Source organism: Heptranchias perlo, chromosome 36, assembly GCF_035084215.1.
Source record: "Heptranchias perlo isolate sHepPer1 chromosome 36, sHepPer1.hap1, whole genome shotgun sequence".
NCBI classification, from domain to species: Eukaryota; Metazoa; Chordata; class Chondrichthyes; order Hexanchiformes; family Hexanchidae; genus Heptranchias; species Heptranchias perlo.
The window spans coordinates 9,635,054-9,848,966 of record NC_090360.1 but is presented as its reverse complement, the minus strand read 5'-3'; the positions used below and the strand labels follow the sequence as shown (position 1 = coordinate 9,848,966).

General features: G+C 42.4%; 1 protein-coding gene and 1 long non-coding RNA gene across 7 annotated transcripts; one reads left to right on the top strand and one right to left on the bottom strand.

Annotated features, from left to right (window-relative positions):
- Positions 1-2,745: 2,745 nt before the first annotated feature.
- On the top strand, positions 2,746-205,534 carry rps24 (ribosomal protein S24). 6 transcript variants are annotated; one of them, XM_067972523.1, is made up of 7 exons: positions 2,746-2,853; positions 4,869-4,934; positions 6,519-6,728; positions 6,809-6,919; positions 7,971-7,990; positions 11,356-11,389; positions 11,658-11,725. In XM_067972523.1, the coding sequence occupies exons 1-5, from the start codon at positions 2,851-2,853 to the stop codon at positions 7,974-7,976; spliced, it is 396 nt and encodes a 131-aa protein (XP_067828624.1). In that variant the 5' UTR covers positions 2,746-2,850; the 3' UTR covers positions 7,977-7,990; positions 11,356-11,389; positions 11,658-11,725. The 6 variants fall into 6 exon arrangements, with proteins under 6 accessions (XP_067828624.1, XP_067828619.1, XP_067828620.1 ...); XM_067972518.1 differs by lacking the exon at positions 2,746-2,853 and adding an exon at positions 2,903-2,972; XM_067972519.1 differs by lacking the exons at positions 2,746-2,853; positions 11,356-11,389; positions 11,658-11,725 and adding exons at positions 2,903-2,972; positions 55,619-55,630.
- LOC137303953 (uncharacterized) lies at positions 173,620-198,345 on the bottom strand. The gene is made up of 3 exons (XR_010958492.1): positions 197,732-198,345; positions 196,301-196,477; positions 173,620-174,345 (listed from the first exon to the last, which is right to left on the bottom strand). It is a non-coding gene; the product is annotated as an uncharacterized lncRNA (long non-coding RNA).
- Positions 205,535-213,913: the final 8,379 nt, after the last annotated feature.

Genomic DNA, 213,913 nt, shown 5'->3' with positions numbered 1-213,913 from the left:
TAAATAACCAACTGTTTACATTCAGCATCAGTCTTTGTCGTAATTAATTTCACTCCTGTCACTTCCTGGTTGTTTGACATCCTTATTTATTGATTTATCACATGATTTGTGGAGTTGTCTCTTTTCGGTATTTGGAAAAAGAGCAATGAAGACTATCTGCACATAACATAATATATTTTCTTTATTTGCTCCCAAAGTATTACAATGGTATCTGTCAAGTAATAGGGTGGGTGAACAAATAGTAGTCCTGTTTCCAAATCTGGATATTTAGAAACCTTTGCCAAGTCAAATTACATACGTGTTCTTTATGCAGCTGTAACCACTCGGAAATGGCAGGAGTGTTTACCTAAAATGTATTTCCATCGCTAGACTAAGAGTTGCATCATGTTCAAAGAGTTTGTTACTGGATGCTGGTGTGATGATGTGACTGATGGTTGCAGCTCTAACAGACCCTCCAAATTTGTAATGCAGCTCTTACAGTGTAAAGTATTACCTTTATTAAAAAATATATTTTTCTTGTTAATTGAAATTACAACTTTTCTCAGACTTGACAACCAACTGGAGAGCCACTTTGTTCGGTTTCCCAGCTAGAAGAGAACTGCTATTCTGAAGTTTGTGGCTGTTTAATGTTAGGAGAGACTGAGTGGCAGATTGTGTTTTTTCATAGTATTGAGTCTTCTAAGAGATCCAGTAGTCTGCCTAAGCAATTTTTGAACCAGAGTTCACGCTGAACTGTAGTTATTTTTCATCCATTGCAAAGCCCATGCACCATGTGAAACAGCCTTCTGAAGGGACCTGACTCCTGAGTTAAAGAAAGAAAGACTTACATTTATATAGCGATTTTTATAACCTTAGGATGTCCCAAAGTGCAAAGCAATCAGTAAAGTACTTTTTGAAGTGTAGTCACAGTTGTGATGTAGAAAACATAGCAGCTAATTTTCATATAGCAAGGTCCCACAAACAGCAATGTGATAATGACCAGATAATCTGTTTTTTACGGTGTTGATTGGGGGATAAATATTGGCCAAGCTACTGGGGAGAACTCCCTGCTCTTCTTTGAAATAGTGCCATGGGATCTTTTACATCCACCTGAGAGGGCAGACAGGGCCTCGGTTTAACATCGCATCTGAAAGATGGCACCTCTGGCACTGCAGCACTCCCTCAGAACTGCGTTGGAGTGTCAGCTTACATTTTGTATTCAAGTCCCTGGAGTAGGACTTGAATCCACAACCTCCTGACTCAGAGGTGAGAGTGCTACCACACTCTCAGCACTGTTCAAAGGTGAGCAGGGGAGTTCTCCCCAGTGTCCTGGGCAATATTTATCCCTCAGCCAACATCACTAAAACAGATCACCTAGTCATCACATTGCTGTTTGTAGGACCTTGCTGTGCGCAAATAGGCTGCTGTGTTTCCCTCATTACAACAGTGACTAGACTTCAAAATCACTTCATTGGCCGCAAAGGGCTTTGGGACGTCCTGAGGTTGTGATAGGCGCAATATAAATGGAAGTCTTTCTTTAAATACGCAACTTAGCAAAAAAAGAGTTCGTGAGAGTATTATTCTATATGTGATCCTCATTTCTGAAAATGTAGGAGGTACCGTAAAGAACTAAATCCAAACACAGTTGTTCTACAACATTCTGTTGCCACCAGAAATTCGTTGCAGAATGCACTAGCACCGGTGGAAGAGCAGATGACACTGACAAATGATAAATTAATTAATGTTATTCCCCAACAGTGCCTCTAGGAATGTATGTGACTAGGTAGTTTTCATGTGCCACCATCAATCTTGTAAGACGTGTCAAAACCACCACATTCTATGCTGGTAAATCTATCTAGTTTGTCCAAAAAACTGCAACTGAAACTGAAAGTCTGGACAAATGAGTGTCCCTATAACGTTCAATCAGGACATGGGACTCAAGGCCCAAACAGATGAAATCAGGACGAGTGGCAACCCTACCTCATAGAAATAGGGGGGAGGAAGAAATCACAAACCAAATGTCCCATTTGTCCATAGCACAGCACATTAGTGTTCCGATATGCTGCACAACTCAGATTTTTTTTTTACGCACTAGGATCCAGTCATCGAGGGATCGCAGAGAGGAGGTGAGGAGAATTATTGTTATGATATGGAAATGCACAGCCTGAAAGGGTGGTGGAAACAGATTCAGTCGTAACTTTCAAAAGGGGATTGGGTATATAGTTGAAAAGGAATAATTTGCAGGGCTATGAGGAAAGAGCAAGGGTGTGGGACTAATTGGATAGTTCTTTTAAAGAACTGGCATAGACATGATGGGCTGAATGGCCTCCTTCTGTGCTGTATGATTCTATGATCCTAAAATGGGGAAAACACACAGTCAGCATCCTAAGAAAAAAAAATGGACGTACTTAGGAACATAGGAACAGGAGTAGGCCATTCAGCCCCTCATGCCTGCTCCGCCATTTGATAAGATCATGGCTGATCTGTGATCTCGCTCCATATACCTGCCTTTGGCCCATATCCCTTAATACCTTTGGTTGCCAAAAAGCTATCTATCTCAGAATTAAATTTAGCAATTGAGCTAGTATCAATTGCCGTTTGCGGAAGAGAGTTCCAAACTTCTACCACCCTTTGTGTGTAGAAATGTTTTCTAATCTCGCTCCTGAAAGGTCTGGCTCTAATTTTTAGACTGTGCCCCCTGCAATATACTTCCTGCAAATATCTTTTATTTTAAATTAGTGTTAAAAGTGTGTGAGGCAAGTAAAGGTTTCCAATCAGGCAGCTGCGTGGCCCTCCCCGCGGAGCGCATATGATTGGCAGGCGTGGGGTCCTTTTTCCTTTTCCGAGCCCAGGACCGAGGCGGCAGCAAAGATGGTGAGAAACGGCTCGGTGAATCCGATCAAAATCACCGCCATCCGCGGCCATCCGCCCTCGGGCCGGGGGTTGATGGGTGGCCGAGTGCGGGCTGAGTGCGTTGGCCGATGTATTTTTTGGTACCGTGTCTTATTTATTCACCGAATATGATAAAAAGTCGCGAGCGGAGGCTTTCGCGCTCGGCCGCGGGCCTGTTCGCTCTTCAGGCCGCCGAGTGGCCGGCGTTCTCCTTGAACAAATGCACTCTTTGAACTTGTAGTTGCCCGATTCAACGGTTCGGTTTAGATATTTTTAAGTGACTTTTTTTTCTGTGTGAAGACCGGGTCCTGGTGCAGGTGTGTGGCTCGGTCTCTCTGGCCCCTCGGTGGGGGTGGGGGGGTTGGTCTGTGTTCCTGAGACTGAGGATGTCAGCAATGAAAATGTGAAGTCGGTCTGAATTTGTTGTGCAGTGTGTGACTTCAAGTCGCTATTTGAAGGTGGAGCTGTTACTATGTGAGCTAATGAACTTACACTCCCTCATTTGGAGTGAGATGCAATTATATTAGGAGTGCAGTCATACTGCCACTTTCATGTTAAAATGATTTGGGGAGGTAAAACGGGAGTGTAACTCCAGAGGCTGTCGACCACAATAAAGCTGAGAGTCCAAGTGGAGTGTAACTCAAATCTAGATGTAGTACTTATTTTAACTTGTTTCCCAATAGAAAAATACTGCCTTTACAGATGTTTTTGGCTATCTCCTCCTTTAACAACAATGCCAACTTGCATTTTTATAACATCTTTAATGCATGGATGCTGAGCAGTAGTATTAAGAGTTGAGAGACAGTCTGGTTGCAATATGCTTTGAAGAGACTCTTAAATGGGAGAGAAATATCAGGTGAAGAGATTAAGGCCAAAGTGGCTGAAGGCTCCATGTCATGGTTTCAGACTGCCACATGGGCCAGAGGAGGTAGCAGAAGTAGAGCAGGGGGCAGGTTGTAGATGCTGGAATTTTGGATGAGCTGGGAGTCTAGGTTGGAGCTTAGGAGGGGAATGTCGAAGAAATCGAGCCTTGAGGTGACACAAGCATGAAAAGGGTTTTATCAGTGGGAGTGAGGTAGAGATGGAGGTGGACAATATTGCAGAGGTGGTCTTTGTGATGGTTAGGATATGGGGTTTGACCCTAAGCTAAGCATCAAACAGGGCACAGTAATTATGCAGTCAGGTTCAGACTGAGCAAGCATCCTAGAAGAGGCATGAAGTTGGGGGAAAGGGTACGCAGTTCAAGACAGGAGTTGAAAAGGATGGGTATGTGTCTGTTCAGTTGGGAAAAGCTCTAACTCTTTGACTTGATGTCCAATAGTCAGTGTAACTGTCAGAACAGTGTTAGTGATAGAGGTTCGTGGTCGAAGCATATCTCCAGTGTTGCAGACAGATGAAAGTTGACTAGCCTTTGTTGCCCCAGTATTTGTCTTGAATAGTCCCTAAGTAAAATAAAAACTTGCATTTAGATAGCGCCTTTCATGACCTCAGGGCGTCACAATGCTTTCCAGGCAATTGACTACTTTTTGAAGTGTCGTAGCTGTTGTAATGTAGGAAATGTGGCAGCCAATTTGTGCACAGTAAGATCCCACAAACAGCAACGTGATAATGACCAGATAATCTTGGGTGTTGGTTGCGGGATAAATATTGGTCCAGGCACCGGGGAGAACTCCTCCTTCAAAATAGTGCCATGGGATCTTTTATGCCCACCTGAGGGGGCAGACGGGGCCTCTGCTTAACGTTGCATCCAAAAGACGGCACCTCCAACAGTGCAGTTATTCTTCAGTACTGTACTGGAGTATCAGCCTAGATCGTGTGCTCAAGTTTTTGGAGTGGGACTTGAACCCACATCCTTCTGACTAAGGTCAGAGTACTACTGCTGAGCCAAGGCTGACACGTAACCTTGCTGCTAGCAGAGAATCATACTCCAGTTTATTGTTCAGAAGTAACTCGTGTGCTCAACATGTCCTAAAATGTTTGCTGTTTCTAAATTGTAGAACGACACCGTGACTGTCAGAACCAGAAAGTTTATGACAAACCGCTTGCTCCAACGCAAGCAAATGGTGAGTAGAAATATCTTACTTTCCCTTTGTCAGTTATGTTGTATTTCCATAAGGACACAAAGAAACGCTCACCTGAGAAGTGATCAATTTTCTTTCTCCCTCTCGCACACTACTTGCATCAATACCACTGTTGTCGGTGTTTGTCTTAACTTCCTTGTCTTGTTTCTCCAAAACTGCAAGCTTATGGCCCGACACATTCTTCTGCTTTCCTGTGAACTAATTGAAATTGAGACTCATCATACTGTCCCTACTTTCACATTCTTTTCCAAGGCCTAGTGGAACTCCTTCCATTCCTTACTCTTCCCTTTTTCCTACAATCTTCAGTATTTGAAGAACCAAGATTTAGTGTTACCTCATCAATACTTCCTGCTTTACCATGTTTCCTATTCTTGTCAAACATGGTGGTGCACTTTCACTTGAGTTTCTCCATTGGGAAAAAAAAATGACTGCTAAGTTTGCAAATGAAAAGGAAAATTGTACCTGTGCAAGCCTGAGGATCATTCTAATCCTTCATTAGCTTTGCTATTCTGCATTGGGTCTTCAGAGTTCTTCCCTCCAGAAATAATTGGTAACTAGCTTGTAAATTCCTTAAATAGTGTATCTGTTTACAGATTTGCATCAGTGTTGTGGAACTAATATAGGTTAGCTGCTGAAATTGATGTGATGGAACAATTTGAAATTTTGAAGCCAGTCCCATGTGATTGCTACTAAGACTTGTGTTGAAGTGTCCATCACTGATTGACTGCGATGGTCAGACCTGTTTGTGCAGCTTTAACGTTGATGCGTTTTTTTTTTACTCATTCCACTTCTCAAAGTTGATATATTCTGAGCTTTTACGCTTTAAAGGTGAAACAACTGCTTGCTCACTCTGGATCGTCATTGATTGTGATTTGAAATTTCGGTTGGCAAGAGAAAAAGGTTGCACTGAATTTTGTGGTAGAAAAACAATAATGTTGAATTGTGGTCCTTTTGCTGTTTTGTTTCAATAAAAAGTCATTCTCCATAGTATAAAGGAGAGGATGTAATGCATTGGGATGGAACAGTCCATTCACATCAGTGTTTGAATTCAGCCAGGACTCCTGAAATTCATGATACCCTTTTGTGCAAGGCAACGGTGAGAAAACGGTCATTTAAGTAGCAAGTCTCACTCGGTCACAATGTTACCTGATTCACATAGGTGGTGCTTTTCTACCTTCTTCAAACAGAGTAGTGGAAACGTGAAACAAATCACTGACTTATATCTACATGTGTGTGATCTTTATGGTGTTTCACTTGATTTTTGCCGTCTCCCCCCGAAGCCTGCAAAACAATGCCACCAACCATGTGCCAGGTTGGTAAGATGTGCCAGAGCATTCTGGGTTGCTATTGCCTTAATATCTTTTCCTCTTGTTGAGTTCATTCCCTAATGCATCTTCTAATATTGGTAGCTCACTGGGGATTGAGATGTGTGCTTCCTGACATTGGCAATGCCTCTTGGTACACCATCAGGTGCCTCTTGGTCATTGTAAGAATTTGATTATATTGAAATTTATATGAATGAATTTCAATATTGTACTCACTCAAAAAAATTCTATTTTAATATAGGTTGTCGATGTCCTCCACCCTGGCAAAGCCACAGTCCCCAAAACAGAAATTAGGGAAAAGTTGGCAAAAATGTACAAAACAACGCCTGATGTCGTGTTCGTTTTTGGCTTCAGGACGCAGTTTGGTGGTGGCAAAACAACAGGATTTGCCATGGTCTATGATTCCTTGGATTACGCTAAGAAGAATGAACCTAAACACAGGCTGGCGAGGGTGAGAATGCAGATTCCCATCTGAGTTTTACAGGTATTTGCCTTCGTATACTTTACTGATCTGTGCCCATTGTGTTTTAGCACGGTCTGTTGGAGAGGAAGAAGGTATCCAGGAAACAGCGAAAGGAACGCAAGAACAGAATGAAGAAAGTTCGGGGTACAGCTAAAGCTAACGTTGGTGCTGGCAAGAAGGTATGAAAGCAGTCTTCAGCAAAGAAAATAGAATCGTGCTTTGAATTTTGTTCCATAAATTCCGTTTTTGTTTTAACTATTTCCATTTGAGAGCTTCGCTTTTCAGTTTTGTTTTTTCTTTGTTCTCAATGTTTGCTATCTTTTCTCTTCTGGACCACAGAAGGTAATTAATCATTTTGTGTGTCGGTGCTTTCATGTTGAGTTTACTAATAAGTTTGGCTTTTCTGGCAGCTACATAGAATCACAAATATAAATATGCACATTTATAGTTGATTGATCTGGCGTGGCATTTGATGTAAGTGCCATTTGTCCCACTGACTCACATTCCCAAAGTGGCTTGTTTGAAAATAATGAGCTTCTCAATACCTATCAAAGTAGTCTTTTCACACTGCAGGTGCTTACTAATGCAGCTTAGCACAGGGGTGTCTAAACGTGTCCCGCAAGCCTCTTTGATCCAGCCTGCAAAGCTCCTGGTGGTGCCATGCGCCAACGCAACTTCAGCTTTGAATTTCTGGAAAAGGCTGCTCACGGTTAATTTTTGACCAAATTGAGGGCAGGCTTTACCAGTCTTTAGAGTCCATGAATTTTGAAGAGCTGAAGCTTCCAGGTTTTTAGGCTTTGTGGGTGGTGGGGGGAGCTCATTCTTGTGTGCATGGAGGGCTCGTCCTTTTTTATTCCCTCACATCCCACCCCACTCCCACGGTATTGTTTTTCTACATGGGGCTCACATTACTGTTACATGCTATCCATTGGCTGGTTTTGATGCCTGTACCTGGCACCAGCTCCAAAAGATTGGACACCCCTGGTTTAGAGTATGTAAGTCTAGTTTTTTTTTCAGCGAAACTAGAATTTAGCAGTAAACTGTTGTGACTTTGTGCGATAAAATGGTTAAAAGGTCATTCTTTCCCTTCGTTTGATATATAATCTTCCAGTGTTCTTTGCTGGTTACCAATAGCTAAGTTTTCAGAGTTGCTTGTCTCATTTGTTCTTTTATCTCAGTCAATAACATTGTTTTGCCTTTCTTGTTGCTCTTGTGGAATATGTCCATCAGAAATGAAGCATCAGTGGCAGGTATTGGAGTCTAAGCATGAGTGTGGTGATACAAACTGCACGTCACTTAGATTTGCCCTGTATATTTAGATGTGTTGCTTAATATTGCCCTGCTTAGTGCTTTGCATGATGGCTGTGTTTCACATAGATTTGGTGCAGCTTTGTGATCGAGTCACAGTATGCCAAGTTGAAATTTCTGTGCAGTAGTTGCATCATTTTTATCGTGCCTGTGGACAAGACACTAAATATAATTGTCATTTTGTGAGGGAAAATTACTGATTGACAGCTGTTAATAATGTCTAAAAGAACCTGCGCTTTGGTTTAATAACAAGTGTGATGTCAGAAGAAACAGCGATGGGTACCTTGTTTGGAATATTGAAAATGAATCTGCACACAGGTGTCCTTATTGTCCAAAAACATCTCCTTTGACTGAATTTCATGCGAGTGTCGTACTGGTTTTAAGGTGATGCAACCATTCTTAGAAGTGCTGCAACCTGTCTTAGATCTACAAGTCCAGCTGGTGCAGTCTTGTACCTTTTTAGGTGTTAAAAGTATAAATGTAATGGACCTCACGGCTGTTTGTTCCAGTGTAACTTGTATGCTGTGTAAATACAGCTTTAAAGTAGTGCTTATGAGTTTGAAGCAAATATATTTTAAATTAAGTAAGTTCACATTTCATCGATTTGAATCCTTCACTTGGAACTGCAAAGTCATGTTGCTTTCTGGATTATATCAGATAAAGCAAACTTTTATATGATGTATGTATCTGGAAAATTTTTAAAAAACAACTATTGACCTGTTTATTGTCCTCACACTGCTGGGAGAAATTACTGGTGCAGCTCCTTTGCAGTCTTCTAGTTGAAGGTGGATATAAAATTGCTTATTTAAAAATGTTCAAATGTCCAGTTGGAATGACATGCTATTAGGGCATTGTTAAGGTTATTACAGTGGAGAATACATTGATAGCTAATCTATAGAAAGATTAAAAAGGGACATTGATAGATTTGATTGAGTGGGCAAAACTATAGAAGATTGAGTTGCATGTGGAAAAGTGTGAGGTCATCCACTTTGTACCTTAGATCAGAGTATTTTCTAAATGGCTAGAAGCTAGGAACTGTGGATGAGCAGAGATTTAGGGGTCCCAGTACAGAAATCGCTAAAAGCTAGTGGACAGGTACAAAAAATAATTTAAAAGGCTAATGAAATGTTGACCTTTATCTCAAGAGGGGTGGAAATTATGTTACAGCTGTACAGAGCTCTGGTTCGACTCCATCTGGAGTAGTGCCGTCAGTTCTGGGCACCGCACCTCAGGAAGTATATGTTGGCTTTGGAGGGGGTGCAGTGCAGATTCACCAGAATGATATTGGGGCTAAAATGGTTAAGTTATGAGGACATGTTGCATAAACTAGGCTTGTATTCCCTTGAGTATAGAAGCTTAAGGGGTGATCTAATTGAGGTGTTTAAGATGATTAAAGGATTTGATAGGGCAGATAGAGAGAAACTATTTCGTCTGGTGGGAGTCCAGCCAAGGGGGCAGAACCTGAAAATTCGAACTAGGCTGTTCAGGGGTGATGTCAGAAAGCACTTCTTCATGAAGAGGGTAGCGGAAATCTGGAAAACCCTTTTCCCCCATAAAGCTGTTAAGGTTAGGGGTCAATTGAAAATTTCAAAACTGAGATAGATAAGATTTTTGTTAAGGCAAGGGTATTAAGGGTTCCAGAATCATGGAGGGTGGATGCAGTTAAGATACAGATCAGCTATGATCTAATTGAATGGTGGAACAGGCTTGAGGGAATAAATGGCTATTTCTGCTCATATAGCAAATAGAATGCAAGAGGCATGTGGTTATGCATAGTATACGGTATGTTGCCACCTAGTTTTAAGTACTGTAGACTTTTTCATTATTGGTAAAAATGAACACAGGCTCCATCTGCTGGTCATTGTGAAGTGGTTCTCTCAAACTTGGCAACTTTAAATGGTTGAAGCTCACCTTTTGAGCTGTTTACTGAAGCTTAATTTGAGCTTCAATTGAGCATAAAGTACACAAAATACCTGCAGTTTTGTAGTGAGGTATACATAACTGTTGCTTTCAGTAAAAGTGTATTTCACTAGAAAAAACATGAACTCTTATAATGCAATATAGGATAGGGGGAAAATGAGCAGGAAAAGAGGCTTAGTATTTATGTAACAGGTTAGCAGAGATTAGATTATCAGTCACCTCAACATTCATATTAGGCATCCAAAAGGAAGGGGCCTGTCCTCAATTATGATTAAATGTTGGACCCTGTGGTAAAATTGAGCTTGACATTTGACTTCAGTTCATTGTAAAACACAGTGTAATTTGTACAAGTTTAGGTACAGCATTTGAGATTTATTAAAAGTGCATGGTTTATATGCAGTGCATGTTGAATTATGCTTGGTATGAAATCACATTCAAGGCTTTAAATCCTTACCTTTCTTGTATACATATATAGCCATTATGGTGTTCTTTAGATGCCAACAATAATTCAGTTATATTTCTAAACTTGGTGTTCATTTAAATTAAGTATGGAGAATCTCCTGCAGAGTGCAACAGGTTTTATTTCTCTCTTGAAATGTATCATCGTCTTGATCATTGAGGATGCCTTATCTGTCACTGTTGCTTTTTCTCTCACAAAGCTCATGCCTACACTGTTAAGTTAACTGCAAAATTTTCAAATCCAGAATTCGTCAAGCACATGATTTTAAACGTAATTGTTTCACATTTTTGTTATGTGGCATAATACATTGGAGCTCCCTGTTATGGTTGTAATTTAGATTGATGCCTGTCACTCTTCCATTTTCATTCCTCTCCTTCGAGTTAATTTCTTTTGTGCGGAGGGGTGCGGAAGTAATTGACTAGGTACTCCCTGGCTCCTGCCCATCCTGTTCTGGAGAGAGTCACATCTTGAGATTTTTGTAGTGCCTGGTACCCAACACGAGTACGAAATGAAAACTGTTATGTGCAACTCGGATATTGTGCATAAAATGGGGGGGAGGGGGAGGGAATAGTACATTACTCAATCGTTGAGGATATTTTAAGTTCTTAAAAAAAGATTCTCCTAGATTCTTGAACCCAAGAGTGAGCAGGTACTCCGTGGCCCCTCAGCGTTGTTTTAATCAGTAGCTCAGAGGTATACAAAGCTTTCTGGGCACTGTATCTCCTCTGACTTCCTCTCCTCCTCAACCCCTAAATAGGGCAGTATTTAGCCTGTCACATCACCTCCCTGCAGCAATTTGAGAAAACTCTTGGTTTGTGGATAGATGCTGTAATGCTTTGACACCATGCTATAAAAGATCTTGAAATATTATTGCTCTTGTAAATGGCCTTGACTAATTTTTTTTTAACTTTATTTTGTTTGCCACAGTAACATGGGGAAAGACGTGACGATTCCTTGAAATGTGAGTTTTTAAGAATGAACTTATTGATCCTTGATTGCATTTTAGGTGGAATGACACTGATTTGTAAGAAAAATTATTACTCTGTAATGGAAGTGTAGCTGCCTGTTAACCTTGTAATTATTTAGCTATATTTCTTTAAATTGCGTAATAATTTGAAGTTTTGAAAATGGTGCAGATGGTTTGTAAACATGTAGCCCTTAACAGCAATGCCAGATGGATGATGTAAAGGTGCAGACTTTAACAATTTGTCCTTTCTTTTTGCTAACAGGCGAACAACAAAAGATCACCACCTAATTATTTGTCTACGTTCTCAAATAAATTCTATAAAAAATGAAATGTTGTTATCTTTTGGTTATATGGTGCAGATTCTCCATGCTTGGATTCGAGCTGTTAATGTACAGAAAGCAAGCTGACTCAAGATCTTACAAAACAAATCTTTGACTTGACATTACTTCAGAGAATGCAAATCGGCTGTGTTGTGCATTCTAACAAATGGCAACACACTTGGGGGAGGGGTCAAATTCATTATAAAGTGGTATTAATAATGGGGAAAAATTAAACTACCAGCATAGATTAAATTTTTCCATAGGGCCTTTGCAGCCAATGGACGAGGCCCTTTCATCCCATCAGTCTGGGCTGAGTTTTAACCGAAGTCCAAGAGTTGAGTGCACAATCTAATGTACCAAAAATGTTTTGCTAATTTGTGAACTACATTAGTAGTTGGAAAAGGGCAGCCAGTTGGAGCCTCTCAGCTGATCATCTCCACGTCCCTATTTCAAACCGGCTCATGTATCGCCCAACGGCTGATATTTCATCCTATGCTTAATCCCATGATTCGCAATCAACTTTTTTTCTCCACTGACTGACCAAAAGCAGATGGTAGATTTCTTTTTTAAAAGTTGCGATAAATTATATGCAACTTCCATGGAGTACTTGCCTATCCAGTCGTAGCCAGTTAATCTCCTGCAATGGCTTCTCTTCCCGACCAGGTTACCTCTAGAGTCCCTGAGGATCTATCCTTGGCCCACTCCTATTTCTCATCTACATGCTGCCCCTCAGCGACATCATTTGAAAGCATGTCCGGTTCCACATCTATGCTGATGACACCCAACTGTACCTCACCTCTACTGTCTCTGTTATCAGATTGCTTATCCTACATTCAGTTGCGGATGAGCTGAAATTTCCTACAATTAAACATTGCAAAGACTTAAGCTGTTGTCTTCAGTCCCTGCCACAAACTCTTCCCTAGCCACCGATTCCATCCCCTTCCCTGACCACTGTCTCAGGCTGAACCAGACTAGTTTGCAATCTTGGCGTCCTGTTTGACCCAGAGCTGAGCTTATGACCCTCATCACACAGACCGCTTATTTCCACCTCTGTAATATCATCCATCTCTGCCCCTGCCTCAGCCCATCTGCTGCTGTAACCCTCATGCATACTTTTGTTACCTACAGACTCAATTATTCCAGACCTCCAATCTACCGTGCTTCATAAGCTTAAGTGCATCCAAAACTGCAGCCTGTATCCTATCTCGCCCCAAGTCCCATCTGCCCATCACCCCTGTGCTCGCTGACCTACGTTGGCTCCCAGTCGAGTCGAGCCAAGCCTCGATTTCAGAAGTCTCCTTGTGTTCAAATTCCTCCATGGCCTTGCTCCATCCTTTATCTGTAACCTCCTCCAAGGATTGCGTACCTCCAACTCTGGCCTCTTGTGCATCTCATCACTTCCTTCGCCTCGTGATTAGCGTCCATGCCTTCAGCCATTTAGGCCTTAAGCTCTGGAACTTCCTAAACCTCCAATTCTCCTCCTTTAAGACGCGCCTTAAAACCTACCCCTTTGACCAAGCTTTTGGTTGCCTGTCTCAGTTCTTAATTGATACTATCGGCACGGATACGATGGGCTGAATGGCTTTCTTCTGTGCCGTAACTTTCTATGATTTCTATACTAAATTAGCTGCTTTAGTTGAGAGTCTATTTCACACACCCGCTGCTTTTGTGTGGGGGGAGGGAGAACCCTTTCAAATCTTGTTAACGTTTGTTAATTTTATATTTGTGTACTCTAGCCCTCCACTTAGAGTTAAATAACTTGCTTGAAGCGACATTGCCAATTTTTTCAGCATTTTAAAAAAACCTGAGGAATGATTCAAAAGCAAAATACTGTGGATGCTAGAAAGCTGAAATAAAAACAGAAAATGCTGGAGAAAACAGCAGGTCGGGCGGCATCTGTGGAGAGAGAAACTGAGTTAATGTTTTGGGTTGATGACCTGTATAATATTTCCTCTACCTTTTCAGCAGTTAAAAGAAGTTGAGTTTCGAAAGTCTCCTTTCTTAAGTGTAAAATTCTTCAGCCTCTGTCATTCTTCTGTTCAATGAAGTGTCTGAATTGTGCCTATGCAACTCATTTTTGAATCCTCTGTTAGCTTTCGTTCACTTTAAATAACAATTACTATCACCAGGGTTGCTGGAAATCTGGGGGAGGAATAACTCATTAGCTGTATGGTTTCCTTTGAATGGTACTGCCTGCTGAGCAGTCTGGGGTTTGGATCGTTCACTTATACATCTGGAGGATACACATAGATGAGTGGGCTATAAAGACAATGATGGGGAGAAAAAACCTTGCAGTGGTTAGGTCCTGCATCGGTTAAGATGATGCTTTTGCAATTGTGTAGTTACAGAACCTGTTAGATGAGGATGGTATTTTAGGTAATTAAATAAGTGCTCTCTGTTTTCATTGTAGAGTCTTCGAACACATAAATCGGGTATAGCCCATCTTTCAATGCACAAGAGCCACATGTTTAAAGTATGGTAGCAATATGCTGTGTGGTGACAGGATATCCTCATAATACAACTTGTACCATATTCTTTCCCTACGTAGAGTCTAAATATCTTAATTCTATTTACATGGGTAAGATGGGTATGGAGGGATATGGGCCAAGTTCAGGCAATTGGGACTAGCTTAGTGGTATAAACTGGGTGACATGGACATGTTGGGCCGAAGGGCCTGTTTCCGTGTTGTAAACTTCTATGATTCTAATTATTTTTACCACTAAACTCTCACTTTGAATTAAGCAAAGTAAATAACATACCAATTTTTAATTATTAGTAGCAGTCTGTATACTTACATTCACTCGACAGAATAGACATCCAGGACAAAGCAGCCTGCTTCCTTGGCACCCGATCCACCACCTTAAACATTCGCTTCCTCCACCACCGGCACACCATGGCTGCAGTGTGTACCATGTACATGATTCACTGCAGCAACTTGCCAAGGCTTCTTTGACAGCACTTCCCAAACAAGTGACCTCTACCATGTAGAATAAAAAGGGTAGCAGGTGCATGGGAACACCACCACCTGCATATTCCCCTCCAAGTCTCTCACGAGCACGACTTGGAAATATGTTGCTGTTCCTTCATTGTTGTTAAGTCAAAATCCTAGAACTCCCTACCGAATAGCACTGGGAGAACCTTCACCACGGACTGCAGCAGTTTTTTTTTATTTGTTCACGGGATGTGGGCATCGCTGGCGAGGCCAGCATTTATTGCCCTCGAGAAGGTGGTGGTGAGCCGCTGCCTTGAACCGCTGCAGTCCGTGTGGTGACTGTTCTCCCACAGTGCTGTTAGGAAGGGAGTTCCAGGATTTTGACCCAGCAACAATGAAGGAACGGCGATATATTTCCAAGTCGGGATGGTGTGTGACTTGGAGGGGAACGTGCAGGTGGTGTTCCCATGTGCCTGCTGCTCTTGTCCTTCTAGGTGGTAGAGGTCGCGGGTTTGGGAGGTGCTGTCGAAGAAGCCTTGGCAAGTTGCTGCAGTGCATCCTGTGGATGGTACACACTGCAGCTGCAGTGCGCCGGTGGTGAAGGGAGTGAATGTTCAGGGAGGTGGATGGGGTGCCAATCAAGCGGGCTGCTTTATCTTGGATGGTGTCGAGCTTCTTGAGTGTTGGAGCTGCACTCATCCAAGCAAGTGGAGAGTATTCCATCACACTCCTGAGTTGTGCCTTGTAGATGGTGGAAAGGCTTTGTGGAGTCAGGAGGTGAGTCACTCGCCGCAGAATACCCAGCCTCTGACCTGCTCTTGTAGCCACAGTGTTTATATGGCTGGTCCAGTTAAGTTTCTGGTCAATGGTGACCCCCAGGATGTTGATGGTGGGGGATTCGGCGATGGTAATGCCGTTGAATGTCAGGGGGAGCTGGTTAGACTCTCTTGTTGGAGATGGTCATTGCCTGGCACTTATCTGGCACGAATGTTACTTGCCACTTATGAGCCCAAGCCTGGATGTTGTCCAGGTCTTGCTGCATGCGGGCTCAGACTGCTTCATTGTTTGAGGGGTTGCGAATGGAACTGAACGCTGCAGTCATCAGCGAACATCCTCATTTCTGACCTTATGATGGAGGGAAGGTCATTGATGAAGCAGCTGAAGATGGTTGGGCCTAGGACACTGCCCTGAGGAACTCCTGCAGCAATGTCCTGGGGCTGAGAGAATTGGCCTCCAAAAACCACTACCATCTTCCTTTGTGCTGGGTATGACTCCAGCCACTGGAGAGTTTTCCCCCTGATTCCCATTGACTTCAATTTTACTAGGGCTCCTTGGTGCCACACTCGGTCAAATGCTGCCTTGATGTCAAGGGCAGTCACTCTCACCTCACCTCTGGAATTCAGCTCTTTTGTCCATGTTTGGACCAAGGCTGTAATGAGGTCTGGAGCCGAGTGGTCCTGGCAGAACCCAAACTGAGCATCGGTGAGCAGGTTATTGGTGAGTAAGTGCCGCTTGATAGCACTGTCGATGACACCTTCCATCACTTTGCTGATGATTGAGAGTAGACTGATGGGGCGGTAATTGGCCGGATTGGATTTGTCCTTTTTGTGGACAGGACATACCTGGGCAATTTTCCACATTGTCGGGTAGATGCCAGTGTTGTAGCTGCACTGGAACAGCTTGGCTAGAGGCGCAGCTAGTTCTGGAGCACAAGTCTTCAGCACTAAAGCCGGGATGTTGTCGGGGCACATAGCCTTTGCTGTATCCAGTGCACTCAGCCGTTGATATCACGTGGAGTGAATCGAGATTGGCTGAAGACTGGCTTCCGTGATGGTGGGGATATCGGGAGGAGGCCGAGATGGATCATCCACTCGACACTTCTGGCTGAAGATGGTTGCAAACGCTTCAGCCTTGTCTTTTGCACTCACGTGCTGGACTCTGCCATCATTGAGGATGGGGATGTTTGCAGAGCCTCCTCCTCCCGTTAGTTGTTTAATTGTCCACCACCATTCACGACTGGATGTGGTCGGACTGCAGAGCTTTGATCTGATCCGTTGGTTGTGGAATCGCTTAGCTCTGTCTATAGCTTGTTCCTTCCGCTGTTTAGCATGCATGTAGTCCTGAGTTGCAGCTTCACCAGGTTGGCACCTCATTTTTAGGTACGCCTGGTGCTGCTCTTGGCATGCTCTTCTACACTACTCATTGAGCCAGGGTTGATCCCCTGGCTTGTTGGTAATGGTCGAGTGAGGAATATGCTAGGCCATGAGGTTACAGATTGTGCTGGAATACAATTCTGCTGCTGATGGCCCACAGATGCCCAGTTTTGAGCTGCTAGATCTGTTCTCAATCTATCCCATTTAGCACGGTGGTAGTGCCACACAACACGTTGGATGGTGTCCTCAGTGCGAAGACGGGACTTCATCTCCACGAGGTCTGTGCGGTGGTCACTCCTACCACTACTGTCATGGACAGATGCATTTTCGACAGGTAGATTGGTGAGGACAAGGTCAAGTAAGCTTTTCCCTCGTGTTGGTTCGCTCACCACCTGACACAGGTCCAGTCTGGCAGCTATGCCATTCAGGACTCGGCCAGCTCAGTCAGTCGTGGTGCTACCGAGCCACTCTTGGTGATGGACATTGAAGTCCCCCACCCAGAGTACATTTTGTGCCCTCGCTACCCTCAGTGCTTCCTCCAAGTGGTGCTCAACATGGAGGAGGACTGATTTATCAGCTGAGGGAGGACGGTAGGTGGTAATCAGCGGGAGGTTTCCTTGCCCATGTTTGACCTGGTGCCATGAGATTTCATGGGGTCCAGAGTCAGTGTTGAGGACTCCCAGGGCCACTCCCTCCTGATTGTATATTACTGTACCGCCACCTCTGGTGGGTCTGTCCTGCCTGTGGGACAGGACATACCCAGGGATGGTGATGGAAGAGTCTGGGACGTTAGCTGAAAGGTATGATTCTGAGTATGGCTATGTCAGGCTGTTGCTTGACTGGTCTGTGGGACAGCTCTCGCAAGTCCCCAGATGTTAGTGAGGAGGACCTTGCAGGGTCGACTGGGCTTGGTTTGCCGTTGTCATGTCCGGTGCCTAGTGGTCCGTCCGGTTTTATTCTTATTATGACTTTTTGTAGTGAGATTTTATAACTGAGTGGCTTGCTGGGCCATTTCAGAGGGCAATTAAGAATCAACCACATTGCTGTGGGTCTGGAGTCACATTTCGGCCAGACCGGGTAAGGACAGCAGGTTTCCTTCTCTAAAGGACATTAGTGAACCAGATGGGTTTTTACGACAATCCGGTAGTTTCATGGCCATCATTACTGATACTAGTATTTTAATTCCAGATTTTTTAAAATTTAATTAATCAAATTTTTAATTAATTGAATTTAAATTCGCCAGCTGCTGTGGCGGGATTTGAACGCGTGACTCTGGATTTTAGTCCAGGCCTCTGGATTACTCGTCCAGTAACATAACCACTATGGCAGCTCGCCACCACCTTCTCGAAGGCAATTAGGGATGGGCAATAAATGCTGGCCTTGCCAGTGATGCCCACATCCCATAAATGAGTTTTTTAAAAAGTGTCCTTCATTGTCCAATTCCCAAACAAGTTTTATTTGCAACATTTTTTATATCATAGAATCATACAGTATACAAGGAGGCCATTTGGCCCATTGTGCCTGTACAGTCTCTTTGAAAGAGCTGTCCAATTAGTCCCACCTCCCTGCTCTTTTCCCCCATAGCTCTGCAAATTATTCCTTTTCAAGTATGTAATTGCTTTTTGAAAGTTACTATTGAATCTGCTTCCACCACCCTTTCAGGCAGTGCATTCCAGATCATAACAATTTGCTGTGTTTTAAAAAAAAAAAAATTCTTATCTCCCCTCTGGTTCTTTTGCTTATTATCTTAAATCTGTGTCCTACGAACATACGAGAAGACAAGCTGGTCCATCAAGCCTGCACCACACCATGATAACTCAACACTTCTGACCTCCCTGCCCGCCTCCCAGCCTCATACCCTCGCCCGCAGCCATGTAATCTGGAAGAGGCAAAAAAAAGAAAAAACCCAGTGCCAATGAGAGGAAAAAGTACTCTTTAAATCTCCTGTTCAACCCCCTAATGTGATCAATTCAGTTCCTCTGGTTACTGACCCTCCTGCCATTAGAAACAATTTTTCCTTACTAGCTCCGAACAAAACCCTTCATAATTTTGAACACCTCTATTAAATCTCCCCCAACCTTGACCCCCAAGGAGAACTACCCCAACTTCTCTAGTGTCTCCACGTAACTGAAGTGTCTCATCCCTGGTATCATTCTAGTAAATCAGGTATGGCTGTGTATACCCGACCAGGAGTGCTTGATGCTGACACCAAGTGCCTCAAAAGGAAAATACCCATTCCCCAACACTGATATCCCTTACCTAGATGAGTGTAAAAAAATGAACAGTAAAGCCTCACTTCAGCACTTTTAAAAAGACTGCCTGTGGCTCCTATTGCCAATTCCTTGACATAAGTGAAGGCTGAGGTTAAATTCCTTATGGTCAAGGCCACTGACTAGTTTTCACAGAAAGATGGACAGAACTGCAGAATATTACAATCAAAGCATAGTAAAAATCCTGGAACTCTGTCATAAGAACAGAATTTGACTGTCACTATAAAACAGCCATCCTCAAGAATTGGTGCATTACATCAACTGCAGCTTTTTCCTATTAAAATATACAAGGCTATATTTTCACAAGATAAATGTTATATCTTAAGTGTTCAAATGTTGTTTGTATAGCAAATGTATTCTGAGCATTTTATTTATCAAACACCAACTGCATATTAACTGCTCTGTTATGGTAGGGGGTGCTATAGGCTCACTTTCAATACTGCTCACAAGTGTAGTTTGGCCAAACAGAAATAAATCTTTCGTACAAGCTGTTCCTTTCCATGTCCTTTTCCTTTCCCAGTGTTCGACGTTTGCTTGACAACCTCAAGAAATTATTTCACTTGGAAATTATAATCTATTTATTTTCATCCTGGTTCTTTAAAGACTCATACTTCAAATCTGACCCGGTGACAATCCATTTAATGTGCACTTCACAGGCAAATCTCATTCATATTGGTTCAGCGCTTCCAAATATTGCAAATAAATACATGTATAAAATAAAATAATTCAACATGATTTGTCCAAGATCATTTAATAATATCTGCATAGGCTTCTAATTGGTACGAGCATCATTTCTGTTTGCACATAAATTATTTGCAGGCTTGCTCATGCTATGACAACATATTCACTCGTAAGTAGATACACAGGAGGGTTATAATGGTCAGAGAGTCACTACAAGCCATGGATTAATGTAGCCAAGAAATATCTGTTCTGCGCAAGAGCACTTGTGAATGTGTGAATTGCATACAGTAATGGAAAATGCAATTTAAAAAAAAACTAAATGGCAAATCAATAACTCAAAGCAATTCATTTATCCAAGTTTTAGTGCAAGAGTCAGCTAATATTTGATTTTGTTAAACCTTTACTGTTGTGCTAAAATCCATAACTATATTTTCCTTTCAGTCTCCCATCTAGTGTTCAATCAGAGGACTGACAAACGTTTCTAATTAGAGAGGACAACTTTGAAAGTTAATTGCAACTCTGATTCAAACAAGCTTGGGATTGCAATTTAACTGTTCACTATTAGCTCTAATCTGGTGGCTAGAAGCTTTCCTCACTAAAGATCCCGTATTTTAATCATAGATTATGATTCACAACAGACACACATTCCTTGCATGGGTAGAGTTAAAATAAAAAACAATCCTTGCGGTGGGTGTATTGCAAGAAGGAAGACACTTCACACTGATGCAGAGCAAGGAGAAGAAAACAGAATTGCCATTCTCCATCTTGCTCTATTTGAATTTTTCTGCAGCTGGAAAGTCATGGGGAGAAGACTCTTGCTCAGTTGGACACTTTGTTTTTCTGATCGGAAGAGAGTGTAGTAAGCATTCTCTGCAGAGAAAAATTCAATGAATTAGTAAACTAATTTTAAAAAATGCATTGGAAGCGGAAAAGGGTCTCGAAATTGACCAACAGTTGGGTACAACACTTTTTTTAGTCTAAGAATGGGATTGCAGTATGGCTTCTACTGAAGAGATTGAAAGTCTCCATGAAGGCAATAAGACCTTTTTGACCTTTTTTTGTAGGCCAAGCGCACACTTACATTGACATGAATTGTGTCAAATGCATCATTGGTTTGGAAAATGCCACTGTAATACTTGTGTATGACTTCATGAAAAATGATGTGGAGCTCTCCTGTCTCTTCTCCTAACTACTGGTCAGTCTCCTTTTAAAACTGTCCCTGGTCGGCAATCTTCCATAGCACAAATTGGTTATAATTTGTTTCCAATGACTCACGTATTCCATTGGTTGGTGTATGAAATTGAAAGTTGTGTAGTAAGTGGTGGTCTTTTCAAGAGGGTTCAAACACAGCATTCAGGCAGTCTAAAGGGAGTAAGTGTCTGCAACCCATATTCCTAAATTGGGAGTGCTTAGCGCTGACACTGGGTGAAGTAATGGAAAAGTGTTCCATCTCCAGCACTCACTGGTGAATGCAAAAATCTCTTTCTTTAAAGGAAACAAAGTAAATATTAAAAAGGAAGGCACCATACTGATTTTGGTCCATAAGAGCATCCTAATTTGACATTGAAACCCCATTTATGAATGTGACTTTTCAATTATAATCTTGTTGAGTTAATTTCAAATTGGCTTCAGCCATACGATCGATTATACACAGTCTAATGTAGAAATAGATAACTAATATTTAAAGAAAGACTTATATTTATATAGCGCCTTTCACGACCTCAGGACATCCCCAAGCACTTTACAATTAATGAAGTACTTTTGAAGTGTCATTGTTGTAATGTAGGTAACCCGGCTGCCAATTTGCACACAGCAAGATCCCACAAACAGTGATGTGATAATGACCAGATGATCTAATTTTAGTGATGTTGGTTGAGGAATAAATATTGACCAAGACACCGGGGATAACTCCCCAGCCCTTCTTCGAATATTGCCATGGGATCTTTTAGGTCCTCCTGAGAGGGCAGACGAGGCCTCAGTTTAACGTCTCATCTGAAGGAGTTTAACCAATTAAAATGGTCTAAGAGGCAAGTCATCTGTGTTGAATAAACAGAACCATGGTTGGAATCAACAACTTACCAGTGTTGGCTGCTAAATGAACTATGCAGCCACTTTGCAGGCCATTACATTTTTCTTTTGGTTTCAAAGTATTTTCCTAAAAAAAAATGTCCATCTTTTCAAAGGAATGACCGGAGGATAGTATTTAGTCACAATGCTTCTATTGCTACCCGTTGGACAAGTAGGAAAGGGAGAGGAATTAAAGTCATGAACAGAAACCTGCTGAGTTGCTTTGACTTTCAATCGAGGAGTGGCAATAGTGCTCTTAGTTGGGAGGTGGGTATTTGCGTCCCACCGCCCCTTCACCTAAGAAAGAAAGCCTTGCATTTATATAGTGCCTTTCACGACATCCCAAAGCCCTTTACGGCCAATGAAGTACTTTTGAAGTGTCACTGGTGTAATGTGGGAAACGTGGCAGACAATTTGCACACAGCGAGGTCCCATAAACAGCAGTGTGATAATGACCAGATAATTTTTTTAGTGATGTTGATTGAAGTCACCGGGGAGAACTCCCCTGCTCTTCTTCGAAATAGTGTCATGGGATCTTTTATGTCCACCTGAGAGGGCAGACCTCGGTTTAACATCTCATCCGAAAGACGGCATTTCCGACAGTGCAGCATTCCCTCAGTACTTCACTAAAGTGTCAGTCTAGATTATGTGCACCTATGGCCCTTAGCAGAGCTGTTGGACTTGTGTCTCTGAACCCCATTTCGCAGCCCACTGCTCTGGGCTGCTATTGGATACTGGATTTTGGAGAAAGAGAGAAACTTTTTTAAAAAATGTACATTTTTTAATAAAGCAAATGGAGTTTCTTTATTGTAGGTCTGGGAAGTCAATGCTTAAACTGTGGCACTCAACGAAAAAATTAATGAGTAACCTTTCAACAGAAGAACCCACCTTCTGGGACTAATTGGGTCAATTCAGCAATATTCTACTTTTGGAAAATTTCACTGAGCATAAACTGGCTTTAGCTTATGGCTCCAATTTATCCAGTTCAGTGCAATCTTTTACAGCCCTTTCATATCAGGAAAAGAGATTTTTTTAAAAAAACTGGGAGTGTTGTGATCTTACAAGATGAGAAAAACAATTCATGAGGCATTAGTAATAAAAATTTGTGTTGAAATTGTATAATGATAAAGGAAAAATACTTATGAATCCATCTATAGTGCCCGAATATGCACTAAATAAATAATTGATGCTGCTGAACAGTATTTGCACAACCCAGGTCCCTTAGATTGTCTCGTACCTTTGTTGATCAGCTATGGAGCTTACCATGTGAAGGGTAAATTAAATTATGAGTAAGTGTATTTAAAAAGAATGGAGAAAAACAAACTGAAATGCTGGAAATGCACCATAAGTAAGTCACCATTTGAAAAACATATGTTAATGTTTCGGGTGGTGACCCTTCTGTTATGTTTTTTGGTTTTTACACTTGATGTTCTCCTTGAGTTCAGCGGCACCAGCCACTCATAAATGAACTCCATGTTCCTCATGAACCAGAATGCACCTTAACTGCCAAATATCTAGGTAAATGGAGGGGAATCCAAAACTCGATAGAGAATCCTTGCCACTGTCCTTGCTGGCCTGTGTCACATGCCCCATAAGAATACATGATGCCATCAGGCTGCCACTTTTGCATGCCTTTAGCGGGAGCCTCGTCGAGGGCCTGATTTGCCGCCGTTAATATTACGGCGGCTGGAAACGTGGAGGATTGGAGGCGGGATCGCGATTTTAAAGATTTTAACCTGACCCTTTCCTGCCCGTCGAGGTGGGGCGGGCGGGGTTTTAAAATTGAGGCCATAGAGTTTTACAGCACAAGGAGGCCGTTAGGCCCATCATGCCTGTGCTGGCTCTTTGAAAGGAGCCATCCAATTAGTCACACTCCCCTCCTGTTTCTCCAAAGCCCTGTAAACTTTTCCTTTTCAAGCATTTAACCAATTCCCCTTTGAAAGTTACTATTGAATCTGCTTTGACCACCCTTTCAGGCAGTGCATTCCAGATCATAACAACTTGCTGTGTTAAAAAAAAAAAATTCTCCTCATCTCCCCTCTGGTAGTTTTGCCAATTATTTGTCTGGACATTCACACACACTGCAAGGATACTTGTATAGAAGCACAAAACAAAATTGTGGTAATGGAGATTTTCTACAATGTGGCAGCAGTTCTACTTCAGGTTTTCCCCTCACGACTTTCAAGTGTTACACACCAGTGGTAAGTAGTGCTAAAATTGCTATCCAACTGGTACAGAGATTATTGGGAAGGGCTGAGAAATAGGACAATCAACTTAGGATGAAGGATCTCTGCCCAAAATGTCATCTCTTTTCCATTCTATCAAAAGGAAAAACTTGCAGGGCTGTGGGGAAAGAGCAGGGGAGCCGGCACGGGCACGACAGGCTGAATGGCCTACTTGTGTGCTGTAAGATTCTGTTTTCAACTGCTGGCAAACCTGTTGCGTGTTTCCAGCATTCTCTGCTTTGTGCCAAGTTTCCAGCTGTGTTAGTGGTGGCCGTATTTTTTGGGTGTCTTTAATTTTGTTTTTGCCATCAACCTGACTTAATGACGGTGGGAAATAGAAACTCAGAAGCTACCTATGGCATCTCCAACATTTGAATCCCACCTCCAACGTGAGTTTCTTTTAAGCCGGCTTTTTTGATTTGTGGCATGTATAATGACAACCAAGTCCCAATTGAATGCTACTGTTTGCCACTGTCTATGGGGTAATAGTATAAACAGGCTTTAGTTCTGTAATAGACTTCAGAGTGCTTGATACTGTCAGTTCATATCTATTGATTAGAACTGAATTTGATCTTCCTCAGTATTTACAGGACATCTTCTCCCTGAAGCAATACATGCATCAGGCAGTACAGAATACATCAATTGCATGAAGCATTTTTGCACAATGGAGCAGAAAACCAGAGGGGATTTGCAAACTGTTTACACCATACTGATTTGCTTCACAGCTGAGTTAAAACCAGCATTATAAGGTAGGCATTCAGTGACAGCGGAACAAACACATTTGCATCATTCACACGGTGGATTTTATTTCAAAATAGCTCAACATTGGTGCAAAACTGAATTAGTGGCTGCCACATAAACAGGACATTAAGAGATCATCATTCCTGCTGTGCTGAACAGTGAATCATGGGATGTGTGATGTCTGTGGACAAAATCAATTCTATGTTAAGTTAATAATGAAGTGAGGGAATGTGTTAACTTAAATTCGTTGTGTAACAGGGGAATTTGTCCTACTTTAATAGCTAAGGTTGCAATTCTCACGGATTTTTTTTTTATTCGTCTCATATTAAGAACAAGATAAAAAGGGATGTTTACGAGTACCCTTGTACAGTGAAGGCTTAGGGTATTGTTTCAAATTCCAGCTGATCCAACCTGATAAATGCATCAAGAAACAATCTACTCAGGTCAAGGCCTCCCTGTACATGGATGACGTCGCCGTCTTTTGCTCGGATCAGCTCTCGGTCCGCAGATTGATGAGCATCTGTGACCAGTTCGAACTGGCCTCAGGGGCCAGGGTAAATCGTAGCAAGAGCGAGGCCATGTTCTTTGGGAACTGGACCGACCGATCCATTGTCCCCTTCACTGTCAGGTCGGATTACCTGAAGGTGCTGGGGATCTGGTTCAGGGGGGCCGGGGCGTGCACCAAAAACTGGGAGGAGCGTATTTCCAAGGTTAAGCAGAAACTGGGACTGTGGGATCGACGATCCCTCTCGATCGTGGGCAAGAGCCTGGTCATCAGGTGCGAGGTGCTCTCGGTGTTGCTGTACGTGGCGCAGGTCTGGCCCATACCTCGCTCCTGCGCCGCGACAGTCACCCGAGCCATCTTCCGCTTTGTCTGGAGATCAAAAATGGACCGTGTCCGCAGGGTCACGATGTACAAATCTCCAGAGAAAGGGGGGAAAGGCGTGCCCAACGTGGCCCTCATCCTGATGGCCACCTATGTGTGCGGCTGCATCAAGCTGTGCATAGACCCTTGGTACGCAAACACAAAGTGTCACTACGTGCTGAGGTTCTACCTGTCCCCGGTGTTGAGAAGGATGGGCCTGGCCACACTGCCACGGAACGCTCCGTCCAGTTGGACCATTCCGCCCCACCTGTCCTTCGTGGAAAAGTTTGTGCAGAAAAACACCTTTGACCACAAGGCGATCAGCAAGTGGTCCGCATGTAACGTCCTCGAGACCCTGCGGGAAAAGGAGATGGTGGATCCTGTCGGTTGTCAATGTCATTTGGTAGAACACCGCATCGCCAGAGCTTTCAAACAAGCACCAAGACCTAGCTTGGCTGGTGGTGAGAAGGGCCCTTCCCATCAGATCCTTCATGTACTCCCGGACTCTCAGCGCCACCGCGCGCTGTCCCAGAGGAGGCTGCGGTGGAGACGAGACCGTCACCCATCTCCTTCTGGAATGTGCCTTTGCAAAGAAGGTCTGGAGAGAGATGCAATGGTATCTGTCCAGGTTCGTCCCGAGCAGTTCCGTAACACAGGATTCTGTGCTCTACGGGCTGTTCCCGGGGACGCACACTGAGACGGACATCAGCTGCTGCTGGAAGACCATCAACTCGGTGAAAGACGCCCTTTGGTCTGCCCGAAACTTGCTGGTCTTCCAGTACAAGGAGCTGTCCTCGATCGAGTGTTGCAGACTGGCACATTCCAAGGTCCAGGACTACGTGCTGAGGGACGCACTGAGGATGGGTGCGGCCGCTGCAAAGGCTCTGTGGGGAAAGGCAACCGTTTAGAGCCTTCCCGCCATTGTATACTGAGGGGCTGCAATCAGGGAAAAACCCCCTCGGGCAGAATGTAAAATTCTAACTGATGTAATGTAACTGTAATGAATCTGTAATGAACCTGGAAAGAATCTGTAATGTACCTGTTATCAAAAATGTGTATTGAGTGTATTGCAATGAGGCACCCTAGAGTGTCATGAACTGTAATTATGTCCAATGTGTTCATTGAACTGTACTTGATGTAACCTGCAAATTGTAAAATCTGTATTGTGTACGTTTGGAATGTGATATGACAACTGTATTGTATGTATTGCTGCAAATTTTATGAATAAAGTATATTTTTTGAGAAAAAAAATCAAGAAACAATCCTACTAATTGTATTTTTAAAAGGCAGTTTTTAAAGAGAAAATTGTTGGTGACCTTTACTTTAAGGACCATGAATTGTCACAGCAGCAAACTTTAGCACACTACCAGGCATAAAATGGTATGTGGATAGCGCATGAAAGAAATGACAATCTCACTTTTTTAGTGAGTTTAAAATAATTAAACCATACGCACCCCAGTATATATAATATATATACCAAATGTATATACACACACATTGGTGTGAAGTTCAGTTTTGCTACATGCTAAAACCTTGTTTGTACTGGGACCAGGGGCTGTTAGGATTTTAACCACTTTATATATTGCAGAAATAAATGGCCCAATGTTCAAGGTACTAAACCATGGGGAGCCATTCCCCTGTGTTCACACTGAATATAGCAATCAGGTATATAGCACTACACATCAAAGCCCAGACACCAGCATCAGTCAGAGGAAGAATGCCATATACTTTCCTTAGACAGAGACAGTTTTACAGATAAGTGCAAAAGGACCTGTAGTTTCCTCCAGGTACCAGTCAGAATAAATGACCCCTCTCCCAATTTCATTCCTTTCTCCACTTGCCTAGGGTTAGATGAAGAGGGGTGGGAGGAGGCTCGTGTGGAACATAAACGCCGGCAATAGACCAGTTGGGCCGAATGGCCTGTTTCTCTGCAGTAGACTATGTAATTCTATGTAAAAAAGGTGCTGACTTGTGTTGAGTGTGAGGAGTTCTCCAGCACCTCAGGCAATTGGCCTTCTTCGTGTGTGGCTTTGACATTGTGTGTTGGTATAATATTTGATTGTATGGGACATCGCAGTCAAGCCCAATCCTCCCCTCACCCAACAACTCCCCCACCCCCCCACATGCACACACTTTCTAACACAGGTCACTGAACAGCAATCATGTACAGAAATGTAGCTGATATTTCTTCCCTCAACCAAGAATGCTGAAGCCAATTGTAGGGCCTTACCCACCATATTGCCTTCTTGCTCCAAATGGTTTAGTAATGATTCACGCAATCCATTCACCCACTGGGCCACCGAAAGAACCAGCCAGAATAACTTTACTGCAGCTCATTTACATTGCTGTACACAGTGGGGTGGGTTGCAAAGTATACCCCAACACCTTTGCATGTGCAAAGGCACTAGGAAATGTTTGCTGTACATAGTAGTGTTTTAAATGGGGAAGAGGTCTTGAGTTCAAATCCCAGCTGGCAAATTGTGGAATTCAATTCAATAAATGTGTTGGCTGGCACCAAAAAAACAATGACCAATGAAAGTTGTTGGATTGTTATGAAAACCTAACTGGTTCACTAATATCCTTCAGGGAAGAGAACTTGCCACCCTTACCTGCTTTGGCCCACAGGTGACTCTTAATGCCCTCTAAAGTGGCCTAATAAGTCACTCAGTTCAGGGTAACTAGATTTTGAGCAATAAATTAACTCCGGGTTTAGCCTGCGAGTCTGTGCTTTTCCGGGCTCGGCCTTTGGACTAGGTATGACAGCAATCTGCGGTTCCCAGCTCAGTCTCCTTCCTGCCAAGTCGGCCAAATCTGGAGTTTGACCTACCCAGAAAGCCAAACCCAGCTCTGCCACTGTTCGCTAATACAAATGTAATGGTTATTCCAATCCTCAGAGTAAAATCTCCCACCATTGGATGCACAGCTGTGAATTAGGAAATTTGCATCAGATTGCTGTGAATGTAATTTAAAAAAAGATCGTCATTAATTTTCTAAAGAAAGAAAAATTGTATCTGTGTCAGATTGATAACAATACCAATTGACACACATAATTGATTTGGGAGGTGAGTTTAAGTGCTACCCTGATTATTTTGCTCCAAACTGAATGGAGTATCAATGTAAGGAATCTGACAACAGCAGGTTATAGTCCAACAGTTTTATTTGAAAATCACAAGCTTTCGGAGATTATCTCCTTCGTCAGGTGAGTGAGTGAATGAGAGGTTCTCAAATCGCATATCTTATATTAGGCTGGGACACCATCACACCAATCAAAGGTGTCGTTGGTGTTCAGACAGGTTCGCCACGGAAAACAGTAGGTCCCAGTATACTGAATACACAATGGGTCAAATTACACAGACAAAGAGAGAAAGAGACCCGAAAGGCAGAGAGAGAGAGAGAGAGAGAATGTCCCGTTGTATTAAAAACAGATAACTTTTTTTTCCTGCTGGTGGGGTTACGTGTAGCGTGACATGAACCCAAGATGCCGGTTGAGGCCGTCCTCATGGATGCGGAACTTGGCTATCAATTTCTGCTCGACGATTTTGCATTGTCGTGTGTCTCGAAGGCCGCCTTGGAGAACGTTTACCCGAAGATCGGTGGCTGAATGTCCTTGACTGCGAAAGTGTTCCCCGACTGGGAGGGAACCCTCCTGTCTGGCGATTATTGCGCGGTGTCCGTTCATCCGTTGTCGCAGTGTCTGCATGGTCTCGCCAATGTACCATGCTCCGGGGCATCCTTTCCTGCAACGTATGAGGTAGACAACGTTGGCCGAGTCACAGGAGTATGAACCACGTACCTGGTGGGTGGTGTCCTCTCGTGTGATGGTGGTATCTGTGTCGATGATCTGGCATGTCTTGCAGAGGTTGCCGTGTCAGGGTTGTGTGGTGTCGTGGACGCTGTTCTTCTGAAAGCTAGGTAATTTGCTGCGAACGATGGTCTGTTTGAGGTTGGGTGGCTGTTTGAAGGCGAATAGTGGAGGCATGGGGATGGCCTTAGCGAGGTGTTTGTCATCATCGATGACATGTTGAAGGCTGCGGAGAACATGGCGTAGTTTCTCCGCTCCGGGGAAGTACTGGACGAAGAAGGGTACTCTGTTGGTTGCGTCCTGTGTTTGTCTTCTGAGGAGGTCTGTGCGATTCTTCGCTGTGGCCTGTCGGAACTGCCGATCGACAAGTCGAGCGTCATATCCCGTTCTTACGAGGGCGTCTTTCAGCGTCTGTAGGTGTCCATCGCGTTCCTCCTCGTCTGAGCAGATCCTGTGTATTTGCAGGGCCTGTCCATAGGGGATGGCCTCTTTGACATGGTTAGGGTGGAAGCTGGAAAAGTGGAGCATCGTGAGGTTGTCCGTGGGCTTGCGGTAGAGTGAGGTGCTGAGGTGCCCGTCTTTGATGGAGATTTGTGTGTCCAAGAAAGAAACCGATTCTGAGGAGTAGTCCATGATGAGTTTGATGGTGGGATGGAACTTGTTGATGTTATTGTGTAGTCTCGTCAGTGATTCTTCGCCGTGGGTCCATAGGAAGAAAATGTCGTCGATGTATCTGGTGTATAGCGTTGGTTGGAGGTCCTGTGCAATGAATGTGGCACAAGTAAATGAAGTGGAGTCTATTGTGATCTTCGAGTTCTCTTTTATATATGCATAACTTTCAGATTTGTATTAACTTACCCTTTAAGGTTACAGCTGTACAGTAAGACTGCATAAAATGTTTTTGTGATAATGACAATTATCGTATTAAGAAAGTAACGGTACTACTTGTATATTTTTTGCACTTTGCAACTAATTTTTTAATACTCGTTATAAACCTTTAGATTTTTAATTTGGAGGACAGGAATTCACTCTGAATTAAAAGGCGTATGCAAGTATGGAGAAGAGTGTGTTCCATATTTCAAAACCGAATTGAACAACTTAAAAAATTTAGATGATCACAGTCAATTTGTCGGTTAACCTTTCTCATTCTTCAATCGAGTGGGTGTCATAAATTTAGCTGAGAGGGATTAGAGTAAATGAAAACAAATATAGTAGTTGCTAATGCAGTGTTTCAATTTTGAATTTGTCCCTGAATGCAAAGCCTGAATTTTCACTACTTGTCTTTAATTACTCCACTTCAAGGTGTCAGCCTTGGCTCAGTAGTAGCACTCTTGCATCTGAGTCAGAAGGTTGTGAGTTCAAGTTCCACTCCAGTGACTTGAGCACTTAATCTAGGCTGACACTTCAATGAAATACTGAGGGAATGTTGAACTATCTGAAGTGCTGTCTTTCAGATGAGATGTTAAACCATGTCTGGATGTCTGCCCTCTCAGATGAATATAAAAGATCCCATGGCACTATTTGATGATGAGCAAGGGAGTTATCCCTGGTATCCTGGCCAATATTTATCCCTTAATTAACATCACTGAAAAAAACAGATTATCTGATTGCTGTTAGTGGGACCTTGCTGTGCACAAATTGGCTGCTGCATTTCCTACATTACAATAGTAACTACACTTCAAAGGTACTTCATTGGTTGTACGACATATAAATGCGTCATTCTTTCCTTTGCCATTTATTTTTCCTTTTCCCTCTGTTATTTGGTATTTTGCGTTGGTGACAAAGGACAGGGAGGCACTCTTCCAATACTGTTGTTCAAGTGGCTACTGGGAAGTGTTTGGTTTGTGAAAATAAAGTGTTATGTGAAATATGTGTAACAAAATTATAGTGAACCATATGATTAGTTTATTTATTTTATCTTTTGGATAACCTTCAGCGATGATCTAAGGTATCCGTGTAATTGTCTTTTGAGACAACTAGGTGCCTGGAAAATATTTCCTACTGCTTATGGAAGATGTGCGAGAGATCAAGCTAGCTGCATATTTCACAATCAGGTTAGACCACTTGAGCCTTTTTGTTATAGCTGAAGGGATTGGATTGGATTTGATTTGATGTTAAGAAGGTTTAGGCATTCCTAAATCAGTTGCAGAAAGGAGGAGTTTCCTTAGACTTTTATTTTTATTGATTTTTTTGTATCCTTTACTCCAAGTTCAGAACCTTTTATATCTTCCAGTTGACCAGGGAACAGAGTTTGAAAGGATTGATTTATGCCAGGAAGTATTTAATGAACTCAAATTACTTCTCACAATTAAGCATGAAAAATGTTTATTTTGGACACAGATTCTAGCAAGACAGGGTTAAGAATTTCTGCCTTTGTGATGTTAAAGGGACAGTGATGCCGTATATCAGTAAGTTACTTGAAAACAGTAACAAAAATGTACAATGCCAGAGAAGGATCTGTTGACTCCTGCCACCTAAATCAAACATTTCTGCTGGAAATTTAAGATTATTTTCATGAACCCAAATGCCACTTGTTTGTTTTTTTTAAATTCGTTCATGGGACGTGGGCATCGCTGACAAGGCCAGCATTTATTGCCCATCCTTAATTGCCCTTGAGAAGGTGGTGGTGAGCCGCCTTCTTGAACCGCTGCAGTCCGTGTGGTGAAGGTTCTCCCACAGTGCTGTTAGGAAGGGAGTTCCAGGATTTTGACCCAGCGACGATGAAGGAACGACGATATATTTCCAAGTCGGGATGGTGTGTGACTTGGAGGGGAACATGCAGGAGGTGTTGTTCCCATGTGCCTGCTGCCCTTGTCCTTCTAGGTGGTAGAGATCACGGGTTTGGGAGGTGCTGTCGAAGAACCCTTGGCGTGTTGCTGCAGTGCATCCTGTAGATGGTACACACTGCAGCCACAGTGCCCCGGTGGTGAAGGGAGTGAATGTTTAGGGTGGTGGATGGGGTGCCAATCAAGCAGGCTGCTTTGTCCTGGATGGTGTCGAGCTTCTAGAGTGTTGTCGGAGCTGTACTCATCCAGGCAAGTGGGGAGTATATCCATCACACTCCTGACTTGTGCCTGGTGGAAAGGCTTTGGGGAGTCACTTGCCGCAGAATACCCAGCCTCTGACCTGCTCTTGTAGGCACAGTATTTATATGGCTGGTCCAGTTAAGTTTCTAGTCAATGGTGACCCCCAGGATGTTGATGGTGGGGGGAATTCGACAATGGTAATGCCAAGAGGAGGTGTCCTTTGGAAAAGCAGCTAAAGGCAATACAGCCTAAAGAGAAGCTGATGGGATTGAGCATGACTATTCTCCAGCAGGTAACCTGTAATGTTGTATAGCAGGACTGAGGTGTGAAAGGAGAAAAACCTGCAATCATATATTTAATTATCCTCCAGGTGCTTCACATAAAATTAATTCCTTTGAAGTGCAATGACTGATCCCCAAAACAGCAATCAGATGACTAACCAGCTTGGTGGTGTTGGTTGAAGAAGAAACATTTGCCAAGACATTAGGAACACAGCCTACTTTTCTTCAAATAGTGCTATGAATCTTTAACATCCAATAGAACATGACCTCTGTTTAACATCTCATCCGAAGGACAGCACCTCCAACAATGCCTAGAGTATACTCCCTGGAGTGGAGTTTAAACAGAACATTCTGCTCAAAGGGGGCTATCAATTGAGCCAAATTGACTGTGATGATATTGAGACAATTAATGAGAGAGTATGACCATCTCAAACTTTAAAAAAGAATGCTGGTTTGCATCTGAAAATGCTGTGCAGAAATGCCAATGCTGTCAGCATTCTACAGTTGTGCCAAGGCAATTGGAAGATGAGTTAGAAAAGATATGTAAGTAAGTTACAGCAGTTTTTAACTGTGAGCCATAGAGGACAATTGGTCCAGGAGGCAGTCCAAGAATCTGGATAACTGTTACTGAATCCCACAAGTGTACCATTCATTTGGGCAATAGTGGCCTGGTGGGTGATGTTCAGGTTGGAGATAATGAGCAGTGGATAAAGACTAGACAATATTTATGATCGATCTTCTGGATAAAGGTATTCATTCCGTAAGCTGTAATGCAGCTCAAATTATTGTAAACTGTTCCTTTGCTGGTTATTACAAATATAACTTTCATTATAAGTTAATAAGCCTTTGCAATGAATATGTTGTGACCCTGTTAACCAGTGCTTGTAACTGGAGGTAAGTACAGGTTACGATACTAACCAGACAAGGGTTTGTGCCAAAAAGAATGTAGAGTTGATGAGGCCCTAGGGTCAGAAACAAAGTTTTGCAGGTTCCTGAAACTCTGACCATTATGACCTTGATTTACCTTCTCTGCAAATGTCCTTGTCTTGGTCAGACAGTGGTTCTGCAGTTCTTCCTTCCCATAAATAAAAGTGATAACATGTGGATATGCTGATGCTTGAATTGTAAATACTTTTGTCAACACCAGCTTCTAACATGAAGCAATGGGGCCTTGCTTACAGTTAAGCAGATAAAGCCTTTAGCAAAGTAGTTGTTTCACTGGAACATACTGCAGCAAGCATGACATAGCTTAGCATAGGTGAAAACACGTAGCATCGGAATTGGGTGCTGTTTGTGCAAGAAGTAGCTATTTGAGACTAAGTAAAGGCTGCTGTGGAGTTGAGCAGAATGGTTTGGTCACCATCAAGCTTGTGAAGGCCAGGAAGAATGTCAATAAGACTACAATATCAGCTGCCAGGCAGAATGAGTGGATATTACAAACTATCGAGGACTGGAAATTTTTGAACAGCATTGACAAGAAGTCCAGAATGTCAGAATGTACAATAAAGCCCTATTTGTGGCTGGATATTGATCTCTGATCAGGAACGGAAAACAGTAGGTGGAGCTGATGGTGTCCTCGTAGTCTCGTATCTGAAAGGAAGCTTCTCCGGTATACAGGTGTGAATACTGGGTACCAGGAGGAACGAAAGAAAGAATACACATTTATGTAGCACCTTCCCATGTCTCGGAATTGTCCTAAGAAACTTTGCAGGGTACAGAAGAGATTTACTAGAATGGTGCCTGTGATGAGGGACTTCAGTTAAATGGAGAGACTGGAGAAGCTGGGGTTGTTCTCCTTAGAACAGAGAAGGTTAAGGGGAGATTTGATAGTGTTCAAAATCATGAACGGTTTTGACCGTATATAAGGAGAAATTGTTTCCAGTGGCAGAAGGGTCGGTAACCAGAGGACACAGATTTAAGATGATCGGCAAAAGAGCCAGAGGCAACATGAGGAAACATTTTTTTTAACGCACCGAGTTGTAATGATCTGGAATGCACTGCCTGAAAGGGAGGTGGAAACGGATTCAATAGTAACTTTCAAAAGGGAAATGGATAAATACTTGAAGGGGAAAATAATTGCAGGGCTATGGGGAAAGAGCAGGGGAATGGGACTAATTGGATTTCTCTTTAAAAGAGCCGGCACATGCATGATGGGTCAAATGGCCTCCTCCTGTGCTGTACCTACTATGATACATACAGTGAATTACACTGAATTGTGTGACTGCTATGTAGGCAATTGTAGCTGCCATTTTGCACACAGCAAAATCCCATAAATAGAGATGAGATGAAAGATCAGTGAATCTATTTTTGATGGTGTTGGTTGAGGGGAAAAATCTTGACCGTGGCACAGGGAGAACTTCCTGCTCTTTCAATAGTGCCATGAGATCTTTATTGTCCACCTGAACAGGTAGACGGGGGCCTTGATTTAACACCTCATCCAAAGGACAGCACCTTTGATTTCCTTAGTGCTGCACTGAACTGTCAGCTTTGGTTTTGTGCTCAACTCCTGGAGTGGAACTTGAATTCATAATGAGAGTGCTACTCACTGATTCAAATTGATACTTGTCAGCTCAGCTGTGCACAGTTGGAGACGCAAGATGCTTACAATTAAGGTCAGTTGCAGATATTTCATGCAAATTCAATATGGCATTTACACAGAGCGCTTTGAATAGCAGGTGATATTCAAGAGCTTGGAAGAGGTGATAGGGACAACATCAATATCCAATAGCTAGCAAAGCCATAGTGTGTTGTGGTGAATTGGTGGAGGGATAGAAAGGAATTGCTAACCAGAATTATGTTCTATTGGGCATTACAAGCAGTGATGTGTTGATCAGACCCCAAGACAAAAACGCTTGGTTTCAAAACAGCATCAACTTGGCTCGATGGTAGAACTCTTGCTTCTGAGTCAAGATCATGGGCATAGAAACTAGAAACATGGACCTGAGCATAGAAACTAGGCTTACACTTCAAAGCAGTATTGATGGAGTACTACATTGTCAGAAGTGCAGTCTTTTGGATGTGACATTAAACTGAGACCCCATCTGATCAGGGGAGTTTTTGCAATAACATTTATCCCACAAGCAACAGCACCAACCATTCATCTCATTGCCGTTCGTGGGGCCTTGCTGTGCACAAATTGCTACTGCATTTGCCTCCATAACAATAGTGACTACACATCAAAATTTATCGTCTGTGAGGCATTTTGGGACATTCTGAGGATGTGAAAGGTGCTATATAAATGCAAGTTTTTTTAAAAAGCTTTTCTGCTAAAAGAGTGCTACAGCAGAGCAGCAGCCTTTGTTATTAGTTTTTCTGTGTGAATGTAGACTGCATTTATTGTTCCAATTAAAATGCGCCCAGGTTACATTTATTTAAAGCTCTTCCCATCATCCTTTCACTTTTAAAAAAAAAAATCCAAAAACCATGTATACGACCATGTGGCTATCAAACTATCATAGCTGGCAAGTTTCCGAGCCAGAGACACTTCCTGCACGCTCCTGAATGACAAGGCCACAAGCTAAGTTGTTTCTGCAATGTGCAGGAGCCACTTATTGCCTCATTAACTTGGCAGTTCCAATGTATATTACTTCATTCATCATTAAGCGTTATATCAGTTGTGTAAATATACAGATTATTCCAGAGCAGTGCAGGATAAGCAACGCATAACAACCAACCTGTTCACAGCATGAAAAATGTCAGTTCCTATCCTGCAGAGGTTAGCAGTCAAGCAGCATGGTCAATTTGCTGCCCAGAGGATTGACCATTGCATAACATTGTTTTGAACATCTATTTTCCTAGTCAACATGCAAATAATAAATGGTTTTCTATTGAATAGAATGGGTAATTCATCATTCGTGCCACTAAGCAACCATGGATTAATATGTGGTACTGTTGTCTAGTCCCTAATACTTGGTAACATTGCAGTGAAAAAAGAATCTATTGCATTGCTTTGAAAGATCTAAGCATTAGGCATAAAATAAACTTTTTATTTAATTATTTGTATTCTCAGTAAGAGTTGATGTTCAAGGACTACATTGCACGCAAAAGTGTCCGTTTCTTCCTGGAAGCAAAAGCAAAATACTGCGGATGCTGGAAATCTGAAATAAAAACAGAAGATGCTGAAAAACACTCAGCAGGTCAGGCAGCATCTGTGGAGAGAGAAACAGAGTTAATGTTTCAGGTTGATGACTTTTCATCTTTCTCCACAGCTGCCGCTTGTCCTGCTGAGTGCTTTCCAGCATTTACTGTTTTCGTTCTACATGAAAGTATTTTTTAAAACATTTTTTGCAGTACAGATGATTTTATCGTCGTTGCAGTATGACTGTGAAGCTGCAATCTACTGTTAGATTTTTAGTTGCACTGTCCACATTTTCTGTGTCTGATATTTTAGATTTAATTGCGACTTAGTTGTACGAAATGGACTGGTTGCTCCAATTTTACACCATTTCTGACAGTGCCTGTTTCACTTTTTAAAATTCATTCTGGGGATATGGGCGTTGCTAGCAAGGCCAGCATTTATTGCCCATCCCTAGTTGCCCTTGAGAAGGTGGTGGTGAGCTGCTGCCTTGAACTTCTGCAGTTCATCAGGAAAGCCAGCTTTAAAAATTGTATTGACTTTTTTTTAATCTCCACGGAAAGTTGTGTTTCCAATTTTATTTTGGTGTAGACACTGCTTTAATGAAAACAATACACTGCTGAACATAGTCTGAGTATTAATACTGAAATATATCGCACATTTTTACAGACATATTTGGAAATGTTAGTTCCCATGTTCAGGATTATAGGTGAACAGTTGCCAAACTCACCACTCCACGTAGGAAAATTCAACACCGGCAACGATCAGCTTTGCCCGTCGTACTAAACAATTTCAATATACGGTTTGATAAAATTTCTGATACTAATCATCAATAAATCCAATAAGGAATTGAGAGAGTGGTTAGAATGTGGAACTCGCTACCACAAGGAGTAATTGAGGCGAATAGCATAGATGCGTTTAACAGAAAGGTAGATAAGTACATGTGAGAGAAAGGAATAGAAGGTTATACTGATGGCGTTAGATGAAGAAAGGTGGGAGGAGGCTTGTGTGGAGCATAAATGTTGGCATAGACCAGTTGGACCGAATGGCCTGTTTCTGTGCTGTCCATTCTATGTAATAGATTTGATAAATGAAGAAGGATATAACCTTAAGATATCAAACCGTATTGTACAAATCTTATCAGGTTCAATAGCATGAGTCACTCCAGTAATCAGATCCCATGTTCCTGATGTAGTTTACCAGGTAAACACATCATATAGTTTTGTTTCTTTTGTGTACGCTTGACTGACTGACTTCTTCTTTTATAAAAGGAAAAGTCAATGACTGTACAGTCTCTTTCCCATACCATGTCATGTAAGTTTTACACATAATAACATTTATAGAGCACCATTTATGGAACAAAATGCTCCAAGGCACCTTGCAGGGGATGTGATGATGCTGAGCAGCAAGGGGAGATGAGGGTAGGTGACCAAAAAGTAAGTACTGGAGGTTTCTGATGGTGGAGAGTAAGGTAATAAGGGTGAAGTGGCTTAGGAAGAGAAATACAGGAATGTGATAACTAAAGGCTATGCCACTGATGGAGATGCACAGGGGGTTGGGGCATGGGAAGAAGAACCACCTTTTAGGCCTCATGTCGACCTGGTTTTCCTGTGCGCAGTTGGCGCTGGCTGCCTCAGCAAACCAATCTTGCAATGGCATTGGGCCTCTTATTTCCTAATGCCTGCCGATTTCTTTTTTTTTGTTAAATTTTAAAATTTTAGATTTTTTTTGGCCTCATCAATATAGCGGGCGGTGCACTTCTGGCTTGTAATGAGCATGCACTTCCTACCCATCATATTGGAGGCTTAGGCCATTTAGCACCCAAAAAACGGCTGCTGAGTGGCTAAACTTCTAGGCCATAGTCTGTTGAAGACAAAGGATTACAATTGAGCTGCTGAGTGCAGAAAGCAATCCAGTGAGTGTCCTGACGAGGTAAGATCTAGGTCACCTAGTTGAATATTCTCTTGTCCCATGAATTAGATATACTTGCTCTCGATTTGTTACAAAGGGATTTAATGAATTCTGTGTGAGCTCGGTTCCATAGAGGCTAGGAAACACCTGAGCATGTTGGGTGGTGCAGTCATAGTTGGGATGAAGACATGGCACATTGCCCAGCTTTATGTAGATCGTTCATGAGCACAGATGTAATCCTGTGATTGATTCTCCAGGTGGAGGCAGACAGCTGTTTATCTCCTTGGTAAATTTGCCCAGCATCAATATATTTTCCGTGTGCTTTACCAGGATCAAGCATAAGATCAGTTACCACAACGATTGGGGTGTGTGTGTGTGTGTGTGTGTGTGTGTGTGTCTGAACCTGGCCCAATGCCAGTATCAAACATTCCTTTCTCCGGTCTAATACAGGTTAGATGCACACTGGACTTCTCTCTACATTGATTCTGAAATGAGATTCAACTCCTATCTCTGAACTATTCTCGTGCTGGACATATCCATTTCTCACTTGAGTGACCTTAGCAACAAATTGTGGGCAATTTCCTGTTGTCTACCCATGCACAAAGGGAACGGGATTGGAGTTACAGCTGGTTTGTAACTTCAACAATCACCTGTGGGGATTTTCATGCTGCTTTCTGTGGGTTGGATTTGAACCCAAATTCTAAGTGAAACATCACCTACATACGAATTAAGAGCAGGAGTAGGCCATTCGGCCCCTCAAGCTTGCTCTGCCATTTGCTAAGATCATGGCTGATCTGATTGCAACCTCAACCCTACTTTCCCATCTACCTACTATAACCTTTGACTCCCTTGTTAATCAGGAATCTATCTAACTCGGCCTTCAAAATATTCAATGACCCTGCCTCCACTGCTCTCTGGGGAAGGGAGTTCCACAGAATCATGACCCTCAGAGAAAAAATTTCTCCTCATCTCCGTCTTAAATGGGAGGCCCCCTTATTTTTAAACTGTGGCCCCTAATTCTAGTCTCTCCCACAAGGGGAAACATCCTCTCAGCATCTACCCCTTCTAGTCCCCTCAGGATCTTGTATGTTTCAATAAGATCACCTCTCATTCTTCTAAATTCTAGTGTATACAGGCCCAACTTGTCCAACCTTTCCTCAGAAGATAACCCCTTCATCCCAGGAATCAGTTGAGTGAACCTTCTCTGACTCTGTGAGTGAACCACCTCCAAAGCAATTATGTCATTTTCTTAAATAAGGATACCAAAACTGCACACAGTATTCTAGATGTGGTCTCACCAATGCCCTGTACAACTGTAGCAAAACATCTCTACTTTTATATTCCATCCCTCTTGCAATAAATGACAACATTCTATTTGCCTTCCTAATTACTTGCTGTACCTGCATACTAACTTTTTGTGATTCATGTACGAGGACACCCAGATCCCTCTGCACCTGAGAGTTCTGCAATCTCTCTCCATTTAAATAATATACTGCTTTTCTATTCCTCCTGCCAAAGTGGATAAGTTCACATTTTCCCACATTTTACTCCATCTGCCAAATTTTTGCCCACTCACTTAACCTATCCATATCCCTTTGCAGACTTCTTATGTCCTCTTCACAACTTACTTTCCTACCTACCTTCGTGTCATCAGCAAATTTAGCAACCATACATTCGGTTCCCTCATCCAAGTCATTGATACAGATTGTAAATAGTTGAGGCCCAAGCACTGATCCCTGTGGCACTCCACTCGTTACATCTTGCTAACCTGAAAATGACCCATTTATGCCTACTCTCTGTTTTCTGTTAGCTAACCAATCCCTTATCCATGCTAATATGTTACCTCCTACACCATGAGCTCTTATTTTATGTATAGCCTTTGATGTGGCACCTTGTCAAAAGCCTTCTGGAAATCCAAGTACACCACATCCACAGGATCCCCTTTATCCACGTTGCTTGTTACTTCCTCAAAGAACTCTCATAAATTAGTCAAACACGATTTCTCTTTCACAAAGCTGTGTTGACTCTGCCTGATTGCATTGATGCATTTTGGATTCCATTTTCAAGCCCTCAGACTTTTTTGTAGGGCTGCTTCGGTTGCTTTGAGCCACTGTGAGGAACTTACCCTAACTGTTATTCATTATGTCGATCAGCAGTGATGAATGTGAAACCCTATTCTAATTTCCATTTTAAACAATCCCTCTTCACAAACCTGAACCTGATACTCCAAACCAATAAGGAAATTGGTTACTCAAACTAGATTGGTCAGAAAGATGATAATAGGAGTAGGCCATTCAGCCCCTCGAGCCTGTTCTGCCATTCAATTAGATCATGGCTGATCTATATTTTAACTCCATTTTACTCGCCTTGGTTCCATATCCCTCAATACCCTTACCTAACAACAAAAATCTATCTCAGTTTTGAAATTTTCAATTGACCCCCAGCCTCAACAGCTTTTTGAGGGAGAGAGTTCCAGATTTCCACTCCCCTTATGTGAAGAAGTGCTTCCTGACATCACCCCTGAATGGCCTAGCTCTAATTTTAAGGTTATGTCTCCTTTTTCTGGACTTCCCCACTCTACCTACCCTATCAAATTCTTTAATCATCTTAAACATCTCACAGTTGCCTGGTACAGTTGCTCATAACAATGCCTGGCTTGATAGTCAGTCAGGACAATTGAACATTGACCAAGACACAGTCTGAGATCACATGTTGACTTGCAGATTCCACTCCCCCAACTAGGCTATCAAATTGGGAAAAAAATACAATGTAGACATTAACATTTTTGAAACATTTAAGTCTACTGCTCGGCTGTCATGCTGAGCTAAATCCAATGGGATGGACGAGGCTTCTGCTCATCGCAAGGATATGCCCCTGGCCCTAGCTGAGTTTCTGGGGTTGGGGGTCATTTGAAATAATTGTGGTTGGCACTTTGGCCTCTGTCTGGGAGCTGATGGAGAAATCATGCCACAGATCTTGGAGATCTGCAACAGGGTGGAGTGGCCAGCAGCCAAACAGGAGCAGAACTGTTTTTATATTTAAAAAAATTGCGAATCATAGGGCTGGGGAGTTAAACCGATTGCCCTGTGGATTATTCAGCTTCCACCAGAGGATTTAACATTTAAATCCCCCTTTTCCATTGCCTGTCATAACGTTGGACACAGGGCTGTGGAGGAATCTCTTGTGCTGGGCATTGCTGAAGTACAAATTAGGTAGAATTTACAGCACAGAAACGGGCCATTCGGCTCAACTGGTCTATGCCAGTGTTTATGCTCCACACGAGCCTCCTCCCACTCTACTTCATCTCACCCAATCAATCAGCAAATCCTTCTTTTCCTTTCTCCTTCATGTACTTACCTAGCTTCCCATTAAATGCATCTATGCTATTCGCCTCAACTACTTGTGGTAGCAAGTTCCACATTCTACATTCTAACCACTCTCCGGGTAAAGAAGTTTCTCCTGTAGCTTCGAAATTTCGTATGACATTTACCCACAATCATAATACATCTACCTATATTTGACACTGCTGAGGGCAGAGCATCTCCCAAAGAATTTCCTGGCTCACCTTGTGTGAGTTACGACCAGGAGCCCTCGGGGCTTGAACTGGGAAACCTAAGTGACCTGTGGTGCTTTGATTCCAACCACATGTTGCCTTGATGATACTCTGTCTAACTGTAGCTGGTGTGAAATCGAAACGGTGAGACTGCCTCCTCAAGGTGGTATCACACTATCAGCCGAAATTCATTTTGGGTGATTTCGGACTTGAAAGACAGTGTATCGTTCACAGTCAAACCCACTTTTCATCACCACACGTCTTCCCTCCCATAGACCGTGCTCATAAGAAACGTAAGAAATCGGAGCAGGAGTAGGCCATACGGCCCCTCGAACCTACTCCGCCATTCAATAAGATCACGGCTGATATTTGACCTCAACTCCACTTTCCCGCTTGATCCCCATATCCATTGAGTCCAAAAATCTATCGATCTTAGCCTTGAATATACTCAACAACTGAGCATCAACAGCCCTCTGAGGTCGAAAATTCCAAAGATTCACAACCCTCTGAGTGAAGAAATTCCTCCTCATCTCAGTCCTAAATTGCCAATCCCTTATCTTGAGACTGTGTCCCCTAGTTCTAGACTCTGCAGCCAGGGGAAAAAGCCTCTCAGCTTCTACCCTGTTGAGCCCTTTCAGAATCTTACACGTTTCAATAAGATCACCTCTCATTCTTCTAAATTCCAGACATAATAGGCCCATTCTACTCAATCTCTCTTTTTAGGACAACCCTCCCCTCCCAGGAATCAATCTAGTGAACCTTTGTTGCACTGCCTCTAAGGCAAGTATATCTTTCCTTAGATAAGGAGACCAAAACTGTACACAGTACTCCAGGTGTGGTCTCACCAAAGCCCTATATAATTGCAGCAAAACTTCCTTACTCTTGTACTCCAACCCCTTGCAATAAAGGCCAACATACCATTTACCTTCCTAATTACTTGCTGTACCTGCATGTTAACTTTCTATGTTTAGTGTACAAGAACACCCAAATCCCTCTGAACACCAACATTTAATAGTTTCTCGCTATTTAAAAAAATATTCCTTCCAAAGTGAATAACCTCATATTTCCCCAGATTATACTCCATCTGCCACCTTCTTGCCCACTCATTTAACCTGTCTATATACTTCGCAGACAATTTGTATCCTCCTCACAGCTTACTTTCCCACTTAGCTTTGTATCGTCAGCAAACTTGGATACGTTGCACTCGGCCCCTTCATCTAAATCATTAATATAGATTGTAAATAGCTGAGGCCCCAGCACCGATCCTTCTGGCAGCCCACTAGTAACAGCCTGCCAACCTGAAAATGATCTGTTCATCACTACTCTCTGTTTTCTGTCTGCTAACTAATCCTCTATCCATGCTAATATATTACCCCCAACCCCATGAGCCCTTATTTTGTGTAACAACCTTTCATGTGGTACCTTATCGAATGTCTTTTGAAAATCCAAATATACTATTTCCACTGGTAGTTCGCTCAGTTAACATTGATGGAATGCACAGTTGAAAATGTTTAGGTTTTTGCAGATCTAATCCCGGAGAGTACGAGGGGTCTCAAATCAGATCGGGCTGCTGGCCTAGACGGCGTTTACCCGAGGTTGCTCAAAGAAATGGGAGCGTTGCTAAGTGAGCGCCTTGCTCGTGTATTTAGTAGCTTGCTGGAGTGTGGGATCATTCCTACTGATTGGAGGGAGGTTCATGTTGTACTGATGTTCAAAAAGGGCAACAGGTCAGAACCAGGAAATTATTGGCTCATTAGCTTGATATCAATTATAGGAAAGTTGCTAGAATGAATCCTTAGGGATACTTTGTATGATACCTAGACAGAGAAGGGTTTATTAGGGACTTGCTTATGAAAAAGAACGTTTTACCAACCTGGTTGAACTCTTCGAGGAGATTATTAGGTTGTTGGATGAAGGTAGCCCTGTAGACATTGTATATTTGGACTTTCAAAAAGCTTTTGGCAAGGTGCCACTCAATGGGTTACTGTATAAAATGGGATTAGCGGGTGGAAGCTGGGTCAGATAGGGGATTGGTTCTGTTCTCATAGACAGAGGCTTGTCATTAATGATAACTGGTCTCCATGCAGAGCTGCTATTAGTGGAGTCCCACAGTGACTGGTGTTAGGACTGTTACTCTTCACAATCTATACCAATGATCTGGATAAAGGTGTTGGGGGCACTGTACGCAAGTTCAAGGATGACACAAAAATCTGTACTGGTGTCAGAACTCGTGGAGAAAAAAAGACTGCAATCAGATCTAGATGTGATGTGGGAATGGGCTCGCATCCAGCAGATGACATTTAATGTAGATAAATGTGGTGTTGTGCATGTGGGTAGGGCTAATGCCTGTTTCTTCCATGCTGGGTTCTGAATTGAAGTCTGATGAGAGGGAAGGACTGTCTAAAAGTCCATGACCAATCCATGAGAGACTAAAGTGAAAGTGAATAGAGTATCAGATGTATAGCTCCGACAAACCAATATAAAACAAAAAGCACCATTTGTGTCCTTGTACACGACCTTGCGTAGGCCTCCTATAGGATACTCTGCCCAGTTGTGGTCCCCTCGCATGGCGGGAGACATATCGGCCCTGGAAAAGATTCGGAAGAGGCCATTAGATTAACACCTAGTTGAAAAAGCCCTTAGTTACAATGATAGGTTCAGGGTGCTGGGTCTTTTTCCTACATTACAACAGTGACTGTAAAGTGCTTTGGGATGTCCTGAGGTTGGGAAAGGCACCATATAAATGCAAGTTTTTGTTGTTATAAACTGGTCTATGGTCTAAATATGAGTCACCTTTGGGAGTTGGTGAATAAATCCAACTAGGCAGTAAAAAAAACACTGAATCATCAGGAAAAAGTTAGAATAGTAAAGTTTTAAAACAAAAATCAATAAAAGTGTTGAGTAAGACTTGTGTTTTTTTGGGTAATTTCAAAATGCTGCCCATGTCAACTGGATCGTGGAAGAGCGATCGTGCTCTGGCTCCCTGTGTTTCTCATGGTAAAATCAGCTCCTTATCTGCACGTAAAAACTCAACACCGTAAGAGCATCTTATCTGTAGTGAAATTGTAAACACATTTTGGATGCATTTATGATGCTGCTGTAACAACATGAACAATTATTCCTCCTGAGATGTTATTGTTCATCTTTTTAAAAACAAAACAAGCTGGGATTTCTTTTTACTGATTTCCCATTGTACAAGGAGGGAAAGGCTTAACCACAGCAATAAAACAGTGTGGATCAGCAGCAAGATAGATCTATACAGCTAAATCTATAAAGTTATAAAAAGAATTGAGATACCAAGTGTCATTACTTTCAGCCTAAATCGGAACTGTTTTAATGAGGCACACAGCCTGTCTCTCACAGCTAGTCTTTAATTTTTATTCCTCGCACCAATAAACATAAGATGTCAGCTTTTCAAAAGATCTTTAATCGATATCTAGCCACTGCACCATATAAAGAAAGCTGACTGTACAAAATTCCATTCACCCTTCAACCAAACCAGGCACTCATACCCAGTCTCTGGAACATTCCCTGCGTGTCTCCCTGTGGAGGTTGTGTGTGTGATAACCATATTAAGTTCTGCAATTGGGTTATTAATTATGTAGACCCATCATACAAGAGACACTAGAAAAGGTTGCAGCAAAATATGTAAAATATACATAAAACTATGGGTTATTTATTTTTGCACTGTATTTATGTGAAAGGTGGTGATTTTTAAAAAATATATATATCTATTGTAGTGAAATCAGTTCTCATGAGCTGCAATGTAAAATGGCTTATTCAGTGTCCCCCAATGTGGAACAATAGACATCCTTAACTCGAGGGCAATATTTTAAAATAACATCTATTAGAATAACACTATAAATCTAAATTGCTGATAGCACAGTATTCCATCACTCTGATTTCAGTAATTACTTACTTTTATCTTTGTACTAATTAGGAAATATAATAGAAGTCTTGGAAGTTTGTAATGACACTGTTGTCTCTTATGGGTGTGCTGGACATAATACAAGGAGGGGACAAGGCTGAGAGAAACAGGATTAAATAATGACCTCTGTTGTTAGCTTGCTTGACAACAGATACTCGTAAAATATATCCGATTCTAATCTGTGAAGAAATTGATGATCATGCCCAGTAATTTCCTTGCATAGGCAGCGGGGCTAATTTGATGATTGTTCTGCTTTGGCACATGAGATTTAGTAAAACACTGTTTAAGAAATTAGAACTGTTTTCTGTGCCGAGCCTGTCTATGTGTTTTTGTTCCCAGAACACGTGCAATGGAGCACTTCAGCCACCAGTGGGCTGTAGGGCTCCACTATACCTATTGGGCAGGAAAGGAAAATTCCACTCGTACTTTCCAATGCAATTGTGAACATATGCTGAGTTTCCTAATTGAAGGATGATATACTGTCAAAAAATAAAATACAATTGTGTCTTCAAGTCCTGTTGAACAGTGACTTGAAATGTGTGTTCTAGAACAAGAGCTTCTTCACGTAAATGTGAGTGATTTCTGTGCAAACAAATGGCAACAACTGTATTCAATTTATGTTAAGTAAAACATGCCATATGCTGCTTTTTGCAGACTTTGACATGTAAGTAAAAATTGATTTCTGTTTAATGAATAATGCAAGCACATTTTCTCTTCAATGCATAATGTGCCTGTGGTCTGTGTGTGTGCATGTGTGGATGTGTGTATATAGATGTATGTGTGTGTGTATATATATATATATATATATATATATATATAATAGAAATCCTGACTAAGTACAAAAATATTGTGCTCCTTCCTACGTAGCTGCTTCCAAATAGATCTTAAATAAGCTCCTGAAAATATCTCTGATTTAAAATTAAGTTCACAGCACAATTTGCCATCTGAGTTGATTTGGTGCCAAGAATTTGTACAGTACAGGGATTATACACTGCTTAAAAAATGGAAAATAGTTTCTAATCTGATTTTCACCACTGAGAATTAAAGAAAACTGAGACCCGAGCAAAACAGAACCGACCAGATGTCCTGCTAATACAGTATCTGAGGTGACCTGCCCTTATTAACTTTCTGACGGCCCCATTTAAATCTGTCTACAAACATTGAAAAACGCAGTGCTGTTTTGTGTTGCTGGTATTTACATACATGGTATCTGGACACACAAACTTACTAATTGCAGTGCACGTAATATTTCTGACTTCATAATACCAATTTGATCATCATAAAACCAGCCAAATATGAAGTAAAAACTGACACTTTCCTCTTCGCTTAAGAAAACATTGTGCTACATGGAAACGAAAGAACACCTGAAGTAATGTGTATAAGCCTAGACAGGTAGGCCTGAATTTTCAGCTTTGGCAGAATCCTGTTGCATTATGGTCGAGGCAGAAGTTCCACCTGACCCAATGGCCTGGACCTGACTCTCCTGATTTTCCAGGTTTAGGCTATCTTGTATTTCAAGGGCACAAACGATGGAAATTCATATTGTACGATCCGTAGGAAATCCCAGAAGTAATGGAGGACAGAAAGATAAAAGAAAGACTTGCATTCATATAGCATCTTTCACAACCTCAGGACATCCCAAAGCACTTCACAACCAATGAAGTACTTTTGAAGCGTATTCACTATTGTAATGTAGGAAACTCGGCGGCCCATTTGTGCACAGTAAGGTCCCACAAACTGCAATGAAATAAATGACCAGATAATCTGTTTTTTCAGTGATGTTGGTTGAAGCATAAATATTAGCCAAGTCACTGGGGGGATCTCCCCTGTTCTTCTTCAAAATAGTGCCATGGGATCTTTTATGTCCACCTGAGAGAGTAGACGGGGCCTTGGTTCAATGTCTCATCTGAAAGGCGGCACCTCCAACAGTGCAGCTCTCCCTCAGTACTGCACTGGAGTGTCAGCCTAGATTATGTGTTCAAGTCCCTGGAGTGGGACTTGAACATATGACCTTTTGACTCAGAGGCAAGAGTGCTAACCACTGAGCCACAGCTGACAGCACAGAGCTGGTGAAGCAGCTCCCAAAGAATTTCCCGCCACACTCTGCCAGAGGTACACCAGGGAGCTGACGTGACTCCAGTAGAAAATCCTGCCCATTGTATAAACAGGCGATTCTACCATCAGGGGCATCATCATCAAACCTGATACTGTCCTCACCTGAAATCCACAGCCAATATCCATACATCTCTTCCAGCATTGATTAGGGTCAAATTATGGTTCCTTCGTGCTCTGTATGGCTTATCTGGCTATCTATGGTGATCCATGTGCCCACTGAATTTTTGCAAGGTTGAGTTTTTATTTTGTAAGATGGACTGTACATGAAATATTCTCCAATCAGCTAGAAATTACTTCTCCCTAAAACTGCAGTAATAATGTCACAAGTCAACGTGACATCCTTCTGTCAACATCACACTGCACAACTCTTGAGTTATCAACTCACCTCACAGACCTGGAACAAGCTACAAAGCATTACCTGAGCCTAAAATGGTAAGAATCACAAACCCAATTACACTAAAGTATTATGGAGTGAATATTGACACCACTGTGTTAGCCAATAAGTTGGAGGCAGGGGTGGGACTTGAGTGCCTCTGAACTCATGATCGAAACTACAGCAAACGGAGTCTCCTGAGTACAGCAGCATTATTTAGTGGAGGATAGTTACATCATACAAATTGATTATTTCTCCAGCAAAATGCAGTGAGTGGAGGATAGTTACATAATAAAAATTATGTGCGTAAAATCAATCCCAGTCATTTACAGCGGTGTGGGCTCCAGGCATGATTGACGGGGGAATTACCCAATCATCTCCATTCTGGCCAGGACTTGTGGTGACACTACATGCACCCAAAATATTATTCAGCAGAGAGTGGAGGAAAAACACAAATAGGGAATTATCTGAAGTTTGTAATCCAGTCTTTATCGGATGATAAAATAACATTCACAGACCTCTCATACTCCACTCTTATAGTTTATAATGCCATCTGAACTCCTGGATTAGATCACAGGCCTGTCATTCACTCCTGCATTACACTGCATTGATTTTTACAGATGAAATATCAATCCTGTAAGTAGTCAGGTTGTTGGTCACACCCACATAATAAACAGGTACGTCTGTTATAAAGAGGACTTTTTTGAAAAAAATCCTTCCCTTTTGCATGATCCACTGACAGAATATTTTTGACTCCATGGCCCGTGTCCATTCTCCTTTTATTCTGTTTCTTTCTACAGTTTGCCATCAATTTGATATGATATGACGACGGCCATTTTTAAAGCTAGGAATTGTGCAACAGCTGTCCAGTATTGTATGCTGGTGTTTTGGAATGTGGGTTTGTGCCTGCAGATTTCCACCTGGAGGGGTGATGTCCCAGCCAGGCTGCATTGGGGAGGGGAGGTACTTCCACTGAGGATCGGCTGGGGTGAGGGGTGGTGGTGGTGGGCAGCGGCAAGTAAACCAAATGATTCTCAATGGACAGTTCCAAAGTGGTATTGGCAAAAGCCTTGGTGCAGTTGTCTGATCATTCTCCAGGCCACTCTCCAAGGGTTTAGAAAATAGCTAAACAGGATCTAAAAGAGAAAAGAAAGGGAGAAAATAAAGAGGCATAAAAAAAGATTTATTTGTTTTCCATTAAATCTATTGGCTGATGAAGATGTGTGAGAAGTTTTGGTGTTTTGTTTCCTCTCCAATTTTTTTCTCCCATCTCCTTATTTCCTCAAGGTGTTGACTCCTTCCTGGGTTATTCTTTGGAATTCTCTACCCCAGAGGACTGTGGATGCTGAATCATTGAATATATTCCAGGCTGAGATGGATAGATTTTTGGACTCTGGGGGAATCAAGGGACATGGGGATCGGGCGGGAAAGTGGAGTTGAGGTCGAAGATCAGGCATGACCTGATTGAATGGTGGAGCAGGCTCCAATGGGCCTACTCCTGCTCCTATTTCTTATGTTCTTATTATTCCATGGGTATCCTTTCTTTTTTTGCCCAAGTGGCCACTATTCATGTGCGAACTTTGACCATAAATGTTGGTAGGTTATTTGATTGTGGAGGCATTGCTATCGAGCTTGATCCTGTCCTCACTTGACAACCCCACACACTGACCCCTGCCTCAAAGTGCGTGAATCAGGAATGGGAACAGTGGCTGATTTTCCCCTCCCTAACCCAGTGTTGCTGAGGTTGGTTGTTGTATTTTTAATGCCACCCTAGCTGAGACTAGCTAATTTGGCTTAGACCACGGATCCAATTTTCCAACTTCCTGGTCCATTTGGTTCAGCAAATGGGGAAACTTGGAGCCATCGGGGGAAGTCAGCCTTGGTGCACCAGAGTCACGAATGCAGACAACGGCCAGCGAACCATTCCGATTCATGTCTATCTTTGTAATTCATACTTGACTCTGTATTCTTTTCTATATGAAGGAGAAATAATACATTGCATGTCAGTTTAATTTCTCTTTCATTAAGACTCATGATAAAGATTTGGACGGCTCATTCACACCAGCAGTTCTTGCCAATCATCTTTCTTTGGTCACTCGTGAAACAAAAAGGATTGCAGACTGTGTATTATGTTCAGAGATGAGCCTTTGTTAGTGGTTTTCAAACTCTGTGTGGAGAAACCCCTACAAACCTAGACATACTCCCAGGAATCCCTGAAGACATTGACATACTCCCATAGACACCTGAAGACACTGACACACTCCCAGGAATCCCTAAGGTTATTGACACACTTCTAGGGACTCCCTGCTGACACTAACACACTCTGAGATTCCTTTCCTGACTTCCCAAAGGAAATAGTGCTATCGTTGAAGGTTACACCCATCAGTACGCAGCAACCAACATTACATCCTATTAAATCAACAAATAAAGAAAGTTGAAGACCAACAGGGAAAAATCTGATCTTACAGGCCAACTAGGATCCAAGGGATTCCAGTTTGATTCTGTGTAGGCCACGGTTTTCAATCAGAACATCCCTGCATGAGACTTTAGAAAGATGATTCAAACATAGACCCTCGACCCTGCTTCGCTATTCAATTTGATCGTGACTGATTTGTACCTCAACCCGACACACCCACCTTTCCTCCATTTCCCTTGACACCCTTACCGAACAAAAATCTATCGATCTCAGTCTTGACAGTTTTAATTGACCCACAACCTTTTGGGGGAAGAGAGTTCCAGATTTCCACTACCCTTTGTGTGAATAAGTACTTCCTGATTTCACTCCTGAATGGCCTAGCTCTAATTTTAAAATCATGCCCTCTTGTTCTGGATTCCCCCCACCAGAGGAAATAGTTTTTCTGAACCTACCCAATCGAATCCCTTTATCATTTTAAAGAGCTCTTAGATCATCCCTCAACCTTCTAAACTCAAGGAGAAACAAACCAAGTTTATGCAACCTGTCTTCATAATTTAAGTCTTAAGCCCTTGTATCATTCTGGTGAATCTGCACTGTACCCCCTCCAAGGCCAATATATCCTTCCTGAGGTTCAGTGCCCAAAACTGAATGCAGTGCTCCAGATGGGGGGTCTGACCAACTCTCTGTAGAACTGAAGCATCACTTCCTCACCCTTGTATTCAAAACCCCTTGAGATAAAGGCCAACATTCCAGTAACCTTTTTGGACCTGTGCATTAGCTTTTCGTGATTTGTGTACCTGGACACCCAAATCTCTTTGCTCCTCCGCCACTCCTTGTCTCTCACCATTTAAGAAAATATTTCAATTTGTCTTTCTAGGACCCAAAGCGGATGACCTCACACTTCCTCACATTGAACTCAATCTGCTATTGTTTCGCCCACTCACTTCGACTGTCTATGTTCCTTTGTAACTTCCTGCTGTTCCTTTTTAGTTTAAAGGTTGCTGGAATGCTCCCAGGCAGCTATGTCGGAGCAGCTTAGGCTATTCTAAAGCTGTTTCCATAATCTCACCTTTTTACACTCCCCAGTGGGATCTCAGTGGCCATTTAAATGATGAAGGAACTCATAGCCTCTGGGGCACTATCAAAAATAATTATCTTGCAATTTGCAGCTTAATAATTCTTTATTTAGATACAGTTTCTTTATACATGTAGGCTTTCTGTAAAATGATAACTATCTGCTATGCTCATTATTTTATACACATATGCTTGTTATCTGTAGGACAAAGTAGGAAAATAAATGTTAAAATTGAAACATTAATCATTAGCAGCCCTTTACTCTTTGATAGCAGCTCTGGACCTATACATTCCTTCAACATTTTATTCCTGTTTGATCACAAAACCAAATATATAACATATATATGTTTCTAAATATTATTTATTGGAAAAGGGTATCAGCTTCGGCTCAGCGGTAGCACTCTCACCTGAGCACCTTGGGATGTTTTACTGTGTTAAAGGAGCTATATAAATGCAAGTTGTTGTGGTTGAGTCAGAAGGTTGTGGGTTCAGGTCGCACTCCAGAGACTTGTGCACATAGTCTAGTCTGACATTTTCATTGCTATACTGAGGGTACAATGCACTGTCGGAGGTGCTCTCTTTTGGATGAGACGTTAAACCGGGGCCCTGTCTGACCTCTCGGGTGGACTTAAGAGATCCCATGGCACTATTTAAAGAAGAGCAGGGGAGTTTTGCCAGGTGTATTGGCCAATATTATCCCTCAACCAACATCACTATAACAGATTATGTGTTCGTTACCTCATTGCTGTTTGTGGGACCTTGCTGTACGCAAATTGGCTGCTGCACTTTCTAGATTACAACAGTGACCAGATTTCAAAAAGAACTTAATTGGCTATAAAGCGCTTTGGGACGTCCTGAGGTCCTGAAAGGTGCTATGCAAATGCAAGTTCTTTCTTTAAAATATAATATCAGTAGACAGCATCTATGTTTCTGCTATTTCAACAGATATTTCTAGCTAATGTTGAACATAATTGGCTGACTACCTCTTGAAAATACAAAATATAAATAAGCATTCAGACTGTATCCTAAACGTAAAGCAGATACAATTTTACCATTAGTAATTTGTTTCTGAACCAGAAATCTATAATTCAAAGCTTTTAAAGCTTCTGGCAGTGCTGAGAAAGTGATAAATGGATTTCATGGGCATTTAGATTATACTGTGGCATTCCTGAGGCTACAGGCCTTTTGAACATTTTTCCTGTATTTTCGAGTTATATTGTGTAACCTGTGCCCTTCTATCACTCCCTTCTATCACTGCACTGTCACAATTCTGATAAACATTTTTAATCAACCACCCAGCTTGATATTTTCCAGGAAGAAGAGACATTTGAGATAAAATTCGTGCTGTTCAATATTAGTGACAAACTCTTTTAATGCATTTGTATGAAATTCCTGTGTCTGCTAATTTAATGAGGGTATTCATTCTTTTATTTTAAAGACATCGGGGATCATTTTTCAACTTCACTGCCTGGGTGGTAACCTGGCGGAGCAAGTCGTCTTGTCCGTCATAGAACCCCTCGAATTTTCATTCCATTGAAACGAATGAGTTGCACATTGGGCAAGTTCTACAATGGCGGGGAGGGGCCGATCTGACCCTCGAGGTTACCATTCAGTCAGCGCAGTGGAAACGACCCTCACTGTTATAATATACACAGCACGATTTCAGCCTTATTGTCTGTGGCAGGAGCTTCTCCTGTTATCTAGAAAGGTTTAAAAAAGCTGCAAATGGTGCAAAAGGAGTTCTCCTCAGAGGGGTGCAGTGCTACAGTTTGATTGGAGAAGTTTCATGGGCGAATGGTTAAAGGCATTGGGCTAGTTTTGGACATAAAGCGGAGACGAACATTGGGCAGAGAGGACCGTACACCTGTGACAGAGTCTGTCCAATTTTCCTTCCATTTAAATTATGAAAGGAAGATTGGGTGGGCTCCAATACTAGTGTTCCTCCCCCACCTGATTTTCCTCTCCGTCCTCTGCCTAGGTGATGCTTCATGGTCCAGGCAGCAAAGATAAAACTCCACCCTATTGCGTCTGACTTTTAATAGAACTGAGAGATTTTTTTATATTTCAAAATATACTTTATTTCATAACATTTAAAGATACCATAAATCCAAGGCGATACGAAACAACATGGATTGTACACAATACGATTCCAATATTACAATTTAAAACACAGTACATACCTTATAATACATGCTGTATACAATACAAGGCGGGATGGCAGCGGTCCTCAGGTAGGTTCTGGGAGAGGGGGATTGGAGCGGGCTACGGGGAGATGATCACGACTCCTGTGGAGTTGGAGAAGCAATCCTGCTCCTCCTGGCTCCACAAGAAGGGTTTTTAAGAGAACCATTTTTTATCACCTATCTTTTGATGGGAGCTGCTGAAAAATCCTGAGCGGGGCAGGTGTCCAGGGGTCCTTTAACAGGCCCCCTGGACACCTAGGAAAAGGCCACTATGAAGTTAGCAGTGCGACCCATGCCTGTGCAGGCCGTCGCACCGCTAAGTATGCTTTGCGCCCATTTTACGTCCAGAAAACAGGTGCAACATACACCAATTTCTACCCCGAGAGGTTTAACTGAAGCCCTGTCTATCGGTTCCATTGGATGTTCAAGGTCAAGTGGATTTATTTGACAGAATGTTGGGGGTTCTCTCAGAATCCTGTCCAACATTGCTCCCTCAACCAGAAATGTATTAACAGGTTATCTCATTTTGATGTGTGCAACTGCCTGCTGCATTTGCAGACATAACAATGGCTGCAGTTCCAAAGTAATTATTTGGTTGTGCTGAGGATGTGATTAAGAGCTATATAAATGCATGGTCTATTTTTCTTTCTTTTGTTCTTCAGGCAGCTTTATTGCTAGTTTTCTCTTGGCAGCCCATTTTACATCTCGCCCGTTGACTTCAGTGGAAATGAAAAATGGGGAGAGATGTAAAACGGGCTGCCGATTCGCTGTCACTTGTTTTACACTATCGCGCAAAGTCAAAATTACCCCCAGAGATACCAGATCCATGCTTATTGAGGTATGAGTCAGTGGGTGCCAGTTAATCACCAATATCTCACCCACATGGCCATTTTTCATGCACAAGACTCAACTGTGTTTACTGGCAGACTCTTCTACCATGGGGTCATCCCAGTCAAATTCAATCCTGCTCTCATTCAACTTCCATGCAAATGTACTTTCCGACAGGGTTTATTGGATAGCAATTAGAAGTGTGGACCTTGACTACTTTCTCCCTCCCTGGCTCAGGGATGCTGGGGTCAGTTAGTGCCTCAGCTGAGATTAGCTAAACTCCCAGTCATCATCACTGGAACCTTCTGGTCTGTGTGGCTGAGATACATACTTCCTTTAGCAATTCAGCAGCGAAGCTTCTCCCGGCAGTGTTGTTGGGCTAATTGGCCTGAAGGTGTAGCTGTTAACATGGGTCTGTTATCTCTAGTAATATCGTAAAGGAATGTCTGCGTTCCTTTGTGCCCCATGCACCGACTGAGGGCTCATGAACAAGTCTTTGAACTACGCTGTCCACATGATGGCGCATTTTGCGGCTGGATTTCCCTCTGCTGGAGGAGGGTCTACTCAACAGGTGGACTTCCCCAGACCCATACTCTTGGTTTGGGGCTCATTACTCATGCAGGATAGACTTCCAGCCAGGATCTCCCCTACTGGTGGGGAGGAGAATGTGGATGGTGCTGCTGTGGGACCACACCAGCAGCACCAGGAGAGAGGCCACTTGAAGGCGGTAGACTCTGGAAGGAACGAGGAATTAAAACATTTTGTTTTAGGCCATTGTCTGAGCCAAAGCCCCAAAAGGTACAATTTTGGAGCTGGAGGACAGGGAGAGGCGCTCGATACTGGGTCTTCTCCCTCCAAAAGGAGCAGCCGTGAGCCTTCTGCCTCTGCCCCAGGGGCTGCTGCTACCCCAAACTCCTGGCAGTCGCAGGGATCGGCCATGCCAGCGGTGGAAGACAGCGAAAGGGGTCAGCTGGTTGAGCCTCACCTCCCTATCCACATTTATACATGGTGGGGCAGCATTCCTTGCTGGGGGGGAGGGGGGGATGGAAAGGAAATCTAGGTTGGGGTGGCGAATTAGTGGTAGGCCCCCACTCAGGATTTGCTTTTCTTTGCCTGATTTTAGTTGGGAAAACAGAAGAAATCCAGACCTTGGACTCTGAGCCCAATGCTATAGAAGATATTCCATGAGTTGGTATTAATGGCGTCTTAAAGGCTCTCATTTTGAATCAGGTTCTCCATTGCCCACGATACTGCCAATGCTGAAACTTTGCTTTGCTACTGTTGACACAATTATCAGATAGGCTTACGTATCACTTATCCATGTTGATGAGATGCTGGCTTTGCCAGCAGCCTCAGTACAGGCATAATAAACAAGGCTCATTGTCATAATCCACCCTCGCCCACCTGTTTTATATTAATGTCCTCTCTTTCCAGTGACATTAATTACTGCCATGGAGGATATTTTTTGTTTGTGGCTTAGCATGATCTGGTAACTGGAATGAAACAACTTCCTTCCTCCTTTCCCCACCCTCCCCACTGTTTCACGGTGCATTGGTCTGAACACTCTTCACCAAAAATTACATTGTGGGAGATTTATAGAAAGCATTGACCTGGATTCCTGGCTGGGAGTAGAAGTTGAAGGATTTCCTTTCAGTCAGCATATGTCCATTCCCTTGTTTAGTTAATCTGTGTACATCAGGACCTATAAAAGAGCACTCGTTTTAAATGCAAATCTTACAGGGGAAGAAGCCCCATTTGTAAACACGGGAATACACAAGTATATTGTTGAGATGCCAAGACGTCGTTGTGACACGTCTCAAATCTGCTGCAATGAACTGCCAGAGAAATATTAAAAATGAAGAAATGTCCAACCTATCATAAACATTCCCTAAGTGACCAGTGGAATTTCAATAGAGACCAAGCCTACCTTAAACTCTCCAAGATATTGACACATCCTTTTAAACAGTCGTAAGTTAACAGGCAGTGGGCTCACTTGTTTAGACTGAATTATGGCCTAAGTCCGAGAGGTGAAAGCATCTGCTTCAATACATTGCACAGTGCAATTCCTTTCGCCAGTAGCATATTGACATTGTAGCAGTTGAGTGTTTTGTGGAGGTTGTAACATTGCTTAGGATGCAGTAGCTTTTATATTTTTTGTGTGAAAGAACAAACCAAGCACATGAATAAACAGGTCCCAATTATTCAAAATCAGTCATTAATTTACTCAATGAAGTATTAACCTGTGCTATATCTTGGGTGAGCTCTTAGTAAACTTGGCACTGAAAAGGTAGTGGGAAACATTTCCTTGCTTGTTTTTAGTGTAAATGCAGTAATTAGTCCCTCTGGGCAGGAACAGTTGCAGGAGAATTATTGCCAGCATTTGTACTCCGTAAATAATGAAATCAGCAAATTACCTCCACTCCTGGTTCACTAGCAGAATGCACCTTAATTCCTGTTCTTGAGCAGCCCAGGGCTGCAGCCAGAAACACGAGTAAACCCTTTTGATTATGAAAATAAGATTTAAAAAAAATAAAAATTAAATGAGGGCATTGTACCATTGCTCGATCTGCAAGAGCAGGCATCGCTGTGCGTTATGTGTTAGGAGATACCTAAAACAAATTCTACGATTGTGTTAACAAACATCTAAGGATTGTTTAAAGCCCACGGTTCATATTCGATTTCAGAATCCTTATTTGCTCTGGCCTCAGTGAATGCTACGATTGTTATTTTGACAGTCAGCCGTGGCTACGCTGGTTTGTTGCTGCACAGATTGGGAATTAATGAGTGTTGCAGTACACAAGCGTATTGTGCTGATAGTGGTTTGCAGGAAACGGGGGCGGGCGGGGGGGAAGGAAGAAGAGAGAAAAAAAGCCCTGCAGTGGACACAAAGCAGCAACTCTGCCAGTTGATTTGAAGCCACGCTTTATTAAGCTGCTGGCATCATCTAGACTGTTGTTTGATACAGATGAAATGGCTGCAGAAAGCAGACTTAAACTCTGCATTGTACGCAAGGATCCATTTGAATGTTAAACTCGTCTGAAAAAGCAGATCAGTTTGAAAAATAAAGAAACATTTATATCGACAATACGCACAAAGCCCTATTATTTCGCATTTTAGTCAGTGGGATGAGTTCCATAGGACACTGATTAAATATTCTGAATTGTAATTTATACAACAAAAAAAATCCCAACAGGCATCAACGACTCTGCAAAATCTGCCATGAAATAATTATCCTCCTTGTCATTATAACACCAGCCTGTGAGGTGTCTGTCAATAAAATATTGGACAACAGAATCATGTTCAATTATACCTTTCGAGATAATGTGGTATGTTAGCTGCAAGTATAGGAAGAAAGAGATTCAGACATTCTACGTGCAGTGCTTACTGACTGGCAGCATAATGTAACCTGCAGTCATTTAGCCTTTCACAACAGTGAAGCAGCTTGTCTTTCTGCATTAGGATTTAGTGTATTTTATTACTTGAAGTGAGTCAGAAGGGAAGCAAGGGAGAATATAATGAGGAAGCCTTTCATTGTAAACTGCATTTGATTATTGATTATAGGCCTGATACCAACGTTTGCTGTAATGAGACCTCTGTACATGCTCCCTAATATTCGTGTAAGCATTATCTTGCTGTTTCAAAAGGTGACCAGGGTTGTTTTACAAGCACAATCCTTGTATAATGTGTTCTAGTGGTACATAATTACTCCATAAACCACTGTTAACTAAATAATGAGCTGGGCTTTTTTTTCTTAACAGCAGTTAACCTTATTATAACCACCTATAAATGATTGTGAGATTGTTGTTTATTCTGTGTCATGGATGGAGTTGAGTTACAGATCAGCCATGATGTAATGGAATATGCTCGAGAGGATGAATAGCCTTCTCCCGTTCTTGTGTTCCTGTCTCATTCCCTTTTAAGGAATGTCATTGCACCATCCCTTGCAATTGATATTATTCGTCTCCGTGCAACTTTCCATCTCAGATCGGCACAATTGTAATGATGCATGTTACTGATTTACTTTTAACCTCAAAAATATGGGGAGGCGATTAATTCTCTGCGCTTTTTGCTAATTTGCTCGCAGGCTGGCCTCATTTTCCTGTTTGCATTCAACCATCACTCAGGTCTCGCTTCCTGTGCACATTTTCTATGCACAGGGGATTTATTCAAATGAAGGGAAGGAGCCTAAATCAGACAATCTGGCCATGGCCATTTTGTTCATACCAGATACCATCATGTCCAGGGCATACGCAGCCCTGATTTGTGTTGACTTGGAAAATAGGGCCTTATCAGTAAAATGGTTTTCGCACTTTATTTTTGCATTTGCTAAAACACGGTCGATGAAAAACAGCAACCAATCAAATTGATGGAAAAAGAATCCGCTCCTTGGAGTGGGCAAATTGGGTCCACCCTCAAATTACTAAACTCCTAAAATTTCAAATGTTTGTAATATTTATGACATAACAATTAAACCAGAATGATACCAGAGCAAAAAGGGTTCAGTAATGAGGTCAGGTTGCACAGACTAAGCTTGTATTCCCTTGAAAATAGAAGATTAAGGAGTGATCTAATTGCGGCGTTTACGATGATTAAAGGATTTGATGGGGTAGATAGAGAGAAACTATTTCCTCTGGTGGGAGTCCAGAACAAGGGGGCAGAACCTGAAAATTGGAGCTAGATCGTTCAGGGGTGATGTCAGGAAGCACTTCTTCACACAAAGGGCAGTGGAAATCTGGAACTCTCTTCCCCCAAAAAGCTGTTGAGGCTGGGGGTCAATTGAAAATTTCAAAACTGAGATTGATAGATTTTTGTTAGGTAAGGGTGTTAAAGATTACGGAACCAAGTCGGATAGACGGAGTTAAGTAACAGATCAGCCATGATCTAATTGAATGGTGGAACATGCTTGAGGGGCTGAATGGCCTACTCCTGTTCCTATATAAATAATTCTGGGGAAAAAAATCACAAAGCTTTCCCATAAGCCTACACAGTTCAAGTTAACAGTGCATACAGCAGCTTTCCCTCACACAAGCTTGCCCCTCTCTCTGACATCTCAGGCAGATGTAAAAGCTCCCAGGGCACCCATTTGAAGAAGAGCAAGGGAGTTTGCCTGGTGTCCAGACCATGCATATTTACTCTAGCCTCTCCTGATAATACTTCACAGGCCTCTGTATTGGTATTAAAATGACTCAGCCATTGTGTGAGGTCTGAGATGGGCATCGGATGCTACAAGGCCAGCTCACACATTTATACCAGGGTTAGTCTACAGAACAGCGGTGACTATACTTGAAAAGTCACTGAAACTATGAGGCAATCATCTGTACTGTAAAAATGTTTTTGAATAAAAACAGAAAATGCTGGAAAACACTCAACAGGTCAGGCAGCATCCGTGGAGAGAGAAGCAGAGTTAACGTTTCAGGCCGATGACTTTTCATCCACTTCTGACGGGTGCTGAGTGTTTTCCTGCATTTTCAGTTTTTATTTCTTGAAAAGTAATTAAGTTCTCTGGTAGGTCCTAAGAATGTGAAAAGTTCTAAATAAATGCGAGTTTTTGTTCTTACTATCTTCCATGTAATTTTCCATCATTTTGTCCAGTGTCGTGGCCTAAACGACCCTTCTTGCCAAACTGTTTAGCTGTTGACAACCCTCTGTGCAAAGAAATACTTGGATACGCCTGTCCTGAATTAACCTTTCACATACCAGAACCTGTGCCCTCTTGGCCTGCTGCCTTGGTGCATCTGTAAGTATTGTTTACGTTTACTTTCTTTATTCCATTAAGTATCTGAAATACCTCGAAGACCCCCACTCTGAAACGTCTCTTTTTGAGGGTGAATATGCTAATTTGCCAATCCGGAGCCTCTCCCATCGTTCATTCACTCCCTCAAAATGACAAATCTTTTGTGTGATCTCTCCAAGAAGTCTCGCCCATCATCTCTCCCATCATCTCCAAGAAGTGTGGGATTACTTTATCATTCCAAGGGGATTTGTTGCATTTCAGTCTATCTAGAACCTTCTGACCACTAAAGCCAAAGTTCTAGGGCTCGCATAAAAGTGTGTTTGATGTGGGTTTGTATATTATTCATGTTCTTCTTGGTAAAAAAAAAATCTCCTAGAAATGGTCATTTGAAAGCAGGATGTAAAAACTTGCTTGGGATTGCACCTTTCAAAACCTCAGGATGTCCCAAAGCACTTCACAGCCAACGAAATACTTTGAAGTGTAGTCATTGTTGTCAAGGAGGGAAACGTGCGAGTCAATTTGCACACAGCAAGGTCCCATTAATAGCAATGATACAGGGTTTAAATGATGTTGATTGAGGGATAAATATTGGTCTGGACACCAGGCGAACTCCCCTGCCCTTCTTCAAATGGGTGCCCTGGGAGCTTTTACGTCTGCCTGAGAGGGCAGATGAGGCCTCGGTTTAACGTCTCATCTCACTTCCAACACTCTCTCAGCCGAGGTGATGTGCTCGAGTCTCTGGAGTGGGGCTTGAGCCCATGACCATCTGACTCAGAGGCAAGAATGCTCCCACTGAGCCAAGCGAACATCTATAGCACATTAACTGACTCCTGAATCTCCTATTCAACACCATAAGGGTCCCTTGCAGTTTTAATTTCATCCTTGACTACTTTCTTGCTGTTATATTAGCTGACTATCTTGGTGATATGTTTTGAATTTTTTTTGATGAGCTAGGGGTCTGAGATGTACGAAAATCCATCAAGCTACTGCGAAATCCTCACAGATTTTGTTTGTCAGATCTATACATTTCTGATTTGACTATTATTAATATTCTTATGAACCTGATTGCAGCATTTAGAATCATAGAAAGGTTACAGCATGGAAGGAGGCCATTCGGCCCATCGAGTCCGTGCCAGCTCTACGCAAGAGCAATCCAGCTAATCCCACTCCCCTGCCTTATCCCCGTCTCCCTGCAAGTTTTTTCCTTTCAAGTACTTATCCAGTTTATCGGCAAAATAATTTCCAATTTAAGATCCCTTGGCCTAGAAACTGGGCCTAATTGCGATCGTATTCCAAGCAGAAAACGGGTGCAAAAAGGGCCAATTCCAATTTCACGGGGTTATGTCCTATTCCCCAAAGGTGCCTGAAATATGTCTGACCCCATATTGGGTCAGGTGACTTTTCAGGTGTCTCTGGCAGCCACCTAAAACAGGTGTTAGGCCTCCTTCCTGAAACTGGGCTGCCCTGAACGGCTCCAGGCCTACTGCATTCAGGATAACCAGGCCTATGTGCGGCCTAACCATTGGTCCTTAAAGGGACTGCTGGAGGTTGCTACCAAAAAGATAAGTTTCTTAAAAAAAAATTCTTAACTGAAGCATGAGTGCTCCTCCCAGCTCCATGGCAGTTCCGAAGACTGCTGCCAGCCCTCACTCTGCTCCCTCCTGATCGCAACCCCACCCTCCTCCCCCTCCCAGGACCTACCTGAGGGCCACTGCCAGCATTGCAGCAAGCCTGCTTCGCCAGAGAGCTGCATGGAGATGTGCAGCAGATGCCCGCAGCTCGCCTGGCTAATTTAAATGAGACCTCAGAGCCTCGGGCCTACCTGTTATGGCACAGGGATCGTTTCCTTCACCCAATTCGCGCCACAATGTTTGAAAATTATAGTTTGCAGGTCACTAGAAAACAGCCGTTCTGAAATAATACTCAAAGTTACACTGGATAGCCCATCGTCACAGCAACCTAACCTGTGTGTACAAAAATCTGATTGGATAGAATAAATTAAATTATCTAATGGGGCTGGCACCAAACATTGAATTGCCAGATATCGCAATCTGAACGTAAAAGGGTTTGCACTGCCCTATTTAGTGGTTACAGACTTAGAGATCATTTTTGTAACACAAGGCAGCAATTTAGCATTATTACCAGAAAATGATCGTCATTATTTGTTTTATTATACCTTCTGGCAATTGTAGCACAGTAAGCACTCAAGGACACCAGTGATAGATTGCTGACTGCTTGACATTACAGGACTAAAGGGACACTAAAGCCATAATTCTCAGCACAACTGTACAAGTCAATAAATTACTTTAGCACACTCTGTCTTCATTTTAACACCGCTGAAGTTGGTAATCCAAAAAATGAAATAAAGACTATTGCAATTAAAGCATTGTTATTATATTACTCGCAGATAAGAAAAGTTTTATCATCAGACAACAACAACTGCATTTTATATGTGGCGCCTTTAACGTAAGTAAAAAGTCCTCAGGGTAATCAGGCAAGCTTTGAAGCGAAGTAATTTTTTCTTTTTAAAATCAAGTTGTTATGCTCAGCACACAGAGGTGGTCTTCCCCCATATCTTTTATAGCTAGTTTAGCTTTGTAGAATTATTTGTAGATTTTCCTCTTACAATGAATGGACACATGAAATGGACAAGTTTTCTAGCGTGTATTGCGCCTAAATTCTTTGGGGTCTATTTACCTGCCTTTGCTTTTAACTTTGGTAAGATAGTGTGGAGAAAAACAGGGGTGCTATGTTGTTACAAAGAGTGAGTGGATTATCTGCCTATCTTTAGCACTAATCTGAGGATTTCTGCAGCAGTGAAAGAAGTGAGTAGCACACCCAGCCTACATCACCACTTCTGTCAAACGTCCTGAGAGACATCAAATCATGGATAAGTCAAAACCTCCTCTAATAGAACTTTAGGAAGACTGAAGCCATAATTTTCAACCTCCAGATAAACTCCGCTCCCTGTCATAGACTCTATCCCCTCCTCGCCCACGTGCTCGGGCTGAATCAGGCCATGCAAAACCTTGACCACCACATCAGAGCTGAGTTTCAAACGTCTTGTCCATCACCAAGGCTGCTAACTTCCGCCTGCACAACATTACCTGCCACTGCACCTACCTCACCCCAATTGCCCATCAAAACCCTTATCCAAGCTATCATCATCTACAGACTCCTTGCAAGCCTCCCACCCTCCACCCTTCAACCCCCCTACACTTCAACTCGACCAGCCACATCTGTCCCACTCACCCATCACCGTGCTTTCTCCTGCTACTCTGGCTTCCTGTTTCCCAGCACATTGAATTTAAAATCTTTTTCTTCATCTTCAAATCCCTTCATAGTCTCAGCTCCCTCTACCTCTGCAATCTCCTCCAGCCTCACGTCCCAACCCGCACCCATCGGCCCTCCGACTCCAGCCTTTTGTGGAATCCCCCTCCCATCCTAGCTGCACTATTGGTGGCAAAACCTTCAGTGGCCTTGACCCTACTGTCTGGAACTTCGTTCCTAAGCCCCTCTACTTCTCTCTCACACCTGTCTTTCAGATGAGACGTTAAACCAAGGCTCCGTCAGCCCTGTCAGGTGGACGTAAAAGATCCCACGGCACTATTTGGAAGAAGAGCAGGGGAGTTCTCCCCAGTGTCCTGGCCAATATTTATCCTTCAACCAACATCACTAAAAAATAGATTATCTGGTCATTATTTTATTGCTTTTTGTGGGACCTTGCTGTGTGCAATATGTCTGCCACGTTTCCTACATTACAACAGTGACTACACTTAAAAAAAAAAGTACTTCATTGGCTGTAAAGCGCTCAGGACATCCTGAGGTCGTGAATGTCGCTATATAAATGCAAGTCTTTTTTTCTTCTTTCTAACTTCTCTTTCCACTTTAAAAGCATTCTTAAATCACCTTTTTTTGATCAAACTTTTGGTCATAATTCCTAACTCTGCACCATTGCTTGGTGTCTGTTTCTTTCTTTCTTTTTTTCTTCCTCTGTAAAGTGCATTTGGATTGGTTTTATATGTTGAAGGCATTCTATAAATGTGTAAATGCCAGTTGTTATTGAGGAGCTTTCTTGAAGTACACACCTGTGAGATCTATGGCAGCTAACTATTCCCTGGACACACTGGGGCCAAATTTCCTATCTTCTGTAATGGTGGCAGATCTTTAGCAGGCTGCCCCAACACTTGTAGACAATGTATAAAGTTGCCAGAGTTGAAGTATGGCGATTTCCCGAGTGTGATCGACGACTCTTCCAGGTTCCGAGAGCATCTCGATGAATGGGACCAACTCGGCATCAAATTCCCCGGCCCGCCCACTTGGTGTAATTGCATCATGGCACACCTTCGCATCATGTCCCGGTGTTCCCAAACCTTCCCTCTCCCTGAACAGGTCTTTGACAGGTCTATACAAAGTCTGGGACAAGGCAGCAATATCTAAACAACAATATGCATTTATATAGCGCCTTTTAATATAGCAAAACGTCCCAAGGTGCTTCACAGGAACGTAATTGGACAAAATTTGACACCAGCCACATAAGGAGATATTAGGACAGGTCAAAGAGGTAGGTTTTAAGGAGAGTATTAAAGGAGGAGATAAAGGTAGAGAGCCAAAGAGGTTTAGGGAGGGAATTCCAGAGCACGGAAGCCAATGGAGGGGTGAAGAAAATTGGGGATGCAAAAGAGGCCAGAATTGGAGTGTTCTCGGAGGGCTGAAGGAGATTACAGAAATAGGGAGGGGTGAGGCCATGGAGGAATTTGAACACCAGGATGAGAATTTTAAAATTGAGGCATTGCTAGACCTGGAGCCAATGTAGGTTAGCGAGCACAGGGGTGATGGGTGAACGGGACTTGGTGTTAATCACAATATGGGCAGCAGTGTTTTGGATGAGCCCAAGTTTATGGAGGGTAGAAGATGGGAAGCCATCCAGGAGAGTATTGGAATAGTCGAATGTGGTGGTAACAGAGGCATGGATGAAGGTTTCAGCAGCAGATAGGCTGAGGCAGGGGCAGAGATGGACGATATTGCAGAGGTGGAAATAAGCGGTCTTGGTGATGGAGAGAATATGGGGTCGGAAGCTCAGCTCTGGGTCAAATAGGATGCTGAGGGACACCAATGCATGCAGATGGCGGTCCCCAGTCCAGAACAAGAAAAGGTAAATGTAAACACATCTACTAATACAATAGGAAAGGTGGAGGAGTTATGGAGCATTTTTTGTACCAACAAGAAGTTGGTTGGCAGCCAAGCCCATTGCTGATGGCTCAGTTGGCAAGTTTGCCACCTATTGTGAATTGAGCCAAACAGACCAGAAAGGTCCCACGTTTCATCATCATTCTGCGCTGAGGTAGCCGATCTCAAGTGGTTGTCGGGTCAGTTAGTCTCAGTGTCCCTGAGCTAGAGAAGAGAAAAGTCAGGTGGTTGTTTGTCCTCCTGATCACTATCCAGTGACTTCTGATGGAAAGTGCACATGTGCCAAGCTCAGACTCAATGCCTTCCACAGTCAAATAGCCTGCCAACACTTAAGGACTAATAATGCACCCTGAATGCTGTGCCACTTGCACCAGCACTCTGTAGGCACTACATGCATCTGTGCACAAACTGGCTGATTAGATCCAATAATGAAAGGTCAGCATAATTAACTCACCACCCACCAGGAGCACTAGAGCCTCATTATTGTATGTCAGCAGCCAGAATTGTTCACCAGGCACTTTTTTGGCATGGGGACGATGAGCAAGGGACGTGAGGCACTGGTGCCAGGGGAAGCGAAGGGCTGAGGTCCCCAAATTGGCAGAGATTTGTTAACCAGTGTGTCAGACCATGTAGCTCAGGCTAAAAACTATTAGAGAGTTTATTGTAAGAAGTAACATTGTACAGAAGCAAAATTATCAATCAGCAGAATAAAAATAACACACCCTTAATTCTCAACAGTACTTTCAAAATGTTTTCTGATATCAACTTCATAATGGCCCTTTAATGATTTCATGTGGATTAGACTGCACATAGTACCATCTTTCTGCAAAAACTTGATTGTACGGCTCAGCCTAGAGAACTCAGTGAATGAAAGCAACAGTGAAAGCTTGTCATATTTATTCACAGCCTGAGCTACATCTGGATACAGAACTGTCAATTAAGTCGGATCTCAAAAACCTCAAGGGTTGCCTCTCATAACTGAGTTTAGTATTTCTCACACCTTCAGGACAAGGCAAAACTACCACAGTAGGCACAAGTCTTTCAAACATAGCAAACCAGCCCCTTATCCGATTGATTAATTATTAGATTAAACAATCTGGTCTGCTTGCTGGTGCTCAAACCCACATGCAAGGTCATCGACCTGAAAGGTGAACTCTGCTTCTCGGGCGGTTTCTATAATGGGCAGCCAAACCATAACTCCAGTTTTATTCCCGAACGGCAATTTGGAAATCTACCCCTTATATGGCAGTTGTGTGAGTGCTGTGTGCTGTTTATGGATTCTATTCTGGAAGGATATAAAAGCAAAGGAAAATGTATCACATCGATTGAGTAGGATGAAGGGTTACAGTTGTCAAGAGAGACTTGAAAAGTTAGGAGTTTTAGCTGGAGCTGAGAAAGTTAAGGGGTGACTTGAGATTCAGGGCTTTAAGATTCTGAAGGGTTGTGATTGTTCCACTAGTTGGGTAGAGAGCACAAGTTTAAGAAAATCATAGAAAGGATTGAAGGGCAAGTTAGAAAAAAGTGCTTTGCACAGATGGTGGTTAGAATGTGGAATTCTCTGCCACAACTGTTGCTAAAGCAAAGTCCATAAATACTTTTAAAGGAAAATTAGTTGCTTGAAAAAGAGGAATATTAAAGGGTGCAGACAACAAGCAATAGAGTGGGATTAGACCAGGCAGCTCACATGGAGAAAGGCACTGGCACAGAGTGTTGGACTGAATTTCGTGTTTCTGTGCTATGACGTGGGGAAATTTTAACTCCCAGTCGAACGGCTCTGTTTGCTACTCCAACTGGTTTAACTCAGCTGTTTTTGCCAGCGTATTGAGTGAGGTGCCCGCTGTGGGCACCCCGTTCAGTAACACCTGTTGGGAGGCCCTAAATGGTAAGCTTTAAACTTATCTTTGTGGGGCCAGGAGGGGTAGGAGTGCTCCTCTGGGCCCCATAAGGAAAGTCTGGGCCTCTGCTGCCCCAGGCTCTCGGGGTGTCATCCTCCCCACCCCCATACCACCTGCGAGGCGCTGCCGAACCCCTCCCCGTTGTGACTTACCTGAGCAGCCAGCCAAAGAAATAGAGAGGTTTAGGGAAGGAATTCCAGAACAAAGGGCCTAGGCAGCTGAAGGCACGGCCGCCAATGGTGGAGCGATAAAAATCGGGAATGCACAAGAGGCCAGAATTGGAGGAGCGCAGAGATCTCTGAGGGATCCAATCTATACAAATAGAGGCAGGGCATCCTTCTTAAATATCAACTCCAAGTGGTTCACATCGTGCCCCTTATACACATTTAAAGTCATCAAGGAGACACCATATAATCCAGAAACCTCCTGTGAACAGGTGTAGTGCAATATCCCAAAATTCTGAAACAGGGTAGATCCTAGCTCTTTCACATCTTATAATAAGAATCATTTTTATTTAAGTACATGGTTTTACAGCCTGTACACACAATTTACATTTAAGTAGTAGATTAACGGCTGCATTCATTGCTTTGTAAATGCTAATCTAGTAAATGTAAATCTAATTTAGTCAGTTTAACATCTCATTATTTAGAATCGATCGGACTAGGCATTACGAATATCTTCAAGCAGCCTTAAATTGTCCTATTTGTTATATTAAAACCCAAATAAGTATACTGTGAAATTACTACTTGTGCTTGAGACTACCTTATATGGACTGTTCTTAAATTATACCCTGGAGAAGTTTGTGAAATGTGGGAAAGTATTGCCCTGTAGAAATTCCAAACAATAACCCATTTAACAGTTGTGGCAGTCAAGTGAGTTAGAGGTGAATTTTCAATGTAAACCTAGGTGGCTTAATCTCCTTCCTAACATAGCTATCCGGGTCATTTTTAAAGACTGTATAGATGTTAAATTAAAATTTTGTGGCAATAGTGAAGCATAGGAAGTTCCCTGCTGATCTGGAGCTTATTTTGTATGATTGACAGCCGGAACATAGAATCAAGATGGCTGCACAGTAAAGATCGTGGGGGTAATTTTAACCTAAACCTGTCAGGCGGGAAACAGGTGGGATTGGGTCGGCCCTGCCCGATTTTAATCTCTATTGACTTCGATGGGGAGTAAAATAAGTGGCTTACTCAAACCCACCTTTGGAATGGGTTAAAATTGCACCCCCGCCCCAACCATATTTATTTATCCCCAGATACGTAAGGAAATGGAATTGAAAATCGAGGATCTTTATAACTGGCAGCCAATCCACAACGTCAAGTTTACACCAGGTAACAAATTGAAAATCGACCCCATTGTCATTTATTGCCGAATGGCAGATATTAATAAATGGTACATTCACTTTTATTTTCTATATTCAGATAGCATTATAAATGTAATGTTTTTTTTAAATTACATTTTTGGATGAACTTCTGTCCACATTGAGGTGAAGGAGTGGATGCCAGTGCAGGGAAGTGGAACACCTATTCAATTTTTGCTCCCAATGTCAGCGGCAAACACCCCCAGATCACCAGTGTGATTTTCACCATGACTGTTCCATTGGTGATCTTACACCTGTTACACGCCCCCCCCTGCTTTTGAACACCTAAATGATGACAGGGTAAAAATGCTGTTTCTGTGCCCCAGGTGCATGCTGGGAGTACATGTTGTAAAACTGCGCTCCCCCAGCCTGTTCAAATCAATGGACGGAAAATCACAGGCCGAAAATACACAGTTTTGTGATTTATGCTTTCCCGGTGTGTACCGGAGCACACAAGCAGAATTTTTATCCTTTCATCATTTTGGACAACTCCATACTCCTTGGTAGAGTCTGACACCATGCAGTTCTAAACCAGTTCCTATCATATAATCTTCCATCATAACTATGTTCATGGCTGTCTAGTTTCCGCTCAGATCTTTTCATCTGTGGTGGTTGTTGATAACTTATTCTTTGAATCATTTTCCCTCCTATTTTGACCCCTTTTCTTAACCCCTCCCAAAGGCGTTGGCTCCCGCTGAATATGATTTACTGGATACCGGGGGCCTGCTAGCACCTTGTTAAGTGGCCATTCTTCATGAGTGAGCAAAGAAGGTGAACATTTTGAGGCTGTTCCACTATATGAGGGTGCCATAGCCAAACCCAATCCTGTCCTCACTAAATATCTGCACACGTAAGCACGTTCCAGTAGGGGTCATTGGACAGCAATCAGGATCAGAAACTGTGACATATTTGCTGTGTCCTAACTTCTGGACATTGAGGCCAATTGTAACATTGTTCCTGCCACCCTGGCTGACTCAGACCAAAAACATTCGACCCTCTGGTCTTCATGGTTCAGTTTTAAGTTGCCTTTACCTGCTCAGTGTGCATTTTTTTTCTTCTCTGCACTATAAATTATTCTGAGATTTTTTTGATGTGAGGAATGTGATTTATGAAAAAGAAGAGGACAAAAGAACATAAGAAATAGGAGCAGGCGTAGGCCATACGGCCCCTCGAGCCTGTTCCGTCATTCAATAAAATCATGGCTGATCTTTGAACTCAACTCCACTTTCCCACCCAATCCCCATGTCCCTTGATTCCCCTAGAGACCATATATCAATCTATCTCCGCCTTCAATATACTCAACGACTGAGAATCCACAGCCCTCTGGGGTAGCGAATTCCAAAGATTCACTAACCTCTGAATGAAGAAATTCCTCCTTATTTCAGTCTTAAATGGCTGACCCCTTATCCTGAGACTATGCCCCCTTGTTCTAGACTCTCCAGCCAGAAAGAACTTGCATTTATATAGCACCTATCATGACCTCAAGATGTCCAAAAGTGCTTTACAGCCAATGAACTACTCTCAAAATGTGTAGTCACTGTTGACGTGTAGGGAAACGTAGTGGCTAATTTACTCGCACCAAGGTCACACGAACAAGAATGAGGTAAATGACCAGGCCAACTGCCCAAAGACAACCAAATTGTAGTGCTCACATTTGTATTGAGTTAAGCTGGGACATGATTTTTGAGTGCAGTTGGTTTTTAACTTCTTATGTACCATGATTGAATTAAACAAGTCAATGTCAAGCTAAAAATTGGGCAAGATACTTCAAGAATTTATAGTACTTTCAACCAATTTTAGATAGCTATGCCATAGAATGACCTTTGGAACACTAAGGGCACTATTGTCCTTATTATAAAACTAGAATCTCATCATGGTTTTATACAGTGGTACTTTGATAGAGAACAAACTTAAGTCTTTCTTTTAAAAGGTCAATCTGTGTCCTTCAGGGTACACAGTAGTCGCTGATAGATCAGGATACTAAAGAATAAAAGTGTCTATAAAAAGATAGCTCCACTATTCTACAAGGTTTTGGCTTCTAACTTGTTCAAGTTGTAAGTTGGAAAAAAAAAGTTAATGATTCTCTGCAACCGCTGTTCATAGCTAAGAAATTTATAAGAGGCACTGTGTTAAGTCAGGTCTGATGTATTACTGATAGGACCTGTATCCAACATCCACCTGTGTCCCACATGCCCTGTAACCCTGGCAACAATGAAATGCGAGACAGAAACCATTAAAAGAAATGTAGAGAATTCTGATCCTTGTTGGAAAGAAGCATTCAATACTCAAGAAATGAACTGAGTTAATGATTTGATTGCAGCATGAGACTAGCTGAGCACTGTAATCCACTCTTAACCCAATTCACAGGATCAGAACTGAATGGTTCTTGACTAATGGGCAAGTGGAGTTGGGGGAGCAGCATTCTATATCTCTCCAACTTTGATTCGTTTGTGGAGAGTTGGGTCAGACTGTGCTTTACTGCCAACATTTCTGATGCTGGTGGGGCTTCTCGCTTCTAATTAAATGCATTTGTTTTAATTTATATTCGGCTAATTACTTGGAATGAAATCTCTCTTAAAAATCAAACTGATACAACAATGTCCAGTAAAAAGAGAAGCATCAAATAGTGTTTTGGAGAAATACAGGACCACGGGAAGGAAAGGCTGCAGTACTGAGAATATCTGTCAAGGATAGATAAATTCTTGATTACTCTTTTCGATGGCTTTACATTATAAAATGAACAACTGGGAGAGTTAAAGATGCTTTTAATGAAATGGGTACACTTAGATTCCATTGTATATAATATTGTCTTTGACAGATGTTTTGAATTAATTATGCAGTTCTGCATTGTTTAGATATGGCTTGCAATGGTACAGGGAAGTCAGCTCCATTGTCTCTTTTCAAGCATTGGGCATGTACAAGAAGAAAGTCCGGCACACTAAGAAGGCTTACAGTGTTTTAATGAAGTACATGCCGGACATAGAGAGTCACTGCACATGCATTGCATTCGGTTTACATTGTGGGACGAAGACGTGAGACTCTTCACACTCTGCAATGCCGCAAAGTTACAGAAGGGCTGAAATGTCCCAGGTGGATCAATAAGAGACTGTTTTGTCCTGAAAATTGTATTCTTTCCCAATGCTTATACAAGCCCCTCATTGGATTTATTTAATTGTTTCAGTGCAGTTGGAATGTTAGGTACGAAATGGTAAATTACTCTGTTTCAACAATGATCGAAAATCACCTTGGCCCAAATGGTTCTGAATCAGAATGATTCCAAAGAATACAGGACAAGATTTTCTCTTCATACACCACCGTTGAAACTCATCCTCCTTGATACTCAAAGATTTAGGAACATGGACCATTAGGAACAGGAGTAGGTCATTCAGCCCCTCGAGCCTGCTCTGCCATTCAACTAGATCACAGCTAATCTGCACCCCAACTCCATTTTCCCACAGTTGTTCCATATCTCTTCATAACCTTTCCTAACAAAAATCTATCAACCTCAGTCTTGAAAGCTCCATTTGTACTAGCATCCAAACTTGTGCTCCGTACCCTATGGGTTATTTTAAATTGGATAATTTCAGTACGTGCTTCATTAGCATCTCATTGTGCTGTCCTCCAGATCCATTGGCACTGGTTAAGAGGTTGGTCCAATCCAAATTTTTGATCAATGTTGGTGTTCAGCCAATAAGTAGTCCAGGTTGTGGTCAGTAAAATACAAATGAGGCACAGGACTTTTTTTTTCCCCCAGGAGTAACTCTTGTCAGAATATGAGCCCTGAGGCAAAGCAATGAACACATCCCTGGTCTGCAAGTATTTAAAACAGAATCGCTTAGGGAAAAATTATATTCTTTAAGTGCCTTTACAACCATACTTTAAAACCATTACAATGAAATAAATTTTTGATAAAGGAAATGCTATAGGTATCCCAATCTTTAAAATGTATTATCTTTGTGTTATTTTAATGGTGGGATTAAACTATATGGAAGCCCTGGAGGGAATACACAAATTGTCCTTAGTACTTTTCCAATGCTGTGCAAAGTATACCAGTCAGTGAGTGTTACTGGGAGCTCTTTAAGTGTATCTGGTAAGAGCATTAGGCAAGAAACTGGCAGCTCCTTGTTCTATCTTGCAGTATTGGTCTTACAAACACGAAATTGATGGACAGGAACAGATCAGCTGGTCCACCAAGCCTGTCCCACACCAGGATGGCCGGACCATTATGGCTAACACTTCTTCCCTTGCCTCCCTCACACCCACACCTGCAGCCATGTAATCTCCTGCGAAAGGCAAAAAAACCCCAAGGCCAATAAGGGAAAAAAACATTCTGTAAAATTCCTCTCCGACCCCCTCAGGCGATCGAAACCAGTTCAGGAGATCACACGGACCAAGTGTTATCTCGAAAGGCACTTACCTTCTATATGATGCGATCTCTGCCCCAGTCAGCAACCGGTCCAGCTCCCTCTTGAAGGCAGAGAGTCAGCACCCACCGCACCAGCCAGCAATACATTCCAGAGGCTCACAGTTCTCTGGAAAACAAAGAACCGCGTAACATCCAATCTATTCCTACTCTTCCATAGTTTAAACTCAAGTTCCCTGCTCCTCTCCAATTTGTTAAACCGGAATAATCGATCAGTAGGGATTTAGTGAAATATTTTGCTTTGTGTGTAAATTATTAATCCAGTAGAAAAAAATTACTGCCTGGTCTTCAGTGAGATGTATTGTTACATGAAGAAAACTCTTATGTGAGGAAACCTTATACTATTAGTGTAATAGTATCAAACAATAGTGCTCCCACCAGCTGTATCAAACAATTAACCGATGCCTTCCTGCCCCGATCTGGCTGACTGCAATTTTAAATTGCAGTCGCCCACCCAAAGCCGGCAGGGGCTTTCTTTAAATATGCAGATCAGGCTCCAATGATGTCACCGGGGCCCGACTGCAATATTAGCCTGAGGCCTGAGTGGGGGGAGCAATGGTGGCTTCCACGCCAGGCTATAGACGTCGCGTAGTGGACCCAGGGCCTGAAGCAGCTCAGGAAGATGAGCTTGATGGTCCTCCGCACCCTGCTGCATCTGGCAACTGGAAGATTCTGCCCCGTAACTCTCCAATCCTCCTCTGCTACGTGGCAGCCTAGATCTCATTCCAAGGCCCCCTGTTGTATTTGATCTGGAGGTGAACATGGTAAAAGGGGAGGAGAAGGGGTGCAGTGTTGTATTGAGGTATTTCTCGACAACTCTCAACCTTTTTGCGTTTTACTACCCAGTCATAGCCCCTCAGATTGAAAAATCTTCATCCCATTTTCTGGGAAACTCCAGGTATTCGAGGTGCGTTGGGATTTCTTTCCTATTTGGAAATGCATCTTTTGAGGCCTTGGAATTGCCAGGCTGGGAAATTTTTAAGAAATAATTCCCGGGGTATGGGTGTCACTGGTCAGGCCAGCATTTATTGTGCACCCCTAGTTGCAATCCCTTGAGAAGGTGGTGGTGGGTTGCCTTCTTGAACTGCTGCAGTCCATGTGGTGAAGGAACTCCCACAGGACTATTAGATAGGCAGTTCAAGAATTTTGACCCAGCGACGATGAAGGAACAGGGATATATGTCCAAGACGGGATAGTGTGTGACTTGGAGGGGTACTTGGAAGTGATGTTGTTCCCATGTACCTGCTGCCCTTGTCCTTCTAGGTGGTGGAGGTTGCGAGTTTGGGAGATGCTGTCAAAAGAGCTTTGCAATAGTACTATCCTGTAGATAGTACACACTGCAGCCAGAGTGCGCGGTGATGGAAGGAGTGGATGTCGAAGCTGGTGGATGGGTTTCCGATCAAGGGGATTGCTTTGTCCTGAATGCTATTCCGGTCTTGCTACATGCGGGCATGTAGCATCCACAACTGAATGTGCTGTAGAGTGCATTCATTTTGATTTAGTTTGCCCTCGTTGAGAGATATATGGGCAGATTGTTCCATCTGTTCAGCAGATTGCTGGAGAGTGAAAGTTACTCACACAGGTTAAAACATGTGGGTTAACACCTCTGTTGAAATAGCAGACAGAGGAATGTCCAAAGAATTAAGCATTCATACTAATATCAAACAGCAGTTTCTATTGTCAGTATTGTTTTTAAATTTAGCATAAAATTAGGACCGAACAATTCTATTTTGACATGAAACAGACTTTACCACTGAGTCCTGAAAAAAGGGGTCAGCTTGCATGTACCAAAAAAAACACAGTGCAGGTGGGAGTTTGAAGAAGTAGTTCGAAACCACAAATGACTATTTCTGCTACAGAAAATCCAACAGCTTGGTTTACCACAGCCCTTCTCAAGACTACAGGATCTGAAAAGGGAAAATTAACCCCTTCAAGGCGGTTATTCCATGGGGTGCTGTGGGATATCGTATCTGCAGTTATTGCTTTAATCTGATACCCCACTGTTGTGCGGCTAAACAAATATTGCTGTGATTTTATCCTGTGCACTTTTGGACTTGTAATTGGTATTTCTGCTATTCACAGAAATTGGAGATGTAAGGACATGTTCATGTAAAGTTGAGTACACAAGAGCAAGTAAGGGTGGGGTGGGGGGGTTGTGGGCAGTAGGATAAGGTCTGCTCATGAGAGTGGTGTACCCCTGTTGAAAGAGAAAATGGTACTTTTAAAGGCCGGAATTGTAGCAGTTTTGCTGAAAGTATCTGAGGGGGTGGTGGAAGAGGGGCTTCCCCCAACTGGAGATGGGGAAAGCCCCTTTACGTTGCTGCTTGAATCTCCTTGACTATAATTGGGGATAAATTGGCTGTGCTCCCTCCTGGGAAAGATGGGTAAGGGAAAGGCTGGAAGATAATGGGATGTTTCCTGCAGGGTAGACCAGGGGTATGTGAGGTGTATAGTGAGATTTTGAAGTCCGAAAACTCCTTATTGATCTCCGTGAGGTCAGAGATCAAGTTGCCCTCTACTTTCCTGATTGACGTGACAGTTCTGTCCTGCACTTGTTACTGAGTTTATGATGGAACCACTTTTATCCTGATACTCTTCTTGGGAGTCATGTGTATATATTGTGGTTTATATGGTTTCTCTGTTAATAAAGAAGCCAATGGGGCTCAGTTGGTAAATATACTGCCCAGTAAATAGTTATGCCATATCGAGCATAGGGGTCCCTGATTACATCTCAGTCTTACTGAGTTTGCTAATCTCCAAGGAGGGCAGCGGTAGTTTTATTACAACTGGCCGCAGAGCCCTGAGTTAGGGAGAGAGTGAGCAGCAATGCACTCCCCCTATGATCAAATAGCCAGGGCCCAAAAATAAAAACTATTCATTTGGGCTGGACACCAGAGTTTGGCAGGTACATGTGGATTCCCAGCTGAGCCATTGGGGGTAATTTTAACCTAACTCGCCAGCAGGAAGCCCACGGGATCGAGTGGAACACTGGTTTTACACCCCGCCCAATATTAAAATGGGGCATGGTGTAAAAGCAGCTTTGCACCCAATCTCACCAGTTTCCTGACTGGCGGGTTAGGTTAAAATTGCCCCCAATGTCTTCAGGCGAGAAAATAGTGGAAAAGAAAGCTGGAAGGGGGCAGAACCAAAAATAATGAGCTGTGTATGTTAATAGGGTGCTGCAGTGAGAGATGAAGAGTGATCGCTTTCCAATTGGAGTGGGAAGGCAGTGCCGCACCAAGATAGACGTGTCGGGCAACCAATGGCGGGACCGTGGGGACAGGGAGGTTGGAGATGAGAGGTCATGTGATGAAACCTCTAGGAATACGTCCACCAGAGTTGGCAACCCTAATGCTGTGGGGGAGGCCCATTGCTTGCTTCAAAATTACTGGAGGAGAATACATAGAAGCAACAGCTCCTGAGTGGGAAAAGTGAGACAGTCACAAAGGACAGCAGAAAATTAGCGTGCGTGTGGAAATTAAATGAAGATATCGTCTGATTTATCAGCAGTTGAGAACAGCTTCAACATGTTCGAGCTCTGCATGTCCAGACGCATATTGTGTAGGTTGCCTTATTGTAAGCTTTTTAATTAAGCAGCATGTCATAAAGGCAACCTCATGTGACCTTCACAGTGCTCTTTACAACAGAACAACAGCTCAGTATTGTTGGCCTCTCTCCTGGAATGGAATCTGAAGAAGATATGACTGCTGACACCAAACTGTGTGATCTTAATACTTGAAGGAAAGACTTTGCACCACATTTAACGGCTACAAGATAGAAATTACGGTCAGCTTTGAATGAGCTTTGTTAACAGAAGTATGAACCACTTTAAGATTAACAGCTCTGTTAAAATAGCAGCGAGTACGAGTGCATTAAACACTCAATCAGTATCATCGCTGACAGTAATTATGACCTTTATATATTCAAATATTAGAAGGTGAATTTTTATACGTGTAAATACACAGCAATGATGCATTTTCCAGTCTTTGCTCCCCGTGTCTGCATCAGGCACTCAAGGGTCAGGTACAGGGCAAGTGCAATGAATCATAAGCCTCGCTGCAAATTATCTCAATGTGCCTTAACCCAAGCCTCAGAAGGCAACCCCAGTGTGACATTTCTTGTTTCCTACACTATCCATACTTATGGCCTCTCTCAGCGAGACTGCCCAATTAGTGCTAATTAGAGCCGGTATCGGGCATTTTTGTGCTGCTGGCTTGGGTTCTCCGAGTACTGGGTTATGACTGCATTTGTACGTTTTATTTCAAACCCTGAGCAGCTAGCAGAGAGGAGATTCTCTCTCCATCGGTTTGGGTTATAAGTGTCTGCTGTGAAAGGACAGTCTTCAAAGTTACTGCATCATCCAAACTCCCAGTGCCTACATACTTTGATTTATTTAATTTGCTTTTCTGTCTCTCGAGGCTCTGACACACCCTGGGGTAAAGTAACAAAGTTGCCCTCCAGTACCTTTCTTGTGGCCATTCTTCATGTGCGAGACTAGACGCAGTGTTGACAGTGCCTGTCACCTGACGTTCCCATATATGCACTTCAATGGAAATGAAAAATGGACGACTGATTCACTATCACTCATTTAACGATATTGTGAAAAGTCTAAATACCCCCAAGGAGAGAAAATTGGGTGGAAAAAAATTAGTCTGTAAATTCGACCTTGAGCATATATTATTATTTTACGCTCACTTCAAAAATGGACATTTTACCAGAGTTTGCTGCCTTCCCCTGTGACTTTACAGATGAATGGGAGCTGAATCATTTTGTTGAGCTGTGGATTTGAACATTTCTGCCACTCCAACCATGACAGCCAAAAATAAATATAGCTGCCTCTGCTGGCAAGTGTTTATTGAGTACAAGGGTCCACCGCACATGCTCTTGGAGCATATATCGTAAAGATTGTGCATTCCCATCCCACAGAAAATGCTAGAAACACTCAACAGATGAGAGTGAATGCCCTTGACACCAAGGCAGCATTTGACCGAGTGGCATCAAGGAGCCCTAGTAAAATTGAAGTCAATGGGAATCAGGGGGAAAACTCTCCATTGGCTGGAGGCATACCTAGCACAAAGGAAGATGGTAATGGTTGTTGGAGACCAATCATCTCAGCCCCAGGACATTGCTGCAGGAGTTCCTTAGGGCAGTGTCCTAGGCCCAACCATCTTCAGCTGCTTCATCAATGACCGTGACCCATAAGGTCAGAAATGGGGATGTTCACTGATGAATGCACAGTGTTCAGTTCCATTCACAAACTCTCAGATAATGAAGCAGTCCGTGCTCACATGCAACAAGACCTGGACAACATCCAGGCTTGGGCTGATAAGTGGCAAGTAACATTTGCGCCAGACAAGTGCCAGGCAATGACCATCTCCAACTAGAGAGAATCTAACCGCCTCTCCTTGACATTCAACGGTGTTACCATCGCTGAATCCCCCACCGTCAACATCCTGGGGGTCACCATTGACCAGAAACTTAACTGGACCAACCACATAAATACTGTGGCTACAAGAGCAGGTCAGAGGCTGGGTATTCTGTGACGAGTGACTCACCTCCTGACTCAGGAGTGTGATGGAATACTCTCCACTTGCCTGGATGAGTGCAGTTCCAACAACACTCAAGAAGCTCGACACCATCCAGGAAAAAGCAGCCTGCTTGATTGGCACCCTATCCACCACCCTAAACATTCACTCTCTTCACCACCGGCGCACTGTGGCTGCAGTGTGTACCATCCACAGGATGCACTGCAGCAACTCGCCAAGGCTTCTTCGACAGCAGCTCCCAAACCCGCGACCTCTACCACCTAGAAGGACAAGGGCAGTAGGCACATGGGAACAACACCACCTGCACGTCCCCCTCCAAGTCACACACCATCCCGACTTGGAAATATATCGCCGTTCCTTCATCGTCTCTGAGTCAAAATCCTGGAACTTCCTACCAAACAGCACTGTGGGAGAACCTTCACCACACGGACTGCAGCGGTTCAAAAAGGTGGCTCACCACCACCTTCTCAAGGGCAATTAGGGATGGGCAATAAATGCCGGCCTCGCCAGCGACGCCCACATCCCATGAACGAATTTTTAAAAAGTCAGTTAACTTGTCTGTTCTCCCCACAGATGCTAACGTTTCAGGTATAACTCTTCATCAGGACACGTTGATCACACTGAGTGATTGTGTGTGGATCCGAAAGAGTAAAAGTGACATTTGAGCCAGAACCCATGTGGAATGAGTCAGAGTGGGAGACACACATTGAGAAAAGAGATATGACTGTAAAAAGCCAATACATGATTCAAAACAAGAAGGGAAAGGGATAGCAATGAAGGTGAGCAGGGTAAAAGAGACAGATGGAAATTGTGCTGAAGAGGAACAGAATTTCTTCAAAGCATGCATTCCTGGAAGAAAGATGACAGTGAATCAAACATTATTAATAAGAAGCAAAAAACTGCAGAAGCTGGAAATCAACATCAGAAATGGCTGAGAACACTCAGCAGGTCAGTCAGCATTGGTGGAGAGAAGACAAGTTAACTTTTCAGCTTTAATCCTTCACAAGAACATTTGGAGACAGTCCCAGGTGTTTGGCCTCTCTAAACATCTGCAGCAGGGTGACGACAGGTCAATTCACTTTCTGAAACAGCACAGATTTGACTCCTCTGAAATGAATTCATGGAAAATTGGATGGGCTCTGGTATGATCATGTGATCGTCTCTGCCTGATTTCCTCTGCATGTTCCACTTAGGCAGTTATTTATGCCCAAGCGTGAAAGAGGAGAATCTGTCCCCTGATATCTGGCAGCACAGAGGTGGTCATGATTATTTTTTTTTAGAATAACTGGCTTTGACTTCAATAATGAATCAAATGCCTTTGGGATGCTTTCCAGTATTTGATTAGCCATTTAAATGTGAGATTCATAGTAACTGGATGCTTTCAGTGAATAAACAACAATCATATCAAAACTCTTTCCATTTCTCACCTTTGCTAACGTGTTGGTAATTTTAACTTTTGAAGTCGACAGAAAAGAAAATCTGGAAAGTTGTAAAACGGGCTGTCGATTCTTTATCACCTGTTTTTTGGCCAATGGTAAAATTTAAAATTACTCCCAATATTGTGTACATTTCATGTTTTTTGTTTGTAATTTGTTGTGCATCTATCTATTTTAAAGCAAAAAAAAACTGCTTTTCCTTAACCCAGATACTAATAATTGGTCAAAATTCCTTCCAAATGTAACTTCTCGTCAGGCCACATACAGCTTGGTGTCGTCAGAAAATCTTATTAAATTGCTGTTTGCGCCCTCCTCTACACTGTGTGTGAATAGAATGAACAACTGGATATCCAGATCAGACTTGTGTAGTACTTCACCAGCTATAAGACTTTCTGTCATATCTTATTTTTCATAACTTTAGGCCTGATTTTTCTATCTTTGCTCGGGAAGAGGTAGATGTGAGCAAATGTGTTGTGATATCAGCAGACAGCGTGAGCAGACCATTCATCAGTGTCCAAGCCTGCTCTGAGGATTCCTACCCTTCCTAAAATGGATGAACAAATACTGGCAAAAAATTAGGATAAAAATGATCTGTGGCTCGTTAAGGTCACAAGATCGCAAGCTAAATAGGGATGAGTAAGGCCATTTGACCCCCTCTTAGATCATCATCTGGATAAACTTACGTTCTCCCCATCATAGCATCCAACTGACTCCAAAATGACTCTGAGATTTTGCCTCCATTATTCCACTTGGAGATCTGTTCCAAGTGCTGATCACTTTTTGCATGAAGGCTCCCTCCACTGTTTCTGATTTGTTACACCTCTTGTCCAATGATCAAAAGTTTCCTCCAACCAAGTATTGGGAAGACCGAAGCCATTGTCTTCGGTCCCCGCCACAAACTCCATTCCTTAGCCACCGACTCCATCCCTCTCCCTGGCCACTGTCTGAGGCTGAACTTGACCATTCGCAATCTTGGTGACCTATTTGACTAGGAGATAAGCTTCCAACCACACATCTGTTCCATCATCAAGACCGCCTGCTTCCACCTCCGTAACATCGCCCATCTATGCCCCTGCCTCAGCTCATCTGCTGCTGAAACCCTCATCTATGCCTTTGTGATCTCTAGACTTGACTATTCCAATGCTCTCCTTATCTTCCACCCTCCATAAACTTGAGCTTATTCAAAACTTTGCTGCCCGTATCCTAACTCGCACCAAGTCTGTTCTCCCATCACCCCTGTGCTCGCTGACCTACATTGACTCCTGGTCCAGGAACACCTCGATTTTAAAATTCTCATTTTTTTTTCAAATCCCTCCATGGCCTCGCCTTTCTTAATACCTACCTCTTTGACCTACCTTTCTATCCTAATATCACCACATGTGGCTTGGTGTCAAATTTTGTTTGAGGATCACTTCTGTGAGTTGCCTTGTCACGTTTTACTACTTTAAAGGTGCGATATAAATGCAAGTTGTTGTTGAAGTAGAAATTCTAATATCAGTCCTAAATTTGACTTTCGCTGGTTTGTACCTTTGTCCCCTTGTCCTAGTGTCACTGCTACTTTACTTCACAGCGATGCTCCTTATACTCTTTATACCATTTGTTATCAATAAGGTTCTTTCATAATTACCTCCTTTCAAGGAATCCAGGTTTCTCTCATAACTCAATTCTCCAGCCTTCTCTCAGCTGTCTGTAGACCTTGTGTATCAGTGACCAAAACTAGACACAATACTCAAGGTATGGTCTAACCATAGCGCTGTGCATTTTCAATAATTACATCCTCAAACATTATACTCTACTGAGTCACCAATGAATTTCAGCAAACTATTTGCTATGTAACTTGCTGCTCCATGGTGACTGGGCATATGAAGTGCTGAGTGTAATATCACTACTAGACCTCCTCCAGCTTCACCCCCAGCTATTTCAACACCATTTATATTTTATCTATATGTTGCCATTTTTTTCTTCCAGTCTTCAGTACATTACACTTATTGGTATTGAATTTTGCCACTAATTCACCCACTTACAAATTTTATCTACCTCATTTTATTAGTCCTTGGCTGCCTAGTTAGATTTGAAATGCTCTCCCTCTTTCCGTCAACAGTTCAGTACTCTGTTTCTCAATTCAAGTTGTTGATGTAAATAGGAAACAGAAGGGACCCCAGCACTATCCCTGGAGTACTCCACTCAGTATCTGCTCCCCTTTTCCACCACCATACCAATATTACTCCCCTAATAAGCACAGGCTACTTCCTGCCTTTCATCCAATTCCTTATCCACTTCCACGTTTTACCTTGAATTCTTAATGTTTTAAGCTTATTTAAAAGCCTCTTATGCGGAACTTTGTCACAAGGTTTCTGGAAGTTTAGGTACACCACATCCTAAAGCTTTCTCCTGGGATATTATTTCATCAAAACACTAGGCATTAATGAAGAATCTGTGCTGCTTTTCCTCATTTTTGGAGTCCAGTCAAAAAGTGAGTTGTACTCCAGGTCAAACTGGAGGTATTGAGCTTAATGAATGGGAAGTTTTACTAAAGCAGTGATAGAAATGAATAGTACGAGCCTGTGTTCCATTGAGGGTAAGCTACAAAACCCTACAATGACGACTTTACTGCTTGCTATATTATTGCTAAATTCACATTATGAATCAATTCAACTTTGTAAAATGCATCCTTGCATGGAACAAGACTCCAATTAATAATAAATCCACACCTTACAATTCAAAATCAGTTGTGAAATTGGGACTTTATAAAGGATGCATACAGGATTCATGAGCACATTAGTTTGTGATTGTAATCTTTGATTTACTGCATCTGCATGATGTGTGGTCAAAATCAAACTCAGGAATTTTGGCATCACTCTGTATTTCACAATGGAAGCAGTTTGCAAGTGAAATCTACATTCTTGCATTCTGCATTATCACATATCATTTGAACGTGGAAATTTAGCACTAAATCTACGATACAAATTGTCTTTCTTTTATAATTTTCCCTGGATTATAGTTTTCTGAGCCTCAGTTACAGAAGTATATTGAGATGCAATAATGATCTACCTAAAACATTAAATCAAGGCCCCATCTGCCCTCTCAGGTGGATGCAAAAGATCCCATGGTGCTATTTTGAAGAAGAGCAGGGAGTTCTCCCCAGTGCCCTGGCCAACATTTATCCCTCAATCAACCTTATTGTAAAAAAAAACAGATTATCTGGTCATTATCACATTACTGTTTTTGGGATCTTGCTGTGCGCAAATTGGCTGCCGTATTTTCTACATTACAACAGTGACACACTTCAAAAGTGCTTCATTAGTTGTAAAACGCTTTGGGATGACCAGAGGTTGTGAAAGGCGTTATATTACAACAAGTCTTTCTTTTCATCAATATATTTCATAAAATTTTATTTTAAGCAATCAAATCATGAACTCGTATGTTTTGATCACATCAATTCGAATTTCCACCTCATTTCCCAGTGTTTTTTACTGGGAGGTGTGACCTCATGAGTCTCCACTGCAGTCCATGTTAATCGGAATGATATTCAATACGATTGTGGTGCTGCCTCGATGCCAATCAACTGAGATAGTCCATCTTCCTGTTTTCCCTGTGGAATAAAGTGCATTGTGAACCTAATGGAGGTACACATTATGGATGGGGTGATCTTAAGGACAGTGTAGCACAGTACATCTTGGTACTGAGTTGAGCATCCTGAATAATGTGGAAATGATTATGTAAGAGGGGTCGATTAATGCAGTTTCTCTGGGAATTGTCTTTTGTTGATGGAGCTGCAATCCACTGAATAGTGGAATCGGGAATCCAAAATCTCCCAGCTTTCCGAATAATACAATCTGCTGACTGCGTTGACATCTGATTTTCCCTTTGATGGGATTCCTTCCGGCACACGCTGCATACAAACTAGCAAATTCTAGACAAAATCCTGTGCACCTTCAAAGCCAAAGATACACAAGCTTTGTAATGATATATCAATCTGAGTATGAGGAATTATAGATGCTCTCAACGCTAGTAAGTACTGTATCAACATTGCAATTAAGCATCTGGTTAGACCCAGACTGCATAATTCAATTAGTTTGCAAAATAGCGTTTGTAAGCAGGCACTGAGCTACTGAGCGTGATGCTGTTTAAAACCATAATAAATCTAATTGTTCTTTTATCATTCAATACTGGATTATTAGGAACCCTAACGGCAATATAACATAGCAACACAAGTCTGACTTGGTGTGGTGATTCAGGCTTTATGGGGAGTGGTGAACTTTAAGGGAAGCGATGAACTATATGGCAAAATGGATTATGAATTCCCCTTGACAAAACCATATGGGTCTAAGCACATGGAGGCTCTTAATGGTAAATTAGAGTTTTCTTAATCGGTACTGAACCATTTTTCATAAAAATTGTGCCTTCCACAGTTGGATCAAATTATTTTCCAGTATTTATACTGGTTCATTAAAAAGTGAGCAACCATAATCCATATGGGCTCCGCTGTATAATAAGGGAGCCACACTTCATGTTGGGCATTTGCCCTGAGATCCAATTAAAAGCTTCAAAGAGAAAGTAAATAGAGGAAACAGGAGGAACGATTGCAGGTTATCACCAACCCCATGAGGGGACGGCAGGACAAGGAACTGTTCTCTGGAGTCCTGATGCTCCTCTTTCTGATTGGTGCTCGGTGAGGTGTCTACAGCATAAGACATTCTGCAACTCACCATGAACAGATCTCCGGGAAAAGACAATGTCTTTGGAGAAATTTAGCCTGACTTAATTGGAGAGTATTCAGAATTCTCTTGGGTTTCTTGTTTCAAGGGTTTGCAAAGTATTGTACTGCAGTTCCTTTCTCTTATTAAGACAGCTATTGCACTGTGTGGATTGGTAGATTGAGGGGTCATAAATAAAAGACAGTCACTAATAAATCCAGCAGGAATTCAAGAAAAACTTCTTTGTTCAGAGTAGTGAGAATGTGGAACTTGCTACCACATGGAGTAGTTGAGGCGAATAGCTGAGATGCATTTTTTTTTATTCGTTCATGGGATGTGGGCGTCGCTGGCAAGGCCAGCATTTATTGCCCATCCCTAATTGCCCTCGAGAAGGTGGTGGTGAGCCACCTTCTTGAACTGCTGCAATCGGTGTGGTGAAGGTTCTCCCACAGTGCTGTTAGGAAGAGAGTTCCAGGATTTTGACCCAGCGACAACGAAAGAACGGCGATATATTTCCAAGTCGGGGTGGTGTGTGACTTGGAGGGGAACGTGCAGGTGGTGTTGTTCCCATGCGCCTGCTGCTCTTGTCCTTCCAGGTGGTAGAGGTCGCGGGTTTGGGAGGTGCTGTCAAGGGCAGTCACTCTCACCTCACCTCTGGAATTCAGCTCTTTTGTCCATGTTTGGACCAAGGCTGTAATGAGGTCTGGAGCCGAGTGGTCCTGGCGGAACCCAAACTGAGCATCGGTGAGCAGGTTATTGGTGAGTAAGTGCCGCTTGATAGCACTGTCGACGACACCTTCCATCACTTTGCTGATGATTGAGAGTAGACTGATGGGGTGGTAATTGGCTGGATTGGATTTGTCCTGCTTTTTGTGGACAGGACATACCTGGGCAATTTTCCACATTGTCGGGTGGATGCCAGTGTTGTAGCTGTACTGGAACAGCTTGGCGAGAGGCGCAGCGAGTTCTGGAGCACAAGTCTTCAGCACTACAGCTGGGATGTTGTCGGGGCCCATAGCCTTTGCTGTATCCAGTGCACTCAGCCGTTTCTTGATATCACGTGGAGTGAATCGAATTGGCCGAAGACGGGCTTCCTTGATGGTGGGGATATCGGGAGGAGGCTGAGATGGATCATCCACTCGGCACTTCTGGCTGAAGATGGTTGCAAACGCTTCAGCCTTGTCTTTTGCACTCACGTGCTGGACTCCGCCATCATTGAGAATGGGGATGTTTGCAGAGCCTCCTCCTCCCGTTAGTTGTTTAATTGTCCACCACCATTCACGACTGGATGTGGCAGGACTGCAGAGCTTTGATCTGATCCGTTGGTTGTGGAATCGCTTAGCTCTGTCTATAGCATGTTGCTTCCACTGTTTAGCATGCATGTAGTCCTGAGTTGTAGCTTCACCAGGTTGGCACCTCGTTTTTAGGTACGCCTGGTGCTGCTCCTGGCATGCTCTTCTACACTCCTCATTGAACCAGGGTTGATCCCCTGGCTTGTTGGTAATGGTAGAGTGAGGAATATGCCGGGCCATGAGGTTACAGATTGTGCTGGAATACAATTCTGCTGCTACTGATGGCCCACAGCGCCTCATGGATGCCCAGTTTTGAGCTGCTAGATCTGTCCTGAATCTATCCCATTTAGCACGGTGGTAGTGTCACACAACACGTTGGATGGTGTCCTCAGTGCGAAGACGGGACTTCATCTCCACGAGGACTGTGCGGTGGTCACTCCTACCAATACTGTCATGGACAGATGCATTTGCGACAGGTAGATTGGTGAGGACGAGGTCAAGTAAGTTTTTCCCACGTGTTGGTTCACTCACCACCTGCCGCAGGCCCAGTCTAGCAGCTATGTCCTTCAGGACTCGGCCAGCTCGGTCAGTAGTGGTGCTACCGAGCCACTCTTGGTGATGGACATTGAAGTCCCCCACCCAGAGTACATTTTGTGCCCTTGCTACCCTCAGTGCTTCCTCCAAGTGGTGTTCAACATGGAGGAGGACTGATTCATCAGCTGAGGGAGGACGGTAGGTGGTAATCAGCAGGAGGTTTCCTTGCCCATGTTTGACCTGATGCCATGAGATTTCATGGGGTCCAGAGTCAATGTTGAGGACTCCCAGGGGCACTCCCACCTTCTTGAACTGCTGCAATCCGTGTGGTGAAGGTTCTCCCACAGTGCTGTTAGGAAGAGAGTTCCAGCATTTTGACCCAGCGACGATGAAGGAACGGCGATATATTTCCAAGTCGGGATGGTGCGTGACTTGGAGGGGAACGTGCAGGAGGTGTTGTTCCCATGTGCCTGCTGCTCTTGTCCTTCTAGGTGGTAGAGGTCGCAGGTTTGGGAGGTGCTGTCGAAAAAGCCTTGGCGAGTTGCTGCAGTGCATCCTGTGGATGGTACACACTGCAGCCACTGTGCGCTGGTAGTGGAGGGAGTGAATATTTAGGGTGGTGGATGGGGTGCCAATCAAGCAGACTGCTTTGTCCTGGGTGGTGTCGAACTTCTTGAGTGTTGTTGGAGCTGCACTCATCCAGGCAAGTGGAGAGTATTCCATCACACTCCTGACTTGTGCCTTGTAGATGGTGGAAAGGCTTTGGGGAGTCAGGAGATGAGTCACTCGCCGCAGAATACCCAGCCTCTGACCTGCTCTTGCAGCTACAGTATTTATATGGCTGGTCCAGTTAAGTTTCTGGTCAATGGTGATCCCCAGGATGTTGATGGTGGGGGATTCGGCGATGGTAATGCCGTTGAATGTCAAGGGGAGGTGGTCATTGCCTGGCACTTGTCTGGCGTGAATGTTACTTGCCACTTATCATCCCAAGCCTGGATGTTGTCCAGGTCTTGTTGCATGCGGGCACGGACTGCTTCATTATCTGAGGATTTGCGAATTGAACTAAACACTGTGCAATCATCAGTGAACATCCCCATTTCTGACCTTATGATGGAGGGAAGGTCATTGATGAAGCAGCTGAAGATGGTTGGGCCTAGGACACTGCCCTGAGGAACTCTTGCAGCAATGTCCTGGGGCTGAAATGATTGGCCTCCAACAACCACTACCATCTTCCTTTGTGCTAGGTATGACTCCAGCCACTGGAGAGTTTTCCCCCTGATTCCCATTGACTTCAATTTTACTAGGGCTCCTTGGTGCCACACTTGGTCAAATGCTGCCTTGATATCAAAGGCAGTCACTTTCACCTCACATCTGGAATTCAGCTCTTTTGTCCATGTTTGGACCAAGGCTGTAATGAGGTCTGGAGCCGAGTGGTTCTGGCGGAACCCAAACTGAGAATCAGTGAGCAGGTTATTGGTGAGTAAGTGCCGCTTGATAGCACTGTCGATGACACCTTCCATCACTTTGCTGATGATTGAGAGTAGACTGATGGGGCGGTAATTGGCCGGATTGGATTTGTCCTGCTTTTTGTGGACAGGACATACCTGGGCAATTTTCCACATTGTCGGGCAGATGCCAGTGTTGTAGTCGTACTGGAACAGCTTGGCTAGAGGTGCAGCTAGTTCTGGAGCACAAGTCTTCAGCACTACAGCTGGGATGTTGTCGGGGCCCATAGCCTTTGCTGTATCCAGTGCACTCAGCATTTAAGGGGAAGGTAGATAAGTACATGAGGGAGAAAGGAATATAAGGTTATGCTGATAGGGTTAGGTGAAGTTGGGTGGGAGAAGGCTCATGTGGAGCATAAACACCAGCACAGACCAGTTGTGCTGTACATACTGTGTAATTGAGAAGAATAAGGAGGAAGGGGAAAGAGGAAAGATAATGGCGTGCTTTGGAGTAAAACAATAAAGAAACAACATCAGTTCCCAAAATTTTCAATTCTGAGTAAAGAGCAATGGCTTTTTGTAAGTGAATTTGCTGGCTAGAAAACGTACAGAAGACCAGCCTTTGAACCTCCTGTGTCGTCTTTCTCTGCGCAGTGTAATCCATACGTGCTGCATGGCAAAATGCAAGCCTCATATATGACAATGCTCCGAATTTGGCGCCACCTCCCAGCCAGGAGCAGCTCAACAATCCACCTGGTTTGCTGCAGTCAGACTTTGGCCAGGTTTGGAAAAGTGAGAGAAGGAAAAGAGAACTTTACCTGTCTTATCTCGCTTGAAGTCCAATGACAGAAGTGCATTGATTGTTGGTTATGGAAAAAACGCTGCCCCTCACTTAACTGGAAGAAGTTGTGTGACAGTGAGAGGAAGCAGAAAAGCAGTGACAAATAAAAATAGGAAACACTTCTTGACGAGAAAACCCGTCTTGACTGCCACTGTGACATTGTTTCTTCTGCTTCAGCCACCTTCTCATGTGCTGGGAAAACCTCACAGATTTCAGCATCTTGTGTAACTACTATTTAAAAAAAGTGTGGAGCTAAACGCATTACTGTTATATTCCCCATGTTTTATTTATGACCACTGTAATAGATTCATGACTCCATCTTCATTCGCATCAAAGCTGTTATTCCTTTTTTAAATCTGAGGACTTGTACAATAAGTATAGCAAGAAGATACTCAGCATTTGACATGTTGTACCAGATAAGGTTTTTCTCATCAATGAAGCATTTCTTTAAGAAACAACAGGGTTTTAAATTGTCGAGTTTCAGCATTCCTTCACACTTTGAGATTTTTGACCAGTATTATTTCACTGTGAAGTGTACCGGTTGATAACTGTGGTTAAAATGTACTTGTCAGAAAAACCGACAGGATTACAAATCGAGTACTTTCATCTGATTCATGTGCCGGCCATCGTTTAGTGGATCCATTTTAACCCACGATATCCAGTTTAAGATGATCTGACATGACAGATATGGAGTCTGAAGTCTCTTCATTTACTGACAGATTTGTAGCCGTACAGCTGATAAAATTTCGAAGGCGCTGCCTTGCATAGTATACAGCAGGCAGCTGTCCTGGCTACTAGGCCTGCTTCAGATGAAGTGGTCCTGTATTGCATAGTTACCGAGGTGAGACCGTTGCCAACAGCGAGGTTTTATGAAGGAAAACAGTGGGAGGGATTGCAAACCCATTGAAACAAATGGGGCTGTGTTTGTGCAGGGAGAGCAACAGAAGAGGGGAATGTTCTTTTCTCACCAATTTTCTCTCCTCCCTTGAAACTGCTGACTCTTTGCTCAGTTACAGTTCCAAAGGTATTGCTCGCCCTCGATACCTCATCCAAGGTGAGCCATGACGGGGCTATCTGACACCAGGAGCATCACCACTGAACTTGATTCAGTCCATGTATTGTAATCAGAAGTTGGAACCTTGGCCGATTTCTTTCTTTTCCCCCCCTTCCTAACCCAGTGGTGCCGAGGAGATTGTGACGGCCTCCCTGCCACACCCATTGAGATCAGCTATCTCCACACCAACTGAGGAGCAAAGGTTGGACCTGTCTGGTTTGTGTGATACTCACTGGATAAACTCAGTTAGCCATCAGGGCAGGCTGAAGGGAATTTCTAAAAAATAGAATCAGGGAGTCTCATTAAAAATGTTGGACCACGTGTCTGAGACAATGCAACTTTATCAACTGTTTTTTGCAGATTACAATCGGTAGACAAAATTAGAGAAAGCTGTTTCCTATGAATTAAAGAAATTGCCTGTGTGACGTGCAGCTATCTAAAAATGAAAGTGATCAAACGTTATTTAATAATCTGAGCTGCGAGAAAGCTACATTCACATGACACACTCGCTGGGAACTTTCTTGGGGTCTCTCCTGATAAGCCGCCATAACTTTGATGGAAGATTGGCGAAAACCTTGGATAAACCATGTAAACGTAGTTACAGTGGCTGATTGAGAGAGCTCCAATGAAAATTCCCGACGATTGTTTGCTGGTATTGGCTTCAAATGGGGATTGTTTCTAATTCTCAGTTAAATTATCCTTCTGGTAATATGTTAAGGCGAGATCCCATCTGCCTGTTCTGGTGATTCAGGAAGGTGCTAGAATCCCATGGCACTATTGAAAGCAAAGCAGGGAGTTATCCCTGTGTCTTGGCCAACATTCTTCCCTCAGAACACCACCAGCAATTATTTGACTGGTCATTTATCTCGTTGCTGTTTGTAGAATTTTACCTTGTACAAAATGGATGCTGCATTTGCCTACATAACAACAGTCACTGCACTTCAAAATGATTCATTGTATGAGAAGTGCTTTGAGATATTTCTGAAAGGAGTGTTAAGATGCCATATAAATGCAAGTTTTTCTTTCTTGCCTTATAGGGAAAACATCAGATGGTGGCATTTGTTTTCTTCTGGCAATGGATTATAATGCTGTCATTTCCCCCATGTAACCTGTGGAGTAGATAAAGGATAAGATTTAAGACTCTCTGTGGGGTTAGGTATATAATACACATCGGAGTAGCTGCCCTTGACATCAAGGCAGCAAGATTAATTACCCGTTCTGGAGCTGCTGAGAGCTGACCATTCTCGATGTTAACGTGCTCTAACATAAGGAACATAAGAAATAGGAGCAGGAGGAGGCCATATGGCCCCTTGAGCCTGACTGCCATTTAATAAGATCATGGCTGATCTGCGATGTCAACTCCACTTTCCTGTCCGATCCCCATTTCCCTTGATTCCCCTAGAGTCCCTCTCAGCCTTGAATATAATCTACGACTCAGCCTCCACAGCCCTCTGAAGTAGAGAATTACAAAGATTTACAACCCTCGGAGTGAAGAAATTCCTCCTCATCTCAGTCTTAAATGCCCAACCACTTATCCTGCGACTATGCCCCCTAGTTCTACACTCTCCAGCCAGGGGAAACAACCTCTCAGTATCTACCCTGTCAAGCCCCCTCAGAATCTTATATGTTTCAATGAAATCACCTCTCATTCTTCTAAACCCCAGAGATCATGGGCCCATTCTACTCAATTTCTCCTCAGAGGACAACCCTCTCATCCCAGGAATCAATCTAGTGAACCTCTGTTGCACCGCCTCTAAGGCAAGTATATCCTTCTTTAGATAAGGAGACCAAAACTGTACACAATATTGTTGAGTAGGTGGTAAGGACACCTGCCCAAAGCTGGCAGGGCCCTTTTTCTTTTACATAAGCTTGTCAGGTCCTGAAGTCATCATCAGGATGCGACTGCAATTTTAACTCGACAGCCTGAGCAGGATATCGCCGTGGCGTTCCTACCGGGTGAAGACAGCGGGGAAGAGGATTGGGGCTAGAAGAGGCCCAAACATGTAATTTTTTTCCTTTTCTTGTGGGGCCTGGGAGAGTAGGAAAATTTAGGCCTCCCCCACACTGGACTTGTCCTCCCTTCCCAACCGTACAGCCCCAGCAACCAATCCCAGCACTACCTGATATCGACTGGCCTTCTCTGGGCCACACGGTTTTTCTGCCTCCCGAAACAGGCGGGAAGTCGCTCGGTGGAATTTAAACGAGGCTCGGGAGTTAAAATAACCCCAGCCTCATTTCTGAAGCAGTGGGTGAGTTTTTAATTCACACTGCCGCTACCCGCCTGCTCAAAACCCGCCAGGAGTTAAAATTTGGCATCCACGAGTCAGTTCCTGGTGTTTACACTTCCAATTCGTGCTCCCTTATCCCAGTGGCAGAATTGTGAATCATGTTTTTTTTTTGATTCAATGAATCTGCTGCCAGGATAAAAGAACCAAATTTTGTAGAGTAAATGCCCTGACATCAATCTCTCAGAATCCAAACTAATACAGCACTGGTAGAAAATCAGCTTAAATAATTGTCAATGTAGAGGGATTCATGCTGAGGGTTGTGATAATTGAGCTATTTTCATGAAAGCACTTGAAGGGATTTAGCTTCTCATCAAGAGTACCTTCAAGAGACTTGAGCAAAGGTTCTCTCAATACAGAGGTAAATGCCTCAGAATGTCATTATGAACTTTTTGATGAATTGGCTCAGAGAACATTAGGAGGAGGTGCAGTGGGAGTGAAATGCTCTCTGGTTAAGTACATTCTGATTACCTGTCTTCTCACTGAAGGTTGATTGTGAGCTTGGTCAGGATGATGTGACAATTTATATTTCCAGCGATTTAATAATTTTTTGGGTGTTATCTTAGTCTGAAAACTCTTCTTTAACCTCTCACTATAAATATGAGAGTTCTTTCTCTTGTAGTTAGATGGTCTGCTAATTGGTGGCCACATTAAGATCAGACTTAAGTAGGTGAAAATACTGTGAAACAGTGATCTTAAAAGACCTCATTGCTACAAATTACACACTATAACAAAGAATTACTTTCCGGTCCCATTGTAAGGTCCAGTATAGTCAGCGGAGGAGGTCAGACCCTACTACAGAAGTACTCTGATGAGAATAAAGAAAATGTATGGAAAACTCAGTAGGATCATATCACAGGAATAAGATTAAATTGTGATTTAAAAAAAAATTCATTCATGGGATGTGGGCGTCACTGACAAGGCCAGCATTTATTGCCCGTCCCTAATTGCCCTTGAGAAGGTGGTGGTGAGCCACCTTCTTGAACCGCTGCAGTCCATGTGGTGAAGGTTCTCCCACAGTGTTGTTAGGTAGAGAGTTCCAGGATTTTGACACAGCGACGATGAAGGAACGGCCATATATTTCCAAGTCAGAATCTTGTGTGAGACTTGGAGGGGAACGTGCAGGTGGTGGTGTTCTCATGTGCCTGCTGAGCTTGTCCTTCTAGTTGGTAGAGGTCACGGGTTTGGGCGGTGCTGTTGAAGAAGCCTTGGCGAGTTGCTGCAATGCATCTTGTAGATGGTACACACTGCAGCCACGGTGCACCGGTGGAGGAGGGACTGAATGTTTAAGGTGGTGGATGGGGTGCCCAATCAAGCGGGCTGCTTTGGCCTGGATGGTGTCGAGCTTCTTGAGTGTTGTTGGAGTTGCACTCATCCAGGCAAGTGGAGAGTATTCCATCACACTCCTGACTTGTGCCCTGTAGATGGTGGAAAGGCTTTGGGGAGTCAGGAGGTGAGTCACTCGCCGCAGAATACCCAGCCTCTGATCTGCTCTTTAGCCACAGTATTTATATGGCTGGTCCAGTTAAGTTTCTGGTCAATGGTGACCCCCAGGATGTTGATGGTGGGGGATTCGGCGATGATAATGCAGTTGAATGTCAAGGGGAGGTGGTTAGACTCTCTCTTGTTGGAGATGGTCATTGCCTGGCACTTGTCTGGCGCGAATGTTACTTGCCACTTATCAGCCCAAGCCTGGATGTTGTCCAGTTCTTGCTGCATGCGGGCTCGGACTGCCTCATTATTTGAGGGGTTGCGAATGGAACTGAACACTGTGCAATCATCAGCGAATATCCCCATTTCTGACCTTATGATGGAGGGAAGGTCATTAATGAAGCAGCTGAAGATGGTTGGGCCTAGGACACTGCCCTGAGGAACTCCTGCGGCAATGTCCTGGGGCTGAGATGATATTAGCCTTGGAGGGGCTGCAGCGCAGATTCACCAGAATGATAAGGGGGCTTAGAGGGCTAAATTATGAGGACAGATTGCATAAACTTGGCTTGTATTCCCTTCAGCACCTTGGGACGTTTTTCTATGTTAAAGCCATTATGCAAATGCAAGTTGTTGTTGAGTACAGAAGATTGAGGGGTAATCTGATCGAGGTGTTTATAATGTTAAAAGGATTCGGGTAGATACAGAGAAACTATTTCCTCTTGTGGGGGAATCAAGAACAAGGGGACATAATAAATTAGAACCAGGCCGTTTAGGAGGCAAATCAGGAAGCACTTTTTCACACAAAGGGTTGTAGAAATCTGGAATTTCCCCCAACCCAAAAAAAAAGCTGTGGATGCTGGGTCAATTGGAGCTTTCAAGACTGATGGATAGGTTTTAGTTCGGCAAGAATATCAAGGGATATGGAGTTGAGGCACAGATCAGCCATGATCTAATTAAATGTCGGAATGGGCTCGAGGAGCTAAATGGCCCACTCCTGTTCCCATGTTTTCCCTGCTCCCTAACCCTGGGGCTAACCGCAGGCCAGGAATCGAATTTGTCGGGTCTGGCCTACATACCGCAGGCCAGGAATCGAATTTGTCGGGTCTGGCCTACATATGACTCCAGTCCCACATTTACGTGGTTGACTCCTAATGGCCTCAGGAACTAGGGATGGGCAATAAATGCTGCCTTCTGGTGTCCTCCACAAGAACAAAAGAAATATTAGGAATTCTGGTGAACCGCACAGGGTTTTCTGACCGGGGGTCAAGTAGGGAAACTGCCCCTTAACTTCTGCCATGGGGATTGATCCGACAACCTCCTGACTCAGATGAGAGTGATACTTGCATTATAAGAATACAGGGCAAGAAATTGGTTGGGCCTCGCCTACCATAAAATCAACAAGCTGCGGGTACCATTCGGCCATCCTGATGTAGCTTGCCAGTCGGGGCTTAGAAAATTCGGACAGTTCCGTCCCAGATCTGGCCTACAGGTAAGTCCTGGGGAGAGGTGAACAGGAGGAGTGGGGGTGGGTGGGTGGGGAAATGGGGGTGGACGATGGTGGGTGTGTGAGCCCAGGCTGGCCTTGGCTACCATTTACAATGTATTTACTGCAGAAAAAAACGAAATCTCTTAACACTGGTGTTTTAGTTAAATTTAGTGACCTATGTCCTTGTGTTGAATGACACAATTGTGATCTTGCTCAACAGCTTGAGGATAACCTGTTCATTCGACACTGATTACTGAATTTCTTCCCGAAACTTTTCCAACAAAAATTGATGCATTATCTGTAATAGAAAATAACAGATGCAATGGGTGAGTTTCCAAGGTACTTACATAAATCGTGAGGTTGACATGCAGTAAACCATTTCAGTTATGCTTTTATGATTTACAAGGTTATCTAAACCTCTTGATCTGTATAACTGCATTTCACTCTTGACCTTCTGTTGTTATATATCCATTGCAGTTTATAGAATTTCATCGGACTGTGGTAAAGTTGATGAAAAAGCACAGTATTCTGTGCTTTATTTTTGTGTGATGTGGAGATGCCGGTGATGGACTGGGGTTGACAATTGTAAACAATTTTACAACACCAAGTTATAGTCCAGCAATTTTATTTTAAATTCACAAGCTTTCGGAGATTTTCTCCTTCCTCAGGTAAATGTTTCATTTACCTGAGGAAGGAGAAAATCTCCGAAAGCTTGTGAATTTAAAATAAAATTGCTGGACTATAACTTGGTGTTGTAAAATTGTTTACAATTATTTTTGTGTGTGCGCCATCAGTGTCTCTGCAAGTATCATTGATACTTAAAGTGGATTTCATTATTTTTTTTGCCAGGTGCCTGAAGCTGTGACTCAGGAATGTGAGGAGGAGTTGTCGTCTTCAGTCACTCTGCAGGAAAGTTCCAAATTAGCGAAGATGCTGTTATCTGTGGTGCTCAGCAGATTTGTCAGGTCTTGCTACTTACCAACCGAATCCTGAGCAGGCTTTGAGAAGAAAATGTTCCTGTTTAGAATCCAATTGAAGAGGAGCCATTTTGCAGCGTGCATTTGGCATGAGTTGCTGGGACACTGAGGGAAAGTGGAAGGCACTTTCAGATCAAGTAAGGATTTTAATAAATCCCCTTCTAAATATGAATGTTCTTCAAGTGGCATTCTTTCAATTGCTGAAGGGATACTGCCAATAGGACAAGTTTTTGGCAATCATTTTTCGGTGTGCTGGGTGGGTGGAGACAGAAGAGCTGCATGAACAAGTGGTACAACAGATACTTTTTGATGTGACTCGCACCAATATTATGTGACACATTGAAAGGGCTTGCAACTAGCATGAATGTGACACTTCAGATGTCACACTATTAAGTGCCAAAAGGATAACATAAAGAGAGAGAGAGAGATAAAGACTGTCATTTCATGCTGGTGACTCCTGCCTTGGAGCTGGGCATTTACAATCACCTGGATATCTGCAAATTTCCCCCATCAACAGTAATTAACTTCTAATTGATTTCCGCAGTGAGACTCTGTGGCCCGTAAGTGTCAGATCAACTGAAATACTTCTTTGCAGCAGAACATGGAATGATTCATTACTACTACTACTACTACTACTACAACTACAACAACAACTCGCATTTATATAGCACCTTTAACATAGTAAAACGTCACAAGGCGCGATTATCAAATAAAATTTGACAACGAGCCACATAACAAGACATTAGGACAGGTAACCAAAAGCTTGGTCATAGATGTAGATTTTAAGGATCGTCTTAAAGGAGGGTAGGGAGGGGGAGAGGTTTAGGGATGGAATACCAGAGCTTAGGGCCTAGGCAGCTGAAGGCACGGCCGCCACTGGTGGATCGATGAAAACCGGGGATGCACAAGAGGCCAGAATTTGGAGGAGCGCAGAGATCTCGGAGGGTTGTAGGGCTGGAGGAGGTTACAGAGATAGGGATTTGAAAATAAGGATGAGAATTTTAAAATCAAGGCATTGCCGGACCAGGAGCTAATTATATAATGCTCCTATCCTTATAAAAGGGTACCTCATCCAATTTACTATGGGCATTGCCACAGATCTGCCGGTGAGTAGAAAAACGGTTTGCTGAACATTTATCCAAAAGACAGGGGCCCTTTAAATTGTAAACAAAGTGAATGGGATGATGGCGCTGATCTGTTTGGGCACGACAGTTGGTGCAGGCCAATTTATCAGTTCTGGAACGATGGTGCCTTTATTTAAGCCTGACTTTGAGCCTGGGCAGCAGTCAATTCCAACAGTTGTTCTTAATTCTGCAAGTGATGCACTGATGTGCTAATCATTTTTGGTGCATGTTTGGGGAATGGCACGTCACAAAGACAAGAAAACTGCTTCCAATGAGATGTTGGAGGGAGGGTTTCCTCGGTGCAATCAATGGAGCAAAATTGTGAATTCATACTTTGTTATCATGTTTATAATCTCACTGTATCTCGTACACAGGGCAAATCTACCTCGGCCCCCCTAAAAAATAAAATTTGTAGCATCACAGGCTCCATCCATCAACTCTGTTCAGTTGATCTGTGCAAGCTGTCAACTAAAGATCCCATGGCACTATTTCCAAGAAGATTAGGGAAGTTCTCTCCGGTGCCTTGGCCAATATTTATCCCTCAACCAACATCACAAAATCAGATTATCTGGTCATTATCACATTGTTCTTTGTGGGACCTTGCTGTGTGCAAATTGGCTGCCGTGTTTCCTATGTTAATTGTATCTTAAGAAATTACATCAATTGATGAATTGGTGCATGAGCAATTGGGAATTGTCTGTCTCCCATATATAAGGGAGTAGGCTTGGGCAGAGGTTGTGGGTTTTGGTGTGAGGGATGCATTGGGGGTGTAATGTGAATCTGAGCAAATAAAGTTTATTAAGCAACTAAACGTATTTAGTTCTTTACTGTCTGGCTGTCCATTTGTAACACCCTACATTCCAACTGTAACTTCACTTCAAAAGTACTTCATTGGCTGTAAATCGCTTTGTGATGTCCTGAGGTCGGGGAAGGCGCTATATAAATGCAAGTTCTTTCTTTCCCTATGTGTATCCAGTAGAAAACAGCGCTGGTATTAAAATTGGACAATGGCAAAAACTAAGTGACGGTGGCCTGTTAGTGGGAGTTAGCTTTAAAACAACATTGAGGTGATAAAAAAATAATGTGACCATTTATTAATTGCTGCAGTGTAACATTCTCTCTTGCAAAGTCATCCCTAGGCCAATTTCAGGAACTTCCTCGAGTCTGGTTATCAGCAGAGGTTTGGCCGTGTGTTGCCTCATCCTCTCCCAACTCCCACCCCTGTCTATCTGTGATGTATGACGTAGGAGAAAAATAGAGGGATTGCTACATCAAATTAAATTATGTGCACATAATTAGGTTAATGGATAAAGCCTCTATCATGTTCAACACGTGCTGAGTTTCTGATCCTATATTCTCTCCATCACAAAGGCTGCCTACTTCCATCTTTGTAACATCACCCGCCTCTGATTGTACTTCAATCCATCTGCTGCTGAAACCCTCATCCATGCCTTTGTCTCCCCCCACCCACTGGCTTCAGGAGGGTGCCTTGGCCGCCTGCTCAGAAGAGCAGGTTAAAATGGAATGTGGCGGGATCCAGGCGGGTCATCGGCGGCAAAGTCACCTGATCGATTTTGACTGCCTTCATGTTCGCTTCCTGCTGGGCGTGTAGGGTTAAAATCGCCCCTTAAGAGTCAACCACGTAGTATGGGAATGGAGTTGCCTGTAGGCCAACCGAGGTATGGTATGGTAAAGTAGCATCACATAATGTCACATATTATGTAATTGTGTGGAAAGTGTCAGTAGATAGGTTTGGAATCACCCTGGGCATTTTGGAAATGTATGAGTCGTATTAAACGTGCCAGCATCAATTTTTTTTTGATCTCATTGAAATGTGAGGTCAATAGAATCAAATCAACCTCTTGCCCGAAGGGCATTATTGAACGCGTTGGCTTCTCATGACCATCCAACAGCTTTCATGGTCATTTTTTTGGGTGCTGGCCCACAAATGATATGGATTTTCTTACACCTTGTACAGTGAGGAAATCTACCCTCATTATGTCTCTCTATGCATGACGTTAAGTGTGTGCCACGGAAGTCCTGTGGTGTATTCCCCATATTCTTGGAAGAATGCTATAGATAGAATGGGATCTACAGCCTTTGCTGTTTCGGAGCCTAGCCTGTTAGAGTCCATTGACAGAGCTTCCGAGGGAATCCATTATCAAACACCTTGATAACATGACCAAAGCATCGGCAGTGATGGCTGCATTCTTTCCCTCATAACTTCATTCACTATTAGTCATCACGGGTGAACTCACAATGAGGCGGTTTTGCTGAAGCTGGGTGAATAAGTGCTTCCCATCTTCTGTTGAGATCAAACATGTGATCAAATATTTGATCTGTGAAAACTTCAACCTTGAAAGTGCTGCACTGGCAGCAAAAGTAGCATCACATAATGTCACACGTTATGTAATTGTGTGGAAAGTGTCAGTAGATAAGCTTGGAGTCACCCTGGGCATTTTGGAAATGCATGAGTCGTATTAAACGTGCCAGCATCAATTTTTTTTGATCTCATTGAAATGTAAGGTCAACAGAATCAAATCAAAATCTTCTCAATGTATGACGTTAAAGGAGAATCCACAGCCTGTCTTTTTTTTTACAGAAAAGGCACATTTTGACAGCTGAGCTGCAGACTCAGTTGTTCCAAACCATATGGTGTGTTGTGGAGGAATGCTGCTTGTACCTGCCCCTTCCCCCCACCCCCAACAGGATTCCACTACTACAGATTTTTTCATTTTGCTCCAATCTCCTGACTACTCCGACTCCCTGCTGTGCAACATTATTACGGTAAAGAAACTTGTTACTCACCTGAATGAGTGCAGCCAGGACAAGACTCAAAAAGCTTAACGCCATCCAAGAAAGAACAGTCTACTTGGATTGGTGACTCTGCCATCGTCTCAATATTGAACCCCTCCCCAACGGGCAGACTGAGGCTGCTGTATGTACAATTTACAGGATGCACTGCAGTAACTCACCAAGGTTACTTTGACAGCACCTCCCAGCACCGTTCCATCTCCCACCAAGAAGGACAAGAGCAACCATGTCTTGGGAGTACTATCACCTCCAAGTTCCTCTCCATGTCACACACCAACATGAGCTGGGCATATATCGCCGTCATTTCATCATCGCTGGACTAGAACCCTGGAATTCCCTGCCTAACACAATCTTGGGAGCATCATTGCCACAAGGACGACAGCAATTCAAGAAGAAGGCTGACCACCACCTTGCCAGTGCCAGTCACATCCTCAAAAGAAATGTAGAAACCAGTGGACAGGGAAGTACACTTCTAGGTACAGCACTGTCTCTGCTCCTGGGTGGTGGCATAGGAACAAATTGCATTTTGTTCCTTTACAGTTTTCCAAATTTACTTTTTAAAAGTTGTTTTCTTAAACAAATTGTTGGTGGTGTAACTGCTACATTGGCAATTATGCTGCTAACAATTCAGAGTTGGCAAGCAGTCTTGATCTGTACCATTTAAGTAAAGTGTGAGGTTGTAGTTTGTAATGCAGTAACATCCTTTGGGATAGATGACCTTTATTGGGTGTAGAATTACTTACTCATACAATTTGTAGAAAGAGCTGGGACCAAGCTTTACTTTTTTTTTTACTGATCAGCAAAACGCTCAGATCATTAAAAGAACCAGTGATTTAATTACATTTTTGCTGCAAGGCCTTTTTCAACCACAACTTGAACCGTTGTAAGCTTTTGTTTCCTTGTATGTCATTATGGATCGTATAATCTAGGCGTCCTGTGGTATTGTGGCAGGCAAAAACTGTACACGGCCTTTATCCCTACAATTGTACCATCACCCATGAACAACTTTACTGTATTGTTAGAAGGAGTCTAAAGCTTACACAGGCAACTGAGGCTCAGACTGGAATTCATCAATAGGACCAGTATAAATCATGACAATTATGGGCCACCCACAACTGTAGAACAGAAGAGTCTGTGGAGTATTTTCAAAACATGAGTTTCATCTTGGATGCCAGGAGATGTGACACATTCACTGTAACTGTGTGTTGTTCTGCTCTGAAAATCAAACTCAGATTAACAATGCAGCAAAACAAGTACAAAACGGTGCCTGTTCTTTTGTTTTTTTGGCTTCTGCCTGATCTGACCCCCCAAGTGGGGCCAATGTTGGGGTAAAACCTAACTAAAGCTGTTTTTAAAGAGCAAGCTATTTACTGTATAGATTACAGTGTCGCTAACATTCATGGTTTTGTTAATGATGTATTGATTTTGCACTATTGTTTTAATACGTGCAATTTATAGTGACATAAGGGGAATTATCTTTCTTTCTCTCTCATTTCCCAGTGAATCGCGCACATAAGAATAATATTGCAAAATCAATAAATTGCTAACAAAACCATGAGTGCTGGCAACGCTGAACTCAGAATGTATTCCCTATTCCTCATTGTGATTACAGGGTGCTTGACATGCTGCAAGTAAAAGTGATCGAGTCAGAATTATTTGAAATTTGAAAATGTGCAATTTAGCAATTTGCGTTCATCCAGCTCATTCAAGAACATTCAGAGATCAGAGCAATAAAAGCTGAACTGGAATCTGCAAAGTCGGGTCATTTAGAGCAGGTAAACAGTGCTTTGACTTATAAAGGAACAATGCTACAACATTGCAATTTAAAAATAATCATGCCTTTAACATAAACATATAGGTTATCATTGTGACATCTCTGATGTGTCCTGAACCCACTTTGTAAGCTCCAGGTATCGCCTGGATGTCACTGGCAGTGATGCCATGGCGTCACACACAGTGAATGAGTTCAACATTATTCACTCTCTTAAACGTTTTCCCTCAATGCTTTCCCCTGGTGTGATTTTATGTCCTCTCTGGAACATTCGACTGAATTGCCAGCCGAGTGCAGATAAACAGTACAGATGCTGATTTTCAATGCATGTCAGGTTTTTATGTGTTCATGCTTGGAGAATTTCAGTTGAACACTGTTTCATAATAATGTTCAGCGTATGAATGAAATGCATATGTATAATATGATATTTAAATACTTGAACTTCCTTTAAACAAAAATAATTACTGACCATATATGCCCAATTAATGGTTTAAGTATTAATATCCATTATTATTGTTTTATTGGCAAACATTCAGTTTTCACTGAAGCTTTTCCAATTCATCAACTCTTGAGTGAATATGGCAAACTGGGTTTACATTACATAGATGATTCACCTTTCTTGTTCGTCTTGTAAAGATGAATTAATTATGTGGGGAGAGAAACGGCTTTGCTCATGGTTCTTTTGGCTGAACATCCTTTAAGTCCTTAACACAAGAGGTGGGTGCTTGTAGTTATGCTTTTGGGAGGTTGTGTTTGTCTTGGAAATGGCACTGAGCAGATAGCGAATATGTGGCAGCCCATCCATGTTTGACCTGCAAATTGTTTTTATGCTCATTCTCTTTATTGCAGCTTGCTTTTCCAAAATATTTCTAGGGAGACCGTAACGCTTTTGCTCTGAACTAGACGTCTTTATTTTAAAAAAAATGGTAAAAGCAGAATCTTCTTCTACCTTTAATGTGCCCTGTAATTTTTGTCGCTGTGGCTCTTCACTTTAATGTAACTATTTATAGGATCCCGCAGCTTTAAAACTTCATGTCGCAAGAGTTCAGTGTTTCAAACTGTGAATGTCCCACAGAATCTAGAAGTGCTATGTGAGGGATAGCGTTACAAAAGAAGCAGGGGGAGAAAATAATGTGTTAAAGACACATTAGGCCAGATTTTGCTGAAAAGATAACGGCCTCTGAACGACGCTTGGCCATTATTAATGCACAAATCGGCCAGCAACTTGTAGCGAGGAAGAGATACCCCGTGAATAGCGAATCGACACAAGTTGCTGGCCGATTTGCATCACTCCACCATTAGCTTCACAAAAATGGCGCTTAACTTCCCTGTGATTTTCATGAAATTGTTGCATTTGCATATTAATTGCCCATTAAACGCACCACAGAAAGCTAAGTCTAGTAATCAACAGTGTAAGGACCCCTTTAACGATGTGATAATTGTTAATGACTGCCAGTCAACATCTTTTGCTTAGAAAGTGAACAATTAAAAGTGTGAAGTCTCATTCCATCAGGTTGTGAATTGTTGTTGAAGATTTTAAAAATGTTAAATTTTAGCAATTTTTTTCTTTCTTTTCCTTTCTGTCTCTTTCTCCAATCTTTCTTTCCCTCTCTTTGTTTCTGTACCAGGTTTGACATTGAATTTACCCACTCTAATTCACCCTCCTTCAAAGTCCTTTTTTTATTTCTTAATCCTTAAATCTCATTAGTTAAAGAGATACACTGTTTGACCCTTTGTTCCCCAAGGTCCCCGATGCCCTGTTTGCCTCTCTGCACCATTATCAGCTCGCACTTCCAGTAACTTTGTGGGCAAAAAAATTTAAAACTTAAAGGTGCTTGAAGAAGTCTATCTGACAGGGCACGCTGTCCCGGTCCAGCAAAATATGGCCCAATAAGGAACAGTTCTTCAGTTAGGCACAGAAACAACCTGTTTCCATTCATGGGAAAGAAAGATACAAAGTCCTTGGGGTGAACAGAGAGCTCACAACTTGTCCTGATTCAAAGGTGTCTTTGGTCTAACTAGCTATCATTTTGTCAACACAGAATTCATTTAAATGCTGGAATATGCATGATACCTTGTTTTATTCCAAACCCTCTATTCTCTAACCCTCTACTAGAATCCTAAGCTCTGGTATCTAAAATTACATTTACATTTGGTGGTGTTGTTTTCATTATCACTCCAGTCTGCCTGAGAGATCTCCGAACTGGTACATTACTTAATTACTGGGGACTTTGAGACCAAAAGTGTACTTCTATTGGTAGGATTTGCTAAGTATGATGAGAGAATTAGTATTGGGTGCCACGGAAATTTCCTTCCCATGGGAAAACTGTACAGATAAACGCATGGGGCTCGATATTAGGAGGGAGGCGGGTTGGCAGCGGGGGGTCGACTGGGCGCGTGGGTAACGCGCCCAATGAATTCGGGGTGCTCCGCACACGATCGCAGCCTAATTGAAGGCACTTACCTTGGCTTCCGGGTTTCCCGTTCCAGACCTGGGCAGCGGGAGCACTGCGCACCCGCATCACAGGCTGTCAGCAGGAGGAGCCCTATTTAAAGGGGCAGTCCTCCAATGCTCCTCCTGCAGCAAAGAACCAATTTAGGATCACGGACCAGGCCAGAGGCAAGGCTGCTCCAAGGTTCTCTGACTCCTCACTCCAGGTGCTGCTCGATGGGGTGAGGAGGAGGAGGGAAATTTTTTTCCCATCGGTTGGGAGGAAATGTCCTCCCTCCACCACCAAGAAGGCGTGGCTGGAGATGGCTGAGGAGGTCACCAGCAGTGGCAATGTGTCTAGAACCTGGGTGCAGTGCAGGAAGAGATTTAATGACCTAACCAGGTCAGCCAAAGTGAGTATACTTACTCATTCTCGCACACTCCGTCTTCCACATCACCTCCACCACCACACAACTCCTTCTGCACTGCCACCACAACGCTCTCGCATCACTCCTCACATCCACTCAACCATCATCCTCACCTTGCCTGCACTTACTCACCTCCCCAGTTCCCATTCGAACACTACCACGCAACCCAATCCTCATACAATCTCATGTCTATATCTCACACGCACCCTCCCATGCATCTCCCTCACGCTCACCCCCACCCACACCAATACATGCAGCGGGTCACCATGCAACCATCGCTCAATCACGCCTCTTGTGTTTCGCCTTGATATGAGAAGAGATGCCAGAATGCCCGGGAGAGGGCAAGGACCGGAGGGGGCCCGCCACACCAGGTGGCCTTAACAGATGCGGAGCAGCAGGCACTCAAAATAAGCCGGACGCTGGAGTGCCTGTCCGTGGTGGACACCGAGACTGGGAGCGCACGAGCGGCTGGTGACAGAAATCTAACACTCAGCACTCATGATAGCGAATGATCTTAGCATCACTTGGCATCTGCAGCACCTCAATATCTGTCCACATACTTAATATTGCTTTCTGTTCTCTTGCAGGGCCATCTGCGAGCGCTGTGACCGTGGAGGGCGATTCCTCAGAGACCTGCCGGCCTCTGAGGGTGCATCGTCACATCTGAGCCAGCCATCCACCAGCGCAGATACACACACCTCGGTGGGTCCCCGTCCTCACTTAGTTGGGCTTGCACATGGTGAGTCACCACGCACATGTGAGCACGAACAGACCCTGGTGGCGGGGGCAGCCGTGGAGAGTCTGCGTCGGTGGGAGCACTCTTCTCCAGGCTTTGCTCAGCTGGACCCAGATGCTGAACCCTGGGGGCCAGCCGTGAAAAGGAGAGTCATCGAGGGCCAGCAGCACATCGCTGAGGTACTGGAACAGTTGCCAAGTGCACTCTCCACAATCGGGCAGAGGATGGAGGAGTCCAACTCCTGCATGAGTGGAATACTGTCACAGGGACATGAAGGCATCCCTGAGATAGTGTCGTGGGTAGGTGTGGGAATGTCTGCGATGGAGGAAAGGCTAGCCTCCATCGAGCGTCAAGTATGGATCAACAATGAGTCCTTTCAGGCCCTGACAACGGCCGTTTGGATTCAGGGTGAGCAACATCCTGCCGCCTTAAACAGGCTGACAGATACCTTACAACTGGCTTTCCAAGGCTTCGCACAAGTCCTCCAGACTGTTGTCTAGCAGGGTGGAAGGAGTGATGTGGGCCTGGGCCAGGAGAGGGATGATGGTGAAAGGGGACATGGAAGTGGGGATGCCACTCAAAGCGCTCCCACGTCTCACCCGTTGCCCCCCTCTCAACCAGTATCCACAATGCTGCCCCCTCTCCAGGTGGCCAAATCTGCCCCTGCACAGGTGCAGGTGGAGCAGTCTTTGGAGGGGCCCTCACGGGCACCGAAACCCAGAGGGCATCCGCGCAAAGCATCTCATCGGTCAGGGCATGGACAAGAGCAATCTGCCACTACCTCTGCTGAAGCCACAGGGGTAGCACCACGTAGGGGTTCCTGTAAACGTAAGGCACAAAGGGGATGCACAAGGGTCTAAGACGAAATGTCATGTTTTTGATTTATTTTCCTTTGTTTGGAAAAAAATCATTAAAAATTGTTATCACCACTACTGCCACATCTTTGAAAATCTTGTCTGGTTTGTGCAATAATGCCCTTTCCTGAGGATCGCCATGAAGACCCACACCTGATGCCACCCATTGTGTCACTGCAGAGTGGGTGTAGGTGTATTTGCAGGGCTCTTTTGTGCAGACGACTGAGAGACATCGGCGATGTCCCCAGTGGCACCCTGAAAGGATGATGCGGAGGAGAAGTTGTTGAAGGCAGTGGTGACTTTGACAGCGACAGGTAAGAAGATGGTGCTCGGGCTAGTCGGGAGCAGCTCGGCATGAAGGAGGCTGCAGATGTCTACGACTACATGTCGAGTGACCCTGAGCCTCCGTGTGCACTGCTGCTCAGAGAGGTCCAGGAAGCTGAGCCTCGGTCTGTAGACCCTGTGGCGAGGGTAGTGCCCTCTGCGACGCATCTCTCTCTGTGGTTGCCCTCCCTCCCGCTGTGCAGGTGGATGTGACGCAGCACTGTGTTGAGAGATGGACGGCGTGGCCAGCGAGGCTGGTGATGCTGTTCTCCGAGGAGGTCATGACTGCAGCTATGGTGGCCCACATCCGGAAGATGTACATTTGAGGGGGTCTGCAAGGTAGGTAAATGTGTCTGCACACTGGGGTAAGTGTGCAAGTTTGTGAATTTTATTGTTAGGAGGGTGGTGGAGGCCAAACTTTGTCCAAAGTGACAGAGTGGCCTCCTGCAATGAGTGAGAGTCTGTCAAATGGACCTTTGCAGCTGCCACAGGCTGCTGGCTGCAACACGTCCATTTCAACTGGGAGTGTTTCCCCCAGTACGGGATACCCTCTCAGTTTAGTTGAAAATTCCACCCCTCCAAAAATATCCTACAAATCAGGTCTGCTAATGACCTGAACTATCACATTAATTGGTTTAAGTGGCATTCCACCAGCTTTAATTACCGGCGGGAGTCCCACATGCGGGGGCTGCGCGCGCATCTAAGCGCGTCACTGGGGAACCCGGAAGTGGGCGGGTTGGAGCCGGGCTCCGGACCCGCCCCGGGAATCCCCGATTTTTGGAGCCCCCCCCCACCACAAACCCACCAGCTCAGAAGTCCAAAAATCGAGCCCATGATGTCAGTATCAATGGTTGGAATCTTGGTTACTAATCTATTATATTTCAAAAACATTGTGCTCAAAGAGTTTAATTTCTTATTTTCAAGCAGCACAAATCCAAAATAATCTCAGGGAATGTTTCCAATAATCTGCATCTCTTTTTATTCACACTTTATTTCACCAGCCTGATGTGAACCTGCAGGAATATTCAGTAGAACCTCAAGTTGTCCAGTTATGTTGGAATGTTCCTTTTTTATGTGAAAATAGGGAATCATTTGATAAATTGAACTGCCTTTATTTTTGTGCACAAGTCATTACAGAATGTTACGCAGGTGTGAAATGCTACTGATTGGTCTAAAAATGATAGTGGTGTAAGTGAAACCCAGACTATTGCCCTCTATTATTGAGCTCATCTAAAACTCTGCTGCCTGCATCCTAACTCGCACCAAGTCCTGTTCACACATCACCCCTTTGCTCCCTGACCTACATTGGCTCCTGGTCCGGCAATGCCTCGATTTTAAAATTCTCATCCTTGTTTCCAAATCCATGGCCTCGCCCGTCCCTATCTCTGTAACCTCCTCCACCTCTACAACCCTCCGAGATCTCTGCACTCCTCCAATTCTTGCCTCTTGCGCATTCCCGATTTTCATTGCTCCACCATTGGCGGCCATGCCTTCAGCTGCCTCGGCCCTAAGCTCTGGAATTCCCTCCCTAAACCTCTGTGCCTCTTCACCTCTCTCCTCCTTTTAAGAAGCTCCTTAAAACTTACCTTTTTGACCAAGCTTTTGGTCACCTGTCCTAATATGTCCTTATGTGGCTTGGTGTCAAATTTTGTTTGATGATCGCTCCTGTGAAGCGGCTTGGCACAATACAAATGCAAGTTGTAGTTGTTCTTGTAGTAAAGACATTCTTTACGGAAAGGCCCCATAAATGCCGTATCTTTTCATTACTTTACTAAAACGCAACCTTTTAAATAAAAAATGATTGCCTTATTTTTCTCCTAAATATATGATTTGAAAAACCTTATCATCTGTTGCTGTCCTACCAATCAGAGCTGCCATTTTTGGTAACCCGGGTTTTAACTCTGGAGTGAGGGAGGTGGGATGAGCGTCAAGCTCGCCTGGTCATGCGGGAGTGAGGCCCAACCCATTTTAACTCCCGGGGCCTTCCTTCACTCACCCGGGTGAGTTTCCTGCTGGATGTTGGCAACTGTGCCAGGGACCGGCGGGAACCGTCCCCGGCAGTCATGTAAGTGCCCAGGGTGGGGGTCCGGAGTGGCCTTATTAGGTACAGTGACTGATAATGGTGGCGCTTTACACTTTGAAGAAAAGGAGAAAAATCTGATATGACTTACATTCTGCTCCCAACAGCAAGCACATATCGTGTTGTCTAATGGTGACGTGTTCGGTGGCATTTAGATGTCGTCGACCCAGGTGCAGTCTCCATTTTCCTTGATTTGGGATATAATGTAATGCTTATCACACAGGATCTCCACACATCAATTGAATTGCAAAGGAGATTTTCTGATTCAGAAAACATACTGCCTTGCGAGATCAGTTACTCACAAACACCGGATATAGTTGCGTTGAATTAGCTGCAAAGTGTTCTACGTGTACCTGTCTTTTCATCTCTGATTTCCTGCAAAAGAACTACGTGTGTATTGATGTTGGCAGTGGAATGTTTCACATCTGGAACCAAACTACTGCTTTCACGTTGAAGGGCCATTCAGCCCCTGCCTGCAGTGAAACTATGTGATCCTATCATAGCCCTGCTGTGCTGAACTTCAATTCTATCTTGTGTTAAGTACTGGAAAAACTGTCACTATTTTCTTTTTTTTTCACCTCAAAACTCATGCTGGGCTCTGGTTCGGCAAGTGTTGGCGACTCTCCAGAACCTCACCCAAGAGGGTGTTCTCTGTGGAGAGAGAAACAAAGCTAATGTTTCAGGTCGATGAACTTTCACCGAAATGGGAAGACGTTCGAGATTAACAGTTTGTGAGCCAAATACACAGTCAGAGAAAAGGGGAGGGGGCAGGAAAGAACAAAGAGGGAGGTCTGTAATAGGGTGGAGGGCAGGGGTGATTAAATGGCAACAGTGATGATGGTGCAAGCCAAAGGATGGTGGTAATGGGAGTTGTAAAGAAACAAAAGATGGTTCCAGAGGAGGTGTAAATGGACACAGCTGAAAAGTAGAGGGGGAGGGAGACATGGAGAATGTGGCAAGGAGGAGAAGGCTCCCGTGGCCCAGGAATGTGGTGGAGGCAGTCAGGGAGACCCCAGGGGTGTGAACCACCCCACCAGCCATGTATCGATAGGAGATCCCCACCCCAAGCACCAGCCCACGCCTCCTCCACGTCCAGTGGCTCTGGTGCAGCCATCCTCCAATACTAGCACTTGTTGTCCAAGAAAATGGGAGTGGTGGTTAAGACCTGAAGTTGTTAAACTGAAGTTGCGATGCAGCCTGAACCTGCTGAGTGTTTTCCAGCATTTTCTGTTTTTATTTCAGATTTCCAGCATCTGCGGTATTTTGCTTTTGTGTTGGGGCTTTCTTGAAGGTGAGCGAAGCAGGGTATTTGGAAATGGATTCTGATTCAGTTCCCAGCCGAGATCTACGTATGCACTTTCCATCAGGAATCAGTAGATAGCAATCAGAAGCATGGACAGTGGCTATCTCCCACTCCCCACCACCCCATCCCCAGTCCAAATCTAATTCTACTGCTCCTACATTACAACAGTGACTATATTCCAAAGTACTTCATTGGCTGTAAAGCGCTTTGGCATGGCCTGAGGTCGTGAAAGGCACTATATAAATGCAAGTTCTTTCTTTTCTTTCTCCTAATGCCACCTCGCTGAGATTCAACAACTCAGCACAGACCAGGGATCAAATTTCGGATCTTCCTGGACTATATGGCCATTGGAGAAGTTAATCATTTCTTTGTTTGAATCTTGGAACTAAATGTCCCAGGGGTCTAGACTCATGCATGAGTCTACCATTTTATTAGATCAGAGTTATGAATTGGTGTAGGACAGTACATCTTACTACCAGAAGAAATTGGTCCTACCCCCTCACTGCTATCTGTTGATGTACTGTTATCTTCTCCAATGGGCAGCAGGAGACTTGTGGAAATATTTACATTTCTTGGCGTTTGTTCTTTTTTCCTATATTGAAATGAAGAATGCCACTGGTGGGCAGGGGATAAAGAGAGACTTGGCTCATGAGTTAAATATGGCCCAATAAACTGCTCCTTGATTGTTGTGAATTCATATAACTGGAGCTTGAAGCGCTTAAGGCTGCAACTTCAGTTAGTTACATAGAATTACATAGAATGTACAACACAGAATCAGGCCATTCGGCACAACAGGTCCATGCTGGTGTTTATACTCCAAACGAGCCTCCTCCAACCCTTCTTCATCTAACCCCATCAGCATATCCTTCTATTCCTTTCTTCCTCGTGTGTTTATCTAGCTTCCCCTTAAATGCATCTACGCTATTCGCCTCAACTACTCCTTGTGGGAAAGAGTTCCACATTCAAACCACTCCGTGGGTAAAGAAGTTTCAAGAGGACCAACTTAAAAAGAGAAAGAATGCACTTGCATTTATATAGCGCCTTTCATGACCTCAGGACATCCAAAGACACGTTACAGCCAATGAAGTACTTTTGAAGTGTAGTCACTGTTGTAATGTAGGAAACACAGCAGCCAATTTGCAAACAGCAAGCCTTTCACAAACAGCAATGTGATAGTGACCACATAATCTGTTTCAGTGATGTTGGTTGAGGGATAAATAATGGCCAGGACACCGGGGAAAACTCCCCTGCTCTTCTTCGAAATAGTGCTGTCCACTTGAGGGCAGAGGGGCCTCGGTTTAACGTGTCAGCTTAGATTTTGTGCTCAAGTCTCTGGAGCGGGACTTGATCTCGTGACCTCAGAGGCGAGAGTATTCTCCATTGCTTTATCGTTGAGCAACCTAAATTTTCAAGTTATACTACAGCAGAAGATTCAGTTTCAAAGACTGCTGATTCAATCCAAGGTTGCAGATCAAGAAAAAGAATTAAGAATCTTGGCTCCTTATTAAATTATGTCGCTTACAGGATCCGATTCCCTGTGTTCTTTTTGGTTGTTTCTGTCTTTTCAGCACAATGGACCTGACTGGTGATTATTGGCAGGGCTATTTGGAAGTGAAGTTGAGTGTTGTAGAGAAATTGCTTTCACCACCAGATGAGAGTTTTATTATTCTGGTGCATTGGCTAAGGGATCTGCAACCTTCCAGTGCTTAATGGAATTGGTTCTAAAGTGCCTTTGTTGGTCACCAGTCCTAGGTGACTTTCGATGATATCATCCTGAACATTTAAAAAACTCGGAGGATGTGTTAAGTAGCTTTTGGTGAGCCAAAATGCAGCTAAAAACATTGATGTGTTACTATGCAGAGAACAAGGTCTGCTTTACAGAATATATTGTCCCACAGGGTGGGGGGTGAGACCAAAGCCAGAGAATACTCATAATGGCCTGTTCCAACAACTGAGAGTAAAACCTGTGCCCTTCTTGATCTTTGTTCATGCTTTGAAACATATTTAAAGTTTGCACATTGTGCTTATTAATGTGATTGATTTACAAGGCCATCCCTGTGAAAAGATGGTCCTTTTGATTTGCATGACAAATCTGAGTCACCAACTATTGCATTTCCACATATTAGCCAATTGTTCTTTCTGTGTACCATTGCTTCACACTATAGAGAGTTTCATCCCATTTTCAATCATGAAGTCTAGATATTTTTAATTTCTATTTAAGAGGGGCTGGTCATTTAAGTTTATCTCGGAGCGACTGCTTGTCTGGCTGAATAAACAAAATCAGCAGGAAACTTAAAAACTGGCTGTGATGAGATAGAATGCTTTATATGTTGATATACTAATTGCAGACTTGTTTACTTATTTGCTTCTGTGAATGGTCAATTGAATAAGAAGGAATCCAGATGGCCTTAATAAGTTACCTTCTGCTTAGCTGTCAGTATATGGATACGTGCTTTAGGAAACCTTTCTTTCTGGAAAACTGTGTTCAGAGATGTAAGACAGTTATCTGTCCATCATGTTCTAGCCTTCTGGAAACAAAAAAAGGGGAGCAGGCAGAATTATAGTCCCAAAGGGAATCCCTGCTCACCATTTCTACTTGTATCATGGCCCCGTGGGGCCATGATACAAGTAGAAATGGTGAGCAGGGATTCCCTTTGGAATTATGGACCAGCTCTGATGAAACGTTAACTTGTCTGTAGTCTCTACAGATTATCGCTGACCTGCTGAGTGTTTCCAGCATTTTCTGCTTTTGCTTCTGGACTTGTGGAGCTCTGTGGGCCATTAGGAATAGCCACACCAATGAGTTGCTGTGTGGAGGCTAGTCCAGGTTTACTGAGTTAGTGAAGTGTCATTTTTTTTGTTGTTATTTTTGTACTTTGAGAAGGGACGTGAGTTAAAAGTTCTGTAAAAAAAGAAGTAGTGCAAGCTGTTGCATTGTCTCTCACTACTGCTTACTGCTTATCTGTTACTTTTAATAAATATAAATCACAGTATAATTCGGTGTTTATTCTGCTATCCAAATTCAAGGAGGGGGCTTGTGCCAATTCAATGAGCAAGTGTTTCTGTTCAGTTTCTAAGCCAGATATTTGCACTTTAAGTTACACTTTGATTCATGGGGAGCCAGGGCTTGCTCACAGGGGTGAACTTTGGTGCAGGGTACAAAATAATACCCTCAGATCACAGGTATTTGGTCATGTAAATCGGCCATGTGCAGTTGCCTGGGCAAACAAGAGAAGTGATGGCCAACTTGTGACTGAACACTGCACGAAGTTGCCACCTTGCTCAGTAACTTTTAGCGTTGTCTCCACGGCCAATCTTTTCTGATAGTTGCTGATCATAACTGTTTGAGAAGCTTTGGAAAAAAATATTAGTCTGTGGACCTTCATCAATAGAAGTGGTAAATTCAGCAGGGTATAAATATGAATAAACTTTTAACCAAGCAATGTTCAGCTGCAGTCTAAGAAAATACATCTGTTTCTGGTTTCCTCATTCAACCTTTGCTTCCAGTCATACTGAATTGTTAAACTAGCAGCAATTCAGTACCTGCTGTCAAATCTCAGAGTTCCTTTTTTGACCTTGCATTGCATACTTTTGAAGCAAAGGATAATCTACCAACATCAGCAAGTTCATGTTGTAAAAAGAAAACACCTCTTTATATGGAAGCTCAAACACCACCCTTTAAATTCACACAATTATAGCAAGGATCCCATCATTACCACATCAGTGACAACCTTATGTGGTGCACAACATTTCTTCCATCATCCGCAATGTGTAATTTCCAAAGACTTGCTCAATGAACTAATCCAACTAAAGTGTCCGTCTGTCTTGCCATTTCTTGTAGTATAACAACATAATTATTTCTCTCAGTTGCTATTTCCAGGCAACTGTGTACATAAACTCTTTAGTTAATTCACATTAATCTTTAATGCTTGCCTTTGTATCCCTCTTATAGGACATCATCACAGAAAAACATGTGAACTACTGTCATAGTACAGAGTTGCCATTGAAACATATATAGCCTAGAAAGTCTGTGCTGTTTTCACTTCAGAATGAATATAATGTGGGATAGAAGGGATTTCTTTCCACCAGGTTTCTATCCCTTTCGGGCCTGATTCAAAAATTTCGAGTGGGGGATGGGGAGGTGGGGTAATTGAGTGCTCCTTCTGCCTGCTGCCCGTCATCGTGAAATCTCACCTGGAGGCGGTATTGGTGGGTTACGGGGCATCTCCACCCATCATACTGCCAACAAGGGCTGCAAGTGAATTCTACAATGCTGTATCCAAATGACAATTGATCTAAGAGATATCGATTACTGTTTGGAGAGCACCAGATCCGTGAGGGAGCAGGCACAAACGGAAAATGGAACGTTTCAAGGCTTAGCTCAGACTGGCCTACACCTCTCCGAGAATGAGTGGCAATGCAGAAGTCTGAAATCCTGCAACGTGGGTGCCCTGTACTGCTCTCATTTTCCTGGGTGCCCAATCTGTTATTTTAACGACCCCAGGATTTGGGCTGCGAGCACAGTGGGGCTTCATTCTTCTAGTGCTAATGCTAGTTATTCCCTTCCCCCGCGATACTGATTTAACAACCAACAGAAACAACCTTTCACTCTTTGCCCTGTCAAATGCTTTTCATAATTTTGCAAACTTCTATCAGATTTCTCTTTAACCTTCTCTGCTCCAGTGATAGAAGGCCAATTTGTCAAGCTTTTCTTCATAACTGTAACCTTTTTGCTTTACCTTGGCTCTAATATCCTTCCTACAATGGGGTACCCATTCCATGCAATACTCCAACTGTGACCTAACCAATATCTTATACAAGCTCTTGCTTTTCTATTAAATGCTCTTATTTACAATCCCAGAATCGCATTTATCTTTTTTATTGCCTTTTCTACTGGTACTCTTGCCTTTTAAAGATCTATGTATCTGCACCCACTGGATCTATCTGTTCCTCCACTCTGTTAATCTTACCATTTAGGACATACGTTCTTTCACTGTTTTTATTCCTCAATATGTACTACTCCACTTTTCTCCGCATTGAACTGTATCTGCTACCTCATTACTCTTTCCGCTAACCTCTTTATATCCTCCTGCAACCTTCCTCACAGTTTACCACAGTTGCCCCCAAATTTGATATTATCAGTAAAGTTCAATATAATTTCTTTTGTGCTGATTTCCAAATCATTTATATAAAATGGAAAATGTAAGAAATTCTAGCACAGGTCTTTGGGGTACACCACCACCCAAATCCCGCCAATCTGAAAAACACCCATTTACTCCGACTCTTTGCTTTCTGTCCCATAGCCATCTTTCTATTCATGCACTAAACTCTCTATTACCTTATCTTAATTTTTATAGTAAGTCTGTTATGTGGCACCTTATTATACACCCTCTATAACATCCGCCACACTCTCTTTATCGATACACTTTGTGATTTCCTCAACAAATGCTATCAAATTGGTTAAGCACAGTCTACCCATTACAAATCCATACTGACCATCCTTGATTACCATGCCTCGCTAAGTGTTAACTAGTTTCATCCTTTGTTATTGACTCTGGAGTTTCCGCCTTGGGAGCAATTGGAAAATTGTGCCCAAAATGCACTTGAAATTGCACTGGTTAGGTTCGGCTTCAAGTTTCCGCTAAAATTCATTTGCATAATCACAAACTTAAAATCTTTCATGAACCAGCCCAATCGGCCGGCGAAATAGAACGTAATCTTTTCTTTTTTTTTCTTTCCATTATAAAGTATTTAAGAATGGTATCCTGGTGCTGTTTTATTAATACAACTGAAAATGGGTTTATCAGCAAAAATAAGCATTTTTAATAAGGGCGTCCAGTCCTCCATCTGTGAGTAACCTGATGTAAAATCACTGATAATGACTTAAAAATACTATATTGAAACATTTAATAGTTTTGTTGGTGTACACTAGTCAGGTTCTTAGTAATTTTTTTTATATATGAAAAAACATATAAAACGTGTCTACCAGTGCCTGTGCGCCTAAGAAAATGAGCCCAATTTAAAAAGCCTTCCCGAATCAGTGCAATGGGTGGAATCACGCAATTTCAAAATGGGTGCGTGGTCTGTTTTGTGGGCGGGGCCCGATTTGGGCGAATTGAATCTTGAACCAGCATAAAAGATTGTGGAAAACACGAGTGTAAGTGGTTTTGGGCGTAACTCACTTGTGTTTAAAATTCCCTGATCTTTTGTGCTGGTTCGGCCAATTTCGCCCGGATTCTGCTGATATAACTAACGGAAACAAACGGAAACATGACCCCTAGATATTTACCAACAAACAAAGTAAGACTAAAGTACCAAAAATTTGGGGGAACCTTAATCCTTTGTACTGATATCTCTTACACTTTCCCATGGCGACCTGCCATTTTGGGTTTCCCCTTGCACTTGAGAGCTCTGTTGGTTACAGGTTTGGGAACAGCTCCAGAAGGAAACCCAGAAATCGACATTTGAATGGACTGAATGCTGTTCCTGATGCATCCAAGTTGGAAAAGGTCAATATCCCCCTCCAACTAAGGAGATTATTGAACAAAAATTAAAAACACTCAACCAGTACCCAGATTTTCACTAATCTTTGCCCTGACTGGGCAATGAAGTTGTACTAATTGCAATAAAATGTATTTCTATCTTTGGCCTTCGAGCTGGAATTTAAGATGGAGGCCACTCCTTCATTAAAATGGATGGTTATTTGTGTGAATCAGGCAAGTTTGTTGATCATTAAATTCATTAAAGTAAAGGCTGGTTAATCTAAATTTGAATTAAATTTTCTACTCAGATGCTTGAAACCCAGATAATGTGTGTTTAAATCCTCATTAGCATTTCATGGGATCATCTTCGTGCCATTGTGTCTTTGGTCACAATTGATGAGAGCACCGGCTTCAAGGGATTAAACTGCGTCAGACTGGGGAATATTTCAATTGTCTTTAGTTCTGGTAAAGACATCAAAGGGGTTAAAATTCAACTTCAGCGAAACTCCGCCCAATTTTCCTTTTTATTGTAGTTGATAGTCTGCTTATGTCTTTTTTGGTTCTAGGAATAATTTTACTTGGTGACAAATATGGGACAGTGGTTTAGCTCCTGTCGAAAGAGGTCTAGCAGTTTGATATTTTTCACTATCTCAGGTGACGAGAGCCACGTGGGCATCCTACACATTGTCTGGTAAGCAGTTTATCATGATTGGGATTAGTTGTTAGACCCTGGACCACACTAACCCAAACAATATAACAACAACATGAATATATAGTGCCTTTACTGTTAGAAATGTCCCAAGGTGCTTAACAATGGAGATGGCTAGAGGAATGGATTGTTAGCCATGGAGAGAGAGATGTGTCTGAAAGCTTGCTTGAAAAGATAGATTTTGAGTTGGGTTTTAAAGGTGGAGGATAAGCGGAGGGGTTTAGAGTGGAAATCCAGAGAGTGGGGCTGAGGCACCTGAAGACTCTGCTACAATGAATGGGGAAAAGAATAAAAATGCAGGTTTCAGTTCAGAGAAGATGCTCATCAATTCATTTACACGGGTAAAAGCCCAAACTATAACAGCGTCCAGATCTGGTTGTGTAGGCAGATGTTTAATTCTGGATAGCAGAATTCTTCTTACTTGTTGTGGCCTTTCACCTTCAGTGACTGGGCAGTAATCTGGTGGGGCGGATTGTCATTGAAATCAGTGGGATGAAAATTGGGCGGGTTCTATATTGGGTGGGTGATCCGCTCTACCAGATTACTGCCCGGGAGGTGAAGGTGAAAATGACCCCAGAGTCTGATGTAGTAACACTTCTACGAGTGGCCGTGCACATTGACTGATTTGTTATTATTGAGCGTACGCAGGTCGGCTCATTGTGCAGACTCTCTTTTCAAACGGCCCAATCTAGAGCAGGATTTTACTTGTTTCCTTTGTATTTATGACTTGCCAATATGGATTATTTTCCTGTACGCCTTGTTAATCAACTTGTTTGACTGACAGCATTGACTGACCTCCACATTCATAATTCTTACAGTGGAGAATTGTTCCAATTATTCACCTTCCTGAGTATCCACCACAGTTTCTTCAGTACAAAGAATTGCACAAGAATTCACCTCATTGTGCAGTCCACAAACACAAACTTCTGTCAGATATAAATCTACCTTGCAGATTCACACAAAAATGCAATTCAGTTTGTTTTTTGTATTGTGCTTGTCTCCATTCTCATGCCTCGGACAGCCGAATTTGGGGACTGTCCATCATCGTTTATCTGCCAAGGGGGGATGTCCCCTTCATTATGCCAGATAATGGAGGTTCTACTGTATATTGACAGTGGCCGCCTTGGTTGTTGACTCCAGCTTTTGGCTGTTTCATGTTTATGTTTCCAATAGAACGTAACAGATTTAAAGTCAGCAAAATTAGAACTTTTTGTTTTGAAAAATAAATGTATACACTGATGTACGTTTGTGCTTTTTGGAAGGGGGAGAGGACTTGTAGTGTTCAGAAACCTAAATTTAAAGATAAATTTGGGGGAAGGATTAACATTTCACTTGTATTCACCAGGCTGCTTCTGTGAATTTTGCTCCTTCGCTTCACCTTCTTCTGTTTGTGACCAGACATTGTGACCAGTCCTACAAATCACAAGAAAATGTACTCCATTTTGAAAAAAAATGGCTAAATGTGTAACTGTAAATAGCACCATAAGTATTTATCAGGACCCTGGATAAAAGATCAAGAATATTGGGGCATTTCCAGGCAAATCAAGACAGCTTCGCTGTATAATGCAATCAATAATTAGAAAACTTCCAAGACTGTTACTTCAACCAAACTGTTACTGTTCAGTAATACTTTGTCAACACATTCCCTAGCTTCCTTGCAATACTACATTCCTAGCACAATTACATCCTAGTAGTTTGGCAAGAAAAAAATGATTTAGCATACAAATGACATTCTGGCCAATGATGGATTAAATAATGTCAGTATTTAAATTTCTAACATACATATGTGCAAGGCTGATAACTGATATCAAACTGAGCTGAAACCTCTGACTGGCTAATGATTCAAATAGATTATACAGTAGTGACTTTAATCAGATCAGGAGAGCAAATCCCCAAGAGTTGGAAAAGCTTGAGGACAGCAATATTAACATCCAGGTACAATTTGTAGTTTGCCCAACAGTTTGAGCAGATTAAACAGTTTAATGTTATTTAAGCAGCGTGAATTAGGAACGCTATTTCGATTTTTGTATATCAGTTTTGCACAGCAGATTAACACTTTTATCATCCGTTATATTCAAACAAAACATCAAAAGTTGCAAAAAGAAAAGTTTGGCGATGGAACGAGAGAGAATACTTGAGCAATAACTTTCAGCAGAAAAGGCAATAAACCTCTCGTGTGCTAATGAAGTCATTGACTGAGACATTTAATCAAAGCATTGGGGCTGTTTGTTGTCAAGGATGCTATGGAAGCCAACACTGTTCTACTGCTGCAAATTTTACAAATGAAAAATATAATTTATTCTGTGGAAGGTTGAGTGTAAAGTAAAATATGTACGCTGCTCCCCCTGCTGTCAGTTGATCGTTTCACTGATGATGACATGTACTGAATCTCAGCCATGCTCCTCCTAATATATTACTGTTTAATGCATGGCATTATTTAGTGGGAAAGTTCATTGGAAAACAGTAAAAGCATTGTAATTAGCTAATGAAATTAAAGGTGTAAATGCAGGCTTTTGTGTTCATCAAGGTGGGAGAAGTCTGTACTGAGGAATGAAGATGTGCCTTGAGGCTATGTTAAAGGCACTATATAAATGCAAGTTGTTGTTGGAATAATTTCCACGTTCGCACCTGGTGTACAGCTGCACCTTGGATAGAGAGCCTCAGCTTTATTTATTTTTTTTTATTCGTTCACGGGATGTGGGCGTCGCTGGCAAGGCCAGCATTTATTGCCCATCCCTAATTGCCCTCGAGAAGGTGATGGTGAGCCGCCTTCATGAACCGCTGCAGTCCGTGTGGTGACGGTTCTCCCACAGTGCTGTTAGGAAGGGAGTTCCAGGATTTTGACCCAGCGACAATGAAGGAACGGCGATATATTTCCAAGTCGGGATGGTGTGTGACTTGGAGGGGAACATGCAGGTGGTGTTGTTCCCATGTGCCTGCTGCTCTTGTCCTTCTAGGTGGTAGAGGTCGCGGGTTTGGGAGGTGCTGTCGAAGAAGCCTTGGCGAGTTGCTGCAGTGCATCCTGTGGATGGTACACACTGCAGCCACAGTGCGCCGGTGGTGAAGGGAGTGAATGTTTAGGGTGGTGGATGGGGTGCCAATCAAGCAGGCTGCTTTGTCCTGGATGGTGTCGAACTTCTTGAGTGTTGTTGGAGCTGCACTCATCCAGGCAAGTGGAGAGTATTCCATCACACTCCTGACTTGTGCCTTGTAGATGTTGGAGAGGCGTTGGGGAGTCAGGAGATGAGTCACTTGCCGCAGAATACCCAGCCTCTGACCTGCTCTTGTAACCACAGTATTTATATGGCTGGTCCAGTTAAGTTTCTGGTCAATGGTGACCCCCAGGATGTTGATGGTGGGGGACTCGGCGATGGTAATGCCGTTGAATGTCAGGGGGAGGTGGTTAGACTCTCTCTTGTTGGAGATGGTCATTGCCTGGCACTTATCTGGCGCAAATGCTACTTGCCACTTATGAGCCCAAGCCTAGATGTTGTCCAGGTCTTGCTGCATGCGGGCTCGGACTGCTTCATTATTTGAGGGGTTGCGAATGGAACTGAACACTGTGCAGTCATCAGTGAACATCCCCACTTCTGACCTTATGATGGAGGGAAGGTCATTGATGAAGCAGCTGAAGATGGTTGGGCCTAGGACACTGCCCTGAGGAACTCCTGCAGCAATGTCCTGGGGCTGAGATGATTGGCCTCCAACAACCACTACCATCTTCCTTTGTGCTAGGTATGACTCCAGCCACTGGAGAGTTTTCCCCCTGATTCCCATTGACTTCAATTTTACTAGGGCTCCTTGGTGCCACACTTGGTCAAATGCTGCCTTGATGTCAAGGGCAGTCATTCTCACCTCACCTCTGGAATTCATCTCTTTTGTCCATGTTTGGACCAAGGCTGTAATGAGGTCTGGAGCCGAGTGGTCCTGGCGGAACCCAAACTGAGCATCGGTGAGCAGGTTATTGGTGAGTAAGTGTCGCTTGATAGCACTGTCGATGACACCTTCCATCACTTTGCTGATGATTGAGAGTAGACTGATGGGGCGGTAATTGGCCGGATTGGATTTGTCCTTTTTGTGGACAGGACATACCTGGGCAATTTTCCACATTGTCGGGTAGATGCCAGTGTTGTAGCTGCACTGGAACAGCTTGGCTAGAGGCGCAGCTAGTTCTGGAGCACAAGTCTTCAGCACTACAGCTGGGATGTTGTCGGGGCCCATAGCCTTTGCTGTATCCAGTGCACTCAGCCGTTTCTTGATATCATGTGGAGCGAATCGAATTGGCCGAAGACTGGCTTCCTTGATGGTGGGGATATCGGGAGGAGGCCGAGATGGATCATCCACTCGGCACTTCTGGCTTTATGCCAATGTAATCCCTTAATCTCCTGCTCTGAAGCCACCAGTGTGACATTCTCATTTCCCGCAATGCCCATCCTCTGAATGAGGACTCAGTTATGTGGCAAATTATGATTAAATCTGGCTAGTTTTAGTTGTTAATCCCTACCCTCTGCCGAAACTCATTTTACAATAGACCCCTTACATCTCCAGAGAGAGGAGACTTCAATAATGTCATTCCAATGTGGATTGAAACCTATGATTGAAAGGATTGAAGGATTTTTCTGGTGCCCTTTATGAATATTCTCGCCCAAGTATTGATCCTACTGTTCTTACAAACTGGAGTTGGCTATTCGGCCCATTTAGCTGTTACGCCATTTTATGAGCCATAGCAGCTCTTTCCCTTTAATTCCAATTCAAAGCGCTTTCTCTATGTCCCTTATTAATCTTCCTTCCCAACTACATACCTACTTCCCTTTTAAACACATCAATTGATTTTGCATCTATGGCTTTCTGGGGTAATACATTTCAAATTCCCACAATCCTTTGTGTGATTTTTTTTCTCTCTGGAATTGCTTTTAACTGGCTTACTTTGAATTCTAAGACTCTGTCCCTTTGTTCTATGGTCCCCACCGGAGAGAAGAGTTATTCCTTATCTACCCTGTCAATTCCCTTCATTATTTTAAACACCTCAATCATTATCACACATTAATCTCCTCGCTTCCAGGGAATATAATTTAAATTTACCCAGTCTTTTATCACTAAATCCCTTCACCACAGGAATGATCCTAGTGAATTGTCTCTAGATCTTTTTTGTAATTTTAGTATTTCCCTCATAAAGTGGAGCGACCAAAGCTGAACACAATGCTCTGCTAAACCAGTATTTGCTCCTTGCTTTTATCTGACCTCTCCCCTGTACATCCTCCGTTTGGGCTGATTTCCCATCTGCAGTTCTTGCATCCAAAATGTACCATCTCACACTTTGCTACGTCAAACTGTCATCGTTCTGCCCACTCACTTTATCTATTTATGGCCATTTGCAGTTTTCTGTTCTTTTCTTCACAATTCACTATGCCGCCTAGCTTAATATCATCTGCAAATCTGGATATATCCCTTTCGATCCCAAATACATGTCATTTACATATAGAGTGAAAAGCTAGGGTCCCACCACCGATCCCTGGGGGACACCACTTGCCATTGCCCATCAAACTGAGGAAGCCCCTTGTATCCAAACTCTCTGCCTCCTACCTCCCAATCAATGTTGTATCCACTCCACAAAGTCCTCCCAATTCCAGCTAGCTTGTATGTGATATCGACTGATGCTTCTCTATCCACTGCCTCAGTAGCTCTGCCAAAGAATTCCATTTGGTTAGTTAGATCTACCTTTCAACAAACTGTGCAGACATTCTCTAAACAGCTTATGCTATCAAAATGCCCCTAATAATTCTATTCTAGCTATTTTTCCACTACTGATGTTAAACTCACTGGTCTGTAGTTGGTTTGTTGCTTCCTATTATTAGCTTTCATAATATTTAATGATAACTGGACAGCAAACACATTGATCCCCATAAATTACCTAGGTAACTAAAGTGTTTTTTCAAAGCATTGATACAGCTCAATTTATAATACAAAGCTATCAGCACAATGCTTTATGCAAAAACACCATTTAATTGATGATGTTTACTATCTCAACAATATCAATTATCTCAAAACTCATACATAAAGGAGAAGTAATGCATAATATATTCCAGAAGATCACAAGTATGGTGCACATTCAAGTCAAGTTCTTTTAATGAGACTAATTGATCCCTATTGTGGATGATACCCTAAATATCATTGTGTCATATCATCATGTGACACAGTTATTATGATCGCATAGAAGTTCATCTGGCATCAATCTAATTTGGCATTACTCACATAATCCTACGACTGCACTGAAATGATCTAATTATCAGTGAAACCTGTCCATAATGATCACTGTTGCAATTAAATGGTCTTTGTAGATTGATGATCGTCCCCAAATACAGTTTATGGAAAATGCACAGAAACTTGGAATTGGAGCCATTGTATGTGGAGGACGCTTCATTCCTCCGTGATTGCACTCCCTTGTGTAAAGAGACAGATAAGTTGGAACCTGAAATGTACCCTTGATTCATGAACTAATGTGAAATTGTTCAGTTTAAGCAAGGCAGGGTCCAATCCCTTCTCATATTCTACATAGCATGCCACGTGACTAACGATTACCCCTTAACTGCAATTTATTACACCAGCCGTCACTCAGTTCTCCTAGTTATTCTAAAAAGTGGCACATACCATAGCACCACGCCAATAGTTTCAGATTAAAAATACCAGTGAAGTTTATTTACATATAAGATTATACATAGATGCAGAAAAACATTGCAATAAACTATTGGTACAATACTCTACTTACAGTTTACATCAATCATTTCAAAAAGAAAAGAGGTCATCTGAAAAGCTGTAATTCTTTTCAGTAGTTTTCACTGACTGTTTGATGGATATTACCTAGGAGATGAGTTGCATAGAGCCCCTCTAATCCAACTCAAGGAGTAACCGCAGTTTGAAACAAGGAACTGAGAACCATAAGATGAACGATAAATTATATTAGGCCACATCTTGTCCAGTTCTCGCATACCTGTCAAAGCTTTAAAATAATGTACAACCTGAACTCCTCGGTGTAGATTTTCAATTTGCCTGCCAAAATGAATATTAGGTGGTTTCTATAATGGGCAGCTGATCTGCAATGCCAGTTTCATGCTCGGGCAGCAAGATAAAAATCTATTCAGTCCAGTCGCTCTTTTGAAGTTTCATCAAACAAAAAGTCAGATTAAATCTTAACTTTTTGCATGACATAAAATACAGATATTTTTGTACTCCATTTGACACAAGTCAAAAATTGCAATGAAACTCCAGCTACTTTTTCCCCCCCTTTCCCCCTTCCCCTTTTTTGGAATGGGGTAGGGGGTGGGTGGAGATGTATCTCTGACAGTATTGTGGCTACTTTAAATTAGCTGCTGCTTGCTGGGAGCAGCCTGTTTAGATGGAATTACATATTATATGGACCAGCACTCTAGAGTCCATGGCACATAGACAGATGTGAGATATGTAGATTTTTGGACTCTAGGGGAATCAAGGGATATGAGGATCGGGCGGGAAAGTGGAGTTGAGATCGAAGATCAGCCGTGATCTTATTGAATGGTGGAGCAGGCTCAGGGGGCTCTATGGCCTGCTCCTGCTCCTATTTCTTATGTTCTTACATAGCAATTTATTTAATGAGACTTTGGGTTCTCTTTCTTCTCCCATGTCTCTTTCTTCTCCAAATCATGTGGGATAGTTGTGGATAAGTGGGGAATCAGGTAGTGAGGTCTACCTCTGCCTCACTGCCTGGACCTCAACTTCCCTCCCTGCCCATTGCATGCAAATGCCATTGGGCATGGGGATGGCACAGGTCCTTGGTGGATTTTCCTGGCATCCACTTGTGTTGCCAATCTGGTTAGACCCCATCTGGAGTACTGTGTCCAGATCTGGGCACCACACTTTAGGATGCTAGATTTCCCATCGACGAAGGTCGCGAGGTCCAAATACAAATATTACACATGCCAATAGCTCAGTTCCTAAATGTTAATGAGGTGGGGCATGGAATCTCATTGTGAACAACCTCCAAACAAATTCTAGGCATGAGGTTTGCAGCTCTGCTTTTCATCCAGTCCACATGCAGACCAGATACTCTGACCTTGTAAATCAAGTTTGCTGATTTATTTATTCTTTCTTCTGTTTGATCTTGCTTCTTGATAAATCCACTTCTTAGATTTAGCCTGAGGTATATGGCTTGTTAGAATGTTAGCTGTCTATCAGTTAAAGAGATTCAGAGGGTATGGAAATGTTCTATACTTTTTTCAGTGCACAAATCAACGGATTCATTGTCCACCCAGGGCATGATATCTCCCAGGTTACTTTTATTTTGGTTCATAGCGGGTGTGGGCTTGTCTGGTGAAATGGACTTTTGTGCTAGGCAGGAGAAAAAATTATCTGCAGGGCACCCAAATCCTAAGAGTATCATCAATCCTTCCCCTTGCTAACTGTCTTGGCAGTAGTGCCCGATTGGTGTTGCTCAGAGTTATGAGAAAACACAATAATTCAGGAAGTTTGACTTGATACCTGAAAATGAAATGGTAAGGTCAAAGAGCATACTGACGCCATCAATGAGAGGAAAATCACCCTCCTTGGTGTCATGTTACCTGGTTCAGTCTGAAGGATGAGATAATTTGGGTTGTGTACTTCTTTATAGCCACTGTACTTTCAGTTCTGCGATTTGGCCTTGGTACCCAATGAGTTTGTTATGAACCCCACTCCTTCCCTCAATCTGTGGAAACTTGTTTGGGACTGCATCAATAAGAGTCAATTTTCATAAAGAATGAAGCATGTGGGAATCAGTGTGGCCAACAGATCTATCCCACGGAACACTGCCCCCACCTCATTATGTGCTCAGTTGAAATACATGCATCTCTTCTGTGGATGAACGCTTCAACTAAGTGTTTCAAAGGGCTTGTCTTAAAGTAAATATGTGGACTGCACCATGTAAATGCTTTGTATAAACCTTTTCCTTTAAAGAAAGCACCGTGACTGAGACTATAAACACTTCCTTGGGCTTTGAGCACAGTTTTTAGTCAATCAATAGAACCTTTATAAATACAAACCATTTAATATCACTCAGCACTAAATTCATTCATTTATTTGATTCCTGAAATGCAGGAAATACCAATTGTTTTCTTCTTGGGCCTGTTTCCTTTGCAGTTTAATATGCACCAGTGACCTCACAAAGTTCATACATATCCATGAAATTTGTACGGTATGAGATTTTCAGATTTCTCGGCATGTGACTCTTATGCAAGTTAATCCATCTCGTCACACCGGGGTTTCTTAGGTATTGGAGAAAGCTGTCTTTGTGATCGATTAGCGGAGAATAGATCAGTTTTTCACACAGCTGCAAGTAGTTGCCTGTGTGGGATTGACTATCTTTGTACAGCTCCAGTCTCCCTTGTATTGAAAGAATGTGTCTTCCAGCCTTAGTCCTTCACAAAATACATTTCATTACAGTCAAGCTCTCAATAACAGACAGTATGGCTTTTCATTGCTCTGCTTGCTGTGTGAATTACATTAACAGGTAAAGAATACACAACAGAAAATAATGGGACTGTTTTTATACTATTAGTGTCCAGGCTAGGCATGAATTTTCTGCTAGTTGCTGGTGTGAAAGATGGTTCACTCCTACTGGTGCTAAAATGAAGTAAAATTATGGATATTTAAACACTGGAAATGGGTGGTGTGATGCATGGTGTGTCAGCCTTGAAGAGTTATCTTATATTTTATCAAGCCAGTGTGTAAGAGTGTCTCTTATTTACAATGATATATTAAATCCTAGTTTTTGATAATGTACAGGAGGTGTATTTAAAAAAGGCAACCGTGAATTCGCCAATCTAGCAAGTAAACAGATGAGGAGTTTTCTTATCTATTGAAGGATTTTTGGTGTAAAAAATGGACTTAAAGCAAACACAAATTCTAGGTTTCTATTTACTTGAGCTGGGAATAAGATGGTAATACATCAAATTTAGTGGAAAATGATTTCTGATGATCTCTTTAAAGTGGTAGTTAGCAACACAATCCAAAGTGGGTGCAACAAGATAACGTCCTGCCTCTGTTAGGTTAACCATGTCCCATAACCATAAGTAGAGATTGGTCGGTTTACTGCATTTTAAGAATTAACAAGTTATTTTAAGCATAAAAGATTTATTTTTGTGGCATCCTACTTGTTGTTCCTATTCATGGGGCAATATGCGATTTGCAAAGATAGTTGGTGATCCAAAAACACCCTTTCCATGCACCATGGGCCTTGGCTGCTGTTGCTGATTCCACTAGATAACTGGAAACCATGAAAGGATGCAGGTTAAAATGTGTTTCCATTGTGTGACTGGGTTGATAATGAACTGGTGCTCAGAAGGAGGAGCATCAAACATAAACTATTTGGAATCTCGAGTTTTCCTGTAAAACACATTAAATTGGGACTATGTTGTGTACTTATTTAAACCTATTTCACCCCTTCTTTCAGCCAAGTCATGTCTTGGACTGACTGCCAGTGTTAAGATCTGAGATTGTCTTTGGAATTGTGGTAAAACACTGGCAGAGTATTAAATTATCAAGACTGACTTATCGGACACCTTACTGGCTACAATATATTAAAAATGTTGTGTACTATACTCATTTCCTGTGAGTGTCATGCTTATTTCCTGTAACACTTTCCTTGTCACACTTTATTGATAACCCCCTCCCCCATTGTTATCAAACAGAGTATCCTTCAACTCATGTGAGCAATTTCATGGGTGATCTGCTGCCCGTATCCTAACTCGCACCAAGTCCCATTCAACCATCACCCCTGTGTTTGCTGACCTACATTGTCTCCTGGTCTAGCAACACCACGATTTTAAAAATTCTCGTCCTTGTTTTCAAATCCTTCCATGACCACACTCCCTCCCCCCAACTCTATAACCTGCTCCAGCCCTACAACCCTCCAACGTCTCTGTGCTCCTCCAATTCCGGCCACTTCTGCATCCCCAATTTTCATCGCTTCAAGTTGGCGGCCGTGCCTTCAGCTGCCTAGGCCCTAAGCTCTGCGATTCCCTCCCTAATCCTCTCTGTCTCTCCTTTAAGACGCTCCTTAAACCTACCTGTCACCTGTCCTAATATCTCCTTATGCGGCTCGGTGTCAAATTTTGTTTGAAAGCGCTCCTGTGAAGCACCTTGGGAAGTTTTATTACGTTAAAGGAGCTATATAAATGCAAGTTGTCGCTGTTGTAAAAAAAAAATTAAAATCAATAGCTACAACGTGTGGAGTCCGTAAAAACACAGATTCCTTAAATTCCATCTTATCTGAATGGAGCTCTGTTGAGCCAACCCAATTTAGGTTACCTTAGAAGTGTGAGCCAGAATTCCCCAGTTCCATTTTTGGTCCTTCCTTCTCTCCTGCCACCACACTTCTGGATCCTGACTGTCCCCTTCAGGCAGTGGAGGGAGGCACTGTGGCCTGTAATATTCCACAACCCAGCAGTGTTGCTCCTCTAAATTAGTGGAGTAGTGGGTAAAGATCCAGGAAGCAAGCTACTCAGCTCAGGACTTGTTTGAATGCCCAAGAGCCCAGCATTGTCCAGCAGTAGAGCCGCTGCGCTCTCTCGCCTCACAAACCGATACGTTTCTGAACGCATTTACGAAGAAAACCAATAATGAAACTTTTTAACAAGCAATATTAAAGAGAAATGAAATCTCCAGGGGAGTCAGCCCTGAAGGACTTCACACAGCCAAATAACATTTTATTGTCGCTCTCTTTAAAAAAAAATCAAATTAACCTTCACTTATTTTATGATATGCAAAATTGCTGCTGCGATTGCCAAAAGGCTTTGAATGCTGTGAGAACCCAAGTATATTCATTCATATCTAAGATTAATTAGTTTTTTGTTTTCATTAAAAGCAAAACTATCGCACAAATTTACTTATATTTAATTAAGTGCTCAGTTGCCACTGCTTTAAGAACTGTAAAATTAGGATCTATATGTTACAATAAACATAATCAGCTGCTGTATCCGATGATATATTAGATATTAAGAACAGTGGGACTTCTGTGATTAATAGTTGGTAAATAACTATTTGGAGCAGATTAAATTTTGCATTAAATCTTCAGGTTTTCTTTCTGTGCCATTTCTAAGCCAGGTGAGGGTTGACAAAACAACTTCAAATGAAGGTTTGCTTGACAGATGGCGCAGGAAAATAAGTATTTCTGCAGCACTGTGAAAATTCTCCCCGAGGAGACTATCTGACACTTTCTTTCATTTACTATAATTTCATGAAAAGCTTATTGGACTGTAATATGTTAAGCACTGCTACTGAGTTCTTAGCAGCCCGTTTATTATGCAGAGGGTGGGATGGGAAGCATTGATAGGGGCTGGCTGCCAGTTTGTACTGCAGCAGCTGCCATCACCTGGGCAATATCAGTGATTCAGCAGTGGGAAGCCACTATTTTCTGAAGAAAGTAACAGATGGGCGGTTCATGTTTGTCATACTCCAGGGCTTTGCAGCAGCAAGCATGCTCCTTCAGGATTTTAATGATGGTTGCTACATTTCTGGAATCTTCTAAATTGTAACCGGTGGGGTGGTGGAGGATAAGAAAAATGATTCCTATAATCCTGCGAACATTTGCCTATTTGTCTGTAATAAGATTTCTACTGGATTATTTAAGTCTATTTGCTCTGCAGTTTGGCATCTTTCTGAAGTGGAATCTTGCCACTGGAGTGACTGCAGAGTGATTTGATTTCATGTTTATGTAAACAAGTGAACTCCCTCTGGAATGTTATCCCGCACAACAGACTGTTTTCCTGCTTCAGATGAAAATGTAGTTAAGACGTAAAGCAATAGATGCCGTTGTTTAATTGGAACTGACACCATTTTGAGGCAGATGAATGAAAAGTACAGACTGACAAAAGAAGCTCGCTCCCTGACTTTCTGTTTCTTTGTGGGGAAGCATTTGGTGTAAACAATTCTGAGCATTTAATATGCCATTGAACTACTGCTGTGTAGTAAAGCAGCATTAACCGTTTCATTATATGAGGTGAGGTTTAATTTGAGGCATCTGTTCACTTAGAAACAAACACAATGGCCATTTTTTCATGACTGAGTCATACCTCTGTGAAATGCTTTTGTCCTGGTTCAGACAGAACGCTGGGTTTCGACAGTCAGTGGAGGATACCATCACAAGCCAAGTGGCATCAGCTAATCCATCCTTGGGGACTTCAACCTCCCAGAGCTGAGTGCGTCTACTCTGGAAACCCAGCAGTAAGACGGAGATTGGATATTTGAAACAAATTAAATAGAGCACAGGAAATTGTTTTCAGGAAGACTTAAAAACATGGAACAATTTAGAGTGATTTACTTTGTGGTTGAGGCCTTCATTGAACTGTTTTACTGTTGTTTTCTTGATACATTATAATGTGTGTGCATGAATTGTAATGACTGAACCCAACAAGACCACCTCATGCCAACGTCATGAGAGCACTGCTATCCTGGGGCCATTTTCCCTGGGATCTCAGATTTATCTCTGATGACTAATATGAAATTTTACCAGTCCACAGTTTGATGTTTGACACTCCCTGATTTGTCCTACTGTCGAAGCTATGGTAATAACAGCTTTCTGCATCCAATCCCTGGTACCTAATTATATCTAATAGGGTCAAGAATACTAAAACAGACCCACACGAAGACTGAATTCAATTAAATATGAATCACGTCAGGGGATGTATTTATGTTTCATCTTTTGGATGAGGTTCTTTTGTATTGAAAACAGGAAGTGTTACAGTTCTTGAAGTCGAAACATTTCAGGAGAAGGATTTAAAAATAAATGATTCTTTAAGGTGATCTTTAAAAATTGTTTCCGTTAATCAGCTTTTTGTTTCATGCTCGCAGGCCCAAAAATCTCTCGCAACTACACTGTGAGCCCGTGTATGCTGCTGTTATCGTGTCTGTAAATGGGATGGAGACCAGCTGTAATATCTTATCTGTCATGAATGAAATGTGACAGATTGATAGATGAACAGAAATGGGGCAGGAATTCTGTCATAGTGCTGACTTTAATAGCAAGCCAGGATATCATCACACTCCCGAGCAGAAAGTCTATTTTGTTTGGTGACATAATGTGAAATTATGCATTGCCAGATGCATATGCCAATCTGGAACAATTTAGATCGGATGTTAGTGCTGAAGTTGTAGGAAATATAATATTTGAGAATATTCAAGTGGGAATGGTGTTCAAAATAACCCTTACCCTGCCAGTGACAGTTTCTTGCTGTGTTTTCTGAGGTTGAGGAGCTTTTGGATGGTCACAGGTTAAAAAACTCTGGGGAAAACTAGAGTTATTCCAACTTCAGGCTAGCATTCGATTGACATTATGTACAGTGCAAGAAATGATTGGCCTCAAGACACTGTCCCTTTGTCTTTCAACCAGGCTTCTTCTATTGTGGCAGGGGAATCCCCAGTTCCAATTGAACCTAATTGGTTTAACTTCTGTACCCATTGTGATGGACTTTGAAAACCAGCAACAGGGGAAGGGGACCTCAATGGAAAGGGTATTTTGGTAAAGTTTGATTGGCAGACAGAAAAGAGCCTTCTATTTCCATTGGAACACTTTCTGGAAGAAACCAAAATTCTGAACTTTGTAAATATGCCCCCTCTACCCAAGTCCAGGTCATTAATATATATCAAAAAAAGCAGTGGTCCTAATACCAACCCCTGGGGAACACCACTGTAACTTCCATCCCGTCTGAAAAACAACCGTTCACCACTACTCTCTGCTTTCTGTCTCTTCGCCAATTTTGATTCCAGCCTTCCACTCCCATATCTAAGGAGGATTGGAAGATTGTGGCCAGAGCCTCCGCTATTCCCACTATTACTTCCCTCAGCAACCTAGGATGCATCCCTACTGGACCAGGTGACTGTCCTACTTTGAGTGCTACCAACCTTTTAAGTAACTCCACTAACTATTTTATCCTATCCAATTACTCTACCCCCTCCTCCTTTACTGTGACATTGGCAGCATCCTCTACTTTTGTGAGAAAAGATGCAAAGTACTCCTTTAATACCTCAGCCACACCCTCTGTCTCCACAAGAAGATTTCCTTTTTAGTTCGTAGTGACCCCACCCTTCCTTTGCTTATATATTTATAAAAGACTTTAGTGTTCCTTTTTCAGTTTTCAATTCTCCTCTGCACTTTCTGTATTCTGCTTGATTCTTTACTGTGAACCTAACATTTATCATAAGCCTCCTTTTTCTGATTCATTTTAATCCAATTCAATTTCTTTAGTCATCCGAGGAGCTCTATCTTCGTATGCCCTTCCTTTCCTCCTCATTGATTAGAATTAGAAACAAGAATCTTTCCATTTCTGTGAGACGCAGTGTATGATCTGATGGTGTAATGGCTGCTGTCTCTAAGCCAATGTCTCTGTGCTCTTATGAGAGGCACAGGGGCTCAGGCCCAAGCAACAGCAGAAAAAAAATCCTTCGGCAGTACTTAATGAGGCACATCCATATGGATTTTACCTGCTCCAGTCTCCTCCCTAGAGGAGCAGTGCTAAAATTCTGCTCTACTGTTAATAGGGATGGATAGAATTTGTTTTTTATGTCACTGCTAAAGAGTGTTAGTATCACTCATCACACAATGTGATTTAGCAACAATGCAAATTGACTGGAATTCTAAATCCATAAATACTTAAATTAGAATTTCATAGATTTCTGACTTTGGGAATAGTGCAACACCCGGAGCAAAGCGTAGAAGGAGCCTTTGTACCATTAACTTGCCAACGAGGAATGACATATTGTGATATCAGCTCACCATTTGACTTGTGTTTTAAGAAGGAGAAGATTGGTGCTGTAGTGATACAGTCTCCTTTCACTTCTGGGACATGGATTCAGTCTCATCCAGATTGACTGGATTAAAGTCTCTTGTACAGGTCATAAAGGTCCTATGTATGTGAAATAATTCTGGACATTCTCAATCCATTTCTGAGTGGACAAAGGCCCACAGCACAAAACTGTGCATAACTCCGCAAAAATGACCAAGTTCACCGAGACTATAAAGTAACTGGTAACAATGACACAAGTTCAGTGTTTGTTTATGGCTGTTCCTAATTTTAATTCCTCACAAACAGTCCTCTTTATCCTTATTACATTATCTGTTTCTGTTCCTTTAGAATTGCCTGGGGGCAATTTTAACCTAACCCGTCCGTTGGGAAACTAAGGAGATCGGGTGCAATTCTGGTTTCACACCCCGCCCAATTTTGCTCTCCATTGAAGTCAACGGAGATTAACATTGGGCGAGGCGTAAAACTGGCGTCCCACCCAATCCCATGGGTTTCCCGTTGGCAAGTTAGGTTAAAATTGCCCCCATTGTCTCTATTCTCTTATTTTTCATCCTTGTTCAGTCTCTGTTCCTTCCTGACCACTGGAATCTTTTCTTTATATATAAAAAAAACTTGCCTCGGACAAACTTCTACCATCAGCACAACCTCATACGTATCTGAAAGAATCTGTGGTACTGTTTTATATGCGGTCGATCATGAGGGATGACATGACCCATAGCACTGACTTCAAAAGGGCGTCAAGGCTGATTAATCACGGTGTCCAGAATAAGGGGTCCTTATCCAGCAGAGTGGAATGACCTTGATACCAAGGACAATAAAGATTCTTCAGTAAAAGGGACATTCTGGATGAAGGATTGGGAGGATGAAGCAGTGGGCTTTGAACAGCCTAAGCTATTGGCGATGGCAGTGGAAGTAGCCAACGTGCCAATAATCTACACACCTGTCACAATCAGTTCTACAGTACATTGAAGAGTTTACAATGGAAATATAGAGCCAGTTGAACTCTGAAAAAATGGAACTGTTAAAAATATCACAGTGGATTTACAGCCGGTTGTCCTTGTAGATACTGCAGGACAGGCAGTTTGTTTACATCAAGAATGGCTGGCAAGCCAGAAATGGCTGACGGCAATGCCACTTTAAATCAGAACAATGTACAGTCGCTTAATAATAATGAAGTTAAAGTCACTAAAGCCTAACGCTCCCAGGGACTGCATAGCTGCCCTAGTGAGCTGGCACTTTATGCCTTCTGGCTTTCACTGCATATCGGTTTCAATTTGTGAACATTTGCCTGAAAGATTTTAGCTGTAATCTTTTTTTAAAAAATGAATCATGATTTCTTGCATAAAATCACTGACTGCTGCTGTTACCACAGTGGAAGCAATAAATTTCCATTGAATGGTGCGTTTTATAAATCGGTAGTAAAAATGTGTGCTCAGTTAGGTCGGTATTGTTGCTGCAGCATTAATGTTCTGGCTGCAGTCTGTGAGTTGGCACGCTCAATCTGAGTAATGCATGGGGATTCTGAGACTGACACCTAGGGGAATTTCGGTCCACAGACTTTAATTAGATATATTTTCTGTGTATAATCACTTTGCAGTAAAAAGAAGAAAAAAACACAGAGCAAGTGTTGCTGCAGTACCAAATTAGAGGCTACTGAGAAATCAGAAAATGGCTGAAAGTGAAATGTGCCATTTTTAATGTTCATTTCTGCTTCATTATAGTGAAGCCTGACACTGCCTTCTGTTTGTTAAATGAAGTATTTTTGTAGTTCAGTTGCTAGGTTGGAAATCCAGCTCCTATCAATCTGGCTGTCAGATGGTTCTGCCAATTGAACGTGTGGAAAATAGTCAATAAATAGCACAAATAAAATACAGAGGCAGAGGACCTATCACTCCGCAGCTTCCATCTACTCACCTGGGGTTCTTTGATACACAAATTATTTAATCAATACACAGTTGCTGGAATCTGGGCTCAACAGTGACAAGCAAACAAAAGGGAGGCGAGGCAGGCCATGTATGAGATGGATGGACTATATGTGGTCTGACTTGGCTGCAGCTGCTTTAAATCCCTTGCGAGGCCAAAGACTGTGACTGCGTGATGGCCAGAGGGGGCCATAGCCAGTTGCAGACTCGTGCAGTAGGGATGCTGCAAGGCGATAAGCTAACGAGCACAAATCATCATGTTTCTCCTAAATATAATACAGAGAGCAGAAGATAAAACCTTGCATTAGGCTCAATTTATACATACACACTAAATGCTTTTGACATGTCTGAGCCTTAAGATAAGATTAGATCTAACCAACCTAAGTGTAGCATCTTTCTAATATATATTTTAGTTTATATGGTTTTAAATTTGATCTGATGTATTTCTTGTCATAGTGTTTGAAACTTAGAGTTCCTTTAATTTCTTAATTTCACTCTTCCTTTAGCATCCTGTTTTTTTTATTTGGTTGGAAACAGCAAACTATAGTCAGTAATGTTACAAACAAGGGAAACAGACCTATGATTAACAACAACAAGCTGCCCTCCATATAATTAGGTTAAATGACTCACTGAACAAATATAAAGGTTTAACAGTTACATTTAGGAATAGCAGAATACTATAATTTGAGAGTATATCCACACCCACGTAACCTGCCCTTGCACCATTGATGGCAGAGCCTTCAGCTGCCTCTGTCCTCCTCTTTAAAACTCCCTCCCTCAACCTCTCTGCCACTGCACATTATTTCCCAACAAGAACAACAACTTGCATTTATGTAGTGCCTTTATCGTAGAAAAACATCTCAGGGTGCTTCACCGAGGTGTAATCGGACAAAAATGGACGGCGAGCCAAAGAAGGAGAATTTAGGAGGGATGAGCTTGGTCAAAGAAGTGGGTTTTAAGGAAGGCCTTAAAGGCACAGAGGGAGGTGGAGGGGCGGAAGGTTATAGGGAGGGAATTCCAGAGCATGGGGCCGAGAAGGCTAAAGGCATGGCTGCTAATAGCGGGGCGAAGGGAGGGGAGGATGCACATGAGGTCAGTCAGAGGAACGGAGAGTTTGAAGAGCTGGAGCAGGTCAGAGAAATGATGAGGGGTAAGGCGATAAAGGAATTTAAACACGAGGATGAGAATTTTAAATTGGAGGTGTTGGGGGACCCAGAGTCAACGTAGGTCAGCGACCTCTGGTTGCCCCAAAGTGCTTTACAGCCAATTAAGTACTTTTTGAAGTGTAGTCACTTGTAATGTAGGGAAACTTGGCAGCCAATTTGTGCACAGAAAGGTCCCACAAACAGCGATGTGATAATGACCAGATAGTGATTTTGGCTGAGGGATAAATATTGGCCAGGAAACCAGTAGAACTCCCATTTCTTCTTTGAATAGTGCCATGGGATTCTTTTACGGCCATCTGAAAGGGCAGAAGGAGCCTCGGCTTAATGTCTTTCTAATAGATAATATGACGTAACTTCCATCATACATGGCTTAGTATTGCTCGATGCAAGGAATGTCTGTGTGGATCTTGCATAAAAAGTTGCTATGGGGGAGCGGAGAAAGAATTTAAAGGGCCTAAAATCCTGTGCAATCGATTGCAGGGCGAACGATTGCATAAGCCAAGGTGCATTTTTTAAAAGATCTGAAAAGAAAATCAGTAGTACCCAGCCCTGGAGGCGGCCAGCCTCAGAGACCTTCTGCTGCCAACCTCCACATCCAATCCAGGTTCAATCCCCAGCCGAGGCCAGGGAGTCTTCCAAGAATATAGACCGGGATCAGGGGCACATTGTAATGCTGGGCAGAACTGCTGCTCTGCTGCACTTCTTCCGGCTTATCGACTGATTGGAAAATCTAGGCCCTGCATCCTGTACTTCACGTAGAGATGGAGCTTGCAATATTATGGGCAACCTTTGTGAAAGATGTTGGCTTAGAAATTGTTTTGTGTCGGCATGGGATCAAATCTACAAGACGCAGTCAAGGCTGGTTTCAACTCATTTGGAGAACAGTTACAGACAACCGATGAGAGGAATTCTGAAACCTCATAGATGACTGATTGATTTATCCTCACACAGATCAGTAGGTATTGTGAGGAGGTGTCCTCAATCAGAGACATGCATGGAGTAACAGAGGTGCAGCCAGTTGGCACTTGTCATTAGTGCTTCTCTGCTGTTCCATAGCCCTACACGGGTGGCAGTAGGCATCACTGCTGAAAGTATCGATCATGCAGGGATGATCAGTTGAAGCAGGTCCACCATGGATAATTGCAGATCCAGTTGTTAGCACTTCTGATTCACCTGCAGCTCCATGCAACTATCTACTACGCTGCTCTTTCAATCTGAGGAGCATTCAATAGTAGTGTACATCCATAATCAGCATGGAGAAATGTATGACACATAAGGGGCAAATGTAGCAGCAACACACATCGAATGTGTGTGGAGGTACAGATCAGCCATGATCTAATCGAATGGTGGAACAGGCTCGAGGGACTCAATGGTCTTCAAGTCCTACACCAGCTAACAGAATGAGTTCATTTTCATTTTTACTTTATCCAGCGGTTTGTCAGTCTTTGCGCAGGAAATGAAGTGTTAGTTTTGCAAAAGCTAACAAACAAGGCATATGCAATTCATGGCAAAAATCTAAACCGGATGGTAATTAGAAGTAATTAGTGGTTCAGTGTTGAGAATATGTCCAAAACTGGTGACTGATGGCAGAACTCACTGGAAGAAACGGGCCATGAGACTCTCGTGGCCCTGTCACCCTGCCTTCTGTGGGTTCCTGGTGAGATCTACATAGTAGAGTGATAGCATGAAGATATAGGGTTTACAGTTACCTACCGGAAAAGATAGTGACCTAGATTTTCCTCTTTGGCACTAGGCCATAAGATTTTGGCGGGGCAGACGCACTTATTGCAAAACCTGGTACAAGCTTCTCCTGATTTTCCACCTATTCGTTTTAAGGGTCTGTAGAATTGTGAGCAGCTTGTTCACGATTTTGCAATAAGGGCTTCTGACACGCCAAGCTCATGCCCCGATGCTGAAGAGGGAGATATGCCCTTCTGACTCGAGAGATATCTCATGGGACCTGGAAGGTCTCTGTGGCATAAAAGTTCAGAGCAGTGGGGACCTTCGCTGTTACTGGTAACAAAGTGGGATAATTGGTTGACTTTGCAATTTTCCATGGACCACCTGACAAACCTTGCTCACCCCTTCACAGTGAGCCTTAGTCTCCCAGTCACTGTCCTTTATGCCCAGGTAGTCAATTCTACTGCTATCTGGGCTAGTACCTGCTCTGACTTGTGAGCTTCTGATGACTACTATGTTCTTGGGCTTCTCTTTTTCACCATGTTCTGCTTGCCATTGGCTCCTTCAGCCATGCTCTCAGTCAAAAAACTCCTGGGGGTATTCACTGGTCTCAGTGCTGACTTGCTACTCATAACTCTGTCTTGGTTATCTTCACTGACAGCAGATCTGACTGAGTTAGCAACTCACCGTTGGATGTGTTGCCTCAGTTGTGGAATGATGCATTACTTCCTTATTGTTAACCTTTTTGCTAAGGTTCACAAACTGACTAATATCAGCCTCTGTATCTCTGATGATCTGGCCTGTGATTTGGCAGCTCTGGTCCAAAGACCATTGATCCTGGACGTGAAGACTCTATGGGGTAGATCTTGACTTTGTGCAATAGTTTAAAACAGATAATAGCGAGTCGGCAGCCCATTTTACACCCCTCCCCATTTTATTTCCATTGATTTCAATCGGGAGAGAAGTAAAACAGGCTGCCGACTTGCCATCACCCGTTTTACATTATCGCACAAAGTCAACATCTACCCCTATTATGTTACATTGTATGGCCTGTAAAGGATAAAATACATTTTTTGATTGTGCCAAACATAGCTGTGGTAATACAAAAGGAGGCAATCAAAATGTACACATTGGTTATGCATGAAATGATGTTTTGTAGAAATCTTCAGAAAACATTTCTGGAAAGATTCCATTTAGAGACAGACGGAATATGCTCACAAGGGAAATGTAAATCCAAGGGGATCACTTGAAGAAATTCATCTCCTCAACAGAAATGTTTGATTTAATGAATTCACATCAGCAGAAACACTCACTTGAAGGATAATTAAACCTTTATTAATAAAATCAATTTAGACTGTTATCTGAGGGCCTAAAGGCCCAAACTGGAAATGACCTCATATAGAATACACTGTAAGAGTGGTGGAGTCCAATCATATAGAGCCTTATTGAAATTAAAACTAGGCTCTGTGAGGACTGTGTGACCAGAATGCAATACGCTTAGTTGTACCTTAAGCCAGAGGAAATTGGATTATTCTAATTGATAAAGTAAAGCGGATTAAAGCATAGTTCGGCAGCTACCTATGAAGAAACCAAATAAATTGAGAACCCAGGATAATCAGAGAAGGTGTCCAATAACTAGAGACTGCTGGGGGGCATTTGAAGACTTCATTCCACAATCCTAAAATAAATTTCTTCTAATTTCCATGGGGTAAAGCTACCTCTGGAGACCCAGGTCAGGAAGGTACTGCTATAATTACCGTGAATGTACCAGGCCACTTGTCGAAAGCATCAAAGCAGCTGAATAAATGTTGAACTGATAATGCCTATATAAGCAAAACAAGTCCTGTTATTTGATGGAATATGTTTAGCCTCCTTTGATATGCAGATATCTAGGTAACTTATAATCCGGTAGCAGATGTTTTATTTATGTATTTAAAAGAGGAGGATAATGTGGAGGAAAATTATGTTGGTACAAAGTGCAGTACTTCTTCCCTGTGTTTCTGTATAACGAGCTTCAAACAAAGAAATAAAATCTTTGAGTTTACATAGAGATACATAGAGTCTACAGCACTGAAACAGGCCATTCGGCCCAACTTGTCTATGCTGGTGTTTATGCTCCACAAGAGCCTCCTCCCACCCCTCTTCATCTAACCCTATCAGCATATCCTTCGATTCCTTTTTCCCTCATGGGTTTATCTAACTTCCCCTTAAATGCATCCATGCTATTTGCTTCAATTACTCCTTGTGGTAGCAAGTTCCACATTCTAACCACTCTTTGAGTAAAGAAGTTTCTCCTGCATTCTCCATTGGATTTATTAGTGACTATCTTATATTTATGAACTCTAGTTTTGGACACCCCCACAATTGGAAACATCTTCTCTGTGTCTACCCTATCAAACCCTTTCATTGCCATAAAGACTTCCATCAGGTCACCCCCTCAGCCTTCTCTTTTCTAGAGAAAAGAGCCCCAGCCTGTTCAGCTTTTCCTGATGAGTATATCCTCTCAGTTCTGGTAGTATCCTTGTGAATCTTTTTTGGACCGACTCCACTGCCTCTATATCCTGTGGAATTCTCTACCACAGAAGGTATTGGAGGCCAAGTCATTAGATGTATTCAAGAAGGAGATAGATATATTTCTTAATGCTAAAGGGATCAAGGGATATGGGGAAAAAGCGGGAACAGGGTACTGAGTTAGACGATCAGCCATGATCATTTTGAATGGCGGAGCAGGCTCAAAGGGCCGAATGGCCTACTCTTGCTCCTATTTTCTATGTTTCTATAATAGGGAAACCAGAACTGTGCACAGTACTCCAAGTGTGGTCGAACCAAGGTTGTATACAAGTTTAACATAAGTTCTCTGGTTTTCAATTCTATCCCTCTAGGAATGAACCCGGGTACTTATTTGTCTTTTTTATGACCTTATTAACCTGCGTTGTTACTTTTAGTGATTTGTGCATCTGTACCCCTAGATCCCTTTGCTCCTCTACCCCATTTAGACTCTTATTATCCAAGCAGTATGTGGCCTCCTTATTCTTCCTACCTAAATGCACCACCTCACACTCACCTATATTGAAATTCATTTGCCAATTACACGCCCATTCTGCAAGTTTATTTCTGTCTTCCTCTATTTTGTCGCGTTCTTCCTTTGTATTAACTACACCTCCCAATTTGGTGTCCTCTGCAAATTTTGAAATTGTACTTCCGATTTCCGAGTCCAAATCATGAATGTAAATTGTGAACAACGGTTTGTCCCAGCACTGATCCCTGTAGAACATCACTTCCCACCTTTTGCCAGTCTGAGTGGCGACCCTTAATCCCTACTCTCTGATTTCTGTTTTGTAGCCAGCTTGCTATCCATTCTGCTACCTGTCCCCTGACTCCATATGACCTGAACCATGAGTCTACTATGTGGTATCTTATTGGTGGCCTTTTGAAAATCCAAATATATTACATACATATTACATATACTGCATTACCCTTGTCTACTCTTTCTGTTACTTCTTCAAAGGATTAAATAAGGTTGGTCAAGCATGACCTTCCCTTTTAAAATCTGTGCTGACTATTCTTTATTATATTTTTGGTTTCTAGATGTTTTTCTATTACATCTTTGAGTAAAGATTCCATTATCTTTCCTACCCACCAACGTTAAGCTAACCGATCTATAGTTCCCTGGACTTGTTCTATCTCCCTTTTTAAATACAGGAATAACATTAGCTGTCCACTAGTCCTCTGCCACTATTCCCTTAGTTCTGTAGGAGAATGTCAACATTTTTAATATTGAATGTTTATCACTTGAAGCCCCAACATTTTGAATCTCCTCTTGCACCAGGGAACAACTCCGATAGTTAATGTACTGGCACATCCAAGAGTGGCTCAACTGAATAACCAGGAAACTGACACTGGAGACTTGTCTGACAGCTAATATATGGATTACTATTTCTGGACTCATGGATACCCCAGTAATTTATGTTATGGTTTTTAATCTACCTTGTAGGAAGAGTAGTTGAGGCTAGGACATGAGACTTATTTAAGAAACAGCTAGATCCTGTAAGAGGAAAATAGGATTAGTAGTCTAGAAGAATGAAATCAAATATAGGGCCTTCTTTATCCATCCCTATATTGTGATCTCGTGTAGTGTGAGAGAAGATCTAGAATAGTGGGTCTCTACATAAGTGGAAAACTCAATAATGAAAAGAATGATATCTGCTAGAAGTTGAGAAATTATATAGATGAAGGGGGAACAATATTTTCTTAAAAGTATTCCTCCCACCCCATGCTACCACATAAGAACATAGGAACATGAAAAATAAGAGCAGGAGTAGGCCATACGGCCCCTCGAGCCTGCTCCGTCATTCAATAAGGTCATGGTTGATCTTCTACCTCAACTCCACTTTCCCGCCCTATCCCCATATCCCTTGATTCATTTAGTGTCCAAATATCCATCTATCCATCGATCTCAGTCTTGAATATACTCAATGACTGAGCATCCACAGCCCTCTGGAATAGACCCTTATCTTGAGACTTTGACCCCTAGTTCTAGACTCTTCAGCCAGGGGAAAAAGCCTCTCAGCATCTACCCTGCCCAACCCTCGAAGAATTTTATATATTTCAATGAGATCACCTCTCATTCTTCTACTCTCCTTCTTTATGGAAAAGTTATGCATTGTAGTTGAGTCTAGCCATAGAAGTCGTTGTTAATTCTCAAATTAAGCATCACCTTGAAAGTTCTGGCCTTACTGGTGACAACTAGTGTGGTTTCCAGCATGGTTGTTCCACTAGTGATCTTGTTGCCTTAGTTATGCAACTCTGGAACTTTGCTCTTGTTACACTTCTTGGTGAATTATCTGTTCTTGCGTTAAACTTCTTCAAAGCCTGTCACTGTACATTTCAAACAAATTAACATCAAAATGGCGCCCCACCAAAGCTATTTTCATAGCTAATCAATTTTCCCCGAAATAGTTCTAGCTGTGGTGTAAAGGATGTCTCTCCTCTGACACTTTTTCATTAACTCAGGGGTTTCCCAGGACTCTGTCCTCTCTCCTATAATACCTTCTTTATATCAATTAGCTCCATCAATCATCATCCAACCCTATCCTGTCTTTAGGTGATGACTTCACTCTACATTCATCAACTTCCTTCAGCTCTCTCACTCTGTGGATACAGCCTCCAGTCCTCTTGCAGTGCAATGATTGATTCCCTGCATCTTGATCTCCTCCATGCTCTTTCAATTCTCTAAAGACACAATTTCTTCATGTCTCTCATAAGTACAAATAATAGCTACCACCTCTCGCATTTTGATGGCTCTGCCTTAGAGCTTCTTCATCTGTGAACATCCTTGGCCTTATTATCACCTCAGGCCTCAGTTGGAACTCCCACATATAGTCTATTGAGGAAGTTGCCTCCAAGAAGCTCTATTTCCTCTCAACAAATCTCAACACAGTGCACATCTATCCAAGACTTAAATGCTGCTTCCATATCTAGGGGGAGCTATTCTAACATTTTTTCCTCAGCCCTGGAGGGGATACAAGCTAGTTGTCTAATACATGGTCCCTCTCTCAACCTATGGCTTCCAACCTCTTTCTACATCAAAACTTTTCTTGTCCGTATATTTTATCAATACTACTGTTTTCAGTGCCTCACTGAATTTTCCTTTCTTGTTTCCTCTAAGTTCCCAAATAGATGTATTCTTCCTGTTTCCTTACTGTTTTGAAATCAAGACTGATCAAATTGTCTCTTGAAAACGTGGAACTCTTCACCTTTGTCATCCTTTCCTTTTGACTACAAACTTAAAGCTTTTAAAACCCCAATTTGGGGTTTGCTCCTTCCTCATTTATCTTCTCTCTTACTCTTTTCAACCTGTACTACGTGCCTTGGCCTTCATCTCGATTTCTCTTGTTTTTTTTTAAAAAAAGATATTCAACTATACTGTGATTCAATTATATTCCATATTGAAATCAGAATGGGATTAGTTACACTGATTGCAATCATTACTTGAATAAAATCATATCCATTTCTATATTAAACAGGTTGTCATGTTTGCTAATTAATAAAGTAGAGACACAGGTTGCAGTCATAATGGTGGGCAACAGTGATTGAACTGTAGTAATAGATTTTGTGCGTACTGTCTATCTTGCCAAACTGGGGATAGGTTAGAAGATTGACGCACTCAATCTTTGCTCTCGTCCTTCAGTCATCCAACCATCTGACAAGGGAATAACACTTCCATCCTTTGTTGCAGCAATCAAAACTTTTGAACGAAGGAAACTGGTATTTCAGTGCAGAAATCAGTCAGTTGTCAGCTCTTATGATTTGTGAATGTACCTGGAGAATGCACAGACCCCAAGATTCGAGCAAAAGAGAAGCTGATGCTTTAAACATGAACCAAACTGGAACAGCTTCAAACAGTGGAATAGTGGTCTGTACAGTTCTGGAGAATTGGGGATAGGTTCCTTGATTAATGGACAAGGCCACAGGCTTAACAACACATGAGATACATTTGAAATGAATGATGGAGGGAAATGGAATGGATTAAATGAGCCTCATATTCAGGTGGACTTGGTTGCACCATTTCATTTTGTTCTGACCTATCCTGATCCAGCAATCGATAACAGTCAATGTGTGCAAGTTTTGTCCAGCGAAGAAATCGGAAATAGTGCAAATTCAGCAGCATAACTGAGTATCTTTTCTCGAGTAGAAGATATTTTGTGCAGTGTTTTTATTGAAAGCACATCCTGCTGAAGTATTATTCGTTAACTCGAGTATTCAAACATCTTTGCGGGCTTTTAAAGTACCTGAGTTTTTTGTTGTGCAAGAAGTTGTAATGGCATAACAATAAGTTGGATATTGCACTTAAAATAATAGGAACATTATACCATGCAAAGCGCAATGTATTATTCTGCTGCTAAGGTGGTTATGTTTACATTAGCCTTTCCTTTTAAGGCCACACATTCTAATTGCTGTGAATAAGGAGGAGCCTGAGGCCATTTAAAGTTTAATTGCTTTGACAAGGGAAATTTGCAGATTACCAGGTGCTTGTAAATTTCTGGCTCCGGGTGAACCTGCAAAACATCAAATTACCTCGAGTTGACTTCAGATGAAATGACCTCCTTTCTTTTTCATTTCTTTTAATACTTTTGACGCCTGGAAGTGTGATGGGATGTTCTCAAAACTTTTATAATGTAAATACTTTAGCTAGAAATTTGCAAGTGCCTTGAAATCTGCAAATTTCCTTCCCCATAAGCAATTAAACCCGACTTGACTTCAAGCTTCTGCTCCTTTACTGCAAGCAGGCTTTGTGGCCTTGAGGGGAAAGACTAACTTTAACGTCTATAAAAATAATCTGCACATGTTGAATGTGAATATTAATGTTGAATATTGTAAAGTTAAAGAAATTCACAAAACTGTATAGAAAGTCTACATTCCTTACATTTTTGGATAAATTCCCTCTCCTCAGAGTCTTTTCCAAGCAGAGGTGTGCTCTACAATTATTCACATCCTCTACTGTCTGGATCTCCAGGGAGGAAAAAAACTTGGCATACAGAATACTAGAATAAAATAGGTTATGAAATATCTCGGGGATCTTGGTTTTATGAAGTGCCTAGGGTCATAATTCCTGACTGATTGCAGAACATCCTTTTTTCTTATAAAGGATTCTGCAATTTTTATCTTATTTAATGCTGAGCGTATTATTTTAAGAGAACAAAACTTAGAAAACCTGCTCAGGGCCTTGACTTTTTTTACAAAAAAAAACCTCATTCACTGGCCACCGTCATTGCTTGCTGCAGCATTTATCCACTCTGCACAGATTTAATAATGATGCCACATGGGACTGCATCAGGAATAACACCTAGCTGCATCCCTAGTCATGAATATATTATGGCCACTAAAAGTGTGAAGACCTCCCACCACCCCGGAGCCCTATGCTATCATTAATAAGAATAAAAGTTTGTTTCATTTGGTGTTAGCTCAATGGGAAACTCATGGGCCCCGATTTTAACCAACACCTTCCCCCACCCCCCCATCCCCCAGCCCAGCGGGAATGGTGTGTGGAAGGGGTTAAAATTAAAAAATTCTACCTCCTGGCTCCAACCCGCCACCTTCTTGGCCGTTTAAATTTTTACTGCCCTAAATTAGGTCATCGAGGTTGCAGCAAAAAGCAGGGCGGGGGCCTAGTTAAAGTTCAAAAGCAGCGGCCCGATGACATAAATCGGTGCCACGATGTAGCATTAACTGAGCTTCAGAGTGGGGGGAAGACCTGTGCTGACGGCTGCCCGGCAACAGCTCCAAGGCGGGAGGCATCAACCGGCCAAGGTCCATATTAAAGATCTGTTCCTTTTAGAACTCCTTGTGGGCCTGGAGGAGCAGCAGTGCTCCCCCACTGCCAGGCCCCTCAAGGAGTCCTTGGGCCTCCCCAGGACCCCTCCCGATCTCGCTGGAACCCCTGATCCCCGATGTCCTGCAAAGCCCTCCTTCCACTGACTGTCGGGGGCTGTCCCCATGGGCCCCCGACAGCGGCCTCCTGCTGCTAAATTCCAACTCCTGTCCCACCAGCCAGGCAGTCAATCTGGCCGGGTGTTGGGTGGGAGTCAGTGAAGAGTTTTTTTAAATGAGGCCTTGCCATTAAAATCGGGCTCACTTGCACATTTCCCGCCCTCGCATTAATATTGAGACCATAAAATGTGTTTATACAGTGGAACTCACCTGTATTGAATTCAGATGTGCTTAAACACTACATATAAAACCACTGTTCCATTTTGTGATTAAATAACACTCCTGTGATAATGAAATTGCTGCTCACTTCCAATGAATATCTGATTGTTCATCTTCCACTGGTTATGCTGTAAGAAAAAATAAAGGAACATTCTCCTCAGATCAATGGAAGCTGATGCTTTCAGACAAACATGGAATCTGCAACTGTGCACTGATTCTTTTAATTGCACTTAAAAAAAAATGTTTGTTCTTGCATTAGCTGAACGAAAAAACTCCAATCTCTCCAATCGGTTCTCAGTTTTAATAAAAAATGTAGTCTCTTGAACTCAAACACCAAGTACAGCGTGTTCCTTTCATGAGTCTTTGAATCAGGGTTAAGAATGCCGCAATTTGGGTTCAGCTGACTGCTCGCTGTAATTAACTGCTTTCTCCATTTCGTCAACCTGTCAGTCAGCCAGCTGCGGATAAAGTGGTATTCCCAGTACGGTGAAATTTTGCCATGGCAAATGAGGCTATGTTAACTTACAGAGTCAAACCATTCGAGAACACATGGACTTAGGAAGCAATGGGTTCTATGTTAAAAAGCTGAGCCCAAGAAGGCTCCTTTGTGTTACTCATAGTTCTGTCCACCATAGTCTCTGAAAAATGTTTGCTTCTTGAAGTTGTTTTACTTCCATATATCATTTTGATTTTTGTGTTCATTGAAAAATGGCAGAAGAAATAGTTGTTACAGAGAAAGGAATATAAAGAAACAACAACTTGCATTTATATAATGCCTTTAAAGTAGTAAAACGTCCCAAGGTGCTTCACAGGAGCATTATCAAACAAAGTTAGACACCGAGCCAAAGCTTGATCAAAGAGGTAGGTTTTAAGGAGCGTCCTAAAGGAGGAGGAGAAAGGAAGACAGGTTTAAGGAGGGAATTCCAAAGCTTAGGACCTAGGCAGCTGAAGGTACGGTTGCCAATGGTGGAGCGATGAAAATCGGGGATGTGCAAGAGGCCAGAATTGGAGGGTTGTAGGGCTGGAGGAGGTTACAGAGATAGAAAGGGGTAAAGCCATGGAGGGATTTGAAAACAAGGATAAGAATTTTAAAATTGAAGCATTGCCGGACCGGGAGCCAATGTAGGTCAAAGAGCACAGGGGTGATGGGTGCTTCTTGTATATTGTACTGAATGACATGGGTGGAACAGGATCAGCCAATTATCTGTAACCGATACAAGCCATACAAACACAAGTAGATGCTGTCAGAAACTCACAGCAATAGTAAACAAATTGACCTTGTCCATAAGAAAAATGGCTGCAGTGAGGCTCTGGGAGCAGATTGGAGCTACAGCCAAGACAATCAGTGAGAAGATCAGCAGGATCAGTGATTTCCTGGCTAGGTCTCTTGTGGAAGCAAATCAATTGCTGCATCAAGAGTTCATTGACTTGCTGCCCTATGGGAATAAATAGTGTACAGATTTGTGTATAGTCCATAACCTATTTTGGCCTGGTAACTTAAACAGATGAAATGCCTCTCAGTCACTACTGCACTAAAATTATGGTTGCAACTCAGCAACCTGACCCCGCCTATCATTTTGGCAGCTTGTTGCATTCCAAGTAGCACTCAACCATTGCAGAGCAACATTCCCTGATACAGTGTTTGCTCTCCAATGGAGCAGCAGACAGTCAAACTGTGCTGCTTGATTGGAGGACAGGGAGAATGAGGGAACGTCTCTGGTCACACTCCACTTAAAAACAAATCACAGTGAGTTCAATATGGGCTATTGGATATGTGACTGCGACAGGTTGGGTGATGGTGGTGGTGCATATCCGGGGAAAGAATAACTACAAAATAACTACAAAATAGGAGATCATCAAGAAGCACCAACACCTTCTCCCCTCCTCCCAGGACAGTATTTTCAGCCTGTAGGTAATTCTCCAGGATTAGGTGGCCCATCTGTCATCAGGAAGTCTTTCTGTCGGTAAAGAAATCAAATGATAAATGGCAACATAGGATAGGCCATTCAGCCTTCGAGCCTGTTTCGCCATTCAGTGAGATCGTGGCTGATCATTATCCTAACTCCATTTACCCGCCTTGGCTCCATATCCCTTAATACCCTTGGCTAGCAAAAATCTATCCATCTCAGCTTCAAAATTATTAATTGAACCAACATCTGGTATTTTTTGTGAGAGAGAGCTCCACACTTCTACCACTCTTTGCATGAAGAAGTGCTTCCTAACTTCTCTCCTGAATGGCCTGGCTCTGAATTTAAGATTATGTCCCCTTGTCCTAGGCTCCCCCACCAGCGGAAAAGGTTTCTCTCTATCTACCCTATCAATTCCTTTCAAAATCCTAAAAACTTCAATCAAATCCCCCCTTAACCTCCTATATTCCAGGGAATACAAGCCTAGTTTATGTAACCTCTCCTCATAATCTAACCCTTGGAGCCCTGGTAACATTTTGGTGAATCTGCGCTGCACTCCTTCCAAGGCCAAAATATCCTTTCTAAGGTTCGGTGCCTAGAACTGTACACAGTACTCCAGATGTGGTCCAACCGGGCTTTGTATAACTGTAACAAAACTTCCTCCTCTTTATATTTTAGCACTTTAGTTATAAAGGCTAACATTCCTTTAGCCTTTTTGATTATTTTTTGTACCTGACCACTACATTTTAATGATCTGTGTACATGGATCCCTAAATTTCTTTGGACCTCCACTGTTCCTAGCTTTTCACCATTTAAAAAATACTTGGATCTATCCTTTTTTGGTCCAAAATGGATGACCTCACACTTACCTGCATTGAAATCCATCTGCCACAGTTTTGCCCACTCGCTTAATCTATCAATGTCTCTTTGTAATTTTATGCTCCCGTCTATACTACTTACTATGCCACCAATCTTTGTGTCATCAGCAAACTTGGATATATGGCTCTCTATTGTGTTAAATAAGTTATTAATAAATATAGTGAATAGTTGGGGCCCAGCACAGATCCTTGTGCGACACCACTAGTCACTTCCTTCCAATCCGAGTACATACCCATTATCCCTACTCTCTGTCTTCTACCACCTAACCAATCTCATAACCGAGTCAATAATTTGCCTTCAATTCCATGAGCTTTAATTTTTGCAGACAGTCTCTTATGTGGAACCTTATCAAATGTCTTTTGGAAGTCCATATAAACTACATCCATAGACATTCCCCTGTCTACTACTTTAATTACCTCCTCAAAAAATTCAATTAGGTTTGTTAGACATGACCTACCCTTTACAAATCCATTTTGGCTCTCTCTAATCAGCTCAAATTTCTCTAAGTGCTCAGTCACACTGTCCTTAAAGCGTCCCATAAGCTTTACAGCAAACATGATCGGAAACCAATGCAGTAATCAAATCGCCGAGTTCAGTTGACAGTTATAAGCCATTGAGCTTTGCCCCTGTGGTTTGTGGTGGTATTTGAACCCCTCGATCAGATTACTGTCTCCCAATCACTGCCAAGCAGCCATTATTATTTATGTGAAAGCTCCGTTTTTGAATTTGCTACTGCTGTTCAATCTGTGTTGCACAAGGTGGGAGACCAATGTAAGTAAGTTATAGAAATATTACATTTGTTACTTTGATTATTCCCAATGTTGATTTTAACAGATTGCATGATTCTAACCATGATATTGAAAAGGTTTTAGTGTTCTCTAATATTAAGGGAAAGAAGCAGCTTTTCAAGAAATTTATACCAGTTTTTCTTTTGACTTTTTGCTGCCTTCCCCTGATTCTTACTTTTAAAATGGTGGCAGTGGCAACTAAAATAAGGGAGCTAGAGGATGGAGGCGATCTTTATCATGGATTAAACTGAGAGGCCTTCACCACATTGGAAGTATCAGAAATCCAACCAAGTTTTTTTTTAAAAAACAATTTGCTCTGATATTGTGACTTATGAAACCACAGAATTGCTCACTGGACCATGAGATCTTTTTATTGTTACTGTTGCTAAGGGTGGGATTCAAAGACGAGGACTTAAACACTCACAGAAGTGTCTGAGTTTGTTGAACTGAACCTTGCAAGGAAAAAATTAGATCTACCACTTGTCAGCCCCCATGGCAATCGAGTTAGTGATTTGGTCTTGGCCCCTGTTCTGAGGGTTATCCCAGCTAGTATTGGTCCAGTGAGTTGTTCGAAAGTAACAGAAATACCAATCACACTCTCCACCCATGCTGTACGTAACTATATAGTCAAATGAGGTTTAGGATCAACATTAAGAGATGATTGTGCTTGTTTCAGAATGTTTTTAATGGAAGAACTATTTCCTTTGCTGAAAGCATTCCATTAAATCGTCTTATGGGTTTTACCCTAAAAATACATTTTATGCCTTTTTAGATTTAGTTAGACTGTTATCCAGACAGCTTACTGCAGATCATGGGAGCATCGGTTAGCACAGAACTGGACAAGACCATTACCGGGGATGAGGGGGTGGACATATGAGGAGAGGTTGAGTAGATTGGGACTCTACTCATTGGAGTTCAGAAGAATGAGAGGCGATCTTATTGAAACATATAAGATTGTGAAGGGGCTTGATCGGGTGGATGCGGTAAGGATGTTCCCAAGGATGGGTGAAACTAGAACTAGGGGGCATAATCTTAGAATAAGGGGCTGCTCTTTGAAAACTGAGATGAGGAGAAACTTCTTCACTCAGAGGGTAGTAGGTCTGTGGAATTTGCTGCCCCAGGAAGCTGTGCTACATCATTAAATAAATTTAAAACAGAAATAGACAGTTTCCTAGAAGTAAAGGGAATTAGGGGTTACGGGGAGCAGGCAGGAAATTGGACATGAATTTAGATTTGAAGTTAGGATCAGATCAGCCATGATCTTATTGAATGGCGGAGCAGGCTCGAGGGGCCGATTGGCCTACTCCTGCTCCTATTTCTTATGTTCTTATGTTCTTATTACAGTCCATCTGGCCAGTTACAGGTCTGAAGATATCATAACCCATGACACCTGTCATACCCTACAATTAAATTTTTCTCCAGTTACTTATAACAATAACTACACTTCAAAAGTACTCCATTGGTTGTGAAGTGCTTTGGGACGTTGTGACATCATGAAAGCTGCTATATAAATGCAAATTCTTTCTTTCAATTCGCTTGAACATGCTGTTAAAATCAGCTCTATTTCCTCCCTGGATGTAGTTAAATCTAAACTGTCTTCAAACCCTCCCCAACCTCATACCTATGTCCCCTTGTTCTAGATTCCTCAATCACTGGAAGCAGTCTGTTTCCATCTATTCTGTGCCATCCTTTCATAATTTTAAACATCTTTATTAAATCACCACTTAATCGCCTCTGTTCTAATGAAAACAGCCCTGATTGCTTTAGCATTTCTTCATCCTTGTATTTCCTTATACCAGGCAGCAACCTGCTTGTGTCCTCCCTATTGTCCCAACATCCTTCCTATAGTGTGTAGTCCAAAACTTCACACAGTACTCCAACTGTGGTCTTACTAAAGTTTTGTATAAATTCACTATTATATATACTTTTATTTTCTGTACCTCTTACTATAAAACCCAATATTCCATTCGCTTCTTTATGGTCTTATTGAGATTCTGCTTTAATGCCTTGTCAACCCAAACCCCCAAATCCTTCAGATTCCCCCCATTCAATTATAACTATTACTTTATATTTTTTAATTAAATGTACCAGCTCACATTCAGCGACACTGAATTCCATCTGCCACTTTTTTGCCCATGCCACCATCTTATCAATATCCTCTTGCAGCTCCCTTTGGTCCTCAGAATTATTTACCATCCCTCCTATTTTAGTATTGTCTGCAAATTGTCTACACCTCTCCCTCTTATGCTGCATCCAAATCATTGATGTACACACTGAACAGAAGTGATGCCAGAACAAATCTCTGTGCGACATTACTACCACTTCCAACCATTCTGAGAAACGACCCTTAACTTTGTTTCCTCCCTTCTACTCAGTTTTTAGTCCAATTTGCTACCTTCCCCAATTTGCTTTCTTCTCCCAGTAACCACTAGGGTCACATTTGTGAGACATTTGACCCTGTGACTGTACACAACGTGACACACACAGATAAATTAGGTAACAATGCTTTGTAGCTAATCAACAACTCTTTTTCTGCAGTAAAAGTTAGATCAATGAGCAGGACAGTAAAATGGGATATTTTTTGGGGGAATTAGAATTTTAAACAAGAAGGAGGCCATTTGGCCCATCATGTCTCTGCCACTTCTTTCCTAGACTAATCCAAAACCAATTCCAGCAACCTGTTCTCCCCCCTTAGCCCTGTATCTTCAAATATTTATCCACTTTTCCCTTAAAAGTGATTCAGTTATAAGTTTAAAAAACACTTACTCTATTAACTATAGCTGTTGGGTAAGTGTTGCCCAATGTAGCACTAAATCAGACACACCAGAAAGTCCCAGATTTGTTTCTGGTCTGTGCTGAGTGAGTTGGTCTCAGCGAGGGTAATAGATAGGCTAACACAATGGCGTTTGTGCCCGTGGGTCAGGGATTCCACTCCTGATTGCTGTTCAGTGTCACTCAGTGGAAGAAGAGCAAATGTGTGGATATTGAATGAGAACAGGATTGAGCTCAGCTGTAACACCTCTCTGGTCAAATGGCCTACCATCACCCAACTATCTAGGTTCATACATGGACACCTAAGGAGGACAGGGAAAGAAATGCTTATACACAATTACATGATCAGATCTTGAACATGCAAAGATCAACCCAAGCAAGGGTCAATGATTCCTCCCTCCAATATATGTACCGTAAATGCTAAATGTCATTGACACCATCAAATGCCGATTAAAACACTGCATAGCGTTATTAACATGAAAAAACCTTTAAAATGGAAATATGTAATTCTGAATAATGGAAAAAATAACATTTTATTAATTGTTCCCTTCTATATGATTGCGTGAAGTGTAATACATTGGATTACTGGCGTCTTTGAATGCCCCTACATTTCTTCATTAGCTCTGGGTCTCTGAGATTCCTAAAATACATGCAACAAAATGTTTTTATTGTACACTTAACCTTGTATTTTTAGTAAGGTCCATGGGAGTACAAGACATGCCAGTTAATAGAGTTAAAGCATCATCTTGAAGGGTATTTCAGCATTTATTAGGCATAAAGTCATGATTTAATACTAGGGCGTTAATGAGTTTTTGGCATCTACTTCCATAACTTAATGCGTGACATTGATGGAGAAAAGAAATTGACGTGGATTATGACACAGATTAATAAATACTCCTCTATCCTCTGCAGATTTCAAGCAGGAACTGGAAGACTAGGTGCTCAATACAGAATTAATTATGTGCTAGCCTTCTAAGCTGAGATGAACAGCCACTGACAGGACATTATAAAATACTAAAATTATGCTTTAGATCCACGTTCTTAATTTCCATCCAGTGTTGAGAATACTGAAGACTTCCTACGTTTGTATAGAATTCATCTGCTGCCTAGAAAGCCATTTTATGATCCTATGCTCTGAACCATATGCTAGTCTTTGTGTTTGTGTGAAACGCTTTTGTGTGGAATATCAACATAGTTACAAGTTGGAAACGCACAGCAGGTCAGCCAAAATCTGAAAGAGAAAGACAGGTTTACGTTTCACTGTCGTTCTTCGTCAGAATTGGCACAGCAGGAAAGAAGGTCCTTTCCAAGTTAAGGATAGGTTGAATATAATACTTGCTTTTATATAGTCCTTATCAGTTCAATTCGCTTCACACAATGCATTATATTTGAATTACACCAACTCTTGTAATGAGGTAAATGCGATAGCCATTCTGCACTGGCAACATCCCATAAAGTGCAGTGAGATGAATAACCAGTTCATCCATGTTTTGATGACATGGTTGTGGGAGGAACGTAGGCCAGGACACCAGGAGAACTCTTTGATCATCTTCATAAAGTGTAATGGGATCTTCAACATCCACCTGAACAGGTAGACGGGGCCTCATTTGAGTACCTCATCCAAAGGACAGTACCCCTGACAAAGCAGCAGTCCCTCAGTACTGTATTAATGTGTCAAATCCACGCTGGCGTGGGGCTTCAACTGACACCCTTCCGACCCAGGGGAAAGAGTTTGACCAACTGAGTCAGCCTGACACATTGCATGAATGATGGTTACCCTTTGATTCCATCCTCAATCTGGCACAATACAGGCGCACAGACCTTCACAATTCAGTCATATTTTATTTGGAACACACTAAAAACTGACTGGTTGGAAGGCATTCTCAGTTCAGGTTAGTTCCTCTGTGGAAGCTGTCAGCGAGGGAAGTCAGTATAGAAGGAACCTGAGGCAGGAAGCTCTCAACTGGAGAGTTGTGAGTGCTGGGCTTGTTAGATTAAAAGGAAAACTGCAGGCTGCAATACAGAATGCATTTTAATGTACACAGTCACTAAAATCTCCATATGAATGGGGATCTCTCTTTATAAATCTCCATGAGGCTGATCAGGGACAGGTTTTTTGGATTTCTTTTTTCATGACAACAAAGAGGAAAAATCAGCGTTGATTGTTCTTTACAGTACTGGTAAGTGTAGCTTGCCATTTTGTTCACTGGATGCACTGAATTGATCCCTTGGAAGAAGAGCAGGAACATCTGCTCCATCTCTCTTGCCTGAAATGGACTTTTGCAAAGCTCCATGGTAGGACCTCATAAAGAAAGATTTTTTTTAAAGGAAAGTAAAACTGGAAAGAAGCCAGGGAGAAATATTATAGATAAATGATAGTGCCTTTCCACAGAATGACTTCCCCTTTAATGTTTGACATACAGAAAACTCTCTTTCTGTTGAATTACTAGCTCAGATCTATTTGATTAAATCTAATATAAATGGCCCTCCTGTGTTGACATTTCCCACTTTCCTCTTCTCTGACGTGCCTTCAAAGTAGAATGCTGAAATAAAAATACACCTAATTTTTTGAAGTCATTTTAAAGGGGGACTTTATCGTTGATAGTTTGATGATGAAGTGATTCCACCTTGTTCATGTTAATAATGTTTTATATGGTGGTGAGAAGCCACAGTTTTAATTTGATCCACTTTATTGACTAGTTGCTCAATATTTTGGATATTTTCCAATAACAACTCCATTCATTCTTTCACACGGTACAAAAAACCTTTCATGGCCTGAGAATGCTAATGCTATTTTATTGCTTAGGAGACAGGGGCCTAGAAATGGGTTTAGGCCAATTTTTAGGTGCCAATTGGAAACGATCCCTGCGCCTGAAGACAGAGGCCTGAGGATCGTGAGAAATTGGTCCTTGGACCTCATCTAATTAATCGCGATGAGCTACTGGTGCCTGTCTCACCTCCACAGGCAGCTTGCCTGATGGAAGAAGTGAATTTCAGGCCACTTGCCTTGCCAGCAGCAGCCCTTAGAGGGGGAAGGACAATGGGAGGGGGGCCAATTATGGCCGGCAGGTGTGGGGTATTGCTGGTAGGAGCACTCCTGCTCCTCATCAATTTTTTAAAATAAGTAAACTTAGCTTTTCAGTGGCGCCCAGTGGCTAGGCCGCATCCACGCCTAGAAAATCTGAGCGGAGCAGGCCTGATGCCTGCTGCACTCAGGGCAGTCCAAATTCCCTGAATAACCTGACTTGATCTTCTCAGTACTGAAAATAAGTCCAGTGTCTTATTCTGTCCCTATTACTGTAATGTTTTTTTTATTCGGTCATGGGATGTGGGCGTCACTGGCAAGACCAGCATTTATTGCCCATCCCTAACTGCCCTTGAGAAGATGGTGGTGAGCTGCCTTCTTGAACTGCTGCAGTCCGTGTAGTGAAGGTTCTCCCACAGTGCTGTTAGGTAGGGAGTTCCAGGATTTTGACCCAGCGACGATGAAGGAACGGCGATATATTTCCAAGTCGGGAGTGTGACTTGGAGGGGAACGTGCAGGTAGTGTTGTTCCCATGTGCCAGCTGCCCTTGTCCTTCTAGGTGGTAGAGGTCGTGGGTTTGGGAGGTGCTGTCAAAGAAGCCTTGGCGAGTTGCTGCAGTGCATCCTGTGGATGGTACACACTGCAGCTACTGTGCGCTGGTGGTGGAGGGAGTGAACGTTTAGGGTGGTGGATGGGGTGCCAATCAAGCGGGCTGCTTTGTCCTGGATGGTGTCGAGCTTCTTGAGTGTTGTTGGAGCTGCACTCATCCAGGCAAGTGGAGAGTATTCCATCACACTCCTGACTTGTGCCTTGTAGATGGTGGAAAGGCTTTGGGGAGTCAGGAGGTGAGTCACTCGCCGCAGGATACCTAGCCTCTGACCTGCTCTTGTAGCCACAGTATTTATGTGGCTGGTCTAGTTAAGTTTCTGGTCAATGGTGACCCCCTGGATGTTGATAGTGGAGGATTCGGCGATGGTAATGTCGTTGAATGTCAAGGGGAGGTGGTTAGATTTAGTAATTGCATGTCTTTTAGATGTGGACTACACCACTCTATGAAGCAAAGAGAACATCACTGCCTTCGATAATCTTCACTACGTCAATGATGAAGATGAGTTGGGTTTACGATGTCATCAGAACCACTTGATTGAAATAGTATCCCTTTGGTTGATACCGCAGCCTGTTGCCCTATCTGCATTAGTGTTTCACTATTGTAAATACTGAAACAGAATAGATATGTTGGTGAATTATACTCGTGTTAATGCTTTAATTTTTGAAAAAGAACTTTCCCAAATATATGTCAAAATTTTTCTTTCCTATTAATAGAAAAAGAAACAATTTAAGGCAATGACAGGGGCCTTGGGTAGAAATGCTCATGGTTGATAAAGCTGTGCTTATTGCAGTGAAAGACTAAAAGACATCAATAAAGTGGTCATTATCCTCTATACACCACAAAAATATGATTCATTGCTGTTCACCATCTTTTCAAAGGACATGACACATCTCATCACTGTTTTTCAGCTAGTCATTTTTCCTCATACACCTTTGAAAAGAATCAAATTGATTAACAGATTGATTTATATGGTTGGATTACCTCCCAATTTTCAGTTCAGAAATGTTCTTGCTGTTTACTTTTACTAGTTTTAGAATCAAGTCTTATGGAGACTCAGGGTGCATGTTGGGCTGTGATTCCAGATTCAGTCTTGCACTTATACTATTACTGCAGAATTGGTGCTAATCAAAGCAATTTTGCACTGATGCAATGGTTGTAGTGTAAATGCACCCTTAGCTAACCTGTCACAAGTCAATATGTGCACAGTTTTGTGTTTATCACTATTTTTAAAGGCAGATTATTTTCTAACCTTATTGTAAATATATGTGCATAGTCCGGGTTATACACCACAGTGCTGAGGGTCTGGAATATTTCTTCTTTGTACTGTGCGACCCTTTGAGGATGACACATGATGTGTATTAGATACAATGTAGGACTTTATCAACAATCTATCTCAACCGTAATGATCGCAGTTGAGTTCAGCACTCCTACTGGCCTAATGTGATGTATGCACATTGTACTCTGGGATCTTTGTCGCCTTTTGGAGTGAGATTGTTGAGTTAATGCCACTTAAGGCCTTCTTCACAGCAGTTTTGTACCCAGAACTAGTACTAATCTGGTGTAAACTGGATTAAGCACTGACAAGATTCTATTTGTGAACTTGAACAAATTGGCTAAAGCTCACTTGCTGTACCAGAATAACGAGGTCAGAATTTTCTTGAGCAAATTATGGACATTCGAATAACTACATCATCACTGCAACAGAATGGAAGCCATCACTTTGCTCATCATCTCTCTTGTGAGAAGTTGAGAATCATTTTGTAATACAGTGATGGTAAAAGGCATTGGATAAAGTGTCTTCTTGATTCTGAAGGTTGGGGCTGTAATCCCGTATGGCAATGTAGATTGGCAAAAAGGTTTGCCACATCCATGCTTTCATCTTTGAAAAAGACCAACAGGTAAAGGCACAAGAAGGACTGAAGGACATTTGTAAGATGTAGGTAAATATATTCAGCTCAACAGAAGTCCTCAGTGGGAGCTAGCACCAGCATAGGCATGGTGACTTGAAGGGCCTCTTTTTGTACTGAAACCTCTCGAAAAATTTTAATCCAGCTTGAAATGGTCAAATAACTATGTATTTGAAAGTGAAATTTTCCAGGTGATCTTTTTATCGCAATGCAGCAGGAGATTGTGGAGATATCAACTATCTCCTGCTGCACTCTAGTCTTATCTGGTCCAGCCCAATTTTTTACATTGGTTTAGTGCTTCTATCGCTGAACTAGAAGAATTTTGGAACTCTTCTGGGCCATAATGATTCTCAGTCCCATTTTTAATGACAAATGCTCCCCTATACATGAATAATTGAGGAAGTAGAAGATGGAACGCCAGAAAGTTGCTGATTAATGATCAAAAAGGGCTGTTCTTATCTAATGCCTGGAATCCCCCAAATTGAGAAATAATCTGAGTTGATTACAATAGGGCTAATTGATGCTCTGGGGCCTGATTATTGGACTAAAGAATCCCCAATTATCCAAATATCCTCTCTAATCCAAGAAAACAATGTTAAACTAAAAGATTACTCTGATACGCAAAGAAATTAGAGAGAAAAATCCTGTGACAGATCCTTATAAGGAGACACCAGATACCCAAATGTAAATACTCAGGCAAGAGATGAACACTTTTCCATATCTTGAAACCAGCTAAATGATACTTGGAATGAATCTGTCTCAATGAATTTGTATATTTGTGATCCATTACCTGTCCCATTATCAATTAGTTTTCCTTGTAAGTAAAAGTTAGGCACTTCCTATTGTGATGCTGTGTGGAATCAGACCAAATGTGCAGATCATTGAAACTTGAAAACCTTACAGTACTACCAATATGGCAGTGACAGGAATTTTTTTTAGATTATGCCAGGCAACATAAGGACATTCTTGAGCAGTGTACTAATCTGGGCAACCATATGAAGTAGAGGCAGCAACATGGCTGGTCAACCTGTCTTCAAAAGGATATGGATGGTTTGGATGAAGTTCAAAGAAAAGCAACAAGGATGATTCCAGGACTTTTGAGTTACAAGTTGTAAAGGTAGACTCTCAGAGCTAAAATTATTTTTGTTGGGAGAAAAGAATGTTGAGAAAGGACATAGTTCATTTCTTAAAAATAAAAAGAATCATGGATAAAATACATTATGATTGCAGACCACAAAGGTGATGACCTTCAAATGAGACAGGAGATCAGAAATAATACTCCCCATTCAATGGTGGATGTGTAGAATAGGCATGGAACAAAAGCAGTTAATCCTATATTGATCAGTTTTTTAAAATGAGCTTGTTTAAAAACAGTATTGAAGGTTATAGGGAGAGACAAAGATGGTCATGTACTATATGACAATTTATAGTCTGTGTTGCTAAAACTATCTGTGGGATGCAATTGGTCAGAGTTGAGCAATATGGGTTGTAACCTTGGATGAATATTCAGGAGTTTTACTTGGTTGCTTTTGAGATTGGAGACAAATTTCAGAGTTTCACCTGTGGTTGGTCCTCTCCCTCAGGAGAACAAATGGCATGGGTAGAGTCCATAGCGCTACCATGGTCTTTGATAGGATCGAACACGATGGGCTGATTGGCCTTTTCAAGTTCCTTGTTTTCTTGTTCTAACAAGACACCAAACAAAACTTTGTTTCCTCAAACTAAATCCAGCTGTTTAAAGGCTGATTACCTCTGTAATTTCCCTCGTCCCATTTAGCGATCTCCCAATGCCAGGCTCAGTCTAAGCCGAGATCTTGCGTGGCTAATTAGCACTCAGCTTAGGAAATCAAGCAAGATTAGCCCAGTGCAATGTCAGCAAGTGCTAAACTCACTTCACTAGGAAAGTCTATCTAACTTTTCCTACATGTTCCAATTAAGAGAAAACTCTTGTTCCCTTTAAGAGCGCCTTTCCAAATATAGCTTACCTTTGACAATCGTTGTGAATGGACAGAATTAATGAAGAGTGGGACTTCTCCCCAAAAAATGGAAAAACCATACATTTACCTAAAGGCCCTTATTTACATGCCAGATGTGTTCCTAATGAAGTCACACGCAATCTGTGTGAGAGAATTATATTTGCCAAGTTTAAGAACATCTGTAAATTTACAAGAAAGCAGTTTCCGAGTCAGGGCTGGGTGAGGTGGTGGAATTTCCCTGTCCTCACATGCCTAGATTTTGTCTGGAGAAACATTCCCACCAGTGAAAAGTTTTAGCTAATTGTCCCTAATTTTGTTCTCTTCCCCTCTTTTGTTCGGCAGAGGTATAGACCCAGCCACCAAACCTCTGCATTGATACCATCAAAAGCACAGATCTTAATTGGCATGCCAAGTGGTATAGGGAGGGATTACAGGATACTCCATGTTGTGAATGCCATGCAGTATAGAGTCATAGAAAGTTACGGCACAGAAGGAGGCCAATCGGCCCATCATATATCAGTCAATGAATTCTGAAATCAGATTGCTGCTGCTGTTGCGTTATCTCAGACATTATGATATTTTCGTCCTGTGAGCAGTAAAATTATAATTGAAATAATTTTATAGTGAATTACATAACAGATCATAATTTGGGGATTAATGAAAAGTTGCGCAGGACCTTAAAACTGACCCAGGTTTGAATCCAGCCCAGACTTTGGGATGAATGTTTTCTCTCTCTGATGGCTTTGTGACTCTTAAGTGAAATTAATTTAGGTAGTTTCAATCTAAATACTAGTGGGGGCAAGTCCACAGCACAAAACTGCTCATATATTGGACTAATTGGGTAATTGCATTCAGATAGGACATAAGGGACATTGTCGAGGGAGCTTACTCTCTACCTAACCCATGGTACCAGGTCTCGGACTGCTTAATGCTGACATTGATTCCAGAACAGGAGTGGGAAAATGGTCCACTTCTAACATTTGATAGTCAGTCTAACGTTCACCAAGATCAAAATAAATCATGTGCTTAAGTGAAAACGAAAATTTAAATTCAACATTGGTAAATTGCCTGCGACGGTACCCATGATTGGTTATTGATATAGATTTTTCTATGTACAGGATGGTGACAGAGTTGGGAAAAGGATTTCAGAAAAAAATCACTCGGCAGAGCCTAGCGGACAGAATCTGCAACTACATTGTGGCAGCTCAGATAGCAAAATTGAATGGGACATATTGATATCGCAATTTACAATGATTCTACAATGATCAATGTAGACATTGAGATGTAACTAAAAATTGTGACAAGAAGTAAGGTTTGTGGACAGGAAGTGCGTGCCCTATGTAGGATTTTTAATAATAAATGAATATAACATAATAAAGTGGAATTAAGAAAGTAGTAACAGAATGTCACCTAATTTATTTGCATTATCTGCACTCCAGCATTTTCACTGTTAATGCTCTTTTGACATTTTTAGAAGGCATAATTTTACGTTTGTGCAAATTATAAACCCTCAATAATTCAGAATTTGCTCAGATCTTTGCAATTTACAATTGTAACACAAACAAAGGCATGATATCAATCACGTGACAGGCACAATATATTCCAAGGCTATTTCATTAATTTGTTACACTGGATTATTATCTTCCTCTTACAATGCCATAATTAATTCATCACTGATATATAAAACATCATTTATTTTGCTATTAACTAAATTTTGCAAACCAGGATATTCAAACTGTTCAAGGTACAAAAATCACTTCCTATATCACTTCCTATTTACACTGGCACCATCAATCACACAGTCATAAATCCCTGACATTGTTCTATGATTCCCAGCATGGGTTTCAGTGTTTTCTTAGCTTAAGTGAAATCCACACATAATTTTCAGCCAGTGAGATCTACAAAACCCCCCTTTTTTGTTGTTGTTTAAAACGAGTTGTTCCATATACAGTGATGCTAGTCTAATTGTTCCAGTGAACAAAACACACTGGAGTTTAATTTAGGTACAGGTGAGAGTGATTTGAACAGCATGTGAACGAACGTGCAAAGTATTAATAACACACTCGACTTAAATGTCGAAGTAACCCCAACTGCCGACTGAATTCTGACAGTCTTGCAGTAATGATGCCACGATCATTAATCCTGTGTGAATGTCACCACGCATCAAGGACATGGAACGTAGTGACAGTTGGCATTCGCACTTTACTGCCACAGCTGGCACAATGTGACCAAAAAAAAACAGAATATGAATCTTACATCAGATTGAAGCAAATATGTTATTGTATTAAAAAAAGGCATCAGAGAATATTTTGAGGGCTGCAATGTAATCTCAGGGTTGAGATGACAGTTATAAATTGCTTAATCTTCACTTTCATGGTGTGCGACATTACCTGAGCTCCTCGATTAGATTACTGTCCTGTGATCAGCCTCAGGTATGCATTGTGCTGTATCTTCTGCATGAACCTAAACTGATGGCAATTGTGATTTAAGTTTCTACGTGCAGCAGGCTTAGCTTATCAAATGGTTCAAATTAATGCTGAGGTGCTTGTCCTTAACTCGGAGTTACATATTTATATGTTCTTGCAGTGCTGTGTTACGACCTTTGACTCCTGCCAATGCTTTCTCATTTTGTTCCTGTTTTCTCATTTGACCTCCTGAAGGCCGTGACTCTGACCCTGGGTCCATGGGCATCAGTAGCCCTCTGCTACCGAACTCAAAGGCCATTTCTTCATGTGTGAGCTGAGCTGGTACATGTGAGTAACAATCAGAAACATGTTCCCCCTCACATAGACACGGAGACTATCCCTGATATTTTTCTCTCTCTTAGTTTTAATGAATTCATAAATGTCTGTAAACACATATACAAATCTGTTACAATTAACATGCAGAGGAAAATAATAGGGTATGAAGCAAAAGTGTGTATGCAATTTGAAAAGAGGGCTAAATATGTAATCTAGTTAAAAGAAAACAAAGTATTGCATTAATAGGAATTCACAGCCTGTAAGCATTCAATTCATAGGAATGACTATAGTGAATGCAGATAGAAATGGTTTTAATTTTTCAGTTTCTATTATTTTGAGCAACAGTGATACTCAATTAACAGGCACAGACTGAAGAAAAGCAAATAGATCAATCAGAGAAGGAAACCACTTCATTGATGCATATAAGAACTGTTCGCGGTGGTCAACTGACAATAAAAGAAATAGGTGGTTAAGAATTATGTTTAATCAGTAGACCAAGGGTAATGAGCTCATCAAATGGAAGTGCTGCCTATGTGCTGACAACTGGCTGTTTATAACGTCCAGGACTACATTATGCATCTACTGCAGTTATCAAATGAACCCTGCCGGCTGACAATGACAGACAGCTGATGAATACGTGCAAAATATACAATATGGGCAAGAAGATTCAAGCTCAGAAATGGCATCTGTATCAGACGACTAGATCATGGTTTCGCTCTCGCTCTTGTGTCCTTGTTATTTGCTTGAAAGCACAAGCATGATTCAGCTCACTGCGGCAGTGGAGCGGTGGATGTGACTTGCATGTTAGTTAGTATCTGATTGCAGTCGCCACGGATGGGGAGAGGGATGTGACTGGCAAAGCACAGCATCAGCCTGGATGTGAACGTAATCTTTAATGAGGTGCAGGTTGACTGTTTCTCCGAGTGAGAAGTTGGGTGTTCTTTGAGGACACCATCTGCGATCTAGCCTGGGAACATCAGTTTCCCTGTGTAGCATTAAAAGACTCTTTCTGGCTAGATGCGTTTTTTTTTGACAGTTGATTCATCCATCTAACTAATGGTTTGACAAACCCTGCAGGGTTACAGATCTGTGCACGGGAAGAAAAAAGAATCGCAGCTTAAAAAAAGAGAATAATTTTAACTAGTAAAACAACTGATCCTGATACAAATGGACTTGTTTCCATTTCAGCCATGTTTCTCTGTCGCCCTCTTTAAGACTGCTGCTGGCACTTTCTCTGAGGCTGCCTCTAAATCTTCTCAAAGGCAACCGACATACCCTCCAAATGGTTCCTTTGCTCCACCCAATGTCACAATTGCTTTTCTTGCTGCTCCAGCTGCTGCTATCTCTTTTTGAGATCATGATTGCGGTTTCATACAAATGCAGTTGATGCAAATAAAGCCTGAAAAATCTGCACCGACTCTGTTAGAGATGTCTACATAATCCTCAATAATGTGGAAGAAAAGCTCAGCATGGATGAATCGCCCATAGGTGAACATAAGAGATAGGAGCAGGAGTAGGCCATATGGCCCCCCGAGCCTGCTCTGCCATTCAATTAGATCATGGCTGATCTTCTATCTCAACTCCACTTTCCCACCCTGTTCCCATATCTCTCGATTCCCTTAGTGTCCAAAAATCTATTGATCTCAGTCTTGAATATATTCAACGACTGAGCATCCACAACTCTCTGGGGTAGAGAAGGGGAAGAACATTCGATGAAAGTGTCAAATTGCTTGTTCCTTTGCTGCAATGGCAATGTTAGTTCCTCACACTGTCATTTATACTAGAGGGGAAAGAATGAGAAAAAAATGGTAAGATTTAAATAGAGTAGAGGACCTTAGCGAGACATAGATAAGGTCAATAGTCAAAATCTTTTCCCAAAGGTAGGGGAGTCTATAACGAGGGGGCATAGATTTAAGGTGAGAGGGGAGAGATACAAAAGGGTCCAGAGGGGCAATTTTTTCACTCAAAGGGTGGTGAGTGTCTGGAATGAGCTGCCAGAGGCAGTAGTAGAGGCGGGTACAATTTTGTCTTTTAAAAAGCATTTGGACAGTTACATGGGTAAGATGGGTATAGAGGGATATGGGCCAAGTGCAGGCAATTGGGACGAGCTTAGTGGTATAAACTGGGCGACATGGACATGTTGGGCCAAAGGGCCTGTTTCCATGTTGTAACTTCTATGATTCTATGAGACCTTGGCGTATAGACACACAGGTCATTAAAGGCAATAGATAAGGCCATAAAAATATAAATTAGATCCTTGGTTTTGTATCTGGAGGCATAGAATACAAAAGAATGAGGTAATGTTGAACTTGTACAAGACTTTAGTTGGGGAGCAAGTGGAGTATTGTATGCAATTTTCAGCAATCCATTTTGGAAAGACATAAAAGCAATGGACAAAGTGCAGCAGAGATTCACCAGGATGTTCCCAGCGATGAGAAGTTACTGTTATGAAGAACCACTTAAGGTGTCAGCTGTGGCTCAGTGGTAACACTCTCACCTCTGAGTCAAAAGGTTGTGGGTTCAAGTCCCACTCCAGAGAATTGACCATACAATCCAGGCCGACACTCGAGTGCTGTATTGAGGGAGTGCTGCGTTGTTGGAGATGCCGTCTTTCGGATGAGACTTTAAACTGTAGCTCCATCTGCCCCCTCAGATGAACGTGAAGGATCCCATGGCACTATTTCTCTCCAGTGTCCTGGCCAATATTTATCCCTCAACCAACATCACTGAAAACAAATGATCTGGACATTATCGCATTGCTGTGTGCAAATTAGTTGCTGTGTTTCCCACAATACAACATTTCAAAAATACTTCATTCGCTGTAAAGTGATTTGGAATGTCTTGAGGAGGTAAAAGGCACTATATAAATGCAAGTCTTTTTTTAAGAAGTTTGTTTTTTAAAAAAATAGAACTGAGAGGGTTAAGAAATGACTTCTCCGAGGTCCTGAATATTATGTAGAGAGAGGATGAGGTAAGTAGGATGAGGTACAGAGTGACAGATTGTTTTCAGTGGTCAGTAACATAGTCAGGTGAGGGCACAAATTTACAATAATCACAAAAAGAATTGATGGGGAGGTGAGAAAAAGATACTTTACACAGAGGATGTTTAGAATGTGGAATTCTCCCCCACAAAATGTTGTTGAAGTTGACTCCGTTGAATTCTTTTAAAAAGGAATCAGATAGTTGGTTGACAAAAAGCAAGAGTAAAGGGAAGTGAGAAGAAGAGTGGATTAAACTAGGTAGCTTATGCGGAGAAAAACACCAACGCAGATTGCTTGAGCCAAAACGCTTGTTTCTGAGCTGTTATCATTCTGTGAAATAACTAGAAAATTGGGATGGCCCCAAATTGACCTCTGTGCCCAATTGTCCGATTGCTCTCCCGTCGAGCATTAACTTGCAAAATTTACCACACAGTGATTTGGCTTATGGAAACTCTTTCATACAGTAAATTATTTTTCCCATCATGCTGTGTATAATGTAACCTTTTAAGTCCTGCAGCAACATTTGGGCCTCCTGCCAGATTCTCGAAGTATTTGACCCAGTGTTAGCTCTTTCTGTGGCAAATTATTGTGCTGGTTGCCTCCTTTGCATATTTACCTCACCAAAAATCTACTTGAGGTCTTCCATTACATTGGTTACCAATGAGTCACCACTAATGAAATCATCATTTTCTAGAGTCATAAGTTTCAAAGCCACCCAGTTGTTAGTCAGTTGTAATTTTTTTTTATTCGTTCATGGAATGTGGGCGTCACTAGCAAGGCCAGCATTTATTGCCCATCCCTATTTGCCCTTGAGAAGGTGGTGGTGAGCCGCCTTCTTGAACCGCTGCAGTCCCTGTGGTGAAGGTTCTCCCACAGTGCTGTTAGGTAGGGAGTTCCAGGATTCTGACCCAGAGACGATGAAGGAACGGCCATATATTTCCGAGTCGGGATGTTATGTGACTTGGAGGGGAATGTGCAGGTGGTGTTGTTCCGATTTGCCTGCTGCCCTTGTCCTTCTAGGCGGTAGAGGTCGTGGGTTTGGGAGGTGCTATTGGAGAAGCCTTGGCGAGTTGCTGCAGTGCATTCTGTGGATGGTACACACTGCAGCCACGGTGCGCTGGTGGTGGAGGGAGTGAATGTTTAGGGTGGTGGATGGGATACCAATCAAGTGGGCTGCTTTGTCCTGGATGGTGTCGAGCTTCTTGAGTGTTGTTGGAGCTGCACTCATCCAGGCAAGTGGAGAGTATTTAACCACACTCCTGACTTGTGCCTTGTAGATGGTGGAAAGGCTTTGGGGAGTCAGGAGGTGAGTCATTCGCTGCAGAATACCCAGCCTCTGACTTGCTCTTGTAGCCACAGTATTCATATGGCTGGTCCAGTTAAGTTTCTGGTCAATGGTGATCCCCAGGATGTTGACGATGGGGGATTCGGCGATGGTAATGCCGTTGAATGTCATGGGGAGGTGGTTAGACTCTCTCTTGTTGGAGGTGGTCATTGCCTGGCACTTGTCTGGCACAAATGTTACTTGCCACTTATCAGCCCAAGCCTGGATGTTGTCCAGATCTTGCTGTATCAGGGCACAGACTGCTTCATTATCTGAGGATTTGTGAATGGAACTGAACACTGTGCAATCATCAGCGAACATTCCCATTTCTGACCTTATGATGGAGGGAAGGTCATTGATGAAGCAGCTGAAGATGGTTGGGCCTAGGACACTGCCCTGAGGAACTCCTGCAGCAATGCCCTGGGGCTGAGATGATTGGCCTCCAACAACCACTACCATCTTCCTTTGTGCTAGGTATGACTGCAGCCACTGGAGAGTTTTCCCCCTGATTCCCATTGACTTCAATTTTACTAGGGCTCCTTGGTGCCACATTCGGTCAAGTGCTGCCTGATGTCAAGGGCAGTCACTCTCACCTCATGAAGAATATAACCATTTGTTATTATGGAAAAAATAAGCAATTGTCCCTTTGGAAAATTCAGTCTAAAGTGTAGCTCATGATTTCTTGGGGTGTTTCTATTGAAAAATATGATAAATGTTAAGGGATGAACTTTCATCCTTTGGAGGTGTTCTAGGCTTTGCTTAGTGAGCATTCTCTTTCAAAATTATAAAATAGTTGCTGAGAGATGTGTTTGCCTTTTAGTAACTAAAAAGTTGCTTCAGTCTTCACAGGTTCAGAGAGCCTGCCTGCATTAAAAATGCACAAAAACTTAATAAACACTCCACAATATCCAATGGATCCGGTTCCCTGAAGGACTGTAAATGAAGATCTGCATTTGCCTGATCTACATTCTGTTTAAAAAATATTTAGTGTTGTTTGATGCAAATCTGCAAATAATTCTTAACTGCTCATTCTGCAGACCCTGTCGTACCTCAGTTCAGACTGGACGTGGCTCGATGGCTAATTGGTAATCTTTGGGGAGTATTGTGTGACCGGGGAGCTAGGTGCGAGGATACCCTGCTACCCTCACCAGCCACTGTGCTCAATGTTGCAGAGGTTGAGGAGCTCCAGGGGTTTTGCTTCCAAGTGTGTCAGCTGTGACTCAGTGGGCAGCTCCCTTGCCTCTGAGTCAGAAGGTTGTGGATTCAAGTCCCACTCCAGAGACTTGAGCATATCATCTAGGATGACACTTTAGTGCAATATTGAGGGAGTATTGCACTGTCAGGGGTGCCATCTTTTGGATGAGATGTTAAACTGAGGGCCCCTCTATCCTCTCAGGCGAATGTAAAAGATCCCATGGCACTATTTCGAAGAAAAGCAGGTGACTTCTCCCCAGTGCCCTGGCCAATATTTATCCATCAACCAACATCACTAAAAACAGATTATCTGGTCATTATCACATTGCTGTTTGTGGGAGCTTGCTGTGTGCAAAATTGGCTGCCGCATCTCCTACGTTACAACAGTGACTACACTTCAAAAGTACTTCATTAGCTGTAAAGCACTTTGGGATATCCTGAGGTCGTGAAAGGCACGATATAAATGCAAGTTCTTTCTTTGTTTATTTTCTTGTAGCTGTTGCTGTCTCACTTGTACTTGAGATACGCTGCCAGATCAGGCTACTTTATACCCGCGTTTACTTTTTCCACAACAAATGGTGAATAGAGGAAAATATGCCCCTATAATAGCAATTTTGGCAGCTGAGAGACTATTAATTATTCTTTTAATTAAATAGCTTGGTTCCAAAATATTGTACTTCCTTATCAGATAGTCAGTTAACTGGAACTTACTTTGGAATAATAATTTTGTTTTCCTACTCTCGTCAGCAAGATACTTTGCAAATTATTAAAATATGCAGAGAAATGTTAATATTACAGCAATGATATTCGGTGTTAATTGATGTGAAACATCTTTGTATGTTACGATGTGATCCATGAAGTTAAATTGGAACCTTGATTATCCTCTATAGTGGTGGAAGCCCAGCGTGGCAGATAATGGAAATTGGCAGGTAATCGAGAGGGCCCAAATCACTGTACTTTATTCATTGCTTTAGCCTCTCCCAAGCTGTCTACCTCTGGTACAGCAACAGCTAATCAATCAGCTGATCTGCTGGCCCACAGCTTGCCAATGCATCTGCTTGAGATTCCAGCCACTGAACCCAATGTCAACATGGACACCCCCCTTGCACTGCATGGGTGAGCACCAAAGGTAGTGATCCCAGCACTGGTCTGCACAGCAGTGCTGTCAATGGAACTGCCGACTTTAAAACCAATACGAAGCCTTACTGTTTGGGAAGGCTTTTAAACAGGCAGCTCCACTGCGATCATCACTGGAGTGATTGCAGAAGGGATCTCTGGAGGTGAGCTCACACTGCCTTTAGCACTCGCCTCTGTAGCTGGTCGGTGCCAGAAGAGCATTTTTGCAGATATAGCTTAACTTTGTCAGCAGACGGACTGTTCGGAAATAATTAAATAATGCTGCTCATTCCAAGGCCAGCTGGTATCCAATTATCCATGAAAGTTCTTACGGTTAATGGCGATTTCACTGCACTTAAATATCTAGATCATCTTTTTCTCGATCAATCTATACATTTATGTGTAGTGGATAGGGCTGATTTTGCAAATTTGCTTTCCTGTATTGAAGCCTCACCCACTGGAAGCGCATATTGGGAAATCGCGAGAAGCTCTCGGCCTTCTCTGCTCCAGTTCTCGGCCAGGAATTTCCTCAGAGCTGCTCCCACTCAGCTGCCGGAAGTTCGGAGGAATCCCCGTTTGCGTGCGTGGAAAGGAGTTTCCGCCGCACTTCCCGTTAAGTAAGGCAGCGGAGCGGGAGCAGCTCCAAGGAAATTCTCGGCACCAGTATCTCGCATTTTTCCTCACAACTATAGATTCTTATCCCTGGCATCATCTTGGTGAATCTATGCTGTCCTTTCTATAATAAGGTACTCAAATCTGCATACAATATTCTAACTGTTTTTAAGCATTGTTTTGTACAAATATATCATTTCTTCTTTACTGTTGTACCCTATGCCCTATTTGAAAAATCTGAAAAGCTGTTGGCCGTTTTTATGGCTTTTTCCATCAGCACTCATATTTTCAGGGCATTCTGTATTTGAACTCCAAGGCCTTGCTATTCATCCATGCCCTTCAGCATCTTTCCATTGAGTGTACACTCCCATTCCTTGTTTGCGGAACAATCTCTGTGAAGTAGAGTGTCTCTCACTTTAAGTGAGTAGTTGTTTAAAGTTCGAAAGGTGGTTCATTGTCTGAAACTTTCAAATATCAGGAGGCTTCTGATGATGACTTTTATTTGGATCAATGGTCTTGATTAAGATGAGCCTTCACCCCACCCCAGCATTCAAAGACGGAGACCCGTCATAACCAGTTCCACATTAAAACTGGTGGTAAATATACAAGTGACATAAATGACCTGTTCAAAGTTTCTACATTGCAGTAGTCTCCAAAATCATTGCTTATGATTATTTGATAAAGACCTATTTGAGATCAAAACTAATAGAAGGAAGGGTAGAGGGGAAAGACTTGCAAGCAATTTTCAATTAACAAATCCAGTGCTAAGTAATGTCAATTTGTAGATCACGTTCAAACTGGCCCGAATGACTATAGACCATTATAAAAGTGTTCACAGGAATACACCCTCAACTCTATTTGCACAAATGGCTCTGTTAACAGCATTGTTGTGTCAGTAACAAGAGAAGGCTTGCAGAATGGGGCTGTATTCTTCCAACTGAATCTACTGGTCAAGGTTAACTTAGCTTGATCGTACTAAAAGGCAGCTCCTGCAGATATTTCAGCTTAGTCGGCAAGTTTAAGCTGATCGCTGAGAGGAATTGTTGAGTGCATTACAATCTCATTGTTGTTTCTGTGCTTTACCAGTAGCTGTGAAGGTGACCCCCAACCATGAACTTCTGTGTTGCTGACTCGTTCCAGGTACTAATGAGGATTGTAGAATCATAGAAATTTTAGCACAGAGGGTGGTCATTTGGCTCACTGTGCCTGTGCAGGTGCTAACTCCACATCGAAGCTATCTTCTGTAATCCCATCTCCCTGCTCGTCCTCCGTGCCCTTCAATATTATCCTCTTCGAATGTTTACCTCATTCAGTCTTAAAAGTAGTGATTGATGTCGCCTCAAAAGTCTCTTGTGGTAATCTTTCCATATCCTAATAATCTAATAAGGAGATTAATCAGTCAGCCATGTCAAAGTGTATATTTCAGGCCACAGCTGCCTTGCTCGAGAGGGCACATCAATCCAAGCAGTTCGCCCAGAAACCAGCACCAGCTGCAGATTTAGTAATAGTTTTAGTTTATTCATGGGATTGTAAGGTATCCTGCAATTAGTCAACTGCATGCACGTAAGGGTATTCCTTTAGGATCAGATGAAGATGAGTGGGAGGAGGCTTGTGAGGAGCATAAACGCCGGCATAGACCAGTTGGGCCGAATGGCCTGTTTCTGTACTGTAGATTCTATGCAATGTTGAGAAATGTGTGCCATTCCACAACAACACTGTATACTTGAATAGGAAGGGATTCATTGAGTGAGTGTTACATATATGACTGCAAGTTACCATGTGGCCACATGTGACTTGTTTCTTCGGTCTAACTTCACATTGTACTGAAAGACTACAGAAATAGCTTGTGAGCAGTGGATTGATCATGGTCCACTTAATCCTGGCAATTGTTCCAAGCTCCTATATGACCAAGTACATAGATCTACTCTTTGCTATGAAACCTACCTTTCAAATGCTGAGTTTGTGTTTCTGATATCTTAACAGGTCAGCCAGTACCCTTCAGAATGCCCTTAAGACTGCCAGATGTCTGTCCCAAGGTACTGCCATTTAACATGGTATCATGTATATCGGACTGTGTGATTTGACCAATGAATGCCAATGAGCTATGACTGTTTAATGAAGGAGACCTGTGGTGAGCAGTGACCAGGGTGGTGAGATACTGTTTAATTCTGCCATAATTCTTCAGTTTAAAACAAAAAGGTGCAGAAAATGTTTCCAGGTGCCTATGTCCTATTTTTGTTCCAAGTTAAGTGCTGATGTGATGGACACTAACAATGCACAGGGATGACTGCAACTCAAATAAGAACTCCCCAACTATTGTGAAAATTATACATCACCTGAACCAGGCTTCTCAACTGAGGTCCAAAGCACAGAGGAAGATACAGCTGAGCCATTGGGCTGTCCTTTCTTTTTGCTTAAGTTTTAATTTTTTTAGGTTATTCTCTGTGCATCGCCCTTATGCAGAATGATAAGAGCTGTGCGAAGCTAAGGCTTACTTACACATGTCACTTGCCCATGGCTGACGGGAGAATATTTAATATGGGGGATTTGACAAATGTGGTCAATCCCAATTGGGCAAGCTGGAAATATCATCATATGGGCCAAAACACAATGATAAAAATTCAGAATAAAAACAGAAAATGCTGGAAATGCATGGCAGATCCATCAGCATCTGGGGGATAAAAAAGTGAGGGCTCATAAGTTCATAATTTGAGTACAGTCACTTTGCTGGAATGGCAGAAGTGACTCCTGACCATCCTGTGTGAGGATGAACCTGAGCTATTGCTTCGGAGGGATGGACTCAGTGATGTTGTAACTCTGTGACTTATTGGCTTGCACAATATCATTGGACCCTGGCTCTGCCTCCTGTGGCGCCCTGGGAGTAAGAGATGATGAACGTGGGTTGCATTGCTGCCCTATTGAGAAACCTACAGCAGAATGAGGCACAAGGTATTGTGTTTCAGTGTATGCTTTGATGCCAATTAGTGATTGAGTGAAGTAGGGTGAGAAGAAAGCTGGTACTAACCTTGGGCAGGCAGTAGGCCTCCAACTTCCCCTTTAATTCAATAGTTGGATAAGTATTTGGAGAAAAATTTCATAGAGAGTATGACCGGTATTGTGGAAGTTAATGTTTCCTAGACACTGGGACCGGTCAGTTGGACCACGATGTCTTTTCCCGTCTTATATATTTGTATGTTCCATCCTCTGCTCCCTCAGCGGTCCATTGCCTTAATACCTTGGGGATTGCCTCCTCAAGCAGGGTAATAGTGCATTGGTTGGGGTGCTGTCCTGGAGTGTGGCTTTGTTTTCTCCTGTTATGCGCAGTCTGTTCCTGCAAACAGAGTAGACAAGGTGACAAGTTCAAATTGTCAGAGACGTGCAGAGATACCCATGCATCACCATGCAGCCTGTAGTGGGTGCGATTACATGAAATCATAGAATCTTACAGCACAGAAGGAGGCCATTCAGCCCATCGTACCTGTGCCATCTCTTTGAAAGAGTTATCCAATTAGTCTCACTCCCCTGTTCTTTTCCCAAAGTCCTGAAATTTTTCCTTTTCAAGTATATATCCAATTCCCTTTTGAAAGTTACTCTTCAATCTGCTTCCACTGCCCTTTCAGGCAGTGCATTCCAGATCATAACTCATAACCCAGACCATAAAAAAATTCTCCTCATCTCCCCTCTGGTTCTTTTGCCAATTGCCTTAAATTGGTGGCCTCTGGTTACCGACCAACCCACCAGTGGAAACTGTTCCTCCCTTCTTTACACTATCAAAACCCCTCATAATTTTGAACATCTCTATTGAATCTCCCTGTAACCTTCTCTGCTCTAAGGAGAACAGTCCCAGCTTCTTTAGTCTCTCCACAGAACTGAAGTATATGTACACACATCATACATCTGCATTGGGTGTTTAGGGTGCATGCATTTTAGGATGTGACTGAAGGAACACTTCTAGGTGTAAGTGCTGCTGTAAGGTTTACCATGCTGTACAATGGGCAATCATGATAAACATTTGAAGTGCTGTAAGATGGTATGAGACTCCATGCATCTTTTGGGTACTGACTTAGTGTAAGGTAATTCTGCCTCATCTAACCTGGTGAGGTCATTAAAGATCATTGCAAGGTTTGTTCAATGGTTCATTAACCCTCTCGTCCCATGTACCCTGCATAATTCACCTACCGATTCAATGCCCTTTAGTCCCAAAGAGGGCCCCACTCCACTGATGAAGCTGCTCCAATAAAGTTTCTCTCAGCTACATTGGTGAAGCGGGGTGTTCTGATTCCTGTGCAACTACTGTTCCAGAAACCCTCAATTAAATTTCGGCAGCAGAAAATAGTCCTCCCTTTAAGCTGCTGCAGGTCTTTACATCCTGCAGCAGCACCAGATTTTCTGCCCATCAGTCAGCAAGCTCCCAATGGCAAGTGTTACTCATGCTAGGAGCTTGCTGACAGTATTAAGACTAGGCTGACACCAGAAGTCTCAGCACACCTGTCTTCTGGTGAAAGCTACGAGCGCTCCTCCCAACTCGCAACCGGTCTGTTCCAGACAGAAAAATCTAGGCCACCGAGCCTGTCGTACAAAAAACACCTTAAAAACAAAGAGCCATTTCCTCTTCATGCTTGTAATGGTACAAAGAGCGATATTGTGGATACAGACACTGAATGGGTACATGTCTACCTTTAATAATCACTGCAGTCCTCACCTGCAATTTCCTTTTGTTGTAACTGACAACATGATTGGAAATTCTGTGTGATATTGCAATGATTTGAGTGGATTTTATTAATTGCTATATTTTTCATCACGTTTCCATTTTAGAATAAGATTGAATTTTCCAGCTGTGGTTAGTCAACCTTCAGTTCCCGGATCTGTTATCATTAATCAGTTGTCATGGGACACCATGAAGTGGTGGCTTGAAAGCACTGTTTGTTTTTTGAAGCCTGCACAATCCAGTGAAAGTATAGTATTTTGTTATGAGTGGTTTAATGTGCCTGGCTTTGTAGCAATTTGTGAGCTAAAATAAATATAAATCCCCACCGATATTCATAAATCTTCATTTAAGTATGACCACACAATTCTCTCTCTATTAAAACAGTGTCCCAGAGGTCCACAATTGCCATGCTGTGCTGTCTTCCTGCTGCTTGCTTTGCTAGAAGCAGCTTTCGTGGGAGATAAATCACATTGAAGCCTTTTTGTTTGATAAGGTTTTTGCTATGAATTAGCAAATCATCGTGCTGTTTTCGCAGATTAATGCAGTCCTAACAATCTGCTCTGCCCCTTTTGGCTCAAGCCCTTAAGACTGTCGAATCAAAGAAAATTAAAGGAGAGAATATTCATTCATTATCCCACTGCACAGCACACTGCACAATTCATTTCAGAATGTTACCTTTATGCTTTAGGGCCTTTAGAAAATGCCTAAACTGCACAATCCATTCATGTGGTGAAACTTTATTGCATCGTGGCGTTATTTGCAGAATCTTCTGACTGTAAATTTTATGCAAATTTATTTTAAAAGATGAACACAAACCTAATTAGCATTACAGTTGAGTTGAATTGCCAGAATTCCAACAAGAAGCTTGGCCCAAGTAGGGGGTACACTGGATTAAAGAGAAGATTGGCCTTTAACCTCTGAAGCCTGGATGCACATAGGTTGGAGATCTTTTCTTCCTTTCCCTCTAATGACTTGTAAGGCTTTCTGTAGCTAGGTTTATGCTGAGATCCCCTGTTATAATACAGGTTTGCAATCATATCCACTGAGGCAGGTTGAGTGGAACTGCCCTGTCTGTATTGTTCCAGTGGTGGTGGTTTTTGTATAGTAATGTACACACATGTTGCTTCACAATCCAGGTCTAAATGGATGCTATTTAAAAAAAAATAGGCCCAGAATTTGCTGTAATGGCGGCAAATGCCATAAGTTACACCGTTGCACTCCCAAAATCTCCAGCGGCAAATTTAAGCCAAAATTTGCTGACTAACTGAGTAAAATATGCGGCGGCAAGTCGGAATCGGTGCATCCAATGTCTGATCCATATCCAAAGCGCTGGGGCCGGACATGGAACAACATGTCATTTAACATTTCCATAAAAGTCACGGTCTGTTATCTTTAACTGTTTCCAACTCCAAATATTTACTTAAGATTATTGCCTTTTGAGTTGGTCATTGTCCCTGATCGATAGTATCTTTTACATTAATGTTTATTATGCTTGTACGTGAAGCATGGATCGCAAGCAGTAATGAATTATGGCTATGGATTGCACACGCTTTAGGAGACAACTTTATGCACGCAGGTCCTGACTTATATATTTAAATAACGCATTTGTTTTTAAGATTCCTTTAAGGTCAAGACAACTTTAAGTTTATTATAAAATGAAGCCCTTCCTCAGTGTAGTGATAGAGCTGATGTGCGTCTATGCCTGCTTAAATTTATGATCAAGACACCGATAAGTTAAATAGTTATCTTTGACATGGGCACCTGCTGAGTGATTGAATACTTAACTGATTCTGTGATTCACCAACGTCGTTCTATAACGGTCTAAGTGGCAGCGGTGATCAAAGCAGCGTTAATTCAGCAAATCCCATTGATTTGAGAGGGAGTCGGGGTAGGGGGGAGGGTAGAGTTCCTCTAACTGTTTCGGCGTGGGTCCCTATGGAGAGGTGCAAAAGTCACAGGAAAACATGGTGTGGCGTAAGTAATGGCATAAGTCACTTATGCCATAATTTGCTGGATATTCTGCCCCATAGTAACGGCCTACGCCAGAGAAGCACCGTTACTATGGCGCAAGTTTCCAGCAAATTCCGGCCCTATTGTTTTGGCAGGAACAGATGGTTGGGAGCATCTGCCGGATACACTGGGTTTCCTGGAGTGGGTGTGGGAAATGAATACCTTGGCTGATTCAGGTGGTTTTGGTTGCAGTTCTGTCAGCAGTTCAGACTGGATTGTTTCTTCATACAACTGCGCTGTTGGCACAGGCAGGGCACACTGAGCACTAGAATGGTGTGCATCATATGTTTATTGTTCAAAACAGCATTTTGCAACAGTGGAATTATTAATTATTTTGGCTCCAAGCTTCTTCAAGCTGGTGGAAAATCTGAGACACATTCATGGTACTTTTGGACGACAAAATGTTTATCAAAGAATTGCAAGAAAAGTATGAGTGAAATGGTAATCAGAATTGCCATTCTAAGCTGGAAATAACTGACAGTGGTTGGGTTGAGGTTGCAAGTTATGGGTTATTTTCACTTCCCTTGTGGAAGTGGAACAGTCCCAAATTGGGCACAGTTATACCCTGGTATTAAGAATTAATTTGAATATCACGGTACCCATCTGCACCAGTTTCCAAGTCATCGCAATGGGCTGGAATGGTAAGGTTCTGAGTTTAATGATCTGGCACATTTCCAATTCCTTACAATATAGAGCAATTATGCACTACATCTGGTCTGTGCTATACCCGACTAATATTTGACAGGGCCATTGGGTGCAAAAGGAAAATCAAAATTAAATCCACCGCCCCATTATTATTAAAATTACTTTGAATATATGAGCCCAGAAATGACTGTTCATGATATAAGCAAAGGAATGCATAACTCATTCATGTGACATTCCTTTGTCTGGTATTTTAATTGAGGCATTGGCATATTTGGTTTAAAAACTTTCACTAGAATAGCAGATAATATGAATACAAATATTCCTATGCTTGTATCACAAACTGCAATTTCTAGGCTATAAAATCTTCAGTGAGACTGACTGGAGTGATGGGCAGTGGTATACCTTTGCACCAGATCAGGCAATACAGGAACATAGGAACAGGAGTAAGCCATTCAGCCCCTCGAGCCCATTCCACCATTCAATTAGATCATGGCTGATCTGTATCTTAACTCCATTTGCCCTCCTTGGTTCTGTAACCCTCAATATGCAATAACTATTACAAATAGGAAGTTTCAGGCTGGGGTTGTGGGGGAAACTTCTCTTTGTCCTGACTATGTCTTAACTGCAACTACAGACCTGCACCACCTCCTACACCAGAACGACAGTCACAATCTCAATCCTCTAAATATTCTTACTCCCACACATTGCTGTCTTAGTTTTACTTTCGGGTGTAGTTTATGGTCATCAAGGTATCAGTCCTGGGGAATGGATTTCACGGCAATGTCAGTGGAACACTTCAACTCCTCCCTTTGGTCGGCTGTGCCAATTATTAAATCTAAGTGCTTGCATGTACACCAGAGCAGTAGCATGGCACTGCCAATAACCATGGTGTCTTCAGAAAGGAAATCATTGTTTGGCCACTTTCATCTTTTGGTTAAATCCCCTTGAGTTTGAGATGCACCCTTGCATACATTAACCAATCTGAATCTCTCAATAGTGTACCAGTTTATTTCGACAATAATTGAATCCAGTTGTGTACATGCACACTATAGTCCTGTTCAGATCGATGTGCTGATGTTAAGCCACTCTGACTGTTTGTTTTCTGTACTTCTCAGCCCATCGACAAAGCCATTCACCTGGGGTCCCCTGTATACACCAGCCACATACACATGACAATTTATTTTAGGCCAGTCTATTGCAAACCACCTACAGAGTAGGTTTATTAAATTGATTTTAACCAGTGTCTGCTCCTGATGTGTGCTGTTCAGATCTGCGAGCAAAGTCACTACATTTAAGTGTGTAACCAATTCACTGCAGATTGGGTTGCATATCTCAGGAATATTCACATTACAGGAATGCTAGTCATGAATTGTATCACACAGTTTCCTCAACTGTTAGAAAGGATTTAGAAAATATGTGTACAATTACCTTCATCTTAACCTGTGGTTTTATTCAAATTTGTTTTTGTTTTTTCATGAATCTATTATTCCAATATCAGAATAGAAAATAGAGCATGTTACTTGGTCTGTGAACCTGAAATGGGAATGTAGGTGGAGTGTTCTGTACTAGTAGCCCAGAGGTTGAGAGTTCAAATAGCATCATGGTAAGTTCTGAAGTTGAATTCAATAAATCTGGAAATTTGTGGCTTGCAGCAGGGGAAAAAAAATGACCACGAAAGCTGCCAGATTGTCATAAAAACCTAACTTCGTTATTGCCATTCCTTCACAAAAGTAGCCTGCTATCCCTAGCCGTTCTGGCCCACACTTGGCTTCAGTGCACACTATGTGGTTGACTATTAACATCCTCTGTCTTCCTAGCAAGCTATAAAGACCCACCGCCACCTTCTCAACAAGGGGATGGCAATAAATTGGCCTTGTCGGTGTCACTCACATCCCGAGAACAAAAAAAATGATAAAACGGGAGGAAAGAACTATTTAGTTCACGTTAAATAAAAGTTAAACATATTCCTTTACTTCAAATGTATAGATAGAAAATGGATCACATTTTCAAATTCCGTTTATCGACCAGAAACGAGGCCTGTGATTACAGTACATGAACTGAGCCTACGGAACATGCAAAATGGGATAAAATTTGCAGTTTCAGCAACAACAAATTCAAATAGAACTGGGCTGAACCTAATCATGCAACTTTGGTATAAAATCACAGAATGAGTGAGTACCTAGAAGACATTTGTGTTTATAAAAGAAAATACAAAATAATTTCCATTGTTTTCCCCCCATCTTTTGGTTAAATTGTCTGGATGAGCGCAGTAATGTTGATAGCTGAATGATTTTTCCAGAGATGGTTATTCATTATCTGTCCATATGTGATGCTATAATAATATGGGAGATGCCTGAATGTGTATCTCAGTGTAAAAATAACACATAGGAGTGCGTCAGAGCCACGTTTTAATAGATCAGAGCCATGCCTTAAGGGTGCGTATTATTGCACAGAAAAGCATGGAGTCGGTCAGAAGCAGTACGTCTCTTATTCAGCCTTAGGAAGTGATAGTTTAGTCAACTTCAATAAATCTCTGCTCATGAGGGCTGGTATTCACCTAAGTGAAATTGACTCCATTACTTGAGATGTGACTCTTAACAAAAAATGTTGAATTGCAACTTGCAAATCCTTGTTTCTTCTTCGCAAGCTGTCGTTATAACTTATCAATATGAAGGATGATATTGTTGCGAATTGAATATTTTCCATGATTGATCCTGTGTTGGAAATTTTTTTCTCAATTGGGAGATAATTCCTTAGGTACAGAGCTCATTGCCATTGGCTACTGTCACTGGATAATCCCCATTATTTGTGGAAACTTTCCTGATGTCTTTCAGAAACAAATAAATATTATTTCAATTTACCAGGATGTTCGTGAACTCACAACTACCTTTCAGCGCCAAGTGCTGTTTGAAGAAGTGAACTGTTGCCAGTAGAAATAGCAGTCAAACTTCAATGTAAAGGCAGTTTCCTCTCTGCTCACCTGCATATAGCAACCCCCAACTTTGAGGTCAGGAACGCCTCTATAACAGTGATAAAAGCTGCTCTATGATGGGTTGGCCGCAGGCAACATTATAGCGCCGGTAAGATGAAGCTTCTCTGTGACACTTTCATGTAGAGACTCAGCCAAGAATTAATGAGACTTAGTCAAGTGAGGTAAGCAAGTTTGAGTGACAGGCAGCCTTGGGGGCTTGAACTCCTGACCTCCTGCCTGTGAGTCAAGCACTTGACCGTTTGAGCTTCTGGGTCACTTCTCACTCAAACATTTCTGTTCCTTGAAAAAGATTTGCTTAGGCTTTCAGAATTTCATGTGAACAATGTTTATATATCAAGAGGATAAAAAAGTTAACCAGATAGCACTTCCAAGATATCCCCTCAGCACAAACAGTGCAATGTTTGATTTCCAACAAGGCAGGAGGCACTTTGAGTCTCAAGCTGCCTGCCACTCACATTCGCTTGCCTCAGTTGGGTGAATTTTGTTACTTCTCGGCCAGGTTACTACACGTAGGCATTCGATATCAGTGCTGTCAGTTTGGGAGAGGGGAGTAAAAACAGATATCATCTAATGTCACTGATAGCTAGTCACAGAGAAGTGCAGAGGGCAGATTGTGACATTTCTCCAGCCAGAAGGCATGTGGGAGTGACTGGCCACATTCTGTAAAGCGGACAAAGTCCATTTGTTTTCTTCTCCAGGTTCATCTGCTGCCCAGATGTGGCTGACTAGCAAATGGTAAATAATTTATTGCAACCTCAAAGATTCACTACCGTGGCAGTCTGGTGGCACAGTGTCTCAGGATGCAGAATGGTAGGATCTGGAATCATGCCTGCAACTTCCTACTCGTTGACTTTCTTGTTTCAACTGGGCTGTCAGGACAGATACTTGACAAGGCGAGGCCCTTCACCACACGGGTTGGAGGCTCAATCAGATCATCAGTCGACCTTTAGCACTTCAACTTGCGGTTGTATCATGAATAACATTGGTAGAATCGGAGTATGTGAGGAGGCTGCCTGCTCATTGCTGTGCTCTTCAAAACAAGGTCAGTGTAAAGCAACAAAAATGTGTGGTGGTAGGGGGGGGAAGCAATGATTAAATTCATAATATATATTTTCATCATTAAAATTAACTAGTGGTTAGAAATTTGTAATGAAAAGTATAATGTTTATAATGTGATCCAATAAATTATTTATTGTTTGCTTGTAAAACTGAAATCTATAAGGAGTTGGGGCTTGTTGGTGTTAATTATGATTATTAGTTGCTAAATTTGACTAAATTAATATTGTAACTAATTTAAATGCCTGTGATTATTTCCTACAGGAATACATTGCTTCGACTGCTTGGAGATGCTCCTCTGATACATATAACAGAGCCTGATATTTATTGGAAATGTGTACTGTGCCTCTTTGTTAGAAGTGTTTTAGCTAAATGTGTATCCAATTCAATAAAATGAAAAGTTGATAAGCCACAAAAAGCGCAAAAATAAATAATCAGTCAAACTTGTGTTAACAATCATATTGCCAAAATGAGATCAATGAAACATAGAATTTTACAGCACAGAAAGAGGCAATTCAGCCCATCATGTCAATGCCAGCTCTTTGAGAGTTATCCACTTAATCCTATTTCCTTCCTTTTCTCCGAACCCTTTTTAAAATGTTTGTTTTTCAAATATTTATGCACTTTCCTTTTAAAAACCTGTATTCTATATTCTGGACTCTGCTTCCGCCTCTGTTTCCTATGAGGCGTTCCATGTCCTAAGAAACCTCCATGTAAATCCCTCCCTCCTTTGATTTTCATGCTGTTTTCCTGTTTCCACAAAGTGGACGAAGTTCTATTCCCTTGAGCTTTGACATGACCTGTGGAGAGTGAGAGCGTGTGGTGACATTCTATCTCACATAATGTACACACACACACTCTCACTACAGGTCATGTCAAAGCACAGGATGCTCTCATGGCCAAATGGCTCACTGCCTCCGCTCATGAAGTTACCACTTGGACGAGGTATTGGGGGGATGTTGGTGCCTGCAGAACCATACTGCAGTGCCACCTTCAGGTGAGGAGGGAAAAGTTGATGGAAAAATAAGAGGGGACAAAGCATTGTGCTCTTTTATTGCCCTGCGGGGAGCTGGTTTCGTCTATTAACAAGGTACTACTGCTACACTATAAAAGCAGGTTATGGCAGGAATGGACATTTGTACTTCCAATTTATTGACACATCTCAACTGTGGGAGAGTGCCTTTGATGCAATAATATAACATTTTATTTTTCTATGTTTCATGCCATAGTCTTTCAGGACTAAGGCTGAGGAACATAAGAAATAGGAGCAGGAGTAGGCCGTACGTCCCCTCGAGCCTGCTCTGCCATTCAATAAGATCATGGCTGATCTTCTACCTCAACTCCACTTTCCCGCCCTAATAAGTACATACAGGAACGACACTGGGGTTACTGGAATTCATTTCAAATGTGACTTTCAGCTGTAGTCAGGAAAGCAACTCCAATCTAGATCAATTTCATAATTTTTAATAAAATTGTAATATCAAGTTTGTCATAGTGTTCTATTCAGTGTTTTGTGGTCTGTGAAAAGTAATCGATACAGATTGAGTATTTTTGTACAGAGTTGATAGGCTAGAACTGTGTCAAGAAAGATAGACCAAATAGGGCAGGAGACTTCAAGGATTGCTCGTATCAACGTCTTCTTGCACTGCAAATGTAATCCAGGAATTACTTAATATCCATATACCTTTATAATTTGGCGCTAAAATGTTTGGCAGCCCCACTTAAGAAGTTGACAAGATCTGATTGCCAAGAAATCTTGCTATCTTGTTATGACTCCAAGTTCTTTGACATGCAGATTGTTGAGTATTCTGTATGTTAACATTTAGACAATAAGTAATTGGTGCAATGAGGAAATACATGAACAAGTATCGATCATGGATATTGTCTTCTTTCATAAACCCCATTGCAGTTCAAGACCATTTATGCAGATCTTAGGAAGACTGAATGAATGTAGCTCAGACTTATTGGGCCCGATGTTAGCAGGGCTGCGGGTTCTCGGCGGGGGGGGGGCTATCGGGCACGTGGGTAACGCGCCCGGTGAAATTAGTCAGTTTCCCGCGCGATTGTAGGATCCAATCCACTAATTGGATCCACTTACCTGCTCCTCCGGGTTCCCCACTGCTGATCTGCGCGTCGGGCGGGCAGGCTGCGCATGCGCAGTACGATCTGTCAGCTGGAGGCGCTCTATTTAAAGGGGCAGTCCTCCACTGACAGATGCTGCAACAAATAGCAAAAATTACAGCATGGAGCAGCCCAGGGGGAAGGCTGCTCCCAGTTTAATGATGCCTCACTCCAGGTATCAATACATGGGGTGAGGAGGAGGGGGAGGACAGAGATCTTCCTCCTGGCGTGCGGGAGGAAGCGGCCTGCCTCTGCCACCAGGAAGGCCTGGCTCAAGGTGGCAGAGGAGGTCACCAGCGCAACCAACATATCGCCCACCTGCATACAGTGCAGGAGGCGCTCCAACGACCTCAGTAGGTCAGCCAAAGTGAGTACACGTAGTCTTTCCCCTACACTCCGTCTGCCACATCACTGCTCCCACCCCACATCTCCTTCAGCACTGCCAACACAACGCTGTCACATCACCCCTCATACCCACTCAAACCCCATCCTCATCTGACCTGCACTTACTCACCTCGCCAGTACTCATCCCACCACTACCACTCAACCCAATCCTCATACAATCTCATGGCTCTCTCTCATACTCACCCTCTCGTGCATCTCTTTCACGGTCAGCCTCACTCAACCTGCCACTACCTGTGCTGCAGCCACAGGGCATGCATCACATATGTGCAGTAGGCAGCGTAAGGCAAACGTGTCGTGAGCATGAAGGGGATGCACAAGGCTGTCTGAGGGTTTGTCATGGGTGTTACTTGTATTGAATTTCTGACCAACTCACATTACATATTATATTGGCACCACTACTGCCATGTCTTCGCAAATCCTGTCTGGTTTGTGCAAAAATGCCCTTTCCTGAGGATCACTATGAAGACCCACAACTGATGCCACCCATTGTGTCACTGCAGAGTGGGTGTAGGTGTATTTGCAGTGCTCTTTTGCGCAGACGACTGAGAGACATCGGCGATGTCCCCGGTTGCACCCTGGAAGGATGCGGAGGAGAAGTTGTTGAGGGCAGTGGTGACTTTGACAGCGACAGATAAGAAGATGGTGCTCGGGCCAGCCAGGAGCAGCTCGGCATGAAAGAGGCTGCAGATGTCCACGACTACATGTCGAGTGACTCTGAGCCTCCGTGTGCACTGCTGCTCAGAGAGGTCCAGGAGGCTGAGCCTCGGTCTGTGGACCCTGTGGCGAGGGTAGTGCCCTCTGCGACGCATCTCTCTCTGCGGTTGCCCTCCCTCCTGCTGTACAGGTGGATGTGTCACAGCACTCTGTTGTGGAGCTCCACGTATCAGAGGTGGACGGCGTGGATGGCGAGGCTGGTGAGGCTGGTGATGCTGTTCGCCCTCCGAGGAGGTCATGACTGCAGCTACTGCGGCCCCCATCCGCAAGATGTACATCTGAGGGGGTCCGCAAGGTAGGTACATGTCTCCGGACCCCGGGGTAAGTGTGCAGGTTGGTGACTTTGACCGTCAGGAGGAGGGTGGTGGAGGCCAAACTTTGTCCCAAGTGACAGAGTGGCCTCCTGCAATGGGTGAGGGTCTGCCCCTCCACCTGTCAAATGGACCTTTGCAGCTGCCACAGGCTGACAGCTGCAACACGTCCATTTGACCTGGGAGTGTTTCCCCCAGTGTAGGAAACAGTACCAGTTTGCTCTAAAATCCCACATAATCCTTTAATCAGGTCAGTTAATGACCTGAAATACCTAAATAAATACCTTCAAGTGGCATCCCGCTGGCTTTAATTGCCTGCGGGATTCCCACCAGCGGGGGCTGTGCGCGCACGCCGGTGCGTCAGCGGGGAACCCAGAAGTGCGGGGGTTTGGGGCGGGCTCCGGTACCGCGCCGGGATTCTCCGATTTTCGGAGCCCCCCCGCCAGGAACGCACCCGATAGCGGGTGCTAAAATAGAGCCCATTAGGTTTGGTAGTCATCAGGCAGTGTTTTAGTTCTTCAATGTGCTATTAATATCAAGCGTGAAGATAAGAAATGGGTTAGGACTGACAATATTCCCATTTGGACTTCCAGATGAAACTGGAGATCTGCTGACTGCTATTTTCTAGCAATAATTTTTTAACATCCATCAATAAGTCTAAAACTGACCAATACGATTGGATTTACATCTAAGCCCCAAGGGTGAAAATCTAATGATTCACAACAGCATACTGACACAATCTGCCACCCATTTACTGAGCTCCCTACTTACATATTCTTCAAGACTTATAAATGTAGAATAATGATGGAGGGAATTATGGCAGTGATTCAGTCAAAGAGCTTTAATACCATCAGACCCATGATAGCAATGTTTCAACAGTTGCTGAAATTAATCTGAGCACTAATTTCCATCCCCCTTCCCAACTGTTGCTGTTCTTGTTAAATTGTTCTTGAGTTATTAATAATCCAGCATCAAATAATAAAGAAATAACATATATATTTGGTTTTAAATAACTTCACATTCCACTCTTACAAACTCTACCTTACCGGCTGTCCAGTCTGGATTAACTGGTTGTTATTTAATTGAAACATCGTCAAATAATGATTTCAAACTGATGCATCATCATCCCCTGCCCCATCCCAACCTGATTATCTGCTCCCAATGTTCTAATGGAGAGTGACTTCCCTCCTTTTCAAAAGGGTTGGTTTCTGGAGCAGTTTACTAAGAAATTGGGTGCTTGTTACAAATAAGTTGTTATTGAAGTTTCAAAGGTCATAGAACAGACTCAGGATAAAACACACTGCAAGATGCAATAGTGTAAAATAGTTTTAACAATGAGAAAACCCAACAATAAGTATGAAAAAGGCTAAATTTTACTCTTAATCTATGCTCACTTCTGTGAAAATGGTTTCCAAGCTTTAATATAGAAGTTCTAAGTAAGAACTGGTTTGCTATTTCATGTCAAAATATAATTTTCTCTTTCCCCTCTCATTTTTTGTAAACAATTTAGCTTTCCTACCCACAAGAAATCTGAGGGCCTCAGGCACTTCTCAGAGCACTGTGAAAATGCCCTAAAGACCACAGTCACGAGGATTGTGTCCTGGAGTAATCTCGGAACATGTGCGCTACGATACCAATCACATTGCTACATTCCCAGCAAGCGCTGCGGAAGGTGAGTTAATGGCATTAAACTTATTGAGCACATCCTGGTGTCCATTGTGACTAGATTTGTACAGTTACATGAAGTAGTTTTATTCTCAGCAATCTGTCTCTGATTAAATTCTGGTGATCTTAAATTGGTTACCCGATAACTTTAATTTTTTGGTCACAATGCATGAACCATAATAAAGCATTCTGACCATCATTATTGGTTTGGGAAGAAAATCCTGCACAGAACAAATAGTCCAGATCTTTAACTTTTAACCTTTGACTTTACATTGAACTTTCGTACAAGATTTCTCTCCTTATTTACATACAGCCCCATGATCTATTTTCTTTTTGTGCTCTATGTGAGGCCACGAATCTCTCTTTGTCCGGATATTTTCTGTTTCATTTTTCCTCAGCATCCCTGACATGAGTTGGGAATGAAGGATTGAGGGGATGGCGTCCTCCCAGGTAGTGGTTAACATCACTGTGATATGCTCAGTGTGGGGGGAGCCTTCCCTCCAATTATCTCTCCCTCCCTTCCTGTGGAGTGGTGTCCAGCTTTTCTCTGACATGTTAATACAGTGTCTGCCCCTGGTTGACTGTGCCACCACAAACTTCAGTCATGTTTATAAGTCGAGAGTGAAAAAATAAACAGAACGACAGTTCATGTGTGTGCGATTATACAGACAGTCAAATCCCAGCCCAATGGCTGACCTTTGTGCCTGAGCAAAGAAATATTTTATCCCTTTCCAAATGTCTGCAACCATGTTTTATAATGACAGGCCCGACGAAATAGGTCCAAATCAGGCTTATTGTACAACCTCTACCAGAAAGATCTCAAAGTAGCCCATACTGGAGCATTTGAAAGGAGCTCATTCCCACTATACAGTGTACTGTGGTGACTGCTGTTTCTTTGTATCTGAAACACTAGATTTAGGGTCTCAGCTGTGGCTCAGTTGGTAGCACTCTTGCCTCTGTGTTATTAAGGCTGTGGGTTCAAGTCCCACTTCTGAGACTTAAGCACAAAATTTAGGCTGTTGCTTCAGTGCAGTACTGAGGTGCTGTCTTTTGGATGAGATGTTAAACTGAGGCCCTGTCTGCCCTCTCATGATGGATGTAAAAGATCCTATGGTACTATTTTGGAGAAGAGCAGGGGACTGCTTCCTGGTGTCTTGGCTAATATTTATCCCTCAGCCAAGATTTAAAACAGATTATCTGGTCATTATCACATTGCTGTGTGCAAATTGGCTGCTGTATCATAGTATCTTTGTATGGAAAGCACAGGTGGAGGTGATTCGGCCCATCTTGCCTGTGCTGGCTCTTTGAAAGAGCAATCCAATCAGTCCCACTCACTTGCCCTTTCCCCTGTGTTTCACACATTACAACAGCAACTATGCTTCAAAAGTACTTCATTTGCTGCAAAGTGCTTCAGGACGTCCTGAGGTGGTGGAAGGCGCTATATAAATGCAGGTCTTTCTTTCTTTAGATTTCTACAATGTCAATAAGACAGCAGGCAGCAAGTGCTGTTGAACAAGTGTAGCTGGTTTCTCATTACCTGAGCTGATGTGCCTTTCTCCATAGAATTTCTGTCAATCCCTTTTACATGAAAACTTGTGTTTACAACATGCAACGCCTGCAGCACCACAGCTACTTATTTAAAGACATGCAGTTACTTAACACGAGAGAGTGCGCTTAGAACACCTAATCTTTTGCTTTAAACAGCAACTACAATCATTTTCTGTCACTACCAAGTATATTTGATGCATATTTCCTTTCATTTATTTAAACAGTAATGAATGAGAGGCTGTACCATCCATTTATTCAACCAGTAATGAATGAGAAATTATACATTATTGCATAATGCATGAAAGGATTAGTTTTCTGCCTACATCAAATCCTGAAGTACATTATTCAACAGGTCTGCGTACTATCAATGTATTATAATGCGGTTATATAATGAATTACAGTTTCTGGTGATGATTTATACCGACAAAGTAATCCACTTTTTATTTATCTAAACCTGTGCTTTTATACTGTAATGTGTTCCCAAAGCCAGCAGGTGGCAATCATTGGTGAGTTTTTACTGATGTGTGATGCATTGTTTAAAATGCACCAGAATGTTACAATTCTGAGGGAGACTCAAAGCTCGAATGAAGGAGACTGACTCTCTGCACAGGGTAGATTTGCTTCACACCCCCTTGCATTATGAGCAGTGAGGAGAAAACCGTACCAAAGAATTAAAGGAAAAGAACTGCCACAGTTTGCAAGAATTTGGAAGATAGGCTTAATTCACAGTACAATACAGCGTAGAATTTACAGCACAGAAACAGGCCATTCGGCACAACTGGTCAATGGCAGTGTTTATACTCCACACGAGCCTCCTCCCATCCCTTTTCATCTAACCCTACCAGCATATCTTTCTCCCTCATGTGTTTATCTAGCTTCCCCTTAAATGCATCTATACTATTCGCCTCAACTACTCCATGTGATAGCAAGTTCCACATGCTCACCATTCTTCGGCTAAAGAAGTTTCTCCTGAATTCCCTATTGGATTTATTGGTGATTATCTTATATTTATGGCCCCTAGTTCTGGCCTCCCTCACAAATGGAAACATCTTCTCTACGTCTACCTTATCAAAACCCTTCATAATTTTAACGACCTCTATTAAGTCGCACCTCAGTCTTCTCTTTTCTAGAGAAAAGAGCCCCAGCCTGTTCAATCTTTCCTTGTAATTTTTTTTTGCACCTTCCCCAGTAGCTTGATATCCATTTTATAATATGGAGACCAGAACTGTGCGCAGCATTTCTGTCTTTTTATTTTTAATTGAAATTATTGCAGTGACAAATCAAAGTTATTGTGATAGAAATTCTGGAAGACCTGCACTGCTGCCAGGGACAGGGTCATTTGAATGACGTGGGTGGGCACTGAGATGATCCATCAAGCTGGGGGTAAACAGAAAACCCAAAACTTAAGTAAGTGTTAAACTAATTTGCGACTTTCCTTCTTCATGAAGCATCTCTACGACTTGCGTTATTATTGCCAAAGAACTTATATTTTTTTTATTATTCGTTCACGGGATGTGGGCGTCGCTGGCGAGGCCAGCATTTATTGCCCATCCCTAATTGCCCTTGAGAAGGTGGTGGTGAGCCGCCTTCTTGAACCGCTGCAGTCCGTGTGGTGAAGGTTCTCCCACAGTGCTGTTAGGAAGGGAGTTCCAGGATTTTGACCCAGCGACAATGAAGGAATGGCAATATATTTCCAAGTCGGGATGGTGTGTGACTTGGAGGGGAACGTGCAGGCGGTGTTGTTCCCATGTGCCTGCTGCTCTTGTCCTTCTAGGTGGTAGAGGTCGCGGGTTTGGGAGGTGTTGTCGAAGAAGCCTTGGCGAGTTGCTGCAGTGCATCCTGTGGATGGTACACACTGCAGCCACAGTGCGCCGGTGGTGAAGGGAGTGAATGTTTAGGGTGGTGGATGGGGTGCCAATCAAGCGGGCTGCTTTATCTTGGATGGTGTCGAGCTTCTTGAGTGTTGTTGGAGCTGCACCCATCCAAGCAAGTGGAGAGTATTCCATCACACTCCTGACTTGTGCCTTGTTGATGGTGGAAAGGCTTTAGGGAGTCAGGAGGTGAGTCACTCGCCGCAGAATACCCAGCCTCTGACCTGCTCTTGTAGCCACAGTATTTATATGGCTGGTCCAGTTAAGTTTCTGGTCAATGGTGACCCCCAGGGTGTTGATGGTGGGGGATTCGGCGATGGTAATGCCGTTGAATGTCAAGGGGAGGTGGTTAGACTCTCTCTTGTTGGAGATGGTCATTGCCTGGCACTTATCTGGCACGAATGTTACTTGCCACTTATGAGCCCAAGCCTGGATGTTGTCCAGGTCTTGCTGCATGCGGGCTCGGACTGCTTCATTATTTGAGGGGTTGCGAATGGAACTGAACACTGTGCAGTCATCAGCGAACATCCCCATTTCTGACCTTATGATGGAGGGAAGGTCATTGATGAAGCAGCTGAAGATGGTTGGGCCTAGGACACTGCCATGAGGAACTCCTGCAGCAATGTCCTGGGGCTGAGATGATTGGCCTTCAACAACCACTACCATCTTCCTTTGTGCTAGGTATGACTCCAGCCACTGGAGAGTTTTCCCCCTGATTCCCATTGACTTCAATTTTACGAGGGCTCCTTGGTACCACATTCGGTCAAATGCTGCCTTGATGTCAAGGGCAGTCACTCTCACCTCACCTCTGGAATTCAGCTCTTTTGTCCATGTTTGGACCAAGGCTGTAATGAGGTCTGGAGCAGAGTGGTCCTGGCGGAACCCAAACTGAGCATTGGTGAGCAGGTTATTGGTGAGTAAGTGCCGCTTGATAGCACTGTCGACGACACCTTCCATCACTTTGCTGATGATTGAGAGTAGACTGATGGGGCGGTAATTGGCCGGATTGGATTTGTCCTGCTTTTTGTGGACAGGACATACCTGGGCAATTTTCCACATTGTCGGGTAGATGCCAGTGTTGTAGCTGTACTGGAACACTCCCGTCACTCCCGAACCAATGCCGAACTACTTAATCTTACACAGGGTGTTTGTGCCTTCAGTGCTCCCTGTCCACCAACGCACCAAATTCAAAATTTGCAAATCCTCCCTCGCACTACCTCTGCACCCTTATCCAGCCTCACATTTCAGCTTGTGTCCTTTGACCCTGGCCTCTTGTGCATCCCCTCCCCCCCTCTCCTCCCACCATTGTTGGCAGACTCTCTGACCATTTTGGCTCCACTCTCTGTCATGCCCTTCCCTATCTTTCAGCCTCTTACCCTGCCTTTAAAAGATTTCGCAGAACCTATCTTTACCACCTGCTTTTGGTCTCCTCTAATTTTTCCACAGCTGCTCGGTTCTGTTTCTGCTCTGTGAAGTGCTTCAGGATGTTTATATAAATGTTGTTCATGTTGACCGGGACCCTGATAACAGTGTTAGCAGCGCTTTGCTGCAGAGGTTACTGAATAATGATCGAGAGCAGGATCCTTCATAATTTTTTCCCTTGCTTAGCCTAATGGTGCGTGAACATTTATCTAATAGCGATCATAATATGATCAAGTTCAACGTGGTGTTTGAAAGGAAGAAACCCATAACAACAGCTATTAAGATTCTAAATTTAGGTAAGGCCGACTTCAACGGAATGAGACTGAGATTGTCCATGGTAAACTGGGCAAATCTGTTAATGGGTACAACGACAGTAGATCAATGGGACGTGTTCAAAAAAGAATTTAAGGTGATACAGAACCTGTTTATACCCCTAAGGGGCAAGAGCTCTACTTGGCAAAATAAAAAACAGCCATGGATGACAAAAGAGGTAAGGGACAACATAAAACTAAAAGAAATAGAGTGCAAACATGCAAAAAATAACAGATCCCAGCAACTGGGAGAGAAACAAAGAACAGCAAAGGGTGACAAAAACAAATAGTAAGAGCTACAAAAAAAGAGTATGAAAAGAAACTTGCAAGGGATATCAAAACCAACACACACAATTTTTACAATTATATTAGGAAAAAGAGGGCGGTCAAGAGCAATGTGGGCCTCTTAAAAACTGATAATGGTGATATTGTAATTAAGGAAATGGGGGACATGTTAAATAATTACTTTGTGTCAGTATTTACTGTAGAGGAAGAGGATAGCATGCCGGACAACCCAAGGAAACTAACTTTGAATCGGGAACGGGGACTCACCATAATTAAGGTTTCCACATCGTTCACCTGAGGAAGGAGATAGCCTCCGAAAGCTTGTGAATTTAAAATAAAATTGCTGGACTATAACTTGGTGTTGTAAAATTGTTCATAATTAAGGTGAGCAAGTTAACAGTGATGAAGAAAATAATGGCACTAAAGAGTGACACATTTCCAGGACCAGATGGTTTCCATCCCAGGGTTTTAAAGGAAGTAGGTGAGAACATTCCAGATGCCCTTTCAAAGTTCTCTTGATTCAGGAACCGTTCCTTTAGATTGGAAAATGGTACACATTAATCCACTATTGAAGAAAGGTGAGAGAGGGAAACCAGGGAATTGTAGACCCGTTAGCTTAACATCTGTTGTCGAGAAATTACTAGAGTCTATAGTCAAGGATAGAGTGACTGAACACCTCAAATTTTCAGCTGATCAGAGAGAGCCAGCATGGATTAGGTCATGCATGACAAACCTGATTGAATTTTTTGAAGTGGTGACTAAAATAGTGGACAGGGGAATGTCTATGGATGTTGTTTATATGGACTTCCAGAAAGCATTCGATAAAGTCCCTCATAAGAGACTGTTAGCTAAAATTGAAGCTCATGGAATTGAGGGCAAATTGTTGACCTGGTTGGGAAATTGGCTGAGCGGCAGGAGACAGAGAGTAGGGAAAAATGGGCAGGTACTCAAATTGGCAGGATGTGACTAGTGGTGTCCCACAGGGATCTGCGTTGGGGCCTCAACTATTCACTATTTATTAATGATTTAGATGACAGAATAGAGAGCCACATATCCACGTTTGCCGATGACACAAAGATAGGCAGCATTGTAAGCAGTGTAGACAGAAGTATAAAATTACAGAGAAATATTGATAGACTAAATGAATGGGCAAAACTGTGGCAAATTGATTTCAATGCAGGCAAGTGTGAGGACATCCACTTTAGACCTAAAAAGGATAGATCAGAATACTTTTAAAATGGTGAAAACCTTAGAGGTCCAAAGAGACTAAGGGGTCTCTGGACATAGATCATTAAAATGTCATGGACAGGTACAGAAAATAATCATAAAAGCTAATGGAATGCTGGCCTTTATATCTAGAGGACTAGACTACAATGGGGTAGAAGTTATGCTACAGCTATACAAAGCCCTGGTTAGTCCACACCTGGAGTACTGTGAGCAGTTCTGGACACCGCACCTGAGAAAGGATATATTGGCTTTGGAGGGAGTGCAGTGTAGATTTACTGGAATGACACCTGGATCTCAAGGGTTAAATTACGAGGAGAGATTACACAAATTAGGGTTATATTCCGTGGAATTTAGAAGATTGAGAGGTGATTTGAAAAAAGTTTTCAAGATATCAAGGGGAACTGATAAGATAATCAGAGAGAAACTATTTCTGCTGGTTGGAGAATGTTGGAGGATTTCTCCCATAACTGTCGCAACTATGGGTTGTTAATTCATCAACAATAACCTCCGCTTGATTCTAGCCCGAGTGGTTATAAACTAGCAAGTTTAATAGACTGACTTCTCAGAGAGTTGCACTACAGTTGTCTTCAACATTACAGTCCTCAGTTATTATAGTTATAATCCAACTGTCTACAGATTACATTAATGACAAGCAATCAATACATCCTGATCTGTCCGTTCTTCAGGTAGATCAGACCTGACCTCTGCGGACTGCCTGTGGCGATGGACTTCTGACCATCCCCTCTTGAGAGCTTTAACTTTTGGAGGGAGCATGCCCTGTCTTTATAGTATTCGGCTGCGTTCTGCATGTAAGCACCGCTGGTCTTATCTCCTGTTCGTAAACCATCCTACTGTGCTGACTTTCCAAACACTACCAATGTCTTAGTGTTTATGTAGTCTTTTACCGTTAGTCTCAGTATGTTTATACTACGTTAGGGCACCCTGTCTTGTTTTTCACTATTCTAGTGCCTGAGCATTCTTTCTTGGCTTTCTGTAAGTTATTTTCCTCAGAGATGTGGACCTGTGCCCTCCTATTTTCTATGCTTGTTTTAAACCATATTTTTTACAGGGAGTCCAGGGCTAGGGGACATAGCTTAAAAGTTATGACTTTCAGGAGTGAAGTTAGGAAACACTTCTACACACAAAGTGGGTAGAAGTTTGCAAACGGCACTTGATGCTATCTCAATCGTTAATTTTAAATCTGAGATTGATAGATTTTTGTTAACCAAAGGTATTAAGGGACATGGGGCTAAGGTGGGCATATGAAGTTAAGTCACAGATCAGCCATGGTCTCACTGAATGGCGGAACAGGCTCAAGGGGCTAAGTGTCCTACTCCTGTTCCTGTGTTAGCCCATTTCAGCCCTCTAATGCCAACCAGCTGAAACTCAGCTTTATGAGGCCCGTTCCCAGACAATGAAGCGCAGCTGTCCATTAAGTCATCAAGAGTGCTGCTAAAACAATTTCTATGTTCCCTAAACCCCGAGATTGTCTCACTACCTTTATCTCCTGTTTAGCTACATTATTGTCCCTAATATATCAATTCAATGGGGTAGAATTACCACAGGGTTTCCCGATCTTCAGTCCTAATGTTGACGTAGGATCGGCGTAAACCTCGAAGTAATGGCGAAAACGGCATTTTGTTGTGTGTCTCTGGGGTTTACGTTGATCTTCCACCAAAGTTGCAGAAGGAGATCAGGAGAATTCCCAAGGGGAAATTACTGACCAATATTTATAGTGAAAATTTTAACCCTTCAGTTTAACTCATCCTTGTATTTAAATCCCTCAATTGTCTCACCCCTTTCTATACCTGTAACTTTCTACAGCCCTACTACCCCTTCCATCAAACTCCGTTCCTCTCACTCTGGCCCTTTGTGCATCCCCTCTCCCTTTGCCTCAGCATTGGTTGCCATGCCTATGGCCGACTAGATGCTACTCTCTGGAATTCCCCCCCAAACCGCTTCATTTCCTTCTTTAAGACCCTCCTCAGAACTCACCTCTTTGACCAAGCATTTTGGGCACCCCTCCTAATCTCTTATTCTTTGTTTGGCATCCATTTCTTCCGTCACACTTCTGTGAAGTGCCTTCGAACGTCTTTTGATCCATAAAGATCCAGGTTGTTGTTATTGATACTTTGTGAACTGCCTCAGTGCCTCATCAAATGACTTCAGCAGCTGCATATTAGAAGAATTTAAGATTTTAGAAAATTCATAACATCATTTCACGTGCCTAGTAAAGCTAGCACAAGCCTCATTTGTTTATGGCGAGATATCGGTTTCACACAACTTTTTGTATGTTATCCTAAATTATTAAAGAACATCATTCCTAAATTATTCAATGCCAGCGCTACAAGTGCCAAAGACAAGTAAAATTGACAGTGTCATTTGCATAAATACCTATTATTGCAAATGAATGAGTTTTTTTAATTAGTCATCATGCTTCACTTGAAGCCACTAGAGTTGCCTCAGTGAGAGTGTATTGTGTTTCCACTTGTTTAATAAAATTTGAGTCATGAGTATGCGATGGTTAGTGATCGGAATACAAAAGATTTATTTTTCTTCATGTTTTCTGTCCTAAGGCTGCTGAATGTGCTAGGATATGGTCTGGCAAGTGCTGGCAGTACTCAGCACCTCAGACATATGTGAGCTCAGACTGTTGGTGCCAGCAGGTTTTTTTCATTATGAGGGAATCACATCCAAATCCAAACCTGTCTGCACTTTGCAGCAGGAGTCACTGGATAGCCAAAGTAGGAACTTTGGCTAATTTTCTAGTTCAGCGATGCCAGTTATACTGACCCTACCACTGCCCCAGCTGAGATCAGCAAATTCATCGCAGATCAGGAATTAAACGTTGGACCTTCCTGGTCCATATGGCTCAGTTAGGGTTGCCAACTCTGGTTGGACATATTCCTGGAGATTCATCACATGACCTCCCTCTTCCAGCCACCCCGCCCAGTCAAACAACCTTTTTTTTTGCCATCGTAAATATTTATATGACTAATAAACAAAAGCATTCAAAGAAAATGAAAAGAAATCACAATTTTTTTTAATGCCCCTATGATTTTTCTCCTGGGTTGCTCGCAGCAGTGTCCAGGAGATTAATCTTTAATTCCTGGAGACTCCAGGACAATCCTGGAGGGTTGGCAACCCTAGGCTGAGTGCCACACCAAGTGTTGCATTTAACCACTGAACTCTTCAGGCGTTCCCAGCAGGCCCATGTGTTTCACAAGTCCATTTACTTCAGCAGCGACAGTGCTGGTGGTTTATATTTTTGGCCCAGAACTTGCTCGAACTATTTTCAAATCATCATACGTCGGGCTCCAAGAATCACTCCGCCCTTAGCTCACACCAAGCTGATGGGTCGGCGAGCAACCTATCTTAACCATTATTTACTTTGATTTCTAAAGATCACGTATAAAACACACTTACAGCAGTAAATTTGTTTAGCTGATTTGAAGGAGATATGGACTCTGATACTGAAACTGGTTTAATCTTAACTGCCGAACAATGTGCTGATGGATTGTTCCATAAAGTCTCACATTAATCCCAGAAGATTCAGTCCATGCTGTCAAGACTTTCACTCAATAGATCGTTCATGCTAGTTTGACTGTCGTATTTCCAAAGGTTTACAAGAGCCAAGTTTTTTTTTAAAATTCAGATTAGTGCACGTTGCTGTTTGTTATTTATGTGAGTAATACATATCAAATGACTTGCTCGTCTCATCTTCAGCCAGTATTGTACCAGTGTCATGAGGGGGTTACATACTTTGGCTTTCCAGTACAAAACTCCGGCCAGTTCTAATGAATATTCTGTGTTGTGTTTCAGCATTCATTATCTTCATTCCCCCACAGTGTCTCTCCCTCTACCTTAATTAGTCACAGGAGTCAGCCAAGTGTGGTTGAAAAGAACTTCTATTTGCCACTGAGGTGATTTCATAGAGTTGATCACACTGTAAAAATCGAACATAAAGACTCCTAGAAAACAAGTGTTTTCTCCAGGAACCAAAAGTCACAGATATTAAATAATCCGCTTTCAAATCTTTTCCACGCTTGCTACCTGTATGGGGGTACAAAATAGAATATCCTGAACAAAATAAGCGAAGTAACAAAGTTAGACCTTGCTTATAAAAATCAAACTGTCTGATCCATAATGTTACACGATAGTGTTTTATACCAAAAATGAATAACCCAAAACTCAAGGAAATATGAAACTAACTGACAGCTTTCTTCATCAAAATGTCTACAACAGGGTGCATTGGAATGACAGAGCTCATGTTTACATATCCAATCGAAATGTAAGACTTCTTGCACAGACCTCCCCATTTTACTTGAATGATGACAGTCCTTCCAGGAATTCCCACCTTTTGGGTTAACTCTTTGTCTGGTGCTCTTGTTTTAGTGTTCTCTCTCAGATTCAAAATTGAAACGCATGAGATTCAACCTTCCCAACCATGCTACAAAACAATCAATGCAAACTTTCAAAGATCATATCAGCAGTACTCTACAGAGTTTGACTCTACTACTAGTGCTCTAGTGAACTTCGTTTGGATGAATTGTAGTAATCATTAATGAACTGGGAAACAGAACACTGCTCCATTTTATGCACCCAGGAGCATTTTACAAATGCGTTCCACTGGTGCGCATCAGGAAATCACAATTTTCTGTCCAGTAAAATTAATGGAACATTGAGGGCAGCGATCCGGGATTTTCTGATAGGTGCAGTCCTACAGGCAGAAATCCTGTTCCCCCTGCCAACTGTGGAACTCGCTACCACAAAGAGTAATTGGGGCAAATAGCATAGATGCATTTAAGGGGAAACTAGATAAACACATGAGGGTGAAGGAAATAGAAGGATATGCTGATAGGGTTAGATGAAGTGAGGGTGGCAAGGGGCTTGTGTGGAGCATAAAAGCCAGCATAGACCAGTCGGCCCGAATGGCCTGTTTCTGTGCTGCAGATTCTATATAACTCCTTCCAACTACTGTAACAACATGAAAACGTTGCTGTAATCATGCCCATTATGGGCAGAAGGCTGGTACATTGGTGCGTCTCTTGCCATTGTAAATAATTCAATCCCTTCTACTCTTTTTGCAGGAAAAAACTGTATGTAAGAGAGAGAAGCTGCAGAGGAAGCCCCTCACCCCTCCATCTCCATCCTCTTACACCTTTTCAGGATGCAACCCAAGATATCGAGGGTATTGAGGATTAGAGGGGAAGCAGGAGGCCTGGCCTTACGCAGCTCATGGGTTGTTCCCAGTTTTTCACTGCTCTTTTTAAACCTGTTCATTCGCTCACTCCTTCACTTACTGGAACCAAAGCAGACAGTAAAGAACTATTCCAGAAAGCAAACTGTAACCAGGGTGCCAATTATAGCCATCCAGAGAGACAGCGATTCCCATGGCGTACTGTAGAGTTTCTATCTCGTACCAGAATACCACACAAACAGGTTGTGCACCCCTTCACTTTAGCTGCCAGATGCTAAAAGCTCCTAGGGACACTTTTTAAAAATTCTTTCTCGGGATGTGGACATCGCTGGCAAGGCCAGCGCTTATTGCCAATCTGACAAGGTAGAATCCTAGAATGGTTACAGCACAGAAGGAGGCCATTCGGCCCGTTGAGCTCTCTGCAAGAGCAATCCGACGAGTCCCACTCCCCCGCCTTTTCCCCATAGTCCTGCAAATTTTTTCCCTTCAAGTACTTATCCAATTCCCTTTTGAAAGCCAGGATTGAATCTGCCTCACCACCCCCTCAGGCAGTGCATTCCAGATCCTAACCACTCACTGCACAAAAAAGGTTTTCCTCCTGTCGCCTTTGGTTCCTTTGCCAGTGACCTTAAATCTGTGTCCTCTGGTTCTCGACCCTTCTGCCAATGAGAAGAGTTTCTCTCCATCTACTCTGTCTAGACCCCTCATGATTTTGTATACCTTTATCAAATGTCCTCTCAACCTTCTCTGCTCTAAGGAGAACAACCCCAGCTTCTCCAGTCTATCCACGTAACTGAAATCCCTCATCTCTCGAACCATTCTAGTAAATCTTCTCTGCACCCTCTCTAAGGCCTTCACATCCTTCCTAAAGTGCGGTGCCCAGAATTGGACACAATACTCCAGTTGTGGCCGAACCAGTGTTTTATAAAGGTTCATCAGAACCTCTTTGCTTTTTTACTCTTTGCCTCTATTTATAAAGCCCAGGATCCTGTGTGCTTTTTTAACCTCTTTTTCAACCTGCCCTGCCACCTTCAACGACCCCCAGATCTCTCTGTTCCTGTACTCCCTTTAGAATTGTAACCTTTAGTTTATATTGACTCTCCTCGTTCTTCCTACCAAAATGTATCACTTCGCACTTCTCTGAGTTAAATATCATCTGCCAAGTGTCCGCCCATTCCACCAGCCGATGACCTCTTGAAGTCTCTCCTCCTCACTGTTCACAACACTTCCAAGTTTTGTGTCATCTGCAAATTTGGAAATTGTGGCCTGTACACCCAAGTCCAAGTCATTAACATATATCTAGAAAAGCAGTGGTCCTAGTACCGACCCCTGGAGAACACCACTGTACACCTCCCTCCAGTCCGAAAAACAACCATTCACCATTACTTTCTGTTTCCTGTTACTTACTATGAACAATCTCCTCTTTTACTGTGACTCGGTGGTAGTGTCTTAAAATTCTTTGCACTGGTTTGATATAACTGATTGACTTGCTAGGCTACTTCAGAGCCAGCCAGGTTGGTGTATAGGCCAAACCATGTAAGGATGGCAGGTTTCCTTCTCGAAAGGACTTTAGAAGAATAAGTTGGGTTTCTCTGACAACTTCAGGGTCACTTTTACTGATGCCAGCTTTTTTTTTAAAGTGAATTCAAATTCTCAAACGAACATGGTGGGATTTGAACTCATGTTCTCTGGATTACTAGTCTAGTAACATAATCACTACACTGCCTTACCCTATCTGATAAATGCAGCAATCTTTCATACTCCAAAAGACATCCTTATTTTGAAATTGGGTCTGTATCCATGTCCCGATCAGTAGAGAATGATCATGAGCGATCCATCTGGACAGTTGTTTGTTGTTCCTTCTGTGCCCTGGTACCTGTTCCAGCTCACTCTGGGTATTATCCAGTGCACCCTCCTCAAACTCACAGCCAAAATCCCACAGGACGGATGTTCCTGAGCTGGTGGTTTGCAGGGTTAGAGTGAATTCTGATACCTGTTCAGATATAGGACACCCTCCTTGATGTAAAATGCTGCCTAAATGTGAAAAAAACACATCTTGAACCTTTTTGAAAGGTTTCCAGAGTGATGGAGTAAAGATGGCTCTAGCAATATGTTCCTGAAACTATTGCTTTTAAACAGGCTGGTTTTCAGACAAAGTGTTGAGGTCCATCATGTATTCTGTGGGTGTGTGTCAATATGAAGAGATGCCATGTAAACATAACTGACTACAATATGAAGCCAGAAGGCAGCTTTCAGTGAAATACAAAAGCTTCTTGGTGTAGTGTTAACCCGCTTGCTGGAATTTTCTGGAGGGCTCTGCTGAAGAGAAACATCCCAATCAATGTGTCAGAATCTATGAATTGTATGGGTATGTTGGCAATCACTGAATTGATATAACTCAGAAACAACTCGGCTTTTCAATTTCAATGTAACCATCTCATAAGCCTGTCAGAAATATCAACATAAAATTAGGAAGCCTTAAAATTTGCTTGCAGGCAACATGCATCTTTTACGCTCACATTAAGCCTTTGAGCTGTGCAGAAAGGAGAACAGTGAAGTCAACTAATTTACTATACATCATAAATTGTTGCAGACAAGTGCAATAACAGTTTGTTCAGGCATTATACTCCTGAGTAATTGTGAGAAACTCATCATTACTAGTCTGAGGTGGAGGACAGTGAGCATCTCAAGGCAGATAATGAACGTATTGTCTAGGGAAGTGATGCTGTTATGAGTGGACACTTCTAGGGTGCTATAGTTGGCGTCTTTGGTGCTCTTAAGTGCCATTTAAAGACTTTTTCGAGTCTTATTAGCAAGAGCCCTTTTACAGCCTTTACACACACATCAACATGCAGATGCACACACACACACACACACTTCCCTCCATTAGTTGGTCACTGGCTCTGAAGTAGGACATTGACCGATTCGATGACAAGGTTGGAAGATTCGAGAGAGCTTACATTGATGGTGGACATAGGAACTAGAAAATTTCTATTAGCTTAATAGGGAGTACTTTTCTGAGGTTGGGGCAAACTCATATTATAATTGGTGCAAGGTCGAGAGGGAGTTTTACTCAGTATCTAAACCAAGCAATACCTCATTTGGGAATGCTTGAGGATCACACTGGCAGCAAGAAATGGGTAAGTGTTCCATTCAGCAACACTGATACCACTCACCCTGATAAACTACTTTTATGAGCCAATTATTTAATGTGTGCTTTTTGGATGTGCTTTATTTCCAATCTATCAAAGCTCAATAAAAATGCATGCATGTTTTTAATTACATTTGCTTTGATTGCTGTTCTCTTTTGTGGTCAAATGTGTTCATACAGTTGTACTGTTTATTTCATTAGAAACATTAAAAGTGCATATCATGGCTATATTTGATTTATAAATAGTTGAATTCAGAGTTGAACTTAGGTAGAAGGAATTCAACTAAACAAAATCCTTAAGAGAGCTCTTTCGAAGGATTAGTCGGTAATTGCAATCTCGTGTGGTACTGAATTATATCAAGCAGGATCATCTCAAGGTTTATCACGGTTGGAAGGAACAGTTGGGTTGTAAAATTGTCTTCAGTGCCTCTAGGCTGCGAGAAGAAAAATCAGCCAAGATTCCCACTCCTGATTGTTATCTCTTGATCCCTTCTGGAAAGTGAGCGCGTGTGGATGACAGATGAGGACAGAATTGGACTGAGTTGTGATGCCTGTATAGTCAAATTGTCTGCTGAATTCGCTGTTTCAGCTCACGTGTGGGAAAACAGCCAGGAGGTATTGGAGTCTAATGAAGCAAAGCTTTCATCTCGCATCAAATAGGGAAAATTCTGCTCTGCATCTTTTTATACAACTTTAGATCGACAGAGTATATGCGAATTGGCGTCAGATGCCTGCAGTCAGCTAAAGAGTTCCTTTGCCTCAGTGACTGGAAGGTAGCCAATATGAAACCAGCCGGATTTATCCAGAATTTCAATGACACACAAGCTGTCTACATAAGCACATGTACATTGTTTGATGTGTAAACTGGCCAGGAAACAGAAGCAGAAACTTCAGCCCCAATTCTAACCCTGCCAGCCCGGCGGTAACTGGGCCTGTGGGCAGTTAGAAGCAGGGCCCGACTTACCCCCTCTGATCTCGGCCCCCACATGCCCAATCTGTGTCCTGAGTTAAAATTGGGGCTTTTGTTTTAGGTGAGAATTGAATTACTGTGCCTCTGAATGACAATAAATATTTGATCAACTTCAAGGTCCATCAAACTTATTATTGCTGCCAGATGCTAATGTTTTGAAATTTTGATAACTGGGGGTACTAAACAATTTGTTAGTGGCTGACTTATCAGACGATATAGTTGAAGGGAAAATAATTAATATCTAATATTAATATCTATGACCTGAAAGGCAGGTTTGGCATATAAAACTGTATTGTTACTTATCTTTAGTTCAGTGTTCAGGTGTTCATGATCTTTAGTTCAGCTTCAGTTGAGTCTAAATGGACAGCTGGATGCTGGGAGGGGAACAGAAATCTTGCCTCACCCACATACAAAACGTCACGTTGGAAAGGCTTTGCAAAAATTTATTCCTTTTGTAGATTATTCAACTGTGTAAGAGGTCTGTGCTAAAGAAGATGTGGAGGATTTTATCTTTATTGTTCTCAAAATATTTTTTCATCAATATCTTATTTTTCTGCCTCTGTACAATTATCTTACTGGTAAATAAACTTGACTGGTAGTTTTAACCTGAATGTAATGGTGTGACAGTGTGCCATTTACCGCCCTTTGGAGTAGACTGGAGATCATTGTCTCCCGTGCCTTATACCATAATAATATTACTTGTTAGTCCTGTGACGTACTGTTCTCATCACAGCGTGTATAAGAAGTGCAGGTTTCAGTTCACAGAGGATTCTGTCTGCTTAAGGAAACCACGTTTCTCCGTGAAGATGAAGGATTTCCAGCATCTGTACTCCAGCAAATGCTGCACCTTCAGAAAAGGAAGGGAAAAAAGCAAAGAAAAAGCTATGGTTCCTTAAGATCCCATAGGACGCTGCATTAAGTGTATAATACTTGTATATTGGATACTGAGTCGACTATTCCATTTTGTAATTTCACTGATCTTCCTACAGTTGAATGTTTTAATATTGTAGCAATCCAGCTATTTTCTCTTTTATTAATATTGAATTAACATTTTAAAATGAAGTGAATTCAGTTTGTATGTGATTGTGGGTCGGCTCCCATTTGTTAATATTTTCAATTGTTACAAATATTTTTGAATGATGCACATTCCAGTTTTCCAAGAGGGATCTGTGTGCTGAACAAACAGCAAAGGCAATGGGTGAGGTGGGACAGAACTTCTGTGTTCTCAATGTAGGAATACACAACACCATTGTGCTCTTGGCAATATTTTCAGTATCTTTTATGTGTTCATAATTGTTTGGGGCACACAATGTCATACAGTGCAGATTCACCAGAATGATACCAGGGCTAAAAAGGTTAAACTATGGTGACAGCTTGTATAGACTAGGCTTGTATTCCCATGCGTATAGAAGATTAAGGGATGATCTAATTGAGATATTTAAGATGATTAAAGGATTTGATAGCATAGATAGAGAAAAACTATTTCCTCTGCTGGGAACATTCACAACAAGGGAGGCATAACTTTAAAATTCGAGAGAGCTTGTTCAGTGGTGATGTCAGAAAGCATTTCTTCACATAGAGAGTAGTGGAAATCTGGAACTCCCTCCCTCAAAAAGCTGTTGAGGCTGGGGGGTCAATTGAAAATTTCAAAACTGAGATTGATGGATTTTTGTTAGGCAAAGGTATTAAGAGTTAATGAACCAAGGCAGGTAGATGGAGTTAAGATACAGATCAGCCATGATCTAATTGAATGATGGAACATGCTCAAAGAGCTGAATGGCCAACTCCTGTTGCTATGTAAGCATTGGTGCTTAATGCTACAGAGGGGTTGCAGTTTTAAGTCCCATACCACTCAATTCCAATCTGAACCACTTCAAAAGGCTCTGGGTGCCTCCTAACATGGGGGGCGGGGTGGGGGGGTGAAACTAGGAAGGAGAGTCATCCTTGGATGGATCCTGAGGGCCAGCTATAGAGACTGTTGGCCATTATTTGAGAGGAGGCTGTGTCCGCCTGCCAGCCAGATTAGCTGCAAGGGAGATTTTGAAGTGATTCAAACTGAGGTTGAACAAATTTCCAAGCTCCTGCCTTTGAGGAGAAGCTAGCTTATCAGTCTTAAAAAAAATAGGAAATGCCTAGCCTTCTCCTTGTTTTTAAATACTTTTGACACTTTGACATGTGACCTCTGAAGCGTGTCCTTGCCGCACTAGAACATACACACTACAAAATCGTCTGTGGTGTTGATCATGATGAGTCAGAGGTTATTCTGTTGCAACACAGCTGCTGGGTTGTTGGAGTTGGGGGGAAGAGTGTACATCTCTACTGAGATCTTTGAAAAAGAAGTTTGTAAGAGATCTCTTCAGAGATAATGAACTAAATGAAGGTGAATAACTCGGACTGGGGGGCACAATTCAAGCAGATCTCCTGCAGGGGGGAGGGGGCAAGAAGTTGGGCAGGAATCCAAATCTACTTGGTTTCTGCCTCATGCAACCTATAGCCCAAAGTCTGGGTGAAGGGTGGGGAGGAACACATCAGGTGAAAATGTGACACATACGAACATTGTGGAGCCCTACAGCCCTCTGAGATCTCTGCGCTCCTCCAATTCTGGCCTCTCAGACATGTCTTTCACCTGCCCTAAGTCTGCCTTGGGGCATGTCTGGAGGCATTCCCAGACTACCCCAGGAACTCTGCTCAGTATGCCACCTGAGAGCAGGTGCAGGTCCCTTACTAGGCCTTAGGAAGGTCCAAAGATTGTCAGAGAGCCTTGAAAACAAAAGCAAAATACTACAGGTGCGGGGCATCTGAAATAAAAATGGAAAATACTGGAAAACACTCAACAGGTCAGGCAGCGTCTGTGGAGAGAGAAACAAACGTTTCAGGTTGATGACCTTTCATCAGAACTGGAAGATGTGGTGAGACGAACAGCTTTTAAGCAAATACAGAGCCAGGGAAAAGGGGCCAGGGAAAGAACAAAAGGGCGGGGTCTATGATCGGGTGGAGGGCAGGAGGGGTTAAATGAAAAAAGTGATGATGGTGCAAGGCAAAAGGAGGTGATAATGGGACAAGGAGAGAAATAAAAGATGGGTGCAGAGGAGATGTAAATGCTTACAGCAGAATAGCAGAAGGGGCAGGAAGCATGGACAACCTGACAAAAATGCTGTATTGTGAAACATTGCAATCAAAATCTTTTCCCAACAAGTAAAGTTAATTGCAATCCAAAAATGGGCCTGAAATTATGAAATGAATGCACTGATTCAGCATATGGGAGTTGTTTAATACCTTTGCCACTTGGGAAATTGTGACAATTGAGGTCATCCACTTTGGACCCAAGAAAGATAAATTGGTGTATTTTCTAAATGGTGAGAAAATAGGAACTGTAGAGGAGCAAAGAGATTTCAGACTCCAAGTGCACAAATCATTAAAAACTAGTAGACAGGTACAAAAAGCAATCAAAAAGGCTAATAGAATGTTGGTCTTTATCTCAAGGGGGTTGACTTAAAAGGGGAGGAAGTTATGCTTCAGTTCTATAAAGCTTTGGATAGACCTTATCTGGAGATACTGCATTCATTTTTGGGCACTGCACCTCAGGAAGGATATATTGGCCTTGGAGGGGGTGCAACACAGATTCACCAGAATGATACATGGGCTTATGAGGACAGGTTGCATAAACTTGGCTTGTATTCCCTTGAGTATAGAGGATTGAGGGGTGATCTGATCAAGGTGTTTAAAATGTTGGAAGGATTTGACAGGGTAGATATGGAGAAACCATTTCCTCTGGTGGGGGAATCAAGAATAATGGGATAGAATCTTAAAATTAAAGCGGGCCAATTCAGGAGTAAAATCAGGAAGCACTTTTTCACACAAAGGGTAGCAGATATCTGGAACCCTCCCCCACAAAAGGTCTTTGGGTGCTGGGATAATTGGAACTTTCAAAGCTGAGATAGGTAGATTTTTTATTAGGTTAGGGTATCAAGGAACATGGAGCAAAGACATGTGAGGTGCAGATCAGCCGTGATCTAACTGAATGGCAGAGCCTGGTTCGAGGGGCTGAATGTCTTACTCCTGCTCCTATGTTCACACAACATCCTGACTAAGTTTTAGTGTGCACAAAATACAATCCCACACAAAGATTCATTTGTAGAGCTCACCCGTTATGACCACGTTAAGATATTCAGCCATTTTATTGAGAAACAGTAAGCATTACTAAGAATTGTAATTAGATATAGTGGCAGCCATGATAGAGAAATAGTTTAATTGAACTAGAGCAGCTGGAACATATTGTTGATGGCAGGAGCAAGTGTGGAAGTTGTTTAAGGTGTTAGTGTAAATGCACCACCCAGTGTAGCACTGATTCACACAGACTAGGACTATCCCAAGTTTAAACACTCCTCGGTGCTGAGTTAGCTGATGACAGCCAGGGCAACGTGTAGAACGGCAATAGTTGGCCATAGCACCCCTAAAGTAGAGAGGGGAATATCAGCCAGATAATCCTCTTCCTGTCAGAATCCTATGCACATGTGGTCATCAGATTAGGATGGGAAGTGTGTGGCTGTGCTGCCTCCTCCCTCCCACCTCCAGCCCCAGTCAAATAATCTGCCAACACTTTCTATCAAACTCACAAGTGAAGAATAGCCACTTGGGTGAGGTACTGGAAAGTCACTGGCGTTCATGAATAGACCAAGAAAGCCCATTGGGCTGAGTACCACGTCGTTGATAGCATCCATTCATGGACCCACACTCCAGCATTAGGCGGCAGCATTAAGAGAGGAGAGGAGAAAAAAAAGGAAAAGTCTGTGGTTGCGGGAAGTGTGCAATTGATAATGCCGAACCTTGAAAATCAAATGCATTAATACATACAGACGTGAATGTCTAAAATGCTCCAACACATTATTAATAATGTTTAATCACATCCATTAAAATTGTGTGACTGGAGTTGTTCTTACAATGCATCAAACAAATGGATTGGTCTAATTTCCTTGCATATTTATTACATAATTTATTCTAATACATTTTATTGCACTTCATTTACAGTACGATAAGAATGCAGTAATGTGGATTTTGCTATGTATTTATTTGGTTTAAAATACTTTGTTAATAACATGTTTGATTATAATGAAATACTGTGTAATTGCAAAACATTGGCATGAATTAATATTGCAATTACTAAGATATTAATATGTAATTACAATGTTATTAATGAAATTTAAAAAGAAAGTGTTAAAATCACACCAGGAAACTTGATATGGATGCTTTTCTATGTGTTTAAATGCACTGATACATTGTGCAACCTGTACATGTAAACATAGACTAATGATGATAATCATTTTTCCAACCAGCCCAGTGCAGCATCAGGACATGTTCGCTCTTCCTAAAGATACACAAAGATGCTTATACATTTATACACATTGTAACAGGACACGTGAAACGTGTACATGAATGAGTGCCCATCAGTGAAAGGTATAAAGGAAAAGGGGTGATTATTGATCATCTACTGAAAGTGTCCATAGTCAATGTGAAGCTCTTGCCAGCAAAGCTAATCAAATCACAACAAGCCTCTTGACAGCATTTGATTGCAAGTGTAAACAAATTAATTTAACCCTGTACAGCTCATTGATAACGTCACATTTTGAATCCCATGCACAATTTTGAGCACCCCTACAATCAAAAGGACATTGAGCCACTGGGGCAGAGAAGAGTGACCATTATAATCGGGCGATGTAGGTCTCTGCGTTATAAAAAGAATCTCACAGAACTGCCTCGTTGTCCTTACTGGGGTCACAGATATCATACAGCCAGCAGTTTGCATATTTAGAATCTACCCCCCTCAGATTTAAACAAGAATCTTTAGAAACTAATTTCTCAAAATTAGCTGCCATAAAAAATAAATTCCTCCTGCTGGTGTTCTGCTCTCCTCCTTGTTGCACCTCTTTATTTAGCAGGCAATCAGCACACATTATCATGTGTTTATTTTTAAACATGGCTGCTCTGAAGCAGCTTACTGGAGTAGAAAGTGTTTCCTCAGATCAGGTCTAGACAGACACTCTGCTTGTCAGACATTTCCTTGTTATTCCATTCCCGGACAAGATTAGGAATAAGATTTCAACATTTTCTCCTTTTAAATCTGAAATTTAAATAAACAAAAATAGCTAAGAATTAAATTTAAAAAGACGGGTAGGAACATAAACTTCAAAACCGGATTCATTTTTGTATTTAGGTTCATTTTTTTAAATATAAGGTTTCAAATTTTATTCTTTATTTTAACAAGATAAGTAAAAATCTCCCTAATAGATGATAAGGAGGTAGGTGATTTGATCAAATGGTCCTGGGTGCTCTTGAGGAGGTCTGCAAATGATGGAATAGATCATATAAAGAAAGAACTTGCATTTATATAGCACCTTTCACGACTTAAGGACATCCCAAAGTGCTTTACAGCCAATGAAGTACTTTTAAAGTGTACTCACAGTAGTAATGTAGGAAACTTGGCAGCCAATTTGCAACAGCAAGCTCCCACAAACAGCAAAGTGATAATGACCAGAAAATCTGTTTCAGCGATGTTGGTTGAGGGATAAATATTGTCCAGGTCACCAGGGAGAACTCCCCTGCTCTTCTTCGAAATAGTGCCATGGGATCTTTTACGTCCACCTGAGACGGCAGATGGGGCCTCGGTTTAACGTCTCATCTGAAGGACCAACCTGTCCTGAACATGAGAAGGAAATCCCCATCTCTGTGTAGCTGTTTATTCTGGGATTGGAGTTCTCCTGAGGAAACAACTGACCTGGCCTGGCAGAAATTCATCCCAGTCTTCAATGGTGCTTAATGAATGAGTGGTAACGTACTCAGGCTTCTAATTAAAGACTTGTGGTGGATGAGCTCTGAACAAGATGCCAGGTCAAGGGAATAGTGGGAGTGTTCTGGCTGGCATTGGTTGCAGATTAGCAGTTTCAAAGTGGTTTTACATTGTTAGAGTGCCATTGGCAGTGCTTCCAACATCGACATTCTAATAAAAATGATCTGACCTCGGGAACTCCTGACAACATTGGCAACCATTTTCCTTGTATGTCACATGCTTCTATCGGGCTTCAAGTTTAAACTAAAAATGGGTAGCCAGATTCCGTCCCTTTTTGACAACAGCATCTCCAGTCACCGACCTTGACTTAGGAGCATTGGTGCAAGGAAAAAAAATCAAAGTGAGCAATGACACCACTGTGTCAGCCAATGAGTTGGAGGCGGGATGAGACTTACGACAGGACTTAAAGCAAACAGTCTATTTTACAGTAAACAAAGTCTATTTACCCAGCAAACAGAGTCTACTCGAACAGAATCTCTATGAACTACAGCAAACAGTACTTATGACCCAAACTACAGCAAAGTCTCCCGATAAAAGCAGGATTATTTCTCCAGCAAAATGCAGTGAGTGGAGATTAGTTACGTAATACAAATTATGCGTGAAAAATCAATCCCATTCACTTACAGTAATGTGGTCTCCAGGCTTGATTGACGGGGGAATTACCCAATCATCTTCATTCTGGCCGGGATTTGTGGTGTCACTATATGCAGCCTAGAAAAATATGGGCAAGCAGTGCACGGAGATCACAGATCTTTGTTTGAGCCGCTCACCTGTAATTCCTTCTCTAACATGAAGCCACCACTGGTGTCTTTGGTGCTTTGAAATTCGCACACCATTGTGTAAACTGGGCAAACTCCAAAGCATCAGAGGTCAGGGCACATTCTAAAAATCACCTACAACGTAAACCAGCCCTTCGACTGGCTACCTGTGCACAGCTGTGACAGACGTTAGAAGGATTCTTATTAGCAATTAAGGTTTATTCTTCCCTTATCCCTCGAGAGATATTAGGGTAGATTTTCAACTTGCTGCCTGGGTGTAGAAATGGTGTTATGGATCGGCTGCCAATTATAGAAACCGCCCGATTTTAATTTCCATTGCAATGGGTGGCCAATCTGCAATGCCAGTTTTACACCTGGGTGGCACGTTGAAACTCTATCCCATCATTTCAGCATCATTTTGGCCATTGGATTGTTTGTTATGCATGTGTGTGTGTAAAAATAAAAAAAAGTTTAGAGTAATATTTTTTCTTGATGGTGGCCCTTTAAATCACTTGTAAACAATGGAGTTTGAGGTTGTCAGCACAGCCTCGGTGAATGCTCTTTCCACCATAAACACCATTTATAATGGCATTAATGGCACTCTCCCAAAGAAAACTGCGATGTGCCAAGCTTGCCGTATTTCACAGTTAAATACAGAAATTGAGGGTTGCCCTCTGTATGGTGAATCTTTGTATGAAATTCGCTTTCCTGCTTCAGATGTTAACTTCAAGAGAGAAATATAACCAGCAATTCCCTCAGCTGTGATCTGTCCAAACAGAACGTGACACGGGTTGTTATTAGCTTTGCACCTTTTATCAAGGCGGGCACTTTGATGGAGATAAAGCCTTTACAACCTTTTGCTCTTGTTTCCTGTGCACATTCACTCATGGAGGCAGCTCTGGGATGTGCCAAATAATTAACACAAAAGACAAAAAGTGAGGGCATGGGAGAGAGAGGCTGTACGATGCCTTCAGGCACGGCTCGCTTCGTACCAGCGGGTCTGGCTGGCGAGAAGCACATTAACACAGACCTCTTGCACCAGCAGACAGGTGTCATTGTATAATTCTGTTTGCAAGGTAAGTATCCGTGGGATGTGACAAGGCCGCATTTAGTAATGCAATTTTCCCGTCTTTTTCATTGCTGCACCCTGTAGGGAGAAACTGATTAAGTGGATATTCCACTCTGTGTAAATGTGTGGTCTGTATTAATTTGCATTTCATTAGAGATACAAGAGCACTTAGTTTTATGCTTTTGCTCTTCAGAAAGGTTATGAAAGATGAGCCATAAAGTTCTTTGCTATTCACATGGTTTTAATACCCCCTGTAGTTTTAGTAACATATTTTGACTATACCATAGCTTTATTGCATAATACTGTGTTCAAAATGTCATGCGATCGAATAATATTTTTCCAAAGCAGTGGAGAAAAATTATTATTTGCGCTAAGCGTTTTTTAATACATTGCATGAGCATAACATACAGAATGTAAAATCAGTGAGGAACAGATTGCTGCTAAATTGAAAAAAAGCTCAACATTTAGCACATGTAAATTATGTTCAGTAGGTTCAGTAGTCAAGTTAACATAAATCCATTTTAAAGAGCAAATTGGACTGTGCTCCTGAATGTGCTGTGACCTTTGCACAGGCTGGCCAATTGTGTTTTGTCTCTGAGTACTATTGATCGGACTGCTTCTAATTGCCTTTCTTTCGGATTGCTGGGCGATGTGATGTGAAAACATGTGACAGTGTCATCACGCGCGGATTTCGGAAAGTGACCCTCTGGACTGTGCGCGAATGCCAAGAACAGCAGGGGCACTGATTAGTGCAGCGCTGAATAAGAGGGACCCCCCCTTAAGCCTGGCAGTTGCTAACTAACAGTGAACAACATGTACAGGTTGCCTGGTTTTGAAGGGGGATTTACCACTGAGACCCCTGCTGCTTCTGCACCCCACGATGAACCACCAGATGAAATTCAGAGAGTGGCTGCATAGTTTTCTAAAAAGACACCATCCTTCAGGAAAATGTGTTTGTCACATCTTTGATTGCAGCCAACAACAACTTGCATTTATATAGCGCCTTTAACATTGTAAAACATCCCAAGTCGCTTCACAGGAGCGCTATCAAACAAAATTTGACACCGAGCCACATAAGGAGATATTAGGGCTGGAGCCCAAAAGCTTGTTCAAAGAGGCTGGTTTTAAAGAGCGTGCTAAGGGAGGAGAGAGAGGCGGAGAGGTTTAGGGAGGGAATCCCAGAGCTTAGGGCCCAGGCAGCTGAAAGCACTGCCACCAATGGTGGAGCGTTGGAAATCGGGGATGCGCAAGAGGCCAGAGTTGGAGGAGTGCAGAGACCTTGGAGAGTTATGAGGCTGGAGGAAGTTACAGAGAAAGACACAAAATGCAGTGAGCTAAATTACTTTCATACACAATACTGTGCCAATTGCACGTGACAAAAATGATTAACTGCTCTTCTCCTTCCAAACAGTCGCCAAAATTTGGTCAAAACAAATGTTCACGATGGCAGGACTGGTTCAGATGAAACGTACCCTCTCCCTTGCCAGCCCATTTGATTTTATCCTTCCAGAATACCAACTCTACAATCATCCCCTTAGGGCACCTAGCTGTGCTTAAATGTGTCCAGTATCTCGATAGTCCAGCTATCAAGCACCCTCTGCAAAGAAATACCTTCT

What these genes read in the sequence shown, in the direction of transcription:
- rps24 (XM_067972519.1), top strand. An exon ending in TGCTCCAACGCAAGCAAATG is followed by an intron (nt 4,935 to 6,518) that starts GTGAGTAGAAAT and finishes ATTTTAATATAG; the next exon opens with GTTGTCGATGTCCTCCACCC. An exon ending in CTAAACACAGGCTGGCGAGG is followed by an intron (nt 6,729 to 6,808) that starts GTGAGAATGCAG and finishes ATTGTGTTTTAG; the next exon opens with CACGGTCTGTTGGAGAGGAA.